General features: G+C 41.6%; 2 protein-coding genes across 14 annotated transcripts; both read right to left on the bottom strand.

The window, feature by feature from the left end:
- Positions 1–6,880: 6,880 nt before the first annotated feature.
- Positions 6,881–68,364, bottom strand: TTC23L (tetratricopeptide repeat domain 23 like). Of its 4 annotated transcripts, XM_033179325.1 has the most exons (12): positions 68,191–68,364; positions 66,734–66,808; positions 61,834–62,020; positions 57,161–57,284; positions 44,073–44,229; positions 42,574–42,699; positions 40,075–40,252; positions 38,119–38,227; positions 25,335–25,462; positions 17,628–17,710; positions 10,023–10,128; positions 6,881–7,195 (listed from the first exon to the last, which is right to left on the bottom strand). In XM_033179325.1, the coding sequence occupies exons 2-11, from the start codon at positions 66,799–66,801 to the stop codon at positions 10,047–10,049; spliced, it is 1,242 nt and encodes a 413-aa protein (XP_033035216.1). In that variant the 5' UTR covers positions 66,802–66,808; positions 68,191–68,364; the 3' UTR covers positions 6,881–7,195; positions 10,023–10,046. The 4 variants fall into 4 exon arrangements, 2 of the variants coding, with proteins under 2 accessions (XP_033035216.1, XP_033035218.1); XR_004429792.1 differs by lacking the exon at positions 17,628–17,710 and having other exon boundaries at positions 7,123–7,195; XR_004429791.1 differs by lacking the exons at positions 6,881–7,195; positions 10,023–10,128 and adding an exon at positions 19,638–19,804 and having other exon boundaries at positions 17,629–17,710.
- Positions 68,365–74,923: 6,559 nt separating this feature from the next.
- RAI14 (retinoic acid induced 14) lies at positions 74,924–250,281 on the bottom strand. 10 transcript variants are annotated; one of them, XM_033179319.1, is made up of 18 exons: positions 250,048–250,281; positions 219,378–219,458; positions 147,210–147,356; positions 113,428–113,516; positions 103,694–103,758; positions 99,601–99,658; positions 98,802–98,872; positions 96,324–96,430; positions 95,501–95,679; positions 95,238–95,266; positions 93,462–93,548; positions 92,459–92,545; positions 88,322–88,376; positions 85,360–85,478; positions 82,987–84,522; positions 81,018–81,167; positions 77,746–77,811; positions 74,924–76,851 (listed from the first exon to the last, which is right to left on the bottom strand). In XM_033179319.1, the coding sequence occupies exons 3-18, from the start codon at positions 147,350–147,352 to the stop codon at positions 76,774–76,776; spliced, it is 2,919 nt and encodes a 972-aa protein (XP_033035210.1). In that variant the 5' UTR covers positions 147,353–147,356; positions 219,378–219,458; positions 250,048–250,281; the 3' UTR covers positions 74,924–76,773. The 10 variants fall into 10 exon arrangements, with proteins under 10 accessions (XP_033035210.1, XP_033035206.1, XP_033035209.1 ...); XM_033179315.1 differs by having other exon boundaries at positions 147,226–147,356; XM_033179318.1 differs by lacking the exon at positions 250,048–250,281 and adding an exon at positions 221,567–221,836 and having other exon boundaries at positions 147,226–147,356.
- Positions 250,282–274,416: the final 24,135 nt, after the last annotated feature.

The following is a 274,416-nucleotide window of genomic DNA, read 5'->3' as shown; positions in this document are numbered from 1 at the left end:
CCACCACCTCCCCCAAATAAAAGTGTACCAAAGTATTAATTGTTGAGAACCATTCAGTGATACTCACCAAAACTGGAGGATATATTGGAATGCCCTACCTTAATATAGGTCACATAGCTTTAGAGAAAATTGGTTTGGAGAGTATTACAGCAAAGTGTGCTGCAAGGAGGCCACTCCAGCACAGTGGCAGGCACTGCTTCCCAGGCATATGGACAATTCTGGGAGGTGGCCAGGGTCAGTACCTGATAACTAATAAGTCTCTCAATCTCAGCATGCCTAGCGGCTACAAAAGAAGTTGGAATTTTTTAAAGTGTATGTGTTCAAGAAGGAAAGATATGAATTTACTAAATGTTGTCAGAATATTTTTTGTTTAAACGCCAAGAACAGAACAAACCTAAAAGATACTTACAGAAATATCTAATCAGTCAACATTCTAAAGACTGTTAAATGTGAAGTTATTTTTTGCATAGTTATTTTTTGTCTTTTGTTACTAGTGTGAACAAAGAACAGTGCCTAATATATAATGGGCATTTAGGAACTTTGTTAGATGAAAGAATCTCCAATTTCAGATTTTCTTCTAGCATCTTATTAGTCACTGTTTAATTCTGATGATTTAGCTCTAAATTTATTTTGATCTAAGGTTTTTTATTTTTATTTTTGGAGACTAGATCTTGCTCTGTTGCCCAGGCTGGAGTACAGTTGTAGGATCACAGTTCAGTGCAGCCTTGATCTCCTAGGCTCAAGCAATCCTCCCATCTCAGCCTCCCAAATAGTTAAGACTGTAGGTGCATGCCACCATGCCCTGCTAATTTTTGTATTTTTTGTAGAGACAGGGTTTCACTATGTTGCCTAGGCTAATCTTTGAACTCCTGAGCTCAAGCAGTCCACCCGCCTTGGCCTCCCAAAAGGCTGGGATTGCATGTGTGAGCCACCATGCCTGGCCTAATGTATTTTTTAAAAGTTGAATCTAAAAAGAATTTAAAACAAATATAAATCAGCTCAGTAAGGATGGATATTTTTGCACATTTAAAACTATTATTTTAGGCCTGGCATGGTGGCTCACACCTGTAATCCCCGCACTTTGGGACGCCGTGGCGGGTGGATCATCTGAGATCAGGAGTTCAAGATCAGCCCAGCCAACATGGTGAAACCCCCGTCTCTACTAAAAATACAAAAATTAGCCGGGCGTGGTGGTGGGTGTCTGTAATTCCAGCTACTCGAGAGGCTGAGGCAAGAGAATCACTTGAACCTGGGAGGCGGGGGTTGCATTGAGCCGAGATTGCGCCCTTGCACTCCAGCCTGGGTGACAGAGCAAGATGCCATCTCAAAAACAATAAAAAATTAAAAATTATTGTTTTAGCTGCATGTCTTCAGCTATTTAGAATTCAGAGACTAAGAATTGTTTCTAAGTCACCCTAACATCAAGGTACTTATTTTATAAAGAATCTCCTCCTTATGTGTGTTCTATTTGACCTAGGCATTTTTACTTTCATAAAAGTTTAACTTTATTTCCTATGGAAAACCACTAGGGGGAGTGCTCCCTCAGGCAGAGCAGGCGACACTTTGGTGCCACTACAAATTGATGTGTAGCATATAGAAGAATACAGTCTTATATATGACTTTTAGTTCTGTCTTTTTGAAGTTTATCTCTCTTTCTAGTAAAATTGTGCTTACTGTGAATGGATAAGTCATCTTTTTTTTTCATTTTTCATTTGTTGATTTCCCATTTAATGATGTAGTGCTTCCACCTAGAATTAATGAACTGCTTCAAAATAATCAAAATAAAAATATTTGTTAAATTTCACTTTTCTAATAAAAATTAGGCTTGTAACACAATCATTTTAACAGGAAGCCACAGGGTTTCTGTGGTGTTATCAAAGTCCCAGTAAAAATTAATTAAAATTGTAAAAGGGCAGAATGTGGCACTCGCAAGAGCGGGGTAGGGAATCATTCAGAACATAGCGACTTCCTTCTCTCCTTCCCTGTCTTCACACTGCTTGTCCCTTATCCCCACCTGAAATAAAATCTATTGGGTCCTGAGAAATTGGAGTGTGTAGTATTTTTTCTTTTCCCAATTATGTTTGTAATTTGCTTTCATTCTCTCTTTGGAATAGGCAGTGATGTTTTATACTAGTATCAGGTTACAAGCACCCCAGGAGGAGTCATTAGCTCTAACAGGATTTCTCTCTCAGGAGTGGACAGCTAGTATTCTAATCAGAAAGACCAAAGGCAGCAGTTTCAAGTGCTTTCTGTATCTGTATCTCAGTCACGTCCAGAGGTTTTGGTAATCAGCAGAGTAAATGTGTGAAGTATATTTTTGAAATTCATAGCTTGTTGATCATTAGAATAGATACTAGTAGTGGCTGTCAGTGGCAAAACTAGAGGTATTCAGGATATGTGAACTTACTAAATTATTTCAGAGTAATTCCTCATACTTAAGTGAAAAGGAAGTAACAATCTAGTGAAGCCTGTGGCCTTTACCCTTAGGCATGGTGTCTGACACTTGATCCCAAAATGGTCTTGCTTCCTGCCATTTTGTCCAAGGATTTCTGGTTGCCTTGGCTAACTAGGTTAGGAGAGTACTATTTCCGGAATATTGTCAAGCCTGCCTTAAGTGGACCTTTAATACAGGTTACATAAACTTTTTTTTTTTTTTTTTTGAGATGAAGTCCCACTGTTGCCAGGCTGGAGTACAGTGGTGCGATCTCAGCTCACTGCAACCTCCGCCTCCCAGATTCAAGCAATTCTCCTGCCTCAGCCTCCCGAGTAGCTGGGACTACAGGTGCCCGCCACCACATCCAGCTAATTTTTGTATTTTTAGTAGTGATGGGGTTTCACCATGTTGGCCAGGATGGTCTTGATCTTTTGACTTCGTGATCCTCCCACTGCAGCCTCCCAAAGTGCTGGGATTACAGGTGTGAGCCCAGCTGGTTACATAAACTTTTTTGTTTGCTTGCTAAAAAATGTTCATTGAGCTAGGTGTGGTGGCTTTCACCTGTAGTCCCAGCACGTTGGGGGGCCAAGGCAGGAGGACCGTTTTAGCCCAGGAGTTTTGAGACCAGTCTGGCCAACATAGCAAGACCCCATCTCTAAATTTTTTTTTTTTTTTTTTTTTTTTTTTAGCCAGGTTTGGAGTATGCATGTAGTCCCAGCTACTCCAGAGGCTGAAGCGGGAGGATTGCTTGAGCCCAGGAGTTCAAGGCTGCAGTGAGCTATGATCATGCCACTGCACTACAGCCTGGCAGGAGAGTGGGACTGTGTCTCAACAAAAAATAAAATAAAAATATTTATTGAAATCTGTATGTGAGACAGCTTGATCTGGGCTTGAATTATTTTTTTTCTAACTTGGTACAGAGATTGTTGGAAAATAATCCTCATCCACCTAAAAAATGTCAGTGCTTGTTAGCTAATTCAGAAGAATTGTAAGAGCTCTGTATGTTAGCTCACATCTGTTAGAAATGTCAGGTGCTTGATTGGATTGGGTTATCCAGATTGGTTGAATTTAGAAAGTAGCTTCTGTGGTTTTGCAGTGAGAATGCAACTTTATATTTCTAATGTGGCTTGTTAAGACTTTGGGATTTCACCAAAATAGTAAAATTTTAAAACATTTGGGCAGGGCACAGAGGATTTTTAGGGCAGTGAAACTAATATGTATGATACTATAATGGTGGATACATGTCATTATAATTTTTCCAAACCCACAGAATGTATACCACCAAGAGTGAACCCTCATGTAAACTATGGACCTGGGTAATAATGGTGTGTCAGTGTGGGTTCATCAGCTGTCACAAATGTACCACTCCGGTGTGAGATGTTGATAAAGGAGAAGTCAGGTATGTATGGGGGTGGGGGATAAATGGGAAATCTCTGTAGCTTTCCCTTAATTTTGTATGAACCTAAAACGGCTTTAAAAATGCCTTTGGGAAAAACTTTGGGGACCAACATAGGTGCCAACTTATTTTTACCAGGTATAAGGATGTTAAAGTTATACCATTCAGTATCACCACCATTTTATAAAACATTTTAACATCAAAACCCCAGATAATAGCAACTTTACAGTGACCATAAAGAAAAACTTTAAACATTAAAAACAAATTTCAAATGCAGGAACAGGTACACCATAAGATTTTATTTCACAGTGTTAACACTTATGCTACTGTTTATTGATACAGGTTTGTCAGTTTGGACATCTTAGAATTGCAAAATAGTAACATTTCATAAATTTTGGTGCCACCCAAAATGGAGTCTAAATGGCCATTTCTTTCTGGTATTCTTTTTGTTTTTTTAAATGTCAGTCATTGTTGAAAAGCCATTTTCAACTACGTATGTGAAAATGGAAGCGACTCTTCTGAAGCTACTGTAATCAATTCAGAACAGCAGCCTCATCTCCAGACAGGGCTAAAATGAACAATGACAGGCCAAGTGACCAGTTAATAAGCACCGCAGAGAAGGGCAATGGAATATATAGCTGCTTTCAGCCAGGGCTGCAATGTGGGACCTTGATCCTGAGTGCCAACCCTAAAGCATCCTGGGAGTTAGTCGGCAACTGCCAGGAGAAGGCCTACCAGTCAGTGGACAAGCCTTTGGCTTAGGTGGTATATGTGTGCTTCTGCCACAGCAAAACACAACTCACTATACTTTGGGTACTGGTTGATAATCTTAAGTTTTACAGGCTGAACAAATGACTGAAATAATTTCCCGAATGAAGACCCAAAATGTGGTTCTGTAAGCACTGAGTGCATTGATACAGATATTGATAGTGATACACTTGGATCCCCAAAGACACAGGGTCTTTGAGCTGTATTATTATTAATTTACTTTTTAGATGGAGTTTTGCTCTTGTCGCCCAGTCTGGAGTGCAATGGCATGATCCTGGCTCACTGCAACTTCCACCTCCCAGGTTCAAGTGATTCTCCTGCCTCAGCCTCGCAAGTAGCTGGGATTACAGGCACCCACGACCACACCCAGCTAATTTTTGTATTTTTAGCAGAGACGGGGTTTCGCCATATTGGTCAGGCTGGTCTCGAACTCCTGACCTCAGATGATCCACCCGCCTCGGCCTCCCAAAATGCTGCGATTACAGGCTTGAGCCACCATGCCTGGCCATCTCTAGTTTCTTTATAAAGTAAATAGGTCCTTTCTAACTTGTAACATGTTATGATGAGTTCAGTAAATCAGATCAGGGCAAGTGTTTCAGAAGGATCAAAGTATTCCTTCCAAGGCAGTTTTGGTGACCTCAAACAGGCTGAGACTAAAGACACTTCCAAATACAGTTGACCCTTGAACAACATGGGTTTTAACTGTATAAATCCACTTGTACACAGATTTTTTTCAATAATACATTGGAAGGTTTTTTTTGGAGATTTTTGACAATCTAAAAAAACACAAACTGTTGCCTAGAAATATTTTTTAAAAATTTAAAAGGTATGTCATGAATGCATAAAATATATGTATATAATAGTCTTTTATCATGTGCTACTACAAAATATGCACAAACCTATTATAAAATGCTACATTTTCTCAAAATTTACACACATATACAGTACATGGTTTCATTCACAGTCCAGAGAAATGTAAACAAACGTAAAGATGCAAGGTTAAATCATAGCCGCATAAAACTAACGGGAGTACACACTGTACTGCAGTCATTTTGTAGCTGCCTCCTACTGCTGCTGCTGTGCACTCAGGTGTTGTGAATATCCGCTCAAAACGCTGCTTGATGCTCATCATCTTTGTATGAGCAGTTCGGCTCTCCAGTAAATTTCATGTGGCAGAAAAAAGTACTCTCTTGAGATTCTTAAGTATTTTTCATCGTGTTTAGTGCACCATAAACCTCAAATAATACCATGGGACCCATACGAAGTGCCACTAGTGATGCTGGAAGTGTTCCCAAGAAGTAGAAGTCATGACATTACAAGAAAAAGCTGAATTGCTTGATATGTAATCAAAGATTGAGGTCTGTGGCTGTGGATGCCCTTCATTTCAGTCCAAGGATTCTTTTTGTAAACAGACAATGTAAATTTATGGAATCAATAAATACAGTAATGTAAATGTATTTCCTTATTTTCTTTTTTCTTTTTTTGAACAGGGTCTCACTTTGTCATCCAGGCTGGAGTGCAGTGGCATGATCTCAGCTTACTGCAACCTCAACCGCATGGGCTCAAGCAATCTGCCTTCCTCTGCCTCCCAAAGTGCTAGGATTACAGGCAATGAGCCACCATAGTTGGCCCCTTATCATTTCCTTAATAACCTTTGCTTTTCTCTAGTTTACTTCATTGTAAGAATATATTATATAATATACATATAACATACAAAGTATGCATTAGTTGACTGTTTATCTTATCAGTAAGGCTCCCAGTTAACACTAGGTTATTAGCAGTTAAGGTTTGGGGGAATCCAAAGTTATACAAAGATTTTTGACTGCACGAGGCATTGGCAGCCCTAACCCGTGCATTGTTAAGTGGTCAAGTGTAGTATATGAAAGTGTTCACCAATAAATTACTTAGGTATTGCAGATTTTTTTTTAAAAATCAGAACTGAAAGGAATAAAGTTAGAGTTAGAAAAGGGAAATGGAAGGTAATGGAGTCCCAGTGACACAAGAAACTATAACTTAAAGCATGTGTCTAAAAGATTTCTTTCCCCCAAGTCATAGATCAGGATCCTAGTTGTTTTGTGTTTTTTTTTTTTTTTTTTGAGATGGAGTCTCTCTCTATTACCAGGCTGGAGTGCAGTGGTGCGATCCTGGCTCACTGCAATCTCCAACTCCCCGGTTCAAGTGATTCCCCTTCTCAGCTTCCCGAGTAGCTAGGTTTACAGGCATGTGCTACCAAGCCCAGCTAATTTTTTTTGTATTTTTAGTAGGGACAGGTTTTCACCATGTTGACCAGGATGGTCTTGATCTTCTGACCTCGTGATCCGCCTGCCTCGGCCTTCCAAAGTGCTGGGATTACAGGCGTGAGCCACCGTGCCTGGCCAGGATCCTAGTTTCTAATGGCTCTTGGGTATTTCACCTGGAATGTTGCTGCTAAGTGGACCTTTTTTTCCAGAGTCCTTAATAAAAAACCGTTCTGTTTTAGATCTGCCAATGCTATCAATGTTGAGAAACATTTTGTGATCGAGAATTTTTATCATCAACAAGGTTGTCTTTATTGTTGGCTGTCGTGTATAAAGGTTTTCAGTTTGATAACAGAAGACCTAAAAGAAAGGAGAAAACCACATGAGCATTTTTCTTGGTTCTTGCCTTCTCTTCCTCCATAACTGGCCCTGCCTCCCCCAGCAGCAGGTCTCATTGCCTTACTTCAGCTAAAGGCTGAACTTAGCCTGAGGCAACTGTGTCACCATTTTCTACCACATGACTATACTCTCAAAATGCTGTCTCTTCTAATAGGCCTCTCAAATCTGAATAGAGTCTCGAGTTTTCTTCCTAAAGAGCAGGGAGCTCTCGGCAAACCAAGGATAGTTGAGCTACCTGGATTATTTAAATCCCAGGTGGAAAACTTATCTAATTTAGGGCCTTTTATATAGTTCATGATTTTCAAGTGGTTTCTTCTCACGAACACAGAGACGTAGAGCCCGAGGCCTGTGAAAGATCTCTGTTGTTTGTTTCTAGCCGTTGAGATGTCTGTCCTCTGATTTCCCATTACTGAAGGAGCTGAGCAGGACTCTGATGTATTATGATCCAAAAGACTGCTCCAGAAACACAGTTACTATTAAGTGTTCTTTAGTCACCTCCTATTTCTACTTCAAGCCTGAAAAAAGTGTGGTTTTCATAGCCCTTTTTTTTTTTTTACCTGAAAAGAATATTTGTTCTGTAGTATATGAGATACAAAATTTTATGAACTTGGGGTTTTTATGCAAGTCGTACTAAAGACTGGTTCATTCTCTATTACTGGACTGTATAAAATATAGAAAGCGATCTGACACTTTAACTTCCTTTGCAGTAAACCAGGAGATAATGAGATTCCAAACTAGCTGAAGAAATAGGCACAGATTAAGTCAGTTGCCCAGGGGTCTCATAAATTCAGAGGTGGGCAAGGAACTGTAAGAGGGCTGCATCTCTGGTAGGGATAGTAAGTGGGAATTGACCTCGGGCCTACTTCTCTCACACCACAAGGTGGCAGGATTCCCCTTGCCTGAAACCTGAAAGGCTAACTGATTTCCATAGTGTATACATTATCTTTGAGTTTAGGTGACTGTCAGCCTGCTTGTCTATGATACTATCTGTGTTTCCAGAACCTGATAAGTCTATATCTTTCTCAAGATGTTAACCAGCAAAATGTTTTCCACATAAGCTTGGTAGTAGCTTTTCAAAATATTCAGCCCCTAACTCCGTTTCCTTCATGCAACAATGGTGTCAGTAGAAGGGAATAAAGACAAAGACCAGCTTTCAGTAAAAATAAAAATAGCTGTTACTTAATACATGATTGTTATGGGGCCAGACACTCTGCTAAGCACTTCACATATAATGCATTATCTCATTTATTCTCACAGCAACACTGAGATAGGTACTATACTTCATCCCCATTTTATAGGATTACCCATAGCTAGAAAGTGGTAGTCCTGGGTTTTGAACTCAGGCTTGCCTGTCTCCAGAACTACAGCTCTTAACCACCATGAATCAAAAAGATTAATTCATAGGGATGCACCGAAGTCATATTTCTATGATCAGATTAAATAGCTGATGAGATAGTCATAGTTCATAAAGACTTTATGTCCTAAAATGGGACCAAAATTCCTTACCAAACTGCAAAAGTATTCAATGTATACCCTCAGGGCGAGCATACACTACACCCTTTGCTTTCAACAAAACCAAATCTTAGTTTCTCTACTTCGATTCTAAAGACAGTGTAAGGTTTTATTTGCCAAAATTTAAATCACTGATCATTTCAAAAAGACTTCAGGTATGTAAAATACAATGTTTTCTAAAAAACTGATTTGCAGCCAGGTATGGTGTGCTCATGCCTGTTATCCCAACACTTTGAGAGGCTGAGGCGGGAGGATCGCTTGAGCCTAGGAATTTGAGGCTAGCCTCAGCAACATAGTGAGACCTCGTCTCTACAAATTGAAAATATAAAAATAAAATATATAAATATAAAAATAAAAAAATAAAAATTGTAAAAACATGATTTGTTCCCAACATGCCAATAGGGAAGGTTTTATGTATGTATGTGTGTGTGTGTGTATATATATATATATATATAATTTAAAAAAATTTTTTTTATTTTTTATTAGGATACAGAGTCTTGCTCTATCACCCAGGCTGGAGAGCAGCAGCATGATCTTGGCACACTGCAAGCTCTGCCTCCCAGGTTCAAGCGATTCTCCTGCCTCAGCCTCCTGAGTAACTGGGACTACAGGCGCAGGCTGCCACGCCTGGCTAATTGGGGGTTTCAGTGTGTTTCCCAGGCTGGTCTTGAACTCCTGAGCTCAGACAATACATCTGCCTCAGCCTCCGAAAGTGCTAGGATTACAGGCATGAGCTACAGAACCCAGCTAAAGGTTTTTTTTTTTTTTTTTTTTGAGGCGGAGTCTCACTCTGTCGCCGGGGCTGGAGTGCAGTGGCCGGATCTCAGCTCACTGCAAGCTCCGCCTCCCGAATTTACGTCATTCTCCTGCCTCAGCCTCCCGAGTAGCTGGGACTACAGGCGCCTGCCACCTCGCCCAGCTAGTTTGTTTGTATTTTTAGTAGAGACGAGGTTTCACCGTGTTAGCCAGGATGGTCTGGATCTCCTGACCTCGTGATCTGCCCATCTCGGCCTCCCAAAGTGCTGGCATTACAGGCTTGAGCCACCGCGTCCAGCCTAAAGGTTTTGTATATTAAAAGTCCCGAGAAGCCCTTCAGAAAAGTAACCTGTGTCACTTTGTTTAAACCTGTTTTTTTTTTTTCTTAACTGATTTTTGTCTTTCTGCCACAGAGCCTTTCTCCCTCCCCCAGAGAACTGATGCACATCCCTTGGAATCAGCATTTCTTGCAGCCCCTTTCAGGACATGCTGCCCTGTACAACAGCTGTGAAGTACTTACCATTCCTCCATACACTGCCCTTTGTCATGCTTCTGTGCCTTTGTATGTAGAGTTCCTTCTTCCAGGAATGGCTTCTGTTCTCCATCTGGATGAACTGCTATTTCTCCTTTAAGAAATGGCTCAAATGTCACCCTCTCTATGAAGTCTTTTCCAATTCTCATAGATTGTCTCTCCATTCATTGCACTGAGAATGCTATTCCAGAACTTAAACTTCATGTTTTCATTATTTCTTCATGTTTTCTCTTACACTAGAATGTTGTCCCCTTAAGATTAATGACCATGTTTTATTTATCTTTATTACCACCTGCAGCTCTAACTGCACCTGGCACTTAGTAGGTGCTCAACAAATGTTTGTTAAAGGAATGAATGAAGATGAAGAAACTGAGACTCAATGTTTAAGTGACTTAAGGTCTCATGGTTTTTGGGATTCACACACGAGGTGCCTTGACTCAGAGTACAGTGCTCTTTTCTCTATATCTGAACAGCAAATATGTGGTAGGAGTCCGCTATTCCCCCACCCATAGCCCAAGGTGGAAGACACTAATAAATCAAGCTCCACCAAACCCAGCCTTTTGCTCTGGAACCTGAAGCATCACTCCAGGAAGCCAGTAACAGAATGGGCCCATGAGATGAAATGTATTTGCTCTGCCTGCCCTATTCCATGCTGTCCCCACCTGTCAGACCATTTCTGTGGGCATGGCAGAGTACCTGGAGACTGCAGAGCTCCCCACTGCTCTGCTAAAGACAAGGTACACTGAGCTGGCTCACTGTGGCTTAGCAGCCCTTGTTCCCCATAAAAGAGACCCTCAAGCAGCGAACTAAAGGCTTCTGAGTTCACTTCTCTACCTGCCCCAATGCCTCCAGCTAGTACCAGAATCCTGATTTGGAAAAGCTGCTGCCCCTTGTTTGACTGCCTGGCTCTGCTGGAGCAGATTGTGCTCCTCCCTCACTCATACCAAGGTTTGGCCAGATATTTTCTCCTTAAATTTGTAGGTGGAGTGTTGGAATGTTTACTAATAAATAATAGGAAAAGAAGATGAATGCAGCAGCCTGGAAACAACCCAGCTTATGGAACATACATTTCATCACTAAGGTCTTGCCCAAGACTGGGTCTGGCTGATACAAAATGTACTGAAGCATATCACCTCCTTTCTTTTTCTTTGCTCACTTCTCTCTGGAGACAATCACCTCCCGAATCCCTATTTCCACCCTATTTCCCTTCTCTAGCCCCTCAGCCCAGAAGAGGCTGTTCCATTTTGTTCACAAGACCAAGAGGACTGTATGTCACTAATAGGTTAATAGGCACTGAGGCACCTTCCTTAGCTCCCCTCTTATGAGAAGAAAAGGATGGTTCTCCCTGCTCCTTCTGTTGGCTTCTACAGCTTTATACCCATCAAAAGGTATATCAAAATAACTTTTCGGTATGTAGCTGTCCTAGCTACTTGGGAGACTGAGGCAGGAGGATGGCGTGAACCCGGGAGGTGGAGCTTGCAGTGAGCCAAGATCGTGCCACTGCACTCCAGCCTGGGCGACAGAGCAAGACTCTGTCTCAAAAAAAAAAAAAAAAAAAAAGACAGAGCTGGGATTATAACCCAGGCCATCTGGCACTAGTCCATTCCTTACCACTACATGGCACTCTCTTAATATTTGACACATATACCATACTCTTAAAATATATCTTTTTTATCATCACAAATAACATTTATTATAAAAATAAAAGTAAAATGACACAGAAATACATAACATAGAATTTGGAAGTCCTCCATAATCCTGTGTCCTAGAGATAAGTACTGTTATTTTCACTAACTACATATTTACATATGAGTTATGATACATATATTGCTCATTAATGTGTACTTTTCATATTTTAAGCCCTAACAATATATATGGGAATATTCTTCCATGACACTTAAAGCTCTACATCATGCCTTTGAATGACCATATTATACGGCAATAAACATGTACTAGTATTTCTACTGGTAGACATTTGAGTTTTTCCCACAAATCTAAAAGAAAGACATTTATGTATGTATATGTGTATATTTATATACACATATATTTATAAATACATATTTTGTGCAAGGATTTCAAAAGACAGATCTTAGAAGTGGTCTTTCAGAGTCAAAAGTTCCATGCATTTAAACATTCTATTAACTTTTCCCAACATATCCACCAAAAAGGTGCAATCAAGATACAGTCCCATATAAATAGAGTATTGAGAGGGCTGAGCTCCCCATACCTTTGACAGAGCTGGGTTTTACTACCTGTATTTGTCATTACCACTAAAACGATAGGTTAAAAATGGTATTTTATGTTTTGAATCCTGCCTGAGATTGGAAATCTTTGTGTGTGTGTGTTTATTGGTCATACGCATTTCTTCCTCTTTGAAGTGTCTCCTCATGTCTTTCGTAACAATGACAATGGCCTCTCTTTCATTGAAACTTTGTCCTCTATTTTTTTCTGACTCTCCTAATTCTTAAGGACTTTTTTAGAGACTCCTTTTCAGTTACTCTTTCTGTATGACCCCTAAATAATACAATAATGATAATTACAATCATTAACATTTCACAGAAGCTTACTATGTGCCATACAATAAGTAAAGCACTTAAAGTGAAGTGCTCTATTTATGTGCATTTTCACAGATGAAGAAAGTAAGCCTTAGGAAGTCTCACTATAAGTGGGAAAGCTCAAATTTGAGCCCCAGCTGTTCTGCTACCAAATCACCATATTCTCTCTGAAATAAGTGGAAGCATTCTCCAAAGTTCTTTCCTAAGCCTTCTTGTTTCACATGTATGTATTCCATGGGTTATATTACGCATTCCATTAGCTTCAGAATCATTTCAACAACTTAACAGCTGTTGCCAAGTGGATGTATTGTGGGTACTGCAAACATATCCAAAGTGGAAACCATCTTCCCTCAGGCACCCTAGACATCCTCCAAGATTATTCCTCTTGCCAATACTATTTAATAGCATTGCCATTCACCCAGTTGCCCAAGCTAGAAACGTCAACACTACCTTTGATTCCTGCCTCTATTAAACCTCACATCTGACTGGTCCTATGGTCTGTCAATACAGACCAATATAGCTTCTCGATCTATCCTCTACACATTCTTCCTACTACGGCTTTAGATAATTAAGGGTCTAAACATCTCTCCCTTGGACTATCGGATCTACCTCCTAACTGCTCTCCCCACTTCTCCCTAGGTACCATCTATCCTTCTCATTGCTGCCAGAGTTAATGTTTTAAAGCCAATAATTGGTCATGTCATATCCTGCCCAAAACTCTTTGATGGTTGCTTTCTGTCTACTAAATAAATCCTAAAGGCCTTAGCACAGCACATAAAAATTCCATAATCTTGCCCCAGTCTGTCTTTCCAAGCTCATGTCCAGCACATCCCTCCTCAAGTACCTTAAACTACAACCACTCGAGGTCACTTGCTTTTCTTCCGTGATATTGGGTATCTACACCACTATGCTTCTGTTCATGTAACTTGGAATACTCTCCTCTGGCTTCTTGTCTACTTGCTTGTGTCTACTTTTCTTCGAAGACCCTGCAACCCAGCCCCCAACCTATGCAGAGTTTCCACTCACATTTCTAGCCTCATGATTTATCACTTGCCCTTTTCCTTTACATTTCTATTAAAGACTTAATACAGACTAACTTTCATATAAGGTACTATATCTTAAACGTATTAGTATTTCTAATGCTTAAATGAGCTAGATATGTAAATGATTACAACTGAAGTACATTTGTGATTTAGGTAAAAGTTAGACTAAACAACCTGAAAGTTTATTTCCAAATCCGAGATTTTCTATGCCTTTTCTGTACACCAAAATTTTATTTGAGGCCCTTGCAACTATCATTTCACCTTGAAATTAACTCTGATTTCAAGGGGCCATTTCTACTTTAGCTTTTTTGCAGAGGCTTCAGAAGCCAAGAATTCGGGCTCCTAGCAATGAAAGTCCAGTGAGTGTAGTCAATGAGTTTCCGGAAGAGGTGAGGTAAGAAGCAGGAGAGTATATCGGAAAACTAGCAGAGTTCCAGGACATCTGGGATTGATTACTCCAGTGAGATGCCGAAGTCTGCAAAGAGAGCAATCCTTGCACTGGGTTTTGACATCTGGCTTTGGCAGTTTCCCCCATGGCTTTGCTCAGCAGTTCTTGAGGAATGAGATATGGGCTTGTTTTAGGGAAAGAAAAACCTTCTGCTACAGCAGAGTCCTTCAAAAGACTCTTCTTTTCCCCTTATATGGACTTTCTTGGTAGGTTTGGTTTCATTGTAACTTACAGAAAGAAAAGTAATTTCCAAGTACCTAAAGAAACTCACACCACCTAGGGTCTGAATTAGGTCTCCTAATTTTTCCTCCTTCTATGAATCATTTCAGATCACCTAAAAGACACAGTAAATACTGGAAGGCAAAGCAATCTCAGGCTACTGAAGAATGAGATTCCAGATATTCTGAAGTGTCTCTTTTTAAATACAAGCTGAGTAGAACTTCTCTTCAGTTTTGGGGAAACAGCATGCATTTTTTCTTTGAAATTTTACATTTTGTTCTTTTAGTTTCATTATTATTACTTTCAAAGCACAAAATCTACTTTAGATATGTTCAAAGATTCAAAATCTCAAAACTAACCTATGGTAATAGTGGCTAACAATTATCCCTGATTTCAAATATTCTGAACTATTGCCCTGAAAGAAAAAGGCAGTCTTCTGTGAAGAAGGGGAAGGAAGGGTGTTTTATGAACATTTATTGAGTGCATACTCTGCCAGGCACTGTACTATGCATGTTATAGACATGATTTTATTTAAAACTCACAACAATTCTATGTGGTTTATTATGATCTGGATGTTAGCAATGGAAAACAAGGTTCGAGGAGGTTAAGTCATTTGCCCAAGGTTACATACTTTGTGAGCGGAAAAGCCAGGTTAAGATCACAGGTCTGACTCCAGTAACGTATACGCTGTACCTGTTACTCTTAATATAAAACAATAATAGAGTGATACAAAGAAGCCTCTCATTTTAACATTCTGACCTATTATCCCTTGCACTTCAGATAGACAATAATTGTTATTATTACTATTTGTTATTAAGATCTCAACATTCATTGGGCATTTAAGACCTGCTAAGACCTTCCAGGCCCTGATCTAAGTCTTTATTATTTATGATTTCATTAACTTTCAGAAAACATACTTTTTGAGGAAAGTACTAATATTTTACTGATAAATAAATAGAGGCTGAGGGAGGTTAAGTCACTTCACCTAGGTCAGAGAGCTGAGTGATGGAGCCTGAGTTTTAAATCCAGGCAATCCTGGGTGCAGTGGCAGATGCCTGTAATCCCAGCTACTTGGGAGGCAGAAGCAGGAAGACTGTGTGGGCACAGAAGTTTGGACCAGCCTGGGCAACATAGAAAGACCCCATCTTTAAAAAAAAAAACTCCAGGCAGTCTGTCTTCAGATTGTAAGCTACACTTCCTATAGAGTCCAGATCCTGGCATTAGAGAGACCCAGATTAAAATTCTACCTTTGCCTCTCCCTGGATAAGTTAACTTCAGTAAATCAGTTTTCAGTTTTCCCATATGTAAAATGGGTTCTGAAGCCTTGCCTGCTGAACAGGTATCCTCACATGTATACTCAAATTCATCAAAGTCAGAATCTGTATTATATTAGTGAAAGGGCATTTTTGAAATCTGATCAACCCAGATTCAAATCTTACATTTACCAGCATCCTATGAACAAAGCACCCAACCTTTCTTTTTTTCTTTCTTTTTTTTTTTTTTGAGACAGGGTCTCAGTCTGTCACCTAGGCTAGAGTGCAGTGGTGCAACCATGGCTCACTGCAGCCTTGACCTCCTGACCTCAAGTTATCCTTCCACCTCAGCCTCCCAAGTAGCTGGGATCACAGACACATGCCACCACACCTGGCTAATTTTTATATTTTTTGTAGAGATAGGGCTTCACTATATTGCCCAGGCTGGTCTTGAACTCCTGAGCTCAAGCGATCCACCAGCCTCAGTCTCCCAAAGTGCTGGGAAAACTTTCTGAGCTTCGGTTTCATCACCTGAACATGGAAGATAAAAACACCCACCTAGGGAGGCTGAGGCGGGCGGATCAAGAGATCGAGACCATCCTGGCCAACATGGTGAAACCCCGTCTCTACTAAAAATACTAAAATTAGCTGGGCATGGTGGTGTGCACTTGTAGTCCCAGCCCCTCGCAGGAGAATCACTTAAACTCGGGAGGTGGAGGTTGCAGTGAGCCAAGATCACACCACTGCACTCCAGCCTGGCGACAGAGCAAGACTCCATCTCAAAAAAAGACAACAAAAAACCCACCTAATAGTGTGGTTTATGAATCAGAAAAAGTATATATAAATATATAATACAGTGCCAAGGAAATGGAAAAACTTCTACATTATAGTTATTAATATCTTTATGGTTATTGATTAAGAAAACATGCTTTCATATACACCAACAAGCAGGGAGCAAAGTTCCCCATTTTGCCCTGTGGCTGATCCTCTATATCCTCCTAACAGGAGTTACTGACAGAGGCTGGAGAACATTCTCCTCCGGGTAATGATAAAACAGGAGATAGCCTCCTGTGGGGGCCACCTCGGGTATGGCTCTGATTGAAGTGGGTGTGGAGAGGAGGACTCAATGTATTCTCCATGGCATGACCTTCTCCACCTGTCTAGCCTGGTGAACCTGGTGAGAAGGGGACCGATTATCAGCCACCACTGGTGAACACATTCGGGGTTCTAACTCTCAGCAGCAATGCACCTCTGTTAGGGGGCTCTCAGGGAAAAGCACATGGCCTTAGAGTCACACTTATTTGAGTCCAAATCTCCAAGACTGAGTGAATTTAGGCAAATTCTATTATAAAACATCAAGCTCCCTTCTGTTAAATGAGAGCTATCATACTGGGTATTTGTGAAGATTAAATTAAATACTTTATAAATAGGACCTATTTCAGTTTTATGAATTTGGTATAAACTCAAAAAGTTTTTGTTCTCTTCCCTCTTAGAACAGTTCGAGGTCAGTACTATTCTGAGATGAACAAATGTCAATGATATGCGTCATTGATAATGTCAAGGTTAAAGACTGAGGCAAGTCTATACAAAACTCTCTTTGACTTAAATTCTAAACATCTATAAAAAGAATCTGAAGAGGCTCTGTCATTATTAACTTTGGAGACTGTATCCTAAAAACTTGCCTTATGTTTAGGGACCTTGACTTTGTATGTTCAGCAAGAAAAATTATTTTAAGGTACTCATTTACTTTCTCTGAATCCATATGATACCTATCATACTGTGATCAGCTACAACCTTGTCTTGCAGGGCTTGTCTATAATGCTCAGCATTGAAAGGGATATTATAAATACTAAGTATTATTGCAGCAGACCCTATAACACTGGGTTCTATGAGACTGTAAGAAATCAACTAATTTTCCCAAGTATAGGATTTGGCCAAATTCATACACAGTAGGATTTTGCCTTACTAGCAAGAATGAAAGAGGTGAACCACCCCTACCTGGTTGAATTGGGAGAGGCCATGCCATGCATATATACACATTGATGACATGGCTGATGGCCAGGGCCAGAACTCACCTCTGCAACAGAGTAAGGAGGCTCTTTGTCTCCCTGCTTTTACTGTGTTCACCTCCATATACAAGGATTTGAATCATCAGACACTAGGTGAGGTGAGAAACAACAGGTTAAAGAGAATCAGATAGTAAGCACCTTAATTGCAAACCAAACTCAAGAAAGGACCAGCAGAACTGAGATCTTGTCACAAGTTTACATTTCAAACACCTACACTACATTTCATTTGTTTCCTAAGCTGATAACAAAGATGTAGCCTCTACCTAGGCTTATGGCATCCTAAATTTCCAAGTTAAATCCCTATTACAAATGGAGGATGTAGTCATGCTGTCTTAGTCCATTTTGTGTCTGGTGAGGGCCCACTTCCTGATTCATTGACAGCCATCTTCTTGCTGTAAACTCACATGGTGGAAGGGGCAAGGAAGCTCTTTGAGGTCTCTTTTCAAAGGGCACTAATCCCATTCATGAAGACTCTACTCCTGAGTCCTAGTCATCTTCTAAAGGTCCTATCTCCAGATACAACCACAGCGAATATTAGGTTTCAACATATGAATTTTGAAGGTACACAAGCATTCCATCAATTGCATATGCCATCAAAAATTCATTGCCAGGTAAAAATCTAAATGAGGCTCTCCTTACACTGATTTTGTGTGGAACATGGTAAATCCTTACAATGTATATGCTATGGTCTTTTTTTATTTCAGAACATTTGTCTTCAATGATACCTCTGATTACTGCTTCTATTCCAATCATAATTTCTTCAGAAATACATACAATTCTTTGGCTGAATCTCTACTTTGTCCTGCATACCAACTACTTTCTTATGAGATCCCTCTGTTCTTTCACTCTGCATTCTAAGAGAGCTTTTCAAGTTTGTTATATCAATCTTGATTCTTAAAATTGTCAGGATATTAAAACTGCCTCTAGAACTATTAAAAAAACAGATTCTGTACACTACTCGTAAAACTTCTAATTCAGGTGGTCTGGGGTGAGAGTCAGGAATTTGTTTTTGCTTGTTTTGTTTTGTTTCTTACTGACTGTGCTGCAATTCTAGATTTGAGAAACAATACTCCAGTATCACTCCATGTTAAGCATCTTTGTTATTTTCAATGTGGATTTGAATTTTATTAGACTTGTTTCCCTGGAACCCCTTCTCATTTCAGTCATCATTTTTCATTTCATCTCATTTCTTATCCTCAGATTATCATCCTTTCATTTCAAAGTTTTCTCTCCTTTCAGGCTTCTACCCCTATTACCCAGATGCCATCCGTGTGTTCATGCTTCCCTGGAAAAGCTATTCTGACTCCTATAACTTACTTTCAGGAGGCTTTCCCTTTCCCTGAATCTTCAAAATGAGTTCCCCTTTCTTCTGTTATTTACTATTTTCTGATCATATTAGGTTACCCTGAAATGAGATGAAAATCCCTGCAAACCTGATGTAGACTGCTTCTGACTCCACCCTCTGCTCACTTGAGTATTACTTGATCTTTACCAACTTTTCCTCTGACTTTGAAAAAACTTAGGCTTTATTTAGAGACATTGCCACCTATTTTACTAAGCCTTTAGATTCATTCTGTCAGTATACTGACTGGTTGAACACCTTTTGCCACACCCCCCTGCAAGGGAATGAGCTCTCTGGAAGGGGAATGAGTAAATGAGTACTTGGGTACGGATGGTTAAACAAGGTATTACTAATTCCACCCAACCTTGAAGTGCTTTCAAGAGATTCTGCCACTATCATACTTGGATTCCAAGATTAGGGTGTTACTCTTTTAAGACTCTTGTCCAGACATGGACTCAACAAAAGTTTCTGTGTCATATTCTCCCTCAGCACATCTAAGAAAGCAGACAATTTTCAAAAGATAACACATCACTTAAAAAAAGAAAAGGAGAGAGGGAATAAAATGGAAGAGAAGGGAAAATACATATATACATGCATGCATATGTACATACATCCCTCCTCACATCCTGCTTACAAGCCCAGGGGAAAATGTAACAAAACCAGTCAATAGTCACCTTTGTCAGGAGCTGAATTGCCTTTCTGGGCTCTCCTTTGGCAAAGCAGATCCTGCCCATGTTATACAAAGTTTCAGCCACATTTTTGCTATAGTCACTGTAGCTGAATACCTGGGAGTTTAACGAAGCCTTTAGCAGTCTGTAAGCCTCCTGAGGGATAAAACGTTCTTAAAAAAAAAAAAAAAAAAAATCAGCCTAGCAATTCCGAAGGAGCATGCTGGTTCTGTTCCCTGAGCTCTATGGAGAAGGCATTGTACCCAATGATGACATAACCCACCAGGATCAGTCTGCTGTGATGTGCCACCTAAGTACTTTGTATTAAGAATTAAAGTTCCAAGCTTGTAATTAATAATAGTTAATTCATATGATACTATTTAATCTTCATGGCTGCCCTACAAGAGAGGAACTGTTATTTTACAGCTGAAGGAATGGAAACTAGTAACAGCTAAGGATCTTGCCCCAGATCATACAGCCTGTGATTGGCAGTGGCAGAATTCCAACACTAGGCAGTCTGAATTCCACAGCCCTCACTCTTTTTTTGTTCACCTATTTTTTATTTCAAATTTTTCAAACCTTCAGAAAAGCTAAAAGAATAGCAAAATACCCATACAATTTTCACCTAGATTCACACATTGCTACAATTTTGCCACATTTGCTTTATTGTTTTCTCTTCTTAAAAAATAATGTCTCTCTCTCTATACATGCATACACACACATATTTTTATCGAAAATAAGTTGTAGTAATCAAGATACTTTACCCCTAAATGCTTTTTTTTTTTTTTTTTAAGAGACAGAGCCTCACTCTGTTGCTCAGGCTGAAGTGCAGGGGTGTGATCACGGCTCACGCAGCCTCGACCTCCCAAGCTCAAATGATCCTCCACCTCAGCCTCTTAAGTAGCTGGGACTACAGTTGCGCATCACTCTGCTCAGCTTATTTATTTATTTATATATTGTAGAGATAGGGTCCCACTGTGTTTCCCGGGTTGGTCATGAACTCCTGGGCTCAAGTGATCCTCCAACCCTGGCCTCCCAAATTACTGGAATTATAGACAGGCATGAGCCATCGCACGTGGCAACCACTAAATACTTAAGCATGTGTCTTCTTAGAACAAGAACACTTTCCTACATATCTACAATAACATTATCGTTCAATAAATCTTACATCAGTACAACAGCGTTTCCTAATATATGCTCCATGTTCAAATTTCCCAATTTTTCCAATAATGTTCTTTACACCTCCTTAAAATCTAGCATCTAATCATCATGCATTGCATTCAGTTTTCATGATTCTTTAATCTGTTACAGTTCTCCTGCCCTTTTGGTCTTTCATAACATTGACATTTTTGAAACGTCTAGGCCAGCTGTCTTTCAGCAAAGCTCTCACTGTTAACTACTTACTATACAGCAAAAATAAGTTAAGTATACACTGGAAATCATTCACAGGACAACAGTGCTCATACTCATTTGCCTTCCCAATGTGCTTTCTTTAGGGAAGGTGAAGAGGTATTATTGCTGGCTCTCTCAAGAACTGCACATCACCCACTCACTGCCTGAATTATCTATGTTGACAGGTGCAACAGAATGCTTCTTCAGAATTGGGTTGAACATGTAATCAGCATCCCTAATGTGGCATGTCAGAACAACAAACATAAAAGGGATGTCAATTGCTGCTTTCCAGAAAACACTGCCAATAAATCAGGAATCTGAAGGCTACTACTGTAATATTTTTGCATTTTTTAGAGTAGGAAAGCATGCATATAATTTATTATTTTCCTGTTTATTTTTTTCAGTGTATAAGTCTTTCACCTCCTTGGTTAAGTTTATTCCTAAGTATTTTATTCTTTTTGATGCTATTGTAAATGGAATTGGTTTTCTTACTTTCTTTTTCAAATTGTTCAATGTTAGTATATAAAAATGCAACTTTTTTTTTTTTTTTTTTTTTTTTTGAGACGGAGTCTTGCTCTGTTGCCCAGCCTGGAGTGCAGTGGCCGGATCTCAGCTCACTGCAAGCTCTGCCTCCCAGGTTTACATAATTCTCCTGCCTCAGCCTCCTGAGTAGCTGGGACTACAGGCACCCGCCACCTCGCCTGGCTAGTTTTTTTTTTGTATTTTTTAGTAGAGACGGGGTTTCACCGTGTTAGCCAGGATGGTCTCGATCTCCTGACCTCATGATCCGCCCGTCTCTGCCTCCCAAAGTGCTGGGATTACAGGCTTGAGCCACCGCGCCCGGCCGTGAAACTGATTTTTGTATGCTGACTTTGTTTCCTATAATTTAGTTGAATTTATTAGTTCAAACAGGTTGTGTGTGTGTGTGTGTGTGTGTGTGTGTGAGATCATTAGGGTTTTCTACATAACATCATGTCATTCTGTGAACAGAAATAATTTTACTTCTGTTCATATTTGGATGTTTTTTATTTAGCTTTCCTGCCTAGCTGCTCTGGCTAGTACCTCCAGTACTATGCTGAATAGAAGTGGTGAAAGTGGGCATCCTTCTTTCATTCCTGATCTTAAAGGAAAAGCTTTCAGTTTTTCACCATTAAGTATGGTATTAGCTGTAGGCTTTGCATACATGTATGGCCTTTATTATCTTGAGGTAATTTCCTTCTATTCTTTCTTTGTTGGCAGTTTTTCTTTTTCTTTTTTTTATTATCATGAAAATGTATTGAATTTTGTCCAGTGCTTTTTCTGGATCTCAGGGTATCATCTGATTTTTATCCTTCATTCTGTTAAGATAGTATATCTCATTGATTTTCATATGCCAAACCATTCTTATATCCCAGGGATAAATCCCACTTGGTGATGGCATATGACTCTTTTAACGTGCTGTTAAATTTGGTTTGCTAGTGTTTTGTTGAGAATTTTTGCATCTATATGCCTCAGGGATATGGACCTGTAGTATTCTTATAGTGTCTTTTTATGGCATTGATGACAAACTCATTCTCTGTTTTGTTTTTTGTTTTGTTTGTTTGTTTTTTGAGACAGGGTCTCTGTCACCCAAGTTGGAGTGCAGTGGCATGATCACAGCTCACTGCAGCCTCAACCTTCCAGGCTCAAGTGATCTTCCTGCCTCAGCCTCCCATGTATCTGGGACCACAGGTATGCACCACTGCTCCTAGCTAATTCTTTAATTTTTTTAGAGATGAGGGTCTCACTTTGTTGCCCAGGCTGGTCTCAAACCCCTAGGCTCAAGCAATCCTCCTGCCTCGGCCTCCCAAAGTGCTGGGATTACAGGTGTGAGTCTCCATGCCCAGCCATGATTGTCATTTTGATGAATTACTGGAAGAAGGTGGTTCCAGATAAATGAGTTTTATTTTTTATCCATGGCAGATTAAACTACTTACCAAAATATATATGTGTGTGCATGTGTATGTGTCTGTGTATTCCATGGGAACAATTCCCAAATCTTGTGAGTTTTTGTTATGGTCCTCTAGGACAGGCCTAGAGCCTCACATGAAGCTTGGAGGCAGGGGAATGAGCTATTTTTAAATATGGGAAATGTATCATAAAATTCAGCAGTTTCATTCAAAAGTGACCGGCATCTTCTATGTGCCAGTTAGTGTTTCAGGCATTGAGGACACTGCAGTGAACAAAACAAAAAAAACTTCCTGCCCTCATGGCACTTGCTTCCTAATGGTAAAGCTGACCTGTCCATAGTCCTGCTTATGGTTTAGATTTGGAGCCACCTGGCACTCAGGTACTTTGGTAGCTTTGTCCAGGAGCTTGGTGTACTAGAAGTACTTGGTTAGAAGCAGAGGATTATCAGGCATTGGTACTGGTGGTGGTACTGTTGGTTTATCATAACCAAGGTCATGATATTCACTGCACCAGACTATAACAGGGATAAGCTATTAAATTCTGGCAAAGTATTTTCACATCTTTGAAAAGAAAATTAATTATTAGATCAACCCATGGCATTGGGATCTCACGTTAATCTTCTGAACCGACCAGGTGTGGTGGCTTACGCCTGTAATCTTAGCATTTTGGAAGGCCAAGGCAGGCGGCTCACTTGAGGTAGGAGTTCGAGACCAGTCAGACCAACAGGATTAAACCCCGTTTCTACAAGAAATACAAAAATTAGCTGGGCGTGGTGGTGGGCACCTGTAATCCCAGCTATTCCGGGAGGCTGAGGCACAAAAATCGCTTGAACTTGAGAGGCAGAGGTTGCAGTGAGCTGGATCGTGCCACTGCACTCCAGCCTGGGCAACGGAGTGACTCTATCTCAAAAAAAAAAAAAATCTTCTAAACCAACAGAAAATATCATAGCCACAGAAAAAAAGGTTGCAAATCATTATAAGGTTTTCGTCTTTACAAATGGCAATTAAAATTGAAATAAAGAAAATGTCACCATTTATAAAAATGTCTAGATAAGATATAAAAAACTTTTTTTCATTCCTGGAATAAATTTTTACTTACTATGTGCCTATAACTCTACTCTTAAACTGGTTTTTACATGGCCAATAAGACCATGTCAAATCTATCCATATTTCTCACTCGCCTGAGGAAGTATAAAGTTGGCTTGGTCAGATCAAAGTCATGTGGGATCTTATGACAGACAAAGATCTTCACTGTGTTCATGCTGCACTGAATATATAAAGTTCAAGTCAAAAGGTTTTGAATGATAGCTTAGACTCATGGGACTTCTAAGTAAAAAGGTCACCAATAGCAATTATTTTCTATAACTTTTTAAAATGTGAAAACAAAATTGCTGCTAATAAAAACCTATCAGATCAAGAGAAAACCACTACCGCAAAAGAAAAGAACTAGTAGCTAGATCCAAAGATGGAAGCCAATTTTGACTTAAAATATTAAATACAAAGCCAGAGATTACATGTGTCCTGCATCTGAAGGATCTCATGTATCAAGATACAAGAAAAATGTTTTTTTACTAATATTCCAAGCCACCTAAGCCCTGTGTATTATTCCTAATTTTATTTTATTTTTTTTTCTCCAAACAAAACAGGCTTTATTTAGATCACCAAAAATAACATTTTACAGAAAGGGAACCATAACATTACATAACAAAGTATAGCTGTAAAATTTCAAACAAGAAAGGCAATGCTGGCAGGACATGGTGGCTCACTCCTGTAATCCCAGCGCTGTGGAAGGCTGAGGCGAGTGGATCACCTGAGGTCAGGAGTTCAAGACCAGACTGGTCAACATGGCGAAACCCCATCTCTACTAAAAATACAAAAATTAGCTGGACATGGTGGTGCACGCCTGTAATCCCAGCTACTCGGAAGGCTGAGGCAGGCAAATTGCTTGAACTCAAGAGGCAGAGGTTGCAGTGGGCCGAGATCGCCCCACTGCACTACAGCCTGGGTGACAGAGAGAGACCTTATCTCAAAAAAAATTTTTGTCAGAGAGGGAACCATTAGAAGCAAACATGTAGCTGCGAATTTTCTTTTGCCATCAATATCGAGTCCCTCTAAAATACTTTGAGCCTACTTTGCAGTTTCCAAGTACAAACTAAACCTTGTTGGACAGAGTTGCTCAGTTTCATCAAAAGAATGAAACCAATTTGCAAAAAAAAAAAAAAAAAAACTTTGGTTAATGCTAACAAATAATGAAACAATGTGTTTCTTGCCTAGTTTTATCTGGGACCTATCTGATCTCCAGTATCTGAACTGTAAGATGAAAAATGCTCTTGTGATCTAATAAACAAACTAGCAATTCTGTTTATGCATTGATCATATTTACCTGTTTTTCTCCATTTTGGACAAGCCATTTGCAAAATTCTTCGGTGGTGCTCAGTGTTCCAAAATCCTCTGAGCCCAGTGTTGCTTGATATGCATTGATACTTTTTATGAAATATGTCTCAACAGCATCTGGAAAAATGGAAACAATTATTTAAGGCAAGCTGCTAACCTTTACAAATGTCTAATATCAGCTTTGGCTCAACTGACATTTTCATGCGTAAAGTCCATGCTTGTTCTCAAGCCAGGTCTCATAAGGACTCTTTAAAAGTCTAAGATGTTTTTTGTTTGTTTGTTTGTTTGTTTGAGATGGAGTCTCACTCTGTTGCCAGGCTGGAGTGCAGTGGTGCAACCTGGCTCACTGTAACCTCTGCCTCCTGGGTTCAAGCGATTCTCTTGTCTCAGCCTCCCGAGTAGCTGGAACTACAGGTGCGTGCCACCACGCCCAGCTAATTTTTGTATTTTCAGTAGAGATGGGGTTTCACCATGTTGGCCAGGACAGTCTCAATCTCTTGACCTCATGATCCATCCACCTCGGCCTCCCAAAGTGCTGGGATCACAGGTGTGAGCCACCGCGCCCAGCCCTAAAATGTGATTTAATGGCATCAGATGATGTTTTGGTTTTTATTCTCCTTATAAAATCCATGGAATTTTTTGTAGCAAAAAAGAAAGCTTCTGTCTGAATAGCCTTATTATGCTAATATTGTAAATAACTACCATATTAAACTCCCAGGTATATTGCAAGACTATATTTTTAGCTAAATAAAACTCTGATAGTGAGTAAGGTTTACTGAAGTTCCTGTTTGGGGCGTTGGGAGGGAGTAAGTTGTGATTTTATAAGTATTTTAAATATATAGTTGTTACGGCTTGAAAATTTAATTTTAATGCTGTGTCTTTCCAAACATAACACATGTTTATATCAATCTAGAAAATACATAGAAACAATGGGAAAATTTTGCCAATACCATACTTTTCTTGTGTGTAAACTTATGGAGTACAAGTACAATTCTGTAACATGTATAAATTGCATAGTAGTCACAGCTTTTAGGGTATCCATCACCCAAATAACGTACATTGTACTCATTAATTTCTCATCATCCACCCCCCCATCACACTCTTATGAGTCTCCATTATCTATCACTGCACTAAGCCCATGTGCACACATTTTTTAGCACCCATTTATGAGTGAGAAACTTGATACTTGACTTTCTGTGTCTGGCTTGTTTCACTTAAGATATTGACTTTCAGTTCCATCCATTTTGCTGCAAAAGACATGATTTCATTCTTTTATGACTGAATAGTATTCTACTGTGTATTTATACCACATTTTCTTTATCCAGTCATCCACTGATGAATACTTAGATTTATTCTGTTATCTTTGCTATTGTGAATAGTGCTGCGATAAACATACAAGTGCAGGAATCTTTTTGACACATACCTTTCTTTTCTTTTGGGTAGATGCCTAATAGTGGGATTCCTGGATCAAATAGTCGTTCTATTTTTAGTTCTTTGAGAAATCTCCATATTGTTTTCTATAGAGGTTGTACTAATTTACATTCCCACCAACAGTGTAGAGAGTTCCCTTTTCTCTGCACCCTCACCAACATCTGTTTTTTGTTGTTTTGTCTTTTTCGTAACAGCCACTGTGACTAGGGTAAGATGATTTCTCATCTATATTGTCTTGATTGCTGTGGTGTTTTTAGTAAGTCTTGAAGTTGGGTAGTGTCAGTCCTCCAACTTTGTTCTTCAATGTTGTTGGTTATTCTGGCCTCTCCATGTAAACTTCAGAATCAATTTGCTAATATCCAAAAAATAACTTGCTGAGATTATTATTGGAATTGAGTTGAATCGATAAATAAAGTTGGAAGAACTGACATCTTGACTACTGAGTCTTCTTATCTATGAACATGGAATAGATATTAAATAAAGATATCTCAGTTTACTTTAGTTCTTTGATTTCTGTTTTTTTCTTTTTGAGATGGGGCTCACTGGTTTGCCCAGGCTGGTCTCAAGCTCCTGATCTCAAGCAATTCTCCTACCTCAGCCTCCCAAGTAGCTAGGACTACAGGAGCACACCACAATACCTGGCTAGTTCTTTGATTTCTTGCATCAGAGTTTTGTTGTTTTCCTCACATATATTTCACAAATATTTTGCTAGATTTATACCTAATTTTTTCATTTCTTGGAGTGCTAATGTCAATGGTATTGTTTTAAATTTTAAATTTTACTTATTCATTGTTGGTATATAGGAAAGTATTGACTTCTGCATATTAAACTAGTATCCTGAATCTTTTCTATAATCACTTATTAATTCCAGATTTTTTGTTGATTCTTTCAAATTTTCTAATCAATGTCATCTGCAAATAAAAAGTTATATTTCTTCCTTCACAAATATTATAGTATAGTTTTTATTTCATTTTCTTCTCTTATTCCATTAGCTAGGTCTTCCATTATGATGCTGAAAAGGAGTGGTGAGAGGAAACTGCCTTGTTCCCAGTCTTAATAGAAAAGCTTCTAGTTTTTCACCATTAAGAATAATGGTGTTGACCGGGCACAGTGGATCACACCTGTAATCCTAGCACTTTGGGAGGCCGAGTTTCACCTGAAGTCAGGAGTTTGAGACCAGCCTGGCCAACATGGCGAAACCCCATCTCTACTAAAAATATAAAAATTAGCCAGGCATGGTGGGGGGGTGCCTGTAATCCCCGCTACTCAGGAAGCTGAGGCAGGAGAATCACTTGAACCCAGAAGGCAGAGGTTGCAGTGAGCTGAGATCACACCATTGCACTCCAGCCTGAGTGACAAAAGTGAAACTCTGTCTCAAAAAACAAAAAAACGAACAATGGTGTTAGGTGCAGGTTTTTTTGTAGATGTGACTTATCAGGCTGAGGAAATCCCCCTGTATTCCTAGTTTGCTGAGAGTTTTTATCATAAATGAGTGTTGGATTCTTCCAAATGCTCTTTCTGCATCTATTGATATGATCATGCAATTTTTCTTCTTTAGCGTGTTGGTGTGATGCATTAATTGATTTTCAAATGCTGGACTGGCCTTGCATACCTGGGATAAATCCCAATTGACTGTAGTGTATAATTCCTTTTACGCATTGATGGATCCAACTTGCTAATGTTTTGTTAAGGATTTTTGCCTCTATGTTCACGAGATGTATTGATCTGCAGTTTTCTTTTTTTTTTTTTTAATCTTGATAATTTTTTAAAAATTATACTTTAAGTTCTGGGGTACATGTGCAGAATGTGCAGGTTTGTTACTAGGTATACATGTGCCATGGTTGTTTGCTGCACCCATCAACCCGTCATCTACATTAGGTATTTCTCCTAATGCTACCCCTCCCCTAGCCCCTGACAGGCCCCTATGTGTGATGTTCCCCTCCCTGCGTTCCTGTGTTCTCACTGATCTATAATTTTCTTTTAATATCTTTGTCTAATTTTGGAATTAGGGTAATGTTGGCTTCATAGATTGACTTAAAAATAGTTACTCTGCTTCTATCTTTTGGAAGAGATTGTCAAGAATTGTTATATGTTTGGTAGAATTCACTAGTGAACCCACATGGGATGGTTATTAATTATTGATTCAATTTCTTTAATAGAAATGGATCTGTTCAAATGGCTTAGTTTTTCTTTTTTTTTTTTTTTTTTTTTTTTGAGATGGAGTCTCGCTCTGTCGCCCAGGCTGGAGTGCAGTGGCGCAATCTCGGCTCACTGCAAGCTCCGCCTCCCGGGTTTACGCCATTCTCCTGCCTCAGCCTCCCGAGTAGCTGGGACTACAGGCGCCCACCACCTCGCCCGGCTAGTTTTTTGTACTTTTTAGTAGAGACGGGGTTTCACCGTGTTAGCCAGGATGGTCTCGATCTCCTGACCTCGTGATCCACCTGTCTCGGCCTCCCAAAGTGCTGGGATTACAGGCTTGAGCCACCGCGCCCGGCCGGCTTAGTTTTTCTTATGTGAGTTTTGGCAGAATGTATCTTTCATGAGAGATTGACCTATTTCATCTAGGTTATTGAATTTGTGAACCTAGAGGTTTTCATAATATTCCTTTATTGTCCTATTAATGTCCATTGGATCTGTAGTGATGTCTCTTGTTTCATTTCTCATAATAGTAATTTGTGTAGCAAAGACTTGGAATCAACCCAAATGTCCATCTGTGACAGACTGGATTAAGAAAATGTGGCATATATACACCATGGAATACTATGCAGCCATCAAAAAGGATGAGTTTGCGTCCTTTGTAGGGACATGGATGCAGCTGGAAACCATCATTCTTAGCAAACTATCACAAGAAGAGAAAACCAAACACCGCATGTTCTCACTCATAGGTGGAACTGAACAATGAGATCACTGGGACTGGGGAAGGGGAACATCACACACTGGGGCCTATCATGGGGAGGGGGGAAGAGGGAGGGATTGCATTGGGGAGTTATACATGATATAAATGATGAATTGATGGGTGCTGACGAGTTGATGGGTGCAGCACACCAACATGGCATAAGTATACATATGTAACAAACCTGCACGTTATGCACATGTACCCTAGAACTTGAAGTATAAAAAAAAAAAAAAAAAAAACTCTCCAAAAAAAAAAAAAAAAATAGTAATTTGTGTCCTGTCTTTTTTCCTCAGCCTGGCTAGAGGTTTATCAATTTCATTGATCTATTGAAAGAATCAACATTCAGTTTTGTTTTCTTCATTGACTTCCTGTTTTTAATTTCATTGATTTCTACTGTAATTTTTATTACTTTTTTCTTCTTACTTTGGAATTAATTTGCTCTTCTTTTTCTAGCTTCCTGAGGCAGAAACTTAGATTATTGATTTTAGATCTCTTTTCCAATATACAAATTCAATGCTACAAATATCCCTCTAAGCACTATTTTTGCTGCATCCCACAAATTTTACATTGTTTTCGTTTTCAAAAAAAAAGTTAATTCAAAACATTTTAAAGTTTCTCTTGAGATTTCTTTTTATCCCACACATATGTGGGATATGTGTTGTTTAATCTCCAAGTATTTTGGGATTTTCCAGGTATCTTTCTGTTATTGATTTCTAGTTTAATTCCACTGTGGTCTGAGAGCAGACATTGTACATTTTCTATTCTTCTAAATTTGTCAGGGTGTGTTTCATGGCCCAGCATGTTGTCTATCATGGTGAATGTTCCATGTGAGCTTGGGAAGAATGTGCACTCTGCTATCGTTTGGATAGAGTAGTCAATAGATGCTAATTGTATTAAGTTGATTGATGGTGCCGTTGAATTTGATTATGTCCTTAACTGATTTTCTGCCTGTGTGTTTGTCCATTTCTGATACAAGGGTATGATGGCTAATACTGAGTGTCTTGATTGGACTGAAGGATGCAAAGTATTGATCCTGGTTGTGTCTGTGAGGGTGTTGCCAAAGGAGTCAGTGGGCTGGGAGAGGCAGACCCACCCTTAATCTGGGTGGGTACAATCTAATCAGCTGCCACTATGGCTAGGATAAAAGCAAGCAGAAGAATGTGAAAAGATTAGACTGGCTTAGCCTCCCAGCCTACATTTTTCTCTCATGCTGGATGCTTCCTACCCTGAAACATCAGACTTTGGGACTTGGACTGGCTTCCTTGCTCCTCAGTTTGCAGATGGCCTATTGTGGGACCTTGTGATCCTGTGAGTTTAATACTCCTTAATAAACTCCCCTTTATATATACATATCTATGCTATTAGTTCTGTCCCTCTAGAGAACCCTAATACAAGGGGTGTTCAAGAGTACAACTATGATAGTGAATCATCTATTTCTTCTTACAGTTCCATCATTTTTTCCTCAAATATTTTGAAACTCTTGTTAGGCATGTACACATTAAGGATTGTATGTCTTCTTGGAGAACTGACCCCTTTATCATATGTAATGCCCCTCTTTATCCCTGATAACTTTCCTTGCACTAAGTTTGTTCTGGCTGAAACTAATATGGCTGCTCTTGCATTCTTTTGATTAATGTTAGTATAGTGTATCTGTCTCCATCCATTTCCTTTTAATCTATGTGTGTCTTTATATTTAGAGTGGATTTATTGTAGACAGCATATAGTTGGGCCTTGTTTTTTGATCGCTCTGAAAATCTTTCTTTAAATTGGTTTATTTAGACCACTGATGTTTAAAATAATTGTTAATATAGTTGGACTAATATTTACCATATTGTTACTTTTCTATTTGTTGTCCTTTTTCTTTGTTTTTGTCTTTTACTCTTTTCCTGCCTTTTGTGGTTTTGCTTTCTAAATTTATTTTTTTATTTTATTTTTGTAGAGACAAGATTTCATTCTGTCTCCTAAGCTGGAGTGCAATGTTGTGATCATAACTCACAGCAGCCTCGAACTCCTGGGCTCAAGCAATCCCCCCACCTCTGCCTCCTAAGTAGCTAGAGTTACAGGCACAAGCCACTGCACCCAGCTCCTTTTGTGGTTAAATTGAACATTTCATATATTCCAGTTTCTCCTTTCAGCATATCAGTTACACTTTTTTTTTTTTTTAAACTCTTTTTAGTAGTTGCCCTGGAGTTTTCAATACACATTTACAACTATTCCAAGTTCACTTGCAAATAACACTATACAGTACCTTATAATAACAAAATAAGCCTAATCCCTGCCTTCTGCTCCTAATCACTGTTGTCATTCATTTACATGAGAATTCATAATTGAATACACTGTTGCTATGATTTTGAACAAACTTATTTGTTAGATTAAGAATAGGAAAAATGAGGTTTTTATTTTATGATCACATTTCTTCTCCAGTGCGCTTCCTTTCCTTATGTGCCTATGGATTTCTGTATCATTTTCCTTTGCTCTGAAGAAATTCTTTTAGCATTTCTTTAAGGAAAGTCATGGTACGGTTCCTGTGGAGATATATTTCCACTCTGGTACATTGTGATTCTCTTTATTTTGCTATCTCTCCAATATGTGGGGCACTGGTTTGCCATGTGACCTCAGTTCTCTATGACAGATCTAAGAGGAGTTAATTTTGCATTTTGCTTTTTACTTGTTTGGATGAAGTGATGACTTCCAAACTCCTGATATACCAGAACAGAAACCAGAAGTTTTGCTCAGATTTTAGTGCTTATTATTTTTAATCTGGATTTCTGGGGTTCACTCTTGTGAACTTAGTGTTGACCCACTGATTTGGGCAGAGGTTGTGCTTAAATACCTTCAGCCTATTAGTCGCCCATCCTGTCAATTGATCTGCATGTAGACGAAAATGCATTCCAAGCTCTCCCATATTTCAAGTCTTCTTTGGTTGTTACTCTTTATTAGGCTCCCAAGTATCTCCTGCAGATGTATATATAGTTTTGTGGGTATCCAGGGATGTGGGGAGAGCTCATTTAGCCCTTCTGTGGTCTCCCCATTAAAATTTCTGATGCCACTCACACCAACCAGGACAGCAACTTCAGGATAGTGTCAACATGCAGACTTTCCTCTTCATTTCCTCCAGAGTTTGCCCCGTTTATCTGATAAACCTGTGGGTTTTTATCCCTTTCATTATATTAAGTCTGCCTCCAATGCCAGCAAAGCTGCCGGTTCTCCTGTGCAGCCCATGGCGATAACATTGCAATTCTCATGGACCTGTCTGGGGCAGTGGATGGAAGCAGCCCCAGGCAGGACGGCCACAGATTTTCTCTTTTCTCAAAGCTCCAGCAGTTTTTTCAAAATAAATCCTTTGCAATTTGTTCTCTTTATCTACTTCCAGCACTATCAAATAGTTGTTTATGATCGTTTTATTCAGTTTGTGTGACTGTATGTGTGGATATGATTTACAGACCTCTTCACAAAGTCAGTGTCTAGTGTCTGTTTACATTTTGATGAAATCTTACTTTGTAGTTTAATGTTTACCTAAATGTAACTATAAACAATAGTATTATTTTGTGTGTCCTAAAAATGCAGCTGTTTTTCCTTAATACTTTTTAAAAATTAACCTTGATATCTACAGGTATAGTCCGGTCCTTTTTTTTTTTTTTAATTTTTTGAGACATAGTCTCTCTCTGTCGTCCAGGCTGGAGTGCAGTGGTGCCATCTCAGCTCACTGCAAGCTCCGCCTCCCGGGTTCACGCCATTCTCCTGCCTCAGCCTCCTGAGTAGCTGAGACTACAGGCGCCCGCCACCATGCCCGGCTAATTTTTTTTATTTTTATTTTTGTATTTTTCAGTAGAGATGGGGTTTCACTATGTTAGCCAGGATGGTCTCGATCTCCTGACCTCGTGATCCGCCCACCTCGGCCTCCCAAAGTGCTGGGATTACAGGTGTGAGCCACCGCACCTGGCTTTTTTTTTTTTTTTCTTGAGACGGAGACTGGCCCAGGCTGGAGTGGAATGGCGGGATCTCGGCTTACTGCAACTTCCGCCTTCTGGGCTCAAGTAAGTCTCCTGTCTCAGCCTCCCCAGTAGCTGGGATTACAGGCGCACACCACCAAGCCCGGCTAATTTTTATATTTTTAGTAGAAACGGGGTTTCACCATGTTGGCCAGTATGGTCTGAAACTTCTGATCTGAGGTGAAACACCTGCCTCGGCCTCCCAAAGTGCTGGGATTACAGGCGTGAGCCACTGTGCAGGGCCCAAGTCCAGTCCTTTTAACAACTACAAAATTCCATGTAGTGAATACACCAAATTTTCCTCTTACTTATCGATAAATATTTGGGTTATTTTTTACAGTTACAACTAGTGACACAGTGAACATCTTTATTCATGTTTGCTTTAAATTTTACTAGACATTATCAAATTAGTCTCCAAATTTAATATCAATTGACACTCACTCCTACTAGTAATGAATAAACATACCCATTTACCCATAATTTGCCAACTGCAAATTTATATTTTTAAACTTTTAAAATTTTCACATAGGATGGGTGAAATTCTGATCTTGCATTTTTAAAGATACATACCATTTTAAGATGTGTGACATCCTGCCAAATTGCTCTCCAGAGTTTTTATCAAATCTCATCAATCCTAGTGTTATCATTTTTTAAAATTTTGACAATTTGGTAGACAAAAACAGTAACTTTGCTTTTATTTTTTAATTACTAGTATGAAACTTTTTCCACATGAATTTTGGCCTTATTTATTATTTTTAGAGACAGGGTCTTACTGTGTTGCCCAGGCTAGAATGCAGTGGCAGGCTTACAGTTCACTGCAGACTTGAACCCTTAACTCAAGTAATCCTCCCATTTCAACCTCCTGAGTAGCTAGGACCATAGGCACGTGCTACTACACCCAGCTTTTCTTTATTTTGTGGAGATGGAGCCTCAAAATTCCTGGCTTCAAGTGATCTTCTCATCTTGGCCTTTGTATTTATTTTTTATCCGGGCCTTGGTACTTTTTTAAAGCCTATTTTTTTCTATGTAAATATAAATTTTAGCTCTTACATTTAGGACAATGATCCATTATTAATGTTTGTGTATGGCATGAGCAAGAGTCCAATTTTTTTTTTTGGCATGTGGTATCCAGTTGTTCCAGTATTATTGTTTTAAAGACTATCCTTACTATATTGAATTACTTTTGCACATTTATCAAAAATTAATTGGCCATAATTATATGGGTCTATTTCTGTACTCCACTGTGTTCCAATGACTCTGATCTCTTTGTCTGTCCCTTCACCAATATACCACATTCTCTTGATTACTGCTTTATAGTAGATCTTAAAATCAGGTACTATGATTCCTCCAACTATATACTTTTCCAAAACCATTTTAGCTATACTAATTTATTTGCTTTTTCACACAAATTTTAGAGTCAGCTTGTCTATATTTACAAACGCTTCTGTTGGGATTTTAATTATAATTATGTTAAATCTGCAGATCAATCTTGGAAGACTGATATCTTTACTATATTTTCTTCCAGTCCATACATAGTATATCTATTTATTTAGGTCATCTTTAATTTCTTTCATCAGTTTTGTAGTTTTCAGCACATAAATACTGTACATATTTTGATAGATTTATACTAAATATTTCATTTATAGGGATGGGGCTATTGTGGTTTTTTAAAAAATTTTGTTTCCAGTTGTTCGTTGCTACTATATAGAAATACAATTAAGTTTTGTGCATTGACCTGGTATCCTGTGACCTTGCTAAACTTAAACATATTAGTTCTAGGATTTTTGTAGATTATTTCGCATTTTCTACAGAGACAATCATTTTGACTGCAAATAGGGACTATTTTATTTTTCTTGCCTTCTTGCATTTGCTGGACTTCAAGTACTATGCTGAATAGGAGCAGTGAGAGTGAACATCCTTGCCTTGTTCTTGATCTTGAGGGGTAAAGTACTCAGTCTTTCACCACTAAGCATGAAATTAACTGTAGGGTTTTTTGTAAATGCCTTTTATCAGATTAAGGAAGTTCCTTCCATCATGAATGGATGTTGAATATTGTCACACGCTTTTTCTGCAACAACTGATAAAATCAGGCGCTTTCCATGACTGGACTGTTAATATGGTAGAGGTACACTGACTGAAATTTGAATATTAAACCGGTGTGACATCCTCAAGAAAAAAACTTCACTGATCACAGTGGTCTGTGACCATACCACCCTAAACACACCAGATCTAATTTGATCATGGTATGTTATTTATATATTGCTATATATTTTGTTGCTTTTTTCATCTACACCCATGAAAGGTCTTGATCTATAGTTGTCTTGTTTTTTTCTTATAATGTCTTTGCCCAGTTTTGATATCAGGGTAATGCTGGCCTCATAAAATTAGCAAGTGTTTTCATCTCTTCTGTTTTCTCAGACAGATTATGTAGAATTTTGTGTTATTCCTTCTTTAGATGTTACATAGAATTCCCCAGTGAAATCATCTGGGCCTGGAGATGTCTTTCTTAAAAGATTAACTACAAATTTATTAAAAAGAAATAGTTACGGGTCCATCCAGGTTGTTCATCTTGACTACATTTTTTTTACTTTTATTTATGGTACTTTGTGACAGATAGAAACTTTAGACCTGTACTCCACTGTGTTCCAATGACTCTGATCTCTGTGTCTGTCCCTTCACCAATATACCACAGTCTCTTGATTACTGCTTTATAGTAAATCTTAAAATCAGGTACTATGATTCCTCCAACTGTATGCTTTTCTAAAACCATTTTAGCTATCCTAATTTCAAACTCTTCTTTTATGGTATGTCTTTGTGTGCTTAGAAAAGTTCTTTCCTCCAATTTTTAATTTTAGTATTTGTATTCCAGTACTATATTTTCTTCTCGTTAATTTACATTTTTAGTTTTGATGCATAAAATGTTAGTCCACCTGGAATTTAGTGAATGATATAGAAATCTATATTTTTTTTTTTTTTTTTTTTTGAGACGGAGTCTTGCTCTGCCGCCCAGGCTGGAGTGCAGTGGCCGGCTCTCAGCTCACTGCAAGCTCCGCCTCCCGGGTTCACGCCATTCTCCTGTCTCAGCCTCCCGAGTAGCTGGGACTACAGGCGCCCGCCTCGTCGCCCGGCTAGTTTTTTGTATTTTTTAGTAGAGACGGGGTTTCGCCGTATTAGCCAGGATGGTCTCGATCTCCTGACCTCGTGATCCGCCCGTCTCGGCCTCCCAAAGTGCTGGGATAAGAGGCTTGAGCCACCGCGCCCGGCCAGAAATCTATATTTTTAAAGTTAAAAATTAGTATATAAGAAAAGGATGAAGTGGCCTTGAAATCTCTCAACTCTATAAACATAAACATTTGTTTTTTCACACTTTAAAAAAAAGCTAAAATTTGTACATATTCACAGACTAAATTTCTTATAACCACAAAGACTACTTTTAAAAAGCTCAAGTATATATGGAGAATATATACTGTGAATATAGATGAGGAAATCTTAAAAGGAGAAAGATGACTAGCTGAAAAACAAAGAATCAGGAAGTCTTCAATGGATATTTATGCTTAAAAAATAATTAAAAGAATAATTAAAAGAAAAAATGTTTAATGACATGGGGAATACAAGCATTGAAAAAAATAGGATGCAAAGCTTTCTCTATAATTCTGTCCATCTCTCTAACTGGGAAATAACATACACAAAAAGGTTACTTTTATAAGCAAAGAAAACAGACAGTTTTAAAATGATCAAATTACATTCTTCATGAAGCCTAAATTCCTCCTGACAGGCCACTGAATCCATCAGTGTCCATTAATCTGATCAAGCCAGCAGAGAATGATACATTGTCCTCCCTCACTGGTTCATTTGTGTCTCTCCCAAAGACACCCACTTTCAAAAAGATGACCTTGCCAGACAAAGAACTATTGTTGAAGCATAAATTAATCAGTTGGCTTTCTCTGTAACCCCCAGTATCTAACTATTGAATATAGGTCAAGAAAATGCTGCTAACAAACATTCTCTCTTGCAAACCAGAGGAAAAGAGTCAAGGAGACTGAAAGTGGAGGAGGAGATGGGGAACCAATGCTTTACTCATTTATCACTGGATTTCCTCATCTACTGATACTGCACAGCCACTTGCACAGTATGTGTGATATCTACTAGTTAAGAAGATGAATCTTGCTGAGATGCAAAATAAATAAAGGATATAGAAATCAGATGATTTATTTGTTTCTGACATTCCAACAATGTGGAAATCAGATGATTTATTTGTTTCTGACATTCCAACAAATGTGGAGGTATATTATCAGGTTTAAATTAATGTGTAATTGATTTTGTATGAGACTGCGACTCACCTAATCTTTCCATTACAGGAATAAATAGCTAATTAGAATAGTAGATAGACTATTTGCCAATGTGCTTCCCTCATGAGACTGGGAAATAACTTCAAGGCTACCTCTTTTACCTACCCCTGTGCTGGGCCTCTCCAGACATGGCATAAGCTTTGGCCAGTAACGTACTCGTTTCTGCAGTTTTGGGGCTGACTTCAGTGAACAAAGAAACACAGATAGAATGAGCCTGGAATAAAGAAAGTCATGACAAGGTAAGCACCCAAATGACAGTGTTCACTGTGGATTTAGATGAGAGGTGAGTTTGAGTCCCAGCTCCGCCACTTCCTAGCTATGAGTCTTGTGCAAGTTAATGTCACCTTCATTCATAGAAGGAATATATAATTCCCACTGTTTAGGGTTTGGGAAAGATTAAGTGAGATGGTGTATGCAAAGCACAGGGCACAGTACTCATCACATTGTAAGTTCTCAATAAATGTTAGCTAGTATAATTTTTATTAGATTTCATAGCAAAAATAAAGTCATAACCTTAGCTCAGTCTCACTAGACTGAACTCCAGTTTCGAAGGCATTCTTATAAATGTAAATCAGGGATAACTGGAATAGTACTTGTTACAAAAACTTGTTGTAAATATTAAATAAATTAATGGTTAATACATGTAAAGTGGTTAGAACACCACCCAGCATATAGTAAGCACTAAAAAAGTGTTAGATTTTATATTATTTGTGCTAAAATGGAAGGAGTAACACTTGGAAAAGAGAAAGAGAAAAACATTGAGTCCACACCCACCAGACACAAAAGAACCACCTGTGCTTAATATTTCACAGGCCAAATTGTTTCAAAGAGCTGAGGGATTATCAGAGAAGACTTTGGAGCTGAGACACAGGGCAGAGCTGTTATGAGTACAGGTGTATGGTCAGATTTGGAGTTCAAATCCCTGCTTTACTACCTGTTAGCTATACAGTGTCAGCTGAGTTAGCTAAAACTCTTTGGGCTTCAGTTTTCTCATCCTTAAAATGAGATACAACAATAATGGTACCTACTTCATAGAGCTACTGTACAGATTAAATGAATCAATATATCCTCTAGGGTACTTAGAAAAAGCATTCCGTAAATTTTAACTCGTATCTTCTGGTGCTTTTGGGAAACACTGATATTTGTTGTTTTATTCATTCTGACCTGACCACTGCTTTAAGAAAGTCTTGAACACAAAAACCACACTGGCTTTTTCTGTAAGCAGTGGACTCCCTGCCTTCACAGCAGCGTTCTCTGACATCTCTCCAGTGTGATATTTATAATCGTAGATTGTCAGATTGTTTGCAATGCCTTTTCTTCCGAACCTGTTTTCATGTATACTGTTAGAATGCATTGCACCTTTTCTGTGATACAGGATATCCAGTATTTTGATCTGTTTGTCACTGTGGGAGATGCTTGAAGCCATGGGCAGCATTCTCCTTTGGAGAGAGAAAAGGTGAATTTAGCAGCTTCGACTACATGATACATAAAAGTACCCTCAACTGTTACCATATGATAGACTCAACATTCCTTCCTATGTTTTGTTCTGTTTTCCCCTGGGCATTTGTCAAGTTAGTTACCTCCAAGTGAAACACCCTTTTGTTAGTTTAACCTTAGGTTTGGAAATATAATCAGCTAGACTAGTTTAAAGTACAAATGACAGCATTACCCTAAAATATCATGATTTTTCATTCAAAAAGGCCCTTTGTTTTTGCTGAAGATGTAAGTTTGGTTGTCCCCGTATCTTTTTTCCTTGGAGTAGACTCACATTTTGCTTCTTTTTCCCAGCACCAACAGAGATGAGAGTGGGTGCCTGGGAAGGGGAAGTGCTGTCTGCACAGCCAGTGACACAGCACATTCACCCACCTGAGTCAGTGTTCTCTGGCCTGGTCATTTAAGGTTTGATCAAGGGCTCTTGGGTGGATCTGGAGGCAAGTCAGGGTCAAAACAGAATCAATTCCAGCCCTTGTTCTTCTGAGAAGCCCATGCTTCCCCGGCCCTGAGAACCAGGCCTGGGGCCAAACAAGGCAACCCAGCCTGGGCGCTGGCCAACCCACTGACCTGCTGCAAGTACTGGATGGCCTGGTTGTGGTTCCTCCTTAGCTGCTCGATCTGAGCAGTTTCCTCATACAGGCTGATCAGATCTGACGTCCTGTCACCTTTGGCAGCAATAACATCGCCAATTGCCTTTTCAAAGTATGTCAGTGCTAGGTTCAATCTGTGGATGGCCAAGGAGGCTCTGCAAGAAAAGGGATGAAAGTAGAAAGTCACAGAGAGGCCACTTACTTTGCAGACACAAAAGGAACTGATTCCAAGAATTAGAGAATTTGGCCTTCGTAGGCCCATCATCTTGGTAGCTGGCTCAAAAATCCAGCCTTGTTGTAAATAAACTCCAATTATCCTGCATTTTATCCATCAGATTTCACTGACTACTCATTAAACCCATTACTATGTCGTGCTGTTGTCTAATTTTTTAAAAAGGCAAATGGAAAAAATGGCTTCCAGGAATTCACAAGATGGGATAATTTACCCATAAACATAGACTTTCTAAAATCAAAATAAAATTTTATTACCTCTGGTTCTCTCTTTCAGGCCAAAGAAAGTTTTTGCTTTGTTTTGTTCCATTTAATTTGGCCAATTCCTCCTCAGTTTAAAATGAGAGAGGATAGAAAAAAATGTAAATATTCCCCAAAGAGAGTGATTAAATAAATTAAAGCATATGATAAATAAAATACCTCAGAGACATTAAAAGTCATGTTTTCTTTTTAGACAGATATGGGGAGATATTAAAATTGTGCTAAAAGAAAAAATATATAAAACTGCACTGAAAATGTGATCCACATAGAGATATAGTTATTGATATCCACATATATCTGTCCACAATGTTCATAGCAGTTATGTCTGTGTGGTGGTATCACAGTTGGCTTATTTGTTCTTTATACCTGTCTATATTTGCAAAATTTTCCACAACAAAGTTGGGAATATAATTTTTTTAAATGAGGATAAAACAGTATCTCATTGAGGTTTATTTTTCCAGAGACAGCAAGACAAAATGAGAGCATGGGTAGTTCAAAGCTGGTTCTGGTAGTTATTAGCTTTATCAAACTCTATGAGCCTACATTTCCTTGTAAATAGAACAATTGAGTTTATACTGCAAGTGTGTTGTGAAGAATAATATTCAGTGTAAAATCACCTAACATGTAGTAGATACACAATCAATATTCCTTCCTCCTCACTCCAATATTTGTATTCCTAAGTTGAATTAAAAATATATGTGTAAGCCAGGTGTGGTGGTGTCTTGCCTGTGGCCTCAGCTATGGAGGAGGCTGAGCCCGGGAGTTCGAGGTTTCAGTGAGTTCTGATTGCACCCTGCACTCCAGCCTGAGTGACAGAGTGAAAAGCTATCTAAATGAAAATGATAGAAATACCTACCGTCATTGGCTGTCATGAGGACTAAGTGAAATAAATTATGTAAAGCACTTAGAACAGTGTCCAGTATGTAGTTATACTTAGTAGGCACTCTAACACTTAGAACAGGACATGCATAAAAAAGTATTCAATAAATACTGGAGAATGGATAAACAAAATGAGCACCAGAGTTTTTCTGAAAAAGGAATAAGGCTATCTTTCACATAAGGCAGAAAAACTTTAGGCCTTATGTGACAGGAGTAGACATTCACCAGACTGTAATTTATTGCCCTATGGACTTAAGTCCATAGTTTGATTTAGTTCTGGACATTCCAACATCTCCCCATTTCCCATTTGACTTCTAGATTCATGGTTGTTTAGAGGAGGCAGACATGATGCATGTATTTCATTTACTTACCATTCAGTCATACACCCTACTGTGCCAAGTGCTTACAGTTCTGGAAACAGATTGCTTTCAAGGATGTAAAGATATTTGAAAAATCTAGGGAACAGTAAACTCTTTATTCTTTTTCTTCTAACAATCTGATGGGCCCACATTCATTTCTAAATATTCTGATTCTCGGAGGATCCCTAACTCAACAGCAAGACAGTTAAATCTTGTTCTGTCTTAAACAAATTCCATGAACTTTGTTTTCATATGGAACAGCACTTTACTTAAAAATGCACATGCTGTGCATGGCTTTCACAGCTTCCAGTTAATTGTCTTTATTAAGTGTTTCTTCATCTAAAATGTCACATGTAATGACAAAAATAGGTGGCAATTCAGAAAAAAATATATTAGAGTGAGCGTGAGAGGCAAGTGTAAGGAAGACTAAGAGTTAGTGAGTTCAGATTACAGATCCAACATTTACAAGCTATATTATCTTGGACAATTTGTTTAACCTCGGCTTCAGTCTCCTTGACCGCCCCCCTTTAATAAAATAATGGTCATACCAACTACCTCAATAGCTGTTGTGAGGATTACATGGGGCAGTACACAAAAAGCACAGTGTATGCGTTTGGTAAATATGAGCCTGTTTTATTATCATTTGAGTTTCTGGGGTTTTTTGCTCTAAATATTTTTCTCCCTAATATCATGTAATTCCAGGCCTCATTCATAAAATCCTCAGCTTCACCAAGCCCAGATCTTACCTGCCCAAAGCAAGTGTTAGGTCTTTCTCAGAGACTTGTAACTCACAAATGCCTCCTTCATATAATTCTTTCAGCTCCTTCATGTTTCTCTCTGCCTTCCGCAGGTTGAAATAGGCTTCTCTGCCAGTGAAACAGTCAAGGAAAATGCCAAGCACTCAAACTAACATCCACTGCACAGGGACAGCAGGTGATAAGGAAACAAAAGGAGCTCTTGGAAAAATGAAGCAATATTAAAAATGGTTACTTAGCTATGTTCTTTATTTTCCATGTATTACGTTGTCAAGAAGGAAGAATTCTTTAGAAAAGGAACAGGGGCTTGGGTTTCCTGTGGTGGTTGCCGGAATCCAAGACTAGAGTAGGAAGGGTTTGCAGGAGCGAACGGAAACTGTAAATTACACTCGATTTCCTTGAGAGGCATCTACTGCGTGACAATAGTTATTCATTTTTCCCAAGCCTATTCCTGTGAATGGTAAAAGAGACTAATTACTCTGAAAGGAACTTTCTGGGTCATTTAGAAAGTCCAAGCAAAGCAGGTTTTGGGCCAGAGGCAAACAGCAGAAAAGCAAAAAAATCCCTTTAATTCCCAAACATGCTTCTATTTCCCACATTTTCAATAGCCCCCTGCTAAGGGTATAACAGAGGAAGGCCACATATCAGATTTTGCAAGTTGAACATTAGGACCAAAAAAGTAGAGAGGCGGATGTATGGAGAGGAGACTGGGGACACATGGGCTCAAGGAGTGCTCATGATGATTTGTGAACATCAAATGCCCTTAACATCTTTCCAGTGGAGATGGTACAAAAGGCTGTCAAAATCTCCAGTTCTGAGGAAAGGCACATATAACAGTCCCCGTCTGGGGGTTTGCAGAACTACTTGTTTTGTCTATTTTGCTTGGCCTCCAGCCTCATGGGCAGTATCCGCAAGAGCATTTCAAAAAACTACAATGATCGAGAATCAGTTAAATCAGTGGTTTTGGGCTGCAAATTACAATCTCTGGAGGGCTTTTAAAAATTTCAATGAACAGATGTACCTCAGAGCCTCTCAGTCAAAATCTTTGGGGTAGGAACAGACAGCAGAAATTCTTAAAGCTCCCCAGGGGATTACAATGTGCAGCCTAGTTTGCCAAATTGTGCTTTAAATTATCGCCCATTCTCTCCATCCCTACACCACCACTACCACCACCCGCAACCTCATTGCTAATACTGATTTTCTTGGGTGCTCAATGAAGAGCGGAACAGACTCAGAAAACCTTCGACTGGCTAGGTGATATGTCACTAGTGAAATCTCTTCCATGGCTCAACTCAGAGTTTATATGAATAGACACAGGAAGAGAATACACACCCTTCTAGATGGAGAGGAGAGGCTTGTGGAGGGCCTCAATGTTGGAACAGATCTACAAGGCCTTGGTTCCATTTCCCACCCTCCTGTATGAGATGACCCATCTGGCATGTGTGGCCTGTGGCCCCGAACACTAAACACAGCTGGGAAGGGAAGGATATCGGTTCTGCAGGAGCCAGGCCACCCCCAGAGTGTAGTACAGCATGACCAGAGCTTCCAGGATTTCCTCTTTCTCCTTATCTGAGGTTGTATTTGCCTTCCAGGTCAACAGTGTATTCTTGGCCGACACAGCATGTTTCTTGGCCTGAACTGGGAGGCCTGGGGGAGTTAGAGGGTGGGTAGCAAGAAGACAGACATTAAAAAGGCATGCTTCAGTCAAAAACATTCCTGGGAGGGGATAAAGTGGGCAGTGTAGTTGTCATATGGTTTATAGCATTGGTTCCTAAATCTGGCTGTGAATCAGAATTATTGGAAATGCTTGTAAAGAATACAGATTCCTGGGCCCCACCCAAGACCTAGTGAGTGGGGAATCTCCAGAGAAGTGGGGTCCAGGGATCTCTAATTTTAATCTGCACCACAAGTGGTTCTTATTCAGCCCTCTCAACATTAGCCTTCAGACCTCAGTTTGGAACTCAAGGTAGAGACAGGAATGGAAGGTGAGTATCCTATTTCTGGTTCTACCTGCCACTAATGCCATGTGACCTTTTCAACCCACAAAGCTTCTCCATCCTCCAATTGTTGAACAACAATAATAATTATAGAAGCTGCCCCTTATCAAACACATGGAGATAGTCCAGGAACAAAGTAGGTTATGCCATAGAATGCTGTGCATTGAGCAGTCTGGAAAAGCCATTCTGTAAATACAAGGGCTTATGAATGCAATTACTTCCATCTGGGGATTTTTTTTTTTTTATTTTTTTCAATCTAAGATGAATCTGGTGATACTAACTGGTCACATAACACACATAAAAAGATTGCAATTGCTAAGTGCAATGAGGCCCCAAACTCAGAAGACAAAGGCAAGGCCAGACCCTAGGTAGACAGAACTGGTGGCGTTTTTCCCTTGGTTTTATCTTTTCTTTCTTTCTTTTTTTTTTTTAAATATTTAAAAATACAAAACTTGTGCCCAGGGCTGACTTTCCATAGACTGCAGGGAGGGAGCTGCTCTGCTACATACAAAACCCTAAGCCAGAAGCAGGTCATCTAATGATTTAGCACCAGGTTCCTCTCAAATATGCATTGCATGAAGGGTGAAAGGGCAGCCCCAAATCTCATTTTTTCCCCTTGTGTTTTGCTGATGTTCCCGGGCACTTACACGAGCTGCTCTTTGTCCAGTCAACAGAGGTAGACTTGGGAAGACTGAAAACAACAGGTAGGGTTCACTTTCAACCCTCTCTCTGCAAGTTCCTAGGGGCTGGTAAACATACTCACCCCTGCCAAGTAGGACACTGTGCCCCTAATCCTCACTTCACACCACCAGCCCCAGTCCTACTCAGCAAACTGCCTTTGGCTCCTGAAGCCTAGTTTCACAGAATGGGTGCAAGTCAATAGCAATAAGGATACATTTAAAAGTCTGTCTTTGATACCTGCGCCCTCATGTGTTCTAAGTGCACCTCCTGAATTAGTTATAGCAATGAAAGGGAACACCGTCTTCCCTGGGAGAGTTCTAAAGGTGACTGACCCAGGTCCCTTTTCCCTTTTGCAACCATTGTCTAAGCAGCAGTGTCAAAATGAAGTTCAATTCTTTTGTGACTTCTGACCAAAGCAAGAACCATAAAAAAGTATTTCAAATGCACCTTCCCAAATTCACAAGAAGATTATGTCTTCCCCTTTCCAAACAGCAGAGACAAAAGTACAGTGCTTGATCCATGGCCCCCAAAAAGGATAATGAAGTTCAGATTGTGCAAGGACACTATAAAGGTCAGCAAACTGGCAAAGTAATCCAGGTTTACCAGAAGAAATATGGCATCCGGCTGGGTGCAGTGGCTCACGTCTGTAATCCCAGCACTTTGGGAGGCCAAGGGGGGCGAATCACAAGGTCAGGAGATGGAGACTATCCTGGCCAACATGGTGAAACTCCATCTCTACTAAAAATACAAAAATTAGCTGGGCGTTGTGGTGTGCACCTGTAGTCCCATCTACTAGGGAGGCTGAGGCAGGGGAATCACTTGAATACATTAGGTGAAGGTTGCAGTGAGCCGAGATCACGCCACTGCACTCCAGCCTGGCAACAGAGCGAGACTGTTTCAGAAAAAAAAAAAAAAAAAAAGGCATATACTGACAGGGTGCAGTGGGAAAAGGCTAATGGCACAACTATCCATGTGGGCATTGACCCCAGCAAGGCAGCTATCACTAGGCTAAAACTGGAAAAGAACAGAAAAAGATCCTTGAGCAGAAAGTCAAATCTCACCTAGTAGGAAAGAAAAATAGTAGACAGGAGGAAGAAATATTTGAGAAGATGCAGGGGTAAAGTATCCCTATCTACACCTTTCATTAAAAACTGCAAAAATAAAAATAAATAAAAGTGACCCAGAGCCAAGAAGTCTCTGCAGAATACTCAGAAATACCTGTTCTATTGGTCTCAACTGAAGAGAAAAATGGACTCTGATGAAAGAGAGGGTTGTGCCCTAAGTTAAGGGTGGCCTTCAAATTGCACTGTGCATTATAAACACCCTATTAAAATGCAGATTCCTGTACTACACTTCCAGTAGTTACAGCTCACAAGTTCTGGGATAAGAACCAAGAATACACATTTAAAACAAGCAACCATGTTTCAGATGGTAACCAAGGGTTCTCATTTGTAAGAACTAATCTTGGTAATAATGCAAGGCTGGCTGAGGACCACACTTGGAGAAACACATAGTTAGTAAAATCTTTACAGAAGAAGTAGGACTCAGATTGTTTTTCAAGAGTGGATAGGATTTTGACTGATACAAGGAGGGATTTCCCCTTGGATTAAATAGCTTGAGGCCTTGAAGATAGAATAAGCAAGCATGTGTATGTATGTGTGCCGCACTGGGGGATGAGGTTAGGTGGATACAGGATTGTTAGGGAAGGTAGAAAGATGACTGAAAGGAAACTCTGAATTGAAAAACATATAAGCAGGCCGGGCGCGGTGGCTCATAACTGTAAAGTGCCTCCCAGCTCTTTGGGAGGCCAAGGCGGGTGGATCACGAGGTCAGGAGATCGAGACCATCCTGGCTAACACGGTGAAACCCTGTCTCTACTAAAAAAAAAAAAAAAAATTAGCTGGGTGTGGTGGCGGGCACCTGTAGTCCCAGCTACCCCCGAGGCTGAGGCAGGAGAATGGCATGAACCTGGGAGGCGGAGCTTACAGTGAGCCAAGATCGCACTACTGTACTCCAGCCTGGGCAACAGAGTGAGACTCCGTCTCAAATGGAAAAAAGAAAAAAGAAAAAAAGAAAAACGTATAAGCTATGCATTGAATATGTAAAGCATCTTGGATGATGTCTTAATTTGTATGTGCTGCTGTAACAGAATACCTGAGACCAGGTAATCTATAAAGAACAGAAATTTCTCACAGTTCTGGAGGCTGAAAAGTCTAAGATGAAGACACCAGCTTCTTGTGAGCGACCTCTTGCTGTGTTCATATATGATGAAAAGAGGAAGAAAAAAAGAACCAAACACCACAAAAAGCCTCTTTTATAAGGGCCTTAATCCCGTTTATGAGGGAGAAGCCCTCATAGCCTAATCCCCTCTGAAAGGCCCCACTTCTTGATGCTATCACAGTGGCAACACCTGAACTTTGGAGTGGACATGCTCGGACCTTAGCAGATGCCAAGATGAGGAGGGGGAATTAGATCTGTTACATAACAGGGAGTCTTCACAGGTCTGGAGGAAGAAGACAGCATCATTAGTTAGCTCACAGAAAACTCTGCTTCAAATACTGGAAGCTGAGATTGCTACTTTAGACCAAGAAAATAAAGTAGAAAACTGAGAAAGTGTTTTGATCAAACAGGTCATTTTCCACAAGTAGGTGGGCCATTGGGAATGTGTCATTAAGGACTGTAAAAACCAAACTCAAGACAGTTCCCTGGGTCCTTAGGAAGAAGAAAGGTGAAACTGGAGGAGCTACTAAAAACCACCCCAAATCAGCAGACACTCCTTCTGGGCTTGTGAATGTCAAATAAAACAACTACCACTCAAGAAAGTTGTTCTGAGGCAGTCCCTGAGGCTTTGCAAGCCTGCACCCTCCCTGCAAAGTATCCCATGCTGGTTGTGCAATTCCCAGGAGGAATACTTTCCCTCTCTGCTCAGCAGCGAATTAATCATACGGTTCCTTGCTTTCACACGACTAGGCCCCACATTGTGGGACTTCTGATGGAAAAGCTGAGCCACAAGGGGCTTAAGCAAACTGAACAAGGATCTTTTTTTTTTTTTTTTTTTTTTTTTTTTTTGAGACGGAGTCTCGCTCTGTCACCCAAGCTGGAGTGCACTGGCCAGATCTCAGCTCACTGCAAGCTCCGCCTCCCGGGTTCACGCCATTCTCCTGCCTCAGCCTCCCGAGTAGCTGGGACTACAGGCGCCCGCCACCTCGCCCGGCTAGTTTTTTGTAGTTTTTAGTAGAGACGGGGTTTCACCGTGTTAGCCAGGATGGTCTCGATCTCCTGACCTTGTGATCCGCCCACCTCGGCCTCCCAAAGTGCTGGGATTACAGGCTTGAGCCACCGCGCCCGGCTGAACAAGGATCTTGATTTAAAACAATTTATTATAGTTTAAGCCCTAAAGGGGAAAAACTTCTTTCACCTTCCCAGAATCCACTCTGATCTCCAAAGTGGAATGCATGAACTCTATGGGTATGCAATATGCCATAAGAGTGTGAGGAGGAAATCAAAACTTCTCTATTTTTTTTAATCTGAAGCCTTTTCCTATTTTATTACTATTTATATTACATAACACATCAATACTGTTGTACACAATCTATTTAAAATACACATATAAAAAGTAATTGATTGTTTGCTTAAGTTTCTTTTAGTGATAAGGGAGGTGTCTCTTGAGTTTGGAGACCACTGCTCTAGACAAATGTTTTCCAACCTTTTCAAGTATGAAAGAGCTCTTTTTATATTTTAAAAAAACCACATGGCTTCCTCCACTTGTGATAATTATTTTCATAGACCATGATACTTGAAAAAAATCATATTGACAGTACTATGAATTCAGTATCAGTAACACTTTGAAATGAATTTATGTTTATTAAGTCTAAATCCTCTTTCATATAAAAAGAACACTGTGTATAAGATTATTGTATATATCCATGAAGGATGCTTCACAGACCAAGTCACTTCTCTGTATCTGCCTCCCCAAGCCAAGGATAACACCGTTCTATCTGCACTGACAGTGCAGCAGTTTTCAAGGTACAAGGCAGAGGGGCAGCAAGACCTGCTTCTGGAGCCCAAGATTCAGAAATTACAAGGAAATATTGATGAGATGGCAAAATGAGTCCAAAGATTGCCCAACAAACATATCAATCATTTTGCTTTAGTCTGGGTTGGGATTCTATCATTGATGTCTGCTACACTGACTCAGACCAGAGAAAACCTCCTCAGAGCTACCCAATCTTTGGAGGTTGTTATTGTCACCAGAGAGCAGTCACCTTTGATCATCATCTATATTTAAGCAGTTACTGTGGCATGGTGATTAAAAGAGCAGGGTCTAGAGTCACACTCTCCAGGTACAAATTCTGGTTTAGTCATTATGACTTGAACATCCTTATGACTTGAAAAAGTTACTTAATCTATCTGTGCCTGTTTATTCACCTACAAAATGGTACTGAAAATATATCTTGCAGAGTTGTTGCAAGGATTAATTTAATATAAAAAAGGATTAAATAGTGCCTAAATGAAGTGAGTTTGAAGAAATATTAGCCATTATTATTATTATTACCAACGTCCATTTCTCTCATTGAGTAATTTACTACCATTTGTACTTATTTTGAACATTTTTCATAGTGCTGTTTACAGAATCTTTGTAAAAGGCTTGCATTCTCAAATGCAGACTCACTTCAGGTAGGTATCAGGCTTCTTGTGGGTCAGATTACCTGGTTTTTATCATTCTCTGTTGTTTCTGTACCAGTTTTTGTGTCTTTATTTTAACCAACTAGACAAAGAAGGCAGAGCTCATGACTTAGGCTTCTTTTGCTGGATCTTGCAACATTTATAACATAGCCCCAATACCTGAAAGATTCCCAGTAATAATAGACTGACTAAATTACTGTTTCATTAATAAGCAGAATTTCAGAAAACTGCTTGCCCACGTTACCATATTTTCCTTCCTGAACACTTGAAAACAGTGCACCACTAGTTACCAGACTACCCTGGTGATCTCCGCCTGCCCTTTCTCTGCTGCTGGATCAATAGGCTTATTAGGATCATCATCAGGGCAGTGGGCCATAGAGGTCCACTTCTAGTGTCAATTGTTCCGTTTAACAAGCCAACCAACTTTTATACACTCTGCTTGCAAAAGCCTCACATTCTCCTGTGAATCCCATTTCATCAATTACTCCATTAAAAAAATCTTTAAACCCTCTCTTCTAACTGGCTCCTTCCCCTTTGCTAAAATCTTCCTGCATCTCCTTCTCTTGTAAAATCATCTTCACTAGCCTACTGGTCCCTATTGCTTCCCTTCCTCCCTGGGATCTGGCTTCTCCTCCAACCATTATGGGGAAACTGTTCTTCTGAGGTCCCCTCAAAAACATCCTAATAAATGAATCCAACTGCAGTTTTTCAGTCTGCATTTCACTGCAGTATCAGACACCCTTAGCTGTTTGGCTCCCTAGGTACTGCACCAACCTGCTTCTCCTTTATAAACCTTCTGTAATTGATTCTTTGCTAACTCTTTATCAAGGTCCTTTGTTCTCTACCATTAATGTATCCATTTTCCAAGTTTTTCTGTTTCTTCCACTTCTCTCTTTCCTTCTTGCAAGTTTTATCAACTCCTATTACTTCAACCTTAGCTTCCGTGCTTATAATTTACCATTTCCCCTCTTTAGTTCTGGTCTCAAATATTCCTCCATGCTTATGCCTTTCCTTCTCTCCTCCCAAGTTCTGATCCCAAATTTCCAGCACAAGTGAAAATGTATTACAGGTTGAGTATCCCTTATCCAAAATGCTTGGGACCAGAAGTGTTCCAGATTTCAGATTTTTTTTCTGGATGGGGGGCATTTTTGGATTATTTGCAGATAACCAATCGAACATCTCTAAAATCTGAAAATCTGAAATCCAAAATGTTCCAATGAGCATTTCCTTTAAGCGACACATCAGCACTCAAAAAGTTTTAGATTTTGGAACATTTTGGATTTCAGATTTTCAGATTAGTGATTCTCAACTTGTGGATTCTCTATCGCAATTTCAAAATCTATACATAAAAAACTGGACTCAGCATTCCTCTCCCAGTCCACTTCCTTTCTGACCTACTTCTCTCTGAAAATGGCAATTTCAGGGGCCCAAAACATCACGGTCATCTTTGGGCCTCACTGTCACTCAGCCCTAAATCGAACACCAAGTCCTGCCAACTCCTCCTTAATGGTCTTTGTCTTTTAATAATCATTTTTGAATAGGTAACACATTTCTATAGTTGAAAAGTTAAAAAGTATATGAAAAAGTAAACACTGAGAGGTCTCACTTCCAATCCTGTTCCCTTTGTCCCCAACCACCATCTAAGTAACATTTTTTGTTTCATTCTTGTGTACTATTCGGTGTTTTTTATGTAAAAATAAGCCTACATTCTCATTTCTTACTCCCTCTTTCTTACACAAAAAGAGGCATATTATAAACACTGTACGCATTGTGCATTCTCTATTCCCTAAAGAGATCTTTCCCTAGAAGGATATAGAGATTCCTCATGTTCTTTTTTAAAATTCCATATTTCCCTCTGTGTGTATATACTAGTTTCCTGTTGATGGATACTTGCTTGTTTCCAGTCTTTTACTATTATGAACGATGCTGCAAAGAATAACCTTGTCCATGTTATCAGTGTGTATTTAGGACAGATTCCCAGAAGCGGGTTTCTGGTTTAAAAATAAATGTATCTGTCTTTCATAGACTCTTGAATCCTTACCTTCTCACCCATTCTCTCTGGCAGCCTAGTTTTAGACTCAGATGACTGAGATGGCCTCCATTCCATCACTGCTGGATTAACCTTGCCAAAAGTACACTTTGACATTTTTATCATCCTGCTGGAAAATCTCCAGTAGTGCTCTTTGCCTATCAAATAAATTACAAATTCCTTAGCCTGTATTTAAAACCACACCATGGCCTGCCCAATGTACCCTTCTCCTTTCCAGGTTCATCTTACCAGTCCTAACCTTAGCCAGGCAAGGCTGCTTACTGCCGTCTCCACAGACGTGGCACTTTTCTTCCTAATGCCTTGGCCCACATCATCCTTTTCAACAGAAATGCCCACCCTTTCTTCCACCTACCCAAACCCTACTCCTTTTTTACAACCCTTGAATCCACCTCCCCCTTGAATCTATCAACTCAGCCAGAAATGATTTCACCCAACCTTCCTGAAACCCATTATTTAAATCAATTACATGGCATTTACCTTATAGTGCCTTCCCTCATAGTTATGTCCCTAGGTAGTTCACCTTCCACACTAAGTTGTAAAACCTTTGACGGCTTCTTTTCATTACATTTCCCACAGTGTTCTTCATGGCATTTCACATATACAGGTTTCTCACTAAGTACTCACTGAATGACTGTTTATTGAGAGAAATCAGCCTTTTGGCTGCTGGAGAAGGCCCAAAGTGAAATGAGCAAAGCAGGGCTGATGACTATAAAACATGCATGGGTGCAGTGAGGCATGAACGCACACAGACACACACATCTGCCTACACAGGAGGCCAGCTTATATATTCCGTCCACTTTAAAGCAGTTAGAGGATGAATGACAACCACACTGCGTGGAGCTGAGCAAGTACTTCATCTCTCTTGAAGATCTGCCATTTTTCAAAGCCTTACTTACTCCATGGACCAGACACTAAAAAGACACTAAAAAAGCTGAAGTGAAAAAACTGAAATAAAAGCTTAAGTGAACAAACCAAAATATGACTGAAATAAGAGGCACTGGGCTATTCTCAAAGAAAGCTTACAGTCACAACCTATTCTAAAAAAAAAATCTAGGCTGGTATCAGAAAATCTGGGTTCAAGTCTAGGCTCCATTACATCACATGGACACTTCATCTGACCAGCAAGCTGCTTTTCCCATCTAGGAGAAACAAACAAAAAAAGTCTCTTGTACAGGAAAACTTGTGTCTCCTCCAACTTATTGCCCCAACGTAGTTCTCTATTCATGCAGCAGGAAAAACTGTCAGTTAGGGAGGAAAGGTTTTATCACCATCTTTTGTGGTACAACCTGTTCACTTATCTTGACTTAACTTGGAATCTAATTGGAAAAGTAAAACTCAAAGGCAGTTTGTGGCTCATTATGGAAGGGGTTGATTTCAGAAGATCTAGGCCAACCTCCTTCTAGACCTACCCTAGTTATCTTCAAGGCAAGACAGACAGAGCAGCATCTGGCCTTGCCTAGTTTCAGAGAAATCTCCCTGTCAAATGCCTTCCTCTTCAGTTCAAGTTCATCACCTCAAGCTTGAATTTCAGTGAAAGACTCTTAGCTAGTCTCTGTGAGTCTGGGCTCTCCCAAGGCCCAAGGAGTATACTTGTCTCTACCAAACCAAGTTGCAATGACCTACCAACTGCCAAATCCATGGGTCTCTCCTCAGCCTTTACCTTATTTGACCTTCCTCTACCATCTGAACTGTTGAAACCACTGTTGCACTTCTTTTTAAAACCCTCTCTCCTCTCTTGGCTTCCACGACACAGCTCCTCCTGAGTCTTCTATTTTCTTTGCTGGCCCCCCTTTATCCTACCCATTCCTAAAGCTCTTGCTCTCCAGTCTTCAGTCCTCTATTCTCTTCCCCTCTCTTTCTACACACTACTCCTTTTTTTTTTTTTTTTGAGACAGACTCTTGCTCTGTCACCCAGGCTGGAGTGCAGTGCCACAATCTCGGCTCACTGCCACCTCCACCTCCTGGTTCAAGCAATTCTCCTGCCTCAGCCTCCTGAGTAGCTAGGACTACAGGCATGTGCCACTACACTTGGCTAATTTTTGTATTTTGCAGAGATGGAGTTTCACCATGTTGACCAAGTTGGTCTCAAACTCCTGACCTCAAGTGATCCACTCACCTCAGCCTCCCAAAGTAGTGGGATTACACATATGAGCCACTACACCCAACCACTACACACTACTTCTGATCAAGCTCCTCCACTCCTATGGCCTCAGCTTGCTGCTGTGTGCTTATCTCTCCCAAACTAACATCTTTCCTGAGCTCTAGACCTGCTTTCAGTTGCCTAATGAACATTTCAACACAGATGTGATTCAGCCTGTCAGAAACCAAACTCAGTAGCTTCTTCCCCCTTCCTTCATAGTGGTTTAGTGGTGTCCTTACCCAAATCTCATCATGAATTGTAGCTCCCATAATCCCCATGTGTCATGGGAGGGACCCAGTGGGAGGTAATTCAATCACAGGGGCAGGGCTTTCCCATGCTGTTCTTGTGATAGTGAATAAATCTCACCAGATCTGATGGTTTTATAAATGGCAGTTCCTCTGTATGACCTCTTGCCAGCTGCCATGTTAGATGTGCCTTTGCTCCTCCTTGGCCTTCCATCATGATTGTGAGGCCTCATAAGCCACGTGCAACTGTGAATCCGTAAACCTCTTTTTCTTGATAAATTACCCAGCCTTGAGTATGTTTTATTAGCAGCATGAAAACAGACTAATACACCCCACCACTTGGTCTTTCCCTTTCATTCTCGATTTCAGCTAATTGTCCAGGTCATGCCTGCTTCAACTTCAATTCTTCCTTGTCCTTCCCACTCCATACTGAATGGGGCACTAAATGTCACCAATTCTGCATTTTAGGTTATCTTTTCTGCATTCCAACTGCCATAGCCAATGCCCTCATCGACTCTCATCTGGGCAGGATAACGGCCTAAGTGGTTTTCGCCTCTTCTTTCTCTACCAGTCCAACCCATACTGGAATCTCTCATTTTATAACACAAGCTTGATTATTACCACCTCACTTCAAACCTTTTAATAACTGTCCAAACTCCCTGATATCTGGGCTCAAATTACCTTTTCAGTCCCATTTCCAAGCATGAGCTATCTGTCCAAATGTGTCTTCTATCCTACCTTAATCCCCAGGATCTTCATAGAAGCTACAATATTCTGTGTAAGAAGTTTTGTACAGAATGCCATCCTCTCACTTCCTATGCTTTAGATCAACATGTATAAAGGACCGACTTTGTACTCTCTACTTCTCCCCTCAAAGTCTACTCAGGGACTAGGTGCCATGACTCACACCTATAATCCCAGCACTTTGGGAGGCTGAGGTGGGAGGATCGCTTGAGGCCAGGAGTTTGAGATCGGCCTGGGCAACATAGAAAGACCTTATGTCTACAAAAATAAAAATATAAAAAATAAAAAAGTCTACTTGATAAAACTATTCTCATTCTTCAAAGACAGGATAAATATCACTTTCTGTCTGCAGCCTTCCCTGACTTTCCTCAATGGCAAAAACACTGAACTGCCTCATTTGCACTCTCCAGAATTTTGTTCCTGCCTCAGAATGGTACCTATCCTAAGACCCCTGTATGTTCCTAGAGCATAGGGACGAGCAATATTCATTTATGTATCCCCAGCACTGAGGGCAAGTGCCACCAGGCTGATAACAATAACTCCATAAATACTGAAGTAGTAAATCCCTAAATTTGACTCTTATCATGAAGACAGTAAGTTTCTGAGAAAATCAGTCTGATGGGAATAGAGAGATTCCAAGTAAGGAAGCATGGAACCCCACTAGGGGAAGATTCTTCCTGGTGACTCTCAAATCTCCTAGAGGTGGCTGCCTGCTCTGCCAGTACGTAAAGACATTCTCCTCTCCCTAGCCATGGCACCTTATTTCAGAACACAACACATGCGTTCTTAAAGCATAAAAGGGCCTCACTGTGCCCCCACTGTGACCCACAGCATCGCTGTCCTAATGCTGTGATCTCAGCTACTCATGATCTTGCCACATCAATAAATGAATCTAAAGTTGCATTAAAAACAAATAGGTGTAAAAGTGCCTATAGAGCCCTAAGAAGAAGAATATATTCTGAGATCAATAACTGAGAAGTGAACTGAATTTTAATTTTTTCAGAAGCTTTGCTTTCTGATATCTAGCCTCATTATGGCCCAAGTATATTACTTCCCTTTTCCTGTAGCCTTCAAATCACTTAAGCCCATAAAGCATTTAATTTGTATTACAAGTTAGGCCCCACTTCAGACTGAGGTCCCAGAGGTACTTGAACAATCCCTAGGCCAGCGGCTCACTTCTTAAGCAATAATATACCATCCATATTGTGTACAAGGGACTGTTCTAGATCCAATGAGACCAGTTCCTGCCCTGAGAGAGCTTCTGTGTCAGAGGCAGAAGCATTTAAAGCATATATGAGCACAGTACAATGAGTTCCATGGTAGAAATGTACTCTGTCCACACAGGGGGACATGGCTGGGCAAGGAACAGAGAGTCTTGAGCTGGCTATGTCCCTGGTTCCAGAAATGTGCTCTAGCCTCAGTGTATCACCCAATATTTATTCAGCTTCTACTACAAACTTTCTACTCTCATGGAACTTTCACTTGGGTTCAGTTTTAGCAAACAGATTCCTGTCTTACTCTCTTATACTAGAGTACCTTCCAGAAGTACCATTTCTCTAGGATGAGGGCCCTACCTTTCGCTAAGCCAAACCTTCCAGGAACTTGACTTCTACCTTTGAATTCAAGTCCCATTATTGGGTCTGCCTCCCTGATGCTAAGTGTACATCCCTGCCTGTCCTTCCCCTGTTGTCTTCTGGCTGGAATCCCTGATACTGTCCTTTGCCCGCTGTGCCCCAGGGTCCTCATCCATAAGCTGAGGATAATAATAATACCTCCCTCCATGGAATATTGTGAGGATGAATGAGACTAGGTTGGCACATGCTAAATACTAAATAACTGTCATCATCATTATTATCTTTACTACTAAGATCCTTGCCACACTGTCTCCCTCATCCATGGACTTTCCTTCCTGATAATGTGTGAGCTAGGGGAAAGAAGGAGCCCTCCTAGTCATGTCTATCCTCACTGAGGTTGTGAGGGCTCAGTTTAGCCTTCAGAGACTGGCTACCCAAACCCAGCTGGGGAAACCAAGTACCTCTCAGTGTCAAGTAGCCATAAGCTAGGTTGGTCAGAGCTTGTGCACATTTCCAGTGATGGTCCCCAAAAATAATCCGAGAAAGGATGACACATCGAATCAGCTCCTTGTTTGCTTGAGTATTCTGTAGAGTACAGAAGTGATTATACTTTTTGGAAAGGAGGAGAAGTCTCTAGCCCATGGACTTATCACTGGAACACAGGACTGAATTCACTTGTCATCTTTTTTCTCTCCTCTTTACTTCTCATCTTGTGTCCAATCCATCAGGTCTGGTTGGATCCACATTCCCCCTAAATCCTAAAACCAAGCTCTTCTCATTTCTGCCATGAGTACCTAGTCCAGGCCACCCTCATCTTTTACTTGGCTGGCTACAACAGCCCCTTCCAATTGCTTCCTCTCTGGCCCCCACAGTCTACTTTCTACGTAATAGCCAGAGTGACTTCTTTTAACCTTTTATCATGAAAAACTTTATTAATATACAAAATAGACAGCATGAAGAATGAATATGTAGTGTGATCAGTGATCTATTCCTGGCCAATCTTGTTTCCTATCTAGACCTCTCATCCACCCATCCTCATCTTAAACTGAAGCAAATCAGACATTCCATTGTTGCCTCTATAAACATTTCGTTAAGTACCTCTAAAAGATATGGACTTAGAAACATAACCACAGAATCATTATCTCATCAAAATATTAACAATAATTCCTTAAAATCAAATATCACAGAAATCTAATTTTTAAAATAGTTTGTTTGACTGTCCACATTGTGAGATCAGTCTCTTTCCATCTATAGGTTACCTTTCCATCTCTAATTCTTTTTTTTTTATAAATTATTTGAAAAAGGTGAGTCATTCAGTCTAGTATTTCCCACAGACATAAATTTTGATGACTGCGTCCTCATGGTGGCTCATCATGTCCATCCATTCTCTGTCCTGCCTTTATAATAGTAGTTGGGTTTAGAAGTTTGGTTAATTTCAGCTTTCAATTTTTTTTTTTACAAAACGACTTCATGGTTAGTGGTATGTTCTTCCAGCAGAATACATCTACTATCTGGTTGTTTTTTCTTTTTTTATTTTTCTCTGATATTGGGAAAACTACATGGAAAATTGACAAAAGATTATAAAATGCAAATATATATTTCTATCATTCCTTCTTCATACATTAGCTGGAATAATTCTATAAAGAGAATTTCTCCTCCTCTACTCTTTGGTTACCCAATAGTACAGTTCATATTGGAAAGGCAGGACACATGGTTTATCCTTGCCCTTTCTTTACTAGCTTTCAGAAAAATAAATTTGTTCACTAGCATCCTCTAATTGTGACCAAATAGCTTGTTACTATTATTAGAAACTTATGGATTTTTAAATATATTTTATGTGTTTATATCTTAAGATGTAAATTAGATTGTGACTTTCCTATTCAAAATCCTCCAACAGCTTCCTGCTTTTTCTTCTTAACAGAATTCAAAGTCCTTACCATGGCTTCTAAGGTTCTGCATAATCTGATCCAACCCCAATCACCTCTGGACTTCATTTTCTACCACTCTCTCCTCCTACTCCGTCTGCTGGAACTATACTGACCAGAGGTTCCTGAACATCACCAACTAACTTCCAGTTCAGGGCTGTGCACGTGCCGCTCCCTCTGCTCAGGACACTCTTCCATGTCATTCACTTTCTCATTCCATTTTCACTTTTCTTATCAACAGGCCTGTTTTGGCCACCTTATCTAAAATAGATGCCACTTCATCACTCAATATCCCATTACCTATTTTACTTTTTCTTCATAACACTTACTTCTATCTAATATTCTATTAGCTATTATTTTTGTTTGTCTATTATCTCCCCAACTAGAAGATAAGTCCCTTGAGGACAGAAGTTTATTCCTCATGTTCACTGTTAGCTGCTCAGTACACACAGGTGTAACACGTTCAGTATTTGCTGAATGAATCATTTATTAGCAAGGTTAAAGATGGGTTGGGGGAAATAATCCTCTACCCCTATAGAAGTGACAGGTAGAGCTCTCTAAGAAATCACCGAACTGCATCTTCACCTCATATATTTCAGTGACTTCACAAACACAGCCAATATGGCTGAACCAGTCGATATGGTCAGGCATTTTTTTCCTGGTAAAGTGAAAATAGCACTTCAAGGGACCAAAAAGCTAAAGTTTCAGCCCTGGTTCTAATGTTTGTTTACTGATTGTGTTGCCTTGGGTCACGTCACTTTGATCTCAGCTTCCTTTTCTGAGATTTGGAAACCTGTATCATCTACCTCATGGAGTTACTATAAGAAAAAAAAAAAATAGTGTCAAAATGATTCAGTGTTGTTAAGTGCGATCTAAATGTAACCGTTTGAAGAAAAATGTACAGGTAACTGAAGTAACCCATTTAAAGAGTAACGTTAGGTAAGATACAGCAGTACCATATGTGATTCCAAGGAATACACTCCTTCCTGATTCCTGTCTCCTACCCAACTTCATGTTTTACTTGACTCCTGCTCAAATATACAGAAGCAAGCAATGGTAGAAGGAAACTTCCCCTGATGCTTCCAAAACATCCATTTAGTCAGCATTTTTTGGAGTTCACCATGGCCTGACCACAGCAAATACTAAGTTCTCTTTTGAGGAAGAAGCATCATGCCATGAAAAAATCACTAGAATGGAAGACCAAAGCTTTGGCTCTGGACATTGTATATTCATCCTCAAACTCCTTGACTCGGAGAAACTGGGACAACCAATATGGGCTCCAGGTGTCATCCCAGCACTACTGCTGCTGATGTGGCATCCCCTGCCCTTCAGGGCTATGAGTACTGGGTTGGGTTTGATTAAAAAAAAACAAAAAACAACAACAAAAAAAACAGCTTTATTGAGCTATAATTGACATGCAAATAACTGCACCTGTTCACTGCATACAATTTGATGAGTTTGGGATTTGAGTTAGATTTCTCTCCTAAGATCTAAATCTTTGTCATTATCCAATCTGGCCAAGGAGTTTTCAAGCCTTGAAAACCCCCACTTACACTCCATGGCAGATGGTACTTGTCCGTTTTTAGAAATGATCCTTCTAGCCTTGATTTGTGAATCACTAATGGGTCCAGGCCAGGTTGATTGTCCTTTGCAAGGTCCTCAGGTCATTTACAGAGATAAATTTACAAATATCCATCTGGAGAGATACTTCAGAGGCAAATGATAGAAAAAGAAACCTATCTAGATTACTTTTTTCCCCTTGGCTAGGAGGATCCAGGAAGTCAAGGTACAAACTCTTCTGTTGATAAATCATGTTCTGGAAGCAGGCAGGTGCCTGTGTTCTAATAATGAGAGTCGATGTCTTGCTGTCTCAGTTTCCTAGATTTTGATTACTCATGCTTACACACCTGCTCTGAGATCTTTGACTCAAGTCTTAGACTTGCTCTTAGAAATGCATACTTGGGATCTTTGACCTCCACTTTGACCTCCTGCTTCTGGCCCTTTGGTTTATTTATGATTCCACTGTAACCAAGGGCATCTTACCCATATCCTTTCCAGGCTAGAGCTTAGACCTGCCTGACTGCCTGTTCTCAACCTCCTGCCTTACTATCCCAGCCTTTTTGTTACCTAAGAGATAGCATCCTGAAACCTTCCAGGATGGATATATATACACACACATACACACACACACACACACACACACGTATATGCATACGTATGTACGTATGTATTTATGTATATATGTATATATGTGTGTGTGTCTATATACATATATACACTTTTTTCTTTTCTTTTTGAGACAGAGTCTCGCTGTTGTTGGCCTGGGCTGGAGTTCAATGGCGTGATCTCAGCTCACTGCAACCTCTGCCTCCTGGGTTCCAGCAATTCTCCTGCCTCATCCTCCCAAGTAGCTGGGATTATAGGCATGCCCCACCATGCCCAGCTAATTTTTGTATTTTTAGTAGAGATGGGGTTTCACCATGTTGGCCAGGCTGGTCTTGAACTCCTGACCTCAGGTGATCCACCTGCCTTGGCCTCCCAAAGTGCTGGGATTACAGGTGTGAGCCACCAGGCCTGGCTGTTTTTTTTTTTTTTTTTTTTTAATTTTAAGTTAACAGTAACAGCAACAAAAATAACCAAATGAAAATTTTTAGGTTTTTCAATTTTTTATTTTATTTTTTTAGAGACAAGGTCTCATTCTGTCACCCAGGCTGGAGTGCAGTGGCACAATCATGTGCTCACTGTGGCCTCAGTTTCCTGGGTACAAGCTATCCTCCTGTCTCAGCTTCCCAAATAGCAGGCTCCCTCCACCATGCCTGGCTGCTTTTTAATTTTTTTATAGAGACAGGGTCTCACTATGTTACTGACACTGGCCTCAAGAGATCCTCCCGCCTCGGTTTCCCACAGTGTTGGGATTACAGGCATAAGCCACTGCACCTGGCCTAATTTTTAGTTTAAAGCTAGAAGCAGAAACGCCCCAAGGAGGAACAGACAATGAACCATGCAAATCTAACTCAAACCCCAGCACTACCGGAACCAGAAGGTGGGCTGGCTACCTAAGTATGCTCTGCTTTGTTTTCTCCTACTTACAAAGAAAGATGACACCTTCCTCTATTTCATACGCTTCAATCTGCATCTAAGGCATAGCTTCTGTAATCATGAACATATTTTTAAATGGAAACAAAATTTTTGTGAGTTTTTTGTTTTACCATTTTTTCCTTAATCAGCTGAGCTACTTTCTTCTGGGATTGGGCTAATTTCTCTTTGGGATGAGACATACAGTCTACGGCCTTCTCCTCTTCTTTAGCTTTAGTTTCCTCTTCACTCTCTCCACATCCACCAGTGTGATACCACTTATCTGTTTGCTGGTGAGCTGGGATCTCGGTTTGCTGTGACCTGTAGGTATGAGAGAAGGGATTCAGGATTTAACCACCTTTGCCATCTCAAACAAGGTAAAATGGAAGGCATAGCTCTCCCAGCTGGGGGATAGGGACATGCTTTCTAACATAAACTTGAAGGAATAAAGCTAGGCAGTAAACTCACGTCACCCTCAAAGCTTAGCATTAAGACAGCAATGTGGTGGTTCAAATGAAGCCTAGTTATAGAGGTGCAGCTCTACTGCTTACTAATCACATGATGCTAACCAAGTTATTAATTTAGTTCTCTGTAAAATGAGAATATGAATGCCTACTTGATGAGGTTATGGGATTAAATGAGATAATACTCATAAATCAGTGAGCACAGTGTGTGGCCTTTACTAAGTGTTCCTTTCATGTTAGCTATTAGTATATCATTAGCTCCAGGACAGGGCTTCTTCTACAAATGAGGGTGTTGAACTGGAAGATCCCCAGGAACATCTGTGTTCTAAAATTCTGATCCAAACAAGGAAAGAAAATGGATATAACGAACTAAGGGAAAGGAAACCAACATTTTGAGGCTAGACTTTGCATCTCTTCTTTCTCATATCTTAAAAGCTTCAACATGTGATGGCCAAGAAAAGAGGACATGGGTCCCACCAGAGAGAGCGAGGGAACCCTATACTACATCAAGTGCAGAGCCAGAGGAGAAATATCCTTAGTTGTGTTAAAAAGAACTATATCCTAACATCGCCAGAAAAATCAGTAAAGTGCTACAGAAGAAACAGAATTTTGAGATCTTAGGAGCAACAACAGAAATTTTAAGCATAAATAAATCTCCCAAAGGACTCATCTTTGTACTCACAATAACTCAAAAGTTCAGCCACTGAGTAGTTTTGAAAATAAAATTTACCTTTCTTTTCCAGTGATTGCTTAAATTGTGAATGTTCAATGTGTAAATAAAAGAAAAATTCAGAAAAGCACAAAAAGCTTAAAGAGTGAATGTTCAATGTTTAAATCAACATTCAGAAAAGCACAAAAAGAAAGTAACTGCCAAGTGTAATCTTTTACACCAGGTTTGAAAAATGACATGCTAATATCCTTCTAGAGTCCTATTCTAATTAACTTATCAAGAGGCACGTGGGCAAACCAGGTTGTGTAGATAGGAAAGCAACATTTCTTCAGGCCCAAGTGCAGGCAGGCTTGCCTTCTGCCCACAGCTGAGCATGCTTTCAGCAGACAAGCTAACTTGATGGGACAGCCAAGGAAGGTTGGCGATGCGACCTGATCAGAAGACAGGTGATAAACTTCCTTTTCTCTGCCTGGTGAATTCCATACTCCACCTTCAAGATGCAACTCAGATGTCATGACTCCTGGAAGTCTTTCACTGGAGTAGCAATAAAGGCAGCCTCCAAAGGGCTTTCAAAAATTTCCCCCAAACTGCTAGTACACTGTGGGTTTTTTTTTATTGTTGTTTGATTTTTATTTTATTTTTTTTTTATTGTTGTTTCTTTGGCTTGTTTCTGAGCATTCTTTGCCTCCTGGCAAAGTCAGCTCCACCAGGGCAGGGGCTGAGCCTCATTTGTTTCTGAAAACCTGATATCTGGCTCATAGTAAAAACAAATAGTGGCCTGTTAAATGATGAAAAAATGAGTGAGAAAAGAATGTGCAGTTTTTAGAATGTTTGAAAACTATTGAGGAGACAGGAAATCTGTGGCAAGAGATCGTAAGTCGGCTGACTCGGGGCATGCTGCCTATAAGCTAGCCCTGCTCTGCAAGGAACAGTTAAAAAATAAAAAAGAGATCATACCTCAATAGAAAATTTTGCTTAAGCTGCATATTTCACAGACCTAGAGCAGAAGTTAAATCTATTGGAGTCACCAAACAGATTGCTAATTATGGATATTAAAAATTATAGGCCCAAAGTATTTTAAATTAAGCCTTGAATAACATTAAGGTAAGTCCAAAGGTAGCAAACTTCAACCTCAGGAACTTCAAAGGAATGAGAAACATTGAGGTCTTGACAAATGATTTGAGAATGTAAATCCCTGAATTAGCTTTGAATGTCGTGTTATATAAGGTGAGAAAGATGGCTGGAGAATCCTGACCAGTCAGACATCTCAAAGGATGGTCAGAATAAAAAGAAGAGGAGGTTGAATGGAAGGTCTGCCTTGCCAGGCTTATAACTTATTCCATATGTTACCATCATAAATAGGAATTCTGATTAGTAATGTTCAATATAAATTATCTGATTATTTCCCAGATATTTTACTGTGAACTTAACATTTTTATGAACTTCAATTTTTATAGTCACATAAGCCTTAACATCAAGATATTTTATGAATTTAAACTTATGCTATCCAGACGGGGCATAGTGGCTCACACCTGTAATCCCAGCACTTTGGAAGGTCGAGGTGCGTGGATCACTTGCGGTCAGGAGTTCGAGACCAGCCTGGCCAACATGGTGGAACCCTGTATCTCCTAAAAAATACCACAATGAGCCCATAATCCCAGCTACTCAGGAGGCTGAGGCATGAGAATGGCTTGAACCTAGGGGGCGAAGGGTGCAGTGAGTCAAGATCATGCCACTGCACTCCAGCCTGGGTGACAAAGCAAGACTCTGTGCAGGGAGCCAAAGGCTCGTGCAACGTGACCAACTCAGTATTCCACTGGAGATGATATGATCAACCAGCAAACTGTTTATCATGAATGCAGGATGTGAGCAAACTCACCAGTGCTCCTGCCGACAGAAGGTTTGCTGGAGGCAATCACTCCCTGGCGCTGAGGTTATCTACTGTGACATCTAGAGCCTGTTGTTCGAGGAATGCAGTCTTGCAAGCCTACTCTGGACTGAGCAGCTGACCCCTTTTCCACTCCCCTTCTCACCATCTCTTTTTCCTAATAAATATGGAGGGCTGTGTACAGCTCAGGGCCCTTGTCCACTAGAGGCAAGGTGCCCCCTGACCTCTTCTTCCAAATATACTCTTTTGTCTCTTGTCTTTTATTCCCGCGTTCACCCCTCCTTTGTTCAGTCCACCAGGGATCATGGCAGGTTACATAGGGACCCCCAAACAGCGACAGAATCTCGTGCTCCACAACTCTGTCTCAAAAAAAAAAAAAACCAAAATGCTATCCTATATGTTAACTACTAGCCACATGTGGCTATCAAGCACATGAAATATTGCTAGTCTGAATTGAGATATGCTGTAAATGTAAAATATGTGCTGTATTTTAGAGTATAAAAAGATAAAATATTTCATTGATAATTTTTGCATATTTTGTATATATTGAAATGAAGAAAATATAGTATTGAAATTAAATTTATGTGTTTCATTTCACCTTTTAATATGGGTAGCAGAAAATTTTAAATTACATATGTGGCTTGCGTTATATTTCTACTTGATGGCACTGGTATAGAGCGATGGTTCCCAACTAAGGATGACTTTGCCCCGAAGGGAAATCTGGCAACGTCTGGAGACAGTTTTGTTTGTCACAACTGGAGCTAGTGCTACCGGCATCTAGTGGATAGTGGCCAGGGATGTGGCTAAAAATCCTATAATATATAAGACAACCCTCCACAACAAACAGTTATCCAACGCCAATGTCAATAGTGCAGAGATTGAGAAACGCTGGTATAGAGAATGGTTAAAGAATGGACTCTAGCTGGGCACAGTGGCTCATGCCTTAATCCCAGCACTTTGAGAGGCTGAGGCAGGAGGATCACTTGAGCCCAGGAGTTCGAGACCAGCCTAGGCAACATAATGAAAACCCATCTCTACAAAAATGTAAAAATTAGCCAGTTATGGTGGTGTGTGCCTGTAGTCCCAGCTACTCGGGAGGCTGAGGTGGGAGGATCTCTTTAGCCCAAGAGACCAAGGCTGCAGTGAGCTGTGACTGCACCACTGCACTCCAGCCTGGGTAACAGAGCAAGACTGTCTCTAAAAGCAAAACAAAACAAAATAAGAATGGATTCTAGAGTCAGAATGCCCAGTTTAAATACCACTTACTAGCTGTGCAACTTTGGGCAAACTCCCTAACATCTCTTTGATTCATACTCATCTATAAAATGTACCAATAACAGTACCTCCTTCACAGGGTTCCAGGATTAAATCAGCTAAGATGTTTAAGGTACTTAGAACAGAGCCTGGCACATAGTATGTGCTCAATAAGCATTAGACAATATGAAAGTTTTATTTACTGTTTCATAAAACTTAATTTTCTTATTAACTTTGTTATAGCTAACTCTCTGCAACTTTGCCAATCTTGTTATAACTAATCTATTTTTATTTTAAAAACTTCTAAAATTTCCTTAAGTCAGGAAAAAGCAATCTTCTATCATGCATAGGTTGTAAATACAAACAGATATTATAGCAGAATCATTATTAAAGCACATCACAGAAACACAACCTTCTTCTTTTTTTTTTTTTTTTTTTTTTTTGAGACTGTCTCTGTTGCCAGACTGGAGTGTAGTGGCGCAATCTCAGCTTGCCGCAACCTCTGCCTCCAGGTTCAAGCTATTCTCCTGCTTCAGCCTCCTGAGTAGCTGGGATTACAGTCATGCACCACTACTGCACAGCTAATTTCTGTATTTTTAGTAGAGACAGGATTTCACCATGTTGGCCAGGCTGACCCTGAACCGTTCTCTTTTATATAATGTTCATGCAAAGCTCCTCACCCAGGTTTGCCTTAAGCAGGAGGTCCCAGTGTTTCAGCCCAGTGAGTACCTGTGATGTCAAAATTCTGTGATACTTACATACGGAAGCAGAAATCCCAGTCGATGTCATTGCTAACAGTTGGGATACGGATGGGGCTGGCTTGCATCTTCTTCCTACCAAGAATCAGGTAAGGTCAGCTTTGGGAGAAAAGGCTGGTTGTCTGTTCTATTTTCCCCCTCTGGGATGCTATTAACATTAAACTAAAACTGCTCAAATATATAACCCATCCTAAATCCACAGACTACGCATACTCAGATATGGAGACCGCTGGAAGACAGACGGTCTTTAATTTGCCAAATTAAATGTCAGTTAAATTTATTTCCCCTAATTTCAACTCCACCCTACTTCTCCAAAATCCCTGGCCTTTGCGTCTCAAAGCAAGCACATTTACAGCTCCTGGGTCATCAAAACTATGGTCACCTACTCAACTCAGATATTGTTTTTGCAGGTCTGACGGCATGATGGATTTAAGCAAAGCAACCAGTTCTCAGTGGTAAACGAAGCACAGTCAGTGTGTTGGTTAATTCTGCTTTTTTTCGCTGGGGTCATTTCACTAATTAATAGATTCTAGTAAAAGGGTCACAAGGCGGGTACAGAGGCTCACGCCTGTAATCCCAGCACTGTGGGAGGCCTAGGCGGGTGGATCACCTGAGTTCAGGAATTCCAGACCAGCCTGGCCAACATGGTGAAACCCCGTCTCTACTAAAAATACAAAATTTAGCCCGCTATGGTGGTGCATGCCTGTGGTTCCAGCTACCCAGGAGGCTGAGTTTGTAAGTATTACAGATTTTTGACATCACAGCCGGGAGGCTGAGGCAGGAGAATCGCTTGAACCCGGGAAGGGGAGATCGCAGCGAGCCGAGATCCCGCCACTGCACTCCAGTCTGGGCGACAGAGCTAGACTCCATCTCAAAATAAAATAAAACAATAAAATGAAATTCATGTGTCTGTTTTAGTTGTTGCTGTTAGATGATGGGGGAAACCTCGGAAGCACATGACGAAAAATGTGATTTCTAAATACAGTATTTGTGAAATTCAACTCTCAAGGAAGGCTATGCCAGGCGCTTAAACCAAATCCAAATCGAACGCAGTTATTTACTGAACGTTAACATCCACCAAGTAGCCTCTCATTTCACCCTCCAGAATCACTCATTCCCGCCGACCCCTGAGTGGCTTTCTGACCCAGGCTCCAGAGCATCCACTAACCGAAAATCAGAAAGGGAGACTCACTAATTTCTCTTTTTAACCTCCACTTTAAACACTATGCCCACAGCAAGGCGTTCTGATCTCTCCAACTCCCGGACTCTGTTCCTATGATGTTCCGCATGGCCCTGAACACTAAACTCTGGTCCTCCTCTCAGGTATGAATCGCTCCTCTTTTCCTACTGTGGTTCCGCGGTAACTCTGTTAAGCCCTGACACCACAGGTCGGGCTCTGCTTAGTAGTACCCCTGCCACGGAGGCTCTAAGAGAACGCGCGAGTGCGCACAGCACACCTGGCCGAAGGCGGAGAATCCACGCCCCGGAACCAGCCTCCCGGCTCCCTCAGTCCGACTGCGCGGCTTCTTCCTGCTGCGTCGGCCTCCTGATCCTGGCCGATCTCGGTCCGGGCGCCAAAGCGGTGCCTCGCAGAAGTTACACAGCCTGCCAGGTCCCCGTTATCTTCCGCAACCCAGGTTCTGGCCCAGGAGACAATACCGTTGCCATGGGAACGGAACGCTACGGGCCTGCTGGGAGCGCCTGTAGCCATAGCGACGCGGGGTACTTCCGGTTCGGAGAGTCCCTGTTGGCTGGCGCCTACAACAGCTCTTACCCTACCCTCCGCTTTCCCGTCCCCTCAGGCTAGACGCGCACCGCCTCCGGCTCGCCCCAAAAGTGGCCTCTGCATATTGTATCTCACGAGACCTTACCCATCGGAGGTGAAGGCATAGGAAGAGAAGATACATTCCGTCCAAAGATGGAAGAGAGCACCGGGCCCCACGACCCTACCTATTTAAAGCTGCGACATGTGCGGGCTGGATTCGGCGACGATCCCTTGCTACGGAGCACCCCCACAGCTCCTCGGGAGTTTTGTTTTCATGGACCCCAGAGGAAAGGCTTACATATGGCTGTTGACTGTGCTGGCACCGTCTGTTTTACCCAGTCAGATTGGAGCTAGGCCTGGTTAGGAAAGCGGATTGCAGGAAGTGAGTAGGCTAAGAAATCGACTACTTTAAGATCTGCTAATGGTTAGCTGTTCAGCGAGGGAGTCGGGCACATTTAGCAATTAACCCTAAATAATGCAGCCATATCTTACCCCTTCGTTGGCATGGAATACACAGTGTGTGAAATACACAGTGTGTGTAATGCACAGAAGGAGCAGAGGCAGTTGTGGCCATACCCAAACAGCGCCAGCTCTTAACGCTATGTTGAAGGATGTTATTATGAAACCTATCACAGACTAGGCCTATGGCAAGTCAAGTTGGAGTGAATGTGTCCCAGTTGTTTTCAGAAAAGAGCAGACTAGGTAGAGAGACAAGGAGAACATTGAGAATGTGAAAGATGGTACTTACGTTTGGTGTTTGTTATTTCCAGCTCGAGGATGGAATTTTAATTGTCATTGATCCAAGACTGCCAAGAAAGCCTTTCTGGGGTTAGGTTGGAGGAGTTATTTAAATGAGTTTGCTTGAATATCTCTTAAGTAAAGCCTGTATGGTCTGTTAACTCAAGATTTAAATCAGTACCTTCGAGCTCCATAGTCACAATTTTGGAAAGATTCCCCCACTTCCTTCTTTTTCCTAAGAAAACTCTCAGCATGGAACAATGATGACAGCAATGAACTTGATTTCAGAATGTCAAGGTTCTGGTTTTGACGCTGTGTGGGTCCCAATTTTCTTGCCTATACAGTGCAAGTACTTGTACCACTTGGTTTCTGAAGCTCCTTCTGGTTCCAGGTTTCTGTAAGGGGTAAACGATTTTCGTGACTCTATGAACAGTATATAACATGTATGGCAGTAAAAAGGAAGACTCTGATTCCTGTTCTCCAGCATTTATTTCTCTCACCCCTTGTTAAGTTGGTCATCAAACTGAAAGGCTTTAGTGTTCTTTCATTGTAGGAAGTGGCTACGGGATTGTTTCTAAGTATATTAACAGTAACGTCTCTCTTCTAAACCTTTGCTGTTGCTGATAATTGTGAAGGGAAGTGGAACCAGAACAGACACTGAATTCCCATTCCTGAAGCTAACGCTCTGATTCGGCCTCCATTTCATTAGCTCTGACCAGAAGAAGCACGTTGCCTGCATCTGTAAAAATTATAAATCAAAATAAAATAACTTTGACGCCTTTTTTTTTTTTTTTTTTTTTTTGAGACGAAGTCTCACTCTGTGGCCCAGGTTGGAGTGCAGTGGTGTGACCTTGGCTCACTGCAACCTCCGCCTCCCTCCCGCGTTCAAGCAATTCTCCTGCCTCAGCCTCCCAAGTAGCTGGGATCGTAGGCCACTACCTGTGGCACTACCGTCTGGCTAGTTTCTGTATTTTTATTGGAGACAGGGTTTCACTACGTTGGCCAGGCTGGTCTCGAGCTCCTGACCTCAGGTTATCTGCCTGCCTCAGCCTGCCGAAGTGCTGAGATTACAGGTGTGAGCCACCGTCCAGCCAGAACTTTGAAGACTCATGAAGTTCTGTGGTATTTTCTTTCCTTGCCATGTTAACCCTGTCCCCCAAATGTAAGCTTTAGTTGTAGTATATACACTTTTAGGTTTGTTCACTAACTCTGGCATGGAATCCCACTAATGGAAGTGGATAGTGCTTTTCCACTGTGTGTATTCACATTCTCTCCCCTGATCTGGAGGTAGAGGTGGCAAGTATTGCTATTGCAGAAATTGCATAGAGGAAGCAGTCTGGAGGGTTTTCTAGGCTCTTACAACCCCAAATCAAATATGATTATCTCCAAACTATTCTATCCCCAGGAACTGTGAAATTTAAGGCAAGGAAATCCAAATAAATTTTCTCTTGGAACACATTTTTATGGCCTCTCAAGAGAGGCTTAGATGCCTTGCTTCTGAACTCCCGCAGTATCCTGTCCACAAGCTCATCATGATTCTCACATTGTACTGGCATTTCTGTTTATTTGCAAGTTTCTCCAGTCTCCATACATCTATCCTTCCACCCAGTCAAAAATATTTGTGGAATACCTACTATGTGCCTGATAATGTTCTAAGCAGTAGGAAAGCAAAAGTGTACAAATAAGAATGATTTTGCTTTCCAGGAATTTCTGTTCTACTAGATGAAGAAAAACACAGCTGCTAGTAAACAATAGTGTCTCTGCAAGTTACAAAAAGGCATAAGGCTTAGGAAGTGTGCAGCAACATTGTATGAATTTGGGAAAAGCCTCTTCTTCCAGCCAGACTCAGACCGCTGCTAAGGAGTACAGGTTTGGGAACAGAGAGTGGGCTGGAATTCAGGACTCACTCACTCCCTTAGCCAGATGAGTCGCCTTAAGAAAAAGTGGGCCAGGTGTGGTGACTCATGCCTGTAATCCCAGCGCTTTGGGAGGCCGATACAGGTGGATCACGAGGTCAGGAGTTCAAGACCAGCCTGGCCAACATGGCGAAACCCGGTCTCTACTAAAAGTAAAAAATTAGCTGGGCGTGGTGGCGGGTGCCTGTAATCCCAGCTACTCAGGAGGCTGAGGCAGGAGAATCGCTTGAACCCGGGAGGCAGAGTTTGCAGTGAGCCAAGATTGTTCCATTGCACTCCAGCCTGGGTGACAAGAGCAAGACTCCATCTCAAAAAAAAAAAAAAAGGAAAAAGAAAACGTGATAAACAGTTATAGAGAAAAATAAAACCAGGTGAGGGATCTAGAAGGTGATGTGGCCATGGCGGGAGGGTTGTGCTATCTTACATAGTGTGGTTAAACAGGGGCTCTCTGACAAGATGACATTGAGAAGAGACCTCAAATCATGCAACAAATTGAGCACATATCTAGAACATTCTAAGATGTTAACAGCAAGTGCAAAAGCCCTGAGGTAGGAGCAAGTTTAATGGGATCAAAGAACAGCAAAGGGCAGTAGGAATGAGGAGGAAGGAGACAAAAGACTGTTCCAGTAAAGTAGTGGGGCACTGGGTCATGGAGGACCTTTTAGGCAATCCATCTGTCTAAATATTCATCTACCCACTCACTGAATACAGAATACCTGCTAGGTAGCAGGCCCTGTTTGGCCAGCTATGAGCTCCTTGTGAGCAGGAGCTGTTATCATTGAGCCTTTAGCATTCAGCACAAAAACATTTAATAAACTACAAATGACCTTTAGGAACTCCACTAGTAGAGATTCTGGCCTACCTGTGTGCGTCAGTTTCCTATTGTTGCTGTAATAAGTCCACAAACTCAGTGGCTTAACAAACCACAACTTTTTTATTGTGTAATTCTGGAGGTTGAAAGTCTGAAATGGGTGTCACTGGGCTAAAGACAAGATGTCTGCAAGGGTGGCTCCTTCTGGGCACTCAAGGAGAAAATTTTTTCTTAACCTTTTCCAGCCTCTAGAGCCTGCCTGCATTCCTCAATTTATTCTCTTCATCTTCAAAGCCAGCATCTTCAATCTCTGACCCTTCTTTCCATTTTAAAAGACACTTCTTCTTATACTGGGCCCACTTGGATAATCTTATTTAAAGGTCAGCAGATTAGCAGCCTTCATTCTATCAGCAACTTTAATTCCTCCTTGTCATGTAACTTATTCACAGGTTAGATTCACAGCTAACGAATTCACATGTTCTGAGGATTAGGACATGGACGTCTTTGGGAGGACTTATTCTGCCTACTAGAGTGTGTAACTTAAATGCATGGCTTTAAACACTTGGAGGTGACACATATGGAGCCCACTTCTCCTGGCTGTTAGCAGCTTATATCATTGGACTGTGTCCTGCTCCTTTCTGTCCCTTACTAATGTGGTTTGGCTGTGTCCCCACCCAAATCTCATCTTGAATTCCCATGTGTTGTTGGGGGAACCTGGTGGGAGATAATTGAATCATGAAGGTGGATCTTTCCCATGCTGTTCTTGTGATTGTGGATAAGTCTTACGAGAACTGATGGTTTTAAAAACAGGAGTTTCCCTGCACAAGCTCTCTCTTTGCCTGCTGCCATCCATTTAAGACGTGACTTGCTCCTCTTTGCCTTCTACTATGACTGAGAGACCTCTCTAGCCATGTGGAACTGTAAGTCCATGAAACCTTTCTTTTGTAAATTGCCCAGCCTTGGGTATGTTTTTATCAGCAACGTGAAAATGGACTAATACTCTTATGTATCCTCCACTGTATAATCTGGTACATCCAGTTATGATTCTTGAATATGCTGTTTCTTCCCATTTTAGAGCCTGCTTTATAGTAAGTATGCAGGAATATCTCTTTGCTTTCCTCCTGCTCACCTGTGGGGGCTTTACTCCTCAAAGAAGCCTTTCCATCTACTGGAACCCATATTGATTGTTCTCTTGCCCAGCTCCTATGGCTCACTGAGCCCTTCTTCTTTTGTTTCTCACATATGTCACACACTCCCATAATGCCTGACAAATCTCTGCCCTGATCTGGTGAACAGAAATTGCTACTCTTGTGAATGCCCTGGTTCCTTGGTCTGTGACTTTTTCCAGCTCACTCTTGGCCTTGCTGTCTGCCTCTTAATTTTGCTCCAAAAATGACCCCCATCTTTGTTGGATAATATTTCTGCTATTGTCAGCACCTAATATTCTTGTTATGCCACATTGCAAAAGGTTGTGCTTTGACATGTTCAGGGAGTAGTTTCCCCTCACAGCGTATCATGTGTTTATCTTAAGATGGGTGGGTTTAATTACTAAAGGCTTTGGCGTTTGTCTTGAAGTGTATGTAAGGAAAACAAATTAATGACTCATTATTATTAACCAATATGAAGGGAAAGGCTATTCTTTCTCAATGTGATGATATGAACAATATTCTATTCATTTTTTTCTGCCATATCATATCTTGATGGAAGCTAATGTAAAAGTGAGCAATTTGAAAATTCAAAAAATCCTTACATGTGTAAAGACATACAAACATACATAGGATAGTCATTGTATCATTGTAGCTGCAATACTGGAAGCAATTGAATGTTCATAATGTGGAATTATTAAGATAAAATATAGCACAACCATACTATGAAATTTTATTCAGCAGTTAAAAAGAATGAGATGTGTATGCTGACAGAGAATAATCTCCAAGATATTTAAAGAAGAAAGAAAAATACATGCCTACATGTACATATAGAGAGAGAATGTCTCAGGTCATCGAAGAAGCTTACTAGATGTTGCTTCTGGGGAGATGCACTAAGGATTGGGGAGTAAGAGAAAGATTTACCTGTGGTTCCTTTCACTTGTCCTACAGTCTCAGCTGCTATCTAATTGTAGAGGCAGGAAAGTTTCTTTTCATATCCTGACTTCGCCTTATGAAGCATTTCTGTCCATCAGAGATGACTGGTTTGGGTTTATCTCAGTTTCCTCCCCAGTTGAGTGTCCCCATGAAGTCACCTTCTGAGTTGTCTGGTTGGCCACAATTGAAAAAAAAGGTTCAATTGGGTATCACACACATGCTTTCTTTGAAATAAAGTTTCAGTATATAGTAGGAAGGCACAATGAAACTGAAGTAGAGGTGGTGGAATCATGTTGTAAGTGAAGGGAAATGGCCTGGTAACATTGGAGTATGAGAAACAATGCTAACTCCTTAAGTAATTGTACCTATTTCATGTCATTTTAATTATGATTTTAACCTGTAACAATTTTAATTATGATTTTAACCTTGCCAGAATTCACCTGACAAGAGTTTTGTCAGGAATGAATTGAATTATCTTTGTAATGGGGCAGGAAAATGTAGCTGGATTTTTTTTTCTTTTTTTTTTTTTTACTGTGTGTATGTTTTACTTTTTCAAAAAAAGCAAGAAGCAAGAGGGAAAACAATCCAGTGGAGGCTTCCAAACAGTTAAAAAGACTGCAGATTAAATGAGAGGAATTGTGGATTAAATGACTGTGATTCAACTGCCCCAGAGTGGCTGATACTCAGGGCAGAGCTCAGGGTGAATCCAAGAGCTGGGAAATGGAAATGATGTGAGACTTTGTGTGGAACAGTGCGGACAACTCACACCAGCTGAGCATAGCACAGGCTAGAAAACCCATCACACTGAAATGCTGTTCAACTGATCTTCAGAAGCCACACAGAGATGCTTCTGAATACACCAAAAATCAACACCAGAAATGCAAAATGAAACAAGTTTATTATTTTCTCCAACAACTTCTGTAAATTACAAAGACAAAATACTAAACTACAGCATATAACTTTTCAATATTTAACCAGAGTACTCGTAATAAATACGCATCCGGAAACAAGATAAAAGGCTACACCTTGTCAGGCATCCTACAAAAATGTCTCAAGTTTTATATACTCTGCAGCATTTCTGTGCGGGGGCAGACGGGGCTGTTTTGTATTTTCTGAAGTGCTGTGACAAAAGGTCCTTTCACATTTCTTTGGAGCATTTTTGAAATTGCTTAACTATAATTAAACAACTTAAGAAAAGTAATACCAAGCTTTAAAGCCATTTTTGCTTTGCTGTCATTGGTCCTCATCCAATACAGATCAACATATCATCCAGCACAGCCAAGCACCCACTGAGCCCAGGCAGCCCTGTGGGACGTGGGCCCTGTCAGAGCAGGCCCTGCTTTCGGTTAAATACTTTGGAGAGTCCTGGATTCTGTCTCTCTCCCTCAACAAGACTAATGCCATAAGGGAAGCTGCAAGCATGTTAGAAACATTTTTAACCTGAAAGTAAAGTGAACAGAAATATTTTTTCCCCGAGACCTCTGCTATGCACCATAATATTACCATATCAGGGTTTTTAGCTTCAAAGTTGAAAAACAGATTGTTACTAACAGTCCTTCCAGAGATCATTTATGGGCGCTGGTAGAGTCAGGACATTCAAAAACATTCAATGGGTAAAAAGAGGATTTGCTAGATTCAGAAATGCACTACAGTTCTGAAGACACCATGGCTGAAAGTTCTAGGGGTGTTGGTGGCAGCTCATATAAGGTCTGGCATACATAACTACCTTTTGCTATAGCTGAAAACTTTAAGGAAAAAGTTACATTTTTAAAAAGTCTCAAGCATGGCTACCTAAAAAGTATTTTGTTAATATAATCTGTAATTTCACTTATTTAGGGGTTTAGATATGAAAACACCTTTATGAGCCAATAAAAATATTACAGAGAAAAAAATACTTTTACAAAAATTGAGGTTAAGAACTATGAGGCATTTCTTTTGGCTGTAAACACACAGTTTACTGTCCCTTGTTGAAACACAAATGTTTGGATTTCCTGAGCTTCACGAATAACAGCAGGAGGCAAGTTTGCATAGAAAATTTGCAGTATGTCAACAATTTACTTAAAAAAAGAACTTTTAAGGACAACTTGCTTTTGTTTTTAAGTTTCATATTTTAGTTAATAGCACTCATCAAACTGAATATTGATAAGCACGGTGATGAGATATATAAGGCAGATGGGAAGAAAACATGGAATTAGAGTTTTTAAATCCACAGGATACCATGATAAAGGGTTTTAAGCAGACACTTCATAACTAGTGCCATACTAATTTAGTTAGAAATTAAATCATGTTTTGGAATTAAAAGCCAAAGGCAAAAAGAGCTCTCCTGTGCTGAATGGCACTGCCCAAGTACAGCAATGGAAGGAGCATATTCACTGCAGGAGGCCTCAGTACATCACTCGGTGGTGATGAAGCCACTCAGCCGGTCAGGTATGGAGGAGGGCCCCCCCCTGCCAGCATCAGGACCAGACCTCTGGGCGTGGCTGATCCCAGCTCTGGAATCTGAAGGGATGACGGGAACTTTCACCTCTGCTGGTTTGAAGTCTCTAAGTAGTTCTGAGGCAGGCAGTCTTCTCCTGGGACAAGTCCTCAGAAACCTTTGGAAACGGAAGAAGCTACGCTAGGCCACAGTGCATACCACACATGAGAACAATGGCAGCGGCTGCCAACAACTCTGGATCTAACACAAAGACAGATGACAAGGGGGGCAGTGTCCTGCCAAGGAATCCACTTTACTTCTTTTGAGACTGGTTTTTACACATGGTAAGGATTTGCTTCAGTACTTTCTGGACATCTTCATCCATCTGGCCCTAGGATATTCAAACACAAGACACTCATTAGAACCTAAATTAAGCCATGGTACTTTCTTCTCTGGGGAATGAGATGGCTGACTGCAGTGAAGATCTGGGGTATTTTCCCCCATCTTTCACAGGAATGTTAGCCCTATCATGTCCCAAATTTCTATGAGGAACTGAGTCAAAGAAAAGGTCCTGCCTTCATCCAGCTGGAAGATGAGGTGGCAGTGTCTACCAAAACCCTCAGCAAAAGCTATCTGGGGTCTCAGTTGCAAATGTGAGTCCAGCAGCCAGAACACCAAGCATCATAGAGCCAAGGCAGCACTGGTAACTCTGAGAAGATCAGCATTGCTGGAAAATAAAGCCCCGGTCCTCCCAATGGAGGACCACATTGTCCCTCATTCCTGAATAAATGATGGGAGGGCAGGGCGTGGTGGCTCCTGCCTGTAATCCCAGTACTTTGGGAGGCCGAGGTGGGTGGATTGCTTGAGCTCAGGAGTTTGAGACCAGCCTGGGCAACATGGCAAAGCCCCACCTCTACAAAAAATACAAAAATTAGCCAGGTACGGTGGTAGGTGCCTGTCATCCCACCTACTTGGGAGGCTAAGGTGGGAGGATCACTTGAGCCTGTGGGTTGAGGCTGCAGTGAGGCAAGATGATGCCATTACACTCCAGCCTGCGTGACAGAGTGAGGCCCTGCCTTAAAAGATGGGGCTGTTCCTGGTAAACAGGGCACAAGGCTCCTGACATGGAATCCAAAGCAATGCAAAAGGCATATTCGGGCTTTCCAGTGGAAAGGATTCTCCTCTAATTCTTGTTCATTCTACTAGTTAAATGATGGGAGTTCTGTCAACATCTGCTGCCATATTTCTTTAGGATGTCCAGATACTTCAAGGGGCATAACCATACCTGCACAGCATACAGAAGATGCATTCTGTAAACTGATATGACCTCCTGGTGTTGTTTCTTGCATTCCTAGAAAGGGAATATTTCACATTGTTAATGAGCTTAGGAGATCTTTAAAGAACAAAAACAAAAAACTATGAGAAAGCTGCAGTCAAATGCTCCCCCAAGTGGTCCCCTCCACTTTATGCTAGCATCGGAAGTTTCTAAAATTGTTGTGGCCTTACTGGCTTGTGTATTTCTGAATACTTGTCAATAATCTTAGGGAAAAAAGTCTTGGTAGGTCAACTCGAGAAAAACCTGTATAAAAAGGAATTACTATAATCCCGTTTGGTTTTAAAAATATATGCACTTTGGGAGGCTGAGGTGGGTGGATCACTTGAGGTCAGGAGTTCGAGACCAGCCTGGCCAACATGGTGAAACCCCGTCTCTACTAAAAATACAAAAATTAGCCAGGCATAGTAGTCGGTACCTGTAATCCCAGCTTGTCAGGAGGCTGAGGCAGGAGAATCGCTTGAACCTGGGAGGCAGAGGTTGCAGTGAGCCGAGGTCACGCCACTGCACTCCAGCATGGGTGACAGAACAAAACTCTGTCTCGAAAAAATAAAATATATATACGTGTGTGTGTGTCTATATATATGTGTGTATGCATGTGTGTATATATATGTACACATACTTATGCAAAAACAGCTACATTAAATGTAAATACTGCAAGGAAATACATCAAATGTAAAAAGTGATTATCTCAGAGTTATTGAATTATGGAAAATTTTTATTTATAGGTACTTGTTAAGAGTTTTCTGTATTTTTCAACTTTTCTACAATGGCCAAATATGTACTAATTTAATTTTTAAAGTCTGTTATTTTTAAGGGAATTATTGATTACGCACTATATGGCCAGTGTTATATAATCCTTGGGGAGCTCAATTATTTAGATTTCAGTGTACCAAGGAGGCAAAGAGGGTGGTGGCCCCAGTCTCCAGTGGTTCCTCAATACAGCCGCTGATGCTTCTATTTCTCCTTGTTGAGCTATTATTCCAGTTCCTCTCAGTGGCTGTTTCAGGGGTCTTTATCTCTGAAACTCTTGTTCTAAGAGCCTGTCCTCTCAGAACATGATGAACATCATGAAAATTGAGACCATCATATATGGATTACTTCAAAAATGTACAAAAGTCCATAATACCAATTCTTCCTTCCCCCCATCAGTGTCAGATTATGAGGTATCTTTCCTGTTATTAAGGGACACTTTAAAACCTGTCCTTTAAGTTCACACCATAAGAAGGCACATTTGGCACTTCTTTCTGTGTTGTTCCCTCCCCACCTTTCAGCAATCCCTACTCAATTATTTATGATTTTATCATCGGATCTGTCTTCCTTTCTATCCCTGCTTCTGTCATCATTTGCATGGCTTCGATATCTGTGCGAATGATCCATCTAACACCTGAACCTCTCAGTTCCTCAACTTCAGCTTTAATAACATGCTCCTCTTCGGTTCAGCAACTCCTCTCACGGCCGTAGCCCTGCGTCTGTCATTACCACCTCTGAAATCTCAACTGAAAGCATCCCTCACCCTAACCACCACTTCCCATCTTTCCAGCAAACTTGCTTCAGGCTTCCCCCAACCCCTGCTGCGACTGCTTAGCCCCACCAGATACCTATCTACTTACTCACTTCTCTAGCAGCCAGTCTACTGCAGCCCAGATTCTATCCTCCTCCCCATTCCACTGGAATGGTTCTCACCAAGGTTCCCAAAAGCCAGCTAGTCCACGTGTCAGTCCTTGCTGAGTAACAACATATTCTTACTCAGGCCTTCAAGACTCAGCACAAGTATAACTCCCGTAGGAAGCTTTGCATGCCTCAGCAAGATTGGGTAGACACATTTCCTGTGTATGTCCACGGTATGCTGGGCATCTCTTTGTTGATAACTTATATAGAGTATAAACTCCATGACGGCAGGGACTGAGTCTTACTCATTTTATATCATCAGCACCATGTATAATACTGATGTATAGTAAGAGCTCAAACACATGTTGCATAATTACAAGAATTATTGTATAAACCAATAGCACTTTACCTACAAGTCTGTAATGCCATTTTATCAGAAGAATGACCTGCAGAACACAGTAAAGAGCAGCTTCTCCTCTCCTAACTATCCACCATTGCTAGAGCTATTTCCTCCAAAGCTAGCATTGAACTTTGTGGCCAGAGTAAGGACTGCTGAAACCCGAATTCACTACATTTAGGTCTATTCTGAAGAAATCATCAAATCCATATTCTGTTTGTATATGGAAGTTAGAGACAGTCCAGGACAGACTAACTCTGGATTTTAGGTAGAAAATGTAATGTACCCATGCCAACTCAAACCTTAACAGATACTGTGGTAAGCTAAATAATGGCTCTCGAAAGATGTCCACATCCTAATTCCCAGAACCTGTGAATGTTACTTGATATGGCAAAAGGCATCTTGCAGATGAAATTAAGGGTTTTGAAATGGAGAGGGAGATTATTGTGGATTATCTAGGTGGGCTTTAGATGTAATCACAAGGGTCCTTATAAGAGGGAGGCAAGAAAATCAAAGGCTGAAGGAGGAGATGGGAAGACTGAGCAGATGCTGGAGTGATGTGCCTCGAAGATGGAGGAAGGGGCCATGAGCCACAGAACGCAGGCAGCCTCTGGTAACTGGAAAAGGCGAGGAACCAGCCCTGCCAACAACTTGAAGTTAGTCCAGTGAAAGCGATTTTGGACTTCTGTTCAATGCAACTATAAAATAATACACTCGTGTTGTTTTAAACAAATTTGTGGTGATTTGTTACAGTGGACCCAGGAAACCAAATTAGATAAGGAAGGGCTTTCCTGAGTGAAATAAGGAGAGGGGCCAAGAAGCAGCTTCAGATATATAGAGATGCAACTACTAGAGATCCTGGCCCCTAACAAGAAAAAGCTCTTGCCACTGCCAGAGATGGGGAAAGACTGTTGCAGAAAAAGGAAAAGGGGTAAAAAGTTAGGGAATGAGTGAGCATGTAGCCTCCTCCCACTGTCCTGTCAGTTCTTTCCTTCGCAGTGAATATCTGATCCATTGCATTGCTGATAACGACTGGCAATTCCACCAGTGGCTCCCTCTTTCGCCCTCACTGAAGAAATCAGTCAACTGCTCATTGAAGTACATTCCTTTGGGCTGGGAATCTTTTTGTTCATGCCCACTTGCCCTAGCAGCTGAGATGGTACGGAATCTGCCAGGCCCTCCACCCCAAACCAGGCAGCAGAAACAAGCCCACTACCGCCAGCTGGTTCTGGAGCTGTTTGACTTGCTGCTGCAGTGCCTCCAGCTGCTGACTCTGCCTTTTGGATGAGCTTGTTGAGTAGGAGAGCTGGGAGAGGCTGTTCAGGGCCTCCTTCAATTTGGTGACTTCCTTTGACATCTCATTTATCTAGGAACAAAGGAAAATGGTATTAACAGGCAATAACATGTCTGCAAAGCAAAATTTCATATATTTCTAAGCCTCAAACACAGTCATCTCTTTTGGTCTCTGGGACTTAAGACTTCGGAGCAATTCCCTTTTAATACATTTAAATAAAAAACTCATAAAATGAAACAGATAATAAGATCAGGCAAACTAACAAAGCCCGCTACATCCATTAGGTTCAGATAAAGGCCCTTGAATTACATATTATGTTTTGGTGATGGTGGTAACAAAAGCTGTGATGTTGGTTTCCTACTTTTAAAAGGGGTATGATTGAAAAAAAAATCAGAATTAGGATTTCAGGCTTTATTTGGAGACAGCTATATTTCGTCCAGTACTGCTGACATGGGCGATCAGGAATAAGGCCTAGGAAGCCTGATATCTCTGGACATCTTTCTTTAAAGTAAACACAAGTAACTCCCCACTGTACCCCACCACTCGCTAATCCCTGTTTCCCTGGCTGGTAAAGCTCTTTTGAAACACTCATTACAAAAGAATAAAGATAAGTAGTCTAATGAATGCCATTTGGAACCTCTGAGACAGGGGACTAGAGATGCAGAGCTGATTGAGGTGTGGAACCATCCCCCCGAACTTTCCCTTTGCTTCCCTCCTTCCTCCAGCAGCATGACCAGCACCATTTCTTGTGTCCAGTGCCATCTCAAACTGCTGGGTCCCCACATTCCTCTTCCTCTCCTATATACCTGTCAAAGGAGGGGCCAGCGAGGGTAGCTTTTACACTGACTTGAGGGGAAGGTGATGGACCTTAGGGAAGCAGGATTAAGTCTAGGAATATTTTAGTTTCTTATTATGGAGGAATCTGTTCTGAATCCAAAAAAAGAATTTGAAGTTTGAGATGGATCACAAATACTTTTCAGTTTGCAAATTCACTTCTGATCCCCAACACTGGCAAAGCTTCTGTAAAATGATTTTTGAAGGACAAATATGCATCACATATGTGAAAATGCTTTAGTATAAGGAGAAGTGGCCAAAGATTGATGTTTGCTTATTTATTATTTTTTGAGGCAGGGTCTTACTCTGTTGCCCAGGTTAGAGTGCAGTGGCATTGATATGGCTCATGACAACCTTGACTTCTAGGGCTCTAGTGATTTTCCTGCCTTAGCCTCTTAAGTGGCTGGGACTACATGCTCGCACCACCATGCCTGGCTAATTTTTAAATTTTTTGTACAGATGGGATCTCACTATGTTGCTGAGGCTGGTCTCAAGCCATCCTCCCATTATGGCCTCCCAAACTGCTGGAATTAGAGGAGTGAGCCACTATGCCTAGCAGATGTGTTTTTAAAATATAAATACCCAACAAAGTATTCTTTTTTTTTTTTAAGATGAAGTATTACTCTGTTGGCCAGGCTGGAGTGCAGTGGCCTGATCTTGGCTCACTGCAACCTCCACCTCCTGGGCTCAAGTAATTCTGCCTCAGCCTCCCTAGTAGCTGGGATTACAGGCATGTACCACCATGCCCAGCTAACTTTTGTATTTTTAGTAGAGATGTGGTTTCACCATGTTGGCCAGGATGGTCTCAAACTCCTGACCTCAAGTGATCTGCCCACCTCAGCCTCCCAAAGTGCTGGGATTATAGGCGTGAGCCACCACATCTGGCCGATCCAACAGACTATTCTTAATGTGGCTTTGGGGACAGATAAAGTTCATGTGCAGAGTCTCTGAGCATTCACTCCAGTTTAGTGCCAACACTAGAAGTATTTAATATAGTAAAAGCTGAAGAGACTAAGACTTATTGCTAGAAACCCAACAGCAATGCAGTTTCACCAACCTTTTTATCCTTATCTTCCTCCAGTTTTGAAGAGCTCTCAGAATATCTTTTCATTTCTGCAAGTTCTTCCTGAGCTTGCTGGAATTTTTGCAGAAGTTCATTTACTTCTTGCTCTTTAGATTTCAAGAGAGTCTGAATATTTTCCTTTTCTCTTTTCACCTGTGAGACCTCACTTCTAATCTGGGCAACCTCTGAATGGACCTTCTCTTTCTCTTTCACTGATTCCTTTAATTTCGATGCCAACACACTCACTTCACTCTCTAAGGATGACTGGAGCTTTTCATAGGAAGACCGGGGTACCATTGCATCAGTCATAGCAGCTTTCTCTTCTAAGAGTTGTTTCTCCAGCTTTGCTACTTCCACTTCCTTGCTTGCAAGGTGTTCCTTAAGATTGCTTATTTTTTCTTCCATCTCTTTTGCTGTAGTCCGTAGCGTGGTTATCACTTGCAAATGTTCTGTGATAGAGACAGAGTTCTCTTTCTGTGCATCGACCAGTTGTTTGAGCTGGGTCAACTCGTTCAACACTTTTGAATACTGAGACTTCATTTCGGACAGTGCATCTTCTGCTTTAGCCCTGGACACGTTTGTCAATTGCATCAGTTTCTCATGCTCTGCTTTATGGATATATTCAGCTGTGATATCCTCTAGAGATTTCCTCTTCCTGTAATCCTCCAGTTCAGCCTGGGCTTCTTTGTACAGCTGTGACAGCTCGCTCACCTGTTTGTTGAGTTCATCTATCATCCTATTCATGGCTTCTTTCATATCCTCAGCTTCATCACTGGCTTCCTGTGTCATCTGACTTTTTAGTGTGTCTTTTAATTTCATGATTTCTTCTTGGGCCTCTTGGTATTTCTCAAACAAAAATGCTTTCTCTTTATTCATATTCTCAATAACAGAGCAATATGAACTTTTCATTTCCTCGTACTCTTCCACAGGTGGCTTAATCACTGTACCTTTCTCCCTCTCTACCAGTTTTTCCTCTAACTCTCTTACTTTCTCTTTATTTCTTTCACTTTCTTCTAATGCATTCTGCAGATCCTGCTTGAGCACATTTATTTCCTCTTCCGTGACCCTCAGCTCGTGGAGATGTGAATAATTATCCATGCTCTCAGGCGAGACAAGACCCAGTTTCATCTGCTTCTGCACACTAAGGACTTCTTTCATAGCCTCCTCGTATTTGCTCTGAGTTTCTTTAAGTTTCTGGCTGAGGTCAGAGCTGTTCTCTGAAATCTCAGTGTTGTTTAAACATACCAGTTCTGCCCTTCGGGACTGGAGTTCAACCTGTAGCTGTTTTCTCTCTGCTTCAGAGCTCTCTAATCTCTTCTGTAAATCTTGCAAGATCTCTTGCAGTTGCTGAATTCTGACGTCACTGTCAGTAGTGGATTTACCTAAAGAATGTATTAAGACAGGTGGAGATGATTTGGAGTCTGGGGGAGTGGTTTCACCAGGTTTTCCCAGGGATGGGCCCAAGTCAGTTTGGGTGGAATGATATGAGTCAAAGCTTAGGTCTGCTTCTGCCTCCTTGGGTGATTTAGCCTAGGAAAAAAAGCAAGAATTAAGTAATACCAAAGCGGTGGTTAGCTAAGCAAGCAACCAGAATGAGAGGAGTAAATCTGCAACTTTGGTATGGGAGAGTAGCATGATCACTTTGCCTGTGTATTCTCATGCCATGAAAAAAGATGGTCTGGGACATGAGTGGGACTAATGACACAAAGCTTGCTTTGGGTTCTATTGGGACAGATGATTTGTGTCACTTTGAAAACAATAAAATTGTTTACTCTACAAAGCCTCCGATTCAAAATTTTCCTTCATTTCTTTTATCATTCTGCTTGCCAAGAGGGGTAATGGATATATAGTACAGCTATTTCTTCTTCTTATTTTTTGGTACAGCCATTTCTTATCAAGCTCTTAAACCTGTTAAGTGATCAACTTTACTAAATGAATGGATAATATTTTATATATATGTACACATACACACATATAATTTAAAACAAAATTTTAATGTGTATATAAAATCAAAATATAAAATTGTATATATAAAATTATACGTATCATTCTATGTATATAGTATATTTTATATAGAATTTTTCTATAAATTTTGTTTACATTTTATTTATATAATTAAACATATAGAATTTTTAATACTGATCATACTATGTGTATAATCATATATAATTTACCAGTTGAATAATTTACAGAAAGAGTTAATGAATAACACTCTCATGAAACAAATAATCTGAAACTATAAGATACTTAAAGCTAATATTTAAAAAGAAACTAATGTACACATTTAAAACAAAACACATCTGACTACTGAAAAGACCAAGAGCTTGACTCTACAGAATAGTCCATGACAGCAATCTATTTATATACCTGTAATTTATCTTGTAACTCCTTATTGTGTAAGGTAAGGGAAGCAACTTTTGCTTGCAATAGGGCAAGAAGATCTTGTTGGTCAGCTTCAGAACTTATATCCAATAAGCTATCAGCACCTTGGGAAAGAGAAAGCCATTTAAAATAACATAAAACAATTAAACTCTTAGTTCTCTAACCTGAGACAAATTCACTTCCTAGCCTAATCCAGTTCTTCTTCCTGGTCCTAACTATAAAACGCCCTAGCAGCTGGACGGATGAACTAAAATTTTCATATACTGGGGTTTCCTTACTGTGGATTGCTAGCACAATACTAGATACATGTGTATACAAGGCAATTCCGAAAATTGATGAATTTGGTCATATATTTCCTATTCATTTGCTTAAGTGTCATATCTAGGTTGTTTTTGGTTCTTCCCTGTGCCTTATAAGTCTCAATTCTGGGAATTGTTTTAGAAATGTCTCTGGAATCTGGTTTATTTCTTTGCACCTACCACCATTACTGTAATTCAGACTTCATCACTTTACTTGGAAACCCTGCAAACAGCTTCCCAACAAATCTCTGCCCCTCTCCTCTTCCCAGTGAAACTGTAGCTTGCACAGCAACGTCAGACCAGTCTTCCTAAAACATACCTTGATTGGATCATTCCTTTGGGTCAAGTGCTTTCATTATTTTCCCTCCAAAAATAATTTTCAAATTCCTTTATCTGGGTTCAGATCTCTATGATTTGGCCCCAGTCTACTTCAGGTTCATGACGCTGCTACTTTTCTAGATTCCTGTTTTCCTCAGATTCATGATTCCCATCACACACTCTACATTCTCAACACATGGCTGATTCTTTCATTCTTTATCCACAGGATTGCCCTGCAGAATCTCTCTGGCCAGAGAATTCTTAGGCATCATGTCAAACTTTGCCCAGTACCTGAAGCATTCAATGACCACTCTAGCATGAAACTGTCTTCTCTGAATCCCACAGTAATCCCTGTTGGAAACCACAACTTTCTGACATCCTACTGATTATCATGCTGAAATTACAACCTAAGGAGTGCTATTCAAAGGTGCTCACTGAGATAGCAAACTTCCTCCAGAAGGCAATGCAATGTACTGCTTCCTTCATCTAGAAAGTCCTACGAAAAATATGTCAGCTGGACAAAACAATGTGCTTAGTGAAGTAACTGTGTGAATTTCTGGTCCAAACTTAATATTATTACTTCGTGAGGTGGAATCTTGCTCTGTCACCCAAGCTGGAGAGCGGTGGCATGATCTCGGCTCAACTGCAACCTCTGCCTCCCAGATTCAAGCGATTCTCCTGCATCAGCCTCCCAAGTAGCTGAGACTACAGGTATGCTCAATAATTAACTATTACATAAAATCTCAATAATTTTATGTAATAGCTAATTTTTGTATTTGTAGTAGAGACTGGGTTTTGCCATGTTGGCCAGGCTGGTCTCGAACTCCTGACCTCAGGTGATCTGCCCACCTCAGCCTCCCAAAGTGCTGGGATTACAGGTGTGGGCCACCACGCCCGGCTCAAACTCCCTAATTATTATAGCTAGTACATACTTTACCCACACTTTGAAAAGCACTGATCTGCTTTTTATTTTCTCACGGTCATGTAATGCAAAGATGAAAACTTTAATCTTAACTTGGAAGGATGCAAAATGACCTTTCTTCATAGAAATCCTTGCTTCTCATCATAAGTCTGTTGCCTAAATCCCAGCTTTCTGAGTTTCCTTGACATGAAGTCTGGTGAATGTGAAATGAACTAGGGAATTGGGAGCATAAATGCAATTCTAAGAAATAAAAGCTATTTCTAAGATACAGTGAATGTTTTTTGAAGTACCCAATGTAACATTTGTTTAGTTATATCAACACTGATCTCTGCCAGGAATTAGAAAGTTTAATGTTTCTGGGGCCATGTGTGGTGGCTCATGCCTATAATCCCAGCACTATGGGAGGCCAAGGTGGGAGGATCACTTGAGTTCAGGAGCTTGAGACCAGCCTGGGCAATACAGTAAGACCCCATCTCTAAAATAAATAAACACATACATACATACATAAAAAATATTTCTAAGGTCTGCAAATTAAAGGCTCCAAACACCTATGAAATACACAACTGATTAAGACACTGAATGCTGGAGCAAAAATGGACCTTTGAAATAATTTCTTCTACATTTTAAGTGGATTCTAAAGACACTGTATTACATTCTTAGAGGGTAAATTATTCTTAGGAGGCACTCTTTAAAGACACAATGAATTAAATCCTATGATCATAAAGGCAATATGATTACATATGATTTCATGAACATTCTTGTCTTTGCATGTGTCTACTTAAAATCCACAGTAGAAAAGTTAGATGGGGACAGTCATGGAGGTGGCATGGTGGGTTCTCCCTTCATGAAATAATGTGCTGCTCAGCTGCAAAGAGTGTGGTTAGCAGACAGCAGAAGCCTATGGACCTCATCTGAAAATAATGTTTTTAAATGCGTAAGATAAAATATACAAGCTACAGTAACTTAAGAGCTTATTTGATAACAATAACAAGATCTGGCAGCAGGTCTAATAACTGCCATAATTTTTAGTAGCAATATTGTAAGTATTTCAAGATATCCGCAGTAACACTAAGGTGAAAGGAATTCTCTTGGTGACAAAATCATTGGTCTACTAATACCACTGGGGCTTATTGCCTGTATTCATAATTGAAGGAACTGCTAACATATAGTTTGGGACAAATGAAAATAAAGATGTATTTTTCAAAATTCAAATTCAGAGACTCTTTAAAATGCAGGTGAAGGCACCCTGAAGTACAGAGCACATCAGCCTGTTCATTACTGGCAGCTGTGTGTGGACGTGCTGGCTCCTGACCTTTTTACACAGTACCCCAGCTTGGCCTTTGCTCTCTTTAAATGGACATGAAACAGTTGGGTTGAAGGAAAAAAAACAGATGCTTCCTCATCTTACCTGTAGTACTGTCACTTAATCTGTCTTTGTTTTCTCGTATAGAACTGATCTCAGCCTATTGAAACACAAAAATGACTTAAAGAACATTTCTGAATGTAATATTGCACAAAAGAATCAAGCAGACTTTCCTCCTTGAGCTTATGCAGAACGGATCTGGTATTATCCTACTAGAAAAGTAGCTAGAAAATCTCAAAGAAAGAAGATATTTTAAGCTATAAATGAGTAAAAGTGACAATTATCCACTAAGTTTAATTTCTAAAACATTAGAAGTTCCAGAGGGTATATCAGAAGTTTCATTTAGTGAGTACAATGCAAATATATTTAAGATTACAATAATTTTATGTAATTGCTAATTTACTGAGTTATGTACTAAAAACTGAGACGCAAATATTGCTTTCATAACGAAGTCAAAGAGAAGTTCTATATGTCTGCATTATACATTGATTGAAATATTTTAAAGCAGATTTTTTAGCTTTATCATTTCATAAGTTATCTGCTATTAAAGTTATTATTAACCTTTCTAAGGGAAATGGCAATAAATATCATTTAGTCTTAGATCGGCAATAGATTCCCTAAAGATTTTCTCTAATCCTTTGTCCCTGAATATCTGTTAACATACTGTAAAAATTCTTGGAACTTCAAAGCCACACTTTCATTTTGAAACATTACAGTGACTTGCTAAAAATTACAGTGTGGCATCCAAATGAGCCAGTCAATGATAAGATAATTTTTCAGCCAAGATACCTTTGTAAAAGCCCAAATGCTAAACAATAAAGTGGATTATTTTTAGTAAGCGCTTAGCTTTACAAAAAGCAGTCCTTTCACTTTTATAACAAATTTACTTGTTTTTATATTCTCCACTATATAAGGTATAATAAACTGCATCCAGCTAAAGTTTACAAGTTGAGGAGGTTTTGACAGATGTATACCTATGGAACCAAGACTGTAGTCAAGATAGAGAATCTCTTCATTATGCCTAGAAGTTTCTTCTTGCCTCATTACAACCCCTCCTTGCCCACGTCATTCCTAGGCAACCACAACTCTCTTTTTTTGTATTTCTTAGAATTCCTATAAATGGAATGTCATCTGTATGAATTTTTTGGTGGCTGGCTTCTCTCAGCATGATGACTTTTCCGATTCAACTATGCTATTACTTGCACTACAGTTCGTTCCTCTTTATTGGCAGATAATATTTCATTATACGGGTATATTTCATTATCTTTATTCACTTGTTGATGGATATTTGGATTGCTTCCAATTTGGGGAGGTTGTGAATAAAGCTGCTACAAGCATTTGCATACAAGATTGTGTGTAAACATGTAATTTCATTTATTTTGGTAAACATCTATGAGTGGATGGCTGGATCATATATTAGGTTTATATTTAACTTTAATGAAACTTCCAGCTTTCTAAACTGTTAATAGTTACTCCATTTTAGATTCTCACCAGCAGAAAATGGAGTTCTAGTTCTGCCACATCCTCACTTGGTAGTTTTAGTCTTTTTAAACTTTAGCCATTTTAAATATATATCACTTTTTTTTTTTTTTTTTGAGACGGAGATCTCTGTCGCCCAGGCTGGAGTGCAGTGGCGCGACATTGGTTCACTGCAAGCTCCGCCTCCCGGGTTCAAGTGATTCTCCTGCCTCAGCCTCCCGAATAGCTGGGACTACAGGTGCGTGCCACTGCACCCAACTAATGTTTTGTATTTTTAGTAGAGATGGGGTGTCACCATGTTAGCCAGGATGGTCTCGATCTCTTGATCTCGTGATCCAACTGCTTCGGCCTCCCGAAGTGCTGGGATTATAGGCATGAGCTGTGAGCCACCACGCCTGGCCTAGATACCACTTTTTTCTCCTGCGTAAGCTAACATAGGAATAAATGTCACTTTTTATCTTTTTTTTTGTTTTTTTTTCCAGAAATGACAGTCTTTTATACTCTACCTCTGAAAAATCATAATTTGTGATATTATTCTTCGGATTGCATTGCTTCTTTGAGGCACAGTCATATCAGAAGATACTACGGTACTAACTATAAGAGTATAGTTGCCTTGTCTTATATAGAAATTTATCTGACGAGTTTATTAGTAAAGTCTAAAGTGAGCGAAATGATAGGTTGATAGAATCTTTTTCAGATTAATGTGTATCTAAGTTAAAAGAAAACATCTTTAGTAATTCCAAATAAGGAAAAGTAAGTAAATATACAATATTGAAATTTCCTGTTAACAATTATAAATTTTATTTCCCCCTGAGTACAATTTCTCAGTATGTTAGATAAACAGATATTAAATGGAAATATCCTCCTACTTCCTTAAAATATTTTCCAACCATAAATCTACAGATCCAGGTGGATAAGACATAATAGATTTTCTAACATTTGTAAAATAAATACATATTACTTTTATAGTCAGGAAAAAAATTAACTATACAATTCTCAGTAAGACAACAGAGAATAACACGTTTCTGTCTCTTTGACTGGAATTAATATAAACTTAATTGGGTAAGAAGACTGGTTATCTAGTAAGTTCTTATCTTTGTCTCTTTTTTAAAAAAACTTTTAAAGCACTTTTTATTTGGAGCAATTTAAGATTTACAAAAAAGTTGCAAGATAGAAACCTTCACTTATTTCTCCTAATGTTTACAACATATGTAGCCATTATACATTTGTCAATTGGTAAATTTCTACCATCTAAGTTACAACTTTATTCAAACTGTGCCAGTTTTTCGAATAATGGCCTTTTTCTGTCCCAGGATCCAATCTAGGATATTTCGTTATAAATAGAGAAGTTCCTGAAATATAATTTTTGGCATTTCCTCAATATTCTGCATTCAGGAAAGAACGAGGAGAATAACAGGTAGAGAAGCTGGTAACTTCTACACCTTTTTTTTTTTTAAAGTTCATTTATTTTTTAGTTGACAAATAAAAGTTGTATATATTTACCACGTACATCATGATGTCTACAAATATGTACATAATGTGAAATGGCCATGGAGCTAATTAATGTCACACACTGATCATTTTTTGTAATGAAAACGTTTAAAATCCACTCTCTAAGTGACTCGCAGAATCTAATGCATTGTTGTTAACTATAGTCACCATGTTGTACCATGGATCTCTTGAACTTATTCCTTTTATCTGGATGAAATGTTGTATCCTCTAGCCAACATCTCCCCAATAACTCCCACCACTCCCCCAATTATCATTCTACTCTCTGCTTCTATGGGTTCAACTTTTTTAGATTCCATGTAAGTACACTGTCCCTGCTCCCCTGCACAAGACACTCGCTCTGTCACCCACGCTGGAGTGCAGTGTCCTGATCCTGGCTCACTGCAACCTCTGCCTCCTGGGTTCAAGTAATTCTCCTGCCTCAGCCTCCTGAGTAGCTGGGACTACAGGTGCCTGCCACCACGCCCAACTAATTTTTGTATTTTTTTCTTTTCTTTTTCTTTTTTTGAGACGGAGTCTCGCTCTGTTGCCAGGCTAGACTGCAGTGGCGCAGTCTGGGCTCACTGCAATCTCTGCCTCCTGGGTTCAAGTGATTCTCCCTGGGACTACAGGCATGCACCACCATGCCCAACTAATTTTTGTACTTTTAGTAGAGATGGGGTTTCACCATGTTGGCCAGGATGGTCTCGATCTCTTGACCTTGTGATCCGCCTGCCTCGGCCTCCCAAAGTGCTGGGATTACAGGCATGAGCTACCAGCCCTGGCCTAATTTTTGTATTTTTAGTAGAGATGGGGTTTTGCCATGTTGGCCAAGCTTGTCTTGAACTCCTGACCTCAGGTGATCCGCCTACCTTGACCTCCCAAAGTGCTGGGATTACAGGTGTGAGCCACTGCACCCAGCCCTCGTCTCTTTTTTTTTTAAATGAAGAAAATCAATTATTGGTTCATAAATTTAATTTATTCACTCAATTAATTTTTAAAAATTTTAAATTATTATGGATGCAATCTAGCTGCACACATTCTTGCTTTGTGGGGTCCATGCCAGAAAAAATAATCAAGGGGTACTTCATGGTGAAAAGGTTGTGAACCAATGATTCAGAAGTACATTCTGTTTTACCCAGTGTTATATAACTTAAAGCAAGTCTATCAGGTATCTTAAAATACAGTACAAAACTGAATACAGAAAGGAAATACCTTGAAGGGTGGTTCAGCAAAAAATACTGATTCCTTTCCTGAAAGTGGCGTCGAAGTTATTGATCTTGGGGAGGAGACATCACTCAACTAAAAAAGAAACAAAATGAAAATCATCAATAAAGAATGTATCTTCAAACTCCTCTTCTCCAGTGCTGAAGGATCAACCTGTTTAACCAATGCAATGAAATCTAACAGTAAGTATCATTGGCATCAATTAATTCAAGGGTAGGAAATTTTCAATGCAGTTCAGCTACTTCAAATACTTTCTGAAAGTTTATAGAATATAACTTTGCTCCTCTATTAGAATCAGGTTTTTAAAAATCTATAAAACTTCCATTGCAGGTTAAGAATATTAATAAGTACGCTAACATACATTTAAAAAATACGAGATGAGCTATTCGTCTCTACTATTTAAATATGGATTATTCCCTTTGTGGCCTATGAATTTTAAATAACAAATCTTGATGTGTTTTTACACGCCGTTACATAGATTACTGAGCTTCCTCCTCTATGCAAAGGTCACTATAAGCTCAGAAATGCAAACTACTTTTAATATTAGCAAACCTTAAATGCAATTAGAAAGGCAAATACATTTTAGCAATGTTTCAAGAAACCAATTGAAATTCATTTCAACAATTGCCTCACTGGCTACTCATTCTCCCAATTCTTACTAGATCTTTTAATATAAGGAACTAAAAATAAATTGAACTTAAGGGAAAGTTTCTGTGATAAGATTTTGAGAAATTTCCTTGAGCCTTTTCAAAAAGAGCCTGTTCGATTCTACTGTTTTTTTTTTAAAAAAATAGGTAAGAATCAACATTATTTCCATACTAATCATCAAAATCCTTCTTATCACAATTTGTAATTTAAAACTGCTAAGGAATATTTTAAATATGCACTTAAAGGTCAGTTCTAAAACATTCCTTTTTGGCCTAAACAAAATGACAAATTTATGGCTTTCTTGTGGTGCGTTTATTGACTGTTTGTTTGCTTTTGTTTTTACCTGAGTAGGACTGATAGGAGGTGGTGGAGCTTTGCGTTTTTTTGGAGTTCCACTTCTTTCTGAGCTTATTTTAGAGACTTGGTCATGCTGAAAGTTATCACAGTCCAAAGAATGGAGGTGGGTTAGTTTGGTTAGTAAAGTCTGAGCAAGTAGCTTTATCAAACACATGAAAAAAACCTCAAAAGTTCATGCATTTCTTACTTTATCAAAATCTGAAATCTGCTACCAACCTAAAAATAAATAATATGCATGCGCAAGTATTCTTCTAGCAGCCCATGCTTTAATAGCAAGAAAATAAAAACACATAAGACAAAACCAGATTAGGTTGGTGCGGAGAACTGGGAAAGTAGAGGTTGAGGTCTACTACAACTTAGGATCCAGAATACAATCACAGTCAGCTTTCTATATTAATGAAAACCAATGGTATTTCCCACACGTCTGCATTACTTCCATTCCTTTTCTTAAAGACTATAAATATGGCCGGGCGCGGTGGCTCAAGCCTGTAATCCCAGCACTTTGGGAGGCCGAGACGGGCGGATCACGAGGTCAGGGGATTGAGACCATCCTGGCTAACACGGTGAAACCCCGCCTCTACTAAAAAATACAAAAAACTAGCCGGGTGAGGTGGCAGGCGCCTGTAGTCCCAGCTACTCGGGAGGCTGAGGCAGGAGAATGGCGTGAACCCGGGAGGCGGAGCTTGCAGTGAGCTGAGATCTGGCCACTGCACTCCAGCCTGGGCGACAGAGCGAGACTTGGTCTCAAAAAAAAAAAAAAAAAAAAAAGGCCTATAAATATGAGGGAAAGAGATAGCTTCATTTTTGAAGGTTACTGATAAGCAATACAGTTACCACATAAATTTCAGTATTGAGTATTTGCTGTTTATGATTTCTTCAAGAATGTAGATGTGTAAATAAATAAACACATAAAACCAAACATACACTGTTCGTCAAAAAAACAGATAGTGACAATATATTTTTAGAAAAAACTACACACTAACAGAGCATACTCAATTTCTACTTTGTGTAACACTACATGACATTCTAGAAAAACCCTAATTAAAAAGAAAAAGCTAACTTCTCTTATTTTCATTAAATAGCTAACATTTTCTGGCTGTAGCTCTGTAGCTCATGTGATATTACAAGTATTTAAAACAGTGTTATTCAGTCACAGAGTTTAAGCCACATCAAACATTTTCACACCAATAGGAAGCATGAGTTAGTACATTTCAGAAAAAGATGAACATATAAGTAGCAAGTTTAAAGTTACATGCTTTTGAAATAAAGCAAATTATTAAGAAAACCTTTACCACTTTTTTTTTTTTTTGAGATGGAGTTTCACTCTTGTTGCCCAGGCTGGAGTGCAATCACGCAATCTCAGCTCACTGCAACCTCCGCCTCCCGGGTTCAAGTGATTCTCCTGCCTCAGCCTACCGAGTAGCTGGGATTACAGGCATGTGCCACCACGCCTGGCTACTTTTGTATTTTTTGTAGAGACGGGGTTTCTCCATGTTGGTCAGGATGGTCTTGAACTCCCGACCTCAGGTTATCCGCCAGCCTCGGCCTCCCAAAGTGCTGGGATTACAGGCATGAGCCACCGCGCCCGGCAAGTTCTACCACTTTATAACAATGACTCATTTATTCAAAGATATTTCAGTCCTTAAGTATTTTCAATATAGTCTTTATTACTTTACCAGTGGACCAAAGTGGTTAAATCTGAACATTTTTAAATTCCCACAAGCATAAATGAAACATAAAAGCCTCCCCCAAAGATAAATACCTGCTTTGGTTTTGTTGGAGTCTTTAAATCTATAGAGGAAAAAATGAAAAAAAGAACTATAAGAAGCATAATGATTCATATTCACTTTGGGTGGGGGGATACACACACATACACCATATACAATCTTTTTTAACACTCCATTTTTCTTCGAGAATATGTTTAAAAGAATAATAAAATATATCATATTGCACACATTCTTTTATCCTTTGGGGAAAATGGAGTGGATATACTTAAAACAACATTGGCTATTTTCTTTTACATACCAGCATCCTGAGAGATTTTTGATAATAGAAGCCTTTGAATTCCTGCATTTTCTGAGAGTTTGGAATAATGTAAGGCATTGTGTCCAAGAGAATCTACAAGGTTTAGGTCTGCACCCTTTTTAATTAAGGCTTCCACGACGTTAGAGCTGCCAATCTCACAGGCCAGCATGAGAGCAGTTCTAAAGGAAAGAAGAGATACAAAATTACTACTAAGAAAATGTAAAAACTCTTTCTTGGGAAATCAGTTGTCTTAAAAAAAGAGAAAAGAAGAATAAGTGCAGTTAAACCTTTATTACACTTAATCGTCGGGGAATTCGAAGTGGAATGCTATCAAGATGAAATTAGTTTTTTTTTTTTTTAAACTTCAGATTATATCAAAATATTAAACCATATTTAGTCAAACAACATAATCTTCTATACTATTTGGCACAGTATGATGCGATTTAATATGACTGGCATGAATCTTATACTTGTTTCACCTCAAGCATTTTAAATAACATATATATTTCTAAGACCATTTCTCCAAATCAACCAATAGGTTTATTTTATTTTGCATAGAAAGTCACAGGAAATTGTTTATTCACATCAGCATTTCATAGTCTCCTCACAGACTTAGCCAGCAATGATGTCCACAGATGTCTGGGGAAAATTGCTTTAAAGTCAACATAGATTCTTGATTATCAAAAACAGTAGAACTTTCAAAAGGGAAGACATTAAAAATCCTTTATAACAAATGATCCAAAATATAGCTGTGATATTTTGAAATACTCCCAGAATGTGGAGATCACTGAAGTCACATGATTTCTGCCTAATTCTGGGGTACCTTCCACTTTTGTTCCTGGAATTGACATCTGCTCCATGATCCAGGAGAAAGTGACAGATCTCACTGTGACCATTTTGTACAGCAAGAAGCAGCGGTATATTCCCATCCTAGGAGACAAATTCAGATTTAGATTTTAACTCAGGCACAAAATGCCAGAACTGCAAAAGTCAGCCCCTGTTTTTTGCACATTTTTCTCCTGACTTGGACTGCTGATCTAATATCTGGTCCATCCTGATATTCCGTACCCCCATAGAGTCACGACTGTATGTTGGCACAACTCGTGTTACGGAATTTTACTGAATGCTAGCTTTTACATAGGAGCTCCAGCTTCTTGGGGCTGCTTGTGCCCTTGGCTATCACTGGGTGATCATGAGAGAGGGCAGAACACAAAGTGTGTAAAGGCTCAAGGCAAGTGTACCAGGTATACTGAGGGATGGTGCTGGAGAAAGGAAGGGCGTGTCTCCCCACGACACTAGAAGATCCCACTGCCCTGTATGCAAACTTCTTCCCAGTGCACTAATGATTATATATCCTGCCATTCCACTCTTACTAGAAAGTGTACCCTTTAGTAATCTTGCTATGTATCAAAATATAAATTAAGAGCCTATATCTATTACTAACACATGACTAGATAAAGAAATGGATAGAAAGAATAATTATGTCACGACAATTGCAACCCCTTTGGGAAAAAGGAAATCTAGGTCTCCAACTCGTATACAAACTATGTCAGGTAGATTAAGCATTTAAACATTACAATATAAAACAAATGATGAAAAATACTAGAAGAATATACATAAGTATTTTCTGTAATCTTAGGTCTGACACAAACCATAAAGAGAAGTTGTTATTCTGTTTTTTTTTTTCTGGAATATACCCTATAAATCCATCCACAGTGAGTTTTAAGTTAGAAGCATTCAATAGGCAAAGGGAAAAGATGTTACAATATATCCAACTATTTAAAAATACAAGTGCTGCTTAAAGATTGAGTATTGTCATAAAGAATTTCAGACAGATTTCTGGGCACTATCTCTGTGAAGTTAAAATACTTTCTGCTTAGGAAGTACTGAACTTCAAGGAATATGAATTTATTTACAGATTCTATCTAGTCACTTCACAGTATCTCCATCAAATATAAGTGTATGCATGTCAGTTCTCATGCTGCAACACGAAATTTAATCCATAACATAACCATTATTCTCAAAATAGTCTGGTGAAGTTAAAATAGCCTAGCAGTGGTCTTCAAAGTTGGGAGATTCTGCTTAGAAGGTATCCAAAGTGATAGATGGGGTGCAGAAAGAAAGTAGTAAAATTTCTATTTAGACTTATTTTTTATTTTTAAAAATCAAGAAATTAAGCTTTATTTGTAATTACATTGATGGTAGAAAACACGTATAGCCGTAGAAATAAATATACCTATATAGGAAATATATGCTGCAAAATGTTTTACTAATGCTTTAGAAGCCAATTAACCTTCTTCCCAGTTTAGGCAAAAAAAACAAAAAACAAAAAAAAAAAACCATGCAGCTCTCTGCCAGAGCTCATTTAATTTTATATAAACACACTCTTTGAGGCTGAAGCAAATCTGACTGATTTTCAATGTGAAAACAAAATATAAAAACTGTTATTGGAGTTATTTCTAAAGAGAACTAACATCAGAATCATCAGAATCATCTATTTCAGAAAAATCGGATTCATTAAATGAATCTTCAGCCAACAACTCTTTGAGAACGACGTTAACATCACACATACAAATGCTACGTTTTCTAGGATTTGACATTTTCAGCAATCGAGAATTACTATATTTTGTAAATGGAAATACCACTACTAAAAACAGAATGCTATAAATAGAATAATGTCTCTTGTTTCCAAAGCCAATATACTAGAGCTATGCGAAAATACTACTAATAAAAATGAGATATTTTGTGGCAAAGTTATCTTGAGGTAAATGCTGCATCCCCAAACACCACTGGTGAGTATTCTTGGGGCAAATGAGAAAAGGATTAAGAATAATACATAAATCCATTTTGCAGAAGAGAATCTAGGTTGAAAGCAATAGAATTTTGCCCAGTAGTTAGTTGTCTAAAGCAGGAGTCCCCAACGCAGGGGCTGCAGACCAGTACCAGTCTGTGGCCTGTTAGGATCCGGCTGCACAGCGAGGAGTAAGTGGCAGGCGAGTGAGCATTACTGCCTATAAGATAGCAGCAGTACTGGATTCTCATAGGAACACAAACTATTGTGAACTGAGCATGCAAGGGATCTAGGTTGTGTGCTCCAATGCCTGATGACCTGAGCTGCAACAGTTTCATCCTGAAACCATCCCCACCCCCATCCATGGAAAAACTGCCTTCCCCAAAATCAGTCCCTGATGCCAAAAAGGTCGGGGACTGCTAGTTTAAAGTCTCAGTGACTCCAGAGGTATCCCACTGAGTTTTAGAAACCAGTGTCTACCTCTACCTCTAGTGACCACCTGGTACTTACCAAATCTTTGAGGTTTATGGGGCTCTTATGTTCGCAGAGAATCTGCACAGCTTGAAGGCAGCCCTGCGCCGCTGGGGGAAGGAAAATATAAACACCACAGCCAGTCACACAGCTATTCACAACCAGGGGTATCAAATACTTCAGGAAGGAAGTGCTCATGTTCTACCCATTCTACATATATTCACTCTAGTTGCATTGAAGAGAAATGGTGTTAGGAAGGTTAAGAGTGAGGTGTTTAAAATTACTGCTTAATTTCAGAGTTATGCTGGCCTAAGGCCAATGACTGCCAGTTGCCTTTAGGCAAATATTTGGCTCAGGTTTTCACAGGACTTAGCTTTTCCACAACTAGCAATAAAACACATGTGTAAACCTAATCACTCATAGTTTAGTGTCGACGTTTGTCACTTGAAGTTGTGTAATCGTACTAAAACAAAATGTTAGTAAATAAAATTGACTGATGTTCATAATAATCCTCAAATCAAAAAGTCTGTATTACACATTACCTCATATCTACAAGTGCTTAGGAATATCTGTTAGTTTAAAAAGAAACCTTAAATTAGTTAAAATATATTAATCGCGATAAAATTCAGTGGTTAGTTGGCAAAGCAATTGATGAATTCTAGGCATATGCCTCAGTAAAACTCTGTATGTTTTACAAACAGAGTACAATGGGAATGTCTAGAAATGATGACAGAAAAGAGCACCAGGAATAGTATGGAAGGTTAATGGCTTGAATAAGGAAAAAGAAAAGTTGGTGTTTCCAATGGCAGAAGAAGACAAATAGGAGAATGAAAGTTACCTGCATAATGTAAAGCTGTTTTCCCAGAGCTGTCAACACTTTCGGCTGGGCATTTAGACTATAAGGCAAAAATAAATACATCCATATAATAAAATACCCTGCACCAATTCTATTCAGTTCAGACTTTTCCTGCAAGGTATGATGTGGCTTATTAGCAAGACAATTAACATAAATAAGCCTCAACTGCTGTGTTCCAGGGGCCTACAGTCTCCTATGGAGAGGGAGACTTATGTCTTTGGGGTGGGCAAACTCTCTCCTCTTTGCTGCTTCACCTATCTGTCCCTCTCCTTCCCTCATCACTCCAGCACTCCACCAGCTAATAGACATGCTCTAGGCTCTCTCATCTTGATCCTATCTTTTCCCCCATCTCCTGCCCTTTCTGCCCACTTCACAAAACCAGCTTTCTCTTAAGGATTACCCACATGCAGTCCAGGCACCCTCACCTCCATTCACTCCTGAAACCACTGCAGTTGGGTGTTCCCTCTCAAGTCCAAGGAGATGGCCTTGGTCAAGGTCACCAACAACCTTCATGTTTCCAGTGACAATAAACATTTCTGTTCTCCTCTCTCCAACCTCTCGGCTCCTAGAGCCCTGCTTGGCTCATCTTATTCTGCTTTTCCTCTTGTGTCTCCTCCTCTAGCCAAACAGAAAACCTCAGGGTTCCTCAGTGTTCTTCCTCTAAGCTCTTTTCCCTGGTAAGCTCCTCCACACCCACAACCTGAAATATCATCGAGAAGAATGGATGCTAGTGACTCCCAAATGTGGAGATCCTAACAGTAACAACAATAACTGCTATGTAAGTATTAGCTCTCACGTGCCACGCACTGTTCAAAGAACTGCTTTAGGTCCCCTAACAACCCGAGGTAGATACTATCATTACTCCAACTTGCAGATGAAGAAACGGAGGCACAAAAAAGTTGATAATTTGCTCAAGTCGCAGTAAATGGCAGAGCCAAGATTCAAACTCAGACAGGCTGGGCTAGGGCCTGTATTCTCACTCAAACACAACAGTTGTCATCTTCAAGCGCTAGGCTTGATAACTCACTGCCTACTTCACATCTCTGCTCTGATGTCTTATTAGCATCTCCAAGGCCCAGCCAAAATCTCTGGCTTCCCCTCCCCAGTGCCCCACCTGCTCCTCCCTGACTACCTTCTCCATCAACAGCATCATCATGTCTAGGCATTGAGCTAGAAACCAGTGACTCAGCTTTGATTCTTTCTCATCCTCCTCCCCCTCCCCACTGCCCTCGTCCTCCTCCCATTATGTAGTGGACCACCATGTACTGTCAATTTTTTTTGTCCAAAACTCACTTCCAGTCTACCCTCTACCCTTTCTTGTTCCTGACATTCTTTTTTAGGACAGCATCTTCTCACTTGAACAGCTAAGGTAGCCTCCTGGTAGGTCTCCCCAGTTCTGCATTTTCCCCCTTTTTATCAATTCTCTAAACAATTAGAATTCTCTTTTAAAACTGTGACTCTCACTGTCTACTTAACAGCCCCTCACAGTTCCATGCTGTACTTAGGATGAACTGCAGTGAAGCCCATCATGACATACAAGGCCCTGCATCCTGTGCTACTTTCCTCCTTACTTGCTTTGCCCCAGGCCCACACACTGGCTTTCTTCCCTCCCTGGCCAGCACCTTTCTGACCTCAGGTCCTTTGCACACATTGTTCCATTTGCTTAGAATGCTTTCCTTGTGACTGCTTGCATCATTCGGAGGTCTGAGCTTAAATATCACCTCCTTCACGAGGCCTCCCATGAACCTCCATCTCTCATTCCTCTCTTACAGTCACCCGTTAGCTTCCTTTTGAACTGCTGTGCAATCTGTAATGTTTATTTGTGGATTGTTTACCAGACTGGGAGCTCCACTGTGATAGGGGCTGCTGCTTGTCACTGCTTGACACAATGCACAGTGCCCAGGAAACACAGTATGAGAAAGGGCAGGAGGAATAGCTGAGGGTTCAGGGAGGGAGAGAGCTCATTTGTTTTTTGTTTTGTTTGGTTTTGTTTTGTTTTGTTTTTGAGATGGAGTCTCACCCTGTCACCCAGGCTGAAGTGTAGTGGTGAAATCTCGACTCACTGCAACCTCCGCCTCCCAAGTTCAAGTGATTCTCCTGCCTCAGCCTCTCGAGTACCTGGGATTACAGGCATGCGCCACCATGCCCGGCTAATTTTTGTAATTTTTAGAAGAGATGGGGTTTCACCATGTTGGCCAGGTTGGTCACGAACTCCTGACCTCAGGTGATCCGCCCACCTCAGCCTCCCAAAGTGCTGGGATTACAGGCGTGAGCCACTGCGCCCAGCCTGAGAGAGCTTATTTGAATTTGAAGAATCTCAAAAGGGTCTATTTGTGCTCATTGCCGTGAGAAGAAAGAACTTTACCTTGGTAGCCACTGGAGGGGGGAATGGCTCCAGCAGACAGGCAATAAGAGCAAAGGCCTGGAGAGCTCAGGGAGATCCATAAATGCAGAGGGTATAGGAGTGGGAGACAACAGGAGGTAATGGGGATCACAGCACAGAGAGCCTGGGCTACTGAGACAAGAGGTGAAGCACTGGCTAGAGAGCAAAGAGGAACAGGACCTAGGAAAAGAGCCTAACAGGAGGACACGGCTGAGGTTTTAACCACCACCCAGGAAGAAGAACAATCTGGATGGTTTGGCAGTGAGAGGAGGTAACAACACACTACCACGCTAGTGAAATGTCTGCCCTTCCGTGGTAAGAAGAATGGAGATTAAGTTACGACTTACCATGCTTTGGCCTAATTTTAAAACAGCACAAGGAACTGTTTAAAGGCTTCAAAGATTCCGAAGAAAAACCAATCCATTTGCATAACCAGATATAAGATTACATTAGAGACTAGAATATCTGGTTCTTGCCCACGAGAACATCTAGCTTGTCAGGTTAATTCTTCCTTTAAATTAGAGTCAGATGCAAAGTCTGGATAGCCAAGCCAGAATGGGAATGGAGATTTCAAACATAAATCAATTACTTAAAAATTGAAGTAGGACCAAGGATATGGAGGCAGAGCACTTGAGCAATGATTTTTCACTTATCCAGAGTGTCTGGTCCCAGAAGAGGCAGGTAAGAAAAGTTCTATTTTAGTTGTCTTCAAAGGGAAGCCTCATAATACAACATCACAGACATTAATCTCTTTTTCTTGAATTTAGCTTCAAAGACCTGTTAAAGTTAAGCATTCTTGGAACTGGCAATAGCTTGCATCACGTAACGCAAGACAAGAAGCTGTGTGATCAACAGACCAGGACAAGTTGAAGAATGTGACCGCATTTCTGCATTAGAATTTCAAAGCCAAATTAAAGCAAGATGCTGGGTCCCACATAGTGCTTGTTAAGGCCAAGACAACAGTTCAATAGAACAGACAGTACAAGCAAACACGTATTTTATTGCTCTATGCTATTCCTGAAAACAGCCAGCTTGCATTTTGACTGGCAACAACTGGATGTTACTGTATAGACGGCTGTTGGGCGTTCATTAAATATTCATCTTTAAAGATTTATGGAAGTTGTCATTTTAAGGGATCATTATAAACTTCCTGGCAAGATTATTGAACCAGGGAGTTGGCTGAAAATTATAAAGAAGAATAAAACCAAGGACTTAAACAAAACCCAAGAACTAAAGCTCATCAAGTTACATATGAGGAAATAATGGTTGAAATTTTGCTTCTCAAAGAAGAGCTGCATTCTACTGATGATTTAACAATACTAGGATACTAGAGATCCTGTGTGGTAAGGATCTCCAACAGCTTAGAAATGGATGTTTTAAAAACTTACACTATTCAGAGGGTGTAAGTCCTTCAGCAAAGAAAAGGAGGAACTAAATAAAGGGGAGAAAAAGGCTAGATCCCAAAAAAGACACTCCAATTTTGATTAGATCCTCTTCTCTGCCAGTGGAGTTGCTATGGAGATAATCTCCCCCTTGGCTATCATTTCAATCATGAAGCTTCTTAGGAAACACAGGTTTGGGGACAGTATTTAAAGGAGTAGGTATGGAGGGTGTGTTTGTTCTTTCACAAATACGATTACTTTTAAATTGTAAAACAGACACATGTATAATTCTAAGTTGTCACCAGCTTACCTGAAGGAGCTTCCTGATGCATTCATGGTGGCTGTTCTTGGCTGCGAGGTGTAAGGCGCTGTGTCCTAAATGGATTTTTTCAAATAATAATTTTTTTAAAAAAGGTCACACTTAAAAAAAAAAACTCTTTCTTATCTGTGAGAAGACAGCTATAAGGAAATAGGTTATTCCTTGAAAAAAGACAGAACTGTGTTTTTTTTTTTTTTTTTTTTTTTTTTTTGAGACAGGGTCTCACTCTGTCACCCAGGCTGGAGTGCAGTGACATGATCACGGCTCTCTGCAGCCTCAACCTGCTGGGCTGAAGTGATCCTCCCACCTCAGCCTCCCAAGTAGCATGCCACAACACCTGGGTAATTTTTGTATTTTTTGTAGAGATGAGATTTCACCATGTTGCCCAGGCTGATCTTGAACTCCTGAGCTCAAGCAGTCCTCCTGCCTTGGCCTCCCAAAGTGCTGGGATTACCGGCATGAGCTACTGTGCCTGGGCTGGAACTGTTTATTCTTGAGAGTGGGGAGAATCGAGCATCCCCCATCCCACCTACTGGATGACATTCACAGGCTCCAACTGCCGTTCTCTTGGGGTACGAAGCAGCTCCAGGCTAGACGCTTGTGGTGGACTCATGATAATGCAGCTCAGCAGCCCTGCTTTCAGCTGTCCATATGTTTGCCAAATGTCCTGTGTCCACAAGAGCCATGCCAGGCTACGCCCACCACAGGCTGAGGAAACCAGTGAAGGCAACTCACAAGCCAGCAGAATACATCAAAGATCCACACACTTCAGCCCCTACTTTTGACATCTCATTTCCGCCTCCTTTCAATGTACTCCAGCCCTGAATGGAAATTACCTGAAGTTTTCTGATTTCAAAGTTCTTATACAGAAGAAGGGAGAGAGTTGTAAAATTCTCAGTGAGGTCTTTCTTGACTTTCTCGTTTCAAATTCCAATTTCTCCCTAACTCTTTTAACCCCACTCCCTGCTTTATTTCTAAGAGACAGAGCACTTAGCAGCTTCTATCACTCCCTTTTACCTCTTTCTCTATACAGACACACACTTATATAGATAATTGCTTTTCCCCCTACGAGAATATAAGCTTGGTGAGGACAGACACCCCTGTTGATTCCCTGCTGTATCTCTAGTATCGACAACACTGCGGCACAGTAGGCTCTCAATACATTTTCGTCCATCTGAATTAGAGGGTATGCTCATTTCAAATGTCTGGATTGGGGGACCTGGGGAGAGGGTCAGAGCAGAGGACCTGACCACTGCCAGACAACCCAGGACACCTAGTAAACTCTTAATCCTGGATTTCCTAAGCTATTTGACCCAATATAACACCTGTAGATAATTCCCATACTTTAGGACGTGCTTACAGCACTTTCTTAACCTTAGCACCACTGACCTTATAAGTCGGACAAAATATATAATATATGCTTTATATATTATAACCATACACATTGATTAAAGGGTGCCATAGAAGAGAAGGCAACCCAAAAATCAAAACCAAAGCTAAACCAGCAACTGGAGATACGAGGGATAGATAAAGGCTCTCCAGTTTTCCTCCTTCTAAGGATTCATATTTTCATATATGAGCTTCTCACTCTCCTAAATCTCTTTTCTTTTATGAGAAAAGTTTTATTAGGAAAGTCAAGTGTGCAAAAGGATCAGAGAACACTCAAGATATGTGAGTGGAACAGAAACTGCAAATCATCTTTTAATCTCTGTTTTACCTCCTTCTACAGCAAAACCTTGCATTTTAAATTTTATTTATTTAATAAACAAATAAAAACAGTGAATACCACTGTTTCTATGTACAAGCACATTCTGAGTTTTAAACAAATGCCTTACAAATGAAGTTTTGGAACACATCTTGATTGTAAGAAGGAGACTGTTTATGTCGTACATACAATGCATTAACTTGTCCTTGTTATGGACTAAAGCTATTCTGCATAAGCAGCACCCACTGGAAACAGGCACAATTCTCCGAAGACAAGATGGTTGGGAGATGTAAACAACTTATCATAAAATAACAGGGTTTCTTTTCACTTTGAATAAGTGTTCTAGTCAAAACTGGAAGTGCCAGGTTTCTATAGAAGCAAAAATTCTTTTATTCCCCAGCCCTGTGATGTTTTTCTAATGAGCAACACAAAAGTATTTTTCACTAAAAATAGTTTCAAAATCCGAATGACGCATCATTCCCTGAACACTATAACACTGAAGTAAGATGTCTCTCATCACTAATACTAACACAAAATTCTCTCTCCAAATGCAAAATTTTCTGGACAAAATATTATTTTAGTGATAGAATCCAACTGTGATGAGACAATGTATCTCTGACTCCCATATAGCTGTGGATCTGTCTAGAATATCAGGAAGCAATTTTCCTGTGGGCAAATAACAAGGGCAACCCTAAGTGCATTCTAGCAGAATTCTGCCTGCAATAAAAGACTAATGATATTTATAAATTAAGAGTCTTGGACTATTACAGGTAGTCTAAGAACCCTATTACTTAAAGGCTGTCTGAGGAGAATGGCCCAGCTGCTCTGGCCATAGGGCACCTTTCCCTAAAACTACCTCAGACTATGACCATGTATTCAATTCTTAAGACAGCTGGAAAAAACAGGGAAGAATTAAGAAATATCATAGAGGAATCATTAATAGGACTATAACAATACTTTTCAAGTATATGTGAAAAATGTTAAAACCAGTGAAACCATAGGATACAAAGCCATGGCTAACAAATCCAAAAGGTGAATGTTTCTTAAACAGTTAGAAATAAACTATTTCTTAAATAGTTTCGGATCACAATACAGCAACATTTAAAAATAAAGATAATTAAACGACACTCAACTAAATAAAAAGCTTTAAAATATTTTCTTAAAAATCAGTTTTGGAATGCAGAATATGTTTAAACAACAAAGTATAAATTGATTTGTTTTTTATTTACAATTTTAACTATATTTAAACATTATTTTTGGAATTCCTCATCTTCACATCAAATTTTTATCACTGAAGCACAAGTCCATTCACCTTGTTGTAGTTCCAGGAGAGATAAAATCTGATTGCAAAAGATTTATTTATAATAACCATTCTTGCCAATAAATACTTTTATGAAATTATCCCTTAGTTTCTCCTTATTTTAAAAGTACAGTGTAGATTTGAGGCCAGGCATGGTGGCTCACACCTGTAATCCCAGCACTTTGGGAAACCGAGACGGTTGGATCTCTTAGCCCAGGAACTCAGAGACCAGCCTGGGCAACATGGTGAAACTCCATCTGTACAAAAAATACAAAATTAGATGAGTGTGGTGGCATATGCCTGTAGCCCCAGCTACTCAGGAGGCTGAGAGGTGGGAGGATCACTTGAGCTCCAGCCTGGGCGACACAGCAAGACTCTGTGTCAAAAAAAAAGATTTGCAGTGTTTTACACAGACACAAAAGATGCTTTGGGTATGTGTATCTTCCTTAAATTTTATTTTGATTTATTTATTTTAAAAATAAGAGACAGAGTTTTGCCATGCTGCCCGGGCTAGTCTCGAACTCCTGGGCTCTAGTGATCTTCCCACCTCAGCCTCTCAAATTGCTGGGATTATAGGTGTAAGCCACTATGTCTGGCCTATGGGTATCATTTGAAATATTCTCATGGCCGGCCAGGTGTGGTGGCTCGCACCTGCAATCCCAGCACTATGGGAGGCCAAGGTGGGTGGATCACTTGAGCCCAGGAGTTTAAGACCAGCCTGGGCAACATGGTGAAACCCCATCTCTACTAATATTACAAAAATTAGCTGGGTGTGGTGGCACATGCCTGTAATCCCAGCTATTCAGGAGATGAGGTGGGAGAATCACTTGAACCTAGGAGGCAGAAGTTGCAGTGAGCTGAGATGGCGCCACTGCACTCCAGCCTGGGTGACTCTTTTTTTTTAAAGATACTGAAATATTCTCATGGCCAAGTTATGCTGATCATTATATATGGTTGGCCTTTTGACCTCTCCATACATGAGTTAATAGCAAATAAATTACCATAAATCATGAATTTATTGGGTATAATTTGCAATTATATTTGAAAACACCACATACTCTAAAGTACCTGAGTTTTAAGGCACACTATCTTTTGTGCCTTCACACAGTGTCAAATTTGAGTGGAACTAAAGGGTGTCATAGAAGAGAAGGCCACCCAAAAATCAAAACCAAAGCTAAACCAGCAACTGGAGATGCGAGGGATAGGTAAGAGCTCTCCAGTTTTCTTCCTTTTAAGGATTCATATTTTCATATCTGAGCTTCTCACTCTCCTAAATCTCTTTTCTTTTATGAGAAAAGAAGTTTTATTAGCAAAGTCAAGTGTGCAAAATGATCAGAGAACACTCAAGATATGTGAGTGGAACAGAAACTGCAAATCATCCTTTAATCTCTGTTTCTACCTCCTTCTACAGCAAAACCTTGCATTTTTAATTGTATTTATTTATTTATTTGAGATGGAGTCTCACACTGTTGCCCAGGCTGGAGTGCAGTGGCATGATCTCAGCTCACTGCAACCTACGCCTCCTGGGTCCAGGCGATTCTCCTGCCTCAGCCTCCCGAGTAGCTGGAAGTACAGGTGCCCGCCACCACGCCCAGCTAATTTTAGCAGAGACAGGGTTTCACCATGTTGGTCAGGCTGGTCTTGAACTCCTACCTCAGATGATCCTCCTGTCTCGACCTCCCAAAGTGCTAGGATTACAGGTGTGAGCCACCACACCCAGCCAAAACCTTGCATTTTTAACTGGAAAAATGGCTGCCCAGAAGTCCCCAGCTCCCCATAAAGCCAGATATGGTTATGGACCACATTCTGTGCATCAGATCTGGGTGGAAATGTGCAGGTGCAGTGTGTGGGCCATACTTGCCTTTCCCTTTCTGCTGATGGGACACAGGTTCTGGGAAGTCATCCTGGACCACTGGGACCCAGTAACACCGTGGATGGCAGAGCAACAAGGTGAAGGGGCCCAGGCAGAGCTGCCATACCAGTGTGGGACTCTCCTGAGTGGGATACAATGCTATCTTGTTTAAGCCCCTCTTATTTAGAAACTCTATCACATAGTATCTGATGTATATGCTTGTTAATAAAGGGAGTCTGAAAGCTAGTGCCTGTGGTAATGCTTCTATTTAATTCTATCTCATACTCCAGGGTGCTAAATGCAAACTTAAAAAAAAAAAAAGACTAGGAGTCAATTTTACTATTTGCCTAGGAGAAGTGTTTTCTAAAGAAACAGATATAATTGCCTATTCTTACTGCAATGAAGAACAAGAGCAACAAGCAATGAAAAATGTCAGACAAATAACGTGAGTCTAGTTCAGAGATGGTCCAGTGAACCTGAGAGCTGATTTTCCCATCTGGTCACTATATGCCTATGGGCTAGTTGGCAAACTAGTAATTAAGGAATGGGAGGAGGCCGTGCGTGGTGACTCACACCTGAAATCCTAGAACTTTCGGAGGCCGAGGTGGGCAGATCACTTAAGGTTAAGAGTTTGAGATCAGCTTGGCCAACACGTGAAACCCCGTCTCTACTAAAAATACAAAAAATTAGGTGTGGTGGCACACACCTGTAATCCCAGCTACTTGGGAGGCTGAGGCAGGAGAATCACTTGAACCTGGAAGGCAGAGGTTGCAGTGAGCCGAGCTTAAGCCATTGCACTCCAGTCTAGGCAACAGAGCAAGACTCCATCTCAAAAAACAAAACAAAACAAAACAAAAAAGGGAATTGGGGGAAAACCCCAAAATCAAAAACCTAAGTCATGTTCTGGAGTCTTTCCTTTGGATTTTCTTTTTTGATCTGTACGTGTGGTCACTGAAAACCTTTAAAAAAAAAAAAAAGATGTAAAACCTTTCAAAAGCCCAATGTATACAAGATAATAAAGATGATCTGGCTGGAGTAGCAATAATCATGATAATATAGTAGGGAAATGCAGTGAGCACTTATGTTAGCCTGACGCTGCCAAGATGCCCACACCAACCATCTCACTTAAGCCTCAAACCTCCAAGGCTATCTAAAATGACACGACTGTCGATGTTGCACCAGAACCACATCCAAGGCCTTATCTTCTGACAGCGTTTTGCTCTTAAAATTGCTTGTAAAGCATCCATAAAAATCCTCAGATTTCCAAGCATTTCAGGTAGAAAAACAGCTTTTAAAAATGCTAACAGATTCTTGCTTCTATAACTTAAATTCAGTCAAAAGTTTAAAAAGTAGGAAATTACATCAATTTGGCCATCCTGAAGACATTAATCACGGATAAAAAGAATAAAAAGAGCCAGTGTAATAGATTTTGAAAGATAGTTTTGTGTGTGTGTGTGTGTTTTGTTTTTTTCAAAAATTCTACAGGGCAGGATTTATAGTAACAGATCTTTGTACCAGTTCTCACTGGGTCTTGAGATTGAAGGTGACTGCATCTCAGTAATAAAGTGGCAAAACTTAAGGCAGGTTCAGTGAAAAGACAGTACCTGTAAAAGTTAAGCCATTTAATTCATCCCTTAACCACCACAACACATGTTTAGGACTAGTGATGACCACTAAGCACTGTTACTAATGCAACCTCATCCTTCCCTTGTATTCAGATATGCTTTCTTGAGAGGGAGCATGAGCAGGTGGGTATTATAGCCAACAGGTAAGACACAGGCATGGGCAATAAAAGCCATTAAAATTTAACCTGTTTATTGGGACAGAAAAAAAATGAGAAGTGTTTTTCTAGATGCACTTTTTTCCATGCAGTGTTCTTCTTTTGTTCCTGTGTTCTCTTTGCATGCTTTCAAGAAATCATGGGAAGAAGCTGGTACCTCATTCAGAGCAAAGTAAAACAATGAAGCCCAAGGAGCGAAGTGCTGGCATCATGGCTAAAAATGTCAGGGGAGAAGGAAGTGACGGAAGCTCTGAGACATCTTCAACCCATGGAATGTTTGGACAATGTCCTGCGACCCCAAAGTGCTGTGGATTCCACCAATTTCAACTGGTTCCTACTGGCCAATCCCGGGAAATATCCAGGCTGTATCTGCAGCACTCCATCCAGTGTTGCTTCTTAGAGAGTGGTTCCATCTTAGTCTGCAGGAAGTGGGCACTGCCCTGGGGCATCCAGGTCTTCCTGCCCAGCACTGTACCAGCCTCTCAGGAACTGGTTAGGGCTCTGGTGATAAATACGACCTTTACCCACAGGGTGTTATGAGGCCACAAAGAACTATGCTTCTTAAGAGCCTTTAATGCGGGAAATGAAACTTGTGGGATATTTATTAAATTAAAATGCAGGATATAGAATTTATTGTATAATATGATCTCAGGCATGTAAAAATGTATTGGGAAAATCTGGAAGGAAATACAACAAAATAGAAATTTTTTTTTTCTTTCTGATAGGAGTAGGAACTTGAGTTATCTTCTTTATAGTTTACTATATTTCTTAACTTTTCTACAATGAGCATGTATTGAAAATAACTTATTCTGGCTGGGCATGGTGGCTCATGCCTATAATCCCAGCACGTTGGGAGGCCGAGGTGGGTGGATCACCTGAGGTCAGGAGTTCAGGACCAGCCTGGCCAAGATGGTGAAACCCCATCTCTACTAAAAACACAAAAATTAGCCAGGCATGGTGGTAGGCGCCTGTAATCCCAGCTACTCAGGAGGCTGAGGCAGGAGAGTCACTGGAACCTGGGATGCAGAAGTTGCAGGGAGCAGAGATCGTGCCAGTGTACTCCAACCTTGGCAACAGAGCCAGACTCCATCTCAAAACAAAACACACACACACACACACACACAAACCAAAACAAAACAAAAAACATTTTTCCCTACAATAAAAAGAGGTGAGGGAAGATTTTGGTTATGCTGAAAATAACTACAGTCCTGTCTAATCTATTTCTTAACATCAAGTACAATGAAACAAAACTATGTGACAACAGCAGTTTATTCATTCTGAGCTAATGCTTTCAGATTATGGGTTTCTTAGAGGGAAACTTCCCCTACTTAAGAGGACATACATCTCATTAGGGGTATTTTAGCAAATCATACTGTACCATGTGGTTTTATGGCATAACTTTAAGAGCAATGACAATGAACTTTAAAAACAAACACAATAATTGAGTCTTGAGATTAAAGATGACTTTAATTGGAACAACATAAATTAGTATTTCCCTCAAGGCAGTCACTTAAGGAAACCACTTATCCCCCTATATTGGTGTTGCCATTTCTTAAAATATTTTTGGAACTTTCTGTGGAACTGCTCAGAAAAATCATTCTGTTATTTCAATCACTCCCTATTTTTGACCAAAAATGGTTTTACCAGTTTGACACATTATTTACCTGACTTGACATCAAATTTTTTTAGGGGTCTTAGATTTGCCCTAAAAAAAAACCCTATTCTCAAAGGATAAAGATTCCCAACCACTGAGATTCTTTTTTTTAAGTCCTCACACAATGAAAACAATTCTAAACCTGTTCGCAACCATATTTTGAGTAATCATAGCATTCCTGCAATACCTGGCTGATCCCCCAAGATGACTAGTCTGAAGAGGCCAATTTTGGCAGTGGGAGAAAAGAGAGAGATCCATTACAGATTCATGAAAACCCTTGATAAAGGCAGTGGAGTTAGGCTGATTTTGTATCCCAGTAAACACTAATAAAAACCTATTAGAAGCCAAAAATTCTCGAGTACAATAGAAAAATGAAAAGCCATCAGCGGTTACTTTGGTCCTTTGGGGTGGCCAGCAGGGGCAGAATCTCAGGCTGGACACCCCAGGGGTTCCTTCTTATAGGACGATAAGACTGCTACCTTTTGTCTCCATTTGCTTTGTTCATCATTTGTCAACACTGGCTTCACATTAGAATCACCCAGGGAGCTTTAAAAAAAAATACCAGTTGACTGGCAACATCCAGACAATGGAATCTGAATCTCAGAGGGTAAAGTGTAGGTATATATATTTGTGCGTGTGTGTGTGTGTGTGTGTGTGTGTACTGTTTATTCTTTTCTTTTCCCTTCCTTCAAGTTCCCAGGTGAACTGGATGCCCTGAAGTACAGAAAGGGGTGAGAATCGTGGGCAGCTGGTCAGATGAAGATCAAGGCTTCCATCTACAGAGCCTATCTCAGTTGATGAAATGAGCTCCTGAGTAACTCACTCATCACCTCACACTACGATTCATAAAAACAAAAATTAGAGACTATTCCTTGGTCTGTACATATAATCTTAGAAAATAATATAAAAATGAGGATAAGAAGCATACAGTCTCTAGTTGACTAACCACATGAAAGATGAAAACACAGAAGTAGGCTACATAACGAAACCATGTCAGAGTCTAGTTATTGGAGGTGATTCTCTTTTCTTCTTTTGGACTCTAAATTTTATCTGTAGACTCTAATTTTTTCTTTCTTTTTTTTTTGGAGACAGTCTTGTTCTGTTGCCCAGGCTGGAGTGCAGTGGCACAATCTCGGCTCACTGCAACCTCAGCTTCCAGGATTCCAGCGATTCTCGTGCCTCAGCCTCCTGAGTAGCCAGAATTACAGGCTACATATTTTTGTATTTTTAGTAGAGATGGGGTTTCACCATGTTGGCCAATTTGGCCTTGAACTCCTGGCCTCAAGTGATCCACCCACCTCAGCCTCCCAGAGTGCTGTAATTACAGGGTGAGTTACCACACCTGGCCTTAAATTTTCCATAATGAATATGTATCACCTTTTGATACCTAATCTAGTGCTGGCCTGCTGACTTAAGAGATTAAAAACCACATACCGGTAGTATCTTGGGCTGTCACATCCACACCATGTGTAACCATGACCCTGAGGCATTCCACGTGTCCTTTTGCAGCAGCAAGATGGAAACTGGAAAGAAGTAAACACAATCTCCTTGAGATTTCTACTCTTTAATGTTCATCTCCAACCAATTTTTTTCCCCTGCCATTTCATGTACAATTTCTTTTCCTTGAGCTCCACAAACACCCACTGACTACGCATTATTATCAATCTCATTTTGAAGAGGAGGAAACAGAGGCTCAGGATGGTCTGAGAATTTTCTCATTGATAGCTGTAGTTAAGTGATGGAGCAGGAGTTTGATCTTCCAGCCCCAAAGACCAGGCTTGAAAAAAGTAAGATTCAGCCATATATTTATCTCTTGATGAAACAAATCAGAGAGTCCCAAATAGATTGAATTTCTACGTAATATCTTTATCAATGTTTTCCTATTGTCTAGTGTTTTCACCACAGCTATTTCACCATTTCAAAGTGATATGCTCTAAAAAGAAAATCTTATCTAAGTCAAAGAGTGGCCAAGGTTCTTGGACAACTCAATGCCCACTGTTGTGTTGTATCTGAGTAACAATAGTTGCATGCAATATTTGATAAGTGTCTAATGTGGGCCAAGCATCTGACTACACACTTTTAAGGCATTGTTTTTCATTCCTATGACAGCTCTTTAAAGGTGAGTTCTATTACTTTCTTCATTAGATGGCAGGTGTCTACACTCTAGTGCAAACAGCATTAGAGAAAGCCCACCATTAAGACTCCAGAACTCAATGAAACTTGGGAGCACGAACCATGATCAGCATGTTTAGACTGGGCATTAGAGGAAGGGATAATATCCAAATGCCAAATCAATCATCCCTGCATATCCTGGGATGAAGGGCACTTTTGCATGCAGAAAGAAGCAAAGCACAATTCCACTGGGTGGTCAGGCCCAGAGGCCAAGATGGCTGCAAAATTTGGGCAAGTTTCCCTTCTCTCAGTTTCCATCCTTTAGAGAGTTTAATGAGCCTTCTAGTTCTTCTCCTGCCTCAGTCCTCTTTTAGGGATGTGACCTCAGGATACCTCTTATGAAGTCTCTTAGTGTCTGCACCTCTGAATTAATGTCCAGATAATATTTTCTCACTGGGTAGGATCTGTCATTGAAATCCAGGATAACATTCAACTGGAAAGTCCAATAGCTGATATTTAAACCCAAGTTGGTCTGATTCCAGACTTCTTCTCTTAATAACTTGGCTGAGTGAGGGGGACATATCAACAAATAGGAATACTTCAGTACTCATTGCAAACTGGCCATAAGATAATGATCTGTGTGTTTTGGGAAGTCATTTTAACCTGTCTGTGCCTAAATTTCCTCCATTGTAAAGGCTGGGGATCAAGTCAAATAATTTCTAATGGTTCCTTTGGCTCTAATGTTTAATTATTTTAGCTTACCTGGCTCTACTCACTGGAACTACTTCTGTATTTGTGCAGCAATCTATGTGTAATATCTATTTACAGTCACAATTTATTTTATAAGTGATTTCACATTACAGTAAAACTTTTCATGCAATAATTTGGGAATGTAGTGACTTTTCATTTTTTAATATTGTTTGAGATGGAGTCTCATTCTGTTGCCTAGGCTGGAGTGCAGTGGCACAATCTTGGCTCACTGCAAACTCCGCCTCCCAGGTTCAAGTGATTCTCCTCCCTCAGCCTCCCAAACAGCTGGGATTACGGGCGTGTGCTACCATACCAAGTTGATTTTTGTATTTTTAGTAGAGATGGGGTTTCACCATGTTAGCCAGGCTGGTCTCAAACTCCTGACCTCAGGTGATCCACCCACCTCAGTCTCCCAAAGTGCTGAGATTACAGGCATGAGCCACGACGCCTGGCCATAGTGACTTGTTTAAATGGAATTCCTGATTCAATATAGCTTAACCAAACTATATTGGGAGTACAATAAATTACTCCACTTCTCAACACTGTTGGGATAGCTTCATTTTACAATAAGTTCACCTTTAAGCAGTAAGGTTATTATTAACCTTGGTGGAAGGTTTCTAAAAGTTTCCCAGCCTCAATAATAGTACATGTAACATAATTAATTGCTCTTGGGAATATGGAGTCTCTTCAATTATTGAATTGTATGTTTAGGGATACTAATTGAAATGCCCCTGGATTACTAAGCCCTAAAATTGATTAATGTTTAGCTTCTTAATCTCTTTGTGTTTGTTTGTAAGCTGTTCACTATGCCATCTCCTAAAAACTAAATCAAAAGTACCTAAATAAGAGAGTAGCCATATCCCATTCTAAAGATAAACATACCAGGAAGTGTCTACTGCACAGGTACATATACACACACCCCAATCAATCAATTATATTTATCTGTATTTAACTTTTGATTGAAATATAACATGTAAAGAAAGCTACACATATAATTGTATCGCTTGCTAAATTTTCACTAATGAAATATTTTTCCTTCATTCGAATCAAGAAACAATGTGGTCAGAGACCCCAAAACCCTCCTGCTAGCACCCCAGAAGTTCTCCATGTGCCCCTTTTAGTTACTAACCCCTTCCCCATGTGATATTTTTATTTTTTTCTACTCTGAGGCTTCTTAGATTACCTCTGCATTACATAGTCTATTTATGGGTGGTTAGAACTGCAGACCATCTGCCAATGAAACATTATTGTAGGCTACTCCTGTACATTGGTAAATGCAGACTGTGAACGTGATATGATATTCTACAAATGATCTGGGAAATGCAGAGTTTCAGGATCATCACTTGGAAGGCCCCCAATCAACACAAAGCAGAAGTGAGGTGTTAGGAAGCTGTGCTCAATTTCCATTCCCAGAACAGAATTTTCTTAGACATAGCTTTTTAAAAGAAAATCCCTGATATCAACGTGAATTGACATATTTGATGGCTGAAACACATTTTATTGCGGGATCTAGTTAGTTAAAGCTTCATTACATATGCTTTAATAAATTGTGTATGATAGTGAGAGATTTTATTTTGTCCTGCCTCTCCCATTGAGAGTTTAGATCAGTAAGTGACTTTTTTTCTCTATTCTGGGGACTTTCCAACCATTATCCTGCAGAATGCTTGTGTCCTGCTGAGAAAATAGAATGACAGAATTTTCTAAATTCATTATTTTCTCTTCATGTATTTTACCTAAAGCTGCATCACTTAACTGCTTTTATAGATAAAACGGACAAAGTACAAACAAATATAAATAACTAGAAACAGCTCATTCTGTAAGGATAGTCTTGGCTTTGATTTTACACTGCATGCATCTAATACCATATTTTTTGCTAGTAAAACCATTGCTAGTTCATGGAATTCAGTTAAACATTATTTCAAGGTGTTTCTGCAAGAAAACTCTAACATCCAGGTGTTTGCTGTGTTCTGATGTCACACAAAAGCTTCTGCTCTGCTTTCTAAAACACACAGGCATAGGAATGATCTTGAAAAGCAGGAAAGGGAAAAACTGATCATTTTAGCTAGAAGTGTATGATCCATTTACCCAGACAAGGAGGTCCACTGTGTGTCATCATTCCTCTCAGTGGGTATACACTTCTGGGAAATGGAAGCAAAGCCAGGAAACAGTCTGTGAGTCTGCTCTTGGGGAGATAGTCACTAATGCTGTGTGCTCTCTCTGCCCCTCCAGGTCTGCCCAGAGGCAGTCCCCTAATGAACTGTATCCAATGGGCTGCCCTGTGTTTTGGCTCCTGGCTGGGCTTGCCCAGTGAGAATGACAATAGGGTTCAGGGCGTCATCTCCTCCCCTCCTTCCCTGGCCACACCTCGACAGTGGCAGCCTTCCTCTGTGAAGGCCACAGCTCTGCCAGGCTGGCTCTCCCAAAGCCATAGCTGCAGCTCTCCCTCCTTGCCCCTTCACGTCCAGAGCAGAAATAGATTCTCACTGTTGCTAGAATCCCGGGCAGCATTCCCAACCTTACTGGTTTCCCTTAACCTGGCCACATATTTGTAAATAGTTCCTTTCTTAAGCTCTCATCAATTATCCTATTTGATGCTACCTATTCCTGCTAGAACTCTGAATTACAGCAGGGTTGGGTATTTTGTGTGTGATGATCCACAGGATGAACTGTTAAGTTCTAGTGGATATTATCTGATTAAACATTTCTAAGAGCCAATTCAGGCTATCCTTTTTAAGTTTTAATTGCCACATATAGTTTGTTTGCTTTTTTAATATATGGGCATTGTGGCTAAAATGTAATGAGAGAATATACCATGTAACTTTTTAACTATATGGCATATAATAAGTGACTTCAAAAAAGTTTTCGAATGTGGTCTTAGGCCAAAGTAGAGACCTGTTTAAAGGGTTCAAGAATATACCTCTCCACGGGTAAGAAAAACAAATGACTTTAGTAAAAGCCAGCACACAGTCTGGAACGTCCCACTACTCAATGAAGAAATACTAAAATTCAAACTTTTTATGGTAAACTTGGTTTTGAGAGAATAACCAAACCCCAAACAATACATATGGGCACCAATACACATGGATACAAACAACTGCTACAAAAACAAAATTTAAAAGCCATAAAAATTCACATACTTCTTACCGGCTCAACCATCCATGTAATTTGTAAAATGTAATTAAGACTCTCAGAAAATACAAAAATGTATCAGCTCCTGAACCCTCCCATCATGCTAAGGTTTCATTCATTCTACTTGATGCAGACTCTAACGGAATTACTTAATTTTATCAGAGTCACTGACATATTACTCATTGAAGTACATGCTAGAATTGTGGTCTACAACTGGGAAATTCTCAATAAGTTCTGTGGGCATATCCTGTGTAATAACGAGGGTTCTTCAGTAATGAGTTAGAAGTAAAATAAAATTTACTAAATATTCTATACTATATACTACGTATATATACACACACACCCCTATACACACTATACATGTTATATATATAATACCTTGTACCATATTCTACTATTAAAAATGTACAGGCTAGGTTTAGAAAAAAATGCAAAATAAGAAAGAATAACTATCAAGAAAGTCATTTTGATCTCTATTGCTTGCTCTAACTCCTTAAAATATCTTACTTTTTATATAATACAGTAATGAATCATTGCCATAATTTTAGTCAGAAAATCGTTTTACTACTTAACTTGGAATGTAGCATCTATAACCTGAAAGAGTTTGCTCAATGAGTTATCACATAAAAGAAAACCAAAATGGTCAGCTTTGTCTTGGTTGTATGAAAGGTGTGCAAATGCAGAAGAAATAGGCACAAATCAGACAACGAAATGACTGTTGGCAATTCGCTACCAACCCATCTCCTGTACATTATGAAAGCACTTATATATTCAATCTGAGTATCTTACACTTGAACAACCAACTGAAAGAGCAGCCTCACTTAGTTTATTCCCCTCAGAGAGAAAGGAAGCTCCTAGAAATAGGACCCTTGCCTCCTTTTTGTCTCATTCGCCAACCCTATGCCTAGAAGCAATTATTAATCAGGAGTGGAATAAACACCAATGTACAGAAGAACAGGGTGGGAAAACCACACTACTAACTTCTTTTCTGTATCTAATTTGGATATCAAATCATCTTAACGTTTTAACTTCAGGGACTCTGGTTCTTATTCCTAATGTCTGTGATTTTGAAAAATTAAAGCTTCTAACCTTATAGCTTTATCAAAGCCTAGAAGAGGGACAAAAACATCTAGTCAGATGACAAAGTATAACAAGAAGCAGGATATTAGGGAGGTAGTGCTGGTAACCTTAAGGACTCAGACTATCTGGGTTTGAATCTATGCTTCCTTACTTATTAGGCTGTATCTCCATTTCCACATCAGTAAAATGGGTTATGAGGAATACAGGAATTACGTACAAAAGCACTTTGTAAAGTGTGAAGTGGGAAATAAACACTCAAAACATGGCTCCAATTATTGTATCCTCACCAACACAAAGCACGGCACAGAGTCTGTGACATGTTGCTTGATAAAAGGAATTGTTTCAATGTTCACAAAGGACACAGTAGCAAAAGTTAAATCAGAACCACCACTGCTTAAAAAACGAAGAGAGGGGAAAGGAGGGGCAAAAGCTATGTGTGTTTCCATTGAATGGAAACTTGGGAACAAAGTCGTAGACAAGTAGCAAACCACAATAAACCATCCAAGACAAGCCTTGTCTAACGCCCACACTTGAGAAGCTGACGTTCTGGCACCTCTCACAGAAGTGATCATCCCCAAAGCAGGGTTTGGCAGCAGCAAGTCATTAACATTTGGCCTCGGAATGTGAACCAGAAGCACAGCAAACTTTGAATAAGATACTCAAGTGGAAAGTTAGGTTCTTTTGGGTAGAAAAACATGACCAGCCAGTGGCAGAACCTGATATGTAGATGACGGTGAGTAGATTTCCCTTCTCATGTATGTGGTGACTGATAAATGTCAGCATCCTCACAGGCTGGGGTGCTCTGTCTAGATGGCAGGCAGTCATCTATGGGGTCATCTCAGGCTTAGGAAGCAGATGGTGCCCAAAGCCAGCACATGACTCATTAAGAGCATGACTGGTGCCCTCTGATGGCCTGTGTCCTGGATAGCTGGCAACTCTCTCTAAATAAAGAGAACTCACAGATTAGGATGGGGTAGGAGGCGAGGGCAATAAGTTGATAAAACTTACCTGTCCTCTTTAAACAAGTGTTTTTTGTTTTTGTTTCTGTTTTGAGATGGAGTCTTGCTCTGTCACCCAGGCTAGAGTGCAGTGACTCAGTCTTGGCTCACTGAACTTCCACTTCCCCAGTTCAAGTGATTCTTGTGCCTAAGCCTCCCTAGCAGCCGGGATTACAGGTGTGCACCACCATGCCTGACGAATTTTTGTGTTTTGGCAGAGATGGGGTTTCACCATTTTGGCCAGGCTGGTCTTGAACTCGTGACCTCAAGTGATCCACCTGCCTCGGCCTCCCAAAGTGCTGGGATTACAGGCGTGAGCCACCATGCCCAGCCAAACATGGTATTCTTAACAATGTTAATTCTAAGGCATTGGAATTAACTCAAGTATCGTATCATTTTGATATTTCTATAGTTGTATATTTTTACAAGTACTGCTACTTCTATAGCTAAAAGTATTCATTCATATATTTACAATAACATCAGGGTATCTATGTGTGAGACATGGTTCTAAGGAAACAATAATGAATAAAACAAAGTTCCTGCCTTTATGGAGCTTGACTTTTAGCAGGAAGACTAAAGAGAACCAATGGTTTCAACTGGGGGTGCTTTTGCACCCCTGTCCTTGGAATATTTGGCAGTGTCTGGAGACATTTTTTATTATGGACTAGGGAAGAGGGAGAGGAGGGAGATTCTATTGGCATCTAATCTGCAGAGGCCAGAGATGCTGCTGACCATCTCTACAATGTACAAGACAGGTCCCCACAACTACAAATCATCTATCCAGACCAAAATATCAGTAGTGGGCTGAGTGTGGTGGCTCACACCTGCAATTCCAGCACTTTGGGAGGCGGAGGGGGGCAGATTGCTTGAGCCCAGGAGTTCAAGACCAGCCTGAACAAGATGGCCAAATCCTGTCTTTACAAAAAAAAAAAAATTTTAAAAATTAGCCAGGTGTGGTAGCACACGCTTGTAGTCCCAACTACTCGGGAGGCTAAGGCGGGAGGATAGCTTGAGCCTGGGAGGTAGAAGCTATAGTAAGCTGTGATCATGCCACCACTGCACTCTAGCCTGGGTGACAGTGAGACCCAGTCTAGAAAAAAAAAAATCAGTAGTACCCAGGTTAAGAAACTCTGTAATAAACCATTAAAGGCAATGTATATACTAAAAACATAATTCTATAAAAACAAATTAAACAAAGACCAAAAAACAAAATAAAAAGAGAATTTAATCTTTATATTGAGTTATAATCCACATACCATAAAAATCACCATTTTTAAAATGCACAATTAAGTTGCTTTTAGTATATTCACAAAGCTGGCAACCAACGTCATTATCTAATTCTAGAACATTTGCATCATCTCCTCCCCCCAAAAAATCCCTTTATCCATTAGCAGTCACTCCCCATTTCCCTACTTTCCCAACTCCCAGGAAACCACAAATCTACTTGCAGTTTCTATGGATTTGCCTATTCTGGACATTTCCTTTTAAAGATGGGATTGTATAATACATGGCCCTTTGTGTCTGGTTTCTCTCATTTAGCATGTTTTCAAGGTTCATCCATGTTGCAGTATGCATTAGTACTTCATTCCTTCCTTAATAATATTTCATTGTATGGATATGCCACATTTTGTTTATCTATTCACTATCTGTTGGACATTTCAGTTGTTTTTACTGGGGATTATTATCACTGCCCCAACATTCACGTACGAGTGGTTGTGTATACACATTTTTCAATACTAATGGGTACATACTGAGGAGCGGAATTGCTGAGTCATATGGCCGTTGGGAACAGGCCCCCAAATTTGGCCATAAACTGGTTCCAAAACTGGCCATAAACAAAATCTCTGCAGCACTGTGACATGTTCATGATGGCCATGACACCCATGCTGAAGGTTGTGGGTTTACCAGAATGAGGGCAAGGAACACCTGGCCCACCCAGGGTGGAAAACAGCTTAAAGACGTTCCTGAACAAATGGCATGAGCAATATGTGCCTTAAGGACATGCTCCTGCTGCAGATAACTAGCCAGACCCATCCCTTTATTTCAGCCCATCCCTTTACTTCCTATAAGGAATACTTGTAGCAAATCCTGTGACTGTCTTGCTGTCAATAAATATGTGGGTAAATCTCTGTTTGAGGCTCTCAGCTCTGAAGGCTGTGGGACCCTTGATTTCCCACTCCACACTCTGTATTTCTGTCTGTGTGTCTTTGATTCCTCTAGTACTGCTGGGTTATGGTCTCCACGACCGAGCTGGTCTCAGCAAGTGGTGCCCAACGTGGACACTTGAACCCAGGTTGAAGGGTCACTGTGGCGACAGTTGGAAAACGTGGAGCTAAGCTGGAGGACACCCGAGTACTCTTTTAAGCAATCCCTGTAGTGAGTAAGAAGGGGAGCTTGGAAGCATCAGGGTAACAATTGGACAAGTGTGGGCTCTGGTTCGTTCCACCTTGGAACCTTTTCACATTAATGATGAGGAGGAAGGAGAGTATAATGAAGTAACAGAAAAGGTTTGTTTGCCAGCTAAAGCTAAAGTGGCAGAGGAGGAAGAGGTTCATCCCTACCCTTCTGCACCCCCTCCTTATTCTGAAGAAAAAGAGTGGCCTGACCCTCCAGATCTTTCATTTCCAGAGGACGCTGGGCAAAAAGTAGTTGCCCCAGTGACTGTTTGAGCAGAGCCTCGAGTGACCGCTCTCAGTTCTACTCAGGCAGGAATTCAGCAAGCTAGATGAGAGAGTGGTTTAGAGGCCTGGCAGTTTCCTGTTAGGATACACCCCCCAGATCAATAGGGAAATATTATAGCTACATTTGAGCCATTTCCTTTTAAATTTGGAAAACGCCATGAGGGGCCCATCCCAGGCCCCATTCCAAACCGGGGTATTTCCGGTTCAGGCCATTCCCTCACCCCTGTACAATGTCTATCCCTCGCCACAGCCAGTAGTGCCACAGTAGATTTATGCTGCACAAAAGCTGTGAGCCTTCTGCCTGGGGAACCCCTGCAAAAGGTCCCAACAGGAGTCTATGGACCCTTGCCAGTGGGAACGATAGGATTACTTCTAGGAAGGTCTAGTTTAAATTTAAAAGGGGTACAAATGCAAACAGGAGTCATTGATTCAGATTAAATGGGGAAACTCAAATTGTTATATCTACTTCTGTTTCCTGGAAAGCAGAGCCAAGAGAGCGCATAGCACAGCTCCTGATTGTGCCATATGTGGAAATGGGGAAAAGTGAAATTAAATGAACAGGAGGATTTGGAAGCACAAATAAACAAGGCAAAGGAGTGTATTGGGTGAATAGAATTACTGACAAACATCCTACCTGTGAAATAACTATTCAGGCAAAGAAATTTAAAGGTTCGGTAGATACAGGAGCAGACATTTCAATCATTTCTCTACAGCACTGGCTGTCCACATGGTCAGTTCAACCCACTCAATTTAACATAGTTGGAGTTGGGAAAGCCCCTGAAGTATATCAAAGTAGTTATATTTTGCACTGTGAAGGGCCCGATGGACAACCTGGGACTATTCAACCAATTATAACTTCTGTACCTATAAATTTATGGGGAACAGATTTATTACAACAATGGGGAGACCAAGTTCTGATTCCAGAACAATTATATAGCCCTCAAAGTCAATATATGATGCATGAAATGGGGTATGTCCCTGGTATGGGACTAGGAAAAAATTTGCAAGGTTTGAAGGAACTGCTTCAAGCAGAAAGACAAAGTTCCCGCCAAGGTTTAGGATATCATTTTTGATGGTGGCCATTTTTAAGCCTCCAGAACCTATACCTTTAAAATGGTTAACAGATAAGCCAATTTGGATAGAACAATGGCCGCGAAGTAAAGACAAACTGGAGGCTGTAGAGGACTTCGTTAATGAACAATTAGAAAAAGGACACGTAGCTCCAATATTTTCCCCCTGAAATTCTCCAGTCTTTGTTATTAAGAAAAAATCAGGTAAATGGAGAATGTTAACTGATTTAAGAGCCATTAATTCAGTTATACAACCTATGGGGACCTTAGTAAATGACACTACCACTGTGCCACAGAAAGTAGCCATACGTAGGAATCAATTGAAAACATTAAATGACTTTCAAAAATTACTAGGGGACATTAATTGGATACGACTTGCTCTAGGCATTCCTACCTATGCCATGAGTAATCTATTTTCTATCCTTAGAGGAGATCCTAGTCTCACTAGCCCTCGGCAATTAACAAAAGAAGCTCAGGCAGAGCTGCAGCTAATCAAAACGCAAGTCCATAAAGCTCAAATAAATAGAATAGATCCAGAGAAGACCCTAGATTTGCTAATTGTTCCAACTCAGCATTCACCTACTGGTGTTATTGTCCATGAGCAGGACTTAGTAGAGTGGCTTTTTCTTCCACATACTAATTCACGGACTCTAACTCCTTATTTGGATCAAATCGCTACTATGATAGAAAATGGGAAAACTCAGATTGTTAAATTACATGGATATGATCCTGGAAAAATTATTGTCCCTCTCACGAAGGCACAAATACAGCAAGTTTTTATAAATAGTCTTACTTGGCAAACCCATTTAGCTGACTTTGTGGTATTCTCAATAATCATTTTCCTAAAACGAAATTGTGTCAATTTTTCAAATTAACTAATTGGATCCTCCCTAGAATAACTAAATTTAAACCAATTGCAGGTGCTGAAAATGTCTTTCCAGATGGGTCTAGTAATGGTAAAACTTCTTATTCTGGCTCAAAAGGTAAAGTTTTTCAGACACCCTATACTTCAGCTCAAAAAGCAGAGCTTGTCGCTGTAATTGAGGTATTGACTGCTTTTAATATGCCCATAAATGTGATTTCTGATTCTTCATACGTGGACGTGGTGCATTCCACACAATTAACTACAAATGCTGAAAGAAGCTAAAGCTATTATCCAGCAATGCCTAACTTGCCAAAGGGTGCATTCCTCATCTTTTCCAGGAGGAGTTAATCCTCAAGGATTGGAACCTAATTCTCTTTGGCAAATGGATGTCACACATCTTCCCTCGTTTGGGAGACTAGCTTATGTACATGTATGTGTGCACACCTTTTCTCCCTTTGTCTGGGCTACATGCCAATCAGGAGAATCTTCTGCCTGTGTTAAATGTCACCTTTTCCAGTGTTTTGTGGTAATAGGCATTCCAGCTTCTATTAAAACAGATAATGCCCCAGGCTACACTAGTCAACCTCTAGATACATTTTTCTCTATATGGAATATTAAACACATTACTGGTATCCCATATAATTCTCAAGGACAAGCCATAGTGGAAAGAATGAATTTCTCCCAGAAACAGCAGTTGCAAAAGCAAAAGGGGAGAAACAGGGACTACAGAACACCCCATATGCAATTGAATCTTGCATTATTGACTTTAAATTTTTTGAGTCTGCCTAAAGGCCAGATGTTATCAGCAGCTGAATAGCATCTACAGAAACCAGCTGCAAAGACAGAAGCAGAACAACTGGTTTGGAGGAGAAATTCGGTAACAAAAACTTCGCAAACAGGTAAAATAATAACTTGGGGTAGAGGTTATGCTTGTGTTTCTCCAGGCCAGAATCAACAGCCAATTTGGATACCATCAAGATACCTGAAACCTTATCATGAGCCAGATGCCGAGGAAGAGATTCCGGGAGGATCCCAAGGACCCCCGGGTTGCAGCCATGTCAAGACTGATGCTGAGGAGGACCCCAACTGTCATGAGCAACACCCATCAAACACAGCCACCTACTTGGGAACAGATCAAGAAGCTGTCACAGATGGCAGAAGAAAACCTGAGGAAAGCGGGACAACTAGTCACAGTGAGTAACTGAATGGAAGCTATGATAGCAGTGATCACCATTGCTGTGAGTCTTCCTTCAACAAGGGCTGACACAGAGAACAATTATACTTATTGGGCATATTTACAATCTTGGCCGGCAATAATGCCTGGATGTAATCATTCTACGACACAGTTACACATGTTTTCTGATCTCAGTATTTACCATTATAAATCTGCTCCTACAATTGAGGCATACCGCCCTCAAAAACCTATTTGTAAACAGAATTGGACCTTGCCAGAAATAGTGAATGTACTTGTTTGGGAAGACTGCATTGCAGAATAGGCAGAAGTGCTACACAACGATTCCTATGGAATCATTATTGATTGGTCCCCTAAGGGAATGTTTAGCTTGAATTGCACCTCTCAGTCTGCATGCCACAGCCACACTATGTTCAGTTGATCTGAACAAAATGGTCAGATGGTAGAAAGATAAGAAATACGGCAAGAGTACCTACTATGTGGAAACATGGTGGTATAGTGGCACCTCAACCTCAAAAGATATGGCCCACTGTAGGAGCTAAACATAAGGATTTGAGGAAACTATTAATAGCCCTTAATAACATCAAATTTTGAGAAAGAATAAAAAAGCATCTGGAAGGACACTGTACAAATTTGTCTTTGGATATTGCAAAACAAAAAGAACAAACATTTAAAGCATCCCGGGCACACCTGGCCTTAATGCCAGGAACTGGAGTGCTTGAAGGAGCTGCAGACAGATTAGTAGCTAGTAACCCATTAAAATGGATAAAAACATGTAGAAGCTCTGTGATTTCAATGATGATTGTGCTTTTAATCTGTGTTGTATTTGTATAGTCTTCAGATGCAGAACCTGGCTCCTGCGAGAAGCAGCTCACTGTGATAAAGAAGCCTTTGCTTTTATCGCCTTGGGAAAAAAAAAAAAAGAGAGAGAGAGAGAAGGGGGCCATGTTGGGAACAGGCCCCCAAATCTGGCCATAAATTGGCCACAAATCTGGCCATAAACTGGCCCCAAAACTGGCCATAAACAAAATCTCTGCAGCACTGGGACATGTTTGTGATGGCCATGACACCCACGCTGAAGGTTGTGGGTTTACTGGAATGAGGGCGAGGAACACCTGGCCCGCCCAGGGTGGAAAACCGCTTAAAGGCATTCCTAAACCACAAAGGCATGAGCGATCTGTGCCTTAAGGACATGCTCCTGCTGCAGATAACTAGCCAGACCCATCCCTTTATTTTGGCCCATCCCTTTACTTCCTGTAAGGAATACTTGTAGCAAATCTTATGACTGGCTTGCTGTCAATAAATATGTGGGCAAATCTCTGTTTGAGGCTCTCAGCTCTGAAGTCTGTGAGACCCCTGATTTCCCACTCCACACACTGTATTTCTGTGTGTGTGTCTTTAATTCCTCTAGCGCTGCTGGGTTAGGGTCTCCATGACACATTTTTCAATACTAATGGGTACATATCGAGGAGTGGAATTGCTGAGTCATATGGCAACTACATTGAACTTTCTGAGGAACTGCTAACCTGTTTTCTAAAGCTGCTGTACCATTTAACATCTCTATCAGCAATTCATGAGAGCTCCAATTTCTCCACATCCTAGCCAAGACTTATTATCTTCTGGAAAATTTAAGAAATGAGAATTTTAATTACAAAGTAAGATGTCCAGATGTAAAACGTGTAGATCTTTCTCAGTGAGCCCTCTGAGGTAGTTCCTTTGGTTAAGTATCAGCTGAAATCTGCACTTAAAGGAATATAAAAGAGTGAATGCAAAACAAATTAGAAACATCCTTCAGCTTTGTCTCTACATAAGCTTTTACTTCTAATTAAAAGGTGTGGGCTTTCCTTTTAAAGACATGAAATGTCATTCAAAAGTCTATGTGCCAACATATTTATACCATTAAGAGAGTTTTTTTTTTTCCTTTCTTTTTTTGTAAAAAAAAAAAAAAAAATTTACAGAAATGGGGTCTCACTCTGTTGCCCAGCCTGGTCTCAAACTCCCAGCCTCAAGCGATTCTCCCAAACTGGGGTTACAGGTGTGAGCCACCAAACCCACCTACCTCTTCATTTAGATAGGTCAAGAATGCAATGAAGCCGTGGAGATGCGAAGAGTATAAAAACCTCTTAGCTACTTCCTAACTTAGGCCCAGTGACCAGGATGCCGGTCACTGCCTGGAATAGCAGGGTACTAACCAGATTCTCGAACTCCTGGACTCTAGCAATCCTCCCATCTCAGCCTCCCAAAGTGCTGGGATTACAGGCATGAGCCACTATGCCCTGATAGGGTACTATCCAGATTCTGATGTAGCTGAAATAACACTTTGACAGCCTATATCTTGGCTAACTCAAAGAGTGGCCTGGGGAACAGGAGCATATTAGAAATGCAGACTCTCAGGCACCACTCCAAACCTACTGAATCAAAAGCTGCCTTTACAAGATCCCCAGCTGGTTCCGTGTACACATCCAAGTTTGAGAAGCACTGCTCTAAACATAGAATAAGTTCAAAACTTCACACCATCATTTTTTCCTTTTAAAAACATGTTTAAAAAATTTTAATTGACACAAAATATTTTACTTATTATGGAGTACATGTGAATATTTGTTACATGCATAGATTGTAATTCAGGTCAGCATTTGGGATATCCTTCACCTTGAATATTTATCATTTCCATGTGTGGGTAACATTTAAATTCCTCTCTTCTACATACTTTGCAATGGAAAGACATTGTTGCTAACTGTAGTCACCCTAGTCTATCCAATAGTGTGGTTTATTCATTTGTAGATCTAACGATATGTTTCTACTCTCTTTATCTGCACCCCCCCCACCCACACCACACACCCATCCCATGCTCTAATATCTACCATTCTATTCTCTGTCTTCATGAGATCAGGGTTTTTTTGTTTTGTTTTGAGATGGAGTCTTGCTCTGTTGCCCAGGCTAGAGTGCAATGGCATGATCTCAGTTCACTGCCACCTCTGCCTCCCGGGTTCAAGCGATTCTCCTGCCTCAGCCTCCAACGATGTTCAGCATCTTTTCATATACCTGTTTGCCATTTGTATGTCTTTTGGGATATATCAATTCAGATCTTTTGCCCATTCATTCATTCATTTTCAATAGAGATGAGGGCTCCCATGTTGCCCACGCTGGTCTTGAACTCTTAGGCTAAAGCAATCCTCTTGCCTTGACCTCCCAAAGTGCTAGGATTACAGGTATAGCCACCGCACCTGTATCTTTTGCCCATTTTTAAATCAGATTATTGGATTATTTTCCTATAGAGTTGTTTGAGCTCCTTATATATCTGGTTGTTAATCCCTTGTCAGATGGGTAGTTTGCAAATATTTTCTCCTATTCTGTGGGTTATCTCTTTGCTGATTGTTTCCTTTGCCGTGCAGAAGCTTTTTATCTTGATATGATCCCCATTTGTTCATTTTTGCTTTGGTTGTTTGTACTTGTTGGGTATTACTCAAGAAATCTTTGCCCAACCCAATGTCCTATAGAGTTTCCTCAATGTTTTCTTATAGTAGTTTCATAGTTTGAGGTCTTAGATTTAAATCTTTAACCCATTTTTATTTCTGTATATGGCAAGAGATAGGGGTCTAGTTTCATTCTTCTGTGTGTCCTTTTCCCAATGTACATTCTTGGCACTTTGTCAAAAATGAGTTTACTGTAGATGTATGGATTTGTTTCTGGGTTCTCTATTCCGTTCTATTGGTCTGTGTATTTGTTTTCATGCCAGTATCATGCTGTTTTAGTTCCTATAGCTCTGTAGTATAATTTGAAGTCAGGTAGTGGGATTGTTCCAGTTTTGCTCTTTTTGTTCAGGATAGCTTTGCTATTCTGGGTCTTTTGTGGGTCCATATAAACTTTAGGATTTTTTTTTTTCTATTTCTGTGAAAAATGTCATTGGTATTTTTACAGGGATTGCATTGAATCTGTAGACTGCTTGGATAGTATGGACATTCTTCCAAGTTCATGGTTAGAAGAATCAATATTGTTAAAGAATGTTTCCATTTGTGTGTGTGTCCTTTTCAAATTCTTTAATCAATGTTTTATAGTTTTCATTGTAGAGATCTTTTATTTATTTGGTTAACTTTAAGTATTTTATTTTATGTGTGGCTACTGTAAATAGAATTACTTGATTCATTTTATTCAGATGGTTTGCTATTGGCATACAGAAATGCTACTGATTTTTTATGTTGATTTTGTATCCTGCAACTTTGCTGAACTTGCTTATCAGTTTTTGTTTGTTTGTTTTTTTGCACAGAGTCTCACTCTGTCACCAAGGCTAGAGGGCAACGGTGACATCTCAGCTCACTGCAACCTCTGCATCCCAGGTTCAAGAGATTCTCCTCCCTCAGCCTCCCAAGTAGCTGGGATGACAGGCACAATGCCTGGCTATGGGATGTGCCACGATGCCTGGCTTTTTTTTTTTTTCTTTTTTTTTTTTTTTTTAAGTAGACACAGGGTTTCACCATGTTGGCCAGGCTGGTCTCAAACTCCTGACCTCAAGTGATCTGCCCACCTCGGCCTCCCAAACTGCTGGGATTACAGATGTGAGCCACTGCGCCCAGCCTTGTTTATCAGTCTAATAGTTTTGCAGTGGACTCTTTGGGTTTCTTCCAGTATAAAATCATATCATCTGCAAACAAGAATAACTTGGCTTTTTCCTTTCCAATTTGGATGCTGTTTCTTTCTCTTGTCTGATTGCTTTAGCTAGGACTTCCCAATTTCTTTTCCTTTGGATAAACACCCAGCTGTGGAATTGCTGGATGTACAGTAGTTCTAATTTTTTGAGGAAGCTCCATTTTATTTTCCACAGTAGTTTACCCAATTTACATTCCCTGCATCCTTCCAGAATCTGTTATTTTTCCTCTGTAATAATAGTCATTCTAACTGAGGTAGGATGACATCTCATTGTGGTTTTGATTTGCATTTCCCTGATGCTTAGTGATGTTGAGCATTTTTTTTTTTAATATAGCTGTGGCCATTTGTATGTCTTTTTTTGAGAAGTATCTATTCATGTCCTTAGCCCACTTTTTAATGGGATTATTTATTTTTTTTTCTGTCGAGTTGTTTGAGTTCCTTGTGTATTCTGGATATTAGTTCCTTGGTGAATGAATAGTTTGTAAATATTTTCTCCCATTCAACAGGTTGTCTCTTCACTTTGTTTTTTCCTTTGCTGTGCCAAAACATTTTAGTTTAATATAATATGATTTGTCTATTTTTGTTACAGTTGTCTACGCTTTTGAGGTCTTAGCAATGCAATATTTGCCTAGACCAGTGTCTTGAAGTGTTTCCCCTATGTTTTGTTCTGGTAGTTTTACAGTTTCAGGTCTTACATTTAAGTCTTTAATTCATTGAGAGTTGCTTTTTGTATATGGGGAGAGAGGAGGGTCCAATTTCATGCTTCTGTATATGGATATCCAATTTTCCCACACTATTTATTGAACAGGGTCACACCATCATTTTTGTCAAGGCACCCACTGTTTCAAAGTTCGTTTGAAAACAAACTTAGCCATAAAAACAATTTTATGGATATGTTCCACAAAAGAAGGAATCTGCTGTTTCACGTTTCATCACAATAGGCAGTGTTTAGCTTTGCTTGTAAAACTCAACTGGGGCCCTTCAGCAGCAATGTAGCAAAATGGCACAAATAAGCAGCCTGAAGATTTACACAAAATGACTTTGATCCCTTTGCTGCTTATTGATATTTGGAATGTCCCTACTCTTGTCACTTGGAAAGATTCCAAGGTTTCAGTGCTAATAAGAGTTTTGTAGTGCACTCTCTTTCTCTCGCTCTCATTTCTCTTTCCTGAAGAGAAAGTCAACTCACTGATGTCCCTAGCAGCCTGGAACAGCAGCTGGGTGGCAGCCTGCTGCCAATGGAGGGACCAACGGAGGCACAGCAGGGAGCATTCCAGGAGGCTGGAGGGTGACTCAGGAGGCCCAGGTGACAAGGCTGGTCAGCTGCCTTGTTGCTGCATTGCTTAACTTCAGTTCCCTCATTTCTAAACCAGTCTGAGGCAATTAAATAACAACAACATCAACAGTGATAGCAGGTACTCTATGGAAACATTACACGCTAGGAACATCTTAACTCATTTCATCCTCACAACAAGCCTATGAGGGGTTGGAGTAAAGTTTATTACTCCCATTTAGCAGAGAAGGAAAACTGAGGCGGAGAAGTTTGCTATTAGGTTGGTGCAAAAGTAACTGTGGTTTCTGCCATTAAAAGTATGGCAAAAACCACAATTACTTTTGCACTAACCTAATAACTTGCCCAAAGTCCCAGAAATTACAAGTAATTTCTGGATTCTAACCCAGGCATTCTGCATCTAGAGCTGGTTCTTTACCATTTTACTGAGAAATGGCACCATTTGTTAAATCACTGTGCACACAACTGGGAGCAGTGGCTCATGCCTGTAATCCCAACACTTCGGGAGACTGAGGCAAGTGGATCACTTGAGCTCAGGAGTTCAAGACAAGCCTGGGCAACATGGTGAAACCGCATCTCTACAAAAAGTGCAAAAATAAATTAGCCGGGTGAGGTGCCACATACCTGTAGTCCCACCTACTCAAGAGGGTGAGGAGGGAGGATCACTTAAGCCTAGGAGGTTGAGAGGTTGAGGCTGCAGTCAGCTATGATCGTGCCACTGCACTCCAACCTGGGCAACAGAGCAAGACCCTGTCCCAAAAAAACAAAAAATAAAAACCAGTGACACGTACATAACATAACCTACTGGCTGTGCTAGTCTTTAAAAATCAAAGTTTAAACTAAAATCTGGAAGTATTTGGCAAAAAGCAAACAGTGTTCTCAGTGGGACAGATTAGGGTTGCCAGGGCTCTCAAACAGACAGGGATCTAATCCAAGCACAGAAGCAAACAGAGCCTGCAAGGGAGGTTTCATTTCCTACCAAACCACTCAGCAAGTTGTGCAAACTTTCCCGAAATAAATACCATGGGACAAGGCTGGGATAATTCTCAAGGCTCTTAAGCCAAAGGAGGCTTGAACTGTTGCTATTCAAAAGCTCTGAAGTTATAACCCGGAAAGCTCCTTCTATCTTTCAGAATAATAACAAACACAATTCTTCTGGTTTCTGATTACCAGCTGAAATAGATATTGGGAAGAAATACAAACTCACTGGCTACTTTTACAAGACTTCAATTTCTCAGGCTTATTCATTCACTGAAAATTTCCCTCAAACCAGTCTGTCTTGCCTTCTTCACCACCAGGGCGCCTGTTACCGCGATCAATTCCTTCCATTGCCTCTGCAACCAATATTCACTTCCCCAAATCAAGCAAGCCACCAATGCTCACACAAAGAAATGACCATACACCAGACCCTACCAGCATTAGCCACACCCCAGAATACCAGAGTGTTAGTACGTTGCAGAAGAATAACTGGTCCAACATCTTCATTTCACAGATGGAGACACTGATGCTCAGAGAGGTTAGGAAATATGTCAAAGATCACTGCTCTGCCCCCAGGGGTAGTTTCCCCTTAATACACCCACGACTCCCTTCTTTCCTTTTAAAAAAATCTCCATTTCCAAGAAAGGAGTGACTGTGATCAGGAAGAGACTCAAATACTTCATAGTACATAACAACTTTCCCACAATCCCTTGAGAGTCTCAGCATCTCAGTTCTGCAGCAGGAGCCTTGCACCTTGACCACCTCAAATTGCTTATATTTTTACTGTACTCTTTTTACATGACGTCCTTCCGGAGAGAAAAATCTAACGATATTAATATTTTTAAAGCAGGATTAAAATATTTTAAATATTAGATCATATTTTTAAAATTAGGTAAATTCCTTCCTGTAGCATACAAGGCTCTACACGCCGTGTGGCTCCCTCTTTGACCTACCTTCTAGGACTCTCCCTATTCACTGGGCTTTCTGTTGTTTCCTGAGCACATCAAGCGTCCTTCCACCCCAGGGCCTTTGCCTTGCAGTTCCTTCCATCAGGAGAGCCGTTCCTGCAGAAAAGTGCACAGCTGACTCCCTCGCTCCATTCAGGAATCTGCTGAGAGGGCTTCCTTCCCCAGGCTCATTGGCATAGTCCAACATCCTCTTTATTTTCTTGAATGTATTTGATATTACAGCAAAGAGGCATCTGTTTATTGTCTGTCCGCCCCATTAGAGACTGCGTGTACCATGAAGGCAAACACTTTGTTTTGTTTATTACAATTTTCCTAGCCACAGAATTAATTTTTAGGTCGTGTAAATCTTTAGTTTTGAATTTGCTTTTTTAGTCTGAAGTTTTTGAGTTTTCTCACGTCAAGGCACACCTGTATACCGGCATAAACAGATATTTTTCTCAAGTTGTAATGTACATTCTTAGGAGAGAAAGCTGTGTCCTTTATGATATGAGCTCGATTTTGTTTCCTCTCAGTGTCATGCAGTGGTTCTCAAAGTATGTTTCCCGGACCTGCAGCATCCGCATCACCGGGGAATGGGCTGGACAGGCGTAATGTCGGGATCCTCTCCTGACACCAGGGGAGGAGCCCTGCAAGCTCCCCTACCCTGAAGGTGACTCTTATACACATTCAATTTTTAGGACCACTGGCACAGTAGAAAGAAGTATAAACTGCAGCTGAGCGTGGTGGTTCATGCCTGTAATCCCAGCACTTGGAGAGGCCAAGGCAGGTGGATCACTTGAGGTGAGGAGTTCAAGACCAGCCTGGCCAACATGTTGAAAGCCACATCTCTACTAAAAAATACAAAAATTAGCTAGGTATGGTGGTGCACGCCTGAAATTCCAGCTACTCATGAGGCTGAGACATGAGAATTGCTTGAACCCAGGAGTCGGAGGTTACCGTGAGGCTGAGATCGCACCACTGCACTCCAGCCTGTGTTACAGAGTAAGTTTATCTTAAAAAATATATATAAACTAAAAGTCATTAGTCCTTGATTTTGGTCTCAACCCTGCCATCCCCAAGCTATGGGACAATTTAAAGTAACTCAAATTCACTGGCTTCAGTGATCTACAGAATTACTAAGACTTTTCTCCTCTAAAAGTCTAGGATTCCATCCCAGCCTAACAAGTGTTCTATGGCACTAATTTGCTGCAATATCTAAATTCTAGGTCACTGAGTTCAAATGAGGCTTAGCACACACAGAATATTTCAGCAGGCCAATCCTAACAATAGGATTAAAAGGTCTGATTCCCGTTTCAGATTATAATCTGAGGGTAAAGAAGGCAGCACTATCTCATAACTTTAGTTATAAAAGCCTTGAAAAACTAAATTCTACTCTGCCGGTGAGAATTAACCCTATTGGCCCAGAGACAAATCTTTTCAGCAGAGAAGTGATGGGCTGCCCGGCCTTCAGTGATTTTAAAAGCAGCTGCAATAGCTAATCACTGCTTCTATTAGGAACTGATGTTGCAGAAAGTTTGAGATGGAAACATTTGTTGCCTTTCCCTGCTCAGAAGGTATAATAAATGACTGGCATGTAAAAAATGAATGCTCTATTAAAAAAAAAAACAAAAAACAAAAAACAGGATTACTGTCCTTTAAGTGCCCATGATGTGATAATTAATAGAATCAGCAGTACTACTTCTGAGGACAGGAGGGAGAAGACGCTGAGATGAAAGATCAAATACCTAAGGGCTGAGAACCACCCCTCATCCCTTTTTTTTTTTTTTTTTTTGAGACTGGGTCTTGCTCTGTCATCTAGGCTGGAGTGCAGTGGCAGCATCTTGGCTCACTGCAACCTCCACCTCCCAGGTTCAAGCGATTCGTGTGCCGCAGCCTCTCGAGCAGCTGGAATTACAAGCATGCATCTACACACCCAGCTAATTTTTGTATTTTTAGTACAGACGGGATTTCGCCATGTTGGCCAGGCTGGTCTTGAACGTCTGACCTCAAGCGATCTGCCCATCTCGGTCTCCCAAAGTGCTGGGATTACAGGCATGAATCACCACGCCCGGGGCCCATGCCATTTAACCAATGCATTTGCTCTTTTTCTTCAGGATTGTTTGGCTTCATAAGGATGGTCTGGAAATGATACTTGGGCATTATGAAATCTCCATTAGGGCAAATGATTTCTATGTACTCACCGACACACCCTCAGACTCCAGTATGTAAAACAGGAGATTTCTACTAATTCCAGAACTTTTCTGATCCCCACTTCCCTCTTCATAAATTTACTTCCGGGTGATTGAGCCCATCAGATGGGAAACACCTGATAGAAACTGATGCGATCTCTAAGGTGAATGAATAAACTGCTGGCTGAATGACATAGGGTTTTTGTTACCTAGGTACTTATCTGATTTCCGTCATCAAATTATCAGGGCGAGGGCCCAATCTTTCCTAATAAGAAAGGAATTGTTTCTTATTAATTATGTTATTACTGAATGCCCCAACACTGGGCTAGGTGCTCATGGAGAACCTCTGCTAGGGCAGTGCAGAAGGGACATGTAGGGTTGGGACCCCCTCACAGAGTCCCTCACATCCAGGTCACGAACTGATGCAAGAGGTGGGCTCCCATAGTCTTCAGCAGCTCCGCCCCTGTGGCTTTGCAGGGTACAGCCTCCCTCCCAGCTGCTCTCACGGGTTGGTGTTGAGTGTCTGCAGCTTTTCCAGGTGAACAGTGCAAACTGTCGGTGAATCTACCGTTCTGGGGTCTGGAGGATGGTGGCCCTCTTCTCACAGCTCCACTAGGTGGTGCCCCAGTAGGGACTCTGTGAGGGGGTCCCACCCCTACATTTCCCTTCTGCACTGCCCTACAGAGGTTCTCCATGAGAACCTAGCCAGGTGTTGGGACATTCAGTATTAACATAATTAATAAGAAACAATTCCTTTCTTATTAGGAAAGATTGGGCTCTCGCCCTGATAATTGATAACAGAAATCAGATAAGTACCTAGAAACCAAAACCCATTAAATCCTAGGTGATTTCAGAGAGGCAGTGGCAAGACAGCGCTCACTCAGGAAATTTTAGAAATGGTTTCAGAAAAGAGATGGCAAATTGGGCCTTGAATGATACGCCAGACTTGGTGGAATGGGGCAGGGGATGGTGGTGGTGGGGGTGGTGCTGGTGGCAGTGGCGCCAACGGCATCTTGGAAGGCAGGAACTGAGCAGGGAAAGCAGAAGTGTTTCTAAAGAACTGGCACATGCTAATGATCTTACGTGCCTCCGCCTCTGAGCAGGCTGGTTGCTGCTCAGCATGAGAATCTCCCGCTCCAGCGGCCCCAGAGTGATAGTGGCTGAGTGCATGTCGCTCGCTGCTGTGAGTTCTGAGATCCATCCCCACCCTCCCTTGCTCTGTTTTCTATCACAGCCAACTACATTTCCCAGGCTCTCCTGACCTCTGCATTTGGGGCAGGTCCAGCCAGTGGAGGGAACAGAGAGAGGAAAAGCAAAGTCAAAGAGCTTTGACCCTGGGCAACAATTACCCATTTAAGTGTCTAAAATCCTTCATTCTCAATATACTTAATCCAACTTTGAAAATAGCTCTTAAATGAAAAATACTGTGATCTTACCAATTGTATTAGTCTGTTTTTACGCTGCTCATAGACATACCCAAGACTGGCAAGAAAAAGAGGTTTAATTGGACTTAGAATTCCACATGGCTAGGGAGGCCTCAGAATCATGGCAGAAGGTGAAAGGCACTTCTTACATGGTGTTGGCAAGAGAAAAATGAGGAAGATGCAAAAGCTGAAACTTGTACTAAAACCATCAGATCTCATGAGACTTATTCACTACTGCAAGAACAGTACGGGGTAAGCCGCAGCCATGATTCAAATTATCTCCCACCAGGTACTCCTACAACATGTAGGAATTATGGGAGTACAATTTTAGATGAGATTTGGGTAGGGACACTGAGCCAAACCATATCATTCTGCCCCTGGTCCCTCCAAATCTCATGTGGGGAGATTTCAATCCTCACATTTCAAAACAAATCATGCCTTCCCAACAGTTCCCCCAAAGTCTTAACTCATTTCAGCATTAACCCACAAGTCTACAGTCCAAAGCCTCATCTGAGACAAGGCAAGTCCCTTCCACCTATGAGCCTGTAAAATCAAAATCAAGCTCATTACTTCCTAGATACAATGGGGGTGCAGGTATTGGGCAAATACACCCATTCCAAATGGGAGAAATTGGCCAAAACAAAGTGGCTACAGGGCCCAATCAAGTCTGAAATCCAGCGGGGCAATCAAATTTTATAGCTTCAAAATGATCTCCTTTGACTCTAGGTCTCACATCCAGGTCACACTGATGCAAGAGGTGGGCTCCCATGGTCTTGGGCAGCTCCATCCCTGTGGCTTTGCAGTGTACAGCCTCCCTCCCAGCTGCTCTCATGGGCTGGTGTTGAGTGTCTGCAGTTTTTCCAGGTGAATGGTGCAAACTGTCAGTGAATCTACCATTCTGGGGTCTGGAGGATGGTGGCCCTCTTCTCACAGCTCCACTAGCTGGTACCTCAGTAGGGACTCTGTGAGGGGATCCCACCCCTACATTTCCCTTCTGGACTGCCCTAGCAGAGGTTCTCCATGAGGGCCTCAACCCTGCAGCAAACTTCTGCCTGGGCATCCAAGTGTTTCCATACATCTTCTGAAATCCAGGTGTAATTCCCCAAACCCAATTCTTGACTTCTTTGTACTTGTAAGCTCAACATCATGTGGAAGCTGTCAAGGCTTGGAGCACCCTCTGAAGCCACAGCCCCAAGTTCTATGTTGGCCCCTTTTAGCCACAGCTGGAGTGGCTAGGACACAGGACACCAAGTCCTTAGGGTGCACACAGCACAGGAACCCTGGGCCCGGCCCATGAAACCACTTTTTCCTCCTGGGCCTCCTGGCCTGTGGTAGGAGTGGCTGCCATGAAGATCTTTGGCATGGCCTGGAGACATTTTCTCCATGGTCTTGGGGATTAACATTAGGCCTTGCTACTTATGCAAATTTCTGTAGCTGGCTTGAGTTTCTCCACAAAAAATGAATTTTTCTTTTCTAGCTCATAGGCTGCAAATTTTCCAAACTTTTATGCTTTGCTTCCCTTATAAAACTGAATGCCTTTAACAGTACCCAAGTTACCTCTTGAATGCTTTGCTCCTTAGAAATTTATTTTGCCAAATACCCTAAATCATCTTTCTCAAGTTCAAATTTCCACAAATCACTAGGGCAGGGGCAAAATGCCACCAGTCTCTGCCACCAGACATAACAAGAGTCACCTTTACTCCAGTTCCCAACAAGTTTCTCATCTCCATCTGAGACCACCTCAGCCTGGACCCTATTGTCCATATCACTATCAGCATTCTGGGCAAAGCCATTCAACAAGTCTCCAGGAAGTTCCAAACTCTCCCACATCTTCCTATCTTCTGAGCCTTCCAAGTCTTTAGGAAGTTCCAAACCTTCCCACATTTTCCTTTCTTCTTCTGAGCCCTCCAAACTGTTTCAACCTCTGCCTGTTACCCAGTTCCAAAGTTGCTTCCATATTTTCAGGTATCTTTTCAGCAATGCCCCACTCTACTGGTACCAATTTACCATATTAGTCCATTTTCACGCTGCTGATAAAGACATACCTGAGACTGTGAAGAAAAAGAAGTTTAATTGGACTTATAATTCCACATGGTTGGGAAGGCCTCAGAATCATGGCAGGAGGTGAAAGGCACTTCTTACATAGCAACGGCAAGAGAAAAATGAGGAAGAAGCAAAAGCAGAAACTCCTACTAAAATCATCAGATCTCGTGAGACTTATTCACTACCTCAAGAACAGTATGGGGGAAATCACCCCCATGAGTCTACTTATCTTCCCACCAGGTCCCTCCCACAACACATCAGAATTATGGGAGTACAATTCAAGATGAGATTTGGGTGGGGACACAAAGCCAAACCATATCACCAACATTTTTTTTTAAACTGTATGTACAAAAATTTTTTTTATTATACTTTAAGTTCTAGGGTACATGTGCACAATGTACAGGTTTGTTACATACGTATACATGTGCCATGTTCGTGTGCTGCACCCGTTAACTCATCATTTACATTAGGTATATCTCCGAATGCTATCCCTCCCCCCTCCTCCCACCCCAAGACAGGCCCCGGTGTGTGATGTTCCCCATCCTGTGTCCAAGTGTTCTCATTGTTCAGTTCCCACCTATGAGTGAGAACATGTGGCATATCACCAATATTTTAATCAATGTAGTTCCTAATTTCCAATTGCTCATCAATTTTGCACCACGATCTTGGTTATAACTCTTCTTTCTAAAGTGCAATTTTGCAAGAAATTATGTTCAGCTTTAACATAGAACACTGCTTCCTTTAAAAAAAAAAATTCAAGAATTGTTACTTTAATATAATTTACTTTAAGCCAAAATTTACCTTTCATTGCAATTCTATTTCGTGCACAAGTCTTACATACATACATTGCATATATACAGGGGTATGTTTGTGTGTGAGAGAGAGAGACACAGAGAGAGAGACAGAGAGAGAGAAAAAAAAAAAATTCACCTGTGCCTCCTGGGACTTCCTCAGCCTACCTAAAATGTATCACTTTGTAGTATCTGTTGGAAAGCTCTGGGCTAGGTAATGCAGGGTCTCACTGGAGAGTGTCCTGCTCAGTGATTCTATTTGGACAAACCATTCAAATCACCTAAAGCGCTTTCTGAAACCCCATCCCCGGGAGTACCGCCATACCCGTGAAACCAGAATCTCTGCAGGTGGAACTCAGCATTTGTCAAAGCTGCCCAGGTGATTCTAATGGGAGCCGAGTTGAGAACCAATGATCTAGTGAGTGGGACCCCAAACTCAAGTTGCTCTGATGAGCTCTTAAAGAAGGGAAAGAAAGCATGGCCATGATGTCATTGTTCCCGTTTCCATTTAGGGTGGTTGCCGGGCGCAGTGGCTCACGCCAGTGATCCCAGCACTTTGGGAGGCCAAGGCAGGCAGATCACTTGAGGAGTCTGAGACCAGCCTGGGCTGGTGAAACCCCATCTCTACTAAAAATACAAAAATTAGGCATGGTGGTGGGCGCCTGTAGTCCCAGCTATGTGGGAGGCTGAGGCAGGAGAACAGTTTGAACCCAGGAAGCAGGAGGCTGCAGTGAGCCAAGGCCACTCCACTGCACTCTAGCCTGAGCAAGACTCTATCTCAAAAAACCAAACCAAAACAATCTATTTAGGGTGGCCTCTGTTCATGTTGTTACCTGAACCCTATTTGCCTGTACCCACCCATATCCTACTGGTTCCATTCTACAAGGCCGACCTCATATCACACTTTAGTCAGGAAGCATTTCTTAGCATCTCTAGTGTCTCATGAGCTCTTCTGTCCTGAACCCCTTACATGTAGTATTTTACAGGTTAGCATCTGATTATTCTCCAGTATTTTCACTGGCCTTGTCTTTCTGACTAGGTGTTATGCATCTTGAGGCCAGGAGCATATTTTCTCCTTTTGTATTTACTTAAGATAAGTCTGGAACATTTTGGACCCGGGGAGTACCTCCCAAATAGATTAATGAAACACAAACATTCAAGCATATTTGCCAAGTATAAAAAGAGGTTATCGCAACTTCAAAAATCTATATGACTCAAAGCAGAGTGGATACAGCAATTACATTCTTCAGTTTATCACTGTGACAAATATCAACAGGTCTCAGAAAAGACATAGGGTGATTTCACAGGGAGGGTAGGAGGCTGCAATTGCACAAATATAAGTGGTTTTAGGTAAACTAATTTGGAAGCTGTATGTGAGAAGAACTGGAGAAAGCTGATCAGGTGGTATAACTTGATTTCCAAGATTGAACTGCTGGTGTAAAATATCTAATACATCCCTATTCTGAGAAAACAGGAAGGGAGAACGTGCAACAAACCACCAGCCAGAGAAGCCCTTATTATAGTAATTTCTAAAGTTCAAGGCCTGCCTCCCCCACTTTATAGTCAAGCTCCACAGAGTCATCTAAAAATACTCTCCCAAATTCTTGCTTTCATAGCCAAAAAGATCAGGTTTCTGAAAAGTGGGCTACATAAAATGCTACAGACACATACACACACACATGCACACACTCCTTATATCTACACACACATGCCCAGGTGGTATCTGTTCAAATACTACAGTGTCGGCAGTGATTTTATTTAGTCTGGTTGTTCCTAAGACAAACACACATAACCTTAATTAAATGCACATCCAAATGTAGGGGAACCCATCTTGAAACAATTAGACTCTTCTACGGTAAGAGGTTTGAGGACATTGACCTCCTCCCACTTCCTCACATCCACCATGGAAAGAGAACAGCTGGGCAGAGGCACGCCAGGCCTGACTCCATAAACATAGCCTGCAGCTATAACTCTTGGCTCTGCTCTATTTTGTTCGTTTCCTACCCAAGACACCACCCTTCCTTTATTCTTTTCCTAAATGAATTCCAGTCATTCAATTGCTTTTACTTTTTTTTTTTTAACCCCTCTTTGATCAGTCTTAGAGGAAGAAAATTTCCTGGCATTCATTCTCATCTTTCCCTGAAAGGAAATACTCCAGAAAGAAACTCAAAAGTCTAAGGCATTACCCAACCACCCATCTGGTTATTGACCTTGGGTTATGGAGGCTTCTGGAGAACGTCTGTGGAGATGGCTGCCTTTGTTGCCACATGACTGGGACTTTCTAGACTGCCTGGCTCTCTAGGTGGTAAAGGTTGAGTACTTCTCTATTTAAATTGCCATGGAAGCTGAAGAGCCAAGTCAGGTTGTGATGTTCACCAGAAGAATTCTTTCCCTTCTGAATCCAAGTTAATTCACCCCTAAGCAATTTACCCGTAAGATATTATTAGCAAAAAAAGAATGTTTTCTCCACAAGAATCACACTGAAACATTACTTACACAAATCCCGACTGAAGGCCTCCTTTGGGCCTAGAACAATGGGAAAGACCAATACAACAAGATTATACCATCTCTGTCCTTAGGGAGCTTTACTGTACTGTATGGGAATCAAGTCTTTCAGAAAACAAAGGTTTTCTTAGAATGGAGACATTTCTGTTGTTGTTCCTGTTCATTCGATATAATAGAATAAAGGCAGGTGTGGTAGTGCATGCCTTATAGTCCCAGCTACTCAGGAGGCTGAGGCAGGAGGATCACTTGAGGCCAAGTATTCAAATCAAGCCTGGGCAATACGGCAAGACCCCATCTCTAAATAAATAGAATAAAATAATCGAATATACCAGGTTCTAAATCAAGATTTCTAGTATTTCAAACAGAAGAAAAGTCAAAAAGAATGAAGAGAACCAGGGAGAATGGCATTTTGAACTGGATATCGAACCTGGGTGCACAGGTGGATGTTCTGACCTGTGGGGAGGGTGGGAGCAGACAGCTCCACCACCAGAAGAAACAGCAGGGAGAGAGGATGTAGGTAAGTGGGGCAGAGCCAGAGGAAAGCCCTTGAGGGCCAAAATCAAGCTTCTTGACAGACAGGCAACTGTAGATTCCAGGGCAAAATTACCACAAAAGCCCTCTAGAAAATAGAAGGCTGGGAATGGTGGCTTACGCCTGTAATCCCAACACTTTAGGAAGCTGACATGGGAAGATCACTAGGACAAGACAGCAAGATCCCATTATTACAAAAACAAAACAAAACAAAACCAAAATTAGCTGGGTACAGTGATGCATGCATGTAGTCTCAGCTAATTGAGAGGTTGAGGCAGGAGGATCGCTTGACCCTGTGAGGTTGAGGCTGCAGTGAGCTGTGACTACACCACTGCACTCCAGCCTGGGTGACAGAGTGAGACTCTGTCTCACACACACACATACAAAAAGGTAAATTCAGGAAGAGCTGTGTTATGTGGGCCTTAGTTTTATTATCTGCAAAATGGAGGTGGTGACTCTTATCTAACTGCTATGTATATGTCTACCATGAAGAGAGAATAGAATGAAGTACTGATAGAAGCTACAACTCGAATGAGCCTTGAAAACATTATGCTAAATGAAAGGAACAGAGACAAGAGGCCACATATTATATGATTACATTTATAAAAAATATCCAGAGTGGGCAAATCAAGAGACAGAATCCAGATTCGTGGTTGCCAGAAGAAGGGGAGGGGAGGTTGGGGAGTTCCTTCTTAATGGGTATGGGGTTTTCTTTGGGTTGATTAGAAAGTTCTAGAACTCAGAAAGTGACAATGGTTGTGCAACATTGTGAATATACTTAACGCCACTACATTGTATGCTTTAAAATGGTTAAAATGGTAAATTTTATGTTATATGCATTTTACCACAATAAAAAGAGAGAGAGAACATAAAATAAGCCTGACCATCTATTCTACATGTAATAAATATCTTATGATCAAAAGCTTCAAATTTGTTAAGGTTATCACAATTGTAGCTAAGCTGCTCATCTAAATTTTCTGTCTTCTCTTTAGTAAGTACTATCTTGGACAAAATTATAAACATTTCTCTCCCCTTTCTCTGGGATGACTTGAAGAGGTTGTCTTGCACAAACATGTGCAAACCTGGACTAGGGAGAGCAGGGACAAAGAAGGGCGAGTAGTGATTCAAAATGGAGACCAAAAGCCTCAACATTTACCACCAAACACCTCAGAACAAAAAATAAAGATTCCTGGGCCTCTCCCCAGACCAAGTGATTCAGAGCATCTGGGGTGATTCTGATCAATATGTCATCAATATTTTTAAAAAGCACTCCATGCCTGTATATAATCCCAGCACTTTGGGAGGCCAAGGCAGGCAGATCACGAGGTCAGGAGATTGAGACCATCCTGGCCAACATAGTGAAACGCCGTCTGTACTAAAAATACAAAAATTAGCCCAGTGTGGTGGTAGGTGCCTGTAGTCCCAGCTACTCAGGAGGCAGAGGCATGAGAATCGCCTGAATCCAGGAGGTGGAGGTTGCAGTGAGCCAAGATCGTACCACTGTACTCCAGCCTGGCAGAGGTGTAGTGAGCCGAGATCACGCCACTGCACTCCAGCCTGGCGACAGAGACTCCATCTCAAAAAAAAAAAAGCACTCCAGGTGATTCAAATGCAGAAATGCAGAAGCGGCCAAGATTGTGAACCACTAATCTAGGATGAGCAGGGTAGGTAACTGGCTTTATCAAGGGCCCACTGTGGGCTGGGTGCTGTGCCACTCCTTATATAGAGTACCTACAGCTAAAGGTGCCCTTCCCAAATCCCCTTAGACCACCGGTGCCCAACCTTTTCGGCACCAGGGACCAGTTTTGTGAAAGACAGTTTTTCCACAGACCAAGTACGGGGGATGGTTTTGGGATGATTCAAGTTCATTACATTTACTGTGTATTTTATTTCTATTATTATTACATTGTAATATATAATGAAATAATTATACAACTTGCTGTAATGTAGAATCTGTGGGAGTCCTGGGCTTTTTTTTCTGGAACTACACGGTTCCATCTGGGGGTAATGGGAGACACTGACAGATCATCAAACATTAGATTCTCATAAGGAGCTCGCAACCTAGATCCCTGGCATGCGCAGTTCACAATAGGGTTTGTGCTCCTGTGAGAATCTAATGCTGCCGCTGATTTGACAGGAGGCGGAGCTCAGATAGTAATGCGAGCAGTGGGGAGTGACTGTAAACACAGAGAAAGGTTATGCTTGCACAACCACTGCTCATCTCCCGCTGTGAGCAGTACTGGTCCCGTCTGTGGCCTGGGGTTTGGGGACCCCTTGGACTTTTTCTGGCCATGACCACGGTGTCCCTTAGAGTAGCACTCAACTGTTTTTTTTTTTCCTTTTGATGCAGAATCTTGCTCTGTTGCCCAGGCTGGAGTGCAGTGGCGCAATCTCAGCTCACTGCAACCTACGCCTCCTAGGTTCAAGTGATTATCCTGCCTCAGCCTCCCAAGTAGCTGGGATTATAGATGCCTGCACCACACCTGGCTAATTTTTCTATTTTTAGTAGAGACAGGGCTTCACTATTTTGGCTAGGCTGGTCTCAAACTCCTGACCTCAAGTGATTCCACCCGCCTCAGCCTCCCAAAGTGCTGGGATTACAGGCGGGAGCCACTGTACCCGGTCAGCACTCAACCTTTGAGGGAGAAGAGATAAGGGATATGTACCCTAGGTTCCTTACCCCTTGAGTGGAGTAACTCTGAGGCATACTATAAACCTGGGATAAGGAAACCCTTTTGTAAAAGGCCAGATAAATACTCTGGGCTTTGTGAGCCATGTAGTCTCTGCTATAACTACTCAACTCTGCCTTTGCAGTGTGGGAGCAGTCATGGACAATGCCCAAATGAATGGGTGTAGCTGTGTTCCAGTAAAACTTTATTTATAAAATCAGACAGTAGCCAGGCATGGTGGCACATGCCTGTAGTCCCAGTTACTTGGGAGACTGCGACAGGAGGATTGCTTGGGTCCAGGAGTTCAAGTCTAGCTTGGGCAACATAGCCAAACCCTGCTCTAGGTCTAAAAAGATTCCCAGAATCCTCTTCAAGAAAGAGTGACAAAGTTGGAACCTATCAATAACACACCTTAAAAATACAGGTTTCTTCCTTTCTCATGCTTCCTGGGATCACTGGCTACAGAAATTACTTGCATTGTATGTATGTATACATCCCTAAATAGTATATACTACTGCTTTGTGTGTTTCACAGTAATTACACAATAACTGTCATTTGATATGTTAAAAAAAAGAAAAGATATAAAACTACTTGCACTTAAATCCTTGTCTCAGAGCCTGCTTCTGAGGGCACCCAACCTACATTATTATGTCATTTTATACTCATAACTACTCTAACAGTTAACTAATACCATCTGCATTTTATAGTAAGGAAGCTGAGGTTCAAGGATTACACAAGTCATAAGTGATAGAGTTCTTGTGAGACGTCTGTCTATCTGGCTCCAAAGTCAGTGCTCTCTCTACAACACTGCCAACGTCAGAATGGATATAAACAAATACATGCACATACACAAACACACACAAATACTTAATCAAGTATGCAGCTTTAATTGTGGCAAGCAAGAGTACTACACACAGCAAACCACAAAGCAAAATCATACTAGTCCTGTACTTACTGATCTATGCTAAGGAAGATCAAATAAATAAACGAGTAGTTTAAGATAAATAAACAGTAAGGTTTGAGGGTTATAGGAAAGTACTTTTTTCTCTTTTATGCTATTTCTTATCGAAGACAGAATTCATGTCTCACCTACAACTGGTTGCAATCTTGGGAGGTAAAACCTTTGCTAATACCTGGGAACATGTATACCCATTCGAGGTAAAGCTCCATGTGTGACTTAGAATTTGGAGAGAAAGGAACTAGATTGAAATATCTTCTCACATATTTCAATATGGGAGTGGAGAGGGAGCATGTGTGAAATTCCCCTGCGGATACTAAGGATTCCAGAGAACATCCCCGAAAACCCATAACCAGCATATCTGCAAACCAGTGTTTCAGCTTACGCGGTCTTGCCCTCGCTGTCGTGTTTGGTGGCACTGGCCCCCTTCTTGCAGAGCAATGAGGCCACCTTCTCCGCATCTCCATTCTCCACGGCCTGCAGCAGCCTGTCATCATTCTTGTTCCACTCATTGGTCTATAGAAAAAGAGAAGAAACAGAGGTTGTGAACAACATTGACCACAGCTGCACTGACCAGCAGGGCTGCGGTCCTCGCAGCCCCTACCCTCCCATCACTCAAATCAAAACCTGCTCCCAAAGGAGCATGTTTTAAAATACCTTCCCCTTCACCATGGAGACACCCAAGAAGGCTGCTTTCCCAAAAGAAAACATAAATAGTGCAATGAAATCACGGCTAGTCACCAAACTCTGAGATAAAAGTTACTTCTTTTAACTAACACTAGGAATATGAAGCAACTTAAAAAGATCTCAAGGCCGGTTTACACATTAGCTAATTTCTAGCTGAACTAGACAGCTGCTCCTCAGCACATTGGCCTTTGACCTCATCCACAGCTCACTCTGTTCACCGTGTTACAGAACCAAACCAGCAGCTCAAGGTTACCCGAGGTTTACAGACACACGATTTTTCATCAGCTTTTATTGCCTTCTTTCTGGTCTGTTTACTAGGCCCTGAATTTTCAGCTGGATACTGATTTTAAGTAGTTGTCCAGGCTACCGACTCAACAAAGCCTCACCAGAAACAAAACTTCTTCCTGAGCAAGCTATTAAACATCAAAGAGCTTTGAGCAAAGCCTCAATCACTGTCAACGCCAAACCCCAACTGAATAATTCTGCAAACCACAGTAACAGTAAGGCACTCATATGTGCAAAACTGGTTTCTACACTTAGGAGGGAAAGAGATGATTTCTATACAAGAGCAAATGGGCTCTCAATATAAGACTAAGAAAGACATAAAAGGCAGCAGTGAGCCATTGGAGGTTTGGGAGCAGAGGAGGGAGAGAATTATAGAATCAGTGACTGAGGAGTCATTGGGAGGTGTCGAAGCACATGGGATTAATGAGGGAGAGAGGGGGAGGAAGGAAAGATGCTGGGCACATCAAAGCCCCTGGGCACTTTGCGAGCCCAGGCTGATTTCCAGTCGTCTCCTGCACCAGGCCCCTGAGCTAAGCCCACTTTCTGACCCCTTCAGCTGTGGACACCACATCCTGGGAGAGACTCCTTTTCCCTTCCCAAAGCTTTCTATAGACTCTGCTTCCTTGCGGCCTCTGAAGAAATGAACCTCCAGGTATTTCATATTAACGGCTTTACAATGGACCCCTACAAGGCAGCAGACAGAGGAGATAAGGAAGATTTAAAAGCAAAAAAGAATAAATTTTATAGGATGACAATCTTCCATGGCCCCGGGAGTATGTTCCCAATCTCTGTACTGATGGAAATGAGGAAACTCAACAGGTCTTTGTACATCAAATGTCTCAGTCACCCTCCCAACCCTAGCCCATATGTACGGCCTTACACAAAGCCACAAGCCAGGGAGGGATAAAAGAGATGTGTCCAGAATTTGCATCTCTGAACATCTCAGGACTGAACCATTCCCAGTTTTTAGGACTCCATCCTCCCCTACAGCCAACACTGAGTGCAAGTGCACAGTAAGAACGAAGCAGGTTTGAACAAAAATCAGCAGCTTGTTCTCTGGGCTGCGTGAACTTGAAGTCCAGAACTCCAGACTGACACATGTTGTGTGACCTGATGTCACCCATAAATCTTTCTGTGCCTTAGTTTCCCCAGGCTTTGGACTGGATGTCCACTGTGATTCCACCAAAGCTCAAAATTCTTATTATATAAAATTCCCCAAATTCTGCTGGGGATGATTCTAGAACAGTACTGTCTACCATCATGGAAATGTTCTCTGTCTGAGCTTTCAAATACTATAGCCACAAAGCCAGTGATTCTTAACCAGGATTTGTTTTGCCCCTGTGGGGTCATTTGGCAATCTCTGGAAACATTTTGGTTGTTATGTCTACAGACTGCTACTGGCATTGAGTAGGTGGAGACCAGGTGTGCTGCTGAACATCCTACAATGCACAAATGCACAAGACAGTCCTCCTACTCCCACCAAGAATAATCTGGCCCAAAATGTCAAAACTGCATGAGCCACTTGTGGCTACTAAGCACTGGAAATGTGGTTAGTGCTACTGAAGAAGTGAATTTTTAACTTTGAGATTTCACATGCCGTTAGCCAGCGGCTACCATGTAGACCAGTGCAGCTCTCCTTGATGACTCTCTTCATATGTTTAACAAAGTAAGAATGTGTCTGGACCAACATCAGCCACGCTCCTACTACAGCAATTTACTCACAAAGAAGACATGAGATGTTGTCTTTAGTTACCAATCAAGCCTCCTGTTGAAGGGAAACACAAGAAATATGGCAATCCTCACACCATCATTTGTTAGTGGAATAAAAAGCGTAACTTAACAACTGTACAAACAACTGTAGCAAATGATCAAGCCCCAAGAAACACAGTGCAGCTTATTTCCCCCAGAGGGCATTTTATAAGCAAAGAAAAAAGGGAGGGAAAGTTTACTGAAGAACATTTAGGACCAATGATCCCTACCTAGAGAATCCTAAAAGAGAAAACTATTGTTTTTCAAAATCCTTTTCTAACTTGAACTGAACAAATTAAAACTGGACTGGGAAGATCAAAAGGATATAAAATCTCAGAGGACAGGACTGAAAGTACTCAAGCAAAGGAACTGCCACATGAAAGGATTTTCCTTTTCAACATTGCTAAAGCACTCTACTCTTAAGTAGAGAAAAATCCGATTGCAGGGGTTCCCTAAAATTAGTTCCACGTGGATCTTTAGGGAGTTCAATTTCTATACGACATGGCAGGAGAGATCTTCCCTATCCTGCTCTTTGGAAGACAAGGTCAATGCCACATTCCTAGTGGTCTGAAATGCCTCTCTTCTATTTAGAGCCTCTCCTCAGTGCAAGCCAGAATTTACTTTTCTCTTGGAGCAGATGAAGAGAACATGGTTACATAAGCAAATCTTCAATAAATAATCCACAACATCATTCAAGAAATGCTCAGATGGGGTTCACAGTAAGCAGAGCTAGGTTGGGAAAAGAGGAGAGAAGGTAAGAGTTTTACTCTTGCTGGGCGTGGTAGCTCATAACTGTAATCCCAGCTACTGGGGAGGCCAAAGCAGAAGGATTGCTTGAGGAGTTCGAGACCACTCTGGGCAACACAGTGAAATGCCATCTCTAAAAATGAAAAATTTTGAAAAGAGTTTTGCTCTTAAAATTCTTACAAGCATGCTAAAAATAGAGGCCAAGTAGGGTCCCAATTAGACCTCTGATCCAGGAATCTGGATTCTGATCAGTAGCAGAGTTGTCTAGTCCTGGGCCAGGCCACTCATCATACTTGCAATTAGCTCTGACATGCACTACTGGCCATACCATGCTCCTTCCAGAAGCACAGTGCTCAAGATGTTCTCACTTTTCCTTCCTAAACTTGCTCACGGAGATATTTCCTACATCCTCTCATCCTCTCCTATAAAACTATTCTATCCAGTGCCATCCTTTTATTATTATTATTATTTTTCTTCTTTTGAGACAGAGTCTCACTTTGTTGCCCAGGCTGGAGTGCAGTGGTGTGATCTCGACTCACTGCAACCTCCACTTCCCGAGTTCAAGCGACTCTCCTATCTCTCCTGGGTACCTGGGATTACAGGCATCTGCCACCATGCCCGGCTAATTTTTTTTTTTTTTTTTTTTTTTGAGATGGAGTCTCACTCTGTCACCAGGCTGGAGTGCAGTGGCGCAATCAGCTCACTGCAACCTCCGCTTCCTGGGTTTGAGCGATTCTCCTGCCTCAGACTCCTAAATAGCTGGGACTACAGGCGCCCACCACCACGCCCTGCTAATTTTTGTATTTTTAGTAGAGATGGGGTTTTACCATGTTGGCCAGGATGGTCTCAATCTCTTGACCTCATGATCTGTCCACCTTGGTCTCCCAAAGTGCTGGGATTACAGGCGTGAGCCACAACACCTGGCCCAATTGTTGTATTTTTAGTAGGGATGGGGTTTCACCATGTTGGCCAGACTGGTCTGGAACTCCTGACCTCAAGTGATCCTCCTGCCTTGGCCTCCCAAAGTGCTGGGATTACAGGCATGTGAGCCACCATGCCCAGCTCCAGTGCCATTTTCTATACCAAAATTCCCATAGCCAATCACAACATGAGACAAAATAGATGTTCAATAAGCACTTTGAGTCATTCTTTGGAATCCAGAAGCAAATCCTCTCCCCTACTCCCACCCCCAAGCATCAAAAGAAATCTCAAAACGTCACTTTGGTCAATCTACTGTCCAAAGTAGAGCTGGTCAAATAAATAGGTGAAGTTTGAAATGTTATCATAACATCCCAAAGTAATTCACTCATGCTCTAGAATCAAGGAAGGCTTTTGGAGACCACCATCAAACTAACAATATTACCTCTCATCACTTTCAATGAAAATCCTCTCCTCTAACCAGCATGCCCTCCATACGACAGGACTGATTCTGCCTCCACACTGGGCTTCTAGTCCTCTTATAGTTTTCAACTCTAGGAAGCCTATATTGTTTATTGGTTAACCTAACATGTTAAAAAAATAAAATCAAAAAATAGAAAACATCAGATGCACCATCTTTAATAAAGTTAAATGTCTTATGAAACTTTTATTTATTGCATGTATGTGTATGCTGACTGATGATGTAAAATACATTTTTTGGCTAGGCACGGTGGCTCATGCCTGCGATTCCAGCTACCTGGGAGTCTGAGGCAGGATAACTGCTTGAACCCGGGAGGTGGAGGTTGCAGTGAACCAAGATTGTGCCACTGCACTCCAGCCTGGGTGGCAAAGCGAGATCTTGTCTCAAAAAAAAAAAAGGGCCGGGCGCGGTGGCTCAAGCCTGTAATCCCAGCACTTTGGGAGGCCGAGACGGGTGGATCACGAGGTCAGGAGATCAAGACCATCCTGGCTAACACGGCGAAACCCCGTCTCTACTAAAAAATACAAAAAACTAGCTGGGCGAGTTGGCGGGCGCTTGTAGTCCCAGCTACACGGGAGGCTGAGGCAGGAGAATGGCGTAAACCCGGGAGGCGGAGCTTGCAGTGAGCTGAGATCCCGCCACTGCACTCCAGCCTGGGCGACAGAGCGAGACTCCGTCTCAAAAAAAAAAAAAAAAAAAGAAAGAAAAGATATATATATATATATATGAAATATGCATATTTCTTACAGGAGGATCACAAGAGAAAACACTGGCAGCCACTGCTTCAGAATGCTCTGTCATCCCATCCGCCTACGCAAAGGCGTATTTCTAAAGCCTAGCTCAAGCACTGCAGGCTCTCTCCACCCTTTCCTGGTGACCTCTCTCTGTTTCTCTACTCCATTGCATCCCTGGGGGCCACCCACTGGCTCATCTCAACCGAGGCCTAGAGTCTAGACTTGATGAAATATCACATCCTGGTTTTTGTTCGAGAGCTTACAGTTTGTCTCCTGTCTTTTGCTCCCTGAAGGCCCTGAGAACAGGCTTCATTTCTTACCCCCATAGTGACTGGTAAACACTCAGTATTTGCTGCTGATTTTAGCAGGAGGTTGATTGACCTAAATCTCTCTTGACTTAGCAAATATTTGTTTTTTCATTTACAAAAGTTTCATTCTTTTGCAAACAACTATTAAATCGTATTTCAGATTTTTTATAGGCTAAATAAATCCAATTCCCTTAACTTTTTTAACAAGAGGCCAATTTTTCAAGATTTTAATCATGTGAACGCTTTCTTCAAATCTCTTCCCAACTAAGGAGCCCAGCCTTATAAATTCAACTGGGGTGAAGGCGGTGTCTTCCAGTCATAAGAATCTACTGGGTGCTTGTTAAATCTGCAGACTCCAAGGCCCCATCTGGCAGATTCTGACCCCAGGAGTCTGGGGTGGAGCCCTGGAATCACTTAGGTTCAATGAGTGCATCCTTTGATTTTTATCTAGCTTGAGGACAACTGGAACCTATGCTAAGGTTAACAGGAAAGAATTTTCTTCTTCCACAAGGCATTAAGGAAGCGGCCTGGGAAGAGAAGAACTCTTCGCTATTTTCTTGTAGAACTAGGTATTTTGTCGCCCACAAAAGCTGAGTAAATATTGGTCTTTCCCCAACCTGTGTATAAGACATGTATTGGAATGTCAACGAAAGCATTGCTCATAACAGGCAAGAATTACAAGTAACCCAAATTTCTAATAACAGATGATGGATAAATAAATCATCATATAATCAAGCTGCAGAATACCACACAGCAATGAAAATGAAAATGAACAAACTACAACTACATACAACACCACAGATGGGTATTAAAAGCAGCATTGGTGAAAGAAGCAAGACACACACAAGAAAACCCACAATAGTATGACTGCATGCACATAAAGATGGAAACAAGAAACATGGAACCATAGTGTTTAGGGATGTATACACAGATGATAAAATTATAGGCTGGGTGAGGTGGCTGACGCCTGTAATCCCAACACTTTGGGAGGCCAAGGTGGGCGGATCACTTGAGGTCAGGAGTTCGAGACCAGCCTGGCCAACATGGTGAAACCCCATCTCTACTAAAAATACAAAAAAATTAGCCAGGCATGGTGGCAGACACCTATAATCCCAGCTTCTCGGGAGGCTGAGGCAGGAGAATCACTTGTACCTGGGAGGCGAATGTTGTGGTGAGCTGAGATCACGCCATTGCACTCCAGCCTAGGCAACAAGAGCAAAACTCCATCTCAAAAAAAAAAAAAAATACATAAAGCAAAGTCAGGATAAGGTCACTATAAAAGTAAGGGTCATGATTAGGGCTGAAGGTGTGGCGTCCTGTCAGGAAGGGACACCTGGGATCATTCTGGGATGTGCTCTGTTTTAGGGTCTGATTAGCAGTTCCTCAAATGCTCACTTTAAAACTACTTGTTAGACTGTACATCATTTTGTGTACTTTCCTCCATATGTAATTTATATCTTTTATTTCATTCTCCTTCCCTCACCATCCCCCTTCAGGCATACAAAACACATACACACAGAATTTAGAAAGAAGTCCTGTGGTTCAGTTTTTGGTCAAGTCAACACCAGGTCAAATGCCTTCGAACAGTTCAGTCTCATTTGCTGTTTCCTCATCTCTTAAAAAAAAAAGGCAGAGTGGTGCCAAAATCTGGTTCTTATTCTTTTGGAGGCCTCATGGACCACCTGGAGAATCTGGTAAAGTTGCTGACTTTCCTCAGAATAATGCACATCCACACAAACACTTGCATATGATTTCTGGCTTAAATATCTACCCCCACCCAGTCTACCCCTAATCCCAAGTTTAAAATTCCTGGTGTAGAAAAGAAGAGACAGACTTCAGAGTTTGGTGCTATTGAGTTGAAATTCCAGTTCCATCACTTCTAGGTGGTCATCAGTGTCCCTGGGCCTCCCTGTCCTTATCTATAAATGGCAAGAAATCCCACCTACTTGTAAATTATCCTGAGAATTAGACACAACATACATAAACAGCCTGGCACATATTAGGTACCTAAAATGGTGATTCTTCTGGAATTTCATGAGCTGCACTGCTCCTTCTTGACTAATGCTCTATGAATATTTTAATATTTACAATTCAGGACCGATAGTCCAATACCCTTTTAGAGGCTGATCACACCTTAATGCAAATTTTCTACTAGACTCCTTCAAAATTATATTTTAAAGGGCTCTAGAGAAACATTCACAGACATGAAATTAACGATTTTATTGAATATGGCTTACTTTTCCAAGAGACTGTTTAAACAGACATGATTTCAACAGAGCACATTAGGCCATATTTGCAAGTTCAGGAAGCCATATGTTATGCTCCAGAGACATGTGTAATGTGTCAGCTATGAGGGGTGGCATGTGGGAAAGAGCCCTTACCCTCAATGTGGGCTCCAAACATTCCTGCTAATATATCACAAATGATATTGGCTGGCCGGTAAGTGTCCTATTCATCAAATCATTTCCAAATGACACTGACTTGCTTAAAGGATTTCTCTTGAAGCTTGGCCTTTTTGAAGCCTTGCCTGCCTCCATCTAGAATAGCAAACATCATGTCAACTGGGTGATGAACGCTGGGGATTTGGCAACCAGCAGTGTCTGCCCTTGGCCAGACATGGCATCACCTTCTTTTATTTTGGTTTAATCATTGGGACCTGAAAAACCAGTGGAACTCAGTGGTCACAGACATTTGGCTAGTCAAGAGATTTTGAGTTTTCAAATATATCAACTCAATCAAAATAATCCAGTGGCACGGAATAAATCAGGAAGAGAGTTTCTTTGACTTTCTTGAGAAAAGACGCAAAAACCCTAACCATCACCAATTAGAATGCTCTTGTTCTGTGGCTCCGCTTGGGCAGCCATCTGGAGAAGTCTATTTGAGATTATCTTGAGAAAAGCTGCATTTCTTACTCCAGTTTTCGGTAAGCAGACTGTTTTGCCAATATAATCAGCAAGGCTAAGACGAAAGACAAAGTAAACTGTTTTCACTGGGAAGGTTTCAGATTCATATTGTCCAGGAAAAAAAATTGCACACACCTCACCGTTTTAAGAAAGAGTACAAGAAACAGGCAAGCTTCAGTCTCAAATAATATTTTCCCCGGTTGACTATATCCACCAGTACTTACAGATATGTATCTACTAGGTTCAGGGTAATAGAGAAGATTCTACAGCTGTTACACAGATATGTGAGATCTAATCCCTATCATTCATTCATTTATTCAACAAATAAGTGTGTTTTACATGCAGTATAGCCTTTCCCAAAGTTTCTTTTCTTTTTTTTTTTTAATTTTTATTTTTTTAATTTGTAGAGACGGAGTCTGCCTAGGTTGCCCAGGCTGGTCTTGAACTCCTGAGCTCAAGGGATCCTCCCACCTCAGCCTTCCAAAGTGCTGGATTATAGGCATGAGGCTCCCACATTTTCTATATAGTTGTGGAGATAAAATACAGTAATACCAGAAATATGCCAACAATGCAAAATAGGATATTAGAAGTGGCAACGTGAGCAAAATGGTGAATTGACACACTAGCAGGGAAAGACAACTTACAGCTGGGCAAGCAGGGGGTTTCCTGACTGGACTGTGAACCAGTCCTTGCAAGGAGTAATATTTAAATTAAAGGCGAGAAGAAAAGACACAAGGATCGAAACATACAAGGTGTATTTAGTAGAGAGCGGAAATAACAAGTTGATACAAGCAAAACTTTATAACCAAAAAATTACCAATACAACATGGCAAACACCTAATCAGCAGTTTCATAAAAGAGCGTTCCAGATAATGTTCGTTACTTCAGACCAATACCTGATAAGTTTATCTAAAATGTCTTTTCCCTTTCCTTACATCTTTGCTTAAGATTATTCACAAACGCAGGTTACACTGTCCCTGTTGTTCACCCTGAAATCCATCACCTTCCCTAAATGAAGTGAGTCAGCGCTTCCTGAGGTCTTTTCCACATAAATGCTGAGTGCTGTGGCATGGACATAATACATAAATACCTCCATCCAGAAACAGGCTGGTCCCTCTGCCCTACCCACCTTAGCAAGCTCCTCCTCCTCATTGCTTTCCTTTTCCCCAGCCCTTCGTGGCCACCAGGACCAGGTTAGTTCTCCTTGCTGGGGTCCCCCATGCTCTCTTCCATAGGCCTTGGCATGGTTGTAATTAAATAGTATTTCCAAAGTATCTGTAAAGGTCTCTTGACCATCCACTGGACTAGACTTCCAGGGCATAGGCAATGGCCAGCATCTGTCTTGTTCACCACTAAGCCCCAAGCCCATTGCCCACTGCCCACTGGATGGTAGGGGCTCAATTCAGAGCTGTGCATGGAAAGATTTTGTTTTTCTTATTTCTACCTTGGGAGCTACTATTAATTAACCTCGTTAAGAATTTTAAATTATTAAATAATTTTAAAGACCCACCATGTCACAAGAAGTCAGAGCACAGTCTCATGGGGGCAGAGACAGGTCTAAAATAAGTGAAGCCAATTATTTCCTTCATGGAGAAAAATTATTCCATCCAATTCTATTGGTTTCAACTACTAATTTACTTACATTCATTATTTAGAGAGTGAGAGAGTATGTGTACTATGTACTTCTTACGTCCTATGTGAAGTGCTTGGCATAAAAAGATGGATAGGAATATTGTTCCTCAAGGAGCCTTCAGACTTCTGAGAACAGAAACATACCCAATAGCTACTTATGTCATTGTTTATCAGTGCTAGACTAATGCTGTGGACTCAGTCCTATGAATGCCCAAAGAGGATACCATTACTACTAAAATTAAAATGTACAGTGCGAGGAGCTGTACTATATTACAATTTAACCTTTACAATAACCCTATGAGGTAGGTACTATTATTAGCCCTTTACAGATAAGGAAAATAAGGCACAAAGAAGTTAAAAAACATATGCAGTCACTCCATTTACAATACAGTTGGTTCTCTCCAGAGGACAAAGCCAAAGCAATTCAATGGAAGATAAAGGAGGGAACTGTATTAGCTGGTCTTCACGCTGCTGATAAAGACATACCCGAGACTGGGAAGAAAAAGAGGTTTAATTGGATTTACAGTTCCACATGGCTGGGGAGGCCTCAGAATCATGGGAGGAGGCAAAAGGCACTTCTTACATGGCGGTAGGAAGAGAAAAACGAGGAAGAAGCAAAAGCAGAAACCCCTGAGAAACCCATTAGATCTCATGAGACTTACTATCATGAGAATAGCACAGGAAAGACTGTGCACATGATTCAATTACCTCTCCCTGGGTCCCTCCAACACGTGAGAATTCTAGGATTTACAATTCAAGTTGAGATTTGGGTGGGGACACAGCCAAACCATATCAGGAAATTTTTAGGATGTTTAAACTTTTTAGGAGGGTTTAAATGTGTTTATAGACTGGGGCAAGCAAAGGAGTCAGTGGAGACAGAGACAGCATGAAAGGTATAAGGATTGGGAGGCTGAGGCAGGCAGATCACTTGAGGTCAGGAGTTCAAGACCAGCCTGGCCAACATGATGAAACTCCGTCTCTGCTAAAAATACAAAAATTAGCTGAGTGTGGTGGTATGTACGTGTAATCCCAGCTACTCGGGAGGCTGAGGCAGGAGAATCGCTTGAACCCAGGAGGCAGAGGTTGCAGTGAGCCGAGATCACACCACTGCACTCCAGCCTGGGCTACAGAGTGAGACTCTGTCTCCGTAAAAAGAAAAAAAGAAAAAAAAAGGGGGGATAGTATAAGGGGGGGAGGTGTGATGAAAGGGGCTGGGAGGTAGCAGAATTGAGGATTCAACCCAGGCAGAAGGCTGATCTTTGCGAATTGGGGTCGTGTTCTGCCTCTGAAATAGTAAAGAGGAAGAGGAGGATGAGCAGAGATGCAGTGGCAGGGAAGAAGTCACTGTGTTTTATGGCTTTTACCCTTTCTTGGGGAAATGGGAGACAGAGTAAGCAGGGTCAGTGGTGGGCAAAGAAGCCCCACACGTGGTAATACTTCAATAGCTCCCAGGGGGAAGTGAGTAAGGAAACCTGCCTAAAACAAATAAAAGGGTTTTTGAACAGCTCCAAAGGTCCAGTTGGGAGCAGCAATTATAACTCCATAGAGAAACCATTTGGTAAGGTCACATGATTTTTCACTGGGGGCATCCGGTAGGATGGGGGAAAGGGGCAGTTGGCTGGATCCATCATGGGAGACTGAAAAGATAGGGAGAGAAGCAGAGATTCCAGGGTGAAAGGGTGAGAAGGGGCAGTCAGAGAGTACCTGCAATGACTATGGGACTGGGGACAGGTAAGGACAAGATCCAGGGACTGACCCTATAGATCAGAGGCAGGGTGTTGGACAGGTCATTGATGTGAATGTTAGAGTTCCCAGAATGATGGCAGAAAGGAAAGATCCTGGTGAAATATTAGGGAGCCACTTAGATGTCCCTAAAATATGGTGAAAAACATGAGATGAGGGTGGCCCAGCATAACCAAGAGCAGCAAATGTCAAATGAAAAAGGAGCAATGAGATTGTACAGCAAATGAGTCAAGTCTTATGACAAAGTGGCTTCTTGTGATTTGCTGAATTTTGAGAGTATGTGCTAGTCCCTTCCAGGTGCCATAAATAATTTATTTCATTTAAATCACCATAACCACCTGTACTGTGTTGAACAGTATCCCCAGAAAATACACATTTTTCCAGAACCACAGAATGTAACCTTATTGGATAATAGGGTCTTTGCAAACACCATCAAGTTAAGATGAGGTCATATTGGTTTAAGTTGGATCCAAAATCCAATGACTGGTATCCTTGTAAGGAGAAAGAGACTCAAAGGCATAGAGAAGACACAGGATGAAGGCTATGTGATAATGGAGGCAGAGACTGGAGTTATGCTGCCATTAACCAAGGAACATCAAAGATTGCCAGCAACCACCAGGAGCTAGAAGAGGCAAGGAAGGATTCTTCCCTAGAACTTTGGGAGGGAGCATGGCCTTGCCAATGCCTTGATTTTCGAGAATCATTTCTGTTGAGAGAATACATTTCTGTTGTTTTAAGCCACCCAGTTTGTGGTCATTTGTTGCAGCGGTCACAGGAAACTGATAGACCATCCTGAGGCAGATATTGTTATCCTCATGTTACTGATGAGAAAACGGAGGCACAGATATATAAGCATCTTGCCTAAAGTTAAAGTCAGAGAGTGGAAGACCTGGAATTCAAACCCTCACTCCAATGCTCTTCATCACTGCCCTTTCCTGCCTCCCTCATATGCCCATCACATAGGGGAAGACTTCCAAAAAACCAAGCCAACTGGAAGAGAACAGCAGATCACAGCAAAGTGGTCACTGGGGCCGAGGGAGAGAGCTCAGTCTGCTGGTATCAAGATGGGGAACTCTGAGGTCTGAATAAGTGCCTTTTAACCACAGGAACCACATCTAAAGAAAACTCGGTATTAAATATAAACTTTGCAGTGACACAAAAGCATTTAAAACAAGATTATTTGCTTTATAAACATGTTCATAAGGCTTCTGTGAATAGCAAGCTTTTGTGAAAAAAAAATAAATAGGATTTGACTTACTCAAACATTCATTCATTGCTTAAAGGGCGTGTAACAACGAATATCTTACGGTCTGAGCAAGGCTTCCTTGCCCACAGACAGGACACTTGGAGACAGGTCTGGGTATAATCCAAGGACACTCCAAAAGTATTCCTGGCATGTGTCTGAGCATCATAAGCAGCCACAACTCCTGAGCTTTGCCCTTCACCCAAGTGATACATTACACATTTCACATGAAGTATCCAGACAAAATGATTTCACCCACAAAGTCTGCTTAAGTGCACTTTAAGTATCTAAATAGTCAGAGTCGAGGACCAAAGCAATCTCCTGTCCTGATCACGCCCTTTACAGATGTTAAAAAATTAACAAAGGGCAAAGAGATAGCTAAAGAAATTCACATGCCATGGAAATAATCCTTAAAGTTATAAATTCTATGTGAGTGCTAATTAATCTGTATTTTCTGCACACCCCTCCCCCTCCACACACACACAAACACACACACACACCCTTTTGGAACTAGTTAGTTCAACATGTGAAAGAAAGGATCGTCTATGGAGCTGGGCTCCACCCCAGGTCCAGGGTATCTCAATTGCCTATGACTAGTTTTCTTGTTTGAGTACTAAGAAAAAAATTGGGGACCCCAAGGTTAGGAGTCCAAGGCAGCTTCCCATACTTGGTGTCAGCTAACTCTACGCACATGTAAGTCCTAAGTGACTGTGGGGGTTTAATAGTGTCCCCCAAACATTCAGACCTGGAGCCCCAGAATGCAATCTTAATTGGAAATAGGGTCTTTACAGATGTAACTGGTTAAGGATCTAGGGATTAAATTATTCTAGTCTTGGGATAAACCCTACTTCTGACAACTGGTATCCTTAGAAATGGAATAGAGGAGGCAGAGGCATAAGGAAGAAGGCGATGTAAAGATGGAAGCAGAGGTTAGAGTGGTGTGCCTACAAGGAACCAAGGATTGCTGGCAACCACCAGAACCAGGAGACAGGCATGGACCAGTTTTTCCCTTCAGAATGTCCAAAATGAACCAACCCTGCTGATGTCTTAATTTTGGACTTCTGGCCTCTTGAACTGCGAGAGGAATCTGTTGTTTAAGCCACAGCTGGTGGTAATCTGCTATAGCAGCCCTAAGAAACTGATGTGGTGACACATGGAAGGGGCTTGCTCAACCAGCACAAACAGCCCCAGAGGACTCCATCCCTACTGATTGCAGTTTGACAGCAGCCTTCTGCAGGAACCACACTCTACGTTGATTTGTTTCCTGTTTGTTCACAATCACCGGGCGGTGTGTTGGGTATAGACACTAAAAACAGCAGGCCAGGCGTGGTGGCTCATGCCTGTAATCCGGGCACTTTGGGAGGCCGAGGCGGGTGGATCATAAGGTCAGGAGGTCAAGACCAGCCTGGCCAAGATGGTGAAACCCCGTGTCTACTAAAAATACAAAAAAAAATTAGCCAGGCGTGGCGGCAGCCGCCTGTAATCCCAGCTACTGGGGAGGCTGAGGCAGGAGAATCACTTAAACTCGGAGGGTGGAGGTTGCAGTGAGCCGAGATTGCACCACTGCACTCCAGCCTGGGGGACAGAGTCAGACTCCATCTTAAAAACAAAAAAACGGGCCGGGCGCGGTGGCTCAAGCCTGTAATCCCAGCACTTTGGGAGGCCGAGACGGGTGGATCACGAGGTCAGGAGATCCAGACCATCCTGGCTAACCCGGTGAAACCCCGTCTCTACTAAAAAATACAAAAAAAAAAAAAAAAAAACTAGCTGGGCGAGGTGGCGGGTGCCTGTAGTCCCAGCTACTCGGGAGGCTGAGGCAGGAGAATGGCGTAAACCCGGGAGGCGGATCTTGCAGTGAGCCGAGATGGCGCCACTGCACTCCAGCCTGGGCGACAGAGCGAGACTCCGTCTCAAAAAACAAAAAAACAAAAAACCCCAGCAAACTGCAGTAGTGTATGGCATTTAGCTCAAGGCTGCTGTGAACGTCAAATGTTTCTAAATCTACTTCTCTATGTTTTTCACATTTCTTAAAGAAAACAAATTTTTTATGATTAAAAAAAAAGTGACTGTTTACCCCAGTGTTTCTCAAAGAGTACGACTCAAGGCTGCATATTAGAATCACCTAGGTGTCTGAAAAAAGTATGAATGCTTTTAGATATTCCCTATGATTCTACTGTCCGCCAAAATTACTCTTCGCTTGACAACAATGAAGATGACACACTGGCTTGATATTAACTATGTCTGTATTTGTTAAAATGTTGAACAAGACGCAAGGTTAAATCTCAGCACTCACACCACTATAGACTTAATATATGCCAGTGGCAATCAAGATGCCCCATACAGAAAAAAGGGCCTGAACCAGGCTTGCTGAGCCCCGAGTCATAAGTCCCTTGCCTTGGTTAGCGACAAGATCACCCAAGCTGGAGAAGCTTCATCTTCTCTCCCTCCACCTCCCCGGCCAATTACTCATCAAAGACTGTCAGAGGCACGTCTCTCGTTTCCCTGGCATTGACCTCTTTTCCATTCTTATGGCCAATCCTCTTATTCAATCCTACCTGGTTCAACAAACACCTTTTTGGTTCCTATTTTTGCCAGGCATCATGCTAGACACCTCCTCTTTGCCAAGCTCCTGGGACACAATGATACGTGTGGATTCTTCATAAAACCTTGGAAGAGGTTCTGACACTGATCATTGTTTACGACATTTCAATTGTCTTTTAACTGGTCTTCCCAGCTCCACTTCCCCTCTTCCCTCTTCCCATGCCAACTTCCCTCGTAGTGATGTACTCTTGTCCACTGCTCTGGCTCACTTCCTCACACAAAACCACCCATGGCTGTCCATGGTCAACAAGAGATCCCACACTCTTCCGTGCCCCCATTCAAGGCTTTTCTTAATCCAGTTTCAAACCTTAAATCCCTCTATGCCCAGCTCTCCCTCTGGGCCATGCCACATAAGCCACACAAATGCTCTGCCTCAGCCAAGCTGTTGGTTCCAGAATCCAAGTTATTCTGTCCTCTTCTACATTGTAACTACAAGTACTTTTTCCTCCCATTTTTATCTGGCCATCTCTCTGCCAACTAGGCATAAAGTTGTTCCCTGCCATCTATTTCAACAAAGGTTTACACTAGTATTCCAAGTATATGGTGCTCCCACTTCATGTCTGCTTACAGAGAGGGAAACAGTGTAGGGCTAAGAGTCTGGATTCTGGGTTCTTGAGTTCGAATCTTGGCTCTACCGTGTGTGTGACCTTGGAGAAGTTACTTAACCTGGCATGCCTCCATTTTCTCCATTGTAAAATAGGGGATGCCATCACATTTTAACATATTTGAATTCCCAAAGAGATCATACTTAATGGCAAAAACTTTCACTTTCTTTCATCATGCCCTTCCTGGTAGATCTATCCAGATATTTTCGAATGAATTGTTCCATTAAAATATAATTTGCTCTGGCTTGGAGGGGATATTCCACAATGCTCCAAACTCATTATTGTCATTCCAAGTTTCTATAAGTGATGTAAGTGGGTGTGGAAGCCTCAGTAAACAGAGTGACTTAAATAATCAAAATACTACACACATATGAGCACGATGTCTAATGTTATCAGAGGTTAATTTTAAGTAGTCTGGATAGTTTAGTATATTTCAGGCAAGAGACGCCACTGATTTATTTAAAACAGAACTCTTATAGTTCTCAAAAAGGGCATATTTGTTATAGCCTTCCTACACTCCAATAATAGCAAGCCCAAAATAAACGCCAATATCCACCCACAGGGGGAAAAATCTAGTTCCAAGAAATCACTTTTGCCTGATGTCTAAAGGCAGAAGTCAGCATTTTTTAAGAGCATGAGACAAGGGGCCATGATGTTCAGTATCAGTCTGGTCTGGGCTTTGGACGAGCACGTGCACAGATGGCCTTCTTCATCACGGTCTCCCCAGCCCCCAGAAGACACAGGCCTCTAAGGCAAGCCCATGGAGCCTGAACTCTGCAACTGAACATTTCTTAACAACGGCAACAGAGGAGCCAAAACCAAGGATGCTGGCAGATATAGAGAACTTTGGAAAACTCATCGAGGTTCCCGTATGGGAAGCCTCATTCATGACCCTTTTAAAGATCACAAGGGATTCTCCAAAACTGTCTTGGCTTAGAGTTTTGTGATTTAACTAGATGCCAAGTAGCCAGTGAACACATGCACAAATCACCAAAGGCAGGAAAATCTGAGTCAAGTAATACTGGAACTCTAGTGTGTGGTGTTGGGCTATGGATTCAGGCCGTAATCTAAGATATATATCAGGAATCTGCAGTTTGACCCCACACACTGAAAAGGAATGAGTCTATTTATTGGTAAAACAATGAAATAATAATATGAATGCTTTTGAAATTCTGAAACTCTATTTCCAGGGCATCCCATACACAACTTCTTATCACTTAAACAGACACTTTCTACTGAAAGTCACTTGGTGTATACCTAGTAGTGTCACATAAGTTGAGAGCTCAAGAACAGGGACCGTGGCTTTTATTTTAATTTTTTGAGACAGAGTCTTGCTCTGTCACCCAGGCTGGAGTGCAGTGGTGTGACCTCGGCTCACTGCAACCTCTGTGTCCCGAGTTCAAGAGATTCTTCTGCCTCAGCCTCCCAAGTAGCTGGGATTACAGGTGTGCGCCACCATGCCTGACTAATTTTGTATTTTTAGTAGAGATGGGCTTTCACCATGTTGGTCAGGCTGGTCTTGAACTCCTGACCTCAGGTGATCCACCCACCTTGGCTTCCCAAAGTGCTGGGATTATAGGCACGAGCCACCACGCCTGGTCAGGGACCGTGGCTTTTACGTCTGTATCCCAGGCATCTGGCACAAGGGCTGACATAAGGCCAGTGATGAATAAATGTTTACTGAGTGAATGGATGCTTGCCTGAGGAAAAGACTCAAGCAGAACACTGGGCTTTACAGGTAATGTTGCTACTACAACACTGAGAAAGTAGCCATCCTTCACAACTTTTCCTTTTGCCCCAACTGTCCCCAAGATATCCTTTTTAAGTCTCCATTGCAACTATTTGAATGTTACTATCTTGACAGTCTCATCTTGACACCTCTCTACTACTGAGAATAAGCTGGCTCCTTTCTGTCTATTCTGGCAAATCCAAACTCTTTATACTAGCATTAGAAGACCACAGATCTCTAATCTCAGACCCACCTTTTGAAATGCGATATAATATAGTGCTTAAAAGCATGAACCCAGAAGCCAGACCACTTGGGTGCACGGCCTTGCTCTACCACTTATCATCTCTGGCAAGTTAGTTAACCCCTGTGTGCCTCAACTGCAAGACATGAGATAGTAAGAGTAGCCTCTATCAGAGGGTTGTTGTAAGAATTAATGAATTAAATATTTATAAAACATTGAAAACCATGTCTGGCACAGGGTAAGCATTCAGTAAGTGTTAGCTTGTATGGTTATTATTCAAAACCTCATGGGAAATTCCACTCCGTTATTTTGAATAACAGTTCTTTTTCTCTAGGATTAGCTGATGTTCCTATTCACAATACACTTTCATGGCCAAACCCAGATTTACAGACTGTCTACATCACAGATGAGATATACCGCAGGCTGTATGCAAGCCCAGAAGCTTCAGCTGCAAGCATGCTTATCCAGAGAATAACTGATTTTTAAGCTACTAAAGAGGTTTGAACTTGGGGGAAAATTCATCCATATCTTGAGCAATGTATCAACATCCCATCAAAATAAACTGCAGAATATACAATTAAGGGAAAACTTGTATCTGCATAGGAAACTATGGTAAGATGGTATCCTCAAACTAGAAATTTCAGGATATCTCTTAGAGTTTTAAGTCAGCGGGGACAAATTTGAAGGAAGGCCAATTGGACCAGTGATGTCAACAAGCTGCCTTCTTGTCTGCCAGGAAAATGTCTGGAAGAGATCCCAACAAAATCCCATTCACAGTGCCTAATTCAGAGGAATAAAGGGTGATGGTGAGGGTATGTCACGTCTACCTGATTCCCACTCGGTGTCAACACAAAAGGCACCACGCAAACAGCACACCAAGCAAACAAGGGAGGCCAAGAGTACAGGTGTGTGCAGCCAGTGCCAAGGTGCCCAGCAAGAAAGGGGCGCTGGTCCCATGAACTCCACACTGCTCCTGGCAAGGACAAGAGCATCTGGCAGTCACCTCCAATGCACATATTCCTTGGGTGGCAGAATTCTGAATCAGCAAAGTGTAGAAATAGCAAAGTGTAGAATGATGACTATAGCTTTTCCTTCTGCTTTTTTATTTTGGACTGAAATAATTGGGGTTTTGTTTTTGTTTTTTTAAATTTTAGAGATGGGATCTCACCGTGTTGCCCAGGCTGGTCTCAAACTCCTGAGCTCAAGCAATCCACCTGACTCAACCTCCCCAAGTGCTGGGATTACAGACGTTAGTCACCATGGTTGGCCTGGACTAAAATATTTGAATATGAATCTTATAACATCTAATAGACCTCATCTTATTCCTCAATCCCATAGCCATCCCTCCATAAATATGAGCAGACAGAAATGGCACAGTTCCTAAGAAAAGCTACAGCAGTCCAAAAGACGAGAAATTCTTTGAGGAATCGGAGAACATTTGTTCCTGCAAAACAGAATGACTCTAAGAAACCAGACAGGTTTTCTAATGTGTGCTTTCAACTAGATTCAGGAAAAAATATGTCTATGACACTGCTCTAGAAAACAATCTGAAATCAGAGAACTGCCAAATTTAAAATGTGTTGGAAGCAGCGAAGAGCAGGTTGAAGAATCCAGATAATTTTGAAGCTTTTTTTGGTTTCGTTTTTTGTTTTTGAGAAAGGGTCTCATTCTGTTGCCCAGGCTGGACTGCAGTGGTGGGCTCATAGTTCACTGCAGCTTCAACTTCCTAGGCTCAAGCTGTCTTCCCACCTCAGCTTCCTGAGCAGTTGAGACTACAGGCACACGCCACGCATGCCTAGCTAATTTTTAATTTTTTTTTTTTTTTTAAATAGAGACAAGGTCTATGTTGCCCAGGCTGGTCTCAAACTCCTGAGCTCAAGAGATCCTCACCTTGGCCTCCCAAAGTGCTGCAATTCCAGGTGTCAGCCACCATGCTGAGACATCTAAAGAATTTTCTCCTAAAGATGGTGATCTATTCGGAATGAGTAACAGTAATTCCAGTAACTCCATAATTACCCATAGTGTTTTTAAAAATCAGTATGTTCTCAAGGCCTTCCTTCAAAATTTTATGCTAATACTTCTTTCCTTAACTTGTCAAAAATCCTTCAAGCCCATCATAAATGCCAGCACCTTCAGCCTCAGCATATCTTGCACTACATTAGAAGTATCTGTGTGCTTACCTGACCTCTGAATTGTTCTATTTAGAATCCTGGCTGCACCAAGCATTTTGGTACCAGAGACCAGTTTCATGGAAGACAATTTTTCCATAGACCAGGGACCAGGGGAGATGGTTTTGGGATAAAACTGTTTTACCTCCGATCATCAGCCATTAGATTCTGATAAGGAGTACTCAGCCTAGATCCCTCATATCATCAGTTCACAGTAGGATTTCTTCTTCTATGATAATTTAATGTTGCTACTGATCCGACAAGAGGCAGAGCTCAGGTGCTAATGCTTGCTTGCCTAACTCTCACCTCCTGCTGTGCAGCCTGGCTCCTAACAGGCCACAGACCTATACCACCAGTCTGTGGCCCAGGGACTGGGGATCCCTGAATTACTCAATCACTAGCAGGAATTCTGCACATTATAGACAGCAAAGTAAAACATGGCAAACACTGAAAAGATCATTCTTACAGAGAAAGTTGTCCATATAACCCTAAAGAACTCTGGTACTTTTTCTCACTGTTATATCAATTTGTTCAAACCCACATTCTGGCTGGGCATGGTGGCTCATGCCTGTAATCCTAGCACTTTGGAGGGCTGAGGCAGGAGGATCGCTTGAGCTCAGGAATTTGAGACCAGCCTGGGAAATGTAGTGAGACCTCATCACTATAAAAACAAACAAACAAAAACTAACCCACAATTGACACAGACTTTTAAGAAAATGCTCTAATTTAACCTGAATATCAGTCTACTTAATAAACAGCTTTACAAAGCATGTCCATAACTATGGAAATTTAGGCCAGTTTGGAATTAAAAAACAAAAACAAAAAAACAAAAACAGCAAACTTGCATTTTTATTTTTTATTTTGAGATGAAGTCTCACTCTTGTCACCCAGGCTGGAGTGTGTGGTGGTGCAATCTTGGCTTACTGCAACTTCCGCCTCCCGGATTCAAAGCTATAGTGCCTCAGCTCCTAAGTAGCTGGGATTACGGGCACATGCCACCATGTCCAGCTAATTTTTGTACTTTTAGTAGAGACAGGGTTTCACCATGTTGGCCAGGCTGGTGTCGAATTCCTGACCTCAGGTGATCCGCCCGCCTTGGCCTCCCAAAGTGCTGGGATTACAGGCGTGAGCCACCGCACCCAGCCACATTTTTCTTATACATTGCAAAGCACAGTCCAGCTCTGCCCCCTACCAAAAGGTTGAAAACCACCTATCGAGACCTGCTGTGAAGATTAAATGAGATAATGCACAAAAAACATAATATGTGCCTTGCACATATAAACTGCTGAGTAAAAGTTCACTATTTTGTCATGATCACTTGTATCACATACTCTGCACTCTGTGAGGTCCTATGAGTACCACAGGAAAACCACAACCAAGTTTCCTAACTCACAGAGCTCATAGGCTGATACTGGAATTGTACAGACAAAAAGATGCAGTCCTATAACGCCACCATTTCTCTGCATGCTAAAACTCCACTCTAATTTATCAAGCTGTAGGCACTTAAATAAATCCTGCAGAATTAATTTCCCTGAAACACTTCAATGATTCCAACAAATTACAAAATAAGACCATAAGATGAATAACATTTGGTAGTTCTTTATGCAAGTGAGAGTGTTCACATTTTCTAGTTTTTGAGATGATGACTACAACAACTATCAAAATTACTTGGAAGATTTATGTTGTAAGAAAGGCACTTTTCCAAATTACCACATGCATTTGTAAATGCCAAGTAATATTTAGTACACTCAGTTGTTGAAATACAAGCCAGATTGTGAAACTTACTAAAAACTTTTATGTACAGAGACTCACTCAGAGATTACCAAAATGTAAAAAACTCTTCAGTAAATAAGGACATAAGACACCTAAAATGCTAAAGACTTGGTGTAAGTATATATTCTAGCTTTTCATTAAGTTTGATAGTATAACTTCTTTAAAAAACTTTTGCATATATAAACAAGATTCACCATAGACAAGTTTCAAAGAAAATTTAAAAATAAAATGTAAAAATAAAAATGAAACCACTATCAGTCCTATCACTGAAGAATTACCCTGCCCATTTTTTGTATCAGTCCATATTTTTTTCGCAAACAGCAAATATTTTGCTCAATAGCCTGCTTTTCTCACCAGGTAACATATGCTGAACGTTTTTCCTAACAATAAAGAGCTACGTCAACATTTTTTAAAGCTAAATGATAATAAACATCTAGGTTGCCACCAAGTTTTCATTATAAACAGCTCTACCTCTAGCATCTTTCAACTTTCATGTCTGTGTAGTATAGTGTGACATCAAGAATATGAGATGGTCAGGCGCGGTGGCTTACACCTGTAATCCCAGCACTTTGCAAGGCTGAGGCAGGTGAATCATAAGGTCAGGAGTTCGAGACCAGCCTGGTCAACATGGTGAATCCCTGTCTCTTCTAAAAGTACAAAAATTAGCTGGGTGTGGTGATACGTGCCTGTAATCCCAGCTACTCAGGAGCTTAGGCAGGAGAATTGCTTGAATCTGGGAGGCAGAGGTGGCAGTGAGCCGAGATTGCGCCACTGCACTCCAGCCTGCGCAACAGAGCAAGACTCTGTCTTAAAAAAAAAAAAAAAAAAAAAGGATAAATGAGATATGCACAAATACTGCTGGAATCTTCCCGGCCTGCCAGTTAATGCCCCAATTCATACATTTACAATTTTTTTAATCTTTCAGATCACTAATGACATCATTCAATAGAAATCCTTTTCCTTCTACTAAAAAGCCTTTAGGGGCTGAGATAAAAACCTTGGTATGTCTTGTGTTGCACCAGCATTAGAGACAAATGTCTACTGCTGAGGACAGAGAACCACAAAGTTACATACTTTCAGAAAAAGAGGGGTCATATACCTCTTTCAGAAGTTGCTAAAAGAGAACAGAGCTAGCCCTGCTAATACCAGCTTCCTAGACTATATCAGAACACTGGGGAGCAGGCAATCATAATCCCTCAAGGGAAGAGCAGTGCTCATTCCTTCAGGCACCCCAGCCCCCCAGTTCACTGCCCCCACCCCTTCCCCACCAACTGGTGGGGTCATTAACAGAATCACACAGAGACCAGGGGGGCCTAAAGAGGGGAAGACCAACATCAATTTCACTGGCTGCTCATCTGCTAAGGCAGTAGGTTGGCTGATTTCTCTGTGTTCCTCTGAGCCACAGAGAAGAAAAGAACTGGACAGAAATGTATGATGGGGTAGTAGCTCCAGAGAAGCAGCCTATATACCCCCAGCTGGGAGCAGCAGGGATTGTTAAGTTTCCTGGGACACTACTTTATGAAGCCTGACTTGCGCTGTCTTGCCTGTACCCCAACCAAGATGGCTGCCCTTGGGGGAGAGTACCCCTGCAGTAGGAGGGCAGCAGAAAGGGTTGGAAAAGGTCCAACCGAAGGCAGAACCCCTAAGTCAGGGAGCTGAGATGTGGGACACTGAGCAGCAATAAGAGCTGAGCAGAGAAGTGTTTGTTCACCTTCCCTGTGACCCCAATGCTCCCTCTCTGTCCCCAACCTTTGGGGGAGACAGGTTGATCCCAAATGCGGAAAGGGCAGAAGGAGCAAAAGGACAGAATGCCCTCTATCTCTTCTCTCCCTTCAGGTGCTTTAGAGAAGGGTCCAGATGCACTAGGTGAAAGAGAGATTTAAATCAAGTTTGAGATTCAGTTTTTAACTGGATTAGTCTCTGAAAGCTTATGGAGGTTGAACATTGTGATGGGACAGGGAAAAGGAGATTCTACCTGGCATGGTTGAAATCAACAACTAGAGAGAAATAAAGACCCTTTCAAATGCACACCTCATGAACTTGAGCAGTTCAATAAATCAATTATATCTCAAATATGGTTAAATGCACAAGTTCAATAGGAGCATTCGAGTACTAACACAGACCTGGGCTCAGATCCTGGTTTGTTCATTCATTCACTTATTTAGCAATATTTAATGAGCACCTTCTATGTACTGGACAGACCTGTGAACAAGAACTACAAAGCCCTGTGCTCTGGGAAGTTAAATTCCAGGTGTATGTATAATTCTGTAGAATTTCCTTAACCTTGTGCCTCAGATTTTTCATCAAATCTTGCTCTGATATTCCTCCTCTGATCCATTCCTAAAAATTATGGAAACAGAATAAAACAATTTTTTTCTCAAAGCAACATACACTTCGAACAAATAAACTGAGTAGATCAGTTTGTGTTTCAGAAACCCAAGTACAAGTCACACTGAGGCTTCTCAACACAGAGAAGTTACTCTCCAGGCTCTCAGGATATATATAGCAAGGATAGTGGCTCTGAGGAAGTTAGGAATAGTTTGCTTGTGTTAATTATGGCCTTATTATCATTGTTTCTAGGTGTACTGGGGAAAAATCCTTTAAGTAATCCTGTTAGAGAAAAAAATATATATATACACATATTTATATATATAAAAATGACTTTAAAATATATATATCATAAATATATATATATATATATATATATTTATATGACTTTAAAATATCAAGTGGATACCCGACACCTGTAATCCCAGAACTTTGGGAGGCCAGGCAGGTGGATCACCTGAAGTTAGGAGTTCAAGACCAGCCTGGCCAACATGGCGAAACCCCATCTCTACTAAAAATACAAAAATTAGCCAGGCATGGTGGCATGCATCTGTAGTTTCAGCTACTCAGGAGGCTGAGGCAGGAGGATTGCTTGAGCCCAGGAGGCAGAGGGTGCAGTGAGCCGAGATCTCACCACTGCACTCTAGCCTGAGTGACAGAGCAAGACTCTGACAAAAAAAAAAAAAAAAAAATTAAGCAGGGTAAATATTTTGCCAAATTATCAGTAAGAGCTAGTACCTGTGTAAGTTAAGATCAGAACTGTCTTGGTAAAATTAGTGACAGTGACTGTGCATACCCATTGCCATAGCTCTTTCTATATATACTGTCGAGTCCATGGGCCACATTTGTCTGGCTCTTTGTAGTGATTAAAACCCCTCCTGGGCAAGGGCAGCCCAAGGCCTCTTGGGCAGTCCCTAGACAACTGGTTGTCCCTAGGCATGCCCAGTGCTGGCCGATCCCACGTTGGACTTGCACTTCTGCTTTTTCTGACTACCCCATCTCCAGGGGCCACTCTCATTTCCAGGGCCTGTAATAATCTCCGAGGAGTCTTTAGGAGACTGAAAACACACAGAGGCAGGCTGAGGCATTCCCTTTCCTGACCTCTCCCTCCACTCCACCGGGCTCCTGGGATCACTGCCCTGCAAAGCCTCCCTAAGCACATGGCCCCCTGGCCGCATCAGGATTCCTGGAAGGTCAGGCCATTCGTTTTTGGGTTAATCCTCAACTGCCTTGCTTTGAATAAGTGTAAACTTCAGCCAGCCAGTGCAAGCACAGTGTTTTCAACTCTCCTCTATCAAAACAGAAGTGGAGATGACAATGTTTACAAAGAAAGTTTATCACAGTAGCAACAAATTAACTATTCATTTCTTTATTTTTTCCCCAAATGAGTTCTGAGATGCTTATTATCTTTTTTCTCTTTTTGTTCCTGCAAAAGAGAAGCACTTAGGCAGCTAAGTGCCCAGAAACTGGGAAACAGAAAAACAATGTGGAAGGAAGATGGCTTTGCCCGCAGCCTCCGCAAACCCAGGCTGGAAAATGCGAAACTTCCACAGGTCAAAAGTCCCAAGGCCATTTTCTCTTGCCCGTTCTAAAGTAACTAAGTAGATACACAAATACACAAATAAACAAATGTTTAATAGAAGAGTTCATCTAAGGTATATAATTGCAAGATAATTTATCATTCACTGAAAACATAAAATAAATCCCTAATATTACTTTGTGAGATAAAGTATCTTTGTTTTAGGTGAAGATAAGTATGTAATTTAAATATATGTATGTGAGTAGATTTTCTCAATTTACTATAGTATACATTTTTATCTATTTATTTTAAGGCCTTAGAAACAAAACATTACCACATAATCAAACATTGTAAGAAGGGGGATAAAAATCCACACCCATACTTTAATATTCTACTAAAAACAAAGAGCATTTTGTTGTATTTCCCTTAAATGAACTTTCCTAAGTTATCTCTTTTCTAGCAGAACTGATTTCTGTCCTGCTTTCTTTTACTCTGATATATCAAAGGTAGCCTTATGGGGCAATGAATTGTTCTGTTTTTGCTTTTGTTTTTTCTTCCTTTCTTTTGAGATGGAGTTTCACTCTTGTTGCCCAGGCTGGAGTTCAATGGCACAGCCTTGGCTCACTGCAACCTCCACCTCCCAGGTTCAAGCAATTCTTCTGCCCCAGCCTCCTGAGTAGCTGGGATTACAGGTGCCCACCACCACGCCTGGCTAATTTTTATATTTTTAATAGAGATGGGGTTTCACCATGTTGGCCAGGCTGGTCTCGAACTCCTGACCTCAGGTGATCCTCCTGCCTCAGCCTCCCAAAGTGCTAGGATTACAGGCATGGGCCACCATGCCTGGCCCTGTTTTTATTTTTTATTTATTTACTTTTTTTTGAGACAGGGTCTTGGTGTGTCTCCCAGGTTGGAGTGCAGTGGCAGGATTGTGGCTCATTGCAACCTCTGCCTCCCAGATTCAAGTGATTCTTGTGCCTCAGCCTCCCGAGTAGCAGAGACTACGGGTGCATGCCACTAAGCCCAGCTAATTTTTGTATTTTTAGTAGAGACAGGGTTTCGTCATGTTAACCAGTCTAGTCTTGAACTCCTGCTTCAAGAGACCTGCCTGCTTCAGCCTCCCAGAGTGCTGGGATTACATGCGTGAGCCACCATCCATGCCCGGCCAATAAATTGTTATTTTATAAGATACATAAAATTCCATAAAGTTTTATACTTATTTAACTCAACATTCTTTTGTTAACATGTGGTTATTTTTAGGAAAGCGATACACAGGACATGGCTAGTACTACATTTGTGCATATAAAGGACACCAGCAAAGTATGAGAGCACTGGATATCAATCACTTTAGAAAATGCTTACCATGATAACAATAGGTGAAAACTGGTATTTTTATTATGGAAATACTTAAACATATCCAAAAGTAGAGTGGATAATTCATCATCTGGCTTCAGTGACTATCAACTCATGTCATTCTCGTGCCTTTCAGCTGTAACCCCATTTTAGACCCTTGCCTGCCAGATCATCTGAATTAATCCCAGACCACATAGCACAGCATCAAATAAGTATTTCAGTATGTGTCTCTAAACAATGAGAACATTAAAAAAAAAGAACACATAACACATCTTTAGAAAAAATTATGCTAGTGCCTTAATACATCAAATATTTCGCTGGTATCCAAATTTTCCCAACTGTCTCATGAATTTTTCTTGATTTGATGGAATCAGGTTACAAATGAGGTCCATACATTGCAAACGGTGGCTCTGTCTCATGAGTCTCTTAATTTATGAGTTTCTTCTTCCTGCCTGATCCTTTTCTTTTAATCTACTTGAAGAAGCCAGGTGGATTCTAGAGTGGCTCATGCTCTTGATTCTGACTGATCCTATCTCATCATGGCATTTAACATGTTTTCCTATCTTCAGTATTTCACATTAATTGGCAATAGGATTTAGAGGCTGATCAGATTCAAGTTCAATATTTTGGCAACAATAAATATTTCATAGAAGGTAGTGTGTACTTCTATCTGGAAGCACAAAATGTCTGGCAGCCTCTCTCTTTTCTTGAAGTCATTGGGATCTTTCAAGGATTTTTAACACTTTTAGTGTTTTATTATAAAAATTACAAAAATTAAAAGTTCAAACGAAAGGAAAGAATATAATGAAGTCCTATGTATTCATACTTCAGCTTTTTTCTTTTTCTTTTTGTCTTTTTTGTGTGTGTGTGTAGACAGGCACTTGCTCTGTCACTCAGGCTGGAGGGCAGTAGTGTGATCACAGCTCACTGCAGCCTTGACTTCCTGGGCTCAAGCAATCCTCCTACCCCAGCCTCCCAAGTAGCTGGGACTACTGGTGTGTGTCACTACACCTGGCTAATTTTTGTACTTTTTGTAGAGACTTGGTCTCACTGTGTTGTCCAGGCTGGTTTTGAACTCCTGGGCTCAAAGGATTTACCCACATATACCTACCAAAGTGCTAGGCATGAGCCACCACACCTGGCATTACTAGCTTTATCAAATAACTCACTTATCTGCCTCACCTTTATTTTATCAATGCCCTCACTCATTCCCTGCAGAACCTAGATTATGTAAGCAAAATCCAGACATCTTATAATTTCACCTCTCAATATTTCAGTGTGTATCTCTGAAATCTTTTGTCTGTCTGTTTAGAGACAGGGTCTGTTGCCCAGGATGGAGTGCAGTGACGCCATCACGGCTCACTGCAGCCTTGAACTCCTGAACTCAAGACTTCCTCCCCAGCCTCAGCCTTATAGCTGGGAGTACCGGTGCCATCACACCTGGCTAATTTTTAAACATTTTCTTTTTGTAGAAACAGGGTATACTAGTCTGTTCTCAGGCTGCTAATGAAGATACATCTGAGACTGGGTAATTTATATAGGAAAGAAGTTTAATGGACTCACAGTTCCAGATGGCTGGAGAGACCTCACAATCATGGCGGAAGACGAAGGAAGAGCAAAGGCACGTCTCACATGGTGGCAGGCAAAGACAGAGCATGTGCAGGGGAGCTCCCCTTTATAAAACCATCAGATCTTGTGAGACTTACTCACTATCACGAGAATAGCACAGGAAAACCCGCCCCGTGATTCAATTACCTCCCACTGGGTCCCTCCCACAGAGTGAGGATTATTACAATTCAAGGTGAGATTTGGTTAGGGCACAAAGCCAAACCATAGCAGCATTCTGCCCCTGGCCCCTCCCAAATCTCATATTCTCACATTTCAAAACCAATCATGCCTTCCCAACGGCCCCCCAAAGTCTTAACTCATTTCAGTATTAACTCAAAAGTCCACAGTTCAAAGTCTCATGAGACAAGTCCCTTCCATCCATGAGCCAGTAAAATTAAAAGCAAGTTAGTTACTTCATAGATACAGTGAGGGTACAGACATTAAGTAAATATAGCCCTTCCAAATGGGAGAAATTGGCCAAAATAAAGGGGCTACGGGCCCCATGCAAGTCCAAAATCCAGAGGGGGAGCCAAATCTTTAAAATGATCCTCTATGACTACAAGTGTCACACCCAGGTCACACTGGGTGCGAGAGGTGGGCTCCCATGGTCTTTACTATCTCTGCCCCTGTGGCTTTGCAGGGTACAGCTCCCCTCCTGGATGCTTTCACAGGCTGGCATTGAGTGCCTGTGGCTTTTCCCGATGCATGGTGCAAGCTGTTGGTGGATCCACCATTCTGGGCTCTGTAGGATGGTGGCCTTCTTCTCATAGCTCCACTAGGCAGTGCCCCAGTGGGGACTCCATGTGGGGGTTCGCACTCTACATTTATCTTCCACACTGCCCTAGCAGAGGTTCTCCATGAGGGCCCCACCCCCATGCAAACTTCTGCCTGGATAATCCAGGCATTTCCATGCATCCTCTGATATCTAGGCAGAGGTTCCCAAACCTCAGTTCTTGGTTTCTGTGCACCTGTAGGCTCAACACCATGTGGAAGCTGCCAAGGCTTGAGGCTTGCACCATCTGAAGCCACAGCCAAAGCTGTACGTTGGCCCCTTTGAGCCATGGCTGGAGCAGGTGGTATGCAGGGCACCAAGTCCCTAGGCTGCACACAGCAAGGGAACCCCGGGCCTGGCCCAGGAAACCATTTTGTTCTCCTAGGCCTTTGGACCTGTGATGGGAGGGGGTGCCACAAAGGTCTCTGACACATTCTGGAGACATCCTCCCCATTGTCTTGGTGATTAACATTTGGCTTCTTGTTACTTATGCAAATTTCTACAACAGACTTGAATTTCTTCCCAGAAAATGGGTTTTTCTTTTCTATTGCATCATCAAGCTGCAAATATTCCAAACGTTTTGCTCTGCTTTCTCTTGAATGCTTTGCCACTTAGAAATTTCTTCCACTAGATACACTAAATCATTTCTCTCAACTTCAAAGTTCCACAGATCTCTAGGGCAGGGCCAAAATCCTTCCAGTCTCTTTGCTAAAATATAACAAGAGTGACTTTTACTCCAATTCCCAACAAGCTCCTCATCTCCATCTGAGACCCCGTCAGCCTGGACTTCATTATCCATATCACTATCAACATTTTGTTCAAAGTCATTCAACAAGGTTTCTCTAGGAACTTCCAAACTTTCCCATATCTTCCTGTCTTCTTCTGAGTCCTCTAAACTGTTTCAGCCTCTTCCTGTTACCCAGTTCCCAAGTCACTTCCACATTTTTGGGTATCTTTACAGCAGTACCTTATTCTCTGCAGTACCAATTTACTGTATTAGTCTGTTCTTATGCTGCTAAAAGACATACCTGAGATTAGGTAATTTATAAAGGAAAGAAGTATAAGTGAATTCACAGTTACGCATGGCTGGGGAGACCTGACAATCACAATGGAACACGAAAAAGAGCAAACGCACATCTTACATGGTGGCAGGCAAAGACAGAGCATATGCAGAAGAACTTCCCTTTATGAAACCATCAGATCTCATGAGACTTACTCACTATCCTGAGAACAGCACAGGAAAAATCTGCCTTTATGATTCAATTACCTCCCACCAGGTCCCTTCCACAGCACATGGGGATTATTATAATTCACCCAGTTATCACAGGGTGATATGGTTTGGCTCCGTGTCCCCAGCTAAATCTCACCTTGGATTGTAATTTCCAGTGTTAGGGGAGGGACCTGGTGGGAGGTCATTGGATCATGGGGGCAGATTTCCCCCTTGCTGTTCTTGCGATAGTGAGTGAGTTCTCATGAGGTCTGGTTATTTGAAAGTGTGTAGCACCTCCCCCTTCACACTCTCTTTCTCCCGCCACCATGTGAAGACGTGCCTGCTTCCCCTTCACCCTTCCACCATGATTATAAGTTTCATGAGGCCTCCCCAGTCATGCCCCCTGTACAGTTTGTGGAACTATGAGTCAATTAAACCTCTTTTGTTTACAAATTACCGAGTTCCGATAGTTCTTTATAGCAGTGTGAGAAGAAGCTAATACATAGGGGTCTTGCTATGTTGCCTGGACTGGTCTCGAACTCCTGGCTGGCCTCAAGCAATCCTCCCACCTCAACCTCCCAAAGTACTGGGATTTATAGGCATGAGCCACCATGCCTGGCCTCTCTGAAATCTTTCTAAAAATACCATTATAACATCTAAATATTTTAAGAGTAATTCCTTAATATCATCAAATAACGAAAGTATTCACATTTTTAAATTGTATTGTAAGGTATTTGTGGCTTTTCTTTTTTTTTTTTTTTTTGAGACGCAGTTTCGCTCTTGTTGCCCATGCTAGAGTGCAATGGCACAATCTTGGCTCACTGCAGCCTCTGCCTTCCAGGTTCAAGCGATTCTTCTGCCTCAGCTTCGCAAGTAGCTGATTACATGCATGTGCCACCACTGCTGGCTAAATTTTGTATTTAGTAGAGACAGGGTTTCACCATGTTGGTCAGGCTGGTCTTGAACTCCTGACCTCAGGTGATCCACCCACCTCAGCCTCCCAAAGTGCTGGGATTACAGGCATGAGCCACCACGCCTGGCCGGCATCTTATTTTAATTGCAGCACTTGGTTATTGGTGACAGTATTCTTCATGTTCAGTTAGTAGCTGTGAGTTGTCTTCGGATGTCCTCTGCTTGTCTTATTTTTGAGTTGATGCGCTTACAATAAAGACTGGTAGCCATTCTGGCTACAAATATTTTCTGTCTGGTATTTGCCTACCAAGAGCGAATGGAGTGGGAGAGTCTTCCCTCTTGACTATCCACTACCCAATAAACTTAAGCTTTCTAATTTAACTGTACTTTGTGACTTTTTCTATTGCTTCTAAGCTCACAATGTCTTTCTTCCTTCAAAGTTAGAATGAAAATTCAATTCATTTTTTTTCTAGCTTCACTAAGTCACCACATCGCTAATTACATTCAGGTCTTCCACAACTCCTAAATCATAGACACTGACAGAAAATAATGCTTCATAATGGTCATATATTTCTAAACAATTTGAATCCTTTTGCAGACTACCCATCAATTTTGTTCCTAAAGAAAAATTCCAATCCCTTTTAGAGAAAGGGAAATCCTGTCACCTAGTTTTAAAGTACTCAAAATAATTAGAACTTTAATTAGTTCTATCTAAGAATAAAAAGTAGAAATTAATTTAAATCATAATGAAGTTGGTGTTTTCTCTCTCTCTCTCTCTTCTAATGGCTTTTTCTTTAACTGTTACCAACATATTTTATAGAGACCCAGGCTTTTTCAAGGGAGCACATTTACGGAGCACAAGCTTGGTAACCTAGGAGACCTAATCTCTCCATTCTCCCAGATCCTATTGCCTTAGAAAAGCAACTTCAATTTAACAGATGGCCAGTTTTCTCAGCCTCAATCAAATGGACAGTAGGAGTAACAGAAGAAAAGTAAAGCTCAAATATTACCACAACTATAGTCCTGATTTACTTTCAAGCAAGAATTCCCACGGTAGCAGAGTAGGACTGTGGTGCAAAGTCCCAAGGAAAACTAAGTTACAGGTTAAGACACCAAGGCAATGCATCAGAGGCTCTGAGAACCAACTCCTGATCCTTGAAGCAGCATCCTTTTTTCTATTGGAACTTCAGTTCTGTCCTTGAATCCTGACAGAGCCGTTTCCTGCTCTCTGTTCTCAGAATTCTCTTGGCTTGGATTTCTCGGTCCACTTGCCAGTTTTATCACTTTACTCTTGTTCTTCATGGCTTCCTATCACGCCATGGGGAGTTAGGGGAAAGTGTTCACTGATAGCCCACATATGACTTGTGGGTTACAATTTATTAGATTCTAGTTTTGCCCAAATGCTGGGCATACTTCAATAATAACCAAAACATTTCATTATTTGGATAGGAATGGGTATCTTATCAAGCAGATTTAAAGGATATGGTATCTATCCTATAGAAAGGAACAACTAGGCTGGGTGTGGTGGCTCACACCTGTAATCCCAGCACTTTGGGAGGCTGAGGCAGGTGAATCACCTGAGGTCAGGAGTTCAAGACCAGCCTGGCCAACATGGTGAAACCCCATCTCTACTAAAATACAAAAATTAGCTGGGCGTGGTAGTGCATGCCTGTAATCCCAGCTACTCAAGAGGCTGAGGCAGGAGAATCGCTTGAATCCAGGAGGCAGAGGTTGCAGTGAGCCAAGATTGCGCCACTGCACTCCAGCCTGGGCACAGACTGAAACTCCATCTCAAAAATAAATAAATAAAAGGAGTTAGTGTATAAAATAGTGCTTTACGCAATGATAAAGATAATAATAATACTTACAGCAAAAAGTCATACCAAGACAAAAAAGCATAGACCAGGCAATTTACCAGCATGAGTATTGAAATTTTGAAGCATATGTAATACCAGCCCACAGCCCATATCATACTTAATGCTTATATCATCAACAGAAATTTAGGGGTGATGAGTATATTAAAACTAAATATGTGATCAACTCACTCATGTATTAAAACAAAAGGTTGATGCAAACAATTAAGTTATGTTACACATGTAAAAATACATTGTTAACATTTAATATTGAGCTTTTATTAAATCAGGTGAAGTTTCACTTTTCTTATATAAATTAGGCCCAGACTACCACTTCCTCATCTCCACTACACGATGGTTAATGTTATGTGTCAAGGTAGCTAAGCTACGGTGCCATTATTTGGTCAAACACCAGTCTAGATATTGCTGTGAATGTACTTTTTAGATATGATTAACACTTAAATCAGTAGACTTTGAGTAAAGAGGAGAATGTTCCATAATGTACATGGGCTTCATCCAAATAGGTGAAGACTAAAAATCTGAGATCTCACACAAAAAAGGTATTCTGCCTCCAAACTGCATTTTGACTTGAAATACTAACTCTTCTTTGAGTCTCCAGCCTGTTAGGCTGCCCTACAGATTCCAGTTCAGTCAGCCCACAATCACATGAGCCAGTTCCTTAGAATCAATTTCTCTCCTCTTTTTTCTCTCTATAGATATATAAACATCCTATATAGACATCTATATATAAATATATAGATAAATATCCTATTGATTGTGTTTCTCTGAAGAACTCTAACATATACCCTCACCATTACTCCACTGTGGATCCATAAAATAAGATGAAGTGGGGTCTTTTTGTCTTTTTTTTTTTTTTTTTTTAGACAGGGGCTCACTCTGTTGCCCAGGCTGGAGTGCAGTGGTGCAGTCTTGGCTCACTGCAACCTCCGCCTCCCAGGTTCAAGTGATTATCCTGCCTTAGCCTCCTGAGTAGCTGGAATTACAAGTGCACACCACCACACCCTGCTAATTTTTGTATTTTTATTTATTTATAAATTTTCATATTTTTAGTAGAAACAGGATTTCACCATGTTGGTCAAGCTTATCTCCTGACCTCCAGTGATCTGCCCGCCTCAGCCTCCCAAAGTGCTGGGATTCCCAAAGTGGGACAATCTTGGCTCACTGCAACCTCCACCTTCCTGGTTTAAGCGATTTTCCTGCCTCAGCCTCCTGAGTAGCTGGAATTACAAGAGCACACCACTACACCCAGCTAATTTTTGTATTTTTAGTAAAGATGGGGTTTCACCATGCTGGCCAGGCTGGTACCAAACTCCTGACCTCTAGTGATCTGCCCGTCTCAGCCTCCCAAAGTGCTGGGATTACAGGCATGAGCCACCGCGCCTGGCAGAGGTTAAGTTTGTATTTCTCTGCTTGTCACCACATCACACACAAGCCTTTACAAATTTTCACTAAAACTGGAGGGGATGTTAATCGTCTAGAGCTGCCATTACAAAATCCCACAGACTAGAGGCTGGAAATCCAAGATCAAGGTGTCACCCTGCAGGCTGATGTCTCCTGGGACCTCTCTCCTTGGCTTGCAGACAGTTGCTCACTGTGTCACCACATGGACTTTTCTCCATGCATGGACATCCCTTGTGTGTGTCTCTTCATGAGTCCAAATTTTCTCCTCGTATAAGGACACTAGTCATACTGGATTAGGGCCCACACCAAAGGCCTCATGTTAACTTTATGTCCAAATACAGAGACAGTTTGAAGAACTGGGGGGTTTGGACTTCAACGTATCACTTTGCGGGTGGGGTGGGGCCACAACTCAGCTCATAACAGGGGGTCTATCTGAAAAGATCTACATATAGACTACATGGCATACACAAAACTCACTTTCAAGGGGAGGCACCTAAAGAACAGCTCTCCTCTAGAGCAGTTAAAAGTGCCCAGCCAAGGGCAGGCACGGTGACTCACGCCTGTAATCCCAGCGCTCTGGGAGGCCAAGGTGGGTGGATTACCTGAGGTCAAGACCAGCCTGGCCAACACGGTGAAACCCCAGCTCGGCTAAAACTACAAAACAGCTGGGCGTGGTGACACGCACCTGTAAGCCAGCTACTCAGTAGGCTGAGTAAGGAGAATTGCCTGAACCCAGGAAGCAGAGGCTGCAGTGAACAGAGATTGCATCACTGCATTCCAGCCTGGGTGACAGGGCAAGGCTCCATCTCAAAAAAAAAAAAAGTGTCCAGTCAAGAAGAACATTAACTTGTATTTAGAGACCAGTTGGCAGAGAAAGTAAGAAATCATGTAAAATAAAAGCCCTAAGTCCAAGTCATAATGGCAGACAGGGAATTTCTGGCATTGATTTACCCCATGAACAATATCTTGCATATTGCTCAATCTAGAAAGCTGCAGGGATTTACTTTTTTGAGCCTGGCTAATGATTCTCCCTGCAAGCTAGATGGTCATAATACATTTAGCTGCTAAATCCCTCTTGAGCCCTGGACTAGGCATGATGTGAGATCCTTGTATTATTTTTAACATATGTACATATTTTACATATCTACATATTTATGTACATAAATATAAATGTACATAATTTATATGTATGTATACAATATACATACATACACATCTATATATACATATATACATCTACATATACACACACATATATAAATAAACAACATAGTTTTGATCACAAGCCATTCAGAGTCCAGATACAAGAGGCAATATCTTTTTTTTTTTTTTTTTTTTTTTTTAAAGGAAAGGTCATTTATTTTGGTTCATAGTCCTGGAGGCTGGGAAGTCCAAGAGCATGACATCTGCATCTACTTGGCTTCTGGTGAGGGCCTTCTTACTGCTTCATAATGTGGCAGAAGGCATCACATGGTAAGAGGAAACAAGCATGTACATCAGCTCAGCTCTCCCTCCTTCGTCTTCTTCTTCTTATAAAGCTAGTCCCATCATGGAGATCCCATCCTTGTGACTAATTCTAATTACCTAATTATCTAATTGTAATTACCTCCTACAGGCCCCACCTCCAGTCAACATATGATTTTAGAGATTACGTTTTCTTTTTTTTTTTATTATTATTATACTTTAAGTTCTAGGGTACGTGTGCATAACGTGCAGGTTTGTTACATATGTATACTTGTGCCATGTTGGTGTGCTGCGCCCATCAACTCATCAGCACCCATCAACTCGTCATTTATATCAGGTATAACTCCCAGTGCAATCCCTCCCCCCCCCCCTCCCCATGATAGGCCCCGGTGTGCAATGTTCCCCTTCCCGAGTCCAAGTGATCTCATTGTTCAGTTCCCACCTATGAGTGAGAACATGCGGTGTTTGGTTTTCTGTTCTTGTGATAGTTTGCTAAGAATGATGGTTTCCAGCTGCATCCATGTCCCTACAAAGGACGCAAACTCATCCTTTTTTTATGGCTGCATAGTATTCCATGGTGTATATGTGCCACATTTTCTTAATCCAGTCTGTCACTGACGGACATTTGGGTTGATTCCAAGTCTCTGCTATTGTGAATAGTGCTGCAATAAACATACATGTGCATGTGTCTTTATAGCAGCATGATTTATAATCCTTTGGGAATATACCCAGTAGTGGGATGGCTGGGTCATATGGTACATCTAGTTCTAGATCCTTGAGGAACTGCCATACTCTTTTCCATAATGGTTGAACTAGTTTACAATCCCACCAACAGTGTAAAAGTGTTCCTATTTCTCCATATCCTTTCCAGCACCTGTTGTTTCCTGACTTTTTAATGATTGCCATTCTAACTGGTGTGAGATGGTATCTCATTGTGGTTTTGATTTGCATTTCTCTGATGGCCAGTGATGATGAGCATTTTTTCATGTGTCTGTTGGCTGTATGAATGTCTTCTTTTGAGAAATATCTGTTCATATCCTTTGCCCACTTTTTGATGGGGTTGTTTGTTTTTTTCTTGTAAATTTGTTTGAGTTGTTTGTAGGTTCTGGATATCAGCCCTTTGTCAGATGAGTAGATTGCAAAAATTTTCTCCCATTCTGTAGGTTGCCTGTTCACTCTGACGGTGGTTGTAGGACCTCTTCAAGGAGAACTACAAACCACTGCTCAGTGAAATAAAAGAGGACACTAACAAATGGAAGAACATACCATGCTCATGGATAGGAAGAATCAATATCGTGAAAATGGCCATACTGCCCAAGGTGATTTATAGATTCAATGCCATCCCCATCAAGCTACCAATGACTTTCTTCACAGAATTGGAAAAAACTGCTTTAAAGTTCATATGGAACCAAAAAAGACCCCGCATTGCCAAGACAATCCTGAGTCAAAAGAACAAAGCTGGAGGCATCACGCTACCTGACTTCAAACTATACTACAAGGCTACAGTAACCAAAACAGCATGGTACTGGTACCAAAACAGAGATATAGACCAATGGAACAGAACAGAGTCCTCAGAAATAATACCACACATCTACAGCCATCTGATCTTTGACAAACCTGAGAGAAACAAGAAATGGGGAAAGGATTCCCTATTTAATAAATGGTGCTGGGAAAATTGGCTAGCCATAAGTAGAAAGCTGAAACTGGATCCTTTCCTTACCCCTTATACGAAAATTAATTCAAGATGGATTAGAGACTTAAATGTTAGACCTAATACCATAAAAACCCTAGAAGAAAACCTAGGTAGTACCATTCAGGACATAGGCATGGGCAAGGACTTCATGTCTAAAACACCAAAAGCAACGGCAGCAAAAGCAAAAATTGACAAATGGGATCTAATTAAACTAAAGAGCTTCTGCACAGCACAAGAGGCAATATCTATGGGCAACAATGGGAGGCCGAAGACCTTACAGAAGACAGGGAAGGGAAAAAAGGTAATGGGAAGACAAGAAAACAGAAAAGAGTTAAGAGAGGAGAAGGAAGAAAGGGGGAAATGTAAGAAATAGGGGAAGGGAAGCCACATGGTAAGGCAGGTCTTTGTTCCTCCCCTCTCCATGGGCTGTCATGGAGTCCCACCTCTGACTAATAACAGCAACAACAACAAAAATTACAGTGCACTCCTGTAATCTCAGCTACTCGGGAGGCTGAGCGTAGAGGATCTCTTGAGCCCAGGAGTTTGTGGCCAGCCTGGACAACATAGTGAGAACTATCTCTAATAAGAAAAAAAAATAAACAATAAAAGCCAGAATTTTACATGTGAATAGCACATGTAGATTTCCAAAAACTTTTCACCTCTGTTATCCCTCACATACCCCAAACAGCCCAGTAAGACCTCATGAAAGCACTGTTACTTTTACTAGAGAAATAAAAAAAAAAAAAAATCTGAGACAGGGTCATTAGAATGACTTTCAGAGCCTGGAAGCGATTGAACATTTTATAGACTAACTTGACTCCATATAAATGATAAACAACACATCATCCTCCCTTAAATTTCTGATTTACAAATAAACTATATGATACACATACATTTTTTAAATGATGTGTCCATTCTTTTTCTGCAAAACTTCTTTTTGGTTTAACACTTTGTGAGCTAATCGTTTGTTTAGTTTTAAGTATATCTCACTTGCAAATAAGCTCTGAGAAGAAATAAATATTTACTGGGGAAAATAACTGTCATAATATCTTAAGGAAGAACTCTTCTTCCTAACTAGAAGCCAATTCTCCTCCTTCTAAGGTAGCTTTCCAAACACTACAACTTTTTCTATAATTATTTAAATTTTTTTTTTAATCTTAGGAAGACAATGTAATTGGTGAACTTTTAGTAATGGAGACAAAGTAGGGTACAAGGTAATATGGCTCTTGTACAGAAATAAAATCAGGTTACAACTAATCTTAAGACTGTTTATTTTAAACAGTTGCCACAAAAAAAAATCTTTGAATTAGAAAGTCAGTCAGTCCCTGGCTTCGCTGGTATGTCTTACACCTTGATATTACCACCTAGCATATAGCTCAGAGTTCAGTTACTGACATGCCATTGACAAGACATTTCGGCCTGGCTTTTAGATGAAAACCCAGGCTCCAGTTCAAAGCTAGAAGGTGACACCTGCCCCGGGACAGAGTTCAGATACTATATTTCAGGTCTTTGTGTTAAGGTCTTAGCTTTTGGTCCAGCATGCAACCATGGTAATTCAGGGAAGAACAGTGCAAGGACATTCTAGGAGTCCCTTTCTATAGATTTACGAACTGCTCACATACTGTGGCAGAGATTTTTCACAAAGGGTGCGGTAAGATTTCTGTTCCCATATACTCTTCCAGAACCACTTTGCATCAAGAGGCATAATCTACTTCTCCTCCCTTTGAATATGAGCGGGGTGTTGTGACAATCTCAATGGATGGCAGAAGCGATGCTGTATGATTTCCAAGGCTAGGCCATGACAGGGAATGGATGAGGTTTCCGTCTAGCTCTCTCAGGATGCTTGCTTTTGCAACCTAGCTACCATGCTGTGAGAAAGCCAGGGCCAACGGGGCACCAGCGTTCTGGCCAAAAGCTTCAGTTAAGGTCTAAGGTGACAGCCAGCATTAACCGTCAGATGCTGAGGGAACGAGCCACCGGGTAATTCCAGCCCCCAAGCCTTTCAGTCTCCCCAGCTGAAGTTCCAGATCACGGATCAGAGACGAACTGGCCCTGTTGTACCCTGTCCAGAGAATTGGTGAGTATAATAAAGGTTTGTTTTATGCCACTAAAGGTAGTAGTCATTTGTCAAACAGCCCTACTAACTAGAACATACAGTACCGGCTAAATGAATGCTCAGAGGCAGAAAGAATTAACTTACTGATTTTCATTTTGTGCATTACTGGTCTTGAATCTGTCCTGGAGGTGAGGAGAGTAGGCAAGAAGTGGGGAAAAAAAATTAAGTGCCACCTTTCCTGCACAGGCACTATTCATGGTACAATAAAACTTCAATTCCTCCAACACCCCTGTGAGGTTAAGTCCTCATAGGGACTAATCTCCATTTGAAAGATGAGGAAGCTGGGGCACAGCAAGGTTTAGTAACTTACCCAAGATCATACAGGATGTGGTAGAGTTGAAATCTGATCCCCTCTCTGCCTGACCCAAAATTTACATTTTTTGATTCTTCCAGTAGATCCCAACGTGGGGGCTTTGGCCCTGAACTGAGAACGGGGGAGGGCAGCAGAGGGTCCTCAGTTTGGTGGGGATGAGAAAAGACCCTGAATCCCCGAGCACCATTGTGTGTTATATGTTCCATACACACAGCTTTCAAATATAGTAAGTTCTATGATAATTGTAATTCAAATCCATTTAATACATTTTGATCTCATCATTATGTGTCTTCTCAACCAGTAGATAACAGAACAGCTAAAAGTTAAAGATCTGTGAACTCTGTGTATGTTAGAACAGGTTTCTCATGTTTAAAAACGTCGAGAACCACTAACCACATACCTTATGGTGTGTAATTAACATTCATGCCTGGTCAGTTGGACAACTGTGTTACCACAAGAAAACACAAGAGTTGTAAATGACCAAATTCATCTGCATTTATTTACTGAAGGTGGTTACCACGTGTTCTCTCTTAAATAATGGGCAGCCACAATTCACTAATTTGTTAGCTGTAGTTCCCACTGGGCGCTGGCCAGCATTCCGTCCGGAGGAAATGGTGATATACTGTGCCTTTCCATTTTCCACAACCTGCAGCCAGTGACAGTGATCGTGGTCGGAGTAGAATGAGCTTTTCTCCATCCTCTCCTTGACTTGCTTCTGTCCTTTAGGATGTCCTACTGAGTTAACATTCTGCTTGCCTCTGAAAAAGAAGCTTAAGAGCAGGGTTGGAAGGATGTGCTGGTGACAGGCTTGGGAACAACTTCATTACCCATCGGGAATGTAGAGCAAGTTCACGGCCCTCCCTGAGAAACAGGAGCTGGATTTGTGCTTATGAGGAAAGAATGCCAGTACTTAAAGCCTTCTTCTGACAAAAGACCGACAACTTCAGCAGAGTTCTTTGCCCTCCCATTCACAGGGGATGTGGAGCAAAAGACACAGAGCCAACCCTCAGCCAGCAACAGACAGGCACGGGTGGGGTGACTGGGCTTTGCACTCTTCCCACAGCTGTCTTCTTCATCTGCAGTAGTCAGAATTCATGTCCTTACGGAGGCCTTGCTTAGGGACTACACATCGTACCTTGAAACCATCCCTACCCCTGCTTTCTTGCTGTCCTTAAGCTCTTGAATCACTGCATGACACAAGGATTTTCTTTCCCCCAAAATGAGCAAGTTAATGAAGTCGGTTAGGGTCAAACAACGAAGACATTCCACCTCATAAAACTGCATTGTATTAAAATTACATCCATAGTTTCTAAGCTTGTTTCTATATACCAAAACCCATGATTTCTACTTTTAAGCTGTTCGGCTCTGGTTAAATGAGGAAAGAAGTTACGTGTGCTTTTCAAAATCTTCATTCTTATTATGATTAACTTTAGCTTGCCAACAATTCAAATACTTTTTTGTGGTAACTCTTTAAAATTGTCTGAAAATGAACCACAATTAGTCACTGCATAAGTCATAAATGAAAGAAATGCATGTGTTTTACTAAATGCACAACTAAAATCCATTACACAAACACACACACATACATGCATGCACACATACACATACATAATGCTGAATATATAAATATACAAGTTAAGATTTATATACTGGCCACCAGGAGTGAGAGAACATTTCTCCTGACCATAAAGAAGAAGCATTTTACCTATTACAAAAAATATATTGTGAGGGGGATGAGGCTGCAGCCTGCAGGATCCTCCATCAATCTCCACTAGAACCTCGAAAACCTACCAACCACAGTGGAAGGAGGCAGAGGAAGAAAACTCCTCTCCATGGATTTCTGGCCTAACCAGGGTCTCTCCCTTTCCTCTCAAAGAAGAAAGACCTAGAAAGCAGGAGAAAGGAGTGAAAAGGTAAGAAAGGTGCAAGAGAAGATACTTTAAGAAATTAACCCAAAACTTGGCCAGGCGCAGTGGCTCACATCTGTAATCCCAATACTTTGGGAGGTCAAGATGGGTGACTCACTTGAGGTCACGAGTTCAAGACCAACCTGACCAACATGGCGAAACCCTGTCTCTACTAAAAATACAAAAATTAGCCAGGCATGGTGGCACACACCTGTAGTCTCAGCTACTTGGGAGGCCATGGCAGGAGAATTACTTGAACCCAGGAGGTGGATGTTGCAGTGAGCCGAGATCACGCCACTGCACTCCAGCCTGGGCAACAAAAGTGAGACTCTGTCTCAAAAAATAAAAATTAAAAAATTAACCCAAAACTTGTAATTAGATACCCAAATGACAAAAGCTACTGACCACTCCTGACTTTCCCCAGTGTCTTTTCTGGATAGAGGCAGATCAGCTGACCCAGGAGGTACAGGGGAATAGCCCCAAGGGAACTGTCACAGCCAGGGAGCCTTAGCCTCACCTGGATTATCATGTACAAATTTCCACTCACCTCAAAAGATGTGGGCATGTAAATCCACCTATACTTGTCCTTTGAAACCGTACATTTTTTATAATACAGAATATTTGCCTATTTGCCTTGTCTTTTGCCACAGATAATTCTACATGTATGTTATCAGGCATTTCCAAGGTTAGAGTTCTTTACAGATTTCAAATTCCTAGAGGACAGGAAATATGGTTGTTTTTCTTGCACTGTACTGTAACTACCCCCATATTGCACACGAATACATAAATTCCTGCCAGGAAACGCTTTTTCTTTTTTAAAAAAAGCCTCATTTCCTTTAAAGTGTCCAGTATTATAAGAATTTTGGGAAGACTGATGATTACATCTTTATAACTGAGGTAACTGTGATTCATTCATTCATTCAACAGATTTACTGACCACCTCTTATGTGCCAGGCTGGACAGCAGTGAAACCCCCAGAGCCTAAGTCCTCATAGGATACTGCTTTAGAGAGAGGACAGTTCACAAACAAATACAACATGAACAAACACATCATGAACAAACAGGTAACATGTGAAGGGTGAGAAGTATTTAAAAAGTTAAAATGAAAGAACAGGAAGCGAGAAGAATGTGTGATTTTACTCGAGGGGTGGGAGGTGTCAGGGAAAGACTTTTTAGTGGCAACTGTGCAGAGACCAGGCAAAGAGCCTTTTGGGGCAGGGAACACCAAGTCAAAGCGAGACAGGAATAACACAGGGTGGTTCAGGAGAATAGAAAATTCCAGCAGTTTTCCAGGCAGCAGTTTCACATGACTAGCAAAACAAACTGTTGAAATTACCTGCAGAAGCTAAGGACTGATAAGACCCTGAAATATCGGGTCATGGACCATGCTGGCTAAGACCAACTGGACCCAAAATGACACTGGATCTGACCTAGGTTCCTCTTAGAACCTCATTATGCACTTATTAGCATACTCAATCAACCCCCACCAGTGCCATGATAGTTTCAGGAACACCCATATTTGGAATAAAAGCGGTGACACCACAGTTCCAAGAAATCTCCACCACCTTCCAGGAATTTTCATGAATATTTCCCACCTTGGTGAATGAAGCCCACAAAGGTAGCAGCCCCAAACCCCCTCACACGCATGACTCTCTTGAGTAATGCCCGCACTCCCCTTGCCCCTTGAGGGTGTACTTGTCCCTTTGCAATAAATCTCCGTACTTCTACAAGTTTCTGACTCATGATTTCCTTCTTGGGATGATGTCAAGCACCTGGACACCAGGTGAGGTTGAGATCCCACCAGCATTTGGACCTCCTCTAGCCCACCAGTATCAAAAGGCCCTGAAGCTGAGGTGGGCAGGTAGACAGAGGAACTGCAAGTGAGGTTCCCTTCCCCTGTCTACCCTTTCTTTGATGGCTAGAGTCATTGATCCTTCCAGCACAGCTGTTTTCAAGTTTGGGCTACTGCAATTCTAATCTTAATAGAATCAGCAAACCAACAAGTTCCTGATCAGAGAGGTGGACAGAAACAGTAAATAAAAAACAGAATCCTGGGGCTAAAACTTTTTGACAATGCAACAAAGGCATTGGGAAACTATGTTTCATGTTAAACATTCCTGCTGATATTTTATTCCATAGAACGGGGTCAGTTATTATTATATGCCATTGGATTTTAACGCTGAAGAGTTCTTGCGTCCTTTCCTGTCCAATAACTGCACTTAGATTTCTTATTTATGTTGACAAATGATCAAGATCATATGACACTGACTCCAGCAAGGTGTGAAACCACTCAGCAAAATCAAATAGAAAATCAATCTGGCTTCTCTGCTGGAATGCTCACTAGAAGGCACATACACTTAGTTTTGCTTCCCTCTGTATCCCCGTCCTAGATAACCCAATGCCACCTTTATGTGGTTTCTTCTCTAAAAATCTGAAGTTATTTTGCACTCGCATCTGTGTTTAATTTGACTTTCAAAGGCTATTCTGAGAACAATGAGTTGAGGAACAGAAATCATCAAACAGAAGTCTAAAATGACATTAACGAACAGAAAAAAATTAGAAACATGGTAACAGAGCTATTATAAGTAGACACTTAGAAATGTATGTGAAGAATGTAAACTCATTCTTCATGTAGAACAGTAGAACTATACCTATTACTCAAAAGAAAATAAATTCAAAGGCCGGGAGAGGTGGCTCATGCCTGAAATCCCAGCACTTTGGGAGGCCGAGGCAGGCGGATCATGAGGTCAGGAGTTTGAGACCAGCCTGGCCAATATGGTGAAACCCTGTCTCTACTAAAAATACAAAATTAGCCAGGTGTGGTGGTGCATGCCTGTAATCCCAGCTACTCAGAGGCTGAGGCAGGAGAATTGCTTGAAACCGGGAGGTGGAGGTTGCGATGAGCCAAGATTGTACCACTGCACTCCAGCCTGGGTGACAGAGTGAGACTCTGTCTCAAAAAAAAAAAAAAAAGAAAAAGAAAAAGAAAAAGAAATTCAAATACAGCAATAAAGACCAGGATAGTAGGACTGTCTCAGGAAATTATATCTATAGAAGATGAAGCCATGTAAGAATTTCCCATTAAAGAGCTCCTCGGCCGAGTATGGTGGCTCATGCCTGTAATCCCAATACTTTGGGAGTCAAAGGAAGGAAGGTCAATTGAGACCAAGAGTTCAAGACCAGCCTGAGTAACACAGTGAGACACTATCTTTATAAAACAATGTTTAAAATTTTTTTTAAAAAGAAACAGATCCTCAGTGAGGGATAAGGGTCTTCCATTTTAAGTTTTGGGTTTTTTTTGTTTGTTTGTTTTTGTTTTTAAATAACTTCAGTATTAGAAAGTACTGTTGAGTCCAGAAGTTCAAGATCAGCTACTCAGGAGGTTGAAGTAGGAGGATCACTTCAGCCCACAAAATGACCTCAATCTCATCTCTCTTTAAATTCTGCCTATCTTGTGAGATCCTCCCTTTAGTGAGTCTCTCCTTCCCCTCCGTAATCCCTCTCTTGGATGTGACAATTGTCTTCTTTGAACCTCTTCACCACTGTCTGTTCTCCAGTTCCACTCCATGTAATCCTTGGCCTCATCCTTACCCACCGTCCTCACCAGCCCTACATCATAAGTTCTCAGAAGACAGGGACTGAATGAGGGTTGAAAAGTTACCTATTGGGTACAATGTTGGGTACAAGTGGCACTTAGATTCTATCCTAAATATTATCTTCCACAAGTAAATGTTTTGCGCCCCACCCCTGCCATAAAAAGTGTTTGTTTTCAGAAGGCAAGGACAATGTCTCTCATTTTATGTATGCTCTGGAACCTTGCATCTAGTACGTACTAAATATGTATTCTTACATCTTTACATAATTTTTCCTAACGCTGCCTTTCTCCAAGGTTGCTCTGCTCTTCAAGACACATATATGTTTTTATATTAAACAATATTACCACATGGCATATTCCCTCCCCCAACAACCTTCCTTTTTCTTTGATGCTCACAATGTACATTAATACATTAAAGGCACTGAGAAGTCCCGTAATAAAGAGACCTGTTTATTTTGCTGAACATGACATTTCCCAAACTCGTTTGTCACAAACTTTTCTTGCTTATGACACCTGTTAATATCTAGCAGTTGTCACTTGGAAAAATTGTCGTAATGTATCTGAAACAACATCCTATATATAACTCAGTGCTTGGTAAATAACATACATAAGGCATTTTATCATTTAGAAAGCACTTTCATCACATCATTACAACTGAACTCCCTCAATAAACAGACTTGAAAAGTAGGAAAGTATAACAAAAAGCAAGCACTCTCTTGCTTTCCTCTAGTCCTATGCTACTTCTCACCCAGCACTCCTTCCTTCCTTCATGCACGTTATCAACTGAAAGCTCCCTTTCATTGTCACCGTGAGACACTAAGGGTACAATGTGACTTGATCTGCTCCTCTCACTGAGACATGTTCCAATCATCTTGGAACTCAGAGAATTCTTAAATATAAACTCCAAATTGTTCCTTTTCCTCTTAAGGAAAGAAAGGTTAAGTTTTAGGCTCAGGAAATGTACCTTGAAGACAGAATTTAGGTGATTTGATTAGTGATGTTTACAGCTTAAAGGAAACTCATAAAGTTCCAAATTTGGGGATATAGCAATAAAGATTGAGTTCTACTGTATATAAAAGGAAAACCCAAATAAAGTGGTTTTAACTAGAGAGAAGCCTATACATATAAAGAGAGGCTTAGAGGAGTCAGCCCAGAGCTGGCATGATAGCCCTAAGGAAATCTGAAATTTGGGCTCCCTCAATCTTTAGGTCCCATTGACTTAACAAGATCACTCCAAGGTTCAAGATGGCAGCAAGCATGCTAACCATTAGTTCCTCATCTCAGATGGAATAAAAGGAAACAAAACAGAATAAAGGAAAAAGGTGGTGTACCTTTCAGCAGCGTATGAGGATCCTTTGACAAGGCCTTCTGCCTGTTTTACCTCAGTTCAGGCTGCTGTAACAGAATACTGCCGACTGGGTGGCTTAAACAACAGACATTTATTTCTCACACTTCTGGAGGCTGGGAAGTCCAAGATCACATCAGAGTTGCTGTCTGGTAACAGCCTGATTCCTGGTTCACAGACAGCTGTCTTCTTGCTGTGTCCTCACATGGCAGAAGGGATAAGTAGTTCTCTGGGGCCTTTTTTAATAAGGGCAATAATCTCATTCATGAGGGTTCCATCCCTATGACCTAATCACTTCCCAAAGGCCTCATCTCTAAATATCAATCACCTTGGGCGTTAGGAGTTCAATAGAGTGATTCTGGGGGGACACAAACATTTAGTCCATAGCAACCCCCATTACTTCTCTTTGACCAGGTCAAAGCTGGTCAGTAAAAAGTAGTTCAAAGAAGGCTAGGAAACTCCTTTAACTGAGTTCACTGCATCCCAAATAAAAGATAAGTTTCTTTTACTAAGAAAGGATAGAAGAGATTTTTTTTTTTTTTTTTTTGAGACGGAGTCTCGCTCTGTCGCCCAGGCTGGATTGCAGTGGCCGGATCTCAGCTCACTGCAAGCTCCACCTCCCGGGTTCCCGCCATTCTCCTGCCTCAGCCTCCAAGTAGCTGGGACTACAGGCGCCCGCCACCTCGCCCGGCTAGTTTTTTGTATTTTTTTTAGTAGAGACGGGGTTTCACCATGTTAGCAGGATGGGCTCGATCTCCTGACGTCGTGATCCGCCCGTCTTGGCCTCCCAAAGTGCTGGGATTACAGGCTTGAGCCACCGCGCCCGGCCTTAGAAGAGATATTAAATAGTCTACTAGAAATCTCTTCTGCTGGAAGAACACATGTCAGAATTTCACAATCTTGGCATGCTGAGCAGAAGTCATTTAGTCCAATGTTTCTGAAGCTCGCTTATTGATAAGAGTCACCTGCATGAGTTGGGTGGTGGAGGGATGGTGCGGGGAGACCCTCACTGAAATGCAGCTCCCTAGGTTCCACCCAGACCTACTGAACCAGAATCTTCAGGGAGAGGACCTGGGAATCCCTGTTCTTAACATGCACTTTATGTGATTCTCATCATCAATAAAGTTTGGAAACACTAAAATCTAATCTTCCACCCACTTAGTGGCCCCTCAGCAAATGCCTGAGGCTAAGGGCCCTGGAGTCAGTCCAATCCATCCTTGAGAAGCAAGAGGCATGCGAGTTCTTTCACATACTGAGGTAAAATCTGACAGAGCCTATGCCATGGGAAGGGAACAAGCCAATCTCGCTATAAGAAATTACTGTCCTTATAAAGGGGTACATTTAGACACCAAGACAGACACATATAGAGGGAGAAGATGACTGTATGAAGACAGAGGGCGAGAATAATGCACCTACAAGCCAAGGAATTCCAACAACTGCTGCAAAACCAGAAGCTAGGAAAAAGCAAGGGAGGACTCTTCCTTACAGAGGCTTCAGAGGGAGGATGGCCCTGCTACACAGACTTCTCACCTCCAGACCCAAGAAGGTGTACTTCAGTTGTTCTAAGCCACCATCTGTGGCACTTTATTACAGCAGCCCTAACAAATGAATACAATTGGTTAGTGAGGAAAGCAGAGGATGTATTTCCTTACCAAGGTCAAATTCCATGTTCATGGACTAAGACCAAAGCTATTTCCATGCACAACTCAGTCCGAGTGCAGAACAAAGGAACTGCAAAAGGCCACTTGGAAACAATTAGGCCTTAAATCACATTTGCTTTTCTTCGGGATTGTTTGAAAACAAGGTTTTTCCACACATTATCTCTGGGGGAATGAGGAGTGGTTAATTCATTCTTATGCCTCTGAGATCAAAACAAAATACCTACACAATTTCCTCCTAGATGATTGCTTATTATCCTAGAGCAGTGCTTCTAAACATTTTCTGCTCAGGAAAATCTCCCAAGGAGCCTAAGTAATACCCAACCCAGCTCCTCTCCAGAAAATCATATTCAGTTGTATGGGAGTCGGGTGAAGAACAGGAATAACTTTTGTTTGTAAGCTCCCCAGGTAATGTTAATGTGCAGTGGGGGTAAGAACTGTCTGAGGTTATATGAATGAAGATTTGTTTTTGTCCAAATGTCAAAAGAGAGGGGGAAATCCTCCAAAATTCCAACACTAGGAAAACCATCTTGTGCAGAATTGACACAAAGTAGCTATAGACTTTTGAAAGTTTACTTTGGAAACTGATTTTTTTTTTTTTTAATTGGAGGCAAGAGTCTTGCTCTGTGGCCCAGGCTGGAGTACAGTGGCACGATCTCAGCTCAGTGCAACCTCCATCACCCAGGTTCAAGCAATTCTCCTGCCTCCACCTCCCAAGTAGCTGGGACTACAGGCGCATGCCACCAAGCCTGGCTAATTTTTATATTTTTAGTAGAGATGGAGTTTCGCCATGTTGGCCAGGCTGTTCTCAAACTCCTGACCTCAGGTGATCTGCCCACCTTGACCTCCCAGAGTGCTGGGATTACAGGCATAATAAGCCTGGCATTAGAAACTGAATTCCTGAATAAATTTTTTTTTTTTTTTTTTTTTAAGATAGGGTCTCACTTTATTGCCCAGGCTGGAGAGCAGAAGCATGATCATAGCTTACTGTAACCTCAAATTCCTGGGCTCAAGCATTCCTCCCACCTAACTAGCACTATAGGCATGTACCACCATGCCCAGTTATCTTCTAAAGTTTTTATAGAGATAGGGTCTTCCTATGTTGCCCAGACTGGTTTCAAACTCCTGGCCTCAAGCAATCCTCCCACTTTAGCCTCCCAAAGATATGGGATTACAGGCATCAGCCACCATGCCTGACCAGTTCTGTAATTATTAGATTGGCAATGTTTTAACTAATGGCTCTAGGCAGGCTCTCAGGCAACTTATTTTATCTGTGGCATAATGATCTTTTATAATCAATTACCCCAATGGTTTTAAATTTTGTCATGGTTTTTTAACTACTGACATTTTATTTTCACTGTTGTAACTTGGCAAAATATCCAAATATATAAATGCAAAGATACCCACAACCTACGGAATATGTTTTAAATACATTTAAGCTAAAAAAGTTTTTTTGTTGTTTTCGCGAAAGATGCAGGCTAATTAGTTGACAATTACTTAATTGTTGACATGATTATACTGTCAGAACTCTGCAGACTTCTTAAAAATACGGGCGGATCACGAGGTCAGGAGATCGAGACCATCCTGGCTAACACGGTGAAACCCCGTCTCTACTAAAATATACAAAAAATTAGCCGGGCGAGATGGCGGGCGCCTGTAGTCCCAGCTACTCGGGAGGCTGAGGCGAGAGAATGGCGTAAACCCGGGAGGCGGAGCTTGCAGTGAGCTGAGATCCGGCCACTGCACTCCAGCCTGGGCGACAGAGCGAGACTCCATCTCAAAAAAAAAAAAAAAAAATGTTCCTTTGGCCAGGCACGGTGGCTCACGCCTGTAATCCCAGCACTTTGGGAGGCCAGGGCGGGCGGATCACCTGAGGTCGGGAGTTTGAGACCAGTCTGACCAATGTGGAGAAGCCCCAACTCTACTAAAAATACAAAATTAGCCGGGCTTGGTGGCATATGCCTGTAGTCCCAGCTACTTGGGAGGCTAAGGCAGAAGAATTGCTTGAATCCAGGAGGCAGAGGTTGCAGTGAGCCGAGATCACACCATTGCACTCCAGCCTGGGTGACAAGAGCAAAACTCAGTCTCAGAAAAAACAAAAAGTTCCCTTATACTTCGGTTTTATTATTTCAAATGTGGTTCTAAAGAGTATATTAAATTATATCTTTATATTTAGATAACACTCAGAAGTAGCTTAGCTTTTATACTATCTAGTTTCTTGTCATAATAACCTTTCCTTACTCCACTTTAGAAACAAAGCGAACTCATAAATACAATAGACATACAAAGACATAGTCTTTCACTTCCTTCCTTTCTTTCTCTTTTCCCGCCCCTGTATCAATGTCCCTCTCTTTCTTCTTCTGCCATTTTTGCAAAGCTTTGATTTTCCCCTTGGAGAGATGGTCAGAGGCTTGAGGATTTCCTGTCTACAGCTCTGCCATGTGCTTAAGGAAATGTGAAAAAATAACTGCCTATTTCAAGGAAAGGTCATTATAATCATAACTTACAGTAGGACCAGATTCTTTCCCCCTTGTTTGTTCTCAATTAGTAGAGATTACAAGAAATGTCATAGACAAGTAGAAGATGATAAATTTTGACGAGGTACTGGGGGAGACTGGAACACACTTCAATTAAGATGTGTAGTTTTTTTCCCCCAGATGCCTGTGGGATTTGCACAACTCCAGTAAAAATAAATGAATCACTTTTGTACTCTCTTACAGAAGCAATTATCAGTGGACACAAAGACAGATGAGGAGCAGAGGGAGTTGGAAAGAGACCTGAACAGGAAATACAGAATTTTAAAGCTTAATGAGACTTTTGAGAGCTTTTTTTTTTTTTTTTGAGACAGAGTCTCGCTCTGTTGCCAGGCTGGAGTACAGTGGCATGATCTCGGCTCACTGCAACCTCGCACCTCCCGGGTTCAAGTGATTCTCCTGCCTCTGCCTCCTGAATAGCTGGGACTACAGGCACCTGCCACCATGTTGGGCTAACTTTTGTATTTTTAGTAGTGACAGAGTTTTACCATGTTGGCCAAGTTGGTCTCGAACTCCTGACCTCAGGTGATCCACCTGCCTTGGCCTCCCAAAGTGCTGGGATGACAGGCGTGAGCCACCATGTCCGGCCGTGAGCATCTTATTTTACCCATGTGGAAACCCAAGGAGGCCAACTGACTTGCAGGAGTCACACACAAGTCACTGGCAGAATCAAGATGAGTAAATATAGCTTGCGGTTCTGTGCACAACATCATGTGCCAAGTTTTGATGCTATCTGAAAGTACCAGTAAAATGTTGGGCTGACCTCTTTGCCTCTCTGGCTTCATGTTTTACATATTTATCATCTCTCAATATGCTACAGTTGATGCGGGGTAGAGCAAGAGCTGCAAGTTTTGATGGTCCTGACTCAGTTACTCCTCTTGTTAAGGAAGATGAAAAACTTCTCTGGAGTAGAAAAGGGCTATTTTTCATTAAATGTCATCCATCAGACAAAGTTCAAGGCCAAGGAATCCCATGAGGCACATACAAAAAGGGCACAAGTATTATTTCTGTGCCCTTAAGACGGCCCAGATAACTTGGTGTTTCAAGCAGAGAAAACCCCTCTTGCAATAATAAGAGGCAGCAACAAAGAATAAACTATACAGATCAGGAATAAAAAGGCTGCAATCTCCCGTGATATAGTATAATCACACAATAGGCCCAACATCAATATAATCAAGTTCCGAAATAAAACATTTCTTCCATGAAGTCCAGAACTCCAGGGTTCGAGTATCATTTTCAAATGTCAACATGAGTGTCATAAACAGCAACCTAAAATCCATTAGTCAGTCTGAGATATTTTGAGCAAGAACCCTCAACATATGGGAAAAACCATATAAAAGCAGAAAATAATCCTTAAGTGACATTCTATTTATATTTAACTTTTAAGAAATCTTCATGATGCTCAGTTTAATGACTAACTTTAAAAACTAAAATGATATACATATTCCATGAGTCATACAAAGCCAAGGCTGCTAAAGTGGGTGATTAAGGAAAACTGAATTATATGAAGGTTAAGTCCCTTTTAAAAAGTATATTAGGAGGCATTACAAAAATAAGGAAGTGGTTATAAATCTGAGTTCCAAGAATGGTAACTCCCTTCTATGGACAGAGAAAAACACTAGGGCAGAACAATTACATTCCTATGCCAGGAAAACCTTCACAGAAAAAAAACACAGAAAGGCCAAAATCACAGCATTTAAAAATGCATTTCATTGAGATGCTCCATATAGGAAATTAGTGATGTTAAATCAGCAGCTTCAGAGGACAGAGAGCACATACAGGGGATGTTTACATAAATCTAAAGAAAAATGCAAAGTGGGCTGGGCGTGATGGCTCGTGCCTGTAATCCCAGCACTTTGGGAGGCCAAGGTGAGCAGATCACCTGAGGTCAGGAGTTCCAGACCAGCCTGACCAACATGCAGAAATCCCATCTCTACTAAAAATACAAAATTAGCTGGATGTGGTGGCGCATGCCTATAATCCCAGCTACTCAGGAGGCTGAGGCAGGAGAATCATTTGAACCCAGGAGGCGGAGGTTGCAGTGAGCTGAGATCGCACCATTGCATTCCAGCCTGGGCAACAAGAGCAAAACTCTGTCTCAAAAAAAGAAAAAGAAAAAAGGAAAGTAGTTACACATCTGTCCACAAAGGCAAATGCAGGCAGGCTGGTGGCTCCCAGGTATAAGGGCTCATATCTGTTTGTGTTCATTAAGCGAGCAGTATGTGACCAGTATCATTCCACTTCAGTTTTCTTTTAGGATCTAACATAGTGCTATCCAAGAGATATATAATATAATACCACATGTTATATTTCCTGATAGCCTCATTTTATAAAGTACAAATAAACTGGCGAAGTTAATTTTAATAACATATTTTTTAAATAACAAGATAGGCAAAATATGATCATTTCAGCATGAGATCAACATGAAAACTGTTAGTGGGATATTTTACTTTTTTTTCATACTAGGTTTTAAAAATTCTGTAAACTTACTGTACATCTCAATTCCTATGCTATATTTTTATTGGAAATACTTGACATCTATTTAGATTTCAGGAGACTTAGAGTTGAAAAAACACATTCACATACCCAAGTTGTTCCAAACTTAAGCATTTTCCAGTATTTGCATTGAGCATCTGTTTTTAAATTTAAATTTATGAAAATAAATAAAATTAGCCAGGTATGGTGGCATGTGTCTATAGTCCAAAGCTACTCAGGAGGTGAGGTGGGAGCACTGCTTGGGTCCAGGAGCTCGAGTCCAGCCTGGACAACATAGGGAGACCCTGTTTCTAAAAGAAAGAAATAAGTAAAAATTCAGTTCCTTACCAGCTCTGTCCACGTTTCACATGCTAGACAGACATGTAGCTAGTGACTACAAGAGTGGATAGCACAAAGCTAACACCTTTGTCCCATCCTCACAGGAAGAGCATTTTCTTTTCCAACTTCCCATGGAATGTAAGTGTGGCAAGAAAACTGAAGTCATCCCATAAGGAGATAAAGATAACAATTTCTTCATCATCCAAACTTTCATGAGATTCTGCTTATCGAATGCAGAAATGGAAGAAATAATGATTTTTTAAAAAGATTTGATAGGAGTATATAACTAGGAATAGAATTAGAGAGCATCTGGAAAAGGGGAAGTGAATAATATCTTTTGCATTTCTATCTTATTTAATCCTCAGAATATCCCTAAGAGGGATGTACTCTTCTAAAATTTCTATTTTGCTGATAAGGAAACAGAACGTCAGCGGGTTTAGAGATGGTCAAGTGGGGTATACAGAATTTGAGGTTGACTAATCAACCAAACTAAGTCTTAGTGATAGTAGTTGTGGACCTGTGCAGAAAACATTGTCCAGCGATTCAGTCAAGTAATTATGGATACTTACTATCTGGAGTTTAGTAAAGACAAATAGGACAAAGTACTGGAATGGAAATGTTCATCTCTACAGTCACCCCTTTAAACCTCTTTCTATTCAAAGTGCCATAATCTGTAAATTATTTGCTTGCCATGGTGAGTTAACATTCCCTCTCATTGGACACAGAGCCTCTGGATGCAGAAGCTAGTAACCAGTAGTTTAAGAAGCTTTCCTGGTATCCTGATGGGGGCTGGCAATGACTGAGCTGGATTAGACCTCAGACTTCAATTTGCATCAGAATCACCTAAGGTGGGAAGGTGCTTTTGAAACACAGATCACTGGGCCCCACTTCCAGAATTTCCAATTAGGTAGCTCTGGGGTGGAGCCCCAAAATGTTCATTTCTAACAATTCCTCACGTATGCTGATACTGATGGTCCAGTCATCACACTTGAGAAGACTGAACTACAACAAAGATGGATGTACTCAATTGAGGTAAATAAAAGAACCACTCCATTAAAGGAGCTTGTTTAGGAGGCTTGTATCTTTATCAGCTGAGTGCCTAGAAGGTAACTGCTAGAATCTGAAGCAGTGTGCTGGATGCCCCCAAAATGCAGACCTAAGCCCCAGGAGAAAATTTCCCATGAAGCAACTAAAGCTTAAACCTCAGGGCCCCTTGCAAGGTCTACTAATATGCTCACATAGTATATACTTTCTGTTGTTGTAAAATTTGCGAAAGTAAGATGTTTTTAAAGAAGGACTCCCATAGATTTTTATATAAACCTCAAGCTCCACAAAACTTGGATCTGTCTTTGGAGATTTCTCACCCTTGTTGATATCTTCCACGTTGTTTTTTAAGAAATAGAAACACATTTAAAGCATTTTAAGCATCACAAGCATGTTTAGAACTTGCTTTTGTCTCTTAGTAATAATACATAAAATAGCTTTCTTTAGTGAATTTCTGCAACATTTTAAATGGTTGTGGAATATATGCCCAAAATATACTCAACAAATTTTTTACTTAAGTGGTTTCTAATTTTTATGTCTTTATCACTATGCTGAATATTCTTAAAGCTAAATATTTATGCCCATCTTTGTTTCCCTAGTATTTCTAAGAAGAGGTGTTGATGTATACCATATGCTTTTTTTATGTGTTGTAATTATAATGTAATGTACAATTTTGTAACTTGAATTTCTCTCCACTTATTTTATCATATGCATTTTCCCAGTTGCTGCATAGTTTTAAGCTTAACATTTTTAATGACTCTAAAACTTTCCTCTCTGTGGATATAACAATTTGTCTACTCCCAACATCTGGGTTATTCTTCGTTTTTCATTAATATAAATAATACTACAATAAATTCCTTTTTAAAGATTATTTACGGCCGGGCATGGTGGCTCACACCTGTAATCCTAGCACTTTGGGAGGCCGACACAGGAGGATCATCTGAGGTCAGGAGTTCGAGGCCAGCCTGACCAACACGGCGAAACCCCGTTTCTACTAAAAATACAAAATTAGCCAGGTATGGTGGCACATGCCTGTAATCCAGCTACTTGGGAGGCTGAGGCAGGAGAATCGCTTGAACCTGCGAGGTAGAGGTCGTGGTGAGCCGAGATCATGCTATGATACTCCAGCCTGGCAACAAAAGCAAAACTCTGTCTTAAAAAAAAAAAAAAAAAGACTATTTACTTGCCATAGCTTTCCTTAAGTGGGTCCAAAATTATAACAGTGGCCAACCCGAGCATTGTTTATAAAGCACAGGTTTGTAGTAGGAAGTGAGATGTTAATGTGAACGGGGCCCATAATGGGCTTGATTGAGGTAACAGAGCCTGGGATACCGAACATTCACTGCTTTTAACCTGATTAAATGAGACCTGTTTCTTCCCCCGCTTACTTGTCCCCCGCCACCCGAGACAGGGTCTTGCTTGATCACCCAGGCTGGAGTGAGGGCCGTGATCTCAGCTCACTGCAACCTCTGCCTCGCAGGTTCAAGCAATTCTCTTGCTTCAACCTCCTGAATAGATGGGAATACAAGTGCATACCACACCAGCCTAATTTTTCATATTTTTAATAGAGACGGGGTTTCACTGTGTTAGCCAAGCTGGAATTGAGACTTGTTTCTGTCTTGAAAGTTGGTTGACCATTCTGGAGAATTTCTTCCCTAGCTAGGAGGAAGTTGTCCAGAATCTTTCTGACAAACTATGGCTAAATGACTCACAAATGTGTAAGAATGGAATAATGATATCATAGTGTTGACGAAAAGAGTTGAACTCTTGGCTGGGTGCGGTGGCTCAGGCTGTAATCCCAGCAGTTTGGGAGGCCAAGGCAGGTGAATCACTTGAGGCTAGGAGTTTAAGACTAGCCTGGGCAACATGGTGAAACCCTGTCTCTACTAAAAATACAAAAAATTAGCCGGGTGTCGTGGCGGGCACCTGTAATCCCAGCTACTCAGGAGGCTGAGGCAGGAGAATCAGTTGAACCTGGGAGGTGGAGATTGCAGTGATCCGAGATCATGCCATTGCACTCCAGCCTGGGCAACAAGAGCAAAAAAACTCCATCCCCCCCCCCAAAAAAAAAAAAAAAAAGAGTCGAATTCTGTATATTTGAAGAGATGTATTCTGAGCCAAATATGAGTAGCCATGGCCCGTGCACAGCCCTCAGGAGGTCCTGAGAACATGTGCCCAAGGTAGTCGGGGCACAACTTGGTTTTATACTTAGAGAGGCATGAGACATCAATCAAATACATTTAAGAAATACATCGGTTTGACAACTGTAAGGGGGTCTGAGGGGGACAGCCTTCCAGGCTATAAGTGAATTTAAACGTTTTCTGGTTGACAATTGGTTGAGTTTGTCTAAAGACTTGGGATAGGTAGAAAGGGAATATTCAGGTTAAGATAAAGATTGTGGAGACCAAAGTTCTTGTGGAGGCTTACAGTGGCTGTCCTTAGAGGCAATAGATGATAAATGTTTCCTATTCAGATATTAATCTCTTTAGAATTTGGGAGGGTCTGGAAGAAAAAGATCTAGCCATGTTAATAGAGATTCTTTACAGATGCAAATTTTCCCCCCACAAAGAAGGAGCTTTGCAGCGTCATTTCCAAATATGGCAAATAAACATATTTTCGGGTAAAATATTTTAATTTTCTTCCTTGTCTCGTAATGTTATGCCAGAGTCAGGTTGGAAAATAAGTCATGATATATAGGGTCAAATAAAACCCATCTGATGGGAATTTATGGCGTGTAGGGCATGACTCCCCAGACCTCTTAGATAGAAATTTGGGCAAGATAAAAAAATCAGAGTTTAGTCCTCAATAGTATCCTTTACATGTGGTTGACATAGCTGCCCCATCAAAACCAGGACTGTCTTATTCTTGTTTCTGGTAAGGAGTGGCAGTGTTCTTAATGAGTCAGGCTCTCTTTTGGCCACAGACACAGATGCCAGTCAGTTAAATTGGGTCTCAATTTTGGTAATTTTCTGCCCAGGAAACACAGGCTAGTTAATTAGCCTACATAAGGTCTAAATTCATAACTGTGGTTCTTCAGTGTGGTTCTTCAACCACTTGAGCTAATGAGCTATAGATACAAAATAATTTCACAGTCTGGGTACAAAATAAGCACACAGGTAGATTGTAGGTAACAAGCCAAGGCCTCCAATGATGCTTGTTAATTTCACACAGCACAGACATGGCCAAGAGGACATGGAGAGCATCCTAAAGGAAACACATCCTGAAAACTCTACTGACCTTTTGTTTCTGTCCACGATATGGATGAAGTGGTAAATACTAAACAGAGAGGGGCCACAGGGTGGTGACGATAAACTGTCAGTATTTCCATTTTACATTTAGTCACTCATTCATTCAACACAATGACTAGTGTAGGAACTGGGCTGGAACTGCAGGGAGAGCAAGGACAATTATCCCACGTGTCCTACTGTGCCCAAGACTGCCACTTGCCACCTAAAGCCACTTGTTCACCATAGGGAAAGGGCTTAGGTGGCTTTTCCAAATGCATCTAAAAAGTCTACAGCAATAGACTCCGATGACTGTTGGACTTAACTCACTGAACACTGACCAGAGCTTACAAAACAGTCCATCTTCCAGCTATCCACCAGGCACCGACAACTCCCAAAGACCTGAACCCAGCACCAGAAACCACCACCCAGGGGAAAACTGTGCAGCAAACCTTCACAGGCACAGCCAACCTAGGCTAAATCATACCCTTTGTTATTTTAAAACAAAAAACATATTTGTTATTTTAAAACATACCTACCTTAAGTCTCAGGTCCCAATTTGCATTTCGGGCCTCTTCTCCAGGCCCCACCCCTGCTCAAAACTAGTCTGACCGCTTTGATTTCCATATTCTCCACCCCTCTCCCCACCCCCCTTATCTCTAGCCCCAGAAGCCTTCTGAAAGCTAATCCTGTACCTGGCTCCTAGGCGTCTCTGTCACTGAAGCATGTTTTGGTCAAAGTTTACCCATGATTACTATCTGTCAGCTGCCAGTGGAAAATGGAATGAGGAATTTGAAATTCAAGTCCAGGCCTTTACTTGGTCAGCTGGAATCATCATATTTTGTTCTCCTGACAGCAAACACCCATGTGCACCGGCAGTGGCAGGACACTGGCTCTGCACCCGGAGTTCCCAGGTGCAAGTTCTGCACCCTACTTTACCTTTGTGATTTGGACAAGAATTATAGCTGAATTGTGTTTACCCCAAAATCCATATGTTGAAGTCCTAACCCCCAGTGTCTCAGCACGTAACCTTGTTTAGAAATAGGGGGATTGCAGCTGCAATTAGTTAAGAATAAGGTGGGCCCCTACTCCCATACAACCAAGGTCCTTATTAAAGGGGAAATTTGGAAACAAACATGCACACAGAGAAAATGCTATATGAAGATGAGGCGGAGATCAGGATGATGCTCCTATAAGCCAAGGAACACCAAAGACTGCCAGCAAACCACCGGAAGCTGGGGAGAGGCACAGCTGATTCTTTCTCACAGCCCCAGAAGGAGCTGAGGTTGCTCCTCTGGTTTAAGCCATCCCTTGAGGGTACTTTGTTACAGCCACTTTTGGAAACCCATGTAGCAAGATACCATGTTGCAGTTTTCTCATCTGTAAACTGGGAATACATAGGCACTTCTCTAATGAGAGGCATAAATAAATCACAGCTTGTTAAGTTGCTTAGAATGATACCTAGCAGCTAAGTGTATTTTAGTGGCAAATAGTTGTCCCCAAACATTCTTGTTTAATCAAAGAGCTCTCACCTTTTATGTTTTCTAGTGTGTCTTCCCACCAAGTTGCCTAATGAAATGCAAGTGCAAAAATAAGCCCACACCAGATTTCTCAGGAGATGAGGGGCACTCACACTTGGCTGGCACGGCCAGAACAGGGTGTGGTGGCGCAAGGGAGAGACTTTCCTTTGTGTATCAGCAGGGAATCTAGGCTCCCTCCCTGCTTGCTCTTCATCCCCACACCCACTCAAATCCCATCCTTCTTGCCCCGAAGCAGCCGCCAGCCTCGCCCTGGCCCTAGTCCTGGCCCCCTTTTCTGGTTACAGTCTCTCAAAACCCCAAATCATCCTACAGTGAAAATGTAATCAACTTGAAACCTCATTCTTCTATTTCACCCACCCCACCCATTCCAGGCTTTCAGTAAGGTATAGCGAGGCCCATACCTCCCATCAAACTTGATTTTCTGTTACTTGTCCATGTATAATATCTTTCTCCATTAGAGTCTCTTCACCCCACCTCTACTCATTAGTACTGGTTTCCTCTGTCAATCCCAACCTACCCAATCACAATAGCTCAGCCCCTAACTCACCCCTTCTATGAAGCCTTCTCTAAACTCCTGTGATGTTGAATGGCCACACACCAGAGTTCACTGTGAATGGCACAAACCTGGCACTGCCCTAATTGTTTCATGTGTGTCAGTCATAAGACGTTAACTAGATGGGACGTTTTGAGACCATTCATTCATCACACACACACACATTATAGGAACTACAAATGCAGGCACTATGCTAGGCACTGGGGTAACCAGCATCAGCAGCTGCCATTTATTGAGAAGTTTCTTTGTGTCAGATTTTATCCTAATCCTCATGATGATGCTTTAAGGGAAGTGCTGGCCTCAGCCTCAGTTTACAGGTGAGAAAACTAAAGGGAAGGGAGGGGAGGGGAGAGGGAGAGGGGAGGGGAGAGACAGAGGGGAGGGGAGAGGGGAGGGGAGGGGAGAGGGGAGAGGAAGGGGAGAGGAGGGGGAGGGGGAGGGTAGGGGGAGAGGGGAGAGGAGGGGGAGAGGGGAGGGTAGGGGGAGAGGGGAGAGGGAGAGGGGAGGGGAGTGGGGGAGGGGAGGTGGAGAGGGGAGGGGAGTGGGGGAGGGGAGGTGGGGAGGGGAGGGGGGACAGGAGGGGAGAAGGGACGGGGAGGTGAGAGGGGAGGGGAGAGGGGACAGGAGAGGGAGAGGGGAGGGGAGGGAAAGGGGAGAGGGGAGGGGAGGGGAGAGGGGAGGGGAGAGGGGAGGGGAGGGGAGGCTTTATAAGCAACACTGGGAGAAAAGAATCAGCAATAAACCCAATATTAACCAAAAGGGCAACATGGCAACCAAAAATGTGAATAAGATCACAGGTTATATTAATAAAGTTACATATCTAGGAAGTGGAAGTGGATATTCTACCATTTTTAATATTCTTTTACATTTGTTCTAAAGTTTTGCTCAGAATTCTAGGCCTAAAATTTGAGAGTCAGCTGTCATGTAGGTTCAGACTAAACTAATCAACATAATTAAGAAACCTCAAATTTCACAATTTTATAAGTTACATATTGACTGAATACACTGACTTAAAGAGTAACTTAAAGCTAAGCTTATAACATAAACTTACAGGCTTACACCATTCCCAAAGTTTTCAATGAAGGTGTGAGATCAGGTCATGATAGTTCCTATCTGGGAAAGGAACCTCAAGATTATGATGGTAAAATGGTGTACTTAAAAACAAACCCTTGTTCATCCCACACCTTATCAGATCAGGTCACCAATATATTACAGGACATAAAAGGAAAAGCCTAACTAGTTACCTAATGTCACCAGCTGGTAACACTCAAGAGCAGTTTCCATTTCTTTTATTTTTATTTATTTATTTATTTTTAAGATGGAGTCTTACTCTGTCAGCCAGGCTGGAGCGCAGTGGCACAATCTCAGCTCACTGCAACCTCTGCCTCACAGGTTCAAACGATTCCCCTGCCTCAGCTTCCTGATTAGCTAGGACTACAGGTGCATCCCACCATGCCTGGCTAATTTTTGTATTTTTAGTAGAGATGGGGTTTCACCATGTTGGCCAAGCTGGTCTCTAACTCCTGACCTCAGGTGATCCACCTACCTCGGCCTCCCAAAGTGCTGGGATTGTGGGTGTGAGCCACCACACCCAGCCAGCAGTTTCCATTTCTAACATGGAAAAGCGTTTAACTTCACCTACAGCAGCACGCTGCAACAGACTTCTACCAATAGGACAATGGGTCCTGGGCAAGCAGTCATCAATAGTTACTTCTGGCATAAAAGGAGACAAAACTGTAAAAGTCACTAAGGTTTAAGAACACTTTGGCACACCTTTATCATCCAAGTCTCAAACAAGACCCTCTGTGGAAACTGCCTGTGGCTGAATTAATCATCCCCGGTATCCTTCTCTCCTTTCCCTTGAGGCTTAACTGGTTTCAAGGCTGCCAGCAAGAGAATATGTTTTCCTGCCTCCCTTGCAGCTAGGTTGGGGCAAGCTCTAACCAGTTCCCTGTGAGGGCAATGATTTGTGTACCTTCAGTTTCACATTCTTTAAAAAGTAAAATGCTAGATGTGTGTGGTGGCTCACTCTCATAATCCTAGGACTTTGGGATGCCAAGGCAGGAGTATTTCTTGAGGTCAGGAGTTCAAAACCAGTCTGGGAAACATAGAGAGACACTGTCTCTATACAAAAAAATAAGAAAATTAACCAGGCATGGCATTATGTGCCTGTAGTCCTATTTGGGAGGCCAGGGCAAGAAGATTTCTTGAGCCCAGGAGTTTGAGGCTATAGTGAGCTATAATGACACCACTGTACTCCAGACTGGACCGCAAAGGAAGACACTAAGAAAGACATTGTCACAGAAAAAAAAAAAAAAGGAAAGTGTTTCTGCTTTACTTTCCTTCTTTCTGGTTCTCTGGGGAGCACTGTACAAAGACTTACATTATTTTAATGTTTCTAGTAGCCACATTAAAAAAGTAAATAGAAACAGGTGAAATAAATTTTACTCTATTCATTTAATCCAATTATGTCCTAAATAGTAGCACATCAGTGTGTAATTATAAAAAATTATTAAGATATTTTACATTCTTTCTTTGGTACAGTGTCTTTGAAATTTAGCGTGTATTTTACACCTACAGTATACATCTCAGTTTGGACTAGCATATTTCAAATGCTCAAGAGCCACATGTGGCCAGTGGCTAGCACACTGCACAGAGCAGCTCTAGAGGGTAACAGAGGACACGGGAAAAGGGCTTGGGTTCCTGGGTTAATCTATGGAGCAGAGCTGCCCCGCTGGCTCTTAGACTATTTTTAAACATTTACTTCAGAAGAAAACAACTTCTACCTTGTTAGAGCTACTGTATGGGGTATTTTGTTATTACAGCTTATCGTGTATCTAATTAGTATATCCATTGGGACCTCACAGAAGGACCCTGCAGCTTCTCAGTTATGAAGCAACCCTTCAAAGAATGAACAGGCCAAGCATGGTGGCTCACACCTGTAATTCCAGCAATTTGGGAGGCCAAGGCAGGCGAATCACCTGAGGTCAGGAGTTCAAGACCGGCCTGGGCAGCACGGCGAAAACCCATTTCTACTAAAAATACAAAAAAATCAGCCGGATATGGTGGCACACGCCTGTGATCACAGCTACTCAGGAGGCTGAGGCAGGAGAATCACCTGAACCCGGGAGGCAGAGGCTGCAGTGAGCTGAGATCGCACCACCACACTCCAGCCTGGGTGACAGAGCAAGACTCTGACACACACACACACACACACAAACACAAAATGAAAAGACTCATGAGTTCACACTGAATCTCATCAAAAACCCTTCCAAAACCATAGCCTAAATCTGAAAAGTTGCTACAGAAACATTCTCAGCATTGGGAAATACATCTTAGAACAAACATATCCAAGGAGAATATGTGATTCCTTAAACTTTTCCTTGTTCTAGTCTTACATTATAAACCTCTACACTTTCCAGCTAACCAGCCCACTGGGCAGCCCAGGAGGCAGGAACCAGCTAGAGACCATCAGATCATTCGGCCTCCCAAGAAAATAAAAATGAAATCCTTTCAGGCAGTGCTTCCCAAAAAGTGAAAGCATTTTCATGAATACAATAACAACTACTCTAATCGTTGAATAATCAAGTTGACCAGAACACACTGACTTTCCTGTTTTAAAAGGGAAGACTCAAGCAAAAAAGGGAGGGACTCAAGCAAAAAGAAAGCCAAGTCTAGTCACTAACGTCATCTTTATAGACATACTGAACCTTTGGCCAACGCTGGCCCCTGTATTGCCATATAGTTGAAAATAACTACATCCACACAGCAAAGATCTTTAGGTAGAAACACAACTGAAAATATCCACAGGATGATTCAGAAGCAATTTCTGTTTCACTCCCAAGGAGAAGTTCATAAAAGAATTTGTCAAACAAAAAACATGTAGGTCAACAACAGCCTTCACTCAAAATGATCAGGTAATTAATACAGAATAAAGACGTAAGACATAATGGTCTAAGTGACTCATTACTTATGTAGACTAGGATATTTCCCCAAGTTTAGGGGCCAAGCCCTGGGTTTCATATTGGTTTCCAGTTGGAAAAGTATTATGTTTAACTGAGAATTATGGTCTGGGGTAAATAGAATAAAGCTATGACCCATTTAGCCCACAGTGGAGCTCCATGTAGAGAGATGTTTTATTGGCACCACTGGAAGAGCAGAAGCAGCATCTGCTCTTCCTCCCTTCAGAACTGAAATGCATTTGGCTCTCAGGAAACAAAGAATCTTTCCCTGTCACAGGAGGAATAATGCTGACATTGGTGAGCTTTGCCACTGTGGATGAACTTGTGGTGACGTAAAATCACTGTAGAGGTCTTATTTAAGCTTAGAGCAACAGTGTAACATCTATTTTATGCAGTTTGAAGCTTCACAATTTAGGAACCAGGAACTTGTTAGCAAGCATGTGCCATAGGTGACAGCACACAATGCTCTCCCATCAAGAAAAACCAGGAGAGTTACCATCTGTCTGTTATTTACCAAATGTTTGACTTTGGCCAAGTTACTTACCTGCCCTCAGCATTCACTTCTTCCTCTATCAACTGCATTGTAGCAATGGTCTTTACTGGATAGAGTTTTGTAAGCATTAAATGACAAAGAGCATGCAAAGGGGCTTGGGACCATGCCTGGCACCTGGTGAGCATTCAATCCATGAGAGCTCCTTATTCCTGTAATAGGAGGTTGGCCATCCATACGTGTTCACTCTTGCTATTAATATTATGCAGTGGCACCCACTGAAAAACTGTGATGCTCCAGCCTCACTCTCTTAGATGCTGAAAATAGTCCCAAGGATGAACAGTGGAGCCAAGGTCTATGACCGTGCCAGCTCAGTGGGGAAATGCCAGGGCTTCAGAGTAACTGTTCTAGGGTGGAAGGGTATGGAGTTATGTTATGGGTTGACTTGTATCCTCCCAAAAATTCATATCTTGGAGTCCTAAAGCTCTCCCTAACCTCAGAAGGTAACCTTATTTGGAGACAGGGTTTTCACAGAGGTAATAAAGCTAAAATGAGGTCATTATAGTGAGCCCTAATCCAGTATGAGTGGCGTCTTTATGAAAAAGAGGAATCTGGGCACAGACACATGCACAGAGGGAGAATGCCACACGAAGATGAAAGCAGAGATCAGGGCAAGGCTTCTGCGAGCCAAAAACTGCCAGCCAACCACCAAATCTAGGTCAGAGCATGGAACAGATTCGCCCTCGCAGCCCTCACAAGGAACCAACTCTGCCAGTACCTGGATCTTGGGCTTCTAGCCTCCCGAACTCTGAGACAATACATTTCTTTAGTTTCAGCCACCTGGTTTGTGGTACGCTTTGTTACGGCAGTCCTAGCAAACTAATACCAGGCAAAATCAGGCAGTGAGCAGGTTCTCCATTTAAAACAGGCTGAAAAGACCTAGAAAATATGTAGCATGGCACAAATTTGACCAAATTTCTCTCTAGAACTTTAGTAAAGTCTCCTATCTCCACCCAGTGGGGTAATCACTGATTTTTTAAAAATTATGTCTGTTTAAAAAAAAAGGCTTAGCTTGAAATCGATTTGGCCAAGGTTCCTATGTCTACAGAGAGACTTGGATTTTAAATACTCTCATTGTGTGTATGTGCATGTGTGTGTGGTGAGGGAAGGAGGCTCCAGAATTTGTAAAAACTTACTATAAATGACTAAAAACTCTTGAAAGAAATACCTTGGCAGAGATGTTGGTTGTCGACCCTCATGAAAGCTGTTATCTTTTTTTTTTTTTTTTTTTTTTTTTTTAACAGATGGAGTTTCACTCTGTCACCCAGGCTGAAGTGAAGTGGGGTGATCTCAGCTCACTGCAACCTCTGCCTCCCAGGTTCAAGCGATTCTCCTGCCTCAGCCTCCCGAGTAGCTGGGATTACAAGCACGCACCACCATGCCTAGCTAATTTTTGTATTTTGAGTAGAGACGGGGTTTCGCCATGTTGGCCAGGCTGGTCTCGAACTCCTGACCTCAGGTGATCCACCCGCCTTGGCCTCCCAAAGTGCTAGGATTACAGGCGTGAGCCACCATGACCTGCCGTGAACTGTTATCTTAATAGGCAACAAACTCAAACCTCTGTCTGAGCAGGATATGCCTGGTTCTTCAAGATTCATGGGGTGTATGCATTTCCTTGGCTGAAAGCTACAATAGTTAGTAGCTGCTATGTAAAGGTATACCATCAATTTAATCTCTCTTAGAGCCTGTCACTTTAAACTCACTTTAAACTGGCTGTTTTGATTTTTTTAATGGAATGTCTGCTGCTTCCCTATTACAATGAAATATAAAATTGGGAATAAGTCTTTCATCAAATTAAGCACACATCCTCAAAGTAAACGGTGAAGGCCTCGATCACGTTTGAGTGACATTTCTCAAGATTTGTTACAAAGATCTTTCAACCCCATTTCCCATCCCTCAACCTCCACCCATTTCACTCAAGTCACTAAAAATTGGCATCTACAAAGAAATTCCAGAAGCTTGAGCATTTTATTAGCAAAGGGAAATCCCAACCTTTTTGGCCTCATTTTTCATGATGACAGCTCATTTTTCCCTGTGGAACCACATACTAGCTGCTGCAAATATTTAAAGAGGTAAAGAAGCTATTTTTTCAAGCTATGGTCATAAAAGATACAAATAATGATCATTGAGAACTCTGTGCTTGCTTAATAAGCTAAAAGTCAGTCTATCCATTTTTAAAACTAGGACGAAAACTTTACAGTATTCTTCTTTAAATACTCAGGGTCATGCCATGGGCACTCTCCTGGGCTCCTGAACTATTAATATTACTATTTTGTATGTCAAGGGCCATTTTTGAGACTGAGTTAACCCACTGTGCTGCAAGCTGCCTCCCCTGATTGACCTTCTGACCTTTCCCCCTCTTTCCAACCACGCTTCCAATGGGAGTCCAGAAGTAAGCCTACATATCTATAGGCAACTGGTCTTTGACAAGAGTGATCAGATCATTCAATGAGGGAACGAATAGTCTCCTCAACAAATGGTGGTGAGACAACCGGATAAACTTAACCGATGAGATGCAAGAATGAATGAATTTGGATCCGACTCCTACCAGCAAGGCCTGCATGAAGCTCCACCTCCATAAAGCTCCCCAAATTCTCCCATTCTCAATGATTCAGCCCTCTGAAAATTTGCAGCATTTATCACCAGGCCCTACAACTTAACAACTAGTTAGTTATATCATCTTAAAGGTAACTTGAGTATCTATAGTCTATACTGCTTGTATTTTGCTCTAATTGTTTCCTACATGTTTTTTTTCCTCTTCCCACCGAGGTTTATCAGCTTTTTAAAGACAACAACCATATTTGCATTTCTCCTGTATCCTATCTCCTATCTAACAACTCAAGTTTAAGAACTCCCAAAATAAAGTTATAAATGTGAAGTAAAAAAGGTTATCCATCATAGAAATTCCGTAATGCTGTTTAGCCTCTGTGGGTTATCTGCAGGGTCCCAAATAGATTTAAGAATCAAAACCACTGGACAATGACACTGTTTACCCACAGCCCTCAGAGTCAGGCTCATTCCCTACCAAACTCACATCTGTCTTTGACACAGTGCCAATTGTCAAGTCTTCCGGAAAGGACACTCCCATTCAATCTTTACCCACGTATGGCCCTGGGGTCACAGAGTCACCTGAAGGCCATCCATAGGAGGCCCCCTTGGGCCACTTTCATCCTATGTTTACTCCTGGATTTTGCTCGCAGTGGCCACAAACTGATCTGGCCACAGACCTCCCAGACACAGGCTCGCTGAAATGCGATCACACCGGTGGGTCACCTGTCTTCTTTATGCAAGCGCGAGAACCTGATCTGCTATTCTCCTCTTCCTACCCCGCAGAAATACAAAGAATCCTTTCTTCCTCCTTTTCCTTCACACAGACAAGCAGGAAAATGTGATGCCCAATGGTTTAAAATATTTTGAGACAGACCACTCGTTTCAGGTTAAAAAAAAATTATAATGTGGTTCATTCAACTGAATATAAATATTTGTAAACGTGTTTTTGCTTAACAATACATATATATGCATGATATATCAAAAACATGTATCAAAAACTTCCAAATCAAAGGCATACATTGGAAAACAAGCCTCTCTTCTCCACTCCCTCCCAGCTCTCAGTTTCCCTGGTCTCGAACTCCTGACCTCAGGTGATCAGCAATTGTTACCAGATTATTCTACCCTCCAGACCATGTAAACTTTTTGAATCCTACTTTTTATTGCGGGTTGCTAATTACAAGGAAGAAACAAATATTTACTAAGTATCTCCTGAGAACCAGGCCCTAAGATTTTTGACATTCTTTTTTTTTTTTTTTTTTTTTTTTTTTTGAGACGTAGTTTCACTCTTGTTGCCCAGGCTGGAGTGCAATGGCATGATCTCTGGCTCACTGCAACCTCCACCTTCTGGGTTCACGTGATTCTCCTGCCTCAGCCTCCCGAGTAGCTGGGATTACAGGCATGCGCCACCATGCCCAGCTAATTTTGTATTTTTAGTAGAGACAGGTTTCTCCATGTTGGTCAGGGTGGTCTCAAACTCCCAGCCTCAGGTGATCCTCCTGCCCCAGTCTCCCAAAGTGCTGGGATCACAGGTGTGAATCACCGCACCCGGCCAACATTCATTTAATGCATTTAACTGTCACCCCAACCTTACAGGGCTAATACTATTTCCTCCACTTTTTCGGTGAGGAATCTGAGGTTCAGAAGAGTAAGAGACTTGTCCAGGGCCACAAACCTAGGTCCAAGTCTAAAGTCACTTTTAAAGCTACTCCCTAGATTGCTCTGTCTTTTGTTTTTTGAGACAGGGCCTTGCTCTGTTACCCAGACTGGAGTGCAGTGGTGTGAACACAATTCACTGTAGCCTTGACCTCTTGGGCTCAAGCCGTCCTCCCACCTCAGCCTCCCGAGTAGCTGGAACCACAGGTGTGGCCCACCATAGGTGGCTAATTTTTTAATTGTTTTGTGGAGATGGAGTTTTACCATGTTTGCCCAGGCTGCTCTTGAACTCCTGGACTCAAGATCCTCCTGCCTCAGCCTCCCAAAGTGCTGGGATTACAGGAGTGAGCCACCGTGCCAGCAGATTGCCTAGTTTCTTAAAATATACTTTCCACCCAAAATTCCTCTTTCAGGAAACATGGGCTCTTGAATCAGGCTGCCTTAGTGCAAAAACTGGTTCTAGAACTTAAAGTTCTAAGAACCCAAACAAATGACTGCATGTCCCTAAGGCCTCAGTTTCTTCATCTGTAAAATGAGCTTAATAGTTATACCCACCACATAAGGCAAGAGTAAATGAATTTCATGTGAAAAGCTTAGCATAGCTCCCGACATTTGGTTAATACTTCCTAATGGTTAATTATTATTAGCATTATTATCATACGGTTGATTAACAAACAGGGCTTTGAAATGTTTTTGTTGTTGTCTTTTTTCATTCCCTCCATTTAGCTGTACAGTTCTGTGGCTTGGGGAAACAATTTGGATGTGGAGAGCCATTTGAAATTGTTGGACTCCATTATACCAATTTCCTCCTCCCCAGGCTCTCCTCCCCAAGGTCTGCTTCTCAACATTTCTTCTCTTAGCACTAACTGCCAAAATCATAGCCTTTTCTGCTGCCAAATCCCAGAAGCTTTTACTAGTGTTATTACAGTGGATTTTTTTAAATCATGGAAATATTTCAGTTTTTCTAACTAGATTCCAGCAACACCCTCCCTACTGCCACCAGTTTTTGATTTTTAAACCAAAAGTTTATGTGCCTATCATTCCTCTGGGCCCCTGTTCATATATATGGAAGTCTAGACTGATGAAATTTTGCTAAAAATAATCTTAACTTATATAAATGAAAGCTACCTAGATTACCTTGGAATAGAAAAAGGCATTTGTTAACCTGGTCACATAATTTAGAAATCCCTATCTGCTGAATTGCGCAACATTTTCCATTTAATTGCCTTTTTCTCCTTAGCCGAAAGCCCCGGGAGATATGTAGGCTGCATAACATACAGCTAGCAGACGATGAGGTTGAAGGAGGTTTCTTAGAAGTCGGATGACCAGGACTTTCACTCTGGCCAACAGCTAGTTTCATGTCTTTGTCAAAGTCTCTTTGCACTGCAAGTTTTATTTAATTTACCTAAAGGATAAGAAGGTAAGACCAACTTTTTTCATAACGCTTCCCAGTTCCTTCTTTAAGTGGGTCGGTATTTTACCATCATCCCATAAGCATCTCATCTAGCCTGGGTTTTATCAGGGCAGTAAGTTACATGTCATGATGCAGCCTCAGGAGATAAGCTTCAGCCAGAAGTAGGTATGCAAGTTACATATTAGCCATAAAAGACACAGTCTCCATTTATTGCAAAAATGCAGCTGTGCCAAGCTGTCAAAATATAATTCATGGCAAAGCAATAAAATCTAGGTTCATCTGTAATTACCTCGTCTGAAATGATAGCTGCACAAGCCCATTTTGAGAGTGACATACCTTGGCTTCCATCTAATTCCCTTCCATTAATTTCTCCCATTCCACAACTCTGCTCAAAGTTTCTGGAATGCAGCTAGTACAAGACTGGGATCATAGAAGGGTTTATGGGGTGACCTTTTAAAAAAATATTACCATGTACAACCCCTCTACTACGTTTTTCTCCCTTTTCTCCTGAGGGAGACTTTGTTTCATAACTCTTACGTCATAACTGGTTCCTCCAATCCAGAGTCTTTTGTGATAGATAACGAATGAGGAAGAGCCCCTGGAATTCAGGGGGAGGAAAGGTACGGGCAGCAATAGGTACCATTTTACCACAAAAGCCTTAACAGAGTTGAACACGTTTCCTAAAGCCAAAGATGAACCATGCTAAATTGTCATTCCTGAACCACCCTCATGAGAGAGACTAGCTTCTTCTAAAAACAACATTCTGAATCAGGGTTTCTGGCAACCTTAGAAATGTTGAGATTTTTACTGATTCTTCCTTTGAAGATGTTTAACGTGACGGTTCCTTTCTCTACAAGGCACAGATCCCCAAAATTAAAGAAAAAAAACATTTTGAAAGCTATGCACACAAACAGCAAGGAACCTAGAGCATGCCATCTACAGAAGCTACCCTGAGCTGAGGCCAAGAGCACTTGAGTGTCTGTAGTTTATTAACTCAGTAGTGCCTTATCAAGGTGGGAGGAGCGTTTCTGCAGCTCCGTGGAGAAGAAGGAACAGCCAGACTCTGAGTCACCGCATACTCACGTCACTCTTCCTGAACTTCGCTTTCAAGCTCTTCATGTTTAGTCCATTCAGCCTTCCAAAGCTCTAGAGATTTTTCAACACCTAAGCGAGAAAGAAAGGACATATGTAGGTTTCCAAATAAGGTATTCTGTCTTGATTGGATTACAACTTTGGGTCATGGGAAGGAGATAGAGCAGGGCTGGGTTGGGAAGGTGGTCAGTTAACAGCTGAGGAGTGGTAAATAACATATTTCCATTTATAATATACTCCCTAGAAGCTTCTGACATTTTCATATTAACCAAAACTTCCATTTTTTCCTACTTATTAACATTTATTTTAACTGACAAATAAAAATTGTATATACTTTTATGGTATACAACATGACTTTTGAAATATGCATATATTGTAGAATGGCTAAGTTGAGCTAATTAACATACGCATTGCCTCATATACTTACTATTTCACTGTGATGAGAACACTCCAAATCTACTCTCAGGAATTTTTCAAGTGTACAATACACTAACTATAGTTACCATGTTGTACAATAGATCTCTTCATCTATTCCTCCTAACTGAAACGCTGCATCCTTTGACCAACATCTCCCCATCCACCTCCCCCACCGCCCCACTCCCACACCCCTACCCCTGCTCCTGGTAACTACTATTCTATTCTCTGCTTCTATGAAGTGGACTGTCTTAGATTTCTGTATCAGTGAGTTCTAAAACATTAAAAGTAGAGCAAGTCTAAGTTACTGCTTAACTGTCACTATACAAAATGCTGTATCTCTATGTTCAAGTAATTCCTCGACATATCTTCTGTGCTGCAATCATGCCATCCACCTCCTTGTGAAAGTGATGAGGAAAACAGTTCATATTCCAGATGCCACTCATTCCCTATTTATTTTTCTCAGTGTTTGTTCCCGTCTCCCCTCCCCAGAATGCACAGGGCAGTTAGTGAAAAATGCCAGGAACAACAAAACCTCCCTCATCAAATAGCTCATTCCTCAGGGGGCCTCTCTAAACAATGCAAGACTCAGGGTCCTGTGGGACTCAGCAATTCTGAGTTGCAGCTGAATCTTAAGCAATCACTTCATTTAACATGGGTCTGTGGTCCCCTGGAAATCGAATGTAATTATCTTTTAGCAAGCATACATTTACTTTTTTCAGGGAAGAATGTTCCGAGTTTTCACTGGATTCTACAAGGTAGTTGCCACCCTTCAAAAGTCAAGATTGCTTGTCTAGTCTAAGTGCCTCATTCGCAGAAGTAGAAACAGAGCCTCAGACAAGTTTTGAAACTTGACTGAGTCACAAAGTCTATTCATGATGAGATTCAGAACCAGACCCTAAGGCCTGACTAGTGGCTGAATGTTTTCACTGCCCTATATAGTTTTTTTTTTTTTTTTTAAATTTCAATAGTTTGAGGGTATAGGTAGTTTTTTGATACACACATTTCTTAGCAATGAATTCTGAGATTTTAATGCAACCAATATGTTGTCTTTTATCCCTCACCTGTCTCCCAACCTCCCCTACCCCTAGTCCTGACAGTCCATTATATCACTCTGTATGTTTTTGCATCCTTATAGCTTAGCTCCCACTTACAAGTGAGAACATACGGTATTTGGTTTTCCATTCCAGAGTTCCTTCACTTGGAATAACAGCCTCCAGTTCCATCCAGCACTGCCCTATACAGTTTTACAACTAAAACCAAAAAGGCAAATCCTGTGTTAAAACATGTATAGACCTTATCTTTTTTTTTCTTTCATTTTTTGTGGAGAATGGGGTCTCACTATATTGCCCAGGCAGGTCACGAACTCCTGGGCTCAAGCTATCCTCCAGCCTCTCCCTCCCTGAGAGCTGGGATTACAGTCATGAGCCACTGTGCCCGGCAAACATGTACAGACTCTACCTTTTTCATTACATTTGGAAATGTACAAAATGTGTAACCTTTGCATGTAGATAAAAAAATGAAAATACACTTAGGTCAAAAAAGGCAAGATAATCTATATGAAAGTTTCCATCACATAGTAAATGCCCAATAAATGTCACGTGAAGCCCACTGCAAGTGAGAACAGGTGACCTTTAACAGCACCATCCCAGAGGAGAACTGAGGAATAGCAGGTACACGTTTACCACAGTTAACCACTGTTTTCAGAAGCCTTGCCAGGTCAGCTCACATTCCCCCAAATCCTTATTATTCTGAACAAAACTGACTTGAGAGGATGGTTGGGGAGTGTAAGCCACTGAATGTAGTTCTCATCCTTCTTCATGCGCTTGTTGCTACCTCCAGAAGTCACCCAGTGACTCGCTGGCTTCCAGTGTGTCTACTTTCATTCTTGCTGCTGTCATTGATTAGGCCCCTTGGATAAATGGTGTGAAAACCCAGTCATCATGAAGCACTTTGATGGTATGAATCTGGAGGCCTCACTGTGACTGCAGTCTCTCCACGGCCCCTTTCAATCTTCCCAGCCTCAGCAGGAGTGACAGATGCATGTTGCCTTGGAAACGACACACACCATAATTATACATTGTTAACTGCCAAGCATTTAATCACAGAGAAGGCTGGGCTAGTACCTGAATAGCAAGTGCAAATTCCAGGGCAGTGTTTCTCAAAGTCAGCCCCTAGTTAATCCATATCAGAAGGACCTGGGGACTAAATGGAACCTTTCAGCCCCTGTCCTGTGAAAATTGAATCTCAAGGGGTAGAGCCCAGGAACTTCCTTGGTTGAATCTTTTACACACTGAAGTTAGAGAAACTAGAACTGATATAAGTGGAACAGGAACACACTTGTCAGAGTTGGGCTGGTTCATAAACCAAAGTTGGGTTTTTTTTTTTTTTTCAAATTAAAAACAGAATCACCTTTTGATGAATCAAAGTAGAAATAATGATAATCAGATATTCCCAAACTGTCGCTGGCTAGCCCAGGGTTTCTACACCAACTGTTGCTAGAAAGTGGAAATCATCCTTCGAATTGAATTCCTTCCCCCTTCTTGTGGAAGTACTAATAACCAAGGAAACAGGATAAATCAGTCCAGCAGAAAAGGGAGAAAAGAGAGGCCACGTATTGGATAACCCAAAATCATGCAGTTCCCCACAGCAGAGCCACTCAAAGCATTCCTTCATTCACACATTCAGAGAGCACAAAGTCTTAGGCAACAGTGGGTAAGATTTCTGTTTGAGGTCATGGGGGTTTCGTGGGTGTTGTGTTCGTTTTTCTGTGTATTTGTCTTTGGCTTTTCTTTTTTCTTTTTTTTAAGCGTGCAGTGAAAAGTATACAAACTCTTATTTGAAGAGGATTAAATAAATTAGGCAATAATTCCAAAAGTTCCCAAGGGAAGGTATTAACCACCAAATTGAGTGTCTTCCTGGAGTCCCTGGCTTTGGGTGTGTGACAGCTGGGTGGCCCACGGGCCTAACTCCACAGTGATAGAGATAAGTGTCAAAGGAAAAGAAGTTCTGGAAATCCACACAATGGTAACTCTAGAGGCATGAACTGTAGCTGGGGTAAAGTTATTAATAGATCACTGCTTTCCTGGTATTCATGAAAGGATCTCACACCTGGAAGCCATGGCTGGCGGGAAGTAATGTGGCCCCTGGAATAACGCCAGGTGCCAGCTGTCTCAGCATCTCCTCTTCCTCAAGATGAATAATGAGTAAACAGACTCGCCTTCCTTGGGCCAACTGGGATCTTACAGTCCCATTTTCAATCCCAAACTTCCAAAGCCCAGGCTGGGCTACAACCTATGTTGAGTAAAGTGACATCTATCAGTTTGGCAAGGCCACACTAAAGGCAGTCCTTGGAAAAGTCATTAAATCAAGATGCTTACTTCAAAAGAAATGCAGCAAAGCTGAATTAGCTGCACAGCAGCCTAACTGGAGTATGTACCAGACAGGATCATGCATCTATGGAAAAAGCTCTCTGAACTAAGTTCTCCCATTTGAAGCAGAATAAAGCATACCTACCCACTGAGCAGAAATACTAGGCAGTTTGTTGCCCATTTAATTCAAAATAAGTCCCTGCAATATGGCATCCATCACTGGCCACCAATCGTCAATCATTGGCCAGCAATCATCACTGGCCACCAATCATCACAGAATGGACGACACTTGATAGATGAGGATGGAGCAAGGCAGAGATGTACATGCTTGTCTCCATCTCATTTGAAAGACTGGATGCAATGCTGTTTATTTATTAATTCATTTTCCCTTTAAAAACATAATTTAACTCCCAATCCTAGCCTGCATTTTAAAATCTTGATATTAGCCTATACAGCTTTATCATTAACAAAAAAGTTAAACTTCTTTGAGTATTAAAAAAAACAAAAACAAAAACAAAAAAACACCCTTACAATGGATATGGGGTTTTCTTTTGGGTGTAATGAAAATGTTCTAAGATTTATTGCTGTAATGGTTGCACAACCTGTGAACACACTAAAAACCATTCATTCATACACTTTCAGGAGGTGAAGTGAATGGTATATGAATGATATCTCAACAAAGCTGTTATTTTTTTAAAAAGCTTAATAATCTCTATTACATTCGCCAGTCCTTAGGATTAAGAAAATTCCAGGTTATTCGGATATGGTGGCTCACGCCTGTAATCCCAGCACTTTGGGAGGCCGAGGCAGGTGGATCATTTGAGGTTGCAAGTTCGAGACCAGCTGACTAACATGGTGAAACCCTGTCTCTACTGAAAATACAAAATTAGCCAGGCGTGGTGGCACATGCCTGTAATCCCAGCTACTATGGAGGCTGAGGCAGGAGAATCGCTTGGGCCCAGGAGGCAGAGGTTGCGGTGAGCCAAGATCGCACCATTGCACTCCAGCCTGGGCAACAAGAGTAAACTCCATCTCAAAAAAAAAATAAAGAAAGAAAATTCCAGGTTAGAAACCTCTAGACTGATGAAAAAAGAAATGCAATCAGGCGGGCACAGCAGCTCACGTCTCTAATCCCAACATTTTGGGAGGCTGAGGTGGAAGGACTGCTTGAAACCAAGCATTCAAGACCAGCCTGGGCAACATGGCAAGACCCTGTCTCTACCAAAAAAAAAAAAAAAAATTAATTAGCTGGTGGTGGTGGCACATGGCGCGTAGTCCTAGCTACTCAGGAGGATGAGGTGGAAGGGTCACTGGAGCCTGGGAGTTCAAGGCTACAGTAAGCCATGATCATGCCACTGCTCTTCAGCCTGGATGAAAGAGTGAGACCCTCTCTCGAAAAAAATAATAATAATATTCCATCACAAAATATGGCAATACATCTATAGAATTCTCAGCCAAACCAGAACACTAACATGTGCCCCTAAATAGGCTTCAGGACTTTTTATTCCAAGTTAAAAAGGACATCAGACTTAAAATCCACACCACAGACCAAGTGCTGAACAAGCCTCAACACACTCCTTCTCTCCTTGTCCGCATCTACCTCTTCTCACTCAAGTGCTTGACTATTTCTTTAGACAATAATCTCTCTGCAACAAAAATGGAGTTTTAACCAAAGCCGTATAAACATTCAATTTTTTCAATCCAGCAAAACAAATACGTTCTGTCAAAGGTCTCTCCAGACCAACTTCCCAGTGAAGGTATCTTTAACAACACAGCACCTCACGCCATCCGAACCCCTTCCAGTGGGCGGAAGCTGCTTTAACCTCTGCCTCTCAGACAGGGCTGTGCTGTGAGTTATGTTGCTGCTTCTGGAAGAACATAAAAATGGGAAGCAGGGCCCAACGGGTACTGTTCCCTCTTGCCCAATTTACTTTACAGCAGATTTGTACTGTTCTAGAAAGACAGAATTTTAAATACATACAAAGACTCAGGATAGGAACTATGAGCAGGCCCAGAGGACTCCAAACTGACTGAGGATATGAACAAAGAATAATTAAAAAATCATCTTATAAGTAGGTATTAAACACTGTAGAAATTCAAAGAGTGAGAATTTTGAAGGGCTAGAAAAATATCAGAGAAGTCTTCCTAAATGGGAGCAGGGCTCTAATTGAACTTAAAGGAAATATGGGATTTGGACAGGTGAAGGAGGAAAGGGCATTTTGTCCATCTCTCTCACAAGATGGTGGACTCCTTTCTTAGATTTTCCAGGTAAGGGTCTGACACCTGTTCAGTCTCCCCAAGTGGTCCCATAAGCTATGGTGTGAACGTGTCCTCCAGAAGTTCATGTGCTGGAAACTTAATTGCCAATGTAACAGTATTAAGGGATGAGGACTTCAAGAGTGATCGGGTCATGAGGGTTCTACCCTCCCGAATGGATTCATGCTTTATGACGGGAGTGAGTTAGTACCTGCCAGAGCCCGTTATTATAAAAGTGAGCTAGTCTTGCTTTGTGGTCTCTTTCGCATCCACCTTCTGCCACCAGATGTCCCTTGCTAAAGACCAGCACCATGTCCTTGGACTTCCCAAACTCCAGAACTATGAACCCAATATGCTTATTTTCTCTGTAAATTACCCAGTCTGTGGTATTCTGTTATAGCAACAGAAAATAGACGAAGACAGTAGGGGTAGTAGGAATCATTGCATGGTTCTCTGCAAAGAAAGATACTCCCGCAGTCTGACTCCTTTATACCCTGGATGTGAGTGAGGGATTCAAGAACCCCGTTACCAGTTTTCAGCTGATTTTAAAATTTACATCTCAGACTACCTACTTACTTTGGAATAGAGTGTTTTCATTTTGCCTGTACTTGAGCACCCTGGCCATTGGCATATAATCAATAAATGTTTTACAGGTGAACATGCAGAACAAAGATATAGGATAAAGTGCTTGGATAGACTTTAGACCTCACCTCTGACCTTAGCAAGGCTCTCATGGATCCCAAGTGCACTGAGGAGGGTGAGTTCTCTGACATGGGTTAGCGTCATTGGGATATTTGTACAAACGCAAAATGATAATTGGGTTTTACTATGTACAAGAGAAAAGCACTAAGGTTGTAAAAAACCCAGCTCATTTGGCCTCTGAAATCTTACCAGGATGCTCCTCCTTTTTCCTTCCCACCTGCCCCTTCCCTCTCATTACTGCTGTCCTCATGCAGCATTCCCCCCAGTCACATGCTAAGCCTACCTGAAGGAGCTGACCATTTTCAATAATGCAACATTAGGGTCAAAGGAGAGCAAGGATCATCAGCTAGTACCCTGGAGGCAAATTCTTAGGACAGAGATTTTCTCAGCCTGATTCTAGAACTATGGGGCAAGCCAGGGATTCCCCCCACAAATCAACATGCCTGCTGTGTTATTTCATGTGAGACCTTCCTCCCCTTCTAGTCAGGGAGCTCCTCAAGAAGGAAAGCATCCATCCTAGACAGGGCCAGGGTTTCACCTCTGGCCTCAGCAAGGCTCTCTTTATAGTCAAAACTTAGTGAAACTTTGCACTGCTTAAATGAATCAATGATGAACGAATGAATGAGCACTACGGTTAGGTTGGAAACACAGACATGCCACAGTCATTTTAGCCTGAGGTGCAAATTTTCAAAGGATTTAACTGAAAACTGGTTAACAGGGCTCTTACTCACATCCAGGTCTAAAAGGGTCAGAGTGTGTGTGGACTGTGGGACGGTCTTCCTTTAGAGAAAGCTATGCAATGATTCCTACCACACCTACTCAACCTCATAAGAGGCTTACAGGACTGAAGAGATTGGACGGTGTCTGATCCACACCTGAAAAATCTAAAACGGAGAGAAACTGGCCTATGCTTCAAGGATGGAAATGAAGGAGAGGTTGCTGTTGTGCTGTAATCAGCCTGAATACTGGAGTTTATTTGTGCATAAATATGTGTTTCCTATGGAGCATGTGTAGACAACTCACAATAGAAGGAAATAAGTGGTGCTAGATTCTGTGTAATAGGGTAGATTGGAAGGACACAGAGGGCAGAGGGAAGCAGATTCCCTGATGGAGAAGCAACAAACTCGAGGCAATCACATGACATTCATCAAGGGAATTGCAGAAGAGGGGTCTGCTCCAAGAATGGAGCGAGAAGAGGGAGATCTCCAAGGGGCCCCTCAGCTGGTGTGCCAGGGCTGCCGCAGCAAAGTACCACAGACTGGGTAGTTTAAACAACACAAAATAAAGCCCAAGGTCAAGGTGTCAACAGGGTTGGTTTCCTTCTGAGGCACTTCTTCGTGGCCTATAGATGGATGCCTTCGCCCTGTGTTTTCACATGGTCTTCTGTGTGTGTCTGCATCCTAATCACGTCATCTTATGAGGACACCAGTCATACTGGATTAGAGTCCACCCATATACCTTATTTTACCTTAATTATCCCTACAAAGGTCCTATCTCCAAATACAGGTACATTCTGAGAAACTGGGGGTTAGGACTTCAACACAGAAATGGGATAGAGGAGCACAATTCAGTCCATAACATTCCCAGAAATAGCCCAGAATTAAGAGTAAAACAAACATCTGTCAAATTCAGCACATGGCACTGTCATACTATAGTACAAGTCAAATAAGAATTTTCAGCCAGAAGTGGTGGCGGGTGCCTGTAATCCCAGCTACTCGGGAGGCTGAGGCATGAGGATTGCTTAAACCTGGGAGGTGGAGGTTGCAGTGAGCTGAGATCGTGCCACTGCACTCCAGGCAGGGTGACAGAGTAATACACTGTCTCACAAAAAAAAAAAAAAAAAAGAACTTTTTTATCCCTCTAACTTCTTATCTTCCCCTGCCCTACCCCTAGTTTTACCATAGAGAGATCCCTAGAGGGATCCCAAACTGTGATAGGAAGATGCCGGAGGCAGGGTAGCAGGGACAAAGAGAAAAGGGAGAGCTATTTAACTTTAAATCAAATTTCAACATTTTATTGTTATTAGATTGGTGCAAAAGTAATCACGGTTTTTGCCACTAAAATAACAAAACCACGATTACTTTTGCACCAACCTAATATTTGACATTGAGGACTCTAAATTCTGAATTAAGAGTATTTAGCAGTTGAAACTGACTGCAGAACTTTTTTTTAAATCTAAGAATAAGTCAGAGGCTGGGTGCAGTCGCTCATGCCTATAATCCCAGCACTATGGGAGGCCAAGGTGGGAAGATCACTTGAGCCGGAGACCAGCCTGGGCAACATAGTGAGATCTCCATCTCTACAAAAATAAAAGTAAATTAGCTGGGTATGGTGGGGAGCACCTGTAGGCCCAGGTACTTGGGAGGCTGAGGCAAGAGGATCGCTTGAGCCCAGAAGTTTGAGGCTACAGGGAGCTATGATTGTCACTACATTCCAGCCTGGGAGACAGCGTGAGACCCCATTTTTAAAAAAAGAAATGGCCAGGTGTGGTGGCTCACGCCTGTAATGCCAGCACTTTGGAAGGGCAAGGCAGGTGGATCACTTGAGATCAGAAGTTTGAGACCAGCCTGCCAAAATGGCAAAACCTCGTCTCTACTAAAAATAAAAAAATGAGCCAGGCGTGGTGGTATGTGCCCATAATTCCAGCTACTGGGGAGGCTGAGGCAAAGAATCACTTGAACCCAGGAGACAAAGGTTGCAGTGAGCTGAGATCATGCCACTTTACTCCATCCTGGGCAACAGAGTGAAACTGTGTCTCAAAAAAAAAAAAAAAAACGGTCATAGATTTCATCCACAGACAAGGAATATACTAACCTCACAAAATAACTTTCAGACAGGGGGATACAAAACAAGGCTGCTTTATGATTACTATCTTATAAATCTTATTTATTCAGCAAACCAGATACGTTATAAATGAATAAACAAGCAAACTTTCTTTTATGAATTAACAAAAGTATAGATTTGTTAAAAGACTGCCCAGATAAAGTTGGGGGGGAAAGACATAACAATAATGTCATCTTGGCAGTGAATCCTTTCCAAAATACTTTAATATCTCAGATTTTTTTCCAAGAAAATAAATGAGCACATTCTTTTTAAACCACAAATGTCATTTAGATACTGTATCATAATGATCATGTAGTAAAACTCTTTTGAGACCATTCATCTCCTATATTCACAACTTGCCTTTATCCAGGGGATGACATTTCTCTTGGAAACCAAATATATCATTCTTCTTTGAGAATAAAACCTGCCATCAACCAGGATTGATCTTAGTCTATGAATCAGCCAGAGCCAGCGGCACTGACTGACACAAAATTGGCTGTGGTTCTGGCAGCACTACTTTCTGGTCTGTCAAATCCACGACTCACATGCTCCAATAAGCCTACCAAAGAAAAGTCCCAAGGTTACCTCCTGCCCTAAATCTATTCAATTTAAAAAGCATGGCTTAATCAAAACAAACTACTTCTGGAATATAACAATCACTCTAGGACTAAGAAACTCCATGCAATTATCCCTTAAATCGAGGTTATTTTTAAGATGATCCCTAAAATGCTCGTCCTGTTCTGTGTTATCTTTTGATGTTCATTACAATACCACCTTCTAAACACACCACTGTGTTCGCCTCTAAAGAGAAAAACCACGTCACACGTGCCCTGCAACTGACGCCAAGGGTCACCCCAAGTCACCCCAAGTCACTATGCATGGGTAAGCCCCTTCATGTCTTCCTCCAAAATCCATTCCTTAAGTTTCACCTATCTTGAAACCCAAAAGAGCCCATCAAGTTTAAACACAGAGATCCAATCCTCAAACATTAGTGGTGAAAATGTAAAATGGTATAGCCATTGTGAAATGCAGTGTGACAATGTCTTACAAAGTTAAATATATATTTACCATATGACTCAGCAATGCTATTCCTACCTATGAGAGAAATGAAAATGTATGTCCACATAAAGACTGAGTATTTATAGAAGTAGCATTCGTAATTGTGGAAAAAGTAAAACAACAGAAATGTCTGTCTACTAGGTAAATAATCTGTGGCAATTCCATATAATGGAATACTACCCAGCAATAAAAAGGAATAGAACACTGATCCATGGTAAAGCATGGATGAAGCTCAAAAACATTTTGCTAAGTGAAAGTCAGACAGACTTATATGATTCCATTCCTTTTTTTTTCTTTTCTTTTTTTTTTTTAAGATACAGAGTCTTGCTGTGTTGCCCAGGCTGGAGTGTAGTAGCACCATCATAGCCCTCTGCGGCCTCAAACTCCTGGGCTCAAGTGATCTCCCACCTCAGCCTCCTGAGTAGCTGGGACTACCGGTGTGCATCACCACACCAGCTAATTTTTGTATTCCTTGTAGAAAAAGAGTCTTGCTGTCTTGCCCAGGCTGGTCTTGAACTGCTGGCCTCAAATGTTCCTCCGGCCTGTGCCTCCCAAAGTGCTGGGATTAGAGGTATGAATCACCACGCCTCAGGATTGTATTTCTAAGACATGTCTAGAAAAGGTAAATTTACAAGGACAAAAAGTTGATTGGTGGTTGTCCAGGGCTGGGAACGCTAATAGGAAGTAATTGCAAATGCCATAAAGGATCTTTCTGGGGTGAGGGAAATGTTCTAAAACTAGATGATGGTGATGACTGAAAAATTCTGTTCATTTACTAAAAGTCGTTGAATTGTATACTAAAATTAGTGAATTTTACAGAAAGTAAGTTCTATCTCAGTGAACTTGTTCTCAAAAAGATCCAATGGCCCGGGCACGGGTGGCTCACACCTGTAATCCCAGCACTTTGGGAGGCAGGGGCAGGTGGATCACGAGGTCAAGATATCAAGACCATCCTGGCCAATATGGTGAAACCCCATCTCTGCTAAAAATACAAAAATTAGCTGAGTGTGGTGGTGCAGGCCTGTAGTCCCAGCTACTTGGGAAGCTGAGGCAGGAGAATCACTTGAATGCGGGAGGTGGAGGTTGCAGTGAGCTGAGATCATGCCACTGGACTCAGGCCTGGTGACAGAGTGAGACTCAGTAGCCCCCCCGCCAAAAAAAAAAAGATCCAATGAAGGCTGAGCATGGTGGCTCACGCTTGTAATCCCAGCACTTTGGAAGCCCGAGGCAGGCAGATCACCTGAAGTCAGGAGTTTAAGACCAGCCTGGTCAACATGGCGAAACCCCGTCTCTACTAAAAAACGCAAAAATTAGCCAGGCATGGTAGCGGACGTCTGTAATCCCAGCTACCAAGTGGGAGGCTGAAGCAGGAGAATAGCTTGAATCTGGGAGGCAGAGGTTGCAGTGAGCTGAGATCACGCCACTGCAGTCCAGCCTGGGCAACAGAACGAGACTCTGCCTCAGAAAAAAAAAAAAAAAGGTTCCGATGCAAAAAGCAAAAGGGAGGCCATATACAAAGGAATTGGTAATGAAAAATATCTTTAGAGTGAGTAAGAGAACAGATTCTATTCAGGGTTATATTTAATCCCTGTTGTTAACCTAGAAAGAATGAATTGCCAAAAGTTGGCTTACTACATATTCATTGGTTCTTTGACTCAGTTTTGAAACAAGGAAACTCGGACTCTCACATTCTGGAATGTTGGAGACGTCATTTACAATGATCGCAGTGGTGCCATTTGGCTTGTGAATCTCTTTCCTTACCCAGGCATCCAGTGTCTTAATACTTTTCAGAATAAGGAATATATAAATATGTTAATGACATAGATTCTGTGAATTCTGATGCCCTAGGAGTAAGGGAGTGGATGGAAAGTCCAGAAATTATTTCTGCTGCCCCAACTATCATATTTGGACATTATTCAAACACTGTGTATTCAATAAAAGGATTTTTTTTGTCTGCAGTTCAACAGAGAGGGGGTGCTGGCTCACGTGAAGGCAGGCCTCCCATTTCCTTGAGCAGAACACTGTGGCCTGGTACTCCAGTAGTGGATCCATGAGGGGTCTGATCAACAGGGTCCAGCCTGCCCTCCTGCTCTCCCCACCCACTCCAACCAGGTCATTCTGGCAATAGCTGCTCCCCTAAAGGTGGAAATGTGTCCTCATCAGGGCTATTCAGAGACTCCGGGATTTTTAGAGTTGGGGGAGGGGAGGTAGACCTTCCTCTCTGGGTGAGAACTGGGAAACCAGGAGCCTGATAGTTGCCCAAGACCCAGTCCTAGCTGGTTTGAGAGGCAACCAGGGGCGGTGGTGGGAACGGGGCTGGGGGCGCTGATTCCAGGGATCCCTGAGGCACTGCTATGGCCACACCCTTTTAGCACAGGATGTGGGGTCACATAAGGCAAGGTACGCCCCTTCTAGCCTAAGCTATTTCAATTGGGTCTCTGACACTTGCCCTCAGGCACCAAAGTATTTGTCAGTACTCTTAGGCTGCAAGTGACAGAGACTCAACTCAGATGCCACAGTAAAAGAGGTGCCTTGATCTTCAGCACAATTGCAGGTTGCATTCCAGTCTGTTCAGCCCATTCCTGAAGTCAGCAGCTAAATTTACTTCATGAAGCTACAGAAGTGAAATATACAATAGGATGACCTACAGTGTCCCCTTTGAATCTGCAGGTTAAGGAGGGCATGTTTACCATTCACTTGTTTGGCTATTCGTTGCTTGTGGATCTGTCCTGCCCCACTGCCCTCACACAGCCTCACCTCGTAAGTCCTCCATTCATGACCCTCCTCTAACATCAGTGCAGTCACTGAAGGAGACCTTGCTGGCAATCCAAGTGTGAGTCTTCTGGGCTAATTCCATTCTGAAAGTAAGTACTGCTCTTTGGCTCTCCTATAGAAATCAGGCCAACAATGAAAACAATCACAATTAACTAGAAGTGAATAGCATTAAATGATTTTTTTTTTTTTTTTTTTTTTAAGACGGAGTCTCGCTCTGCCTTCCAGGCTGGAGTGCAGTGGCGCGATCTCGGCTCAGTGCAAGCTCCGCCTCCCGGGTTCACGCCATTCTCCCGCCTCAGCCTCCCGAGTAGCTGGGACTACAGGCGCCCGCCACCACGCCCCGCTAATTTTTTGTATTTTTAGTAGAGACGGGGTTTCACCGTGTTAGCCAGGATGGTCTTGATCTCATGACCTCGTGATCCGCCCGCCTCGGCCTCCCAAACTGCTGAGATTACAGACGTGAGTCACCGCGCCCGGCGGCATTCAATGATTTTTAAACCCTCAAGAAATAAAAAAAGCCACAGTAACAGCTGGGTTTAAGAGGTAATAGTGCTTGGGGTCTGGAGATAGGAATGGACCCTATCTTCTCTGCTCTCCTGGGACTTGACTCTGCAGAACTGAGGGAGTACAAAGGAAGGAAACAAGGAAACTTGTTTCCCTTGAGTACATACTAAGGAGAAATAGGAAAAACAAAACCCTCAGGATAGGCAGAAACAATGTAGGAAGGACAGATGGTAGAGAAGCTGTCTTTGGTATGGGTGAGAAGGGGTGCTGGGGCTCAGCTGGACCAGGAGACCTCAATGCCTAATGATAAATAGCAGTTAATCCTTGAATAGTGGTGAAGGTATGGTATGAAAACACCTAATTTATTCTAAACAAGACACCTGGAAGAGACACCACCTAACCAAGGCATCAACCCCCAGGGGCCATGCCAGCCTGGATTTGCCACACTACAAATAGAAAAGCCTTTCAGATATTTTTCCATCACAAGCTGCAGGCTGTTCTGGGCTATGGGGGCAGCTAGATCCACCTGCCTGATAAAGACAAACTCCTGTAAACTAAATTTGAAACCCTAGACTTTCTTTCAATTTTCAACCACTTACTGTGTGCACGCATAAAAAGCAAACAGCACTAACATATAGGATGGGGAATGCTTCCACCAACCAGTAAAGACTGAATATGCTCCCCCCGCGCCCCACACATATCCACAAATCTACATACCTTGCATCTAATGCAAGAGTTTTACACGGTAATAGTATTAAGGCTACTCAAGAACTTACAGTTTATGAGAAAAGATAAGAAGCCTCTAATTTCTTACTCATGTCATATGCACTGAATCCCAACTAGAAGCCAAGTACACAAATGATACAGAAATATGGACCATAGGACTCCAGCCTACAAAATCATTGTGTTTTTTTTTTTAAATAAAAAGTCCACATGGGTTAATGCACTTGCACAAAAGTAGAGATATGGATTTGTAAACCTAAAACTCAAATGTCTATTATACCTTGTATAATTAGTTTGTGATAAAGCTATTGTAATTCTCTACAGAAATGCTTAAAGCCAAGGGCAAAATCCCAGTTAACTGGGTAAGAGGGAGCTTAATCAAATAAGCATTTATTGAGAACATTCTAGATGTCAGGTGGAGTGGGGTTACAGGACCTATAAGAAGACATATTATTTAGACCAGTACTGTCCAATACTATAGCCACATGTGGCCTCTGTGCATTTGAAATGTGACTAGTGCAAATTGAAATGCACTATAAATGGGATTTATACAATGGATTTCAAAGACTAGTAAAAAAGAATGTCAACTCCATTATTAGTAAGTTTTATATGGATTACATATTGGAAATAACATTTTGGATACACTAGATAAAATTATTAAAATTAATTTCATTTTTTAAAAACTTTTTATTGTGGCCACTAGACAATTTACTATGATTTATGTGGCCTGTATTAGTGGTTTGCTTGCATTTTTATTAGACAGTAATGATTTAGATTTTTCCCTTCAAGCACATAGCATCTTATTATTATACTAACAAAGCAGATGTAAAATTAAGCAGAAAATGTATATGCTCCCAGCTTTAACATTCACTTACTATCATAAGATCACAAAACAAATCTAGCAAATAATGGAGGTTAATAATTAAACAATAATTGATAGTTGTAATTTAAGAGATGCCCTCTGCCACACATAGAAGGAATAATTAGCCCACAATTTTATTTCACTTAAAGGCTGATGGACTCCTAGTGTGTGCAAACTCAACTATTACCCTGTTGCCGAGAAGACCATGTCTGTCTATGAAAGGGCTAGTTTACCACTCTGGGAATCTCCTGTATTCTCTCCCCGCTTACGTGGTGCCAAAAGACCATCCTCAATTAGGGCTGACAAAGGGGCACCCACAGGGCTACACTTATCCTCCTTACTGTTAAGAAGCTATAGCTTTTACTTGCTGTACAGCATCTAACAAAGTAAGACTGTGTTAGCTTATCCCAGCCCCAAGTTTTCTGTAGTGGAGGCTGAAAACTCCAAAAAAACAAAAACAAAAAACAAAGAACTATTACCCTGTTATATACTATTCAGAAAACATATCTATGTTTTTCTCTATCAACATTTGGAAAATTTTCCAAAAAAATCAATAGGAAATTAACTATACCATTGCTTCATGCTAAGAGCTACCACTTTCGGTTTAACCAAGATGTTACTACTCTGTGTCTAGATTATGGTGGTAGCAACAAAAGTTCTCTGGTGAGACTGAGGAGCTTGTTAATACAATCTGGAATAAGATAAGACTGGGAACTAATAAAAGAACTACATCTTTAGATTGTCCACATTACATAATGACATAATAATAGAAGGGTAAATAGGGAGAATGCTAATACAGAGAAACAGTTGCAAACTGAACAGAAGACACAAGGCAGATGTATTACAATAACATGTGGGGCAACCTCTCTTTATTGCTATAGACTATAATGGCAGAAATAATCATGTTGGCCAATATATCAGCAGTTCTTTAAAGGTAGGGTGATAAAAAACATGATGACATTAGCAATGATAATAACAGCCACAATAGCGATCCTTTAAAGATTACTTTGCAAAATTTTATTTTTAAAATTATTTTATTATAAATGAATATCATCTCATTGAATGCCCACAAGCACTTCAGAATTAGATGCTATTGTTATTATTCTCAGCTTCCAGACTAGGAAATTGCAGCAGAAAATGTTTATTTAGCCAAAGGGGCATAGTGTACAAATAGAGGAGGCTAGATTAAACTAAGGTTCAATTTCCAAGCCCAAGACGTGATACTGGGCTGCACGTGAGACAACACCAGTAATTTTTAAAAGTCTGGCCAACAGACCAATCTTTGTAGTGCTTAAAAGAAAAAATTCAGTTGCCTTCAAAGATGGAACCAGTCCTCAGAGTTGCTGCTGGCACATAGAGGTCCCTCTAGGAAATGTGAATGGACCAATTTGCAAAAGGCATTCCTTCTGGCTGTTTTCGCCCTCACTCACACACCCCTGCCTCACTGGAATGAAGGTAGCATCTTTATTTCTTTGTTCTCACATGGAGAGCATATGCTTAAGGAATAATTTTACACAAAGTCAATAACAGAGAAAATATAAAGATAATTATAGACAAGTGAAATGGCTATTTTTACATTACAACAGACTGGGATGGAGGTTTCCATGTATTGGCGACAATTTGGAAAAGCAGAATGTTTAGATACTTACGTACTTCTCTAACATTAAGACATTTCTGTTCCTTAAGAAATTATTCCATCCTGTATAACTCTCTCTAGCCTATAAAGAAGAAAATACTGCAATTCTCCAGGACAATCTAAGCACTGATACTACACAAGTGGAATCCTGAAAAACATCACCCAGCGAGACAAGAATGGGGCAGAGGTGCACAGTGCTATTGTTCAGGAAGCCACACACAAAAGTGCCCACAGCCCGCAGCCTGCCACCCGAGCCTGTAGCACTTATCACCAGGACAGGGTGAGTCGCTCCCTTTTCTTTTGCCACCGTGGATATAAACACCTACTTTCAATTTATTTGATCAAAGAGGCATAGAATCAAATACCCTTTGTTGTAGGGGCTATGCACTTAAAATAATCAGGGGTTGTTTTAAAGAAGAGACAGAAAGCAAGCCTGCTGCCAAACAAGGCACAAACACTAACAAAGCCATCAACAGATTGGCTGGGAGACAGATAGGTATCACTTGGAGGAAATCGGTGCATCGTGTGCCTGTCTCATTAGGCTTTTAGAGACTGTAGAAGAAGAGCAATTGCAAAAGGAAACAAACAGCACACCCAACACTGTGTAAAGTTGTATAGCACAGAAAGAACCTAATTACCGGCTGGGTATGGTGGCTCACGCCTGTAATCCCAACACTTTGGGAGGCCAAGGCAGGGGGATTATGAGGTCAAGAGATCGAGACCATCCTGGCCAACATAGTGAAACCCCGTCTCTACTGAAAATACAAAAATTAGCTGGGCGTGATGGCGCATGCCTGTAGTCCCGGCTACTCAGGAGGCTGAAGCAGGAGAATCGCTTGAACCTGAGAGGCAGAGGCTGCCGTGAGCCGAGATGGTGCCATTGCAGTCTGGCCTGGGGACAGAGCGAGACTGTCTCAAAAAAAAAAGAACCTAATTACCTAGGAATTTATCAAGATTGCTGAGAGGCTGTATACATCATGAAGTTAGTGGCAGACATGAGTTTTTCCTCAAAAAACAAAAACACTCCAAGAAAATCTTGGATGGTAAGTATATGGATATTGACGACAGTTTCCATGCCTACATTTTAAATAGTTTTTTTTCCCCAATTTAAAAAAGCTCTTAAGAAATGTGAAATGTTTTTCTCAAAAGAGAAAAATGATATCAACTCCAAAGAAAATCTAAGAAATTTTTTTATTTCTTTAAACAAAGACCCAAGAAGGTTGTGAGAGCATTTGAATCAACTTGTACCCATGATAAATAGAAACCGGGCCTGAAGTGGGCCTGTGCTTGGAGACAGAAAGATGGAACACTCAGCACCCTGCCTGGTGCTATGGCCTCCTAACAAGTTAAATAAAGGATGCTGAACCCTTCCTGGGGCCCACTTTTTTTTTTTTTTTGAAACAGTCTTGCTCTCTTGCCCAGGCTGGAGTGCAATGGCGCAGTCTTGGCTCACTGCAACCTCCGCCTCCCGGTTCAAGTGATTCTCGTGCCTCAGCCTCCTCCCGAGTATCTGGGATCACAGGCGCGCGCCACCATGCCCAGCTAATTTTTGTATATTTAGTGGAGACGGGGTTTCACCATGTTGGCCAGGCTCATCTCGAACTCCTGACCTCAAGCGATCCACCCGCCTCAGCCTCCCAAAGTGCTGGGATTACAGGCGTGAGCCCACCCCTGTCTTGGCTGCCTTTCTTAGAGAAGAAAGAAAATGCAGCCAGTTGTCCATGAGCCTCCTGGCTCACAAGTTCCCACATCCTCTGGGTGGCTGAGAAGAGGCCACTGTGTATGGCTGTCCTCTCTCAGCAACAGAAGTAATTCCTCTCATGCTTGAAAAAGGATCAATCACCAATATGTCAGCTTTCATGGGAGGAGATGTTCAAATTACTTGAGCATTCTTGTCAAATTAAGAGGCTCAGCACAGAATCTGTCAACTCACCAACAATGCCCTACAAACATTTGTTACATGGTTCTCACAGCCAAGGGCCTGGGTCCTGCACCTCTTCTGACCTCCATGCTGCCACTCAATGCCATTGGCCTCCCCTGGAGCTCCCAATTTTGACCCTCTTCTTTGAGGTGAATTGTCCAAGTCTATACAAGTCTTCTGCACTTAAGACTTAGGAGTCTTTCCTCAAAAATCAAAAGTAGCCCAAGGAAACTCTGAATGGTAAATATATCATTATCGGCTATAATTTCTATGCCTACGTTTTCAATAGTTCTTTTCCAATGAAAAAAAAAAAAAAAAAAAAAAAAACCGGCTCAGGCAGGGCATGGTGGCTCATGCCTGTAATTCCAGCACTTTTGGGAGGCTGCAGCAGGCGGATTGCTTGAGCTCAGGAGTTTGAGACCAGCCTGGGTAACATGATGAAACCCCGTCTGTACAAAAATACAAAAATTCACCAGGAGTGGTGGTACACACCTGTAGCACCAGCTACTAGGGAGGCTAAGGTGGGAGGACTGCTTGAGCCCAGGAGGTCAAGGCTGCGGTGAGCTAAGATTGTACTATTGCACTCCAGCCTAAGGGACAGAGCGAGATCCTGTCTCAGAAAAAAAAAAGAAATGTGAACATTTTCTCAAATTAGAAAAATGATATCAATTCCAAATAACAATTATAATTAGCTACATACAGGACTCTCAAGGTCTCTGTTGACCTGTGAGAGAGACAGAAAATTACAATGTGTAGAAGCGCAGCACTAAGCAGCCAGTACTAGGGCCTCATCCATCTCTGCCTCTCATTAACTGTCCCTTTCCAAGGGGCCATTTCTCTAGACCTCAGCCTCATCTGTGAAAAGAATTCCCTCCCACCACTGCCACCCCATTCCCACCACTAACAGTCGCCTTGTACTGTGGCAGATTGCGACCATATCTAACCTGGCTAAAACTCTTAAGTCCTCAAGGGCAGGGCTTGTTATTCATCCAGAGATCTTCTAATACCCAATTATCCCATCAACACATACCGGGAAACTTAACAATGACTACGTCAGCCCTGATATTGCTCGGGGACAGTCCAGCAGCAAGGTGCCTATGGCAGAGAAGGTGCTCAAGTCAATTACAATGACCCATCCAAAGAGCTTTTGTCAGGTCAGGCAGGCAGCCTCTGTTACAGGCAGATCTGCAGCCCTTTTTGTCAGTTTTTGACTGAAATGGCTTGAGAACGTCACCCAAGGTGAACACTGATAGAAGCAGGCAGCTCTGAGTACAGCTGACACGGCAGTCCCTTCCCCTGTGCACAATACTTCCCACAGAAGCATGTTTTCCTCCAGAAGAGCAGGCTTCCAGCTGAGGGTCAGTTCCCCAACTAGAAGTGTGGCCCTGTCTTCTTCAGGTCCCCATCAAGACAGCCCCATCAGGCTAGGGGGCCAAAAAGAAAAGGGCAAAGCGAAGAGCCAGTTGGGGATATTTCCCCCACTGGGCTGAGCAGCCAAAGGCCTACCTGTGAGCCTAGGAGTCCTGCCAGGGGGTGCCCGGGACATCTGTGAGCCTAGGAGTACTGTCGGGAGGCTAGGACATCTGTGAGCCTAGGAGTACTGTCAGGGGGTGCCTGGGACATCTGTGAGCCTAGGAGTACTGTCAGGGGGTGCCCAGGACACCTGTGAGCCTAGAAGTACTGTCAAGTGGGGTGTGGGACATTTCCTGTGAGCCTGTGAGTATTGTCAGGTGGGGCCGGGAACATCTCCGTTCCCTCCTGTTAACAGCAAAACTGGGAAACTGTTGCCAGCAAAAGCTTGGAGACAGGGCAGACCCAACTCCTTGGGGTGAGAAACTTAAGACATATCCTTAGAATTCATCAGATCTCTGTGAAATAGTCATACTACAAAACCACCTTTTCATTGCATCTAAACTGCATTTTATTACATCTAATAGAAATAGATCCTGAAAATGGTCAATAGTATGTAGATTGGTTGACATAGCAACCGATGACTAGTTTTCAAATTGAGAGTATAAAACCTACAATTGTTACTTTTCACTCATGTATGATAGGTTATCAAACTGTCCTGGGGGATAGTGGCACATGATAGAAAAATAGAGCCCTTGTAATTGTATTCTCAAACTTTGATAGGTGGTCAGTGTGGGTTCTTAACCTGGGTATTCCAAAGAGGTTTATAAATGGCCTTAGGGCAAGAAGTTCCATGAAACTCATGAGACTGATAAAAAGTATGCATTTATAGCATCATTGTACATACATCAGATTCTCCAAGGAAGAATGGTCCAAAACCCCCATCAGATTTGCAAGTGCCCATTTATGCCTCATGAATATTTAAGAATCACTGCTAGATGGTCTTCTTCTCTGGTTTGCAAATGGATTCCTCTTAGAGGGGAAAAAAAAAAAAAAAAAAAAGAAAAACACTTTACTCTGTGATGCCCTAGTGCAAAAGGAAGCTTCTCCCGCCTTTGATTCCCCACCAGTTATCACTGCCAGTTTTCTGAGTGTCTGTCACTTCAGCCAGCAAAAGGAACTGGACAGACTTAGTGAAAGTGAAAAGAGGCTACTTGTTAGTTTTAGAGTTATTACCTCTTTGATAAGAACAGCTAAATTAAGTAAACTGATTGCATAAACGTGGAACCAACCCAAATGCCCATCAATTAATGAGTGGATAAAAAAACTGTGGTATATATGTATGATAGAATACTACTCAGCCATAAAAAGGAGTGAATTAATAGCATTCACAGTGACCTGGATGAGATTAGAGACTATTATTCTAAGTGAAGTAACTCAGGAATGGAAAGTCAAACATCGTATGTTCTCACTCATAAGTAGGAGCTAAGCTATGAGGATGCAAAAGCATAAGAATGACACAATGGACTTTGGGGACACAGGAAGAAAGAGTGGGAAGGGAGTGAGGGATAAAAGACTACAAATAGGATGCAGTGAATACTGCTCGGGTGATGGGTGCACCAAAATCTCACAAATCACCACTAAAAAACTTACTCATGTAACCAAACACCACCAGTTCCCCAATAACCTATGGAAATAAGAATATCTTATCAATAGCAATACCTAAAATAGATATGTAAAATTAAGTTGAGCTTTAAAAGGTAATATAATAAATAAGTGTAAGGGAAACTGGTTCCTTGATAATAAGCTTTGGTGTTCACTAAATGTCATGTTTTTTTCTTTTTTTTGAGACAGTGTCTTGCTGTCACCCAGGCTGGAGTGCAGTGGTGTGATCTTGGCTCACTGCAATATATATACACTTCTTTTTTGTTTAAGTAGATACGGGGTTTTGCCATGTTGCCCAGACTGACCTCCAACTCCTAAGCTCAAGTGGCCTGCCGTCCTCGGCCTCCCAAAGGGTTTGGATTACAGGCCTGAGCCACTGTGTCCGGCGTAAATGTCAAGTTAAGAAAAAAAGAAAGAAAGAAAGAAAGAGAGAGAGAGGAAGGAAGGAAGGGAGGGAGGAAGGAAGGAAGGAAGGAAGGGAGGAAGGAAGGAAGAGAGGGAGGGAGGGAGGGAGGGAGGGAGGGAGGAAGGAAGGAAGGAAGGAAGGAAGGAAGGAAGGAAGGAAAAAAAAAAGAACCCATGTATTTCCTTCCACCATACAGTAAGCTTCTTGGAGTATAATCACCTTTTCTCACAACTAGGTTCTGTTTATTTAGAAGCAGGGATTAGCAAATCATGAAGAACTTCCCAAAAGTGTCCCCTTGCCCAGGTGTGACATACGGTCATGGAATTCTACAGCCAGACTGTAATTTCCTGTGAATGACATTCGCTACAGAAGGGACTGGCCTAGATCGCAAATATGGTTAGATGAGGTGACACTGATCACAAAAACTCAGCGGGTGAATCAATCAAGACACGATGCACAAACTTCCGCAAAAAGTAGATAAGGAGGAAAAGTGTTTCTTTCACATCTTCTGAACTTCGACTTGGTACTTCCCTGCTGATTTCTGCCTTTTGATTATGGTTTAATTCTCCTCTAGACTAGGACAGCTCTGTATCTGATGACCGCCATGAGGGGCTTAACGACCTCTGAGGCAGGAGTAGTTCAGAGATGTTAATCTCCTACTGTGTGGCAGATACTCTACTGGACACATAGAATATAAAATTGAAGAACAAGGCATGCTTCCTTCAATCGAATAGAAGAATGTTCTGTTTTGTTTTTAAACACATGGTTAAGTCAGTAAAGTTACTTTTTATTTGTATTTTTTTATTTTTTATGACAGGGTCTGACTCTGTTGCCCATGCTGGAGTGTGGGGTGAGATTTCAGCTCACTGCAACCCTCGATCTTGTGGGTTCAGGTGATCCTCCCACCTCAGCCTCCTGGGTAGCTGGGACTGCAAGAATGCACCACCATGCCCAACTAAGTTTTGTATTTTTTGTAGAGATGAGGTTTCGCCATGTTGCCCAGGCTGGTCTTGAACTCCTGGGCTTAAGCGATCTTCCTGCCTCAGCTTCTCAAAGTGCTAGGATTACAGGTGTGAGCCACCATGCCTGGCCAAAAGTTACTTTTTAAAATACTGATTAAATTTGCTGATATCTCTCAGTAGGTCTGATATCAAAGACGAAGCTAATTTCTTTGTTCATTGTAGCTGAACATTGTAGATGGCTGGAGCCAGAAAATTGACATTTGATGAACAATCTTTATCTTTTGTTGAACCACCTGTACTTTTCAGCTCATGACTAACTACAAATTGAAGAGAAGTCTCTTTAGACTGGGCGTGGTGGCTCATGCTTGTAATCCCAGCACTTTTGGAGGCCAAGGTAGGTGGATCACTTGAGGTCAGGAGTTCGAGATCAGCCAACATGGTGAAACCCCATCTCTACTAAAAATACAACAATTAGCCAGGCATGGTGGCATGCACCTGTAGTCCCAGCTACTCAGGAGGCTGAGGCAGGAGAATTGATTGAACCTGATAGGCGGAGGTTGCAGTGAGCCAAGATCACCCCACTGCACTCCTGCCTGGGCAACACAGTGAGACTCGTGTCAAAGAAAAAAAAAGGAGGCCGGGCGCGGTGTCTCAAGCCTGTAATCCCAGCACTTTGGGAGGCCGAGACGGGCGGATCACGAGGTCAGGAGATCGAGACCATCCTGGCGAACACGGTGAAACCCCGTCTCTACTAAAAATACAAAAACTAGCCGGGCGAGGTGGCGGGCGCCTGTAGTCCCAGCTACTCGGGAGGCTGAGGCAGGAGATGGCGTAAACCCGGGAGGCGGAGCTTGCAGTGAGCTGAGATCCGGCCACTGCACTCCAGCCTGGGCAACAGAGCGAGACTCCGCCTCAAAAAAAAAAAAAAAAAAAAAAAAAGGAACCTGTTTAAATTGTGCAACATTTTAATAATAATCATATAATTCTATGCTTATGGTTTTCAGCTTAAAGGTTAACTAGGCCTATCCAGATTCATAATATACCGATTTCTTTCGATATCATTTGATTACAGAGGATGTAAAAAAAATTGTAAACGGCGTACTTCAATATTCTAGCCATGTTTTAAAGGATTATCATCAGTATCGTATACCTAATATAGTTTACTGGGGGAAAAAAATCTAGACTCCTTTTCCCTATCACCATATAAAATACACCCAAGAGGCCTCTGATATATTTAGCTTTCTTTTGCCAGCTCCTATACCCATCATGCAAGGTAGAGAAAATTCAATTGGCTTCTAGCGAAACAATGTACTGGTGTTATAACAGTGAATGTTTTTTGTGCCATGAATTAAGGACTGCATGATGTGGCAATTCTTAGAGTATATCTAGGTACCTTCTACATATTAGTTGCACCAAGATCTTCAGATTAAGGTCCTCATTTTCCTTCCATCATGAAAAATACATCCCTCCTCCCCCTCCAAAAAAATCCTCATGAAGACACAAAGTCAGGGCAATGATGATGTACACTCTGCAACAATCCAACAAAATACACTTTTTTTGTTTTTAGAAATACAGTGTGGGCCAGGGGCAGTGGCTCATGCCTATCATCCCAGCACTTTGAGAGGCTGAGGCGGGAGGACTATCTGAGCCCAGGAGTTTAAGACCAGCCTGGGCAACGTAAGGAGACCTTGTCTCTATAAAAAGTAAAAGAAATATTAGGCAGGTGTGTTGGCACACGCCTGTAGTCCCAGCTATTCAGGAAGCTGAGGTGGGAGGATTGGTTGAGCCCAGAAGTTCCAGAACAGAGCAACACCCCATCTCAAGAAAAAAGAAAGAAATGCAGTGTGCTTGGTGTTGCTTGAGATGGCTGCTGGCCTGTTAGTGGAGATGTCGTATGGAATATGGTCAGCATTTACTTGTTATGCATCTTCCACATTCATCACATTGGAACACGAGGTTATCACAAAAGGAAAGGTATGTGTGTTTCTAAGCACCGTGTTACTTATGTTTTCCTCTAAATTCAGGATTAGGAAAATATTGGGAGAAAAAAAATCTGAAGACATAAGTGGCTTGTAGGATAAATCACTTAGATTTAAAAGGAGTGGTTTCCCTAGAAGACATATGTTTTCTTACCCTGAAGGAACCTGTGAATATGAGACATGGTGCACTCACCAGCACAAATTAGGATATCCAGTAAATGTTAAAGGGGAAATTCCACAGAGAAAATCACAACAAAAAGTACATCCATTTGTTCATCAAACATCTGTTTACCTACTAGGGGTCAACACTGTTCTAGACACCATGAATACAATGGTGAACAAGAGTGGCAAACCCCATGCCTTTGTGGAGCTCATAATCTAGTATAGAATACTAATATAAATTACAGGTTGAGTATCCCTAATCCAGGAATCTGAATCTGAAATGCTTTAAAGTCCGAAACTCTTTGAGCACCTACACGACCCCAAAAGAAAGACCCACTGGAGCGCTTCAAATTTTTGAATCAGCAATGTTCAACCATGTAATACAAATACTCCAAAAATTTAAAAAATATCCAAAATCCGAAACACTTCTGGTCCCAAGCGTTTTGGAATAAAGAATACTCAACCTGTACATGGCAAGCTAGAAAGTGGTAAGTGCCTTGAAGGTAAATAAAGCAGAGACGAGGTTGCAGGCTGGACTGGAAGGAGGTGTCTGAGCATAACACCTGAAGGGTTGACACAGCCATGTAGACGTCTAAGGGAAGTGCTTTCCAGGCAGTGAGAAGAGCACATGCAAAGGCTCTGAGGCAAGACGCCTGAAGATCCTTTTGTAGAATTCACGAGCATGATGATGGTATGTGTAACATGTGTCTGACATGAACTTAGGGGGAAAAAAAAAGAAAAAAGAATGTGCCTGGCAGTTTGAAGGAATGAGGACGCCAACGTGTTTAAATGCCTTAAACTCCTTTCAGCCTGAGGGGTTACCATTAGGGGAAAAATGCGTCACTAACACAGTAACATTTTCAGACTCTTAGAACAGGAATGTGCCTTTGTAAATGCTTACTCCTACCCCTTAATCTTACCAAAGAAATGAGGAAGAGGAGGTTGGGTGAGTAATCCAAGGTCACACGGCCAGTGACTAGCTGAGAAAACGTTTCCGCACAAAAATCCCAAACAGCACCACGGACTTGTCTCTTGCTTCAATTTTACAATGAAGAGGCACTTTTTCTTTTTCTCTCTTTTTTTTTTTTTTCTTTTTTTAAGTCAGAGTTTTCGCTCTTGTTGCCCAGGCTGGAGTGCAGTGGCAGGCAGGATCTCGGCTTATTGCAATCTCCACCTCCCGGGTTCAAGTGATTCATCTGCCTCAGCCTCCCAAGTAGCTGGGATTACAGGCATGCGCCACCACACTCGGCTAATTTTGTACTTTTAGTAGAAACGGGGTTTGTCCACGATGGTCGGGCTGGTCTCGAACTCCTGACCTCAGGTGATCCGCCCACCTCAGCCTCCCAAAGTGCTGGGAGCTGAGACGGGTCTCACTCTGTTACCCAGGCTTCAATGCAGTGGTGTAATCTAGGTTCACTGCAGTCTCGACATCGGGGGCTCAAACAATCCATCCACCTCAGCCTCCTGAGTAGCTAGGATCACAGGCACACCACCACGTCCAACTACTTTTTGTATTTTTTGTAGAGGTGAGGTTTTACCATGTTTCCAGGCTAGTTTTGAATTCCTGAGCTCAAGCAATCCTCCTGCCTTGGCCTCCCAAAGTGCTGGGATTACAGGTGTGCAACACTACACTAGGCCCACTTTTCTTGTTTAAAAAAAGAAAAAAGAAAAAAGAAAAAAAAATCCTGCCAACTAATGTAATCTTCTTAGAATTTAAAATTGATCAATTTCACTTTTTTAGGCAACAGATAACCAAGACCATACAAGCACCCTAAATATTTGTTGAAGAATGAATAATAAATGCAATATTACCTAAATTTCATTACCCCCAGCAACTAATTGAATAAGTGCGTAACAGAAAAATTTGTGCACAAGAAAACATATCAGGATGTTTATTGTACAAACTGTTATAGTAAAAAGAAATAAAAATAAAAATGAAAACGGAAATAGAGTGTCACTCAACAGAAAAATTGTAACAGTAAAAAACTAGGCCAAGAACAGTGGCTCATGCACTGTGGAAGGCTAAAGTGGGAGGCTCACTTGAGGCTGACAGTTCGAGGCCAGCCTGGGCAACATTTAGAGACCCTGTCTCTACAAAAATGAAAAAAATTAGCCAGGCATGGTGGCATGTGCCTGTGGTCCCAACCACTTTGGAGGTTGAGGCAGGAGGACTGCTTGAGCCCAGGAGGTTAAGGCTGCAGTGAGCAGTGATCACGACACTGCACTCCAGCCTGGGTGACAGAGCGAGACCCCATCTCAAACAAAAAAACAGTGAAAAAACAGAAACTCTAATTTACTCTTGACAAGAGAATAAACATACTATACTTTTTTCATACACTTGGATTCTCTGTAACAGCTAAAGTGAATAAAGATCTATTAACACATGTATCTCAAAAACAAGGTAAGTTAAAAATGCAAGCTATACATAGGTAGAATTATACCATTTATGTAAAATGTTAAACACAAACCCACATGTATCCTTTTGTGGATACACTGTCGTTCCAAACATGCTTGGGAACTATGTGCGCTAACTTCATATTAGAGGTTACCTGAGGATGGAGGCAAAGGAGTAGGAATAGATCAAATATTTAAGTTATAGTTTATTTTTCTGTGGGGGGGGAGGAGTATGGGGCACATATGAAAAATATTAGCAACTCCTGAACCTAGGAAGTAGAAGACAAAATGGCTTACTATACTCTGTTTTTACATATGTTAGAAATATTTCATACTATTTATTTATTTATTTATTCATTTATTTATTTATTTTGAGAAGGAGTCTGGCTCTGTTACCAGGCTGGAGTGCAGTGGCCCAATCCCGGCTCACTGTAACCTCCGCCTCCTGGGTTCAACCGATTCTCCTGCCTCAGCCTCCGAGTAGCTGGGATTACATGCGCCCGCCACCACGCCCGGCTAATTTTTTTGTATTTTTAGTACAGACGGAGTTTCGCTGTGTTGGCCAGGATGGTCTCGATCTCCTGACCTCATGATCCACCTGCCTCGGCCTCCCAAAGTGGTGGGATTACAGGCATGAGCCACCGTGCCCGGCCCTTATTTTTATTTCTAAAGGATGAAAAAAAAAGGAACGAAGGAAGGGAGGGAAGGGGTGGAGGAAGGTGAGGCAAAAGTTGTCTACCGCATTCTATTAATTCCAAGGCCCAGTTGTTCTTAACCTCCAAACCTGCTTCTTCTTCACCTTTAAAGCCTAGGTGATAGTACGTGTACCTGCTTAGAACATGCTTTGAGAACTAGCAAACTGGAGAGAGAATTTCACTGTCAGGTTCACTACTGGTGGGCGGGACCCTACATCATTCCCCCACGGAATCCCTAGGGGGCTCAGCATTCTTTCTTTTCAATTCAGTTAACAGTAGTAAGATTTTCCAGCAGGGTTATAATCACACCACCAGTACCACCACCACCACCTCCAAAAAGCCATAATACAATAAATTCATTACTGAAGCATCTCAGTGAATGGAGATGAAAACTGTGCAACAGCCCAGCATGGGATAGCTCTCCCAATCTCTGTTAGGCAAGCACTGACTAAAAGATAAGAACTGGATCAATTTCCTCGCATAAAATCGACTGTCTTACAAACCCAAGGGTGAAAAAAAAAATCACATTTGTTAGGCATCATTAAGAAAAGATTATCAGATTATATCCATCGGTAATAAAACTCCGAGCCACAGAGCGAACAGAGACCTGCAGGCTGGGGACAGAGCAGCCATAATCCAGCCTCCCTGTGATTCCTGACCTCTTCTCCAACTCTGTGCAAAGCCCGCGGAGGTGAGACTCTTCGCTAAGATGAGCTTCGGCTATGTCCTAGTGATAGACAGTTCCTCTCTGCCAGGCCCCTGCAGCCTTGAGACCACATTCCCCAGAGATCCGGGAACGTTTCCCCATCCCAGGCAGCTGGGCATTCTCTCCCGGAAGGAAGACGGAATCCCACCCAGATCACCCGTGAGCTGCGGCGAAGAGAAGCCGCTGGTCCCGAGGCGAGGGGCCTCGAGTCCGCAGATTCCCCTCAACATCTCTGGGAGTAAAGTTGGACTTAGCTGGGCTCCTGGCAAATAAAAGGGAGCCTGGAAAGGCAGCCATGCTCAGGGCCCGTGAGGCCACTTCGGACCCCTCCACGCTGTGCTGGGCTGCATCTGCCTTAATTCCCCGTCTGTTGCTTCTCCAGGCTCTGAGCCCCCTCCACAAAAGGGGGATGTGAAACTCAAAGGAGTTAGCAGGTGAACCCTGCAAACCGCAGGAGCTAAACCGAGGACACCAATCAGCCCAAGAAGGCAGCGAAGGTGGTTGAGGACGACACCCCCTCCCCCCGCCCCAGGCAGGGGTCGCGGGACATGGCGGGCGCCTTTCTGGTGGCTCCACGTCCTCCTTCCTCCCGAAGTCCCGGAGGCCCCGAGTCTGCCCTAACTCCAGCATCCGTCCTCCCTAAGCTGTGGTGGGGAAAACAAGGCAGGGGGCAGGGGGCAGGGGCAGGCCCAGAGGGGTCCCGCCCCCGCCCTTGGGCCGGCCGAGGGGCTCCCTGGACTCAGAGGAGGAACAATAGCGGACCCCGCGTCCCAGGAGCCACCCGGAGTCTCCCGCTCGCACCTCCCTCCCCACCTCCTCCAAGTTCAGCCTGGAGGCGGATTGGGCTCCGCAGCACGGACGCAGGGGGAGCGAGGCTCCGCGCGGGGTGAAGCAGGTGGGACCGGGTGCAGACTCCAGGGTGCACCTCCGGGTCTGCTCATTCATTCCCACCGCGCTCCCTCCGCCGCGGCCCCTGCCCCGCGCCCCGCCCCAGCCGGCCTGCGAGTGGCGGAGGACCGGGGAAGAACCCTTCTCCTAACTTGGCCGGGTCTTCCCGCTCTACCCTCATCTCCATCTTCCTCCCCTTCCTCTTGTCCCCAGATCTGCTCTCCGCAGACAGTTGGCGGCCGGCGGTGGACCAGGGAGAGGTGGCGGGATCCCGGCTGCAGCCCGCTCAGTCGCTCCGCCCGGGCGCAGTCCCCAGCGCCTCCCGCGCCCAAGCTCCAGACACAAAGGCGGGGACACGAGCCCGGGACCCCTCGCCGGGAGCCTCCCAACTCCGTGCCGCGCACTCACCCCATCGAGGCGACGGCGGCGCTCCCCGGACCCTGTTGGCTGCTCCACCACGCCCGCCGCTTCCCCAGGAAAACGCGGCCGCCGGGCTCGCTTCCTGCTCGGCTTCCTGCGCCGCTGTCCCTCCTCCTCTCCCGCTGCGGGGGTCAGTAGGCGCCGAGCTCCAGGGCTGGGCGGGCGGGGCGGGGGCAGCGGCAGCACCACCACGTGGCCGCCGGGCGCCGGCCCCCGCCGACCTGGATCCAGCGGGAGCGGGAAGGGAGGCGCTAACCATTCCCCTCCCATTCCACCCCGCGCGGCCCCAAATTCCGCGAGTCAGGTGACCTGGCCCCGGGCTCTGGCCCGGACCTGGGTGGGGGTGCTCCCCGCCCTCCAGACCCCGGCGCATCCCCCAGGTCCGCGCGTCCCGGCTGTTCGTGGCTTGCTTTTAGTCTCCAGGGATCATGGGACCCTTCTCCGCGGATCTGTTTCATCCTCTTAACCTGAAGTTAGTGGAAGCCCCCCGTGCTCTGACCCGTGGGTTTAGGACGGATGAGATCCCAGATACTGTTTATTTCTGATTAACTTCCAAAGTTGTTTGTGGTAGTGGCGAGTGTTTCAAAGTCACGGATCCAAGCGCCTTCTGACCAGAATCTAAAAGATTGTTTTCCAAAATCACTGAACAGAAAGTAAAGTAGAATGCGCTCACGTTCTCCGGACTGAACCAATCGGTTGGAGTGACTGTTTCCTAGCACTCTTTGGGTGGCAAGGCAAGACTACCACCGTTCAGTGCTGTTCTGCTCAGGAGTTAGAAAGGAGAAACCTACAGACTGAACTAACAGGCGAGACTGCGCATGGGAACGCCTTCAAAATAGTGTGTGGGAAGCCACGGGGTACAGGCTCACTGCCCCAGGTTCCCGACAGCTTCTCTCCCTATCCCAGCCCACTAAGGCCCGACCTTTGAATTACGATGGACTCCTCCATTAATTCCAAGGATTTCAAAGCTCTCTATCTACCCACTCATCTAATTTGGGCCGGCTTTTCCACGCATTCTAGTCATGCTAACCAGCTGTGACTTCAGTTCTATTCACCAAAGTTCCTCCCTTCTCCTGGTTAGCTCTGCCTCCTTTGCTCAGGGAAGAAAGTTTTCTAGAATAAATAACTGGTATTGAGTTCTTTCTGGGATCTACTGTAAGTCAATTGAACTTAAGAGGGTAAAAAGGCTGATTCCAACAAAATTGAAATTCATCCTAAGTTTCAGCAGCATATTAACATTTATATGGCAGATTTTACCTGTTCCCTCCCCCCACTCCATCCCCTTCTCCTTCCTCCCTCTCCCTACTAGGTAACAACTTATCTCCCCTTTGACAGTTGAACTAGACAAACAAGGATCAAAAGCCTTGTAACCAGCTGCAGGGTCTTCACTTCCTACCATCGTACAGCAAAGGTTGCTTAGCCAAGTGTACACTCCCCTTCCTGTCCTTTATCCCTCTCTCAAACAAAGTCACGCTGTAAAAGAAATGTGAACTGGCCAACATTCTTTTGGTTTAATGCTGGCAATTTCTACAATAGTGTTTCATTGTGATTCTTGTTAATGACATATTGTAGGTTATTTAAGGGGAACATTACTGCTTGTGAGTTTTCTCCTCTATTTTTGCAGGTCAGTCTCGTTCAAGTAGGGGCAGCTGGGAGGATGGGATTTGATGCGTTACAGGTAGACGATGCTGTCTTGGAAATTCGACATGGGTGTATTCTGTAGGAACAGTTGACATTTTGAAGGAGTTAAAATATTAGACAACATTAAACAATGATTGTCTAAGCCTGGCACGTCTGCCTTTGATTCATAGAGGTCCTGTTTCTCTTTTTTCTCTGTGCCAGCCACCTCCAAAGAGTCTACCAGCCTATCAACTCTTAGATTCCCATTGGTGGCTTGTATATGATTCTCTTTAGTTTTGTGTTGTTGTTGTTGTTTCTTGAGGCGGAGTCTCGCTCTGTTGCCCAGGCTGGAGTGCAGTGGCGCTATCTCGGTTCACTGCAAGCTCCGCCTCCCGGGTTCACGCTATTCTCCCGCCTCAGCCTCCCCAGTAACTGGGACCACAGGCGCCCTCTGCCACGCTCGCCTAATTTTTTTGTATTTTTTTAGTAGAGACGGGGTTTCACCGTGTTAGCCAGGATGGTCTCGATCTCCTGGCCTCGTGATTCACCCGCCTCGGCCTCCCAAAGTGCTAGGATTATAGGCGTGAGCCACCGCGCCCGGCCTGATTCTCCTTAGTTTATACTCCCACCTTCTAGTGTCAGCAAATCTAACTCTGGATGAGGGATCATTGTGAAAGGATTCTTATTTTTTTCCAGCGGTGCCAAGATCCTTTTCCAGATCCCCACTTTTGAAATTCAAAGCAACTTTGTAGTCTGTAGACTGAGCATGGCAGCTGAAGTTCTGCCACCTGCAGGGGGATTAGTGGGGAAGTGGGAGGTTTAATAGCATCTTCTTATTGGTTGTGTTGCCCAGGCCTTTTAGAAATGCTAATTGGGTTCATTGGAAACATCGAATACTGCCCTTTGATGAGAGTCAGGCCCGAGTGAAAGGGTTTGAGTTAAAGAAGCAAAAATAAAATGACCATCTAACCTGTGTGAAGTAGTAAAACCTTTTGGGAGGAGCAGTATGTTGTATTTCTTTATCCAAATAGCAAGATAACAGTGGTATAATGTGTAGTGCCATGAGAACCAAGAGCAAGGAGACTAGGTTTCCTGACCCATTTCTTTTACTTACTTGCCCTTTGACCTTCACCAAGGGTTTTAACCTCCCCTGTTCCCCCTTTCCTCATTGGTAAAAGGGAACATCAAACTACACGGCCTCCAAGATCTTTCTTTTCGTTTCTTTTGTTTTCTTTTTTCTCTCTTTCCTTCTTTTCCTTCCTTCCTTCCTTCCTTCCTTCCTTCTTCTCTCTCTCTCTCCTTTCTCTCTTTCTTTGTCTCATTTTGGTGCCCAGGCTGGAGTGCAATGGCAAAATCATGGCTCACTGCAGGCTCAACCTCCGAGCTGAAGCGTTCCTCCCACCTCAGCCCCCAGCTCCCACCCCACTAGCTGGGACTACAGGTATGTGTCACCATGCCTGGCTAATTTTTTTTTTTTGGTACTTTTGGTAGAGACAGGGTTACGCCATGTTGCCCAGACTGGTCTCGAACTCCTGGGCTCAGGCAATCTGCCTGCCTCGGCCTCCCAAAGTGCTGAGATTACAGGCTTGTGCCACCATACCCGACCTTTTCCATTCTAACATCCTACACCTAGTCTCTCAGTTTGTAGGCCCTTCACAAGCAAAACTGCCCTGTCATTTCATGACGAAACATTGTTCTCTGATCACGCTAGCAGGTCAGACTTGTCAAACCAACACAACTGTAAACTCCAAAGAGGCTTGCCATCCAGGACTTCACAAGTGAAATTCATTGATTGAGTGGGCTCAATTTTTATTCTTGAGATTAAATGATATCACCCCTTTTTCCTTGCTTATCCTTCATCAATACTGGTTCTTTTTAGATTATGAGTATCTTGATTGCCCAAGTCTGAGGAACCAAAGCTAAGACTTGTTGGGATAACAAGAAACTGTCCCTGCAGGAAGAAGTAGAGAGATATCACACCAGAGCCAAAAAGTCATTCTCCACTTTATTTGGTGTTTGGTCAGGAGCTGACTGTACTTCTGGGTCTAGTTAGAGGCAGCATGATTTAGAGGAATGTGGAGATATTGGACCCAGTCCAGATAATAGAATAAAAACGCAATAACACAATCAGAAAGTTGGAGGGAGACAATCTACCAAAAAAAAGTTCAAATATTCATAGAAAAAACACTTTTTGTATTTTCCTGGGGATGTTTCCAAACAGAAGAAAACTTTAACATGGGAAAATTAATAAAATAACCTTGGCATTCTTTTTCATAATTAGTAAGACCATAGTAATGAAGTAGCCTGCAAACACTAATTGGCTTATGGTTTTTCCACTTGCCAGGGAGTCAGCAGAGATTTCTCCAAGGGTGAGAGGCTACTACAATATTCTTCTCAGTGAGGTTGGGCACCTGTCGAGAAAACGAGGCTAAGATCTTTGGCAATAAATACATTCCGAAGACCTACATCAGTGCCCTGCTTGCAGACTGTGGCAGAGAAGCTAAGCATCTCAAACTCAGCATTACAAACCTGAGAAGGCTGTAAGACTCTCTGGTCCATTATCACACAGGAGGAATATAAATCCTCAGAACTGTGCTGGGCAGCATGTTAGCTGCTAGCCACGCATGGCTACTGGACACTTGAAATGTTGCTAGTCTGAATTGTGATGTGCTGTAAATGCAATTCACACCAGATTTCAAAGGGTTAGTATTTTACAAAATGAAAAAATGTCTCACTAATACTTTTTATATTAGGCATTGAAATAATTTTGGGATGTATTGGATTAAATATATTCTCAACACTAATTTCACCTATTTCTTTTTTACTTTTAGAAATGTGGTTACTAGAAAATTTAAAAGTGTACATGGTTTACATATTTCTATTGGTTACTACTGCTGTAGGAGCTAATATTAGCAGCTAACACATATTTAGCATCTATTCTATACTAAGTACTTTTCTAAGCCATGTATATATTAACTGTGATGACTGTATAGTTAATTGTCTAATCTGGTACAATTTTGAGAGTGAAAGAGGATGGGTAACTTCTAAGCCAGCCAGAACACTAGGACTAAAGGCATAAACTGGAACTGTCCTAAGCAAACTGGGATGCCAGGTCACCCTAATGTTAGGTTATTTAATGCATACATCAGTTCTGTAGGTGTAATTATCCCCTTGGGGCACAAGAGGAAACTGGAGCACAGAGAGATTAAGTAACTTGCCCAAAGCCACACAGCTAGTGAGTAGCAATGTTGGGATTTAAACTAGGGTAATCTGGCTCCAGAGGCATCATTCTTAACTGCTGTGCAACACTGTCTGCTTAAGAGCTGACACAGGATTGAAATTTTAGTGGGTGCAAGATTTTTCTTAATCCTCACAGCAACTTGGATGTAGTATTACCCTGTTTTCACAGGTGCAGAAACTGAGTTTCAAGTAGATCCAGCAACTTGCCCCAGTCATAAAACCAGAACAAGTGGAGCCAAGAATCTAAAGCTTGGATGTCTGACCAGAGTGGTCCTTTGAAACACTCCTCTGTATATTGTCTTCAGGCTGCCTCTGTTTACAAACTCTGATACTGACCTCATTACTTCTCCCAGTTCCGCAGGCAGAAGACTGCTATGAGTGCACTTAGGACCCAGGTGACAGCAGCCTTGGACGGGCACACAAAAATGGAAAGCTAATCTTGGTGGCCTTCTCTTCTTCAAAAGGAACATTTTAAGATTCAAATAGCCATCAGTGTGGCCAAGTTGGTTGTTCGGCTGTGTATATCAGAAATTCCATAGTATATTCTCCAATTACGGTGCTGGAGGAGGACATTATGAGGAAATCATGAATATCAAGAAGGCAGTTAATTGGTTATCAGAAGACTAAGAGAAGTGGCTTCCACAAAGCAGAGTCAGGATCAATAATGTGGCTTTTGGAGCCACAAGTACACCATGTGCAGCTTTTCTTGCTTCCTCTACAATGTATCACAGTCTTGGCAGCCCATTTAGAATCGCCTGCTTTTAAAAATCACCAACTGCCTTGGCCCCCTACCCTAGGATACTTACTAGAGTGGTCTGGTGTGGGGCCCAGGCATTGGTATTTTACACTCTCTCCCTAGATTATCATAAAATGGGGCCACTGTTTTATTGGTTGTCCCAGCCATGTCAGAGAATCTGGCTCTTGACTTTAGCATTGCAAGCAGAGGGAGATTAGGTAACAAGGGTGGCGTGGTTCTTGCCATGGACCTTGCAAAAGTTGATGCTCCAGAAAGATTTCTTGACAGAGTGATTCTAAACTGAGTTGCTATTTTTGTTGATATCTCTCTGGTACATGTGTTTTCTATTATGGAGTTAAACCTGCCCTTCTGAGATTCCTGTTTTCTTCATTGAGGTCAATTTCTGCTTATGAGATACTTTGTGTTCTTTCTTATCCAAATAGTGCACCCATAGTAAATCTGTGTACTACTGTTGCTGACGAGTTATTTCAAATCTATTAATGATTTCTTGTCTATGTTTTTCTTTTCTCTTTTTTTTTTTTTTTGAGATGGAGTCTTACTCTGTCACCCAGGCTAGAGTGCGATGGCATGATCTCAGCTCACTGCAACTTCTGACTCCGGGGTTCAAGCTACTCTCCCACCTCAGCCTCCCGAGTAGCTGGGACTACAGGCATCTACCACCATGCCCGGTGAATTTTTGTATTTTTTTTTAGTAGAGACAGGGATTTTACCATATTGGCCAGGCTGGACTCGAACTCCTGACGTTGTGATTTACCTGCCCCGGCCTCCCAAAGCACTAGGATTACAGACATGAGCCACTGCGCCCGGCCTTTTTTTTTTTGATGAGGTCTTGCTCTGTCGCCCAGGCTGGAGTGCAGTGGTGCGACCTCGGCTTACTGCAGCCCCAGGCTCAAGTGATCCTTTCACTTCAGCCTCCCCAGTAGCTGGGACTACAGGTACACACCACCACACCTGGCTTTGTTCATGTTTTTCAAAAGCTCTGTATCCATTTGTCTTCTGTTTTTCATTTTCATTCTTCCATTTTTTGTTTGCTTTCTTTAAAATCCTTAGTAGACTACATAAATTGCTTGTTGTTTTCAAAATCTATCTTTGTACTGTATGAGTGAACACTTTTTTTTTTTTTTTTGAGATGGTCTCACTCTGTCACCCAAGCTGGAGCCCAGCGGCACACAACTCACTGCAGCCTCGACCTCCTGGGCTCAACTGATCCTCTTGCTTCAGCCTCCCAAGTAGCTGGGACCACAAGTATGCGCCACCTTGTTTAGTTAAATTTGTCATTTTTTGTAGTGACAGGGTCTCACCATGTTGCATAGGCTAGTCTCAAACTCCTGGGCTCAAGTGACTCTCCTGCCTTGGCCTCCCCAAGTACTAGGATTATAGGTATGAGCCACCACACTCGGCCATGAACACATTTTTAAGAGACATTTTTCACAGCAGATTGGTCATGCTTAAGACATATGGTTGTACTACTGTGAAGACATGTATCTATATCTATATATATAGTTTCTTTGGGGTTTTTTAGTTTTGTTTTGTTTTGTTTTATTTTGTTTTGTTTTTTGAGACAGAGTCTCACTCCGTCGCCAAGGCTGGAGTGAAGTGGGGCAATCTCAGCTCACTGCAACCTCTGCCTCCTGGGTTGAAGCGATTCTCCTGCCTCAGCCTCCCGAGTAGCTGGGATTACAGGTGCGCTCCACAATGCCCAGCTAATTTTTGTATTTTAGTAGAGACAGGGTTTCACCACACTGGCCAGGCCGGTCTGAAACTCCTGACCTCAAGTGGTCCGCCCACCTCAGCCTCCCAAAGTGTTGGGATTACAGGGGTGAGCCACTGTGCCCAGCCTACTGTGAAGGTATTGAACAACATTCCACAAGTTCTTTGTTTTGCTTTAATACAAACTTTTATAACTATCCAGCTATGGACTTTAAGCAGGTTTCTCACATTCAGGATGAGAATTCTTCTATCTAAATTATTATTCTTTTTTTGCCTTCTCTTTCAAAAAGAGCCCTGTAGTTTCTTGTTTTAGACTTCTGGTTTGAGTTTCCGAATAAAAAGATGAAGGCTGTGAAAATGTGCTTGACTGTACTGTGACATGCCAGAACATGGAACCAGAAAAGAGGAGAGGGATGGAACTGTGGGAGTCAGGGAGACCGCTGTGAAAATATTCCTTCCACATGAATAGCATTCCTTCTAAATGATTAGAGTTTAGAGTGGAAGGTCCCCAGAAGCCACCAGAAGCAGGAAGAGAGGCCATGCGACTTCCACTTGTGAATTCCTGGAAGGCTGAGAACAAAAAAGCCAAGAAGACACATTGACTTCAGGATAATAGACCACAAAAGTGGGGAGGGAAGATTCTGGTGTTAAGGATATACAGGTCACTGTTGGCCAACCAGAGGGAGGTTTGTCCTTTCAGATTATGTAACAGGGAAGGGAATTCTGGAGGCCCTTGGAGAAGACCAGAAAACAAAGTAAGGGGGCACCGAGTGAGTCTAGGAAACTTGCCACCAAAAGACCCTGGGATCAAGGTCAAAGAGAGGGTGGTAGAGGTCTGAGTGGGTCTTGTGTTTGCTTTGTCGGCTTCTGGGAAGTATTTTGAAATATTATTACTTAAACTGTGTGTCTTAAGAGGACACTCTCCATTTACATCCAACATAACGTGCTCATAGGAACAAATGTAAATTGTGAGAACATCCTGTGTGCTCCTTCTCATCTGGATTCTCCCTTCCTGACCACACTGCCTTCTGCTTCAAGTCTGGGCATGCTGATTTGCATGTTTGTTTGAGAGGGATGGAAGATCATTAGAGTTTACAGTGGCATTTTGGAGAAATTTTTAAATGGTGTGAGTGAGACCAGTTCTGCAGAAGGTCAGTGAGAACAAAGAAGGAACACTCAGGTAAGAGGTCTCCTAGCATGGCCTGGAGAGTGGGCTTCTACAGCCCCAAGCAGTTGTCAGCTACTGGGCAGCATTCATGATGAATATCGCTTTTATTTTCTCTTTTAAAAAATATTGTACTTATTTATTAGTAGTATTATCATTTACTTTGTGGGACTTTGTTTGTTTGTTTCTATAGAGACGGGGGTCTCACTTTGTTGCCCAGGCTTATCTTGAACTCCTGAGTGCAAGTGATCCTCCCACCTTGGCCTCCCAAAGTCTTGGGATTACACGAGCCCCTGTGTCTGGCCTAAAATGTATTTTTTATTAACTATGTTTTGAGACAGGGTCTTGCTATGTCACCCAGGCTGGTCTTGTACTGTGCTCAATTTATCTTCCCACTTCAGCATCCCAAGTAGCTGCGACAACACACATGCACCACTGTGCCTGGCTCTTCTCTTTGTTTTTAAATATGGACTAAAGATAAAAAATGAATGAATTTATTTTAAGAAGGGAAATACTAAGTCCTCTATCACGTAGTAAACTGGAACCCTGGTTTCTCTATTTAGTAGCTGTGCTTTTGGGGGCAGATTACTTCATCTCCCTTGGCTTCATTTTCCTTATGAGCCAAATGGGGGTAACATTAGTACCTGCCTCTTGGGTTATTTTGGAGATTAAATAATTAACATATACGAAGCCTGTACAATAGTGTCTGGCACAGAGTAAGAACTAAATAAATAATATCAGTAAATATTACTAACATTGAGAAGCATAAGACAGTTGCAAAGTCTGAGAGGAAATAAGAGAGTGGTATCTATGGAAATAAGAGAATGGTATCTATGGAAATTCAACTGTCATTAAAACGGTCATAGATTATAGATTAACATTTCTAGGATGCCATTTGCTAAGTCTTAAATGGAAACTTCATTTGTTGCACACACACACACAAAAAGAAATATGAGATATTCTTGACCCTCGATGAGCTTCTGTCTTGTCTGGAGAGATTGGAGAGATGGCATATAAACATTCATGGACAGATGGTCAGCAAAAGAAGTCAGCAACTGACTTCACGTTGTTATCTAGATCTCTCTCTCTCTCTTTTTTTTTTTTTTTTTTGAGATGAAGTCTCTCTCTGTTGCCTAGGCTGGGGAGCAGCGGCGCAATCTTGGCTCACTGCAACCTCTACCTCCAAGGTTCGAGTGATTCTCATGCCTCCACCTCCCCAGTAGCTAGGATTACAAGCACCCACCACCACGCCCGGCTAGTTTTTGTATTTTAAGTAGAGGTAGGTTTTTGCCATGTTGGCCAGGCTGGTCTTGAACTCCTGACCTCAGGTGATTCACCAGCCTTGGCTTCCCAAAGTGTTGGGATTACAGGTGTGAGCCACCATGCCAAGCCAGCTATCTAGTCTTGTGGTGCTATTCTGCAGTTTTGCCAAGGTTTGTTCCCCAGCAAGCTGTGCGCTTGAAAATGTGAGGCATAGGAGAGTCTGTTCCAACATGGCCAAATAGGAATAGCTCTGGTCTGCAGCTCCCAGTGTGATTGATGCAGAAGATGGGTGATTTCTGCATTTCCAACTGAGGTACCTGGTTCATCTCATTGGGACGGGTTGGACAGTGGGTGCAGCCCATGGAGGGCGAGCCAAAGCAGGGCAGGGCATTTCCTCACCTGGGAAGCACAAGGGGTCAGGGGATTTCCCTTTCCTAGCCAAGGGAAGCCGTGACAGACTATACTTGGAAAAATGGGACACTCCCTCCCAAATACTACGCTTTTCCAATGGTCTTAGCAAATGGAACACCAGGAGATTATATCCCACACCTAGCTCAGCAGGTTCCACGCCCATGGAGCCTTGTTCACTGCTAGCATAGCAGTCTGAGATTGGCCTGCGAGGCAGCAGCCCAGCAGGGGGAGGGGCGTCTGCCATTGCTGAGGCTTGAGTAGGTAAACAAAGCAGCCAGGGAGGCTTGAACTGGGCAGAGACCACCGCAACTCAGCAAGGCCTGCTGCCTCTGTAGACTCCACCTCTGGGATCAGGCCATAGCTGAACAAAAGGCAGCAGAAACTTCTGCAGACTTAAATGTCCCTGTCTGACAGCTCTGAAGAGAGCAGTGATTCTCCCACCATGGTGTTTGAGCTTGGGGAACAGATAGACTGCCTCCTTAAATGGGTGTCTGAACCGAGTGTAGCCTAACTGGGAGACACCTCCCAGTAGGGGCTGACTGACGCCTCATACAGGTGGGTTCCCCTCTGGGACAAAGCTTCCAGGGGAAGGATCAGGCAGCAATAGCTGCTGTTCTGCAATATTTGCTGTTCTGCAGCCTCTGCTGGTGATACCCAGGCAAACAGGGTCTGGAGTGGACCTCCAGCAAACTCCAACAGACCTGCAGCTGAGGGACCTGACTGTTAGAAGGAAAACTACAAACAGGAAGGAATAGTACCAGCATCAACAAAAAGGACATCCACACCAAAACCCCATTGGTAGGTCACCATCATCAAAGACCAAAGGTAGGTAAAACCACAAAGATGGGGAGAAACCAGAGCAGAAAAGGTGAAGATTCTAAAAACCAGAGCACCTCTTCTCCTCCAAAGGATCGCAGCTCCTCGCCAGCAAAGGAACTTTGACTTGCTGACAGAAGTAGGCTTCAGAAGTTTGGTAATAACAAACTTCTCCAAGCTAAAGGAGGATGTTCAAATCCATTGCAAGGAAGCTAAAAACCTTGAAAAAAGATTAGATGAATGGCTAACTAGAAAAAGAGTGTAGAGAAGACCTTAAATGACCTGATGGAGCTGAAAACCATGGCACGAGAACTATGTGATGCATGCACAAGCTTCAGTAGCCAATTTGATCAAGTGGAAGAAAGGGTATCAGTGACTGAAGATCAAATGAATGAAATAAAGCAAGAAGAGAAGTTTAGAGAAAAAAGAGTAAAAAGAAACAAATAAAGTCTCCAAGAAATATGGGAATATGTGAAAAGACCAAATCTACATTTAATTGGTGTACCTGAAAGTGACGGGGAGAATGGAACCAAGTTGGAAGACACTCTTCAGGATATCATCCAGGAGAACTTCCCCAACCTAGCAAGACAGTCCAACATTCAAATTCAGGAAATACAGAGAACACCACAAAGATACTTCTCGAGAACAGCAACCCCAAGACACATGATTGTCAGATTCACCAAGGCTGAAATGAAGGAAAAAACGTTAAGGGCAGACAGAGAGAAAGGTCGGGTTACACACAAAAGGGAAGCCCATCAGACTAACAGCAGAACTCCCGGCAGAAACTCTACAAGCCAGAAGAGAGTGGGTGCCAATATTCAACATTCTTAAAGTAAAGAATTTTCAACCCAGAATTTCATATCCAGCCAAACTAAGCTTCATAAGTGAAGGAGAAATAAAATCCTTTACAGACAAGCAAATGCTGAGAGATTTTGTCACCACCAGGCTTGCCTTAGAAGAGCTCCTGAAGGAAGCACTAAACATGGAAAGGAACAACCAGTACCAGCCACTGCAAAAACATGCCAAATTGTAAAGACCATCAATGCTAGGAAGAAACTGCATCAACTAACGGGCAAAATAACCAGCTAACATCATAAAGACAGGATCAAATTCACACATAACAATATTAACCTTAAATGTCAATGGCCTGAATGCCCTAATTAAAAGACACAGACTGGTAAATTGGATAAAGAGTCAAGACTTGTCAGTGTACTGTATTCAGGAGACCCATCTCACGTGTAGAGACACATAGGCTCAAAATAAAGGGATGGAGGAAGATCTACCAAGCAAATGGAAAGTAAAAAAAAAGCAGGGATTGCAATCCTACTCTCTGATAAAACCGATTTTAAACCAACAAAGATCAAAAGAGACAAAGAAGGCCATTACATAATGCTAAAGGGATCAATTCAACAAGAAGAGCTAACTATCCTAAATATATATGCACCCAATACAGGAGCACCCAAATTCATAAAGCAGGTACTTAGAGACCTACAAAAAGACTTAGACTCCCACACAATAATAATGGGAGACTTTAACACCCCACTGTCAATATTAGATCAATGAAACAGAAGGTTAACAAGGATATCCAGGACTTGAACTCAGCTCTGCAACAAGCAGAACTAATAGACATCTACAGAACTCTCCACCCCAAATCAACAGAATATACATTCTCCTCAGTGCCACATCACACTTATTCCACAATTGACCACATAGGTGGAAGTAAAGCCCTTCTCAGCAAATGTCAAAGAACAGAAATCACAGCAAACTGTCTCTCAGACCACAGTGCAATCAAATTAGAACCCAGGATTAAGAAACTCTCTCAAAACCACACAACTACATGGAAACTGAACAACCTGCTCCTGAATGACTACTGGGTACATAACGAAATGAAGTAAGAAATAAAGCTGTTCTTTGAAACCAATGAGAACAAAGACACAACATATCAGAATCTCTGGGACACATTTAAAGCAGTATGTAAAGGGAAATTTGCAGCACTAAATGCTCACAAGAGAAAGCAGGAAAGCTCTAAAATAAACATCCTAATATCACAATTAACAGAACTAGAGAGGCAAGAGCAAACACATTCAAAAACTAGCAGAAAGCAAGAAATAACTAAGATCAGAGCAAAACTGAAGGAGATAGAGACACGAAAACACTTTAAAAAAACCAATGAATCCAGGAGCCGTTTTTTTTTTTTTTTAAAGATCAACAAAATTGATAGACCACTAACAAGACTAATAAAAAAGAAAAGAGAGAAGAATCAAATAGACACAATAAAAAATGATAAATGGGATATCACCACCAATCCCACAGAAATGCACACTACCATCAGAGAATACTATAAACACCTCTATGCAAATAAACTAGAAAATCTAGAAGAAATGGATAAATTCCTGGATACATACACCCTCCCAAGTCTAAATCAGGAAGAAGTTGAATCCCTGGATAAACCAATAACAAGTTCTGAAATTGAGGCAGTAATTAATAGCCTACCAACCAAAAAAAGTCCAGGACCAGATGGATTCACAGCCGAATTCTACCAGAGGTACAAAGAGGAGGTGATACCATTCCTTCTGAAACTATTCCAATCAATAGAAAAAGAGGGAATCTTCCCTAACTCATTTTATGAGGCCAGCATCATCTTGATACCAAAGCCTGACAGAGACACAACGAAAAAAGAATTTTAGACCAATATCCCTGATGAACACTGATGTGAAAATCCTCAATAAAATACTGGCAAACCTAATTCAGCAGCACATCAAAAAGCTTATCCACCATGATCAAGTCGGCTTAATCCCTGGGATGCAAGGCTGGTTCAACATATGCAAATCAATAAATGTAATCCATCACATAAACAGAACCAATGACAAGAACCACATGATTATCTCAATAGATGCAGAAAGGGCTTTTGACAAAATCAACAGCCCTTCATGCTAAAAACTTTCAATAAACTAGGTGTTGATGGAATGTATCTCAAAATAATAAGAGCTATTTATGAGAAACCCACAGCCTATATCATACTGAATGGGCAAAAACCGGAAGCATTCCCTTTGAAAACTGGCACAAGATAAGGATGCCCTCTCTCACCACTACTATTTAACATAATGTTGGAAGTTCTGGCTAAGGCAATCAGGCAAGAGAAAGAAATCAAGGGTATTCAAATAGGAAGCGAGGAAGTCAAATTGTCTCTCTTTGCAGATGACATGATTGCATATTAGAAAACCCCATTGTCTCAACCCCAAATCTCCTTAAGCTGATACTCAACTTCAGCAAAGTCTCAGAATACAAAATCAATGTGCAAAAATCACAAGCATTCTTATACACCAATAACAGACAAACAGAGAGCTAAATCATGGGTGAACTCCCATTCACAATTGCTACAAAAAGAAAATACCTAGGAATCCAAATTACAAGGGGTATAAAAGACCTCTTTAAGGAGAACCACAAACCACTGCTCAATGAAATAAAAGAGGACACAAACAAATGGAAGAACATTCCATGCTCATAAATAGGAAGAATCAGCATTGTGAATATGGCAATACCGCCCAAGGTAATTTATAGATTCAATGCCATCCCCATCAAACTACCAATGACTTTCTTCACAGAATTGGGAAAAAATACTTTAAAGTTCATATGGAACCATAAAAGAGCCCATATTGCTAAGACAATCCTAAGCCAAAAGAACAAAGCTGGAGGCATCATGCTACCTGACTTCAAACTATACTACAAGTCTACAGTAATCAAAACAGCATGATACTGGTACCAAAACAGATATATAGACCAATGGAACAGAACAGAGCCCTCAGAAATAACATCACACATCTACAACCACCTGATCTTTGACAAACCTGACAAAAACAAGAAATGGGGAAAGGATTCCCTATTTAATAAATGGTGAAAACTGGCTAGCCATATGTAGAAAGCGAGTGCTCACTTGCTTGCCTTGTCAGGTGATCCAGTGAATGTTGGGACCATCTCCATGAAGTATACACAGCTGGAAGGCAGAGGTTAAGGCACACATTAGGTAGGAAATGTGGAATGAATATATTTGCCCTTGGGAAAACCTAAGGAAGAAGTTTGACATCTAGCGCCTTGTTTAAGGAATCCTCCAAGGGAATTCGTGAAAGAGAAAAAAATGAAATTTACTGAACTTACAGCTGGACAAAGTGTGTCAGAGGTGAGTGCCCCTAACATGCTAAAAACACCTTGAATTTCTATCGGACACAGTGAAAACACTGTACCTTTTCTGTTCCCAGTGAAGCTGCTCATCGAAGGAACTACTGTGAGTAGTAAATCTTTAAGACATTGGACAAAAAAATAAACCCTTTTGGGTTGCAAAATGCAGAGGCAAACATAAACAGTGAGGGCATGAGGATGGAGAGGTCCACTGCACATCTACACTTCGCCCTTTCCAAAGGGTTAGGTCATTGAAAAAGACACAGTCTAGAGGCAAATGGGAACGCTTAGAGATGTTCAGAGTGGGCTCCTTTGGTACAGGTGAGACAAATGGGCAGATGTTTTTCTAATGAATCTGGCCTAAGGTGCTCAAATGATGTGAAAAGATCTGGAAGAAATTCAAGGAATGAGAACAAAACAAATGAAACCAAATGAGCACAAATATTTAGATAGGCTGAACTCTTGAGGTGCAAGAGTATACAATTTGTATAATATTTAAGAGTTTGTTTTCTTTCAACCCCTCCTTTTTACTACTGCAGCCTTGTGTCGCTTATAAATAAAAGGAAGGTATTGATATTACACAATATGTACGTTTACTAAAATAGGATATATTTTTAGTCCTGGCAAATGATTTTGAAGACCCTGAACAGGTAGATACTACCCCAGGAGCAGGCATATCTGAGCATAGTGCATTCTTCTCCAGAGAGAATGCTTGGTACTTTATCTTGGTTCAGTACAGAGTAGCTTGCATTTATACTAGCCTTCTTTAGAGTTAACAAAGTACTTTCACATCCTCTTATGTTTTTACCCTCATAATTATAAAAAAAAACCTAAGGCAATAATTACTACCTTATTTTGCAGATTTGAAAAGCAGTTGCAGAGAGTGTTAGGTTTTTGTCTGCAGGGAAGAGTCAAAACTAGAACTCTGGTGTTGTTTTTTTTTTTAATTTTATTTATTTATTTGTTAATTTTTTTTTTTTTTTTTTGAGAGGAAGTTTCGCTCTGGTTGCTGGAGTGCAATGATGCGATCTCGGCTCACTGCAACCTCTGCCTCCCGGGTTCAAGCAGTTCTCCTGTCTCAGCCTCCTGAGTAGCTGGGGTTACAGGCACCCACCACCATGCCTGGCTAATTTTTGGTATTTTTAGTAAAGAAGGGGTTTCACCATGTTAACCAGACAGGTCTTGAACTCCTGACCTTAGATGACCCACCCATCTTGGCCTCCCAAAGTGCTGGGATTACAGGCGTGATCCACTGCACCTGGCAGAACTCTGGTTTTTTGAGTCCTATCTTCAGGATCTGTTTGCTACATGATACGGTTTGGTTCTCTGTTCCCACCCAAATCTCATCTCAAATTGTAATCCCCAGGTATCAAGGGAGGAACTTGGTGGGAGGTGATTGGATCATGGGGACAGTTTCCCTCATGCTGTTTTCGTGATAGTGAGTGAATTCTCACAAAATCTGATGGTTTTATCAGTGAATTTTCCCTACTTGCTCTCACATCTCTCTCTCTCTCTCTGTCTCTCTCTCGACTGCCTCCATGTAAGACATGCCTGCTTCCCCTTCCGCCAAGATTCTAAGTTACCTGAGGCCGCCCCAGACATGTGGAACTGTGAGCCAATGAAACCTCTTTTCTTTATAAATTACCCAGTCTCTTTATTGTTTTATAACAATGTGAGAATGGACTAATACACTACAACAAACTATGTCCCTGGGTTATTGGAACCTCATTCACAGAAGCACGGCAGAAAGGAGGCACTGTGTACCCCTAAACTGAAGCAAGAACACAGTTGCTTCATACATGACTGATGAAGGTCTAAGTGGTTGTAGAAGCTCCAGCCTCCAGAGCCTGAGAAAGCCTTCTGCCTCTGGCAACAGAGCTGGTGAAATTCTGAAAAAAATTCCCCTCCACAAACACAAAAAATTACTGGACAAGATACACCAAACATTTGGGCAAAGGCACAGCTACACTTCTAAGAAGTAAGTGAGAGTCACAGGAAATAAAATGTTGCAACTCGGGTGGTGTGAAAACTCAGAAGCACAGGGCATCTGCTAATCCTGGGAACTTGGTTCTCTGTGGGAGAACTAGTGTAAAGTAAGAAGCTAGGGGTCCCAAATACCAACTCCCTCAAGCGAAAAGTTGGGTTAGAAAAATAAAATCCATCTTCTGGCAAAAGGAAATCTAAAAGGAAATGTGTTTGTCTCAGGCATTGGTCAAAGGAATGAAAAACAAAAACAAAAATGAGACTTGCCTGAGAATTAATAATCCCAAACCTATCCCCAGGGATATTTAGTGCCTGCACTACTTACGTGGTCCAGGAAACACCAAGTAGAAAAATTACTTTTCATAGTAGGCCATGCCTGTAATCCCAGCACTTTGGGAGGGCGAGGTGGGAGAATCCCTTGAGCCCAGGAGTTTGAGACTAGCCTGGACTATATGGCAAAACCCCATCTCCACAAAAAATTAAAAAATTTAAAAAAAAATTAGTCACGCACGGTGGCATGTGTCTGTAGTCCCAGCTATTCAGGAGGTTGAGGTGGGAGGATAGCTTGAGCCCTGGGAAGTTGAAGCTACAATGAGCAGAGATTGTGCCACTCTATTCCAGCCCGGGTGACAGAGCAAGACCCTCTCTCAAAAAAAATTATTTAAAAAGTATTTCTAGTTCATAACACCCCAATACCTGCCGTTTGGCGGGAAGCACCTTCAACTCAGACTCTTGAAGATTCCTATGTTTAAGAGGAACCTTACTTGAACAAAGAATAGAAAATTACAAACACAGGAGAAAATAAGCTCCCATAAAATAAACCACCACTCAGCACAATTTATGGGCAAAATTAGACCCCAAGAACTTTTTGGGCATAGTATTATCTAATAAAGAATGTAAAATAAGTATGCTTAAACTATTTATGAAGTAACAGAGGGAATGATGGCTCTAAGGCCATCAGGAATAACCGCAGTTTTGAAAAGAACCAGATAGAGTTTCTAGAAATGTAAAATATAACAATTAAAATATAAAATGTACTAGATGGATTAAATGGCAGATAAACTGCAACTGAAGAGAGAATTAGTGCTTTGGTTTGAATGTGTCACCTCAAATTAATGTGTTAAAAACTCAGCCCCTACTCGGGAGGCCGAGGCAGGGGAATTGCTCAAACCCGAGAGGCAGAGATTACAGTGAGCTGAGACCATGCCACTGCACTCCAGCCTGGCGACACAGTGAGACTCCGTCTCAAAACAACAACAACAACAACAACAACAAACTCAACCTCGAGTGCAACAGTGTTAGGAGGTAGGGCCTAGTAGAAAGTGTTGAGGTCATGTGTGCTTATCTGCCCTCATGAATGGATTAATGCCACTGTAAAAAAGCTTATGGGAGTGGGTTTTCTCTCTTCTGCCATGTAAGGACACAGAGTTCACTCCTTTTTGGTTCTTCCACCTTTCACCGTGTGATGATGCAGCAAGAAGACCTTCATCAGATGCCAGGGCCTTGATCCTGCAACTTCCCAGCCTACAGAACTGGAGAAATAAATTATTTCTTTACTCAGCCTCAAGTATTCTGTAATAGCAGCCCAAATGGACTAAAATAATTAGTAAATTGGAAGAAAGGGCTGAATAATCAACTTTATAATGCTGTACAGTGAGGCAAAGATATGGAAACTATGAAACTGAGGCTAACAGACAAAGGGAAAAAACTAGATGTTCAAAAGGCATCTAACTGAAATTCCAGAAGGAGAGAATAGGCAGAAGGAAGTACAGGCAACACTCAAGTCATTATTGAAAAATATGAATGGAATACTATAAAGCCATAAGGATGAGTTCATGTCCTTTGCAGAAACATGGTTGAAGCTGGAAACCACCATTCTCAGCAAACTAACACAGGAACAGAAAACCAAACACCACATGTTCTCACTCATTAGTGGGAGTTGAACAATGAGAACACATGGACACAGGGAGGGGAACATCACACACTGGGGCCTGTTGGGGGTTGGGGGGCTAGGGGAGGGATAGCATTAGGAGAAATATCTAATGTAGATGATGGGTTGATGGATGCAGCAAACCACCATGGCATGTGTATACCTATGTAACAAAGCTGCATGTTCTATTCATGTATCCCAGAACTGAAAGTATAATAATAATTTTAAAAAACATGAATCCTCAGAATTGGGGAGAGATGTGATTTCTCAGATTGGAGAAGTACACCAAGTCATAGGCAAGACAAGTAAAAACAAATGCATTACTACAAACACTATAAGGAAACTTTAGAAAACTAAAGACAAGGTGATCATGAAAAGAAGGAGAGAAAAAGATGATATTTCCTAATAAAGAACAACAATTTACACACCAGTCCTTTCAACAGGAGCAAGAAAATCCAGAATCCAAGGAAACAATTCAAAGTGCTGAGAAAATAAGTCACTCTGGAATTGTATACCCTGAAGGACTAGGAGCAAAACAAAGACATTTTCAGAAGAATATAGGAAGATATCCTCATTCTCTGGGAACTCCTTAGCTTCTTCAGAGGATCCTTTATACTTGTTTCTATCACATAAATCTCTATGATTATAAAAATTAAAGACAGTTCTGTGCTGACATTTGATGCCACTGGCAGCATCTTTAAAATTATTTAGGCTGATGGGTCTCTGGAAAGTAATAGCTCGGTTAGATGATTCTGGGTGCTTATCTCCAAATTCTAGCCATTCATTTTGCTCTGTCTCCCCTTTTTAGAGTTTGTTTTCATTATTATTATTATTTTTTATTTTTTCAAGATGCAATTTTGCTCTTGTTGCCCAGGCTGGAGTGCAATGGCATGATCTCAGCTCAGCACAATCTCCGCATTTCAGGTTCAAGCAATTCTCCTGCCTCAGCTTCCCGAGTAGCTGGGACTACAGGCATGTGCCACCATGCCCGGCTAATTTTGTATTTTTAGTAGAGACGGGGTTTCTCCATGTTGGTCAGGCTGGTCTCGAACTCCCGACCTCGAGTGATCCACCCACCTCGGCCTCACAAAGTGCTGGGATTACAGGCATGAACCACAGCGCCTGGCCTAGAGTTTGGTTTTTTTTTTGATGATACATTAACACCACACACACACACACACACACACACACACAGTGTTGGGAAGGATCTGCTGGTAGAGATTTTTGTGAAGGCTAGGAAATTTAGGGCAATCATACTGAATATCTTTTGTTGATTTGTGGGCAGGGTGAGGAGAATCAATTTATTTATTTATTCATTTAGAGACAGGGTCTCACTCTGTCACCCAGGTGGGAGTGCAATGGCATGATCTTGGCTCACTGCAGCCTCAATCTCCCGGGCTCAAGCAGTCCCCCTACCTCAGCTTTCCTAGTAGCTGGGACTACAGGCATGCACCATCAGGTGTGGCTATTTTTCCCCTTTTTTGTAGAGATGGGGTTTTTTCATGTTGCCCAGGCTGGTCTTGAACTCCTGGGCTCCAGAGATCTGCCGGCCTCGGCCTCCCAAAGTGCTGGGATCACAGGCATGAGCCACCATGCCCAGCCTCATTTATTTTTAATATGTGCCAAGAAGTCCATGTTATGGGTGAATTGTGTCCTTTTCCCAAATTTATATGTGGAAGCCTTAAACCCCAATACTTCAAAATGCAACTGCATTTAGAGATAGGGCCTTTAAAGAGCTAATTAAGGTAAAATGAGGCCATTATGGTGGACCCGAACGCAATCCAACTAGCATTTTCATAAGAAGAGGAGATGAGGAAACCCAGAGAGACACCAGGGTACATGTGCATGGAGGAATAATCATATAAAGAGGCAGCAAGATGGTGGCCTTCTGCAAACCAAGGAGGGACACCACAGAGGACACCAACCCTGCTGGCTTCTTGATCTTGGACTTGCAGCCTCCAGAACCGTGACAAAATCCGTTTCTGTTGTTTAAGCCACCCAGTTCATGGTATGTTTGTCATAACAGCCATAGCAAACTAAGACAGTTCACTTTTGTCTTTTTGGGACGTACCACCCCCTCCAACACTCATCTAAAAGTTCTGCTTTTTGTCACTGGATATAAAGCTTTCACTTTTCCAGGTGAAAATTCATTTTCTGAATAACTGGCATAAAGTGGTCCCGACAGACTGAGGTACTCCCTCTGGACTCCTCTAGGAGGCCCAAGGGCTGCTTTGCACCAGCAAATCATCAATTATATTGGCTGCCTGGCCATCACCAAGGTCACCCTGGGGCTGAGCCAGATCATTGAGTAAGATCTCCCTTTCTTTTCAAAGAATCACTGCTGTCCTCTTCTCACCCAGACTCCCTAAGGGCAGAAGACGAATTTTCCCAGCTGTGCCGTGACCTCTGCTCCTTGAACTATCCATGCCCAGATGTTTACTTTTGTGGCTCCAGGGCCTGCATTGATTCCTAACAGTGAGATGAAAAAGACGTTGAAAGCCTAGGCCAGACAGTTCCCTACCCCAGATATGGAAGCTCTGGGAGACAAACATTTCTTATGCTGCAGCGATGTGAAGGAATGCAGAGGATTCCTACTGCATGGAGACAAAGCAAGAGTTTTGATAGCCTTGAGAGCTATAGAAAAATGTAAAGCGATGCAAAAAGTTCGAAATGACTGAGTATTGTTTTAATGTTTTTGCTAGATGATTTTGGTCTCAATAGAGTTTTAAATGTTAAAGTTAGTGACATGCTTAATAGAATATTATAGTCTATCTCAAATTCTAGTGGTGTCTTTTTTGACAATAGTACTTGGAGCCTGTGGTTTCTTGAGGTACCCCAGGTGGTGAGATTCAGGAAAGGCGCCCCTCATTCTTGTTTAATTTCCATAGATCCAGTACTACTGGGGATTAGAACTATGGTCCTGATTCCTAAACTAGTACTTCTCCTCCTAACTGAAGTACTTAAAGTTAATACCTTTATTATTAACTGTAAATAAATACAAAGTTTGCACAAATATTCAGTGCCTATCCCTGTAGAAGAATTATACAGTCTCTCTGTTGAGTTGAAATGTAGCCATAGTCTTCCTTTGGGCAAGAAAATGTGAACAGAAGTGATGTGTGTCTGTTCCAGGTAGAAGCTTTAAAAGTTCTGTGTATGATTCACTGTGGTCTCCACTCCCAACCTCATTTTTGGAAATCACAGAAGTAGAGCAGAGATGGGCTTCCATCAGCCTTGGGTTCCTCAGTGACTACAATGTGAAGAGTCACTGCCAATCCACATGGGAAATGTAATGTGAGCAGGAGATGAACTTGGCCTTTGAAGCTGTTGAGATTTTCAAGTGGTTTGTTACTGGAGCACAACCTAGCCTATCTTGACTAGTAATACAATAAATAGATTGTTTTCAAGTCATTAAACTTTTAAACAATTTAAATAAAAAGATTTTTTATTTAAAATTGTTTTCTGCCAGGCACAGTGGCTGATGCCTGTAATCCCAGCAGTTTGGGAGGCTGAGGTGGATGGATTACCTGAGGTCAGGAGTTCAAGACCAGCCTGACCAACACACTGAAGCCCCGTCTCTACTAAAAAGACAAAAATTATCTGGACGTGGTGGCAGGTGCCTGTAATTCCAGCTACTTGGGAGGCTGAGGTAGGAGAATCGCTTGAGCCTGGGAGGCAGAGGTTGCAGTGAGCCGAGATTGCACTATTGCACTCCAGCCTGGGCGACAGAGTAAGACTCTGTCTCAAAAAAAAAAAAACCCAAAAAACAAAAATCATTGTTTTCTGAAAGACAGTGCATATTAATGTAGGGGACTAAACACGTTTGAATGAGGAAGAGGCACTAGACCCTTTATTTCCAACAGCTCACCAACTGGGGTTCTCACAGTTTCAGTTGAGCTCTCCTGGGGTGAGACTGGGTGAGGGTTAGCACATTTTTTTCTAAAAGGGCCATATATTAAACATTTTCAAATTGCAGATCATGTGGCTCTGATGTAACACTGAATTCTATCACTGGATCTCAAAAGTGGCCATAGATAATGAGTAAACTAATGGATGTGGCAGTGTTCCAATAAAACTTTATTTATCAAAATTTATCTATGCTCTGGATCTGGGGCATAAAGACCCAAATCTGACCCCTCAGATCTCCAAACCCCTGCCAACCATACTGGAGTAACTGAGTCAGGTTGTCTAATGTATTCACATGTTCATTCATTCATCTATTCTTTCCTTCAACAATGATACTGATAGCATTCTATGTTCTAGCCAGTGTGATATGCCATGGGGACAGAGTGGGAAACAAAACTGACAAGATGTCTCAGTCTGCTCCTGCTGCAATAACAAAATACCTTGGATATGTAATTTATAAACAACAGAAATTTATTTCTCATGATTCTGGAGGCTGGAAAGTCTAAGATCAAGGTGCCAGCAGATTTAGTGTCTGGTTTCAGGGCTGCTCTCTGCTTGCAAGAGGGCACCTTGCTGTGTCTTCGCTTGACAGAAAAATGGAAGTGCAAAAGGGACTAGCTAGTTTCCTCAAGCCCTTTTATAAGGGCACTAATCTCATGCACAAGGGAAGAGCCCTTACAACCTGATCTCTGTCTAATAGTCTCATCCCCTAATACTGTTGCACAGGGGATTAAGTTTGTATTAGTCTGTTCTCATGCTGCTAAAAAGACATACCTGAAACTGGGTAATTTACAAAGGAAAGAGGTTTAACTGACTCACAGTTCCACATGGCTGAGGAGGCCTCACGATCACTGTGGAAGGCAAATGAGGAGCAAAGTCACGTCTTACATGGTGGCAAGCAATAGAACTTGAGCAGGGAACTCCTGTTTATAAAACCATCAGATCTCATGAGACTTATTAACTACCACAAGAACTGTATGGGAGAACGGACCCCATGATTCAATTATCTCCACCTGGCCCTGCCCTTGACACATGGGGATTATTACAATTCAAGGTGAGATTTGGGTGGGGATGCAGCCAAACCACATCAAAGCTTCAACATAAATTTTGGAGGGACACAAACATTCAAATCATAGCACAAGGTCAATGCTCTCATGTGATTTAGAGAAAAGTACAGAGAGATACAATAAAGAAATAGACAAGATAATTTTTAATAATGATAAGTGCTGTGAATAAAATAAAACAGTTTAATGTAATGGAAGAACATTAGAAAGAGTGTCATGAAAGGGTTTTCTGAAGAGGTGACACTTGAGCTGAGACTTTCAGGGCCAGCTAGACAAGCAGGACAGGGGGATTCTAGGCTCTTTTCCTTCATCCTAAAGT

This window comes from Trachypithecus francoisi, unplaced genomic scaffold, assembly GCF_009764315.1.
Source record: "Trachypithecus francoisi isolate TF-2019V2 unplaced genomic scaffold, Tfra_2.0 Lachesis_group2, whole genome shotgun sequence".
Lineage (NCBI taxonomy): Eukaryota > Metazoa > Chordata > Mammalia > Primates > Cercopithecidae > Trachypithecus > Trachypithecus francoisi.
Note: the sequence above shows the minus strand (reverse complement) of the source record. Positions and strands in the feature narration are given on the sequence as shown.

Coding starts and splice junctions, on each gene's coding strand:
- TTC23L (XM_033179325.1), bottom strand. CDS start 66,801: ATGCAAGCCAGCCCCATCCGTATCCCAACTGTTAGCAATGACATCGAC. Junction 38,228..40,074: donor CCATCCAGTACTTGCAGCAG/GTCAGTGGGTTG, acceptor TCTTTATTCCAG/GCTCATTCTATCTGTGTTTC. Junction 25,463..38,118: donor TGGAGAGGCCCAGCACAGGG/GTAGGTAAAAGA, acceptor CCATTTTTCCAG/ATGCTGTTGAGACATATTTC.
- RAI14 (XM_033179314.1), bottom strand. CDS start 147,551: ATGTTTTCTTTTGGGAAAGCAGCCTTCTTGGGTGTCTCCATGGTGAAG. Junction 98,873..99,600: donor AACAGCTTTACATTATGCAG/GTAACTTTCATT, acceptor TCCTTCCCCCAG/CGGCGCAGGGCTGCCTTCAA. Junction 81,168..82,986: donor AGGAAGATAAGGATAAAAAG/GTTGGTGAAACT, acceptor CTTTGTTCCTAG/ATAAATGAGATGTCAAAGGA.